At 41.9% G+C, this 259,008-nt stretch overlaps 13 protein-coding genes across 33 annotated transcripts in view; 7 read left to right on the top strand and 6 right to left on the bottom strand.

Moving 5' to 3' along the window:
* The first annotated feature begins 2,576 nt into the window (after positions 1-2,576).
* Positions 2,577-9,281, top strand: LOC105008617. Of its 2 annotated transcripts, none has more exons than XM_020046292.3 (8): positions 2,577-2,729; positions 4,728-4,766; positions 4,947-5,168; positions 5,588-5,869; positions 6,812-7,090; positions 7,239-7,436; positions 8,263-8,373; positions 8,525-9,281. In XM_020046292.3, the coding sequence occupies exons 1-8, from the start codon at positions 2,696-2,698 to the stop codon at positions 9,001-9,003; spliced, it is 1,644 nt and encodes a 547-aa protein (XP_019901851.3). In that variant the 5' UTR covers positions 2,577-2,695; the 3' UTR covers positions 9,004-9,281. The 2 variants fall into 2 exon arrangements, with proteins under 2 accessions (XP_019901851.3, XP_019901850.3); XM_020046291.3 differs by having other exon boundaries at positions 2,580-2,729; positions 8,522-9,279.
* A 12,922-nt stretch (positions 9,282-22,203) lies between these two features.
* LOC105008614 (vesicular glutamate transporter 1) lies at positions 22,204-38,773 on the bottom strand. The gene is made up of 13 exons (XM_010867954.4): positions 38,269-38,773; positions 31,636-31,888; positions 31,066-31,184; positions 30,839-30,953; positions 30,349-30,436; positions 29,851-29,937; positions 29,427-29,569; positions 28,152-28,301; positions 27,641-27,773; positions 26,747-26,857; positions 26,252-26,379; positions 25,295-25,364; positions 22,204-24,996 (listed from the first exon to the last, which is right to left on the bottom strand). The coding sequence occupies exons 1-13, from the start codon at positions 38,328-38,330 to the stop codon at positions 24,713-24,715; spliced, it is 1,743 nt and encodes a 580-aa protein (XP_010866256.1). The 5' UTR covers positions 38,331-38,773; the 3' UTR covers positions 22,204-24,712.
* Positions 38,774-58,651: 19,878 nt separating this feature from the next.
* LOC105024544 (sodium-dependent neutral amino acid transporter B(0)AT2) lies at positions 58,652-70,654 on the bottom strand. Of its 2 annotated transcripts, none has more exons than XM_010894540.4 (12): positions 70,551-70,654; positions 68,451-68,670; positions 67,941-68,098; positions 67,503-67,623; positions 67,128-67,303; positions 64,366-64,476; positions 63,562-63,803; positions 63,275-63,455; positions 62,884-63,085; positions 61,141-61,300; positions 60,626-60,788; positions 58,652-60,381 (listed from the first exon to the last, which is right to left on the bottom strand). In XM_010894540.4, the coding sequence occupies exons 2-12, from the start codon at positions 68,668-68,670 to the stop codon at positions 60,046-60,048; spliced, it is 2,070 nt and encodes a 689-aa protein (XP_010892842.2). In that variant the 5' UTR covers positions 70,551-70,654; the 3' UTR covers positions 58,652-60,045. The 2 variants fall into 2 exon arrangements, with proteins under 2 accessions (XP_010892842.2, XP_010892843.2); XM_010894541.5 differs by lacking the exon at positions 70,551-70,654 and adding an exon at positions 69,174-69,476.
* Positions 70,655-73,538: 2,884 nt separating this feature from the next.
* On the top strand, positions 73,539-84,338 carry LOC105024543 (epidermal growth factor receptor kinase substrate 8-like protein 1). 3 transcript variants are annotated; one of them, XM_010894539.5, is made up of 19 exons: positions 73,539-73,712; positions 74,767-74,831; positions 74,973-75,131; positions 75,427-75,576; positions 76,203-76,282; positions 78,213-78,340; positions 78,689-78,753; positions 78,846-78,975; positions 79,282-79,370; positions 79,470-79,544; positions 80,483-80,631; positions 81,010-81,154; positions 81,312-81,355; positions 81,458-81,566; positions 82,733-82,858; positions 83,000-83,150; positions 83,316-83,481; positions 83,592-83,724; positions 83,930-84,338. In XM_010894539.5, exons 2-19 carry the CDS (start codon positions 74,802-74,804, stop codon positions 84,014-84,016), a joined length of 2,016 nt encoding a protein of 671 aa, XP_010892841.2. In that variant the 5' UTR covers positions 73,539-73,712; positions 74,767-74,801; the 3' UTR covers positions 84,017-84,338. The 3 variants fall into 3 exon arrangements, with proteins under 3 accessions (XP_010892841.2, XP_010892840.2, XP_019902449.2); XM_010894538.5 differs by having other exon boundaries at positions 73,541-73,712; positions 78,213-78,349; XM_020046890.3 differs by lacking the exon at positions 74,767-74,831 and having other exon boundaries at positions 73,543-73,712; positions 78,213-78,349.
* Positions 84,339-86,721: 2,383 nt separating this feature from the next.
* Positions 86,722-98,194, bottom strand: luc7l (LUC7-like (S. cerevisiae)). Of its 4 annotated transcripts, none has more exons than XM_020046852.3 (11): positions 97,978-98,073; positions 94,427-94,497; positions 93,080-93,174; positions 91,877-91,975; positions 90,455-90,565; positions 90,235-90,378; positions 89,811-89,987; positions 89,473-89,561; positions 89,310-89,351; positions 89,043-89,207; positions 86,722-88,675 (listed from the first exon to the last, which is right to left on the bottom strand). In XM_020046852.3, exons 4-11 carry the CDS (start codon positions 91,970-91,972, stop codon positions 88,540-88,542), a joined length of 960 nt encoding a protein of 319 aa, XP_019902411.2. In that variant the 5' UTR covers positions 91,973-91,975; positions 93,080-93,174; positions 94,427-94,497; positions 97,978-98,073; the 3' UTR covers positions 86,722-88,539. The 4 variants fall into 4 exon arrangements, with proteins under 4 accessions (XP_019902411.2, XP_019902410.2, XP_019902408.2 ...); XM_020046851.3 differs by having other exon boundaries at positions 93,804-94,497; positions 97,978-98,023; XM_020046849.3 differs by having other exon boundaries at positions 94,045-94,497; positions 97,978-98,023.
* A 128-nt stretch (positions 98,195-98,322) lies between these two features.
* On the top strand, positions 98,323-113,936 carry fam234a (family with sequence similarity 234 member A). 3 transcript variants are annotated; one of them, XM_010894535.4, is made up of 12 exons: positions 98,323-98,410; positions 100,380-100,667; positions 100,840-100,950; positions 102,005-102,178; positions 103,080-103,204; positions 107,817-107,949; positions 108,936-109,068; positions 109,379-109,522; positions 111,674-111,755; positions 111,841-111,993; positions 112,205-112,307; positions 112,642-113,936. In XM_010894535.4, exons 2-12 carry the CDS (start codon positions 100,415-100,417, stop codon positions 112,845-112,847), a joined length of 1,617 nt encoding a protein of 538 aa, XP_010892837.3. In that variant the 5' UTR covers positions 98,323-98,410; positions 100,380-100,414; the 3' UTR covers positions 112,848-113,936. The 3 variants fall into 3 exon arrangements, with proteins under 3 accessions (XP_010892837.3, XP_019901770.3, XP_034148361.1); XM_020046211.3 differs by having other exon boundaries at positions 98,324-98,415; XM_034292470.1 differs by having other exon boundaries at positions 98,326-98,410; positions 100,353-100,667.
* A 1,446-nt stretch (positions 113,937-115,382) lies between these two features.
* Positions 115,383-119,720, top strand: LOC105024540 (cytochrome c oxidase subunit 6B1). Its single transcript, XM_010894534.5, has 4 exons — positions 115,383-115,504; positions 116,356-116,469; positions 117,144-117,244; positions 119,463-119,720. Exons 2-4 carry the CDS (start codon positions 116,364-116,366, stop codon positions 119,514-119,516), a joined length of 261 nt encoding a protein of 86 aa, XP_010892836.1. The 5' UTR covers positions 115,383-115,504; positions 116,356-116,363; the 3' UTR covers positions 119,517-119,720.
* Positions 119,721-121,122: 1,402 nt separating this feature from the next.
* On the bottom strand, positions 121,123-143,203 carry katnip (katanin interacting protein). 4 transcript variants are annotated; one of them, XM_010894531.4, is made up of 28 exons: positions 143,067-143,203; positions 142,529-142,617; positions 139,446-139,534; positions 138,935-139,110; positions 138,194-138,309; positions 135,785-135,886; positions 134,711-134,875; positions 133,984-134,245; positions 133,495-133,635; positions 133,187-133,344; positions 132,927-133,036; positions 132,264-132,360; positions 131,843-132,052; positions 131,386-131,523; positions 129,672-130,521; positions 128,069-128,875; positions 126,925-127,139; positions 126,591-126,669; positions 126,167-126,344; positions 125,537-125,702; positions 124,525-124,712; positions 124,211-124,275; positions 123,918-124,028; positions 123,082-123,323; positions 122,760-122,920; positions 122,363-122,395; positions 121,981-122,066; positions 121,123-121,610 (listed from the first exon to the last, which is right to left on the bottom strand). In XM_010894531.4, the coding sequence occupies exons 2-28, from the start codon at positions 142,538-142,540 to the stop codon at positions 121,552-121,554; spliced, it is 5,016 nt and encodes a 1,671-aa protein (XP_010892833.3). In that variant the 5' UTR covers positions 142,541-142,617; positions 143,067-143,203; the 3' UTR covers positions 121,123-121,551. The 4 variants fall into 4 exon arrangements, with proteins under 4 accessions (XP_010892833.3, XP_019902348.3, XP_019902350.3 ...); XM_020046789.3 differs by having other exon boundaries at positions 142,529-142,614; XM_020046791.3 differs by lacking the exon at positions 142,529-142,617.
* A 287-nt stretch (positions 143,204-143,490) lies between these two features.
* On the bottom strand, positions 143,491-149,708 carry dcun1d3 (defective in cullin neddylation 1 domain containing 3). 3 transcript variants are annotated; one of them, XM_020046817.2, is made up of 4 exons: positions 149,640-149,708; positions 147,638-147,811; positions 146,629-147,248; positions 143,491-145,673 (listed from the first exon to the last, which is right to left on the bottom strand). In XM_020046817.2, exons 3-4 carry the CDS (start codon positions 147,093-147,095, stop codon positions 145,115-145,117), a joined length of 1,026 nt encoding a protein of 341 aa, XP_019902376.1. In that variant the 5' UTR covers positions 147,096-147,248; positions 147,638-147,811; positions 149,640-149,708; the 3' UTR covers positions 143,491-145,114. The 3 variants fall into 3 exon arrangements, with proteins under 3 accessions (XP_019902376.1, XP_010892831.1, XP_010892832.1); XM_010894529.4 differs by lacking the exon at positions 149,640-149,708 and adding an exon at positions 149,038-149,281; XM_010894530.3 differs by lacking the exon at positions 149,640-149,708 and adding an exon at positions 149,131-149,281.
* lyrm1 (LYR motif containing 1) lies at positions 148,288-151,473 on the top strand. Of its 4 annotated transcripts, none has more exons than XM_020046818.3 (5): positions 148,288-148,379; positions 150,168-150,325; positions 150,753-150,813; positions 150,898-150,929; positions 151,041-151,473. In XM_020046818.3, the coding sequence occupies exons 2-5, from the start codon at positions 150,173-150,175 to the stop codon at positions 151,155-151,157; spliced, it is 363 nt and encodes a 120-aa protein (XP_019902377.2). In that variant the 5' UTR covers positions 148,288-148,379; positions 150,168-150,172; the 3' UTR covers positions 151,158-151,473. The 4 variants fall into 4 exon arrangements, with proteins under 4 accessions (XP_019902377.2, XP_010892828.2, XP_010892829.2 ...); XM_010894526.5 differs by lacking the exon at positions 148,288-148,379 and adding an exon at positions 149,409-149,512; XM_010894527.4 differs by lacking the exon at positions 148,288-148,379 and adding an exon at positions 149,546-149,565.
* Positions 151,474-152,264: 791 nt separating this feature from the next.
* On the bottom strand, positions 152,265-189,293 carry dnah3 (dynein axonemal heavy chain 3). The gene is made up of 61 exons (XM_020046819.2): positions 189,109-189,293; positions 188,705-188,803; positions 188,382-188,589; positions 188,188-188,221; positions 187,934-188,096; positions 187,654-187,834; positions 187,173-187,368; positions 183,129-183,254; positions 182,308-182,503; positions 181,646-181,825; positions 181,262-181,392; positions 181,005-181,110; positions 180,658-180,836; positions 180,071-180,255; positions 179,635-179,758; positions 179,150-179,303; positions 178,762-178,906; positions 178,256-178,467; positions 177,386-177,477; positions 175,926-176,040; positions 175,575-175,691; positions 174,699-174,878; positions 174,454-174,590; positions 173,543-173,744; positions 173,364-173,456; positions 173,179-173,289; positions 172,262-172,376; positions 171,954-172,152; positions 171,662-171,770; positions 171,209-171,499; positions 170,993-171,084; positions 170,672-170,891; positions 169,333-169,467; positions 168,828-168,939; positions 168,496-168,737; positions 168,108-168,208; positions 167,537-167,642; positions 167,319-167,448; positions 166,878-167,114; positions 166,670-166,773; positions 166,101-166,395; positions 165,601-165,780; positions 165,261-165,384; positions 164,837-164,993; positions 164,553-164,696; positions 164,024-164,383; positions 163,632-163,938; positions 162,527-162,692; positions 161,959-162,175; positions 161,365-161,547; positions 159,989-160,187; positions 157,690-159,831; positions 157,257-157,482; positions 156,719-156,963; positions 156,332-156,448; positions 155,777-155,934; positions 155,311-155,478; positions 153,732-153,874; positions 153,324-153,528; positions 153,034-153,171; positions 152,265-152,941 (listed from the first exon to the last, which is right to left on the bottom strand). The coding sequence occupies exons 1-61, from the start codon at positions 189,172-189,174 to the stop codon at positions 152,588-152,590; spliced, it is 12,153 nt and encodes a 4,050-aa protein (XP_019902378.2). The 5' UTR covers positions 189,175-189,293; the 3' UTR covers positions 152,265-152,587.
* Positions 189,294-232,479: 43,186 nt separating this feature from the next.
* Positions 232,480-246,188, top strand: kcnj12a (potassium inwardly rectifying channel subfamily J member 12a). Its single transcript, XM_010894524.4, has 2 exons — positions 232,480-233,108; positions 242,488-246,188. The coding sequence occupies exon 2, from the start codon at positions 242,665-242,667 to the stop codon at positions 244,003-244,005; it is 1,341 nt and encodes a 446-aa protein (XP_010892826.1). The 5' UTR covers positions 232,480-233,108; positions 242,488-242,664; the 3' UTR covers positions 244,006-246,188.
* Positions 246,189-252,879: 6,691 nt separating this feature from the next.
* Positions 252,880-259,008, top strand: part of med24 (mediator complex subunit 24) — a 22,363-nt gene continuing 16,234 nt past the window's right edge. For 3 of the 4 annotated variants that reach the window (XM_034292432.1, XM_034292431.1, XM_034292429.1), the window contains exons 1-10: positions 252,880-252,978; positions 253,576-253,706; positions 253,794-253,876; positions 254,069-254,107; positions 254,217-254,290; positions 254,576-254,799; positions 257,819-257,930; positions 258,050-258,200; positions 258,378-258,491; positions 258,711-258,764. In XM_034292432.1, coding sequence (XP_034148323.1) covers positions 253,577-253,706; positions 253,794-253,876; positions 254,069-254,107; positions 254,217-254,290; positions 254,576-254,799; positions 257,819-257,930; positions 258,050-258,200; positions 258,378-258,491; positions 258,711-258,764 — 981 coding nt within the window. In that variant the 5' untranslated portion in view covers positions 252,880-252,978; position 253,576. Of the gene's footprint in view, positions 252,979-253,555; positions 253,707-253,793; positions 253,877-254,068; positions 254,108-254,216; positions 254,291-254,575; positions 254,800-257,818; positions 257,931-258,049; positions 258,201-258,377; positions 258,492-258,710; positions 258,765-259,008 lie in introns of all 4 variants that reach the window. The other variant, XM_034292430.1, reaches the window with a different exon arrangement.

The following is a 259,008-nucleotide window of genomic DNA, read 5'->3' as shown; positions in this document are numbered from 1 at the left end:
TTCACTGGTGACTTTTCCTGAGATCCTGTCCTGTCCTTGTTCCCCATTCCCCCTCCACTGGTAAGCCTCAGCCCTAATTATGTCTTATTTGGTGTGAAGGTATTTTTAAATTGATTGTTTAAACTAATTCTCTGGGCGAAATTCCCAGAGTGGCCTTGTCGGTGTTTGGTTTTGTCAGCTCTCGTGCCGCCACATTTAGACTGGTAGAGTATCTGGAGCATCAGCAATGGTAGGTTCAATTACAGGTTCCAAACAACCAGAAACAAAGAACTTTCTTCTGAAAAAAGTCAGTCTATTCTTGTTCTGAGAAATGAAGACTATTCCATGAAATTGCAGAGACATTTAAGATCTCGTAAAACGTTGTTAGATTCTGTCCACTTTACAAATCCATTAAGAAAATTAACACAACCGGTAGTCGGGGGAGAACCTTCTTTATTTGCATCCAAATAAAGTCCAAGTTGTTGAACTTCCATAGTTCTTACATGTTCTCCAATAATTAAAGTTTAAACAGTCTTTTATGCCAATACACATTGGAGGCGGTCAGTGGTCATAGCCAACCATTACACAGTCCATTATCCTCCAGTACATCCACTCCAGTATCTGGCTGTCTTCCAATCACATACAGTGGGGAGAAGTATTTGATACACTGTCGATTTGCAGGTTTTCCTACTTACAAAGCGTGTAGAAGTCTAATTTTTATCATAGGTACTCTTCAACTGTGAGTGACGGAATCTAAAACAAAAATCCAGAAAATCCCATTATTTTTAAGTAATTAATTAGCATTTTATTGCATGACATAAGTATTTGATACATCAGAAAAGCAGAACTTAATATTTGGTACAGAAACCTTTTTTTGCAATTACAGAGATCATACGTTTCCTGTAGTTCTTGACCAGGTTTGCACACACTGCAGCAGGGATTTTGGCCCACTCCTTCAGACAGACCTTCTCCAGATCCTTCAGGTTTCAGGGCTGTCGCTGGGCAATATGGACTTTCAGCTCCCTCCAAAGATTTTCTATTGGGTTCAGGTCTGGAGACTGGCTAGGCCACTCCAGGACCTTGAGATGCTTCTTACGGAGCCACTCCTTAGTTGCCCTGGCTGTGTGTTTCGGGTCATTGTCATTCTGGAAGACCCAGCCACAAACCATCTTCAATGCACTTACTGAGGGAAGGAGGTTGTTGGCCAAGACCTTGTGATACATGGCCCCATCCATCCTCCCTTCAATACGGTGTAGTCGTCCTGTCGCCTTTGCAGAAAAGCATCCCCAAAGAATGATGTTTCCACCTCCATGCTTCAAGGTTGGGATGGTGTTCTTGGGGTTGTACTCATCCTTCTTCCTCCAAACACGGCGAGTGGAGTTTAGACCAAAAAGCTCTATTTTTTTTCTCATCAGACCACATGACCTTCTCCCATTCCTCCTCTGGATCATCCAGATGGTCATTGGCAAACTTCAGACGGCCTGGACATGCGCTGGCTTGAGCAGGGCGACCTTGCGTGCGCTGCAGTATTTTTATCCATGACGGTGTAGTGTGTTACTAATGGTTTTCTTTGACACTGTGGTCCCAGCTCTCTTCAGGTCATTGATCAGGTCCTGCCGTGTAGTTCTGGGCTGATCCCTCACCTTCCTCATGATCATTGATGCCCCACCAGGTGAGATCTTGCATGGAGTCCCAGACCGAGGGAGATTGACCATCATCTTGAACTTCTTCCATTTTCTAATAATTGCGCCAACTGTTGTTGCCTTCTCACCAAGCTGCTTGCCAATTGTCCTGTAGCCCATCCCAGCCTTGTCCAGGTCTACAATTTTATCCCTGATGTCCTTACACAGCTCTCTGGTCTTGGCCATTGTGGAGAGGTTGGAGTCTGTTTGATTGAGTTTGTGGACAGATGTCTTTTATACAGGTAATGAGTTCAAACAGGTGCAGTTAATACAGGTAATGAGTGGAGAACAGGAGGGTTTCTTAAAGAAAAACTAACAGGTCTGTGAGAGCCAGAATTCTTACTGGTTGGTAGGTGATCAAATACTTATTTCATGCAATAAAATGCAAATTAATTATTTAAATCATACAATGTGATTTTCTGGATTTTTGTTTCATATTCCATCACTCACTGTTGAAGAGTACCTATGATAGAAATAACAGACCTCTACATGCTTTGTAAGTAGGAAAACCTGCAAAATCAAATACTTGTTCTCCCCACTGTATATGAAATTTCACTGATTATTTTAAAGAAGATCTAGCTTCCTATGTAATACATTAAAGGTATTATAGTAAGTAAATATTAGTGAAACAAAATTAAAACACACTATTCTTTCATGTGTCATGACTATGACAGTATCAATGTTATGTCACTCTTATGCACACCCCTTCAAATAAAGTGTTACCAAGGATTCTTTGACAAAAGCAAAGTTTGAAGGACACAATTATTATTTCAATTAAAAATAATTATTTCTAACCTATATTTCCAATTAATTTGCTATATTTACAGTTCGAACATATTTCAGGTATGTTTTCATGGAAAACAACATTTCTAAGTGACTCCATACTTTTGAACAGTCATTTCTTCCTAGTTTCAACTTCCTTAACATCTCAATGACTATAGCACTGCCCACGAGCTAACTGTATTTTCACTTAGTTCGTTGTAAACACCCAGTTACGTCTGTGCAGCTCTTGGGTGTAGGCATATTGAACAAAGATGGTCATGAAAAACCTTTTCCTGATATTAGCAGGTAAGCTCCAAATCCTCACCACTTTATTATGGTGCAATAGTGGTTACCTGTTTTACTCCCTCTGCATAAAATATTGTATCTGTATTATTGTTACTGTAGTATATTACTAAAATGGTGAATTGTGTAAACTGTTTTGTGGTTTGACAGTATCCCTAGGTTGTATTCTGTATTTTGATCATAATTACCTACAATATAATGATAATTATTAATTAGGATGAAGGATGGTACTCAAAGGCATTTAAGGGTGCAAAATGTATATGGGTAACAAATGAAAATAAGCTGAGGCTTTAAGCTTTTTGTAAAGTCAAAGCAGTTTAGGAAAATATGCAAAATCAACAGTGAGTAAAAGATGCAAATCTGATTAACACAGGAATGTCAGAAGACAGTGAAAAATCAACTTATTTGGAAATATATTTGGATGCTTTTCATGCATGAATGGGGGAAATTTCAATAAGTCGCAAAAATAAATTCAGATTTATAAATTAATAAACAATAAAAAATAAGAAATTGCTTTATTTGAAAAGCCTATAAAACATTTTTAGATAAAGAAAAAAAATATATTATGTGTTTGGGCAAGACAATTACCTTTTTATTAGTGAAGAGAGTCAACAACTACACATTCAATTGAAATAAAACACACTAATAATTGGAAATTAAACCCGGTAAATACCTTGGTACAAGGCAAGCAAGGTGCCAAGCCTCGAAGTCTAGGTTTTGTGACGTGTGTGCAAAACGGGGAAAACTAACGCCCTTTTCTAACTGTTTTGGCAAAATTGTTTTGGCCTGTGACCACTTTTTCATGACCCCAACTTAAATAAATGTATTAACGAGTTATGTTCACCAACTTAATTGGAGCCTAAAAATTCTGCTCGTATTTAAATATGGAAAAATGCATGTTTTAAAATGCATCAAGGAAAATAATTTATTGTGGATGGAAATCTGATTCACTGCCTTGTTCTGTCTACACATTCTTTCACAACCCGATTTTCAAATCAGGCAACCCATATGAGATCTCAATCCCTAATTTGTGAAACTGTATTATTATAATATGCTGAACGCAGTGTTGATTTAGCAGTAATGAAATCACTTTTTAAGCCTTAATTCTTTTTTATTGCAATAATACATTTCATTAAAATATGATGTTCAGTATATATCAAAATAATATTTATACAGGGAAGTTTCTCTAGAGAAAAGCACAAAGCATTTTATCCCTCTCCTTAACGCAAAAAGTTTCCACAGATGTGAAGAAAGCTAAGCATTTGTCCTGGGGTGTTTTTCTCATCTGTTTTTCAAAAGATTTGCCACTGATGCTTATTCAGATGTTTCCACAGTTTTCATGTCAGCACTCATAGTTAATGAACTAGCTGACACTTGAAACAATGAGTCAGAGTTAGATTGGATGATTAACAATAAATTGGTATTAAATCCTCAAACTAAAAGCATTAGGGAAAATATTCTCCAAGACTTTTAAACATTCAACAAACTTAAAGTTGAAGACTTTTGTTAAGCTTAAAGAGCGTGACCTCTGAGCAAGCTGAAGTAACTGAAGTGGGCATTTCATCATGCATTTTTGATTGAGATGTGTTTTAATTAAATTAATTGAATCAGTAGTTTGTAATCTTCTCTATAATTGTTCTCTCCTGTCATGTGTTTGATTTTTCATGTGGATAGTTGCTCTTGCATGTATTATAGCTAACTGGGATCCTAATATTCTAAACTAGCAATCGAAATACAGATAGAAAATAATAGACAAGATCCAAATGGCGGTGTGTGAGTTGTTTTTGTTTTAATGCGAAACAATTGGAGATTGTGTCACAAAAACATTTTTTTTGTTTAAACATTTTAAACATGCTCACTGGCCCTGGCACCCTCCCAACCACCCTCTCCAATTCACGCCCTTCGTTCACAAATAACCTCCATTGAAATAAGGGATACAAAATGCAGAAACCTTTTGATATAGATCATATGATATTTCATGACTATTCTGACCTTTTTCAGTGTTTTTGTTCGTGGTCAAGAGCCAGCAAAATCCTGTGGGTAGGTAAACATGGTCTCCCGCCATCCCAGTTTAACAAAAAGTGAAATGAATAGCAACTTTACTTTCACTTTTCTAGTGTGATGACTCAAAAGCTTCTGCTTGTAATCCACCACTGGGTGGCAGCATATACCTTACCTCTTTCTAATTTTGTACCTAAACTCCTCAAATATTTCTCTCAGTTTCCATGCATCCCTCATTCAAACAAGTCTACTCTGGGGATAGCTTTAACCTAAGCTGTGACAACAGCACGGATACGGTAAAATGGTTCTTCAACAGCACGGAAGATGTAGAACAAGTCAACCAGATATGGAGCATTGGTGCTGCCTCCACTAAGAACTCCGGCGTATATCAGTGTGAAAGCAATGGACAGAAGAGTGACCCCAAAAATATTTCAGTTCTGGGTAAATATACAATACTCTAAGGGCCGGTTTCACAGACACAGATTAAGCCTAGCCTAGGAATAAAAAAAACAAGCATAATGGAGTTTTCTTTTGAACTAGATTTTTTAGTCCTTGACTAGGCTTAATCAGTGTCTGAGAAACTGGCCCTTAGACACCCAAGGGTTTTAAGCAAATCATAGCTGTTGATTATAAAGGCCAGCTCACACTAAAAAGATGCATTAAGAAGTGATTGTGTATGTACAGCATTTGGCAAAGTCTTTTTATGTAAAGTATATTTTTGGATGAAAGTAATTTGTTAAACTAAGACACAATGTCACTGTGATCAAATACATATGCCAACATGTCACAGGCCGTTTATTTTCTGATACTTCACGTCTCCCTTTCTGTTCTTTTGTTGGACTTTCCTGGGACTGCATCAGAGTGCCTTCCACCTGCCGGTCTGATCATCAGCTCCGGCATGCCTGTCGTCACCCCAATGGGCTCAGTAGTCCTGGAACTAGAGGTGGATGATGGCCTGGAGGGATGGTGGTGTTCCGTGTCCAAGGGGTTGAAAGAAACCAAACTCAGGCTCAAAAAGTCGCTGGCAACCGCCAGCGCAACATCACTTGCCTTTCAAAGCCTAAGACAGAGGGATAATGTCGCCATCTACTGGTGCAGTAACAGAACCCAGAGGAGCAGTCCAATCTCCATCTGGCGCTCAGGTGAACCAAAGTTTGTGGCTGCATGTTTTTTAGGGGTGTGTTTCTTTTGCATGGCCCGGTGGCCCAGTGAAATGGTCAAAACTGTGAAAACAACGCCCATCTGGAGCACCGGGCTGTGATGAAAATGAAATAGTTCAATCGTTTTAAATTGATTATAGAATATTCTTGGTTTTGTATATTACAATCAGTGATTTCCTGATCTTTCGCACGGTCTACCTATCTCAGGTGATTTCACTACAATAGTACCTTGTCTGTCCAAAATGTAGGTCCTCCTTAATGTCAATGTGTTTACAATTACAGTAATAAATTAAGCACTCAGTTTATTGTATGTTTTAGGCCTTCGGATCTGTAAATCTTAGAAACACAACTATAAGGAATTTACACACACATTCTTGCTGAGAAACCACTACTGTCCGCAGAAGTCAATTGTAGTAGGCCTGTGTTGTGAAAACACATGGGGAATGGAAATAAGTCTAGAAATAGTTTGACAACTGCCAATTATTTAGCACAATTGTACACATGGCCACCAACACGCCCTCATTTGTTTTCTTTTTGACATATGGGCATGAAAAAAGCAGTCGACCTGACCTCCTGAAATACAACACAACATTTACATTTGCTAAATTAAGCAATTGACTTACTTGCCTTAAATGACAACTGAATTTAGCAGAGATTTTTTTTTAAAGACAAAGACTGCGTTTCAATCCATTTCCAGCAAAAACTATATTGGTACCTTGTAGCATACCTCAAGATGGCATCGATTATTTTTCCCACGCTCCAGACAACCTCACCTGGCTGTCATCTGCCTATAATGAGATAATATGCTGTACTGCCCCTATAAATTCATTAAATTATTTATTTGATCTGATCCCTCTCTTCTCACTCTTCCACCTTCCACCTTTTTGTTTCTCTTTTCTTCCACCTTCTCTACATCCCCTCCAGACAAAATGGTGGTGCTGGACATACCACCTGGGCCTGCTGTTTTAGGAGAGAAATTGAGTCTGAATTGTATGGTCAGATGGACATCTCGTATTAGCCAAACTATATTCTACAAGAATAACATAGAAATCCAAAACTATTCCAGTTCTTCTTATGTTATTCACTCTGTGACCGAGAAGGACCAGGGGAAATACCACTGTAGGGCTACCTATATATTAGAGGACAACACCAGTGGAATCCCAGCAATCGTCACCTCAGACAGTCAAGAACTGTTTGTCACAGGTAATGTGTGTATGTGTGTTTGGTTGTGCACCATTTCAGCTATTCATGTTTCCCTTCTCCAATGTGTTTTTTCATGTTTCTTGGTGCTGGTGTGAATCAGCATTCGTGTCCCATGTGATTAAAGCTGGTCTCTTGTTGGTCCTTGAAGCATCGCCTCCAAAGGCATTTCTCTCTGGTGACCTGTCCTGTTCCTGCTCCAGCTGCCCCAGTAGCGTCAACTATCGATGGTACCACCTGGAGTCCAATCAGCTTTGGAAACTTCAAAGAAAAGATGACTGGCCGGCTGGTACTTATAAATGCAGAGCAGTGTGGAATTGTGGCAGGAGTGCAATGAGCAACTTTCAGGGTGAGTTTCACAAAGAAGGAACTAGAACATTCAGTGAATTCCAATAAGACCAGAAGAAACAGGGTTAGTGTTACAATCAGGGTTAATTTAGCGCACCTGATTGTAATAATTCGCTGGATGAAACACAGAAACAGGTTAGTCACATCTGGGGTTGGAGAGAGAACCTATAGAACTGTCCAAGAATAGGGTTGGACAGTCCTGGTCTTTAAGGTAAGCCCTAGCTGAGCTAAACCAGTGATTTGTTCTTGATGTACCAAGTGTTGATTTTGGCACAACTGATGTTTTTCGCTATATCTCTGATCAATTTTATCTCAGTTCTCTGCCTCAGCCACAAACTCCAAATGCAAAGACTTGACTGACTAGAACATGACAGCGGTGCTTGCGTTACAGATGTAAATATACACTCCGGATCAATAAGAAACAGAAGGCAATTGTCCAAATACAGTGGTACCCTAAAATGGGGTGACTGTGTACAAAAACATGCCATCATTTGTTAATTGTTTATCTGATATAGATTACAATACCCCTAAATAGAAGACAACATATTGCACTTAAGTCCACTATTCAATGTTTTATTTATTTTATCCAAAGTGCTGGAATATAGAGCATATTTTTTGTACTGTTTCCTAGAGTGAAAATATGAGAGATTACAGTTTGAGGTAACTCAACTCTATGCTAGTCTGATTTATTTGATAGTGTTATACAGTATTCCTATGATGGTGTATGTCATTGTGTCCGGATATAGTGGTCAATCGAATTTTGTATGAATCTTTCTCACTGTATAAACCTAACACTGATCAGATCTTTGCTTGACTCTTTATGGCAGTAAAGAGTTCATCATCTTATAACATCGTGATCATCATCATCATTGCTCTGATCCTTGTGCTGCTTGGTGTGATCACGTTGTATTTTATTAAACGGAGGAGGACTGATAAAGGTAAACCTACCAATGATATAGTCAGCCATTTGGCATGCACATGCACACACATTGACACTCGCAAAGTCTTTCAGTGACATACATGGTTGGCCAATGAACAGTTCCTCGTCTGTAATGTATTTGAAAGTATTTTGTGTTTGTTTGCTAGAAGCCATCTACCAAGATGTTCCAGTGCAGTATGTGAAGGATGGGGACGGAGGGTACCAGGAGCTCAGCAAAAAAAGAAGTGATGTTGGAGGTGGAGATTACGATACACTAAACACAACTTCAGCAGAAGGAAAACCAAAACATGAGGGACAGTACGAAGCTTTGAATAAAGGGAAAGTAGAGGTGTACCATACCTTGGGGGAGGAAGGGGCAAAGACCGGGGACAAGGGGTATGAGGCTTTGAAGGTGTCCAAAGATGAGGGTGCGGAGGGTATTTACCATGCGTTGGGGCCAGATGGGGTAAAAGACGGGGCTGGGGGAGATGGGGGGTATGAAGCTTTGAAGATGTCCAAAGAAGGGGGAGTGGAAGATCCTTATCATAAGTTAGGGGCAAAAGGTGTAAAAGACGAGGTTGGGGGTGGTGATTATGAATTTGTGAAGATTCCCAAAGAAGGGGACGCTGAGGATCGGGTTAAAGAGTGAGTGTGAGATGAAGTGTTGAAAAAAGCGGAACAGGGAGAAGCCAGTGAACTGAAGAGAGAGACTGAAGGGTGTTTTATGTACCAAGCTGAATCTACTCAAGCTTTTGTTATTTTTTAGCTTCTGTAAGCTTCACAAACCAGCTCATACTGCCCAGTAATTAGCCAATTCTGTTTATGTAATTCTGCCTGAGCATTTTTCGAAATGTCTGTTTAATTCAGAAGTTTGTAGTGTTGTATAATATATTTTTTACAATTTTATTTATATATATATATATATATACTCACCTGAAGGATTATTAGGAACACCTGTTCAATTTCTCAATAATGCAATTATCTAATCAACCAATCACATGGCAGTTGCTTCAATGCATTTAGGGGTGTGGTCCTGGTCAAGACAATCTCCTGAACTCCAAACTGAATGTCAGAATGGGAAAGAAATGTGATTTAAGCAATTTTGAGCGTGGCATGGTTGTTGGTGCCAGACGGGCCGGTCTGAGTATTTCACAATCTGCTCAGTTACTGGGATTTTCACGCACAACCATTTCTAGGGTTTACAAAGAATGATGTGAAAAGGGAAAAACATCCAGTATGCGGCAATCCTGTGAGCGAAAATGCCTTGTTGATGCTAGAGGTCAGAGGAGAATGGGCCGACTGATTCAAGCTGATAGAAGAGTGACTGAAATAACCACTCGTTACAACTGAGGTATGCAGAAAAGCATTTGTGAAGCCACAACATGCACAACCTTGAGGCGGATGGGCTACAACAGCAGAAGACCCCACCGGGTACCACTCATCTCCACTACAAATAGGAAAAAGAGGCTACAATTTGCACAAGCTCACCAAAATTGGACAGTTGAAGACTGGAAGAATGTTGCCTGGTCTGATGAGTCTCGATTTCTGTTGAGACATTCAGATGGTAGAGTCAGAATTTGGCGTAAACAGAATGAGAACATGGATCCATCATGCCACTGTGCAGGCTGGTGGTGGTGTAATGGTGTGGGGGATATTTTCTTGGCGCACTTTAGGCCACTTTAGGCCCCTTAGTGCCAATTGGGCATTGTTTAAATGCCACGGCCTACCTGAGCATTGTTTCTGACCATGTCCATCCCTTTGTGACCACCATGTACCCATCCTCTGATGGCTACTTCCAGCAGGATAATGCACCATGTCACAAAGCTCAAATCATTTCAAATTGGTTTCTTGAACATGACAATGAGTTCACTGTACTGAAATGGCCCCCACAGTCACCAGATCTCAACCCAATAGAACATCTTTGGGATGTGGTGGAACGGGAGCTTCATGCCCTGGATGTGCATCCCAAAAATCTCCATCAACTGCAAGATGCTATCCTATCATTATGGGCCAACATTTTTAAAGAATGCTTTCAGCACCTTGTTGAATCAATGCCACGTAGAATTAAGGCAGTTCTGAAGGCGAAAGGGGGTCAAACACAGTATTAGTATGGTGTTCCTAATAATCCTTTAGGTGAGTGTGCATGTGTGTGTGTATATATATGTATATATATATATATATTATTCTTATTTATTTTAACTTTGGCGACAAATGTGAGTATAGAAAAAGCCAATTTATAATGACATTTTAGAGGCAAATACTAATTAAGATAATTTGTGGAAGAAAAAGAAAATGGATTATATTGATCTTCCATCAACGACTCAGTCATTTCATTCAGGTTAGGTAGATTTAGCCATGAGCTAACCGGCCCTGGAGTAGGTTGGTTCTAAAATCTAAACATAGGCAGTGTAGTTTTAGACACTTCTCTTTATTGCATCATAAAACTAGAATATGGATTAAACGATGTAGCTCCAGAAAGGCTCCCCAACTTAATATGGAATAGAGTAGCTACTATAGTTGCGGTAGAGGCTAAATTTATGCTAACTGTAACAAAAACAAAAGTCATCTGATGACAAATCAACAGGAGCAGCCAGAACAGCTTCAAAGCACTTTGGCATAGATACTACGAGTCTCTGGAACTCTACTGGAGGGATGGAAAACCATTCTTTCAAAAGATATTCCCTCAATGGTGTTTTGATGATGGAGGTGGAGAACGCTACCTAACATGTTGGTCGGAAATCTCCCATAGGCGTTCAGATCGGTTGAGATCTGGTGAATGCCAAGGCCATAGCATACAATTCACATAAGAGACCCCATACTAAACTCTAGTCACTTAGATCCTTTCCTCTTGATATCTTGATCCAAAATCAAGGTCAACTGAGCCTGCTCAGCATTTCTATACATGCCACAAAGCATAATAGGATGTTAATTGTATCATGCAGGACATCTGTATGGAAGCATCAGGATTCGATATGTATTTTGATATTATTTTCAATTTTCTTTCCAATGACTTCAAATACATATTATTGGAAGTACAACTCTGTTTCCAACAAAACTGAGATGCTGTGTAAAATAGGAAAAAGAAGAATGCAGTGATGTGCAAATCATTTAAACCCTATATTCAATAGAAAAGAGTACAAATACAACATATTACATGTTGAAACAGAGAAATGTTATTGTTTCTTGAATAATACCCACATGAATTTGATGCTTGCAACACGTTTCAATAAAGCTGGACAGGCACCATCAGTGCTGAACAATATATACACGTTTCAGAGCAACATATGCTGCCATCCAGATCTTTTTCAGGGAAGGCCTTGCTTATTTCAGCCAAATAATAATGCCAAACCACATTCTCCACATATCACAACAGTATGGCTCTATAATAAGATTCTGGGTGCTAAACTGGCCTGCTTCAGTCCAAATACAGCAAAGGAGACCCCAAACTACTGAGCAGCTGCAATCATATACCAAGCAAGAATAGGACAACATTTAACTTTCAACACTAAACCCAATAGTGTTGTTAAAAAAGAGGTGAAACAACACAGTGGTCCCAAATTTTTGTAAACATGTTGCTGTCATCAAATTCAAAATGGGTATTTTTCCCAAAACGATATCATTTCAAATTTTCAACATTTGATATGTTGTCTTTGTACTCTTTTTATTATTAAATACAAGGATAAATGATTTGCACATTATTGCATTCTGTTTTTGTTTGCATTATACACAACGTCCGAAATGTTTTGGAAACAGGGTTGTATTTGAAACACAGAATTTTCAAATAAGGCATTTTTAATGTTAGGCATTTTATACTTCATCAACAGATAGAGACTTTGGGAAATGATAGAGGGGAGAGTTTCGGCAGTGTTCGGCAGCGTATGTTTAGACATACTCATTCGTTATATTCCTCAAGTCACTTATAAATTTGACTGCCTGCCACAATGTAGGTTGTTGCTTTAACTTGTCACATTGTTATGGAACTTTTTCACTAAGGTGCATTTGAGAAATGTCTGTCTTTCCATTGGCTGGTATGTAGATCTTTACTTTGATTGTGACACACGTCTGTATAATATCAGAGGATTATTAGGTATTTGGGCCATGTCCTCCTGCCTAGACAAAGAAGGGTGTCAGTCTTTTGATCCTCAGGAATGTGGTCCTTGGGGGGATCTTTAGGTAAACACAACAGTAAACATTATGGCAGGAAGGATAAAGTGGGGGACAGCCCGCCCTTTGGGTAAAGGCTAACAACTTACCACACCCCTTTTTGTATGTGATATATACTGTTGAATGAGCTATATTGAGTTAGAGACTCCTCGGACGATTATGTTGGTAAGCGTTTGATCGTCTTTCATATTTGCAAATATTAATAAAACTGTTTGAATGTGCCTAGAGAATGTTCTCTCTGTTTCTTACTCCTTTAAGTGTGTCGATCTATGGAATCACCATCACACATACTCCCCTCAAAACTTGGCACTTTACATCATCTTCAAGCCTTCAATACATCCCATCTATGAGATCTGAGTGATTCTTCATTCCAGAGAGAATTTATCAATTTCCACTATAGTTTTTGTATTTGGTTGTTTGAACTGCCGATTGCCCCTTTAATAGTTCTTTCTGTTAATTTATCTTTTTTTGTAACAAATTATACAGTCTGTTTTTTACAATATATTTTAAAATATAGTATGTTTAAGTTGCACAGTATTAGATTATATATAGAGAGTATATACACCGTTGAAACATTTGGAGTCACTTAGAAATGTCCTTGTTTTCGAAGCAAAAGCAATTTTTTTATGAATTACACCAATCTAGTCAGAAATAAAGTGTAGACATTGTTAATGTTAGAAATGACAATTGTAGCTGGAAACGGAAATATTTATTTATAAAATATTTAAATACTTATTCAGGCATACAGAGCCACATTATCAGCAACCATCAGTCCTGTGTTCCAGTGGCATGTTGTGTTTGCTAATCCAAGTTTATCATCTCAGAAGCAAAATCTGTTTGAAATTATGCTAGCACAGCTGAAAAAAGATGAAGCATTAACAATTGTGGGTTTTATTTACAGGCTCAAAACAGCAGAAACAAAGAACTTTCTTCTGAATCTCGTTAGTCTATTCTTGTTCTGAGAAATGAAGGCTATTCCATGCAAGAAATTGCCAAGAAATTGTAGATCGCAAACGGGCTCTAACCAGAATGGAAAGAGAAGTGGGTGGCCCTGGTGCACATCTGAGCAATAGGACTAATACATTAGAGTGTCTAGTTTGAGATAACAGAAGCCTCACAGGTCCTTAACTGGCTGCTTCATTAAACAGTACCCGCAAAACACCAGTCTTAATGTAAACAGTGAAGAGGCAACACCAGGATGCTTGCCTTCAAAGCAGAGTTGCAAAGAAAAAGACATATCTCAGAGTGGCCAATAAAAATTAAAGATTAGGATGGGTGAAAGAACACAGAAACTTAACAGAGGAAGATTGGAATATGTTTTATGGACAGTAAAATCTAAGTTTGAGGTTTTTGAAATACAAAGATGACCACTTGTGAGACGCAGACCGAATGAAAAGATGCTGGAGGAGTGCTTTAGCCATCTGTCAAGCATGGTGGAGGCAATGTGATGGTCTGGGTGTGCTTTGGTAGTAAACGTGGTAAAGTGGAAGATTTGTACAGGGTGAATGGGATCTTGAAGAAAGAAGGCTATCACTCAGTTTTGCAATGCCATGCCATAACCTGTGGACTGTGCTTGTTTAAAGCCAATTTCCTCCTACAATGAATCTAAGCCCAGCTCCAAACTATTCAAGAACTATTTAGGGAAGAAGCAATCAGCTGGTATTCTGTCTATAATGGAGTGGTCAGCACAGTCACTGGATCTCAACCCTATTGAGCTGTTGTGGAAGCTGCTTGCCCATATGGTATGTAAGGAGTGCCCATGAAGCCAATCCAACTTTTAAGATTACCACAAGATATTAACAACTAAAAGGCCAAAGATCTTTAAGGCAAAAATTGTTGCAAATGGAGGATTCTTTGATGAAATCTGAAGGACACAATTATAATTTAAATAAAAAATCAGTATTTCTTACTTTGTCAATGACTACATTTCCTATATATTTTTGTTATATTTCCTGTTCAAAAGTTTCATGTATGTTTTCATGGAAAATAAGGACATTTCTAGATTACCCCAGACTTTTGAATGGCAGTGTATCTATATGCAATTCACTATCTATGTCATTTATGGTGGGAAGCATTGAAACATGGGTATGTCATTATTACGTTTATGCATATTGGTTTGCTGAAATAAAGTTAACTTAATCAATTCTCATGTTTTGTGATAATGTTTAATCAGTTATCGGGATCCCACACTCAATGCAACCAGAGACAGCATAATTCACTATCGTTGTACTAGGGTTCTCTGGTGTGGGTTGCTACTGAATCACCCTGTGCTAGAATAATATAATGAAATGGACTTCTGAGGAGTACAATAGGGAGCAGAGTTCAATATTACCATTGGGATCAGCTCCCCCATCTATGTAGTCTTTTTTATTATGGTCTAAGAAATGGGTTCCCAATCTAGGGCCCCGACAGGGCCCTTGGCCTAATATATACAGTGCTTTCACATTTTGTTATGATATAAATGTTGTGATCAGTATGATATAAAGGTGCTGGTCATAAAATTTTAATATCATCAAAATGTTGATTTATTTCAGTAATTCCATTCAAAAAGTGAAACTTGTATCATTTAAACATTCATTCCACACAGACTGATATATTTCAAGTGTTTATTTCTTTACATTTTTATGATTATAACTGACAACTAATGAAAAACCCAAATTCAGTATCTCAGAAAATTAGAATATTGTGAAAAGGTTCAATATTGAAGACAACTGGTTCCACGCTCTAATCAGCTAATTAACCCAAAACACCTGCAAAGGCCTTTAAATGGTCTCTCAGTCTAGTTCTGTAGGCCTGCACCTGCACCCAGTGCCAAAGCCACCAGTACCTGGTTTAAGGACCATGGTATCCCTATTCTTAATTGCAAACTCGCCTGACCTTCTACGGGGTATTGTGAAGACATCATGTGTGCGTGCCAAAGGGTGATAAAGAAAAGGGTCTTTGAAATGCAGTTCCATTGGGTTAGTCCACTTTTGAGTGAGTGTGTGTGTGTGAGACAGAGAGCTTGAGTCCAGCCCTAGAAAAGGACAGAGTTTGTCTCCCACCAGAGCAAGGGATGTCAAGAAGAAAGCAGATGAAAACAGGGATGAGAGAAGCCCTGTCCATCCATCCTTAAGATCATGTCCATCCAACCAGGAGAGAGGAGAGGTCACATCCCATAGCTCCACAGAGCTGATGAGAAAAACAACAAAGAGAGATAACTAATGGTGTAGGTCCTCATTCACTAATATATTCAGCTAAATTAACCACAACGTCTACACACACATTCACACAAGCACACACAGCTCCTTAGGTTTAAGGCAGTGGTGGCAGGTGGGGCTAGGGTCAGGGGTAATAGGTCATATGTCATGGCAGTGAAAGCTCCTGCTGTTGTGTCACTAGCCCTCCTTTTCTATTTCTCCTCTTTCACCTCTCCATCATCTCCAGCATCACTTATTCAAAGGACATCCGATTGTCTGGGACCTAGGAGAGAGACGGAGAATGTGTTTAAGAATTTTACCAACAACAAAAATAGAAAGTAAACCGCAACGGACTGACTACTGTGACTGAATGTCACTTGGTGTCACACCAATAAACTTGTTCCTTTCTCAGTATTACCAGGAAAATTACATTACAACCTGTTTTCACACTATATTAGATGAAATATGGTACTGTATGGTTTAACTGTGAGTCTTCCTCTTGAAGATGTGATACGCCAGACCCAACACTGCAGAAGAGCTGAAGGCCACTATCCAAGCAGCCTGGGCTCTCATAACACCTGAGTAGTGCCACAGACTGATCGACTCCATGCCACACCATATTGCTGCAGTAATTCAGGCAAAAGGAGCCCCAACTAAGTATTGAGTGCTGTACATGCTCATACCTTTCCATGTTCATACTTTTCAGTTGGTCAACATTTCTAAAAATAATTTTTTTGTATTGGTCTTAAGTAATATTCAAATTTTCAGAGATACTGAATTTGGGATTTTCATTAGTTGTCAGTTATAATCATCACAATTAAAAGAAATAAACATTTGAAATATATCAGTCTGTGTGTAATGAATGAATATAATATAGAAGTTTCACTTTTTTAATGTAATTACTGAAATAAATCAACTTTTTGATGATATTCTAATTTTATAACCAGCACCTGTAAATGTATACATGATTAAGTTAAAAAGCCATCAATCTACACAACATATCACATAATGGCAAAGCAAAAAAAAGTTGCTCTATTGAAAATTAAAAAATGTATAGCTTCAAATAAAGTTCAGAGGCACCTTGTGTCCTTTCGGCAACCTTGAGATGTCTCTAGAAATTGATTGGAGTCCACCTTTGGTGAATTCCGTTGATCAGACATGAATTTGAATGGCACACACCTGTGTTTATGTGGTCCCACGCTTTAGAGTGCATGTCAGAGTGAAAACCAAGCCATGAAGTCCAAGAACATTTCTACAGATTTCCAAGAATTTAAGGTTATAAACAAATCGCTATAGCATTGAAAATTCTCTGGAGCACAGTGGGCTCCATCATTGTGAAATGGAAGTTCAGAACCATCAAGACTCTTCCTAGAGCTGTCAATCCAGCCCAAATACTTAACCAGGCAACAAGGGCATTGCTCAGGAAAGTGACCAAGAATCCAATGGCTTATCTAACAGAGCTTCAGAGTTTCTGTGCAGAGATGGAAGAACTGCTAAAAGGACAGCCATCACTGCCACACTTCCTCATTCTGGCCTTTTTGGTAGAGGGGCTAGATGGAAGTAACTCCTGAGTAAAAGGAATACATATCTCCTGACTGACTCTGAGATCATGAGGAAAGAAATTAAATGGTCTGATACCAAAATTATTCAACTAGGCCTGAATGCCAAGCACTACATCTGGCAAAAACAAGCTACTGCTCATCACCTGGCTAATACCCTCCCTAGAGTGAAGCATGGTGGTGGGAGCCTTTTTGGCAGACTGGTGTTGAGTTAAGGATGAATGGAGAAAAATACAGAGAGATCCTTGAAGAAAAACATATCCAGATAACAAAGGACCTCAGATTGGGGTGAGTTTATACAATGGGGTCAGTACTACACTAAGAGCATTATAGAAAACTAGCAAGCCGGTCAAGATTTCCACATTCAAGAGTTTAAGAGTACATGTAAAGTCCCTAATGGACAGCTCTGATGCTTACTCTAGAAGTGTTGCCATTTAGATAACCTAGTCTATTTTTGGTATGGCTGTGTTATGTGATGTGTGTGTTGCAATTTAGCTAGCTAATGTATTGTTCTGAGCTGTGTCAGTGATTGAGGAATGTGTGTAATGAGGGAAGGATCAGGCTGTTGTCAAGATGCTTTCGGCAATGGAGGATGTGTGTGTGTATCTGTGTGTGCGAGAGAGACAGACAGAGACAGAAAAAGAGGGAGTGTTGTTGTGGCCCTAATAAAGCTGGTGGGGGGGTTCCTACTGTGTTTGTGTTTCAGGGAAGAAAGAGAGAATAGCATTGTTGTGCCCTTGTCAAAATCTCTGAGTGGTGATGGGGTTGTAGCCTCTACTGTGTGTGTGTGTTCCTTGAAGATCTGGTTTGCTACACATATTTGATATGAGTTACATAAATTCCACTAATGAAGACCTGGTGTAAAAGATGAATTCTCATACACATTTTCACACACATCTTCTGCACGTTAGCATGTATTGTACCGTATGTGTTCATACATTTATTAATGCCTGTACATGCACACATCTAAGCGCACATACGTGCACATGTCTACATAAGCACAAGCAAAGTCCAAGAGAGAATATACACTTTATAGGTGTGTGTGCCTACATTTGCAGCACGCTGTAACTATTTGTTGTGTTTTTTAATTACTCATTTCTTAATTCACAAATCTTTTAAATCAATTTGCATTAAAGTTCATTTATCAAATGCACCGAATAACACAGCATCATTCTGAACAAATAAATTAATAAATTATGTAGTAAGAATTAAGAAATATATAAAGCAAAAATACAGCAATAATATACATAACATTGTAAACTAGCAGCATTTTAAAAAGTGTAGAATGGGGAATATTAACAATTCACAATCACCAGTCTCACTTTAACCTCATGTTGACCAACTTACAGAAGCTTTGAAAAATATATTTGAAAAATAATATGTTCTGATATTTTAAAAATGGAAATCCCAACAAGAAATCCCAGTGAGATTATGCTTGCCCACGTCTGTTTATGTTGGTTTGAGGAGAGATGATCGCATGTCTTGTTGTCAATGGAGGAGAAAGAGGATGCAGCTTTGACCGATGGAAATTCAGCATTTCACAATGTGATTTTGCATGGACACATTATGGAATAATTTCTGTGAGTAGATGTTGTGTGGTGAGTAAATAATTTCACTATTACTGCAGGTATATTATTGTCCATCCATCCATCCATCTTCTACCGCTTATCCGGGGCCGGGTCGCGGGGGCAGCAGTCTAAGCAGGGATGCCCAGACTTCCCTCTCCCCAGACACTTCCTCTAGCTCTTCCGGGGGGACACCGAGGCGTTCCCAGGCCAGCCGGGAGACATAGTCCCTCCAGCGTGTCCTAGGTCTTCCCCGGGGTCTCCTCCCGGTGGGATGGGACCGGAACACCTTCCCAGGAAGGCGTTCCGGAGGCATCCGAAAAAGATGCCCAAGCCACCTCAGCTGACCCCTCTCGATGTGGAGGAGCAACGGCTCTACTCTGAGCTCCTCCCGGGTGACCGAGCTTCTCACCCTATCTCTAAGGGATCGCCCAGCCACCCTGCGGAGAAAACTCATTTCGGCCGCCTGTATCCGGGATCTTGTCCTTTCGGTCATGACCCAAAGCTCATGACCATAGGTGAGAGTAGGAACGTAGATTGACTGGTAAATCGAGAGCTTCGCCTTGCGGCTCAGCTCTTTCTTCACCACGACAGACCGATACATCGACTGCATTACTGCAGAAGCTGCACCGATCCGTCTGTCAATCTCCCGTTCCATCCTTCCCTCACTCGTGAACAAGACCCCTAGATACTTAAACTCCTCCACTTGAGGCAGGCACTCTCCACCAACCTGAAGTGGGCAAGCCACCCTTTTCCGACTGAAAATATTATTGTCATTTTCTGATATTACAATACAAACATTTGACAAAATGTCAGAAAATAGAACATGAATAACATATAACCAAGAAGTCCAAGAGATGAGAGATGTAAAATAAATATGTTAACTTCTGGGTTTTGGGGATTTTATCTGTGACATTTGTCAGATGTAAAATAACACTTCCTTGACCCCAGAAACAACCCTTAGATTGATGCTGAAGGCATTGTGACATGTGGGTTGGCAGAGGAGACTCAATCCTGCAGTACTCTCATCCCTGTTGACTTAAACATTCTCAACCTGTTTTTCCCTCCAGGAAGCTCCCCCTAGTGCCTTTACAAGAAGAGAGAGCTCTGCTAACCTGCTTCTCTTTCCTCTCTCCCTCCTTTCTGCTTCATTCACCCCTCCCCCCTCCCCCCACCCTCACCATGCACAGCAATGTCAAGAAAATACACAATGTACACAGGGAAAATAGGCGTCATATTCCAATAGCGTTATCTGATATCACTAACCAGTGTCCCTCCCTTCCTCCTTGGGCAGATGGGTGCTGGATTATCTCTTCCTGATGTGAGTCAATGTTTAGAGAGAGCAGGGAGAGGGAGCAAGAAAGACAGAGTCCTGTTGTCCTGTCCCCTGGTGACCAGTGTTGAGGACAAATCCATCTCTGAGAGCAGGCCGTGGACCTCCATGAGCTCCCCGTCAGTGGTGAAATGGCAAAGCCTTCTTTCAGGCCTCGTAAATAATATCTCTATTTCTGGCTGCCATTCTCCATGGGGATATCTGTATCCCATTGAGATCAACAGACAGGAAAAGGGATTGGCTTAGCTTGGAAGTAATATGAGACCTGATATCTTGTACCATGAGAGAAGGGCTATCTTCCCATTAGTAGTCCAAACCACAGGGGGAGTATAGAAAGGAGTGTTGACGAGCATGATGCTTGTGCCATTCAAATTTTTTTCCTTTAGTATTTGTTTAACGGTCAATTCATACATAAACATGCCAAAGCTGTGCAAATCTGAATAAACTCATAGAGATATTAGAATGTTACTGAATAATAATGAGTAATTTTAAGTGCTCCTTACTACAGGGTAATTATGTGTTTATAATGTAATAAGTAATAATATTTATTGTAAGGATTTATAGTTACATTGAGTGCTGTCCCACCCTTTTACAGCAATCTGGTACTGTGCCACACTGGTACTGAAACCATAAAGTCAGAACTTGTCGTGAATCTGGAATGAAAAAAAACATTGCTGAATGGCTGAGTGATAATACAGGGTTTCAACTGTTAGCAAAGCTAACCTAGCAATACATCTTGATAAAGATTATCATGTATTCTTAAACACAAGTTGACAGGAATCGACACATCTCATTGATGCTAATTGACTGGGACATTTTGGAATGTTAGAAGACATGATGAAACGGAATAATAAGAGAACCTAGGAGTGTTTCAGACTACTTTTTTAGATTTTTGTGGCAGCACAATCAATGAAGAGCACTTATAATAGGCACATCCAAAGTGAGCTCTTGAAAAATTAAAGCTCTATTTATCATGTTTAGAGTTATGAGAAGTACTTGCTGTAGCATATTTTGGTGAGTCATATATATTTCTTGCACTTTCTGCAGTCATTATACAATGTGTCATGTTTCTCATTCACCACCCATTTTTTGCTGTTTCTTAATTCTGTGGTCAGTTGATAAAATAACTAACCATATTATAAACATAAGTTTAGGTTCAATAAATAACTGGCTATGAAATAATTGTGATCATAGTTATCTAAACCAACTATATTATTACCTTCAGAAAGTATTTGGACACATTCACTTTCACAGCAATTTGTTTTGTAGTCTTAATTTATATAATATATAATTATAATATATTTTATAATTATAATACATAATAATTATATATTTTTGGGCATTAATCAAGACACAATATCCCAAAATGCCAATGTGAAAACAGAATTTTAGAAATGTATGCGATTTATTAAAATAATTTATGTAAAACCTCAGTCACATTACTATTCAGACCTTTTACAGTGCTTTGTAGAAGCACCTTTGGCAGCGATCACAGCTTTGAGTCTTCTTGGATATTTCTCTAATAGCTTTGCCCACTTGGATTTGGAGTGTCGTAGCACATGGTCTGCATACTTACGTACATAAGATATTTCAGTTCTTCATTTTAGGCGAGTCTGTCCACAATTTTTGGTTTTGCTCTGGCTGCTTGGAGTTGGCAAATTGATCCTTTGACATCAGTCACAAATATTGATAGTATGCATATCTGTTTCAGCTTGCATAAACCACTTTTTGTTATACTGGTGAAACTCAACAATCTCATTGCCACAACCCTTAAAAGAAAAGGATCAGAAATCTGATGCCTGGCCACAGTAAACTTTCATTTTAAATACATTAATGAGCTTAATTGCAAAACCTACAGTTTTACATGCAGGTAATGCATCAGGGACAGTTTCTGAAAGGTTGCTGGATCAAATCCCCAAGCCAACAAGGGAAAGTAACTGCTGTGCCCTCGAGAAAATGCTGTGCATGTAACACGTAGCTCCAACAAGTGCCTCTGGATTAAATTGTGTGCTCTAATCCAGGCATTGTATCATAACAGTGATAAAAACATTGTCTTCTATATTTTATTATCCAATATTCTTCCACATGTACATGTTTTGTACACATAACATTTTGCATTTTACAGTAAAGAACCAAACAGTTCTGACAGATCAGTTTGAAAAAGAAAAGAAACAAAAACACATAACAATAACAACAATATCAGTTAAGTCCCTAACAGTTAATGATTTTCATTGTACAAGACTGTGAAAGAGTAATTATACTGTAAGTTATAGTATCTGCTGGGACTGAAGCAAAATCTCCAGTCAAAGTCATCAGACATGGGTCGAACACAAATATAATGTTAATTACTTGAGCTACAACTGATTTCGTTTGTCTGGTACAAAAGAGTCAAGTTCAAGCTCCAAGCTAAATCAAGGGCACTCAAACGTTATTTGACATACAGTATGAATTTGATCCAAGTCTAACTATGATATAACACTTCTTGCCAATAAAAACATAGCTTTTATTTCTTTGAGGGCTCTAAGGCTCACTAGACAACTCACAACGCTTACCAGTAAAGTTATTTATCTACAGAAATTCAAAATGTTCAGTGACATACATAATTTAATATTTATTGCTTTTTGACTAAGTGCATTCAGAATCTAGCCACCCAATTTTCTACATTCATCCAGATTTACACTTCACTGCAGGCTACACAGGTAAAGGAAAGTAGAGAAAGACAGAGAGATCGAGAGATAGAAAGCTTGAAAGAGGGAGGCCTTTGCGGGAGAGATCTCTGGTCCCACTTCTCTGCTTTGTCTGGACACCAGGATTGAATTCACCAGGGAACACTATTTTTCAGTTTTTCAGGGAGAACAGAAAGAGAAAGCCTGACTTCCGCTTCTGGATGTTAAAAAGAATAATGTTACTGGATTGGCTGAACAGTGCAGAAGAGACCCTCCCCCTAGATTTTTCTTTCCTTCTCGCCAAGTCAATTCTATGTCAGGTTATGCAAAGAAAAAAAGAAAGACTGTTTCTAATTGGATCGGTCCCTCCCTGTTTCCGTCTGTTTACTTGTGTTGGATCCCTAATGAGCACAGAGGGAGGCTCCATCAATCCCAGGTTTGCACAGTGAACCATTGACAGGCACACATAGCCTCACGCACCCTTTTTCCCTTCAAAGCGGTCACTGTGATTGATTTGGATCCGTGATTGATAGGGTCATAGTGGGCCCTCGTTGAGCTCATGACAACAGAGTATCTCTCCCTCGGTGGGTTATTGCTTAGTCACTGTGATGCGGGGCACAGGCTGGCAGGTGTTTTTTTGGCTCCTTGGTGCCAGCAAACTGCTTCTTCAGTGAAAGTGCCCCTGACACTGCAATATATCACAGGCAAGACAAACAGTGGGAATTGATACAAACAGAGCTACAATAACATACGTAACTACATCACAGTTAAAGGTGGAGAGTATAATTTACCCGCAGTGTACAGAATGCAGACTTGTGACTGAACAATACTATGACGTTTTTTTGCAATCGTGAAATGTCCTTACCCGAAACACCTTGATACAGCCATATAAAATCAAATACAATAAAAAACGTATTGAAGATTCCAACAAATGTCCTGAATGTGATATTTACTGTATATACTAGATAATAGGTGAATCTGTGATTGTCTTGGGTGCAACTATTTTTCTTACCCTTCTCTTGCTTTGTGTCTAAACACCACCTCCCTTGTAATTCTGTACAAGGCAACGCGTCAATAAACAATAATTTTCAACCAAACAGACAAGTTAGAGGCCTAATAAACTATACAATTGGTAGACATGAAAAATGGAGCTTTACGCACAGACTAAAGATACAGCATTCCGCCTAGCAGTGTGGATGTCAATAACTTTTCAAGATGTGGCCGAGGCTTGCATTTTGAGATTGCATCTCACCAGATTGAGCAAACCAATACTACAGTACGAAATACTTTACTGTATTGGCACAAGTTAGATGCTTTTTCTTAAGTGTGAGCGTGATCATAGTTGGAGTAAACATTTGCTCCAACATAATTTGTCTTTCGTTGATGGATTGTAATATAACTAAGGGCCATCAATTGTCCGTCTACTGGCAGTCTTATGACAAACGTGTTTAAAAAGAACATGAGTGTTAGTCGTTTTGAACTAAAACCAACCTAACAACCCTTATAGTGGGTTAGTCTACACACAATGAACGCAGCCAAACTAGGCCTAAAAATATCCCTTTTTCATAAGAGGTGTCCCAGTATTCACGAAGATGCTTGGTGCCCTAAAATACTCCTGGTGATCTTGTTCCACACACAGTCACAAATGCAAAACCACACTCACATACATACGTTTAGTACAGCTATAGCTCATCTTGCTAACTCTTTTGTACAATCATTTTCAGTTCTTGGTAATATTTCTTTGTTCAGGATGGCTTTCATCAATCTCCTTGTCCTCGTCCCATCCATCCGCCGCACATATTTTCAAGTTCCTGTGCCGCAAGGAAACGCTTCACTCTTATGTACTCTTCCTAACTATTACCCCAACCTGTAACGTCTAGCTGTAACTCCATCTATGTTAGCTCCCTGTCTTCCCCTCCTCCATACAGGTAGTTATTAGTTCCTGGTGGTTGTACCAACTCCTCAGTTTTGTCCCAGTCCGAAACCCAAGTCCCTGGGCCTCCTCCTCCATTGGGATCCTGGGCTTGTTTCGTTGCTCCGTAGCCTCCTCCACCGCTGGTACGGTACAACTCATCCGTCTCGTTGGCCAATTCATCCTCATCCAGAATTCCACATTTCTCATCGCTGAGTTGCTCAGGCTCTGCCCACCATTGCTTTTCTCCCGAGGCAAAAACCCCTGGAATTTAAAAGACAAATAAAGAAATTCTGCCCAGAACTTGTATTTATAATGCTTGACTTGGCTGTAGTTTTACTGAAATGTATGATATTGTGATATTGTTATAAAAGGTTTAACAACTGTGCAACAGAAAATATTTGGCAATGGATGGTTGATTTTCACTTATCTTGTGTGGCATGAAATAGTTACTTTAGCGTCAGTTCAAAAGTAAATGTCAAACACTTGATGTGAAACATCGTTATGCTGTTTTAAAATGTAAATTGAGATGGGAGAAAAGAAACTTCAGGAAAGTACACACCATAGAATATAACACCTCCATAATGAACGAGCGCAGCAATGAGAAACACATACTGCCACTCTTCCCTCGTCTAGGGCGAGCGAGGGAGGGAAACAGATACAGAGAAGAATGATCGTTAGACGGAGGGAGAGACAGCAAGTGAGTGACTGAGTAAGTTAGTGACGAGTTGAGTGATGTTTGGGGAGTTGTTTAGTAATTAAGTCGGTCAGTGATTAACTGCGTGAGTTAGTTGGTGATTAAGTCGGTCAGTGATTAAGTGCGTGAGTTAGTTGGTGATTAAGTCGGTCAGTGATTAAGTGCGTGAGTTAGTTGGTGATTAAGTCGGTCAGTGATTAAGTGGGTGAGTTAGTTGGTGATTAGGTCGGTCAGTGATTAAGTGCGTGAGTTATTTGGTGATTAAGTCGGTCAGTGATTAAGTGCGTGAGTTATTTGGTGATTAAGTCGGTCAGTGATGAGTAAGTTGGTGATTAAGTCGGTCAGTGATTAAGTGCATGAGTAAGTTGGTGATTAAGTCGGTCAGTGATTAAGTGCGTGAGTTAGTGATTAAGTCGGTCAGTGATTAAGTGGGTGAGTTAGTTGGTGATTAAGTTGTTCAGTGATTAAGTGCGTAAGTTAGTTGGTGATTAAGTCAGTCAGTGATTAAGTGCATGAGTTAGTTGGTGATTAAGTGGGTCAGTGATTAAGTGTGTGAGTTAGTTAGTGATTAAGTCTGTCAGTGATTAAGTGAGTGAGTTAGTTGGTGATTAAGGCGTGAGTGTGTAAGAGAGACAAAGTTAAATGAGAGGAAAGTAAATTAAAACAAATGTTTAAAATGAAAGGATATACATATTTTGGGAAAGCAAGTGTCCAGGAGGTAACAATTTTGTTAGTCGGTAATGAACGTGTCAAGAGATCATGATAATGTGATGTTAAGTAATTAATACATGCAATGTATTATGTGGTTTAGTATTTTGGTACCTTATGTTTGGTCAGGGCGCCAACAATGAGGGGGCACACCATGCCAGACAGTGTGCCTACGCCGTTGGAGATGCCCATGAGGATACTGGCATAGCGGGGAGCGATGTCCAGGTGATTCACGTTGAAGCCTAATGAGAAAACATGCCGAGAAGATGTCGTTCCATTGTTCGACTTCAGAAAGGATGATACCATAGTAATCAAACCGTTTGTGGGATTGCAGAGGCGATTCCCCAAATAACTAGAGGTTATGCAATTCTCTATGGAGAAATTAGGGTTAGCTGTTGTGCTGACAGAAAGTATCCGTTTCTGTGAGGCGCTGCGGGGATTCTCTGTGTAAGGTGGCTGTGAAATTGCCTTCAGGAGGAAATAGCAGTAGAATATATTAAGAGGTGAGAGGTATATGATGAAAATGAATGACATCAATCCAAGTGAACTGAATGTTAGCAACCAGGAATGACCGTGGGATTTCACTGGGCCATGTCTGCTAAGTCTCACCTGAAATGGCGAACCCACTGAAGCCCACAGCCAGAACCAAGAAGGTGATAGCCACTGCTTTAGTATGGGAAAACCCGACCACAAGAAGTAGGGTTGCTTCCATTCCAAAACCTATCACAGGGACGTAATGACACAAACAAATATGGAGGAAGTCAAGAATTTTGCATTCCAGTGAAAAGTCTTTCATTACATACTTAAATGTGGATTTATGTATGTAATAAAAGATGTGGTGGAACTCAAATGGGATGGAGGACATTCCTCTTCAAGAAATTATTTGATTCCTATCGGACTAGTTGAGGACAGTAAGAGCTAATTGTATCTCTAGGTTTTGGAGCTTCCCGCAGCAAGAAAGATATGTACACACTTCTCATTCCACTCACTCCGCAATTGATTTCTCTGCAGTTCAGAAATAGTCTAGAGTGGCAAGCAATGCTGTGTTATGGTGAGTCATCATTCGCCTTATGCAGGACACCGGAGTACCACGAAACAAAGTATTGTATTTTCTAGGTCAATATATATTTTTTAGTGGCTTAGGGTGGTTTGTCAGTCCGGTGACCCTGTCATACAATATCTGTCTAACTCAATGATCAACTGATATGTACACATTTTTCTAATTATGAGTCTGATTGTGTTCAGATACAACACAATAGCTTTTGCTTCTCTTACACTGTTTTACTATCTCTAAAACAAATTACAATAGGCATCTGACTGCTAAACAAAAAGACGTTCTGTAAATAACAAAAAACAATAATAATGTGTACCTCCTATTTCTCCTCTGTGTTGTTATATTAATGTAAAACTAAACCAATAATCTTTCACGGTTGATGGAAACAAACACTTCATAGCAAATCTCTAAAATCTATTTTTCTGATGCCGGCTCCTGCTATTTCCTACCTCCACAGTTCATCATTTTCCGGACGTTGGTGGTGCTCATGATTTTGTGTGAGCGCAGGTAGTCAGCCAGCTGGCCACCGATGGGCACTATGATCGTCATCACTAGATGGGGAAGAGCCGACACCAAACCTACCTGAAATGTGGTGGGGTGAAAATGGGCCGAGGATGAGGGACAATATACTTTTCAAACCGTATACTTGTACGATTGCCATACAAACCTGAGCTAACTTTAGCCAGTGCTAGACAAAAATCAGTGGAAGCAATCAGGGTATGTGAGCATGTTTAATCGCTCAAGCACCTGTAGGTAACATAAAACCAAATATCGGGTCAATTTGAAGTGATTTTATGATTTCCTTTTAGATTAGTTTATAAGTCCTGATCACTTGCATTGAGCTGTAGCAAAATTTAGCTGACATTTGTAATATCTGTTTAAAGAAAACTGAACCATAATTTACAGTTTCTCTTGGCCTATAGACTAATATCACTGTGAGGAACCGTCTAACAAACCCACCTTGCTGATCTCAAACCCAAACACTTCCTCAAAGTATGCAGGTTGGCTGATGAGGAGCAAGTAGAAGGTCCAGCTTCTACAGAAATTGGCCACGATGATCGCGTAGACCGGCATCGAAGTGAAGAAGGCTTTCCAAGGTGTATTCCATTTCTATAGGTTTGACCATAAAACAATCAGTGTTAAGTGTCAGGTAATAGTGCTCAACAAGATCAAACCAACAAACGTAGGTGTTAGTTGAGTTGTTACGGATGATTGGTAATGGTAACTGATGATTAGTAACTCATGGTACAATACAGTAGGTACCATGAGTTGAATGGGATTTGTGCCAGGGAAAAGTAAACCTGTGTTGAGGTAATTTGTGGATAAAGGGAGCTGGTGTAGGGACTAACTGTAACAGGTGTTAAGTTAGTTTGTGGACAGAGGAATTGTTTTAGCGACTATTTGTAACTTGTGTTGAGTTAGTCTGTGGGTAAAAGAAACTGGTGTGAGACTAACTGTGACAGGTGTTGAGTTAGTCTGTGGGTAAAGGAACTGGTGTGAGACTAACTGTAACAGGTGTTGAGTTAGTCTGTGTGTAAAGGAACTGGTGTGAGACTAACTGTGACAGGTGTTGAGTTAGTCTGTGGGTAAAGGAACTGGTGTGAGACTAACTGTGACAGGTGTTGAGTTAGTCTGTGGGTAAAGGAACTGGTGTGAGACTAACTGTAACAGGTGTTGAGTTAGTCTGTGGGTAAAGGAACTGGTGTGAGACTAACTGTGACAGGTGTTGAGTTAGTCTGTGGGTAAAGGAACTGGTGTGAGACTAACTGTAACAGGTGTTGAGTTAGTCTGTGGGTAAAGGAACTGGTGTGAGACTAACTGTGACAGGTGTTGAGTTAGTCTGTGGGTAAAGGAACTGGTGTGAGACTAACTGTGACAGGTGTTGAGTTAGTCTGTGGGTAAAGGAACTGGTGTGAGACTAACTGTGACAGGTGTTGAGTTAGTCTGTGGGTAAAGGAACTGGTGTGAGACTAACCGAGACAGGTGTTGAGTTAGTCTGTGGGTAAAGGAACTGGTGTGAGACTAACTTTGACAGGTGTTGAGTTAGTCTGTGGGTAAAGGAACTGGTGTGAGACTAACTGTAACAGGTGTTGAGTTAGTCTGTGGGTAAAGGAACTGGTGTGAGACTAACTGTGACAGGTGTTGAGTTAGTCTGTGGGTAAAGGAACTGGTGTGAGACTAACTGTGACAGGTGTTGAGTTAGTCTGTGGGTAAAGGAACTGGTGTGAGACTAACTGTGACAGGTGTTGAGTTAGCGGCGGACATTCCAATAGCCTCCTCAATGTATATCTTCTCCTCATCTGTGATGGTGGGGTGGGCTGCAGGACTCTCGTATGACACCAGGATCCAGAATAGATACCATAAAACCCCAAAGCTTCCTGAAAGGTGCGAGATAGAGAAGATAAAAATACAGTCAACCAATAATAAAGTCATTGTAGAATGTCCATACTTAAATTGAACTTAGAAATCATTCTGTTTTTCCACTAGCATCGCTACATTCTACCAGAAAAGGTTAGCACAAAGATTTTGTCACTTTGCCAAAAACCTGCAAACCCATTTTACAACAATTTGGAGAAAATAACAATATCCTAGAGATGTCCAAAATTAACTGGAGCTTCACATAGGAGTCAACCACAGCTTTAAAACACAGGTCACTAACCATAAACATAGAACACAGATGGCCACCCAGAGTACTGGACCAGAACCCCAGCCAGTGGCATGGCTATCACAGCTCCCGCATAGGATCCTGACACACAGACACACAAAGCTCAAACATGAGAAAGATCAGTCATATGGAAAGGAGCAGCACTAAACGCCATCGCTTACTACAGCAATCGTACCATGATTACTAACTTCAGAGGAACTAGTCACAGTTTCTGTTGCGATGGTTACAGCCATGCAGGGAGTACAGATTTTGTAATTGCCCTGACAGTTGTTTTTTGAAAGCTCATTAGACAAAACATTTCCCAGTTTTTTTGTGTACTAGATCACCCAATTATGTACTACGTCAAACATATCATACACATTTGGTCTGTTGCCGATTTATGATCCCTCAATGCATCTTCCATTTCTGTTGAATGCAGTAGGGAGCACACCGACCTCCCTTTGCCATGTCCAGGCAAAGACAGAGGACACATAGAAGAGCAAGTGACCTCACCGCAAAAGGCCGTTGTGGCCAATCGACTTCTTTCCAGGGGCGGAGCCCATTTTGCCCAGATGCCGTGGCACGCTGGGTACGAAACACCCTATAAGAGAAACAGTTACCTCAGGAAGTGATGTCATTGATTTTTTTTTTCAAGATCAATACATTCTCATGTCTGCAGAAACCCTGAAAGGTTGCTGACAAAAGGTTTGCTTTTCTCCACGCTGAACTGGCCACTGGCCACGTGTCATACTCAGAGAGAACGCTTTCTTTCTGATATGAAAGGTTATTGATCTCCTAAAAACCTGTGACATCGCTGCCCGGTGGGAGTTCTTTACTCAAACACTGTTTCAGGCGAAACAAAGGAAGGAAACATTCTTGTCAGGTAATCTATGACATACGGCCAGCGGGCCATTTCAACACAGACAAAATGGCGTCATTTGGCAGCGCCGCTTCAAGTGTGGACTCTGTATGCAAGCGGAAGCCACAGAATGTAGCCAGGCACCTCCACGAGTCCTTGACATATCCTGACGAGGATAACGCAACCGATGTGAGTGCGTGCTGCCGATGGGATCAACATATTCAGGCATGAGGTGGCCACTATGGCAAAGCCGAAGACTCTGCGTGACAGAAAAAGAAAGAGGGAATAGATATGGCATGTGTGAAGTACTGTAACTGCAGTACTAGTTCTAAAATATCCAGTCATTTACGGATCAGAGTCAGCAGCTGTACCTGTTAGCCGCGAACTTTTGACAGATGAATCCCCCAGGTATTTGGGTTACGATGTATCCCCAGAAAAATGAACCGTGGATCATTCCAACCGTCTCCGGTTCCCAGTTGAACTGAGCTTTCTGTGGAGGGATGGAGAGTGAGAAAGTGGTGTGCGGGGTGTATTTCGGTAGTAAAAAGTAGGTAACAGTGGAAGGCATGAGCCCCCTGTTGGTTAGTACAACCAGTAAGATTATTGACCATTTAGAAGAAAGAGGTAGGGCCAAAGCGACTTGATTGGTCCCTTCAAATAATACACCAACAATGACAACAGGGATATCAACCTCCCCTCAGTTTACCAGCAAGTGGCCTATCACTCCTGGAAACAAAGGTTTTACCTGACAGAACTAATTGGGTTGTCCCTATGGGAAATCTCTTTTTGGTTCAAGGTAGGACCCCTTTTCACCCCATCAAGCAATCTTTGTTTCTGTCAAAGGGTTATTCTGATGGGAAACGTTCCACGTAGAACCCTACCCGTCGTAAGACAACCCCTTCATTCTGAACACTTGCTAATATCTGTGTGTCTGGACTCACCTCGAGGTACGGCTTGTTGTCCTTGTAGACAGTGTGGTTGTTGACCATGCTTACGATGGCCACGCCCAGGTTGCATCGGATGCCGAAGGAAATGCAGAAGCCCAAGCCGGAGAGGATGGCAATGATGTAACGCCGGGGCAGGCCAAAGCATGTGCAGTCTACCACGGGCATTTCCTTTTCCCCCACAATAACCGCCTGGCCTTCATCGGTGAGTTCAATGGTCTCGCCATTTTCCTGACGCTTTTCTAGGATTCTAAGAACAAAGACGAGAGGATGTGTATGAGTGCCTGTGTGTGTGTGTGTGTCTTTCGTGCATTAGTTACCTAAGTACCTTAGTTACCTAAGCTATTGATTGCTAATGTATTTATTTATTTTTTAATTGAGACTGTTCCAAGACGGAGACATCTTTGTAAACCTCCTTGTTGAACAATGTCAACCACCTCTGGTAACTTACAGATCACCTTGGCCGAGCCCGCGTCAAGGTGTTTGTTCTGAGGGGGTTTTATTCTTGCTGACATGACCAATCTGACAGGCCTCGAGCAGACAGGCTGCAGTACAGTAGAGCTAAAACCGTACAGTGAAAACCAGCCCTGTCTCTTTGGTACATCTCAGGCACTTTCTCTCCAAGCCCACTCTCTCCCAACTCATCCAGCTCACTGAACATCCGTGTTAATGACCTACGCCAGGCTCCAGCCTGGGAAACATCAAATATGTATTCAGCCGAGGCACATCATCCATTAAGCATGAGATCAAGCCGGTCCCAGTGTGAGGCTGCGCTGAGTTCTCTGACCATACTTCATGCCACGCCAGGGGATCTGGTGGGGGGGGGTGGTGGTGGTGGGGGGCTGGTTTCACATGCCCAGGCATTTTTTTACTGTCTGTTCATAGGTTTTAATACTCAAGCGATTAAGGAGAAAGAGAGCCAATCCTATCCTATCTGCTCTGGTGGAGAGATCGGTTTAGGGGTGATTGTACAGGTGCCCTATGCAGCATTTTCCATGAAACGTATCTGATAATAACCCTAACATATCATCGCATAATGTTAAAAAGCAGTCTGAGTGTCATGATTGGCACTATCCCCAGTGTCATGGTTGCAAGTAAAACGTAGAAGGTCGGAATGTTCGTAGGCATGTACTTCCTTGAAGGTGTGTGGGGTGAAGGCCAATGACAAGCTTTGTTTGGGCTCATGTAGAAGAAGCAATTATATCGCCTATTAGTTAGATTTAGCCTTGTGCAACCCAGTCAAAGTGCACATATTATTGTTCCAGCTAGCGCTAGCTAGCACTATTATGGTTTCATGTTGGCTAGACAGCCATCTACCAGTCTCTGAAATATGACAACGCATCTAACGCAATAGGTAGCCCGGATGATGTTTTGTTTGGTTTAGCTGTTTACTTTGTTTATTCGGTGTGCCGTAGTTATGGAAAGGGCCCATCAACTTTAACCCCAGTTGATATGAAAGTCTGTATTCATTGTTCCAGCATCGACGGTTGGAGGATGCTGCTTCAGACCGGTCAGCATGCTCATAGTTATTAATGACAATGTCAGATCCTAATGGAGTTATAGAACCAATTTACAACTCACTGCCAACAGGTGGCGTTAAGATGCATAATGCACTTTGAACCTTAATGTTTAAACAGCGAAGTCGACAGTGGAATCACTTTTTATTACCACCCTGTTTCCAAAAAAGCTGGGACACCGTGTAAAATGTAAAAAATGCAATGTGCAAATCATTTAAATCCTATATTCAGTAGAAAATATCAATAAAAAAATCTTACAAAGACAACAGCAAATGTTGAAACTGAGAAATGTTTTTCTTCCCTGAAAAATATATGCCCCCTTTGAATTTGATGCCAGCCACACATTTAAAAAAAAGTTGGGACAGGGGCACGTTTACTGTGTTGCATCACCTCTGCATCACAGAAGAATGGGGAAACATTTCACTTCCAAAACTACAGCAATTGGTCCCCTCAGTTCCGAAACTCTTACAGAATATTGTCAAAAGAAGACATGATGCAACACAGTGGTGAACATGCCCCAGTCCCAACTGTTCTCAAACTTGTGGCTAAAATCAAATTCCAAGTGGGCATGTATTTTTCCAAAACCAAGGACTACACTCAATTTCAACATTTCATAGGTTCTCTTTGTGCAACTTTCAACTAAATATAGGGATAAATGATTTGCACATTATTGCATTCTGTTTTTATTAGCATTTTACACAGCATCCAAAAAGCTATTTTAGGTAAAAAACCTAGCAAGAAACTCCAAAAGATAATACTACGTTTAATGTCTCCCAAATGCAGTCTCTGACAGAAGTACAGAGAGTTGTTCTTTTTTTTCCAGCTCTAGACTTCTTAAACCAGGTAACCGCTCTGATGTCACTGCACCGGAGGAGAACAGACTACACAGGGATAGTGAAGCACATGATAAATCAGACAAGCATAATCTACTGACACTGTCACCAAAGAAGCAGTGTCAAAATGTCATAGCAATCTGTCACACAGCAGCAAAGTCACTGGGCACCCACAACCAGCAAGGCCATTTTTACAAGGTCAACTTCTGTGGAGGCTGGAGAATGATGAGAAGGTAAAATAAACATGACCCTATTACACCCAAACCTTTGACCGCAAACTATAAAGATATTTGGCATCTAACTACAGTTTACAAACTGTACACGGTGGTAAGTCGAAAAACTGCTGTGGTCCCCGGAAACTGTTTACACCAGCGCGTGTGATGAAGCAACCTCCACAAAATGGTTGCCGCTGTGGAACCCATACAGAAAACTGTACACATAAGCAATGGCTCCTCCAACATCTTTGACATTGATTAAGTATTAATGTCGTTCTTTCACTATGAATTATTAATATCTCCTCCTTCTATTTTTGTCTTTGCGAGCATCTCTTTCTCTCTATTCTTGCGTGTTCATATTTCAGTTTTTTTCTCAGTCCCTGCCTTTCATCCTTAATTCCCTCTCCTCTCACATTGTCACAGCCATCTTGCACCACTCTTCTTTTAACAGCAATCCCCCTTTCTGCGTCTTGAGATATCTCTCCCTGTCTAAACAGGACTGCAAAGAAGTGCACATCTGTGCTGGTGAAACAATGACCTTTTGATAGCTGTCAGGCGTTTGTGAAACACGTTTCAAGGTGAAACGTGCTAAAACATTATTGCAAACAACAGCAGGAAAACTTGCTAGAAGCCAACTATCGCACATCAATAAAATCTAATATAGTTATCAAATGGTTAATTTTTCTGCCATTTCTCAACGTTCAGTTGCTTACCGCTGACCCTGACACATACATTGCTTTTAGTCCAATAGGTCAAAAAATTCACATCACAGAAACAGACACAATGTAAGAAATGTGAAAATCTCTGTGCACAAAACATCTTGGTAAATTGAAGTCAGTAAATCAATCCTTTCCCTGGCTTTTCAAAACAGCATACCAGATTTTCTCACCAACTTAATTTCTTAATACATTATTGCATGGTAAAGGTTCAGATGCAAAACTTACATTTTTCTTAAATGTTTCAGATAGAAATTACACCAATAGAGCTGACATGATTAATAATTCTACATGTCGGAGAGGCATGTTTGTTCTACATTGCAAATATCTATCTAAACATTTCAGAATGCAAAATCGCACTGAAAGGTTCAGGACACAGGATTGAGGACAATTTATAAGTGCAGTTCAGACATCAATCAACAGGTGAAAATGACTGACTGAAGAATCAGCTGTACATGAGGAGTAGCATTAAATCTGGGAAGCCACTAGTATTGGTATTATTTTCAAGGCACAATACCATCTGAATACAACACCGTTTGATCGACTGTATAGATTTCATAAGAACGAAGACATGGAAGTTACAGAAGTCTGAACACAACAAAATAATAAAACAAAATTGGTCAACAGAGGAGAAAAATGGGAAATGGCAACCGTAAAGGAAAACCTTTCAAGATACAGTGAAAAGCTAAAGATAATGGAACTCATCTCATGAATTATATAATAACCAAATATTTAATTCTATCCATAATGGGCCAAAATTTGCTTAATACATTTTTACATTTTGCAACTGGTTTATGAAAACTCAGATTTGAACTTAAAAGAATGGTTAACAGATGGGTGGTGACTGATATATCTTTTTAAGACTTGGGCAAGGGATCCCGCCTAAGAATAGGACTTACAGGACCAAACAGCTTAATCAAACTTTCTACTCCATGTATGAGGAACAATGCCTCTCCACAGCATGGGAAAAGGTCATTAGTATAACTGGTATGACATTATGCAACGTTATGTCTTCGTAATTACAGTACATTATGTCTTCCCGAACCTAAGCATAAGCATCACAATGTATTACTAATTAAAGAACAAGTTATTAATCATTAAACAACAAGTGTCAGGGTTTTTAATTCAACTGACAGATATTCACATCTGATATACAGTTGACATAACATGGACTGCTTAAACCTAAAAGTAATGAAAAAATACACCACTTGTCATGGCTTAGTACAATTCAAACAAATTTACAAGTAAAAACGAGAAAGTTACATTCATATTCAGAATTGTCTTACGATGGTCGCAAACTAAGGCACCATTTTACGTGCTCGGGAACACCTCATTGCACGCACGTGCTATGGAAGTGAAGGTTTGCTGGGCACTATCGTGTAGGCGGTATCCAACCGTAATCCCTAGTGTAAATGCTTTAGGGGGAGGGGGTAGAAACGATGACGAGTTATCGAACCGTGGACAGTGCATCCTGGAAAGGTGTAGGCTACTTAGAGAGGTGGGGGGGGGGTGTAGGCCTATGGGGATTTACGTGGGCCAACAGCTTGGAGGGGGAGAAGGCTATTTCGAGAGAGGATTTATGTGTTTAGACGCTTCTTCAAATCCTGAGAGAGAAGCCGCTCCGATATCCATCAATGTTTCTGCAGATTCATTATACATTTTCTTGCATTGTGTGTGCGCCAAAGAAACGATGTTCACTTATGAAAGTAAAGATTTGTCTAAAAAATTTATTAACAAGCTCTCATGTGGCCGATATATGTCATTAGACAAATTAGTTGCTGATGTGAAGCTAACTTTCACTGTATGTAGGCTACCCTAGGCCCATTCTAAATACTTTCACAATGGCACAATATGACTAGCTCCAGAAAATATATTCCATCAAAATGACATAAAAAGACACCAACAAAGCCCTAACCCCGGGAACACAGCCACCTTGAGATAATCAATAAGCTCGATGTTTGTAATGCAATAAAACAACAAGGATTATTGGGGGTAAATTATGAACCACGTGTGAAATTAGATGAGACATACAATATTTATTATCCTAAACAAATACAGATTTCGCCTAGTACCAAACAAATATAGTTTTCACCTATACATTCGATACCACCACTTAATGTTATTATTTTTGTTTGGTTAATTTACAATATAGTCTTTTCTTCTTTCCACCGACTAGGTGATCTACATAATTTAGTGAATGTTTCTAAAACATATTTTAAAAATGTGATATTAGATATATTGTTTTATGAAAAAAGGTCTACTGCAAATATAAAGTTGCCTGGACAATACGGCGGCTTAGATTTTCAAATGCAATATGCCAATGTCAGGCTATCTGCAAATTTTGGATCATTGTGGTCTATGATGCATTTTCAAATGTTAATAACGTAGGGTGAGTAATGTAGGGGGACAATTTTTAAAATGGGACATATTTAGTGACGTTTCATCTTTTTAATAACAATCTTTACACTTGTCTTATTTTTACAATACTAAAGTGTTTAATTTACACATTACTATATATTAAAATAGAAAACAAAAACGAATGTTGGCTATTGGGCCTCTTCATCCATCCATCACATCACAAGCCAGCTGATCTTTGCGCACCTACAGTGAACTGAGGGTAACTTAATTCACAGTCCGACTACAGACAATTTTAATGAAATAGAAATTAAGTGTAAATCAATGCCTTTAGGGAACAGCTTCAGGTGTCTATAGACTTTAGAATGGATGGAACTTTAAGTCTACAATTACATTTTAATAGGAATTCAGTGAATTTAGGAAGCTACCTTAGCTTCCTGAATTGACAAAACAGATTAAAATGTACATACATTGAAAAAGATAAATTTTCTATTAGAGCAAGTATGCACATAACCTTTTCATGAACAACATGAAGACAAATAAAAAAAAATATTAGCCTACACATTTGGTTTTCCATTAAATATTTCTGACATAGAAGTGTATATTTCCACTCAGGGTAGGCTAAGATTTCAGAAGGTAGGTATAACTAAACTGACTAAAATGCCCAATTCATTATTGTAAACAGATGTTTCGTCAGGTCATTCTACCCCGCTATAATCCAGGCCTTTGGGCATTTTGATCTTCGGGAGGCTATAGACACATTTATCTTGCCAGTTCATTTTGTAGCCAAAAGTGTGGATCTTATACAACTATTAATAGACGTAGGCAACACTTGTTTAAACTCTATGTAAACTCGAAAGGCTTTATATATGTTTTAACCAAAAACCAAGACGGTGCTGATCTGGATATAGTGCGCTCCGTGAACTAAGTAGGCTACCCAACTTGGTAAAATATGACATACAGAAAAAGTAACAAAGCTGTGGTTTTAACTTACTTGTGTAATTTTCCGAGGGTCTCGCCAGCGACGATTTTAAACCTATCTGGTCGGATCTCCATCCTCGCGACTCGGGGTTCCGACCGATATGCTGTCTACGCGCACTCCCGCTTGAGCGCGCAGCCCTCTTCGCTGTCACCTTCTCCCTCCGCCCTTTACCTCTTACTCACTCGTAAACCATTAAACCTTCCTTCATTAACCAAACTGGCCCACACAGTTTATAGTTGTTTTACGCACGCATGCCCTCTTTTTTGTGTTAATTGTCTCCTAATTCAGCTCAAATAGTCTATCCTTAACCGTGAGTAGAATTTCAAGAAAATAAAAAAACTTCCCATGACTACATTTGAAATTGAGATAAGACAATGTTATTTCAGCAAGTCAAAAAAAACTTCTAAAACAAATCGAAATGTGTATCTCTAATGAACGGTTGAGCGCTGTCTGCCCGCGAGTGCCTGCTATCCATGGTGCTGAAACCAGATTACTGCCCTCAACGCTAATCTGCCCCCTTTGTGTGTAGCGTGGTATCGTGTTACTTCCCTTCCTGAAGCCTAGCGTCTTAAGTAGCCTGGCTATTCTCGTACCACACAAACACTGAATGAAGGGCATTAGATTAGTCTACACTGACACATATAGAGAAACAGGTAATTTAGGGGCAGAGTGGTCTTTAGAGATGATGTGTGTAAGCTAGGCTATCACAAGTATATCAAGTAAAGGGTTAGTCAAGTAAGCATGGGGTGACTGTTTGGGGTCTGTTAGTTGCTATTATAAATGTAAGCCCAGAAACGTGGATAGCCTCTGATCTGGTTTGTATGTAACATTGGCTATTAGTTATATGTTATATTGCCTATGATTTTTTAATATTTTAATATTATGAATATGGTTCTTATACCAAGTTCTGCAAACATTGACGTGTTAATCATGAACTGGACCTAGTTTATTGGTAGGTGTTCTAGCACCGAGTAGCCTGAACCGCATGGCATTCATTAGCAATAATGCGCTGTAGGCTGCTCATATCAACCATAGTACTACAGACAAAAAAACTGAAATGCATCCTTCAATTTCTGAATCTCCAAAAAAACAATTGGATTACAGGGAAAGCACACATTAATTCCAGGTAAAGTTTATTATCTGTTCAAAGCACCAACTGTAGACAGTTTAGCTAAAAGAAAAATAATATACATATATATTTATTAATTTATGTTAAGGTGATAATGCCAATTATCCTGTTCTTATGTCCCCACTGATAACTACATAAAATCAGACAAAGCATTTCTCCAGATTTCTAACGGATATGGTCCTGAAAGGGTAAGAAGAGAGGAAGAAGGAGGGATAAGGCAAAGCAAAGGGAGGAGGGGACAACCTGGGCGGGACAGAGATCGTGGAGGGGGCATCGGAGATGAGCGATCCATTAGCAGCTCTCCACACCTCTTCCTCTCTGTCCACTGCTCCAATGGAACTATGGAAGACAATGGGAGGTTCCTCTGGGAGATCAAGGGTCAACTCTTCAGAGACACAAGATGAGAAGGACAGAGAAGATATCACATGTACACTCATTTTATTAGTTTACAGTTTCAGGTTTTCTTTGAGGTTCAATTCAAAATTTGTCTGACAGTTATTACCAGAGTGGTTCTAGAGTTGTGTGTGCAGGTATGGATGCTTGGTGTAGAACTGAGTGTAGATGCAGTAAACCAAGCCCATCAGAACCATGATTCCCAGAGCAGCAGCTATAAACAAGCCGATGTGGGTGTTGCTGTGGTCCACATTTGCATCTGACATAAAAAAGTGACACAAGCATTTACATACATACGTACTGGAGCCTCTGAATATTACACTACCGGTCAAAAGGATTAGAACACCTACATTTCCAGTTTTTATTTAAATTCACACATGTTAGTGTACTCTGAAATTAAAGCAAAGAACAAATAAAAATTGGAGACAAAAAATATAATGGAATCGCTTTGTTTAACAAAATTTTATCTACATTTCTGAATCATCAAAAGTAGCTACCTTGTGCAGACAAAACAGCTGAACACACTCAGTAAATTCTTTCTACAATCAAATTTTGATCGAAAGGTTCTTCCCAACACTGGCAGAAGTTCCCTCAGATGTGTTGCACTTGTAGGTTGCTTTGCTTTCACCCTTCTGCCCAGTTCATCCCAAACCAGGTCGATGGGGACTATGCTGGTCATTCCATGATTTGAAGCATACCGTCTTTTTCTTTTCTCCTAAGGTAGTTCTGACATATCCCGGAGGTGTGTTTTGGGTCATTATCTTGCCATAGGATGACCAACTTAGCATACACCACAGGGTAGGGCATGGCCTTGCCAATTGCTGTGGTAGCCGTTTTAGTTCAGGCTGCCTCTGTGTCCAAGTCGCCGACTCTGGATCCAGCAAAAGAGCCCCAGACCATTAAAGGAAATGTTCGCTATTTTTGATCCTAGGGACTTTGTTCTTATTATATAGCTTAATCCTGGACTGGGGATACTTTTTTTTAATCCAGTTTTGAGAGTTTAAGTTTTTTCCTGCAGTCTCTCTCTAGGCTAAAATGGAACTAAACAGGGCAACCAATGTAGCATTTGAAAATACACTGCAAAATTATCAGTTTTTCTGGTTTTACTATTCATAGGTAAGTGTTTGAGTAAAATGAACATTTTTGTTTTATTCTATAAACTACTGACAACATTACTCCCTAAATACAAATACAAAATATTGTCATTTAGAGTATATATTTGTAAAAAACAACAACTGGTCAAAATAACCAAAACAATATGCATTGTTTTCAGACCTCAAATAATGCAAAGAAAACAAATTCACATTAATTTTTTTACAGCAAAATACAAATGTTTTAACTTAGGAAGAGTTCAGAAATAAATATTTGGTGGGATGACCCTGATTTTTAATCACATCTTTCATGTGTCTTGGCATGCTCTCCACCAGTCCATCACATTGCTGTTAGGTGACTTTATGAAAATTCAAGTAGCTCAGCATTGTGACCATCCATCTTCCTCTTGATCAAATTCCAGAGGTTTTCAATGGGGTTCAGGTCTGGAGATTGGGCTGGCCATGACAGGGTTTTGTTCTGGTGGTCCTCCATCCACACCTTGATTGACCTGGCTGTGTGGCATGGAGCATTGTCCTTTGAGTTGGGGAACATTGTCAGAGCAGAAGGAAGCAGGTGTTCTTCCAGGATAACCTTGTACAAGCGTAATTCACAAAGACAAATTTGCCCGATTCCAGCCTTGCTGAAGCATCCCCAGATCATCACTGATACTCCACCATAGATCACAGTGGGTGCGAGACATTGTGGCTTGTAGGCCTCTCCAGGTCTCCGTTTAACCATTAGAAGACCAGGTGTTGGGCAAAGCTGAAAATTTGACTCATCAGAGAAGATGACCTTACTCCATTCCTCTACGGTCCAATGACTTTTGCAAACTTCAGCCTGGCTCTTCTTTGCTTGGTCCTATTGCAAGAGGATAGTGATGACCACAGCAGTGGTTTTTATACTTTTCCTTGTTAAATTAGATTTGGTTCAGGTAATCACCTAATCATTAAATAAAATGAGGTGTGCCTGTGTTGAAATTTAACAGACACTGGAATGGAATGGCTGCCATACATGTAGAGATACTGATTTAAGAAAAATTAGGAGTGTTCTCTTAATTTTTTCCAGAGCTATACAGTGGGGAGAACAAGTATTTGATACACTGCAGATTTTGCAGGTTTTCCTACTTACATTGTATTAATTTGCCTTTTATTGCATGACATAAGTATTTGATCACCTACCAACTGGTAAGAATTCTGGCTCTCACAGACCTGTTAGTTTTTCTTTAAGAAGCCCTCCTGTTCTCCACTCATTACCTGTATTATCTGCACCTGTTTGAACTCGTTACTTGTATAAAAGACACCTGTCCACACAGTCAATCAAACAGACTCCAACCTCTCCACAATGGCCAAGACCAGAAAGCTGTGTAAGAACATCAGGGATAAAATTGTAGACCTGCACAAGGCTGGGATGGGCTACAGCACAATAGGCAAGCAGCTTGGTGAGAAGGCAACAACTGTTGGCGCAATTATTAGAAAATGGAAGAAGTTTAATCTCCCTCGGTCTGGGGCACCATGCAAGATCTCACCTTGTGGGGCATCAATTATCATGAGGAAGGTGAGGGATCAGCCAGAACTACATGGCAGGACCTGGTCAATGACCTGAAGAGAGCTGGGACCACAATCTCAAAGAAAACCATTAGTAACACAATACTCTGGCATGGATTAAAATCCTTCAGTGCACGCAAGGTCCCCCTGCTCAAGCCACCGCATGTCCAGGCCCATCTGAAGTTTTCCAATGACCATCTGGATGATCCAGAGGAGGAATGGGAGAAGGTCATGTGGTCTGGTGAGCCAAAAATAGAGCTTTTTGGTCTAAACTCCAGTCGCCGTGTTTGGAGGAAGGAGGATGAGTACAACCCCAAGAACACCATCCCAACCGTGAAGCATGGAGGTGGAAACATCATTCTTTGGGGATGCTTTTCTGCAAAGGGGACAGGATGACTGCACCGTATTGAGGGGAGGATGGATGGGGCCATGTATCGCGAGATCTTGACCAACAACCTCCTTCCCTCAGTAAGAGCATTGAAGATGGGTCGTGGCTGGGTCTTCCAGCATGACAACAACCCGAAACACACAGCCAGGGCAACTAAGGAGTGGCTCCGTAAGAAGCATCTTAAGGTCCTGGAGTGGCCTAGCCAGTCTCCAGACCTGAACCAAATAGAAAATCTTTGGAGGGAGTAAAAAGTCCGTATTGCCCAGCGACAGCCCCAAAACCTAAAGGATCTGGAGAAGGTCTGCAAAAATCCCTGCTGCAGTGTGTGCAAACCTGGTCAAGAACGACAGGAAACATATGATCTCTGTAATTGCAAACAAAGGTTTCTGTACCAAATATTGAGTTCTGCTTTTCTGTATCAAATACTTATGTCATGCAATAAAATGCAAATTAATTACTTAAAAATCATACAATGTGATTTTCCGGATTTTTGTTTTAGATTCCATCACTCACAGTTGAAGGGAACCTATGATAAAAATTAGACTTATATACTCACCTAAAGGATTATTAGGAACACCTGTTCAATTTCTCATTAATGCAATTATCTAATCAACCAATCCCATGGCAGTTGCTTCAATGCATTTAGGGGTGTGGTCCTGGTCAAGACAACCTCCTGAACTCCAAACTGAATGTCAGAATGGGAAAGAAAGGTGATTTAAGCAATTTTGAGCGTGGCATGGTTGTTGGTGCCAGACGGGCTGCTCTGAGTATTTCACAATCTGCTCAGTTACTGGGATTTTCACGCACAACCATTTCTAGGGTTTACAAAGAATGGTGTGAAAAGGGAAAAACATCCAGTATGCCGCAGTCCTGTGGGCGAAAATGCCTTGTTGATGCTAGTGGTCAGAGGAGAATGGGCCGACTGATTCAAGCTGATAGAAGAGCAACTTTGACAGAAATAACCACTTGTTACAACCGAGGTATGCAGCAAAGCATTTGTGAAGCCACAACACGCACAACCTTGAGGCGGATGGGCTACAACAGCAGAAGACCCCACTGGGTACCACTCATCTCCACTACAAATAGGAAAAAGAGGCTACAATTTGCACGAGCTCACCAAAATTGGACAGTTGAAGACTGGAAGAATGTTGCCTAGTCTGATGAGTCTCGATTTCTGTTGAGACATTCAGATGGTGGAGTCAGAATTTGGCGTAAACAGAATGAGAATATGGATCCATCATGCCTTGTTACCACTGTGCAGGCTGGTGGTGGTGGTATAATGGTGTAGGGGATGTTTTCTTGGCACACTTTAGGCCCCTTAGTGCCAATTGGGCATTGTTTAAATGCCACGGCCTACCTGAGCATTGTTTCTGACCATGTCCATCCCTTTATGACCACCATGTACCCATCCTCTGATGGCTACTTCCAGCAGGATAATGCACCATGTCACAAAGCTTGAATCATTTCAAATTGGTTTCTTGAACATGACAATGAGTTCACTGTACTGAAATGGCCCCCACAGCCACCAGATCTCAACCCAATAGAGCATCTTTGGGATGTGGTGGAACGGGAGCTTCGTGCCCTGGATGTGCATCCCACAAATCTCCATCAACTGCAAGATGTTATCCAATCAATATGGGCCAACATTTCTAAAGAATGCTTTCAGCACCTTGTTGAATCAATGCCACGTAGAATTAAGGCAGTTCTTAAGGAGAAAGGGGGTCAAACACAGTATTAGTATGGTGTTCCTAATAATCCTTTAGGTGAGTGTATATGCTTTGTAAGTGGGAAAAGCATATTTTATTTGATCCACTGCTGATTTTGTACGTTTGCCCACTGACAAAGAAATAATCAGTCTATAATTTTAATGGTAGGTTTATTTGAACAGTGAGACAGAATAAGAACAAAAAAATCCAGAAAAGCGCATGTCAAAAATGTTATCAATTGATTTGCATTTTAATGAGTGAAATAAATATTTGATCCCCTCTCAATCAGAAATATTTCTAGCTCCCAGGTGTCTTTTATACAGGTAACAAGGTGAGATTAGGAGCACTCCCTTTAAGAGTTTGAAACTTTGAGAGGGGATGAAATACTTATTAATATAATACTTATCAAATATACCTACCACTGAAAAAATAGACTGATCATTTCTTTGTCAGTGGGCAAACATACAAAATCAGCAGGGGGTCAAATATTTTTTTCCATCACTGTAGGTCTCCGTATGTTCTCTTGAAAGAATTGTGCCAAAACGAGCACAAATAGTTTTCAGAGAACATACAAAATACAGTACACTGGCCTTCCCATTTTGGCTAACCAAATGTATCATATAATTACGAACCCTATATCTGTTGCTCTCTTCACTTTCATTGTAGTCAGGAGAGGCATCCTTTTAATCATCCGAAAAAAGGCCCCAGGGTAAACAGTAGCAAACCTTTAAAGCATCCTCTTCCATGTTTGACACTTGGTGTCATTGAGGAACCATCCTTTGAGTTAAAAAACACAGAACAGAACAAGCCAGTAGAAAAAGCCAAACCTCCTTCATTACCGAGTCATCTTGCCTACAACGTCCAAGTCTCTCCAGACTCTGGAACCCGGAAGAGTATGAGTTACATTTACAGCAGACTGGCCTATAACTACAAATTAACCACAAGGGAACCCTGTCTGTCCCCTCTCCATCTTTCCCAACAGCAGCTTGTCTGAATCAGTTACTTCCCCCTAAAGGGATTTTGAAATCTCTCCTAGTCTTCATTTACCAACATCCTACCTCCATGACTGTCACTTACACAGTTGTTTTGGAGCAAACTCTGCGTCCTCATGACTTCTCAGTATGTCCCGTATGTGTGCGGCTGCAAATGGCTTATGCGGTCTTCCTCCTGGGTCAGGTTGTGGCTGGGGATTGATGAACTCTTTTGATTGATGGGTGCTCTGGGACCAGCTGACTGGAAGGACCAGACCAAGACACAGGGCCAGAAGACTGGCCACCACGGCATCCATACTAACAGGCTCACCTTTGAGACAGAAATTCTCTCTGGAGATCAGAAGTAATGGCCTACTTGATCGTGCTCTCATTGCAATGCTAAATGTCTCTCCTTCATACCTCAGATCTAGTTCAGGTTATTCCAATTTCTCACATAGAAAAGCTCGAGGACATCTCCTGTAATTACTAGGTTGTTATGATCATCCAAGGACCACATGTTGAATGAGACCAGTTTTCTTTGTTTAATGTTGCATAGCAGAGTAACACACATTTTAACACAGTTACACACGTTTTGTTACGACTCTACTCCAACACATAGAATTTGACATCAAACAATGACTAAGGCAGACATTTAGCTAAGTTGAGTTAAACCGTGTTTAATTGAACTGTGTAAAACAGTGGATATAAAAAGTCTACACACCTCTGTTAAAATGCCAGGTTTTTGTAATGTAAAAGAATGAGACAAAGATAAATCATATCAAAACCTTTTCCACTTTTAATGTGACCTATCATGTGAACAATTCAATTGAAAAACAAACTGAAAATCTTAGACGGGTAAAAATGACAAATAAAAACCTTTCAATAACCTGGTTGCATAAGTGTGTGTATCCCACTTGAAAATAGCCTACAAACAGGTTTAGGTTATACCTAGTTAATATCTAATTCCTTGATTACTTATGTTTTCTCATGTAGTAATGTTTTCTCTGCAAACCATATCTTGCCCAGTAGGGGGCAGTGGTGGCGCTGCATAGAGGGGAAACAGCTACACTGATTCTTAAGAGAGAAGGAGAAAATCGAGAACAGCAGAACGATAGCGAGCTGAAGCTGTATTTAGATTTGCCACACTGAGTAAAAAGAAAAAATATATAACAATTAAGAGCTAGTTAAAAGGGTTTTTCCACCAAACCTACATCTATGGAAGGAATAGCAGAGCAAAGGGTCGCAAATACGACAAGGAGTTTACAAACCCGATTCCAAAAAAGTTGGGACACTGTACAATTGTGAATAAAAACAGAATGCAATGATGTGGAAGTTTCAAATTTCAATATTTTATTCAGAATACAACATAGATGACATATCAAATGTTTAAACTGAGAAAATGTATCACTTTAAGGGAAAAATAAGTTGATTTTCAATTTCATGGCATCAACACATCTCAAAAAAGTTGGGACAAGGCCATGTTTACCACTGTGTGGCATCCCCTTTTCTTTTTATAACAAACTGCAAACGTCTGGGGACTGAGGAGACAAGTTCCTCAAGTTTATTGTCCCATTCTTGTCTAATACAGGCTTCTAGTTGCTCAACTGTCTTAGGTCTTCTTTGTCGCACCTTCCTCTTTATGATGCGTCAAATGTTTTCAATGGGTGAAAGATCTGGACTGCAGGCTGGCCATTTCAATACCCGGCTCCTTCTTTTATGCAGCCATGACATTGTAATTGATGCAGTATGTGGTCTGGCATTGTCATGTTGGAAAATGCAAGGTCTTCCCTGAAAGAGACAACGTCTGGATGGGAGCATATGTTGTTCTAGAACTTGGATATAACTGTCAGCATTGATGGTGCCTTTCCAGATGTGTAGGCTGCCCATGCCACACGCAGTCATGCAACCCTATACCATCAGAGATGCAGGCTTCTGAACTGAGCGCTGATAACAACTTGGGTTGTCCTTGTCCTCTTTAGTCCGGATGACATGGCGGCCCAGTTTTCCAAAATGAACTTCAAATTTTGATTCGTCTGACCACAGAACACTTTCCCACTTTGCCACAGTCCATTTTAAATGATCCTTGGCCCAGAGGAAACACCTGCGCTTCTGGATCCTGTTTAGATACGGCTTCTCTTTTGACCTATAGAGTTTTAGCCGGCAACGGCGAATGGCACGGGGGATTGTGTTCACCAACAATGTTTTCTGGAAGTATTCCTGAGCCCATGTTGTGATTTCCATTACAGTATCATTCCTCTATGTGATGCAGTGCCGTCTGAGGGCCCGAAGATCACGGGCATCCAGTATGGTTTTCCGGCCTTGACCCTTACGCACAGAGATTGTTCCAGATTCTCTGAATCTTTAGGAGATATTATGCACTGTAGATGATGATTACTTCAAACTCTTTGCAATTTCTCTCTGAGAAACTCCTTACTGATATTGCTCCACTATTTTGCACCGCAGCATTGGGGGTATTGGTGATCCTCTGTCCATCTTGACTTCTGAGAGACACTGCCACTCTGAGAGGCTCTTTTTATACCCAATCATGTTGCCAATTGACATAATAAATTGCAAATTGGTCCTCCAGCTGTTCCTTATCTGTACATTTAACTTTTCCGGCCTCTTATTGCTAGATGTCCCAACTTTTTTGGAATCGGATTGGTACTTACTTGTATTAATTTTCCCCTGTGAGTGTTGTACACGTGTTCGTTAATTGTGTTACTAGCAAACATAGCGTGATAGATGGGTTTACAGAGTCAAGCCCGTGGAGTTATCCCTATTTTTTGCTGTAAATCCAGTTGTGTAATGCATTGTGTGAAAATGAATTGATGATATGTGCACTGTATACGTTTTTTTTAAACTATCGGAGTTGAACATGAGTTTAATGATTTGAAGTGCTATTCCATGCTATGTCGAAGCTGTGTTACTACGTGAGATGCTAGTGTTTGAGTTTCATGTAGTGAATGTAAAGATTGAAAATAAGAATTTAAGCTACTACATGAATAAGAGTTATATTTCCAGATCTGGTAAAGTTATTGAGAGAGTAATTGAGCATTGCCCTGCAGGTTATTTTTTTTTATGCATGATTCTATTGTTCTATTGGAGTTCTATTGGAAGGTTTCGCCATTTGACACGCTAGGCAGAGCAGCCAAGGGCGTAAATGATCATCTTGCCTGCCACACGGACGGCTTCTACTCACCATTTCTTAATTTCATCATTCAGATAAGGGAGAGATTTCACCACAATTTTAAAAAAACATACTACCTGGGTTGATGGACTTTGGGTTATTATTTTGGGGTTATTTCATGAGAACTCTGAGGTCATTTTATTTTCTGTTTTTTTCTCAACTTATGTGTAACAAGAGGGTTGAAAACTAAAAGGACATTGCGAAAGAAAAGAGAAACAAGGTCATACTGTTTGATAATTGATGTTTAATAAACGCTGGCTATATGTTCTGAGTAAACTATTTGGTACTTTTATTTCTCTCTCCTCTTTTGAAAAGTTTCTAAGAGAGGCAGCACTTCACTCTACATTACAATAAGTGCCCCTTACATGTGCACACCCTCTTACAATTAGGGATGTGGCTGTGTTCAGAATTAACCAATCACATTCAAACTCATGTTAAATAGAAGTCATTACACACCTGCCGTCATCTAAAGTGACTCTGATTAATCACAAATAAAGTTCAGCTGTTCTAGTAGGATTTTCCTGACATTTTCTTAGTTGCATCTCAAAGCAAAAGCCATATTCCGCAGAGAGCTTCCAAAGCATCAGAGGGATCTCATTGTTGAAAAATATCAGTCTGGAGAAGGTTACAAAATAATTTCCAAAGCATTAGATATAGCATGGAACACAGTGAAAACAGTCATCATCAAGTGGAGAAAATATGAGACATTACCAAGAACTGGACGTCCCTCCAAAAATGATGAAAAGACTAGAAGAAAACTGGTCATGGAGGCTTCCAAGAGGCCTACAGCAACATTAAAGGAACTGCAGGAATTTCTGGCAAGTACTGGCTGTGTGCTACATGTGACAACAATCTCCCGTATTCTTCATCTGAATGGCCTATGTGGTAGGGTGGCAAGACTTTTCTTACAAAGAAAAACATCCAAGCCCGACTTAAGTTTGCAAACATCAAGTCTCCCAAAAGCATGTAGGAAAATGTGTTATGGTCTGATGAAACCCTTTTTGGCCATAATTCCAAAAGGTATGTTTGGCGCAAAAACAACACTGCACATCACCCAAAAATAACACCATACCCACAGTGAAGCATGATGGTGGCAGCATCATGCTTTGGGGCTGTTTTTTTGTCCAGCTGGAACCAGGGCCTTAGTCAGGGTGGAGGGAATTATGAAAAGTTCCAAATACCAGGAAATTTTGGCACAAAACCTTCAGGTGTCTGTTAGAAAGCTGAAGAAGAAGTTCACCTTTCAGCACGACAACAACCCAAAGCACACATCCAAATCCACAAAAGCATGGCTTCACCAGAAGAACATTAACATTTTGGAATGGCCCAGCCAGAGCCCAGACCTGAATCCAATTGAACATCTGTGGGGTGATCTGAAGAGGGCTGTGCACAGGAGATGTCCTTGCAATCTGACAGATTTGGAGCACTTTTGCAAAGAAGAGTGGGCAAATATTGCCACGTCAAGATGTGCCATGCAAATAGACTCCTACCCAAAAAGACTGAGTGCTGTAATAAAATCAAAAGGTGCTTCAACAAAATATTAGTTTAAGGGTGTGCACACTTGTGCAACCAGGTTATTGTGAGTTTTTTATTTTTCCCCCTCAAAGATTTCAGTTTGTTTTTCAATTTAATTGTTCACGTTATAGGTTACATTAAACAAGGAAAAAGTTCTGACATGATTTATCTTTGTCTCATTCTTTTACATCACAAGAAACTGGCATTTTAACAGGGGTGTGTAGACTTTTTATTACGGGAACACGTAATCATCACAGTACAACACCAAGTCGACTATACATCAGGGATATCAATCTGTCCAGTTAGGAAGCATAATTGATTGTGAATCAGTGTCACATGTTTTGGTGCGAATGAAAGTGACAACAGTTGCACTGAAGAAGCAACAGCAAGACAACCCCCAATAAGAGAATAGGTTTGCAGGTGGTGGGCAAAGACAATTGCTCTCTCCTTATCCTTCCTGACTGATTCTTCTCAAATTTTGCATAATGCTAGTATCCTTGTCACTACTGGTATCATGAGGTTGTACCTGTAGCTCATTCAGGTTCCACAGGTAGTAGTCCAGCTCCTCCAGGATGGCACATCCATACAGTGGGGCAAAAAAGTATTTAGTCAGCCACCAATTGTGCAAGTTCTCCCACTTAATAAGATGAGAGAGTCCTGTAATTTTCATCATAGGTACACATCAACTATGAGAGACGACATAAGAAACAATCCAGAAAATCACATTGTAGAATTTTTAATGAATTTATTGGTAAATTCCTCAGTAAATTAAGTATTTGGTCACCTACAAACAAGCAAGATTTCTGGCTTTCACAGACCTGTAACTTCTTCTTTAAGAGGCTCCTCTGTCCTCCACCCGTTACCTGTATAAATGGCACCTGTTTGAACTTGTTATCAGTATAAAAGACACCTGTCAACAACCTCAAACAGTCACACTCCAAACTCCACTATGGCCAAGACCAAAGAGCTGTCAAAGGACACCAGAAACAAAATTGTAGACCTGCACCAGGCTGGGAAGACTGAATCTGCAATAGGTAAGCAGCTTGGTGTGTAGAAATCAACGGTGGGAGCAATTATAAGAAAATGGAAGACATACAAGACCACTGATAATCTCCCTTGATCCGGGGCTCCACGCAAGATCTCACCCCGTGGGGTCAAAATGATCACAAGAACGATGAGGAAAAATCCCAGAACCACACGGCGGGACCTAGTGAATGACCTGCACAGAGCTGGGACCAAAGTAACAAAGGCTACCATCAGTAACACACTATGCCGCCAGGGACTCAAATCCTGCAGTGCCAGACGTGTCCCCCTGCTTAAGCCATGTCCAGGCCCATCTGAGGTTTGCTGGAGAGCATTTAGATGGTCCAGAAGAGGATTGGGAGAATGTCATATGGTCAGATGAAACCTAAATAGAACTTTTTGGTAAAAACTCAACTCGTCGTGTTTGGAGGAGAAAGAATGCGGAGTTGCATCCAAATAACACCATACCTACCAAGCATGGGGGTGAAAACATCATGCTTTGGGGCTGTTTTTCTGCAAAGGGACTAGAACGACTGATCCATGTAAAGGAAAGAATGAATGGGGCCATGTATCATGAGATTTTGAGTGAAAACCTTCCATCAGCAAGGGCATTGAAAATGAAACGTGGCTGGGTCTTTCAGGATGACAATGATCCCAAACACACCGCCCGGCCAACGAAGGAGTGGCTTCGTAAGAAGCATTTTAAGGTCCTGGAGTGGCCTAGCCAGTCACCAGATCTCAACCCCATAGAAAATCTTTAGAGGGAGTTGAAAGTCTGTGTTGCCCAGCGACAGCCCCAAAACATCACTGCTCTAGAGGAGATCTGCATGGGGGAATGGGCCAAAATACCAGCAACACTGTGTGAAAACCTTGTAAAGACTTACAGAAAACGTTTGACCTCTGTCATTGCCAACAAAGGGTATATAACAAAGTATTGAGATTAACTTTTGTTATTGACCAAATACTTATTTTCCGCCATAATTTACCAATACATTCATTACAAATCATACAATGTGTTTTTCTCATTTTGTCTCTCATAGTTGAAGTGTACCTATGATTAAATTTACAGGCCTCTCTCATCTTTTTAAGTGGGAGAACTTGCACAATTGGTGGCTGAGTAAATACTTTTTTGCCCCACTCTAAATACCTGGACAAATTATGTTTAAATACTTGATGGTTTGTCAATGAGGTAACACTGCAGCTGCTAGCAAAGACGTTTCCTCCAAGCTAGCGAGTGGCACCAAGACATTGTTCCACATACACAACAGCATGTAAATTAAAAAAGTTTTGACTCTATTGTCGGTACCAACAAACAGGGGCGACTGGTCATTAGGGGCAGATGTCAACAGAAATACTCACTTCCTATAATTTATTATCTATGAATATAGCATCTTCCTATACTGCATATATTGGATTTTATTTTATGTTCATTGGTCCCTGCCTTGCTGCTTCAGACTGCATTCTGATGATTAGATTTTGCAGTAGTAGGCCATAGGCTAAGCGTGAATGTGGAGCTAGCCCCTCTCTCACAATGCAATGTATATTGTACGTGTGAAAATATTAATATGCATGCTCAGAATGTTAGTGTGATCAATGTAGATCACACAAATTTGATGCCAAGTGGGGCTGTCAGCCGGTGTATAGAGGACATACACACACAACCAGGATGGGATGAGGTCACCATAAGTGAGGCATACAGCCTGTCAAAAAACTCAGGGACTGAGCCTTTCTGCAGCTGCTGGAAATGTTTTTCTTCCTTATGCCAGAAGTTGATGTTTTATACAACACTCTGCAAAAATGGAGCATCGATGCATCTGGGATTAGCAGTGCACTCACCCGTTTCAAGGAGAATGTCCAGAATATGTGGAAGCAAACTGATGAATGGGCTGCCACCATTCACAATGGAACAGATGAGCCAGGCCGAAGAATAACCAACACAGCGCCAGTGATGAAGGCATGCAACACAGTCATCTCCCAGGTGGAGCAGAGGTTTTCACAAAGTGACCACCTGATCGCTGCCAAGCTGGTTGACAGCTCGCTCTTCCCACAATTTGTCCTGTCATTAACTACATCTGAGCTTGACTGTGCGGTGAAACTATGGCCTCTAGGAAACAAGGAAAAGTTGAAGTCTGAGCTGACCACTCTGTACCGCCACACTGAGCTTCACACTGGTAAAGCGGCCCTGTCTCTGTTAAGATCCATCCATGAGAACAACCTAGAGGAGGCTTTTGCTGAGACCGTCATTCTGCTGAAAATTATCATAACAACACCTATTATGACATCCGAGTCAGAGAGGAACTTTTCCACCTTGAAGTGGGTAAAAACCTTTACTCGCAATACCATGGGACAGCCGCGACTCAACGCTCTGGCCCTGTTGTCCGTCGAAAGCCAGTTGATTCAGCAGCTACATGACTTCATTCCCAAAGTAATCGAAAAGTTTGCCCAGAGGAAGAACCGCCGTGCCACCTTTCTCATCAAGTGTGCCCTCAGCTTTGGTGAGTGAAAGCATATTTTATCATCCTGCCTTTGTGGTGCTGGTCCCTGCATTGGTCATATTTTTTGCTGGATTGATTGATATAGATGGTGACGAGTGTCAGTGTGTCCATGCTTATCTATTAAGGTTGTTGTCATAGAATGGATCTGTATCCCTATAAGGTTGTATTTCCGCTTCGTTTTGGCCTTCAGTGGTGTTGAGTTCATTGCTGTTCGCGTATGGCCCTGTAGGCACATTGGTTCTAAGCTTGGTTACATTCCTAATTAAGGTTTGTAAATATGACAATGGTAATTCTACATGTGTGTGAGAAAGAAGGAGAGCAATTACACAAGAAGTTCTCTCTATCTCTCTCTCTGGGGCCATCTGCCCCATGGTTATAATAGAGGTTGTCATACTCTGCTCTGTCTCCCTTTTTTTCTTCACAAGAAAGTTTTAGATATGCAGTCATCAGTGATTTCCAACAAGCCACGGCTGGCTTCACCTTCTTTGACCGCTGGAGCGGTCTCTGCTAGCCCAGCGTCTCAGCCAGGATCATGTCTCCACCAGCCTGACGGAGAAGCAATTCGCCCTGTCTGTGGAGTCCCTGGCGGCCTGCAACAATGTGGGCCTCCTGGCGGCGGCTGTGGCCGGGATGACAGAGGGTCGCACCTTGTTATCCCTGGCTGAGGTGAGTGATGTGGCTAGGGCTTTGGCGACCTTTCTCAAGCTCACCCAGGCTAACTCCCTCTCAGCCAGGTGATGGCCACATCGGTTGTCCCCTTTTGCCGGTTCCCGCTTCCTCTTTGGCGTCCGTTGCCCCCCCCCCCCCCCCCCCGAGGCTTCAGGGTTCACGGAAGCCTGGGGGTCGACTGTGTCACCGTACACAACATCGCCACCCAAGGTTGTCCCCTCCACCTCCTCCTTCCTGCTGGCAGAACGAGGGGGGCCGGAAGGTCCCACCGTTCAAGAAACGCCGAACCTGACTCTTTGGGGGGGGAGTGTCCCTCGGACGCTTCCCCACCCTGTGTGCATTTGGTGGGAAGCTCTTTTGTGGTGAATAAAGCTGTGTCTGCACCTTATTTACCAGTGAGTGAGTCTTCATTGCAGACGGCTGTTGCATGCCCGGGTAAGGTTAGTGAGCGGTCTTCCTGCCCTCAGTCTCTGACTGGGGGCAGTGGTCTACGACTCCATGAGTCTGTGGCTCCCCCTCCTGCCGCCGCTGGGGTGGCTGGCGTGTCCGGGCAGGGTTCTGTTGGGCGAGGTGGAGTTCTCTGCTCGCCCCATTGAGGTCTCAGGCCAGCTGTACACGGCTGCGCCACCTGCTGGAGCCTCTATCTCTATGGTTATGGCTGTAACCGATGGGGAGATGGATGGCTCGGCCCAGGTGACGCGTGCATCTTCCTCTCCCTTTCCGGTTGGCCCCACCTTGGGCGGGGTGGCTGTTAGCGAACGGCCCCCCTGCAGCAGTCGGGCCGAGGAAGTGTACAGTCAATGGCTGGCCTCAGCACCCCAGCTGCGTGCTCGCCCGCTCTCTCTTTTTTACTTATAATGGCGTCGGATATGCACACTGCCGGGCTGGTTAGAAAAGACACTGAGGAAGGGTTATGCGCTACAGTTCCACTGCCCGCCTCCCCCATTCTCAAGGGTCATAGAGACAGTAATGATATCTCCTTTGAAGGTCACTGCCCTGCAGGAGGAGATTGCGGACCTTCTAGAGAAGGAGGCAGTGTCTCTAGTCCCGTTGGACGAGAGGGAGAGGGGGCTGTACACCCCCTACTTCCTGGTGCCCAAGAAAACGGGAGGCATGAGGCCGATTCTCGACCTGCATGTTTTGCAGTGCGTGTCGAAGAGGCTGTTTTCGCATGCTCACGACGAAACGTCTCTTGGAGTGCGTGCACCTTGGGGATTTTTGCATCAGCATCGACTTAAAGGACGCTTACTTCCATGTTCCAATACTGCCTCGCCACAGGAAGTTCCTGCAATTTGCTTTTCAGGGCCAGGTGTACAAGTACACGAGTACACTTTCACCAAGTGCGTGGAGGCGGCCTTGGGACTGCTCAAGTGTCAAGGTGTTAGAGTTTTGGCCTACTTAGATGACCTTTTGGTCCTGGCGCACTCAGCGGAACAGGCCCAGGTTCACACGTTCAGGTGGTGACTCAGCTCACTCGTCTGGGGTTTGCGGTGAACTGGAAAGAGAGCGCTCCTCAGCCCCGTTAACTAGTGGTATTTCTGGGGCTCCAGTTATCCGATGTCTATGAGGGTGGGGAACTCAATATGGGCGTGGACTACCCCCTGTGGTTTTCTCTTCCAGCGCCATCGTTGGGCGTAGACGTGTTAGCTCACTGGGCCATGGCCGAGAGTGCTGCTGTACGCGTTTCCCCCTCTCCAGTGCATTCTCCCTGTCATGTGTCGGGTGCGGTCGGAGGGGCTATCACTCATTCTGATGAATGAGCGATAGCCCGGGTGCCCTGTGGTTTGCCCACAGGTTTGGCCACAGGGCCCGGGTGCCCTGTGGTTTGCAGAAGCAGCCCAGATGGTGGTGTGGACGCCAAGGCCGATCCCATACCGCCACGGGGCGTTGACACAGGCGAATGGCTCAATCGGGGTGTTCCCTGTGCTGGCTGTAGAAGCACATCAATAGAGAGGCGAAGGGAAGGAAAACATGTGGTAGAAAAAAAGTGTACAAGCAATAGGGATAACCGCACCCTGGAGAGGATTGTGAAACAAAACCCATTCAAAAATGTGGGGGAGATGCACAAAGAGTGGACTGCAGCTGGAGTCAGTGCCTCAAGAACCACCACGCACAGACTTATGCAAGACATGGGTTTCAGCTGTCGCATTCCTTGTGTCAAGCCACTCTTGAACAAGACAAAGCATCAGAAGCGTCTCGCCTGGGCTAAAGACAAAAAGGACTGGACTGCTGCTGAGTGGTCCAAAGATATGTTCTCTGATGAAAGTATATTTTGCATTTCCTTTGGAAATCAAGGTCCCAGAGTCTGGAGGAAGAGAGGAGAGGCACAGAATCCACGTTGCTTGAAGTCCAGTGTAAAGTTTCCACAGTCAGTGATGGTTTGGGATGCCATGTCATCTGCTGGTGTTGGTCCACTGTGTTTTCTGAGGTCCAAGGTCAACGCAGCCGTCTACCAGGAAGTTTTAGAACACTTCATGCTTCCTGCTGCTGACCAACTTTATGGAGATGCAGATTTCATTTTCCAACAGGACTTGGCACCTGCACACAGTGCCAAAACAACCAGTACCTGGTTTAAGGACCATGGTTTCCCTGTTCTTAATTGGCCAGCAAACTCGCCTGACCTTAACCCTATAGAAAATCGATGGGGTATTGTGAAGAGGAAGATGCGATACGCCAGACCCAACAATGCAGAAGAGCTGAAGGCCACTATCAGAGCAACCTGGGCTCTCATAACACCTCAGCAGTGCCACAGACTGATCGACTCCATGCCAGGCAAAAGGAGCCCCAACTAAGTATTGAGTGCTGTACATGCTAATACTTTTCATGTTCATACTATTCAGTTGGCCAACATTTCAAAAAAATGTTTTTTTTGTATTGGTCTTAAGTAATATTCAAATTTTCAGAGATACTGAATTTGGGATTTTCATTAGTTGTCAGTTATAATCATCACAATTAAAATAAATTAACATTTGAATCTGTGTGTAATGAATGAATATAATATTCAAGTTTCACTTTCTGAAATAAATCAACTTTTTGATGATATTCTAATTTTATGATCAGTTTAATAGATCTGCAGCATACCGCGAAAGCCACCCAAGAGTTTAAAGCAAAGAAGTGGAATATTCTGCAATGCCCAAGTCAATCACCTGATCTCAACTCGATCAAGCATGGATTTCACTTGCTGCAAACAAAACCTAAGGCAAAGAGACCCACCAACAAACAACAACTGAAGACAGCTACTGTAAAGCCCTGGCAAAGCATCAAAGAGGAAACCCAACGTTTGGAGATGTCCATGCATTCCAGACTTCAAGCAGTCGTTGTCCGCAAAGGATTCTCGACAAAGCATTAAAAATTAACATTTTATTATTGTGTTAATTTGTCCAATTACATTTGAGCCCCAGAAATAATGGGACTGCGTATGAAAATGGTTGCAATTCCTAAACATTCCATACAATATTATTGTTGGACACCTTGAATTAAAGCTGAAAGTCTGCAGTTCATTTGCATTTCAATTGTTTCATTTCAAATCCAGTGTGGTAGCATACAGAGACAGAATTATGAAAAATGTGCCAGTGTCCAAATATCTCCGGACCTATGGTATATGTTTGTTGGTCACATCACCTCCAATTACCATCAGACCATATAAAGATTGGTTTCAGTTTATTTCGAATATTTTTCACATCCATTTATTTTTTGTGTGGTTTGGAACCATTGATGTGTTCATCCTGGACCTAAGACATTGTTTAGGGTAAAGAACCATCAAACATCAAATTGTTGATCTCCTTAAAATGATACATTTACAGATTTTAACATCTTTCTTCGCTTGTAGTTTCTCATTGCTTTTATTGTTTGGTCCCAAATAGAGTAAAAATAAAAATAGATGCATTTCAGTTTATATTTTTACTGTTTGTCTAAACAATACATTCAGATTAACAAATAAAATGTACATACCCGTTCTTTGCCTGGTTGGCTCTCTTGCCGTCTGCCAGGTGTTCACTCAGCTGTTATTTCCTTCTCTTCATTTGCACATGATCCTACTCCCAGCCTCCCCAGATAAGTGCCAAAAGGCTGCATCCAAGACAACTACTGTCCCCAGCCACCCATCTACCCAAACATGCAATGTATATTAATTGCATGAAATGGTCTTGCAATGAATATACAGCTCCGGAGACCACTGCACCTTTTTCTTTCCTTTCCAAAAAAGTCAAAAAGGAAGGTTTTGAGTGAGGAACAGAAGGGTTAAAATTAAGAGACCACTGCAAATTGAACGCTTCTGTTCCTCACTCAAAACTTTCCTTTTCAACTTTTTGAAAAGGAAAGAAAAAGGTTCAGTGGTCTCTTAATTATTCCCAAAGCTGTATAAACACACAGGCATGAATGCACTTTAAAAAATACTCACTGGAAAGACAAATTAAATGTTCAGCGTTTTGAAATGTTCATTGTCATTTCATAGCCAGCACAGACATTTTTAATACCAAAAGGTAACATGTAGGAACCATACAGTTTCAGTTTGATTCCTTGACTCTGTCCTAAAACGCAAAGGTACTACATAGAAACAAAGGTACTGCAAAGAAAAATACACAAATTACCATAGCAAGTCACAAAGCAGTTCTAAAATACATTTAAAATATAAGGACAATTCACAAGTCTTTCATAGTTCTGCCCATGCGCATTTAAAAGAAATGTAAATACAATAAGAAAGAAAAGTCAAAATTCTTAAAAATATATTAAGTCGCAGTTGCATTATATTACATTTTCTCAAACTGGTATCTTTACAAAAATCTAATCTAAAAGCACATGAAAATCCTATGTTAGTGAAAATTTTTCTTTAAAAACATTGCAATTGTTTTAAAAGTCAAGTTCACGGGGACTCATCCTCATCAACTGACAATACAGCATTGAGGAGAGAGGATACAACTTTACTTGCTCAACTAAAATTAAGCAAAAATGGTTCAATTAATGTAGATAAGACAAATGAGTATTTGTTGCTGAACTTTACAACAGAACTCATGCACCTACACTAATGAAACTGACTCAATAAATGTTTGTTCTGAAAGATAAAAATGTACTTCGCTATTATTGTGCCAACAAATTGGCAGTGGGACATCTGTCGATCATATTTGAGTTTTTTCATAATGAGAAAACAAAAGACAACACTTGGATATTATATACACATTACCATCAATCTTCTAATACACAAGTGCAAGGATGACTTCTGTTTTATCCATATTCTGCTAATATAAATTCTTGGTTATTCTTGTACAGCCCTTTTGGAAAAGGTGTATTCTTGTATCTGCTTTCACCAATTCACATCGAAACATACAGGGAGTACATGTAACTGGGGCTGATTTTCTACTTTGATTTTAGAATTCCAGATATTTCCAGATATAAGCCAACCACTTGTAAACACATTTAGCCGTCACTTCTGACCAACTAACGACAAAGTGGTTGTTCACTTCTCTGCCTTACAGTATTAATCCATTAAATCTATGGACCGCAAGATGGAAGCATTCATATCATTTAAAAACAGAACATTTGCAACCAGAGGATCTGGTTAATTTCATCTTTCAATAAATACATCAGTAAACGTTTTTCCATGGTCCCAAGATGTAGTACCTGACCAATCAGATAGCAGCTCTTTGTTGCCTGTTCTAGTCCGGTTCTCGTTTCCTTGCTATCACACACCAGTCGATTCTTCTATGTCATCCACCCCATCACTCTGTGGGAGGAGTTGGAGGTTCTCCTCAGTCAATGGCGAATCCTTGGGTATGCCGTTTCTTTCCAGATGTTCATCCAATAGGGCGGCCACAGGCGTGTCACACTCCACGGTGCTGCATTTGGTGTACACGCCCCCGGTTTCGCTTCCCAAGCCACTACCTATGGAGTTGCGTCTGGTTCTGTTCCTCAGGGTGGAGTGGATGTACCCCAGGGGGATAGGCAACGTGGCGGATATGATCAAGACGGCCAGGACGGCCAGGGCCCAGTCAGGATATTCCAGAGTTTCCTCAGAAGCCTGAGGGACAGACAGAGGGGTTTTATTGCAATATCACAAAACATCCCAAGTGAGGGCCGTTCTGCACAGACAGTGTAAACAGGCAACCAAGTGGTAGAATGGTAACTAATCCAATATAATAAGAACAGCAGTTCCTGTATTGATCATGCGCCGTGTTATAAATATACAGTCTTAGGTCATATATCGACCATAGAGACATCGCCTTGGGCTTATGGGGAGAGACTGGAACTTAGGGACTCATTACCGTGGCTCTATTCCATGCCGTGTAGGTGGGCCGTTTGAAGCACATCCTCAGTAGGCTGGCTCCCAGCAGCCCTATCATGGCCAGCAGACACACATACTTCCAAAGGTACTTGTAGACCACAGGGGGGCGCCAGTGCAACATTTTTTCAATGTCATCGAGGAACCTGGACGGAACATACACAAGACAGGTAACCAATATTCTGATTAACTTTTTTAGTCCACGTTTGGAGCCACCCAAACTTACTGGGAGTTATTACTCTTCGATGAATGACTCCCATTTCAGAAAAGGCACCGTTTACACAGGCAGGCGGATTTTGATCATTTGTTAATTTAACTGATATCAAATTACAGACCATTTCACATCGTCTCATTTTCAGTGCGTATCTGACTGGTCAGAAGGCCATTTACTGAAAACCAAATGATCAGAAGGGCACGCTGGCTGGCGTAAACGTAGTAAAGGTGCATCTCCTATCTGGAGTGATCGGATCGATGCTGTCAGTTTAGGTCATTGATTACCGGTCAGCTCCGTATAGCCAGGACACGCAGAAGCACTCAAACACCACAACGATGATGAGAGGCAGAGTCGCAGAATAGTCGTCGAACATCATCACAAAGTAGTTCCCACAGCGCTGCGTAAACAGCAAGCCAATCAGGAAGCCAATGACGGTGCTAAACACTGGGGCAGAGAGAAAGGGGGAACCGTTACAGGACCCGCACATTAGAAATACTGCGGACAGTGATCCGTTTGTCGGTTTGAGTCCACGGTGTACCAGGGCACTTTGGATTTGAAATGAAACACTACTAGGAGGTCAAAGGTTAGTGTAAATATGAAAGTTTTTGTATGGTTCTTTAATGTGAATGGTGTCATGACGTTTCACCAAATCCTCAGTTCATTACACTATTGCGGTTTTGAGGCCACTGTTTGGTTAACATAAAACCGTGATACTCCCTCCTTCAATGCTCCTGTGAAAGACATTTGTTTAGCCAAAACGTTTCAGGCAAACAGTTCCGTCAAACAGATTTCCTATTGGACAAATTCAAATAGTCATATCTTTGTTCCTTTTGCAACAGCAACATCTTGTTTGGTTGAATGAACAAACCAATGGATGAGTGAAATAATGGGGACACGTTTTGTAACCAGACACAATACTCCTCTCCTAGTCCGGGGGGATGTAACAGACCTTCACTGTCAGGCTGGCTCTGGAGGTCCATCAGTCTGTAATAACCGCGACTCGGGCGCATAGCCTTTGGCTTGCATTGTTACATTGAAATCATGGGCAGGAGAACGGAGAACATTTAATAACGGAACAAAATCGAAAATAGGAAACTGGATAAACAAACAAGGATAACAGGAACAAAACTAAAAAACAGACAGGACGAAACAACATTACATAAGGATTAACCAAGAACAGAGACAGGCGGGGGAACACTGGGGGAGCTAGAACTTAAATAGGGTCGGTGACGAGAAAAAACTGGTGCGGGGATTCACTGTCACGGCAGGTCGCCATGCCAGAACGTGACATGTATAGAGCGGCAGCTATCATCCAGACCATCACGCCATCTCTGCACACCTGTGCAGCTCACGGGACATCGCAGTGGCCTAGGGTGGTACATAGGTCTAAGGCACTGCCTTCTGGCCCTCATCTGAATGGCCGTAACGATAAGCCCTATCAGACATAGACGTTTGAGTCTGACAGGAGGAGTCACGTGTCCAGCCGGAAAACAGTTAAGACACTGTTTCAATGGCCTATGTTGTAACTTGTTCACACCCCGCGGCCACCTGCGACTTAAGCTACTCAGGAGGTATTTACCAGAGCTTAGGCATAAAGTACTAGGAATTATTTGTATTTTTATTTCTTTATGTTTTTTTTCATGTATTCAGGTTCACGGAGCGAGCCGAGGTCCCTGTATCAAACGGTTCCGTATGAATATGTAGCACTGGACCACTAAATAATAACGTTACGGGCATATTACACCATCACACACCGCCAAATGAAAGCTTACAGTCGGCACTTCAACCTCAAACACTATCGTTTCAACAAAAAAATATGCCACAAACCTTCTGGATCTCACTGTATTTAGCAAAGATTGAGGCCAATTACACACAGAGCACTTCATCAGCTCATGTCATTAAGACATTCATTCTTAATCTGCATCATTTCTATCCGGTGTTTCCCAAACTTGGGGTCAGAACTCCAGGCTGGGCCCCACCAAATCTGGCCTCACAGGAAGAACCAGACACGCTCTCCCTCTCCTTACCTGTGAGGAGGGTCTTGTGGCGCTTCAGCACTTTGAAGTTGTCGGTGAGGGGTGTGAGGATGCCCTCCATGGTGCCGAACATGGTGCTGAGACCCAGGTTGAGAAGCATGAGGAAGAACATGGCCGACCAGAATGGGCTGCCGGGGAACAGAGTCATGGCCTCTGTGAAGGCTATGAAGGCCAGCCCGGTTCCCTCCACGCCCTGAGACGACAGAGAGCCACATGTAACCTGAACTCAATTTATGGCAGACATTTAACATATTCTTTACATGTAACCAGAAAAGCGCAAAGTTGTTGTCTTTATTTAGGTTGAGTGGAAGAAAACAAACAGTTTTGTCCTGTGGTCCAAAACACAAAGAGGGCAGGCTGGAGAGTGAGATCAAGTGTTCACCTTGTTCATCTCCTCCTCCAGGCTGCAGTCGGTGAGGTTCCCAGGGACCCTGGCACCGTGGGCCTTGAACCAGTCGCTGTACGACTCCAGGGACACCGAGCTGGCATCAGAGATGTTGAACCTTGGCAGCAGGTGCCGGTCAAGAAAATTCTCTGAAACCAGCTCCAACACCTTCAAGTTACTGAGAGATGAGAGGGTGGGAAGGAGCCGGTGAGATTATACATAAGAGCCGGATGGGGAGGCATTCTCACACGGTATAGCCTCCCAACCAAAACACACTCCCTCACCTGGTCACACAGCGCATGGCCACATCCTTGGCGCGGAAGCCCAGCACGGCGAACACCACCAGCGTGGCGAGGACCGACGTGAGGAAGTTGATGGTGGAGACGGTGAGGGCGTCGCGGTGACAGTTGTTGTTCCGCGGGTTGTAGGAAGAGTAGGCAATAACCGAACCAAAACCAAGGCCCAGGGCGAAGAAGACCTGCGTGGCTGCCTGACGCCAGACCTGCACCTCACCCCAGATTTCCAGCTGGACGGGGGGGATAGTAAGTGCGGAGAACGTTACAGTGCGTTCACATTCAGAGTTGTCTCGATGTATGATTAGAAGGAAGGTGTGTGTGTGTGTGTGTGTGTGTGTGTGTGTGTGAATTGCCATGGTTGCAAAGAACTGAGGAAATCCGAACGACTTGCGTGTTTGGAGCAATAGGGATTAACACACAGTTATTAAATACAACAAGGCTTTGTTTATAAATCTCTACTTAAGCAGTCAGAGTATTTGGCTGCATGGAGTAATCTCAGTACATTTATCATCTGGCTTCTCACCCACTCGGTTCTATCTATCTGTCACTGAGTGAGGATGATACCTTGGGGTAGAACATGTACTTGATGCCCTCCTCACCCACTCGGTTCTATCTATCTGTCACTGAGTGAGGATGATACCTTGGGGTAGAACATGTACTTGATGCCCTCCTCACCCACTCGGTTCTACCCATCTGTCACTGAGTGAGGATGATACCTTGGGGTAGAACATGTACTTGATGCCCTCCTCACCCACTCGGTTCTACCTAACTGTCACTGAGTGAGGATGATACCTTGGGGTAGAACATGTACTTGATGCCCTCCGCAGCTCCATCCAGCATCAGGCCCCGGATGAGGAAACACAGCAGCACCACGTAGGGGAAAACCGAGGAGAAATACATCACCTGGGAAAGGAGGAGATAGGATCATGTTTTAAAAACCTCTTCGATCTCGATCTAGAAAGGCTTGACCAATTTTCTTCACAAACCTACTACTGACAGGTCCCATTCCTCATCTAAAACAACCTATATCAAAATCAGGAGTGCTGTAACGTTAGCAGAGGGGCAATGTTTTAGCCATGTGGTGGAAAATGTACAATGAAATCATATGGCTTATTACTATGCTAAATGGAAATTCAAAGTATAAGCAAGTAATTCAGTAAGGCCATTGTGTGTTTCTGCTCTCCTCACTGAACGGGATGTGCCTGCAGCTGATTAGTATAGCTTTGGCTAACTTAAAGGGTTGCAAACATCTTGTCATGCCAAACTCAAGTGAGACATGCAGTCTAACCATGCATGGGAGGGAGACATTATCACAGAATGGGCGGTACTCAACCTTGGAAGGAGAGCTCTTGGCATGACTGATTATCTGAAAATCTATAATAAAGATTTATTTGTTTTAAGAACCTACAGTCTCTTCCTTTTCTCATTAGAATTTCCTATTTCTTATTTAGCTGGAGCTGCGATGCAGAAGCATAGCAGCTGCAGGCAAGTAAGGGAGGTTTTTGTGTGCATCTGAGTTATAGGAGAGGAACAGGAGGAGGTTAGCTATCAGGTAGACTGCTTGTTATTTATCATTTCTTCTGATGGCATAGTAGGCGTCTTGACTGCATCATAAATGCTTCAACGTGTGTGTTTTCTACCCACACAACTCTACTTTGATTATGAGCAAGCCTCCCGGTGTTACCTCTCATCCAGTTATGTTCCGTCCATGCCGCATACAGCACAAAATGAACAAAACATTGCAGGTTTTTTTGATTGCCAAAGCTAGCAAAGTCTAACCACCACCATTGCGGATATCCAGGCACCTACTGCTGCCTAAAAAGGCTTCACTGATAGATCCTTTCTAGCAAACTCTGCTTGTTCAGCCGTAATATGAGTGAAAACCTAGCTAGACTGGAGGGAGCATACACATGGCAGGCAGAGGAAGCACGTTACCAAGACTACCTTACGCTCATTAATGAGTCCATAATTATGTTATGACTATCATCTGCTCTTCCAGGTTCAGTAAGAGATTTTGCTGGTCGCAATGCTAGCTTTCCAAAGTAGGTCTTATTTCAAAAAGAAAGTAGGTACAGCACCATCCAATGATATAGGGAAAAACCAAAATAGATATATTTAAATAATTCATAGGTGACAAACAGCAAGGCAAACCCAACAACAGATGCTTATGGCTAGTGGCTAACATTAGCCAGCTCAAGCTAGCTAGTGTTGCTGTGATATGAAAAATCACTTAGAAAAACATGTTTTGGGAGTTATAGGAAACTAGATTGAAACACATTACCATGCCTTTAAACCCTGTATTGCTAATTTGATTACTGAAAACATACGTAAGCTACTTATCTTTAAATAGCATACCTAAAATATCATGAGGGTTATAATACTGCATAGTAATGTAAAAAATGTGTTGCCACGAGGGGTCATGGACCCTACAAGGTGAAGGGTCACCTTGCAGGGTCCATGACCTCTCGTGGCAACACAAATCACCTATGTTAAATTTAGCTCCACTCTCCCTGGTGCAGTCATTGAATTGTGGGGCACTAGCATTTTTCCCGGCCGCTGTTAAAAGGGTTTGACAAATGCAGATTTGCATTTAAGTTGATGAAGTAGGAATAGTCTGGTAATCCCTATTTTTTTAAAAAGGCCATTAAAACTAATGTTTTTTGGGTTGAATTATTAATTGTTGACTGCTGACTGCTTCAGAATACATGTCCCTTTCTCCCCCGATGGCAGACAACTTGATTATGCCTCAAGACAAGAGATGTCTCACAGTGAATGTGCAAGCCAACTAGGTAAATTGATAAAAATGATGTCATGCTCAATATATATGAATGTACCAGTATATATAATACATCATTCATTTTTATGATCCAATGTTTCTATTCTGACCTATAAATTATATCATGCTAGGCAAAAAGCATACCCTGTGATAACTCTGCGGTCACTTAATAACTAATTTTATTGAATTGAAGCTAGCGGTAGACGTTGTAGTTGACAAGGTCAAAGCCATTCAAGAGAAATGGGATTACTCGTTCTTCAAAAGCTTCATACCACCAGTTTGATTAAATTAGTTTACTGGGAGGTGTAGTGTACGTAGGCTGACTCAGGGAGGGGCATTCAGTACTAGCAGACTTAACAGTGGGCTTAAAGGTTCTGTATGTAGAAGTTATGTGGAAACTACGTTCATTTATAAGTTCTCAATTAAACCAACTCTCCCCAATCCAGCGAGGTCTGTTTTATGATGAACAAGTAACTATCCGGTTTCTCTAAAAACGAATGAGGAAAAGTACCTATTCACCAACTAAACATTATAAAATATGTTGCAATTGTGCCACTAGTAAGTTCCACTTTCTCTTTTCACCCATCTTAAAGAGGAAGAGAGTACAGCTTTTTCATTTGACCGACAGAAATTCTTGGAATTTTTGGATGCAACAAGAACAATGTCTGGTGAATAAATTATGTAAAACTAATTCCACTATTGCTGCAGACATAAAGAAATGTTGCGATATTACAAAAAGCATACATACTGCACCTCTAGGTAGAACCCTCAGTAGTACCTTTGCAGAGGACTTGATTCCCTTGAACATGCCCAGGCAGACGATAGTCCAGGCGGCAAGAAGGCAGCCGGTGATGACGGGGTTAAACTCGCCAGTCTCGTTAATGGAGTCTGTGATGTCCAGAGCCTTCCGGAACCAGAAGTAGGTAGTGGGATCACTGGCTGCACATTCCTCCACTGAGACACAAATGAACGGTTCCAGTGTTTGTATTGTGTTTGGTCAAGATTATAGAAAGTTTGGGAAAACAGTCCAAAATTATAGCATGCTCCTGACATAATACACTCTGTGGTCTCCTCTACTGCAAACGAGTGCAGCGTAGAGAGAACAGAGTGGCAAAAGAGTGGCTGGATCGTGGTAGAAAGAGCGACAACCTACCAGTCGTATTGCCATGTTCAGGACACTCTTGCCAAGGTAAAGGGTACTGGAAGGAGTTCCCCAAGTAGAACAGGCTCCAGCTGATAATAACATTGTAGTAGAGGGCAACAAAGAAACACACCTGAAAGGAAAATAAATAACGAGTTAGCCATCTTGCTCCTGCATTGCATAACACAACTTACTGTTGTGGAACTTTAGGATTATTAATGTGAAAGCGTCACAGCATGTTGTTATTAAAAATAAAAGCCTGCTGTTTTTGTGCCAATCACAGCATCAGTACACATTTTTGACTGGTACTGTAAATGTAATATGACCGTAGGGTTTCACAACTCGTGCTCAACTGGGCTATTGCTAGTTTTTGACCCTGGGGCTGTGTGTGGTCAGGTCAGGGGACTGCTTTTTGTGATTAGCGGTCAGCTACTTTGTTTACTCTCTTACCACACAGCTGGAGAAGCCAATCCCTGCCAGCTTGGGAGAGATGTGCTTCCACACCCCGATGCTTCCCTGACGGATGGCCTGGCCAGCCGCGAGCTCCAGGAAGAACAAGGGAATGCCCACCAGAACCATGAGCAGCACATACAAGAGCAGGAAGGCACCTGTGGAAAGAGGGGAAATCCGTAAGTGGTCAGAGGCACAAAAAAGTGAACTGGTCATGTGCCAGATGTTTAATGACAGGACAGTAATTTTATTAAATAGGCAAATCAAACAGGACAAATGTAAAAACTGAAAAATGAATAATGAACTCTTGTTTTTCCTATGTAAATGGAGAAGAAAATGGAATTCAAGTAGTTTGCATCCTCACACCTTTGCAAATATTCACAGAGTGCACTTGTGCTGATCTTGGATAATCCTTGTCCATGTAATATTTTTCCTTGTGATCTCAACATCTAAAAGTTTATCCTACACCAGCAGTTTATCCTAACCTACTGACATGACACCAATCCTCACCTCCTCCATTTTGATGGCAGAGGTAGGGGAACCTCCACACGTTGCCCAGCCCAACGCTGAACCCAACCTGAGCAAGGAAATACTCCAGTTTACTGTCCCAGCCATCTCGGGCCGGGGGCTCAACAACACCCTCCAGACAATCCTCGCCAGCCAAGCTGACGAGCTGAGAATCTGGTGTCACTGCTGTGTCATCGTCATTGGGAAGGGGAGGCTTCTCCATCTATAAGTAGTAGACACGAGTAAAGTTTTTCTGGTTACCTTATTATATATGTATTTTCATACACAAACATTTCTTAAAGCCATATTTTTTAACATTAAATTCCACAAAGTTCATAAAGTATTGTATTGTGTGTTTCACAGTGTCAGCAATTAGCTACTGCTGAACAGTATAGCTCTTGTTTTCAGGGACTATTATAAAACCTGCGACCGCTGTACTGCAAGACTGGACAATTAGTCGCAATTATGAAAGGAACTCACCAACTAACTGACTCTGTCACATCCCTAATTTTTGAAAATTGTATTTACTGTAATAATAATAATAATCACAAGTCATTAACAGCAGCAACCCCAAACTTTGTTATTATCAGGTTATAACATGTGGCTAAAACATGAAACATCAGCTACTGAGCTACATCATTATTACAAGAAAACAACGGGTAGAGGTAACTGTTCAATACAGTACACGGCTGAATTATATCAGGCTTCGTGGTGAAAATGACTCACCTTGGGTCCTGTATTTTAAATAAAGAATTTCCAATGAATGAATAACGCAACATGAAAAGAAAAAAATTATTTAAAAAACAAGCTACATCGAAGAAACAAAGCTCAAAGCGTACGTGGACTACAGTAACATGTGGCATTCCAAATCCTCAGCGATGCCGCTGCATCAGTTTCTAACTAGTAACTAGACATGGGATCAAGATAAATTAGCAATTAAATAGAAACACATAGGTTCCGACAATATATTTTCTTATAAAAGGTTATTAATATAATCTTAGAACAGAACACGCGGGTTTTTGTATTTCCGCCAATCATATGTCACGCCCACACATTGACCCCTAATCCCTGCCCATTGTAATATTAGGGATTGTACAATTTTACTTTTTAGCAAATCCTTTTGAGAAATTATTTGAAAACACTGGTTTAAAAATACATCCATTAAAATAATGTTTTCCCCTTTTTAAGTATAATTAGTTGAGACGTGACGTCATGTAAACCCTGTTCGTTGTAATCGTTTCTTTAGATATTTACATTAATAATGTACATACAGATTGTACTTTCTTCATTGAAGTTTACAGTTTAGAATATAATATGTAGTGTTCACAAAAAGACGAAGTATATTAAACGTATTTTAAACAATATAGGTACATCCCAGGTCTAAACAGCAATTCCATCATTATGGGGCATTGACCACCACTTCTATCTATAGGAAGTGGCGCAATATACATATAATGTATATATCGTGTATATACCACCATCTGTAGCAGTAGATGGAAAAGATAATCAATAGTGCTTAAACATCAAGCCATGGTGGTCAATGCCCATATGGCACTGTTGTTCATATCCCATCTGTGATACAGTGTTTTGGATGTTCTGTTTTTCCATCTACCACGTGGCAACGCTATGAGGTCGGTGATCAAACTTTGTGGTTTCGATGTTTAGTGGTTTTGTCTTTAATATCATTCTAGTATTACAAATGTCAGAGTTTACACCGGGTCATTTTTCTTGTTAATAAATGTATTGTTTTTTATTTAATGTGGATGAAAGCGTTTTTGTTTTTTTAAACCGTCTAGTTTAGAAAACATTTACTTAAGAATCTGATGCAACAGTCGTGGAGGGGTGGCTACATAGAAGACCAAGGATGTAAAAGCGTTTAACATTACAGAGTTTAACACTAAACAGCACATCTACGAATCAAAGATAAAAGACATCAGCGAGAAAAGAAAACATGCTTCACGTTTAATAACCATACTATAAAAAAGCACATCTCAAACAAAATATGTTATGCCAAAGAAACAGTCTCTGACCTGTTTAACGAGTCATTGTTTATTCCTAAAAAAGCAATAGTATAACGTGATATCGTTATCGGAAAATAAATACCTTTCTTTACGATAAATCTCCTATTTCCTTAAGTTTGTCCCTAACGCCACGTTGGAAAGTGGGCGCTGTGAATTGTCAATTCGTTTCAACTGGCACCGCCTATTTACTTTTTATTGGTAGAGTACTAGCTGGCGCCCCACACACATTTATAACCATCCAATCAGAAAATGCTGAGATTGGAACAACTTGGAACCTGGCCAAGCATCAAGCCCAATGACAGATTTGGGCTCTGGACGTATTTTTGAAGTCAGTGATACCTCTGACTCACTGTGGCACTGTACTAAATAAGACCCACAGGCTAATCCGAGTGTGCCAACAGCAAACTGGTAAACAAAGTACATGTATCATATTACATATTCACAACACAAAATCTGCATAAGCAGCAGGTGAATTTACTCAAGTCCAGAGAAAACATAAATAACAAAACGGATATATTGATAGATAAGTACAGTCCCAAAAACAAAAAAGAGTGTGTAAGCAGTGTTTATGTGTGTGTGTGCATTACATTGTTTGATTGTGTGTCTCTAGAGATTTCATTGTGGCATGATAAAAAAAAAAATATATTTGGGTCTGTAAAGTGTCTGGTGCATATTTCTGTTACTAAATGTTTTCAGTTCTTCAACCAAAACCTACTGTTAGATGAAAGGGCACCTAAATCAACAAACAACACATACTGTTGCTCCTTATTTCATTGATTTATTGAAGTTAGGCAAAGCCAAATTCCGCCATGTGAAAAAGTAATCACCCCCTTAAGATTAAAACAAGATAAGGAACCAGGCAAGCCTAGTTCTACCGGCCCGCGGCTCGATTAGAAAGGGATGAATGTTGTTGCCCATGTTGGATTTGATACATGGTTTCCTATGTGGCAGACTGTGTCTTTAACCACAACACTATTTAGACAGCGGGCAGCATTGCACGTGATACGTGTGTAGAGATGTGGTGTCTGTTTGCTTCTGTATTGTTGAACCAATTTGAAAAACTCCACGGATCTTGAAACTAGTTTCCTACATTAGCTGACATTCAAACCAACAACAGGTATTACAGAGTCGCTACACTCCACTTAATGCATTAAATTAAAAAGCAATTACTGTAGGCGGCTAGCTAATAGCTATACAGTACCTATAATGAAAATAATGACTCCAATCACTCCATGGCTTGTTTGTTTCTTTAGAAAACAACATTAATTGAATACCTAACCACTATGCTTATGTGAACTACGTTATGTAAATCAAAATCAAGAGCAATATGTTCATTGTCGGTGCAGTTGGTACATCGTAACATAACCAGTCTTACTATAACGTAGTTATTAAAGCTGGTAGCCAGCAAAGTTTTAGTCTATGCTGAACAAATCCTAATGCATAATTTGTTTTGTCCATGGCAAGGACCAAACCCAGGTCGACAACATGGCAGTCCGGGTCTTTAACCACTATGTTAATTAACAACAGGTAGTCAGTCAGTCATTCACTCACTCAATAAGAGACATTCACTCTTCTTGGCTGGCTCCGCTTACGCGGTCGGGCAAGAAAGGATAAACCACTGTTGGCAACGATGGCTGCAACCAGCCATTGTTCTAGGGTTCTTCGTGTCTTCCCAAGCCATGCTGTTGCAGAGATTTTCGCGGGACCATCTCTCCTGGGAAGTTTAACTACACAAACGTTCTACATTTGGACAATATGCTGAGGTATCCTTTTGGCACTTAGTAATGCTCCCCTCTAACTTCTCGGGTGTCTCCTGTTGAATGAGTGCTGGCCTGGCGACTCCTGGCTGTCCCTGTCCAAAGTCCAGCTGGTTGAGCTGCATATGTAGCTTCTTCCTAATGACTCCTGCTGTCACTGCCCACAGCCCACCTGGTCGTCCCTGTCCTTGTCCATCAGGTTGTGCAGCTGTTATGGATTTTGTCTAAAGACTGTGGACACAGCCCACCTGGTCGTCCCTGTCCTTGTCCATCAGGTTGTGCAGCTGTTATGGATTTTGTCTAAAGACTGTGGACACAGCCCACCTGGTCGTCCCTGTCCTTGTCCATCAGGTTGTGCAGCTGTTATGGATTTTGTCTAAAGACTGTGGACACAGCCCACCTGGTCGTCCCTGTCCTTGTCCATCTGGTTGTGCAGCTGATCTGAATTCTGCCTAAAGACTCGACCTGGACACAGCCTACCCGTTCATTACCTAATGTTCAAAATGAATATTAATGTGACTCAAAAAGGTAATGTGCTCTTTACCCGGGACAGCCCAAAGAGGACTGGCCACTCCTCAGAGTCTGACTAGACTCCTCAACAGGTTTCTTCCTCACTTCCGGACCCACTAGGTGTTTTTTTTCTAGCCACTGCTGGATACCTGTAAGCACTTTGTGACATAAAAAAGGGGGTTATAAAATGAATTTGATTGATTGATTGACAGAGTTTTAGATGATCAGCAAGAATGTGAGAAACTGTCAAAAAAACAGGTGTGCAAAGCTGGTTGAGGCATGCACAAGAAGACTCAAAGCTGTCAAAGTTGTTTACACAAATAAATAAGTAAACGGTCTGAATAATTGAGTGAGTTTTAGTTTTTTTTAAAAACAAATTTAAAAAAATTTGCGTTGACATTATCTGGTATTGTGTGTAGACTGATGGGATTTTTTTATTTTATTTTATTATCATTTACAAATTCCTCCTATAACACAACATGTGGAGAAATTGAAAAGGTCTAAATACTTTCCAAAAACCACAGTTTGTATAGAATCTGTATAAAATAATATCTTTAGGACCCAAAGGAAAATGACAATAGTGTTACAAATTGAAATGACAGAACTTCAATGTTTCTTGCACTGAATAAAGGAAGTGTTTCACTTTCTTTATTATTTAAAATGGACTGTCTTAGAATGTGGCTGGACGACGTAACATTCTTTTGACACTGTGTGTTTGCGTAAATGTTATTTTTTTATCTCTAAGGTGGAGAACACTGGGTTGGGTTGAGTGACGCACCACTAGAAAGGCTTGCCTGAGGTAAAATGCCAAGAGAGAAGAAAAAGGAACCTGTTTTCACCTGTTCAGACATATCTTTGAGCTCTGGACTTTTTTATGTATTACGTTTTTTTGATATATTAGGAGTCAATCGGAGCCCAACAATTTCCTAATTTAAAAGCTAATTGGGAAACCGGAGACTGCAGGATTAGGACTGGAGGTAAGGGATTAGAACACTATGTATTAACAGATTCAACAGGAAAAAACATGTGATTGATTCTTGTTTCAACAGTAATAACAGACAATACTAAGAACATTTTGTTATGATTATTGATTGATGAATTTTGATTGACATAAAGAAGTGTGGAAAATATATGAAACCTCACAAATAAATGTCCCAAGAGGCCACTGACCCCCTCATCCTTTCCTGGTTTTGATTATACTAATCTGTGACTTTCCTACCCAACCAGTTTGACCAAAGTCCTGTAAATCTATATGCTAAATCTCAGTTATTGATTGGTCCGAGAACTCTACTGACTTTGTTGTTAGATATGCAATAGTGAAGTCCATTCATATGATGTGGTATGGGTAATATGTCCATATCCTAGGTTCAACAGAAATTAGATGTTGAAACTAACATGAAGAGATTAATCCAGTCTGAATGTTTCACTCGGGAGTGAAGCTTTGGTGTGAAACTGAGACTTTAGCTGAATATGATAGGATGAGTCAGCAATGTTCTTAGACAGAACAATGAGTGAGATTTACCCTATAACATTACTGTACTTTAGTAAAACTGGTTGGGTGGATAGGTTATATACTATTGAAAGACACCAGAACAGACTGAGACTGATAGAGAGAGAAACCTCTAGATGTTTTGATTTTAAGATCCCAGCAATTTTCCATTCAAGCCAAAAGTGTATTCCTCTCCAATTTCATACAAAGATTTGGAAGTAATAAATGTATTTCACGTGACTGATATCCATACAGGAACTGTAAAACATTTGCAATGTACACACAATGCATTGATGTTTTTGTCCTGTATGTGACGACAGAGAGGACAGCAACTGGTTCTAATCAAAGCAGTCGGTTTGTCACCCATTGATGACTGACAGTATCAACTGAACTACACCCATAATAGGATAAAGGTCTATAAACCTCACCCTGTTTCATAGTTCTAAATGGGTTTTGCATGAAAGGCCATTTAGTTTCACCATCCTTTACCAGAACAATATGTTCAACTTGAATCAGTTGATAGTAGAACACTCTGCTTACAGGAAAGCTAAGGGTTGCATCTCCCAACAGTCATACGATGACAGGTGTCTCGCAGTTTCTCATCAATGTAAGTGCTTTATAAATGTCTTTGTGTGGTGTCATATCAGTACTCATCAGACCATTGTTGTGTTGTGTTATTCTTAAAACCCTATTTAGGCCCAAACTATCTCTTAACCTCCTTCCTTTCCTCTTCCACCTTTCTGTGCAGCACCTGGTGACATTCTCCTTGCAGGACGGGGAGGTGAAGAGTGTGGAGGAGGCCCAGTCACGTCTCTCCCTCCTGGCCAGGGCTGACAAGTTGTGGAGCCAGCAGATGGTTCTGGAGGTCAGCCCTGAGGGTCTCAGACTCAGAGATACTCAAAGCCAGGTGATTTGCTATAGTAGTTACAATGACCTATACATTCCCCTGTCAAGGTGGTATGATGTTCATGGGCTGAAGAAAAAAGGAGTTTGGCCTCTTGATTTGAATGAGGAAGCAGTATGACATTGCCTTTGTAATTCACAAAGACAAGTTAAGGCGTGTGTATAGTGTCCACAACGCAACTTGCTTCACAACGCAATCCCTTTAGTCTTCAAGACCTTGTTTTCTGATTTACATTATCCTTGGTTCACATGTGGTTGTAAGGCATGAAATGTTGAATCTGATGTAATCATTAATGCAGGATGAGTTGGAGGAGTATCCTGTGTCATCCATCCACCGCTGTGACACCATCCTGACTGAGAAACGATTCCCATCCCTTCTTTTACTCGTCTGCCAAAGTGGATCTCAGAAAAAGCCGGACGTTCTCTTCTTCAGCTGCGAGACCATAAGGGTAGGTACCACCTGCAGTGCCAGCTCTAGCCTTCTGAGGGCCCTAAGCAGAATCTAATTCGGGGCCCCCCGCTCCCCTAGCAGTGTCGGGCCCTAAATGACTGCTGGTGTCGCTTATGCCTAGAGCCGGCCCTGGCCATCTGTGTGTAGTATGCTTCTCTATATACAGATGCAGGATCAACACTTTCCTACAGAAGGGAAAAAAATTTAGCAGCAACAAGAAATGTGTATTAAATTACATACAATTTTATAGGGATTGATTTTTCTTAGGAGCAAATTAAATCTAAAAAGTGGACATTCTACACTTTAGAAAGCCATTTAAATCTCATATAACTTACATTTTATATTTTACATCGCTAAAAAGTTCTACTGCCGGAGGGAGTTGAATAAGAACATTCAGTACTTGGAGCTTTTTTTACAGCCTAAAACAGTCTGACTCCTGGGAGAGAGGTCATAACTAGGGCCAGGAGTATTTTTTTAACCTATCCAGCAAGAGCTAACCATATTCAACTACGTTGGTATGCAATAAACTGATATTCTTTACATTTTTTATGGAAATGAACTGCCACTGGCATTCAGGTTCAATCAGATATTAGTGATAACGCTTTTTGATGGTTTTGTTCACAGGCAGAGCTAATCTGTGATGACATCAAAAAGGCAGTGTCAGATTACTCGTCAAGGTCCAAATACCACCCAGAGGCATTCAGGTACTGTAGTCGTTAGTGTTATCCATGGTGCTAGTGGTAGACATTATGCAAAACATGCTGGGAAACTGAATGAAAGAGAGAAATATGGATGAGACTAAAACAGATTTTAACATTCATCTGTATATCACAAAAATGTATGGATTTATTTCTATACAGTCAAAGTGAAGGGTTCCACCGTTTTTTTGTCTTTTCAGTATAATCATTTCTTTGGTTCAAAAGAAAATATTTATTTGGTTCGAAATAGAATAAAACGTTTTCCCACAGGCAGAGTCAAAGGGTCTCTTTTTTACTGAGTACACACTTAAGGAAATAAACGTTGTTAGAAGAATATTTTGGGGTTCCAAAATTGTCCTGCTGCTGTAATCTTTGTGAAGGGGAATGAAGATGTGGCATTATTTGAGGTGTGGCTTTCAAATAGTATTTTTTGCCTCCCCATTAGAATAAATGTAATTCCTGTTTATTGTGTTAAATTTGTAAACTCTACTTTCAAATATTGTTGAATATGGATGCATATTGCATGTTCTTCTATAACATCAACAAAATTAACAAGCCTGATTACATAGTAATGAAGTGGTAACTATTCCAACTTAGGGATTTGCATATGCTTCAAGTGCTCATACGTCTCAGTAAGCCTCATTGGAGATACACAATTGTCCATGTTCAACCAGAATTGTTGAATATATGTCAGGTATTTACAGATAGCCTAGCGGTTAGAGTATCTGACCAGTATCTGAAATGTTGCTGGAACTGATACTGAGCTAGGAGCAAACCAGTTGACCACCAATGCTCCTGTAGGTCATTCTGGATGAGTGAGTCTGCTGAATGTAAACAGAGAAACAGGAATGCAATTGACTCACTCACCTGCAAGCCACACCTTCAGCCCCGGTTTCCCCTAGGAAACCATAATAACATTTAACATTCCTCCGAGAACCCACCTCCTCTAATTCTACAGTGTATGGCTTTTGCCCACTGGGAGAGCATGCACCAGTCAGACTGGGAAAGAGAGAGAGCAGTGGAGGGAAGAGGGTGAGAAGCTGAGTACAAGCCAGACTCGTTCGACTGGTTTACTCATAACTTAAGGTGTGACAGAGAAAACAAGGACATTGTCATAGGTAAAATAAAGAGGATGTAAGCAGTTCACCGACGCCGACCTAAACTTACAAATACTTTAAAACACAAAGTCAAAGTACATTTAAAGGACACAGAAAAGGTGAGATTTGATTTTAATTTTACCTGGCGTATGTTCACACTGAAAGGCATACTGATTTGTAGGTAGGCTTTATGTTCAGTGTGGCTCTTTAAGGGTTGGCAAACAGAACAATGTCAACTGCTGTCTCGACATACAAACGTGACAGAACATTTTGTCTGAATCTATTGTCAATTCTGTCTGAAGTGGAGCAATACATTTGCATTGTTGTTTTAGCAATAGAAACTTGAGTTGACGTCTTAGTCATGGTGGCATACACTGGTAACAATATGAGAACTAATCGGAGCACCACCTCTTGTTAAATCTGCCATTTTAATTCTGAAGATTATAATTGGTCAAGAATTTCCGTGGCTTTCATTTCAAGGCTGTTTCAATTTATATATCATTTGAGAGTTAAATTGTTAAACTAGCCAGTAGAAATCTCAGTTATTTATTCGTTTACTGAAAGGCATTTTGTATCATGTTGAAAAGTCTTCCCATGGTGGTAAATGTAATTAGCAATAGTCCTGACCTAACACCTAGGACACCTTTTTGCATGAATTCTATTAATCAAAACTGCAGTGTCACAGGTTAGGGTACAACCCCTCTAGACTAGCTTCATTTGTTTTATTATCAGCATTCAAACCATGAAGTGAAATGGCAGCATGGCTGCACAAATGCTAAAAAGAAGCACGCCACAGTCTGCTGCCCTGTTAACAACGCCTCTGTGTCCTGTCTCACCAGACTTCCTCCGATAGACCCTGTTGTTCCCCTCACTACAAAAGCAACGATGATTGACCCCTACGCCATTCCAAACCACCCCCTCCCACGTGCTCCTAATCCCCCTCCTGCCAACCCTCCACCATATCCAGGTATCCGAGGTAGGAAGGAGAAAGCACTCTCCTTCGTTGGAGTAATGTCACTTGTGCATGTTTCTGGGAACTTCCCAATGTCAATGAATATGTTTGAAAGAAACTGGCTAGGGGGCAGGCAAGAATGACGAGGGGAGATCGTGAGAAGGGCAAAATGGGAGTGGGGGATTAGGTTCTGATAACGGTTTTCAAGGTAAAGGGTTTTCTGGAGTACAGAGACTGCATTGTGCATGTGTTGGGGAAAGTGGTGTGGGGTTATAGGGGTCAGGAACCCTGAATTCAGTAAAACCCTAACCCAAGAAATGAATGAAAATGGATGCTGGGAATTGTCTCTTCTGTCCTCAACAGCGACTGGTGTAAATGGCAGCCCAGTTAAGCCTGATATCTCTTTTCTTCGAGCTGAGAGAGAAGTGGTATGTAGCAGCACAACCGTACACCTGAAATGTCAGTAATACATGTTTTAATAACAATTGTACTGTTGGGTTAACTATTTTTCTACTTATAGGGAATCCTTAATCACTGTTTTGATGACATTGAGTTCTTCATGGCAAAGCTTCAACAGACTGCAGAGGCAGCCACTATTTTAAACCAGAGAAGGAAGAAAAAGATGAAAAGTGTCAAGAAAACAGCAGAGGGTAAATTATTTACTTTTTGTCCAAACTGTCTGAATTAAGTAAACCCCAGAACCTAGCTGTCATTTAATTTCATGTAGAACCCCTTTGCTTCAACCAAGAACCAAAAAGGTTGTCATTTGAACTATTGGGGAAAAACTACCCTACGGGGACAACTAAAGAACCCTTTCGGAGTACCTTGTGTTTAAGCAATTCACGTAGCATTTAGAGCTGAACATTAGCAGTTATTAGTTAGCTGGACAAGGGAGTCCCAGGATTGATAAAACTATTTTTGTCTTTTTCCATTGTGAATTTTCTATTAACTAACAGAGGACTTGCTCACTGCAAAAGCTCGGCCTCCACCTGAAGAAGAATTCACAGATATCTTCAGAAAATTCAAATACTGCTTCAGTCTGTTGGTGAGTAAAGGGAACGTTGCCAGTAAACATTCCTTTGAAGCTTTTCTTACATGAATGGGAACAGTTTATATATTGTCCACTCATCATCTTTCTTTCCAGGCTCGTCTAAAGTCTTCAATCTCAAACCCAACCTCGGAAGAGTTGCTCCACCATGTGTTCAAACCTCTGGATATGGTGAGTCAACAGTGATAACCTTTATACCCAGTATCCAGGCAAGGCATACAACAGGAGAAATCTGTAGATACATGATTTGTTGCTATTGCTGGTAACTAAACGTGACCATCATTTGCACCCTTAATATGTCCTCTAAAATCGAATTTTAGAATATTGAAGGATAGATTTTGTTACTGGTGTGGAAATTCTGTCAAACTGCCGTTTGAGACACTGCCTGTTTTTCAATGTGCTGGTCGGTGTATGCAAAGTTTGTGTGATGCTACACGTTTGCCGGCACATCTGTTTTGGAGAAACAATGTAATGGTTTCCAACACTGGGAGGTGGTCAGGTTATTGTTCAGTATAATTCAATATTTGCCCAAGGCATAGCCCAGTGTGATAGCATACATTTCTACTTGGTCACAAGGTTTAGAAACATTTTAAACCAGATCGTAAGGACACAATTTGCCCCATTATGAAGTAACAGTGTATAAACTAATGAAACATAAAACTATATGTACAGGAAAAATGTGTTTGGTTATGACAGTGTACAGACTTGCCCTACCTACCTATAAAAATATGAATCACTCCATGATAGAATCGGAGTGGAAAAATAATTTGCAGCTTGAGTATGTGTATTCAGGCACACCTGCATGGAAACAGGGAGAAACCGTGACAGGTGTGACAGCTTGCTTATCTGTATTACTGTATCCACTGGGAGGGATTGGAAGGTTAAACTCTCACCCTGTTTTTACGCAGAAACAGCAAAGTCAAGAACTGTTTTCCCCAACATTGATTTAATGGCACATAACCAGTAGGGTTATGTCCATTAAAGAGTATTGTAAATCCAAAGCCTTGCTTGATTTTTGTCTGGGAAAACCATGAACGCTACACTGGCTTGCTCTTCATAGTAATTCTTCCCCTGTAACTAACCCTCTAATTAAACCATTATTTTCCCAGCTGGTGAAAACCACTGGGGGACCTGCCCTGGGGGCCTCGGTGACTAGCCCGGCCCTGACCAACTCAGCAATAACCTTGCTTCAGGAAAACCTGACCAAGGAGGAGAAGCAGCTATGGACCGGCCTGGGGCCCCACTGGACACTCCCAGGGTCAGTACTGATGACGATGACGACTATGGAACGTTCGATGCCTCTTGGGCCGTTCGATTGGGAGGTGCGCCGTGGCCATCTGTATTTATGTAGTCGTGTCAGTGTTCCAGATTTGCAGAGCTCTCCTTTTCATCTCTGGTCCACAGTCTGTGATATTGGCTCAGCATGGTGTGATGACACAGCATGTCATGACCATGTCAATATTTAGTCAGCCAGTGACACGTGCCACTGAAATACTGTACCACAGTGCTCGTACCATGGACAGAGACGACCCGAATTTCTTTGGCTTATCTCAGTCCCGTTCTAGGTTTTGTCTACGCCCACCTGTAATTTTTGTTAGGGAGATATTTGTTGGTCAGTACTTTCTGTATCTCTCAGTTCCCAGGTCAGAGGTCCTGTGGCGCCATACACGCCGGTGTTCCTGAATGGGTGGAAGCCTGAGGCCTCCCGAGCAGATGGGCAGCTTTGGGAGGATCCGGTTGAGTCAGAACACAAACATGAAGCCCTTAGGTTAAAACAACAGGTAAGGAATATGAATAATTTGACTTTACATTGTTGCAGATTATTCTTTTCCACTTGAGGGCTTTGAGTCCTAATCTTCCACAACATTTGTTTACTGTACAATGAGTTGTCAACCAACTGAGTAATGATACCCCTCCCCCAACTCTCTCCCTATTCAGCAACACCCCTCTAAGCCAAATGGACCTCCAGTGAACCATGAAACGTAATGTTTAGAAGTCCCCTTTAGATTGAAACCATATCTTTTCATATATTGTTGACTTTTGTTTTGTAGTACTACATCAGCCATCCACTCTGTCTCTCTCAGGAATACAGGTGTTCTACCCGCTGATGGAAAGAGGATGTACGTCTGCAGCTATGACTTTGTGGCCCGCAACAGCAGTGAGCTGTCGGTACAACAGGGAGATACACTGGAGGTAAATGTCTGACAATATGCAACATCACACAACAGAAACATTCAGGGATATTCATGAACAACACATACCTAATCACTGTGTCATGCTTCTAGGGTTTCACTCTCCTTTAATTGCACGACAGGTGGTACAGATAAAGACTATCTTCCCAATCAAAGTTTTATTTTATTTGGGTGTGTGTGTGTGGGGGGGGGGTTACTACTTTTAATGACAGAACTCTAGTCAAGGGAGGTTAGGGTGAAAGGTATTTACAGGGAGGAAGGGCTTAGATGCTAATCCAAACTATGGCAACAATCAAGCATTATTAAGCTTAATCAGGGTGTAAGGCCAAATGGAAACAATAAAAGGAACCATGCAAACCTAGTTCTGCTGTCCCGCGATTGGAAGGGATGAATGTTGTTGCCCTGCCTGGATTCAGTCCACGGTTTCCTATGTGGCAGACTGTGTCTTTAACCATTACGCTATTTAAACAGCAAGTGTTGTGGCACGTGATACGTGTGTCGAAATGTGGTGTTTGTTTACTTCTGTTTGTCAAACCAATTAGTCGAAACTCCACGGTTCTCGAAACTAGTTCCCTACAACAGGTATAGCAGGGTCGCTACACTACATTCAACACGTTAAATTAGAAAGAGATAATTAAGCTAGCTAATAGCTATACTGTACTTATAACGAAAACAATGACTTCAATCACTCCATGGCTGGATCATTTCTTTAGAAAACAATGACAGTTGAATAGCTAAACACTACACTATGTAAATCGAAATCGAGTGCAGTTCGTTTTCGGTGCAATTCATCCACCGCAATATAACCATAAACAGTTTTACTTCAGGCTTATTATAATGTACCTGCCTGTAGCCAGCGAAGCTTTAGTCTATCCTGAACAAACGCTAATGCCTAATTTGTTTGGTCAGTGACAAGGAATGAACCCTAGGCGACTATATGTGGCAGTCAGCACCTCTAACCATTATGCTATTTAACAATCTTCAGTCAGTCGCTCGCTCGCTTGCTATAACTTACTCAAGAAAAATGTATGTAAGTCCCACACTTTATCACACTTCCTAATAATAACAAATTGTAAATCTTTAAATACTACACAATTAAATCTATCCCGTTTCATCTCATCAAAATTATTCTTTGTGTAACCATTGGCTCATTGGCTGCTTTGTCAGGTGGTTGAGTCTTCTAAACGCTGGTGGAAGTGTCGTAATTGCTTCAACGAGGTGGGCTTCGTCCCGTTCAACATCCTGGAGCCAGTAACCCACATGAACGGCCCTGTCAACATGACAACACCTAAGGTAGTGCATCAATTTCCTACACACAGCACAAGTCCGTGATCATATCCAGCCAATTCCTTTGGCCACTCCCAGACACAACAGCTGGCTTACCATTTCGTTTTCAACGTCATTCTCTTTCGTTTCTCCCTGGCTCTGGTCCAGCCTCCAGCCTCACCAGGCCTTGCCAAGAATCCCACTCCTCCAATTCCTCCTCTCCTGAACCCCGGCTCCTTGACCCCAAGCCCCTCATCTCAACACCGGCCTCGCCCTCAATCATACAGCCACATTTCAGCCGGAGAAGACATGGATAAAGGTTTGCCATCACACAGAAATCTTCAACAGTTCTCTGTACTTTCTGTGTCCATCTCTTTGTGTCAGGCGCTGAACTGCAGCAATGTAGTGGTTTTCAGTATTCCTCTATGTAGCAGTTAGCTGTACATAACACCATAACATAGTTAACGCTCTTTCCTCCTGTCAGCTATGATGGTGAATGACGAGCTGCTCCAGAGACTGACCAACGGGAAGAACAACCTGAATAAGCCACTGGTCATCCCTCGCTCTACTGACACCACGCTGCCACTTGACTACAACTCCCCTCCTGAGGAGGTGGAGAATTGGCTCAGGGGGAAGGGCTTCAGTGAGATGTGAGTTTGTAGTGACCCGCCCAAACAACTCCATACACAAATGGTTAAATAGGACAGGGAAATTAAGTGTGAAGACTGAGAATGATGGACTACCTGTGTCTTCTTCTTAGGACGGTAACATTATTGGGAAAGCTGACAGGAGCCCTGCTTTTCTCACTGAACAAGGAGGATCTACGACAAGTTCTACCAGACGAGGGCGCCAGAGTGTATAGCCAACTCACTGTGCAGAAAACGCTATTGGAGGTACAGATAAGCGTATTTATTTTTTCAAATATGGGCAATTACCTTATTGAGAGCAAATCTGAGAAAAAATTAGAGATGAAATGAGAATGTCATCTTGATAAATTATTTATTCCTATTCCTATTTTTACTATTTTTAATCCATAACATGCTGTTTAGTCTTCCCATTTTTTAACTAGTTTGTTCCTGATTTCAAATGTTTAACCAGGATGCCCGGAAAGCTACTGAATTGGAGGCAGTGATGGAAAAACAGAAGATGAAGGTGGATTTGAAACAAGAGAGTAGCACACTTTAAGACCAAAGTGACAGATACACGTCAGTCCCCTAGAGAGGAAGACTCCAAAGGAACATCCAAAGAAGATGATCTCTGTACAATCACACAAACATACTGTCTTGATTCTAACAAAAGACAGACTCACGGTCTGAAATAAATGTAAAATTATGAAGCTATTTATTTTATTTCAATGTTTTTCTTTGTGGGGGTGTAGTCCTCTTTTAAAACCAGAATCAGTAAGTCCTAAACAGAATGTACAAATTATATTTAATATATCTAAGAATGTATAGATAAAAGCTCAATTTGCCACATCACTTTTAATAAAGAAAAATCAGAAATTGTACCTACAGCAGCCTTTTTGCAGATTAGTTTTCTCCAGTAAGTATATAACCACCTGACACACTGATATTTCATAGTATTTAACACATCCACATTCTACAGTTCTAGCATAGGTCTAAAAGCAACACATCTGCAAGACAAATGCATTATACATCCCTCTTAATCTGAACCACACTTGAGTGGAGTAACACACAATACTTCATTTAGCCAGATAAGCAGCTGTGCATTCTTATTAGCCACTGGCTGCTAGTCTTTCTGCAGCTGATGATACGCAACAAAACATCACTTAAAAAAAAAAACAGTTTGTCTGTTACACTGGTTAGATTGTTACTGGCTAGCTATATGTTGACATAATTGACAAGCTAATTTTGCAGGCTAGCAGTAGCAAAGAGAACACTAGTATTAAACCTTTTCCCTAAGAGGTCCAGAGCTTGTGGGTTCTCGGTTCCACCTGTTAATTGCCCCACACCTAGCGTACAAGGGTGACATTTTCATTCCCTGATTAGGATAAAGGAAGAACTGGCTTTGAGGTCCAGATTTGAATGAGGGTGATAGTAAAACCACTATAGGTGTGTTAATCTAGTAAGGTGAGGACCTGTAGTGTTGTACCTTTTCTGGTCCTCACCTTGCTAGATTAACTAGATAACAATTTTACTTAACTCCTAAACATAACCCTAATTCTAAACCAAAACTTGGTCAGAAGTTCTCAATTTGCATTATTTTCCTAGTCTTATCTAATCGCAGTGAAAAATCTGGTAACAGGAACACACTTAAATGTGCATACTGGTACCTTAAAAACACTTGTATTTCCATAAACAAAGACAGCAGATTAAGATTTACCATAGATGGTGCAACTATAGTTGACTCTGGTGTTGTGGATATAGTAATTGCAAAAGAAAAACAGCATTTTAACTAAAGTTACACAGCAAAAATACTGGAGAAAGAAAAATATTTTGGACTTCACTAGATATACAGCACTCTTCCAGACATATTTTTGCACAAGGGCATTAATTGCATATTTTAGCTGGCTAATTGTTTTCCTCTTCAGTGTCGTTCACTATTGCAAACTTCACTACAATGGGCACAATATACACTACTCCAAAGATTTAAGGGAACACACATCGGGTCGGGGAGGGGAACACATTAAAAATAAGAATCTTTACATTGTGTGATTCGTTGAGAACAAAATGACGTAACAACGGTCAATGGAAACCAAAATAACCAACCAATACAGAGCTGGATTAAAACTCAAACCAAAAATCAGAGTAAAGAAATGAAATCACAGGCTGTTCCAACTCACGTGAATTTCATTACAGCAACTCATAATGTGACTCACTAGTATGTCTGGCCCCCACATGCATGTATGCAAAGGAACTGCATAAACACTCTGGTCAGTGATTGTCCTGCACCAGGAGGAACCTAGGGCACACTGCACCAGTGTGCGGTCAGACGATGGGTCTGAGGATTATCCTAGTACCTAACAGCAATCAGGGTACCGTTGGCTAGCATGTGGAGGTCTGTGTGACCCTCCAAGGATATGCCTCCCCACACCATTACTGACCAACTGCCAAACTGGTCATGCTGGATGATGCTGCAGGCAGCTTAACGTTCACCACAGCATCTCTAGACTCTTTCAAGTCTGTCACGTGCTCAGTGGGAACCTGCTCTCATCTGTGAAGAGAAGGGAGCGCCAATGGCAGACCTGCCAATTCTGATGTCTTCTGGCAAATGCAAGTCAAGACAGATCCCACTTGAGGTTGTCCTACCGGTCCTGCTGCTGGGTTGATGCCCTTCTACAGCCCTGTCCAGCTCTCCTCGTGTAACGGCCCGTCTCCTGGAATCTCCTCCATGCTCGAGACTGTACTGGGAGACACAGCAAACCTTCATGGGACAGCACTTATGGATGTGCTGGACTGCCTGTGCAACCTGAATGCGCTGCAGGTACTGCCTCATGCTACTAGTAATAACAAGGACACTAGCAAAACCCAAAACTAGAGAAGAATTAGTCAGGAAGGATATGGAAATAGCAATTGTCTGTGGCCACCACCCACAAAACCATTTCCTTTATTGCAGGTTTCTTGCTGCTGCCTCTCCAGTGCACCTGTTGTCACTTTCATTTGCACCAAAACAGGTGACATTGACACACAATTGCTAGCACTTAACTGGACAGATTGATATCCCTGAAATTTAATTGACATGTTTTACTGTGATGATTACATGTTCCCTTAATTATTTTGAGCAGTGTACATCCCATAATCTTTGGTATTCTGTTTAGTCTGTACATTCCAATGAATGTGCACTATATCAACTGTATACCTCATAATAATACACTAAGATATTGTCCAACAACTTTCACCCGTACACCCTGAGCAAAGACCTCTGGAAAATAATTCAAAAACTGGGATTTTATTGAAGTTTAAAGACAAAATAATCTCCCAGCAAAATCATACAAAGGCTTGACAGTCTACAGACAATTAGGAAAAGCAATGCATGTCCACGTTTGCATCAGACTTACAACTGACTGACATACATAGATCACAAAAAAAAAAAAAAAAAAAAAAAGTACAAACTTCAACATATTTGAATGTGAAATGGTAGTAAGCTTGGTAATGTGCTTAATATTGTTATAGGCTAAAACCAGGGTAAGGTAGCAGCATACCAAGGTAACAAGCCTGGAAAATTCATTTCCAATCCAAAACTATTTTCTAAGAGACACATAGGAGACATGCAAAGTCTGCGTCTACACAAAAGGCAGACTTAACCACTTCCCATGCCAAGACTATGAGAAGGATTAATATTTGTATTTATAATGTGAAAACCTGGAAAAATGTCAATAAAAAAAAAGTTAGACACCAGAGTATGTGAGCGGAGATAAACATGCGTTATTTGACCAGCGCAGGGTGCAGGTTTCAAAAATGAAGAAAAGCCATCCAAGTCGCTGGGCATTCTCAAGTAGAGGGGGCGGTTACTTGAATATAAAATAAAACATTCACATACATACTCTGCTTACCACCATTCGTAAACACAAAGGACAATAAAACAAATCTAACAACTCTATCCATACTCGTTATCATCTAAACCCTCCAGGGTTGAAAAATGCACCTAACCCTAACCTTTGCCAAACTCATAGGTTTCCCTGTAATCCTGTTTGAAATCAAGAGGGAATAATCCGGAAATCTGAAATCCTACAAACAGGATTTATTGAGAACATTTTGGGATAGTTACCAGAACATTGAAACCCTTTAACAATAAAACATCCCGACTTAATATAGGCCACAGATTTAGTAGGGTAGTTAAAAGGTATCTCACAAGCTGACATTCTCTCACTACTGGTCACAACCATTTGATTTCTACATCAGTCAGACCACAACAACATTTGAATGATCAATCTTAGGCCAGATATGTGCAGAACAGATTCTACAAATATGTGGAAGTTAAATAATTCATGCAAATTGCTGTGACCAGCCTTGTGAAATAGCCTCTAGGCAGTGGGGATGGGAAGCTTTTGCAGGAACAAGCCAATCCAAGACATTATGCCGCATCATGTTCAGCAAGGTAAATTACCAAAAACACATTTTGCTAAATTTTTACAGCGCAAAAAAGAAAGTCCACATGGTCCCTCCCCATTTCAGTCTGGTATTATCAGTTTGGTGCCTTATGAACACAACCCAGACCTGTATGCAGGAGGTGTATTATACAGCATGTCACAATCACACAGCAACTCTGACAGGTTAAAAATAGCAGTATCATAACACTGCAATATGGGAAAGCTCCATTCTTTAAGTTTGGGTTTCATTCAAAGGCTATTCACATATTTTCTCTATCTTCAGCTACCGAATACTACAGGAAAGTAATCTTTAGGACAGTTTTTTTAATGTAATGTGTGTAGTGAACAGCCATCACCACAAACATAAACAAGCCCACCATACCCAACTACAATTCCCATCTACACATTTACCCCAGGATATATCTGAATGTTCAAAACTAAAATATATATGCACATATGATATCCTATATACTTTTGTGGTCATATAAGCTCTTGGGAAAGTGTGAGTGGGCTGGAAAATCTGTCAAAGCAAAACATGGCTGGACAATTCGGATTCATACAAAGAGTGAATCGATATAAATGCACGGAGAGATGAGTGAGAGACGATAGATGATTGCGTTGCGTGTCGAGGATGGATGTAGAGACAGAGTGCGCGCCCTTAGCGGTCCCTGCCGTTTCTGTCCCTGTCGTCTGTCCTGCGAGAGTCCGCCCTTCCGTTCTGATCCCTGCCGTCCTGCCGCCGCTCAGAGGATCCCCTCTTCCTGCTTCGCTCGCGCGAACGGTCCCTGGAGGACCTGAAACAGTTACGAGCGGTGTATTCAGCATCAGAAGCAGCGGTAAGTCACAAAAAGGTAATTTATTATGGGGAGGTGGGGCAGGACAAACAAAAATATGCAGTTGACCGGCTTGTAAAAAAGCCAAAGCAAACCTTAGATCAACATCTAGTGATGGAAGGCGTTAATGACAACATCCTGGCCTAAGGCAGTTTGGATTTGTAATCTCACCGGAAGTTGTGTGCCTCCTTTGTTTCACTGTTCTTGACAGTTTTGGCTACTTTTAACATTCGTGTCTCTGAGAAATGCAAGACACCAAATCAACGGAGTATGTCCTAATTACATTGAAAGCGCGCATGTGTGCGCGTGTATGTGCGTGCACTCCTACTTGTGTCTGGAGCTGGGCTCGTGGCTGTGGCGTCCTCCCTTGCTGCGGGACCGAGAATGGCTGCGGTGGCGTCTCTTTCTCTCCTGGTCCCTGGAGTTCGAGGAACGCCGTCTCTCCCGAGACGAGGAGCGGGAACGCCGTCTCCTGTGTTCGCGGGAGCGGGACCTGCAGCATGGACACGGGAGTGTTACATTCAGTGATCATGGAAGAGACGGTGTAGGGGATGGGGTTGAAATGGCAGAGGCCCGGCTGGGGGACCATCCTCACCTTCGATGTTCCCGGCTCCGCTCCCGGCTCCGCGATCTGGTCCTAGACAATGACACACAGCTATAATTACGACGCCTCATTTGTCAAAACATTCCAATGGGTTATATTTTCAAAGACTTTGAGGTTTACAAATCATCCAGGTACATCAATTCGATGTGCTCACCTCATCTTCATCCTCTCTTCCTTCTCACGCTCTTCCCTCCTCTTCAGACGATCCTGGTTCCTCTTCTCCTGCTTTTCCAAGACGGTTTTCTGATGGGGGGGATGCAATGACATTAGCCTGAGCCTTTACATCACAACCTCATCAATACGTTGTAATGTCTAAAATGTCCCTCGGTTAACAATTCCAAAGTCCTCCATTCTAAGTCATCTTTAAGGGTATGTTTGCTGTGCTCTAAACAAACAATTCCTCAAAATGGAATTGCAGGATGTCACCAGGACTCTACTCCCCCACATGACCAGGTGTGTTCAGAAAGCGGCGCAGTCTGAGGTAGTACATACCTTCAGGGCTTCCAGTTTCTCCCGGATTTGGATGAAACCCAGGTGCAGTTTCCCACCAAAGTGGTCAGCCAGGCGGCGGTCGTTGTCATGGAGACCCAGGTAGGCGGAGCAGACCTCACAGACACGAAGCTTCTGCTGCTGGAAGCTGGAGGCAGGCATGGAGTTCCGGTACTCCTCCTGAGAAGCAGAGGACTCAAGAAATTTGGAAAGAAACAATGCCAGGATAGAGGAGAATGGGGTCAAGTTCAGTATAGAGGAAAAATACAAAATACTGGATTGCCCCCTGAACTTCACCAAAAAGAACAGGAATGTAATTTCCTGAAGCAGAACATTTTTGCAACAGTGTTCAGCTAAACACACCCCAGGGTGACATTTGGGGCTTGGTTAATAGAAAAATACAAGATAAACAATTATTCCTCCTCACCTCAGCGTCCCTCTTCCTGCTGCGGACCTTCTCAACTTCCTGTAGGATCTTCTGTGCTTCATCCACGTTCCCCTCGGCTCCCAACTGCTCTGCCTTGGCCAGGAGCTTGCCGATCTCCTCGTTGAGCTCGTGGACCGTCTCAGCCTGGAGAATCAGAACTACAATATAGTACAATAATAGTTTTGCATTTTAACAAAAAAGGTAAATCTGCCTTGCTCACCTTTGCAGCCACCTCCGCACTGATCTCATCCTGGGTCTCAACCAGTCGTTTCTTGGCCAACTCCGTTCTCCGGTCACAATCGGCGATGAATGACTCCAGGTGATCCACAGCCTGGTCAACCAAGACAAGTCAAAGTCATACTAGTCAATGGGACATACTGTCACACAGGTCAAACAAACGGAGGCACAACGTACATGCCTGAGGGGGGTCAACGTTTGAGTCAATGGAACTGACACATGGGAGCAGCATTTGCATTCTGTTTGCCTTTTTTGTCATGAACTGGTTTGTTCATTTCCCCTAACCTAAGCCCCAGGCTACAGAACAAAGTGCACAAACCTGGAACAACCACCATTCAAAGTCGGCCTATATAGAGTGATGACTGTTGTCTGGGAGTTACCGAACTGAGTTACTATTCTTGCAGCTTTTCATCCATCTATTTATTAGAATCAGGGGGGCTAGATTAGGGCCGGAGAAGAAATAATCACACACTTAAAATAATATAGCGTGAGCTAGACACTTCATGGAAGAGATGCTAACCAGCTAAACATGATGAAAACAAACAGGGTTTTGATTAACCAGTCATTGCAGTATTAATCGACACAGCTCAGCTGCCAACTAGGCCAATGGTTATCATGGTCAGGGATTTCTAAATATTCTTCTTGGTTAAGAAAGGCCAAGTGTGACATACTGTAATACCAGACCTAAAGTGCATAAGCAAGAAAAACGAATAAAGATTGAAGGGGCATGACAAAAGATGTATAAAACTTAATTCTTCAACATTTTAAACTGAAGACTTCATAAGACGGTTTTCAAAAAGATTTACCAGCATGACACTGATGCATGCATGACACATAAGAGAACACATTGGAGCCACGACAGAGGTTAAAGACAGCCACGGGCAATACCCATGTTAATCAAAACAAATGTGCCATAGTATGCTTTTCAGTTGAGTTCACTTCAACTTCATGGCGTGAGTTGTGTTTCAAAGTAATGTTGTTCATCGTAAAATAATAGTTCTATGAGCGTGGCCATCGGGTTCGTGGTGGTCCCAAACATCATCCACTTCACAATGATAAAGCAAGCTGGGCTCTTGGGAACTTTCAATACTTTGGTGTTTCTATGGACTTTGTGGCTTAGTTTTTGGTTTTGGACTGTTAAGTGTGGGACCTTATATTGAAAGGAGTGTGCCATTCTAAATCATGTCCAATCAATTGAGTTATCCACAGGCGGATTCCAATAAAGTTCTAAAGACGTCAAGGATGATCAAAGGACACAGGATGCATCTGATCTGAATTTGATGTCATGGCATAGGTCTTCAATGAGATGGCACAAATTACTGTTTTTGATTTGCACCTCTGGGATATTGAGTGTAGAGTAACAGCCTAAAATATAAATCTATACAAATTAAGGTCCATTACTTACATCCAGCTCAAAGAAAAGGTCTCTCTCCTTGCAGGCGATTTCATAGTCAGCCCGGAGTGCCAGGTCATGGGTCTTTGCACATTCTCCCAGATCCATACGCTGTCGAAGAGGTCAAAGTCAGCCAGTTAAGAGACAGCCAACATAGTTTAAAGTGAACTACTTAGAAGTAACTGCACTGGTTCAAATTAACCACTAATTCTGACAATATATTCAGTCAGACACCTTCGCCTAATAAATTCAGACTTACTAAGAATTAACTGGTCTCATAATAATTGGTTACTGAATATAACAGTGCATAACCAATTTTACTTTGATACATTAGAATTCCAAGACTCCAGTAAGCTAGTAAGTGTTTGCACAATCTTTGATGAAAAGAACTTCAGGCTCTGCGGCACCTTTCAAAGGGCAGATTAGCAAAAAAAAAAACGGCTTAAATTTGTCAAAGTTCTAAAGCCTTGCACAAACTGCTGTTTTTAGCACTGTCCCTAAGTTATGGATGTAATACAAATCTATACTTCACAAGCCACTCAAGAGCAGTCTACCATGTCTTAAACATTGCTGTGCATATTTGAGCTATGTGTCAGGGGTTGTTGATCTGCTGGAAGACCCAGGAATTCCTAATGAGACCATCTTTGGACACTGGACTGAGCATTGAACTCAAACAATATGCTGATTTCATGACGCCTTGCATATGTTCAAAGCCCACAGTACCAGAGCCATCCCACAGCATTATTAAATCCCTCTAGTATTTAAAATGTACACAATTTTCAGTAAATATAACCAACCAATATAAAAGCTGCTTTTGGTGGGTTTTTGAGAAGTTCAATCAGACTTTCTTGCTTCTCCTTCAGTAGTGAAGAGGGCTCTTGTGAAGGGGGCCATGAATGTGTGAAAGACACGATTAAATAATTGAGTGTTTGAGCACGATGTTCAACCCATTAACCTGTTGTTGAAGGTCATGTGTTTTAAATAACATTCAAAAACCCTGGGAATGCAGAGTGTCCAGTGAAGATTCCTGATCACAACCAAAAGTAATAGCAAGAGTAAAAAACAGACCCCACCCAAACAAGGAAGCATTTGAGCGGTTTGTTCAAATCATCGCAAATAATGAAAATCGACATTGCGGCACCTAAGATGCCTTGCACAGAAACTGTTTCTGGTAAAATAGCACAGAACAGTGGTAGAGTGGTTAAGCCGGCTTACAGTTCCAGAAAGGATGTCATGGGGACAGCAGTTCAGGAGATGGCTTTTGCAGACCCGCTCATCAGTGAACTTGACCCGCTGCCGTGTCTCATCCCCTGAAACAGTACAAAAACCAACAGTCAGAAAGACCTCGCATACCCATCCACTAGAGCGAGGTATCCAATGCTAAGGCATAACAGTGGGAGCCCATGTTAGGTACATCAAGATGTCAATTTCTACAATTTTCTCTTGGGATTCTTCTTATCAGGTGAAAATGTGCACAACTGTGCTAAAATGTGATAACCTACAAGGTATAAACTGACAGTGTGTGCCTTTGGACAGTGTTCAACAACTTTGTCTCAAGACATCCAAAAGTGTGGCTTTGTAAAACCACCTGATCCCTAAAATGTCCTTTTTAAACTATCCTAAGTTCACTAATCTGTGTTTATCATGCAACCAATGGATCCTTGGATTGAAACCAGAATGGTGACTCCCTCATGCCTTGTTATAAATCTTTTCCGTTACAGGCCTTCCGTACCAGAGCTGTAAATCTATAGAAACAGGGTTCTAATTTAGGCCTTGTTGGGTCCACTCCCAATCAAATTTTTTCTTGTACATTTTAAGTCATTTAGCAATGACTTATCCAGACAGACTTAGATTAGTTCACCCATCTTAACAATTGCCAGTTGGTAAGCCAACTTTAGGGCTGTTCTAATGATTGACACGGACAGGTTCATCAGGCTACCTTGGTCTTCTGACTGTCACTCTGCTTAACTGGGCTGTGTCAACGCAACAGTGGTCAGCTAGATCTCCAACAAACATCTACAAAATGAAGGCCGTTTTTAATAGATTTAGGCCTAGTCTGTACTCGGCTCCAACCAAGTCCCTGATAAAAATGGAAAATGGAAAGAACAAGAAAAAAAATAAAAATAAACAAAGCAAAGGGTTTGTTTTATACACACTGCGAGCTGCAACATATACTGTACCCATCTGCATTCTTCAAGACCTCAGCTGCAGAATTTTAAACCCGCTGTAGAAAAGTATAAATGGGAACAGTTTTCTTGCCCATACCTGTAGTAAGGAAGTTGGGAATGATACACAAGTCAGATTGTAAACGATCGGTGCAAAGCTTTTCGGTGGCTGATGTTATCTTTGCTTGACAATAGACGTCAAAAGCTCCTTGGCTTTCAGCGCAACCGGACAATGTCTTAGATCAAGCAGAATTGTTCCAAATTGTAACTCAGTGTCATTGAAGATTTTAAATATCCATTGTTGTGGTCCTAAAAAATTACAACAACTTCCGGAAAAGCAAACAATTGTTTGGATTGTTATTATTCATAACAGCTTTAAAAATCATGTGTGACTCACGGCTCGATGAACATGAGGCTTTTCTGCAACTCCTTTGCAGATTGATGTAGGCTGGCAAAGATACACTGTACCTTTATGAATAAAATAAAGGGGCCACAATTGTTCAGTTTGTATGCAACATATGTACGGGAAGAATTTTTGTTTTTAGTCATCTCAACACTCACACAAACTCACTTGATACAGACTCACTCTGTTATTGCCAAGTACGGGCTTACCCAAAAATGACCATGAATGTACGTGTTCATTAGTCACTATCGTTGGAATGGTGTCCTTACTAAATGGCAGCTGTTGTGTTTTTAATGTTTGTATCCTTGTAGCGAGATACGTCACTTACTGTGAAAGTGGGCTTCGTACACTTGCTTGAAAACGTAACGTACACTGTGACCAAACCGCATTCCATCTCCTGTCAGAAACTTGCAGAATTTGTTAGGTAGGCCAGCCAAGTTATCCTACTTCATGGAGGCCTATCCAAATCTAAACATGTACGTAAAGTTAGCGAACAGAAAAAAAACGCTCTATTATGTGAACGTGTTGACATTATCCCTGCGTTTCAGGCCTTTAAAATCCCTGATCTAGCCGGAATAGTTTCGACCCGAGGTTCAGCATCTGATTCATTTAAGGTGGAAAAGCTTCCAAACTACGTGATGACTGCAATTAACCCAATTATCCAAATGGACAAATCAAAATTGCTAGTTATGAATTCTCAGTTGATGCTAGCTTATTCACCACATTGTATTGCCTGGTGTCGGGGTGCAAAGCTACTAGAAGTATACCCAAAATGAAAAGTGCAGCTCAAAAACAATACAGGCAACGTGCCCTTTAATAATAACCCATTTGCTCATTTCCAAGCATTTGTCAAGTATTTCTGGTTTTGACTTAAGGGGAATTAATTTAGTGACTGTACTACCTAAGTGTTTATAAATGGATAAAGCCAAGAACACATGATTTTCTCATGTGAGGTCTGAATGTTGAATTTAACTATCAGGAAGACTGTCTTAGCTTGTGTTCTCTTTTCCTGGTGCAGTTTTGTTTTGCCCTTGTACTGAACTAGTATTCAAGTTAAAGGTGTGACGATAAATTGCTTAGGGAAGTCAAGTGTATGACTACCATAGCAAAAAGACAACAGTGTATGCTTTTGGGGCATCAGGGCCAGGATTACACTGGTTGTGAACCTTCTTCACCTGGAAATAACTTTTGCAGTAGCTCTGGACTAGCTCACCTGATGCACCTAGTCAAGGGCTTGAACAAGTTAAATCACATGTGACATTTATGGATTACATCAAATACATGGAATGGCTGGGTGTCTCAATGGAGAGAATGAATACCCCAGGGATGCCCACGTTGGAGCAACTCCAGAAGTGCAGATGCAGGTCCCCCCCCCCCCCCCCCCCCCCCCCGAGACTGACGGGGGTACTACAAGATTCTAAGATCTTAGCATCAACCTATAAGGATCATCTGCATGTTATTTTAAAATAATCAGTTCATGAATAAGCAGCAGATATAATAGAAGCAAATATTGGTACTATAAACATCTTAATACATTTACACAAAAATTGCCAATTTTCTGTTTACATAGTAGGGGATTGTATTTTCTGGAAACATCTACTTCAGTGGATACAACAGCATGAAGTACCGATAGGCTATTCAACATCCTGTTATTAAATTGTTTTCCTGCATCTGCACCCAATGCGCTCCTAACTGCCACTTTTTGTAACTCAGCGATTTAGCAACCACATATATACACACACAACAGAAAACTACTAAACAAGTCTCTTCTTGGCATGAACTTGAATTTAGGGTTGTTCCCAAAACATTTTATATTTAATGGCAAACCAAGAGTTATCAGTTTTTGACCAACTGATTAGTTGACATTTTGAATGTATATTAGACACACCATACAGTTTAATGAAGTCGACTATGTGCAGTGAGCTTATTGGATGCTTTTAAAAGTGCATTAAATTATAAAATCACAAATGATTCTAAGACTTATTTCTGAGATTCCATGTCAGGAATCAAGATAAAACTGGACCATTCAGATTCCCAACAGCTTATTGACCAAACTCAACTACAGTAGTCAACTAAATGGAGTAAGCACTTGAATTAAAGGGTATTTATATGCAACAATAAAAGAAAAAAACATCAACATTGGTGTCCAGATATGGTATCAGCACAAATGTTGTTTTTCTAAAAAAAAAAGGGGTTATTTTTCAAACCAAAGTGTCTGTAAAGCACTTAGCGTCAATATTGCAGTTTCGGGAAAAGTAGTGTGAGGAAGGAGTAGAGTGACGGACAATGCACCAATGTCCCAGGAAACTAGCTACCTACTTACATACAGATACTTCCATAGTCATAACGCAGTCTTCAGAAAGTAGCTACCTATAACAAAGATGTTGGATTTTAAATGAGGATGGCTCACTTGTGTAGTTAAATTGATTCTCATTGAACCAGAAATAAAAAGTAGATAGTTGTATGTTGTTTTATCAAAAGCTACTCTACCGTAGACACACACAAAAAAAAACTACCAATAGATTTATATATAAAAATAAAAAAGGGGTCCTGCAGAAGGATAAGCCCACCACATGCAGAAAGCCCCTAAAATGCCATTGTACTATTCTCTGCAGGACCCCTGTCAGCCGTGAACCTCAGTTGTTCTCCCCTGGCTGAACCTCACGTCGAAACCTAGCTACCGTTAGCAAACCTCAAAATGAAATGTGCTTCCAATCGAAGTTGCTCAGTGAGTAGTTTAAAACCAGCATGTGACTGTTCAATTAAATTATTATTATTCATTAAATATTACACCGAGCAAGTTGGTTCTGTTTAAACCTTCCCTTATTGACGAGACTTCTGAATTTCGATCAGTGAGAGGTTTGAAAGAGACAAGATGGAGACATCTTGGCATATTTAAATATAGTTTAAAAATAAATAACAATACAAAGTATTGTTAATAAAAAAAATCTGCAAGTGGACTTTAACCTAGCAGCAACCTTGATTAGAAGAAATATACAAATCGAGGTTCACCAAGTGGGTACTGTAATCGAAACCATTCCGGCTATATCACTTTAAACCCAACTCAAAGATACTGAGGATTGAGCTGCGAAATTAGTTCATTACGTATTTTAATACCCAAAACTATATCCGCATTTACGCAGAACAATTACATGGAATTACAGGCGGATTTTTCCATTAAAAAAAGTTAACATTTCTGTGACACTAATCGCCGCTCTACTCCATCGTAAATCGTGGGGTTGAGTTTAATCGGCTATGATGATCTAGCCAGCTGGTCTATCAACAATGAATGGCGGACCTCTTTTAGCTATGTTGGATACAAACATTAAATTGTGAAACAACTAGTGAGTGGCCAAATTATGATCGAGCCTGTTTAACTTCCCACTGCCGTCCTCAGTCTTGTACGCCATTCATTCACCTTAAAACACGCCTTATATACTAGTTAGCTAGATGGCTAACTAGTTAGCAGGCTAATTGCGAGTCACTTGGCTCCATCTTTTAGCTAGCAACTAATGAAAGCTAGCCACCGCCGTTTTGCTACTCACCATCCCTTGCAGTCCCCATCAGTTGATCGAGCAAAGCTCTCATTTGAGCTTGGGCCGACATTGCTGTAGTTTGATTCTTCAATACTTCTTTTAAACGCAGATTAATATACTACTTATGTTGACGTATATTATATTATTGATCAAATATCAACACTCTTTAGAGAGGCTTCTTCAACGACCTCGCCAGCCCCTTCTTTCTCAGTTAAGGAAATTACGACATTTCCTTTCATTAAAAACACGCCCAATATGCTCGAACTGGCCTATTGGAGGGGTGGTTGGCAAGAGAACTACCAATAGCATCCACTGGAACTCCAGTTAGCTCATTCTATGATAGGGCCTGTCAAAAGAGTGATTTGTTTACGCAGGTGAGTTGGATTGACTACAGTCCTCCTCCATCAAAGACACGCAACGCTGGAAAGAAGTAGTGTATAAGGTAAGGTCAGTATTATTGAGCTGTTTCATTTAACTAAATGAGGCAATTAAAAAAAGAATGGTGGACCTATTTATTATTTCCAGTGAGAAGGAAAGCCAACTAGAAGTTTTTAGCTTTTGTATGGATGACGTTACTAACGCCTACTTGCGATGTTAGCTGTTTGCTAGATAGTTTAGCTCTTAAGACGGATTTTGGGGGGAGTTTGACCAGGACAAATTCATACGTTCCATTGAAATCTTATTTATCTTATTTTTATATCCAATGTACTTTAACATGTCAAACAGTAGATTTCGATTTTTAGCTAGACACATACAGTCAGTAGCTATTTAGCTAGAAATAACATTCAGTAGAACTCAGTCCCTGCGCAGGACTGTAATTAGTGCAGTTGGGTGTTGTTACCGGTTGTTACATGTTCGCTAGCTTCAGTAGCCAAGGTCCTGGAGTAAGTATGCCATTGTTGTTTATTTGGGTGAAAATTCGCGAGGCAAACTTGAAAAGGTTTAAAGTGAGATTGTGTGGAAATGGCTGGAGTCCTCTCGTAACTATGAATACCTTTCAGTTTTTTGTGACAAAGCAAGGGACGGTGCCTTCTTTTGTCCATTCCTCTAACCCTACAACTACACATTACATTTAGGCCTTTAACTAAAGGAGTGGCACAGCGTGATATCAGAATTTTTTTTTCATCTAGAAAGATGGCTTCATCCCAAATAGAAACTTGTTTTTTTCAATCTCAGGAATCTCTTCATGTGTTCCTGGGACATTCTACCAGAAACGTACATTTCCTATAAATACTATTTATTTGATGTGAATGATAACAACTCAAGTGTTAATTACGTGTTTTTTCTTAAATAACTGTTTTTAGCATAACTAATTGATGAAAGATGTGGCTCCAATTTGGCTGAGGACATTTTCCAGTGTTAATAAAAAAATTAATTAACAACTTAATGAATGTCATATTCCTTTACAGAACAACTCTACAATCTAATCAGTTTTAGACATTTTTGGAATATACAAGTTTTATTCACTGTAACTATTCCAAGACACAAAAATAACGTTTCTGGTAGAATGTCCTGCTTACTCTTCTAGATTACCTAATGTGGAGTTACTTATTATATCACTTGATAAAATGCCTTTGAAGTTGAATGGTTCATCTTATTTACATTCCTACAGAAATCTAACATTTTCATAAAATTGAATTATGCAGATTGATATAATATTACAGAATTCTATGCAGGTTCACCTCTGCACAAATACTAATCAGTACTAAACTGTCACCCTAATTTACCTTCAAAGAGGGACACAGGGTTGCAAGCTTTTGCTACTGCTTTTTGCTCCAGCCTTGAAGCCTCACACATGCTATAAGATCTCATGGAGCAATATTTACTACTAAACACAGATTTATTAGATTTCCTGGTGGTATATTTCCTCCTTTTGCATGCATTTGAGCATAGTATATTTTCATCCAAGACAATTGTCTGAATCCGTCCTGTATCAGTGGACTTGGCTTGATGGCTCAGAATGGAGCGTAGGGATTGCAACCCTTTTTGTATTGGCTCTTTGATTAGGCCTATGTCCCATGTTGGTGCTGAGGAGCACATTTAAGCTTAATACTATTAGGTTGAACATAGTACAGTCTGTATTTGGAAGTACATTTTGACCTTAGATTATTGAGTTTTTGGCTCTTGTTAGCGAGGTCTCCCACCTTTTCCCCGCTAAACATGATAAAACTTTCTGTCTTATAAGTTATGGGGACAATTGGGGACCCATAACCTAGGCGGACCTACACACAAAATGAACCTTTACCTACTTTTGATTTGCTGTGGAAAACCTACAATCTTCCCCTGCAAGACCTTTTTACCTTCAGATTAACTCCTACAGAACCAACCAACAGATTTGAGACAATTCAGAAATATCTTTCTGCATTTAAAAATGCTACCCCTAGTACATAGATCCCCCCCTCTGTCATCAGGTGCATTCCGGCTGTAATGCTTTGCTGAAGAGAGGATGGAGCCAGCAGACCATGCCACAGAAGTGGACCCTCTTCAGAAGGATGGAGTTGAGGGCGGGGGTGCGGCCCCCGCAGGGCAGACCAAGAAGAGGAGTTTGGGTCTGGCCAAGCTGACTCACTGGAGGACAGCTGCTTTCTTTCTGTCCCTCTTCCTTGGCCTCACCATTGTCTTTGCCTTCTCTTTCATCATCCCCTGTCCCGTCCGGCCACAGTACCTCGCCCTCTGGAATCGCACCTTTCCTGAAGCAGGTGACAAAGACCCTAGGAAGGCACAGATGTATTCCTGGTTGTAATCCCCATTGAACAGGCTTTTTAGTACGGGAGCTGACTCAACCTGTGTCTGGGGTAGCTGGCCCTTCATGTATTGTCTTATTTATTTTTACACAAAAGGTTTATCATAATTCCTTTCTCTTCTTCACAGCTACCTATGATTTCCTGGCCATAGAGGATGCAAGCAAAGACAAAGTAAAGGACGTGCTGTTTGTCCTCAAGGACACGGAGGGCAGTCAGAACATCAGCTGTTTGGATGCAGGTACTAAAATGCAGGTCTAACAGGCAATGTGTAATGCTTTCCCATTATGCTGCAAATGTCTTAATGTAATTTTTCTATTCATTTATCTTCTCTACTGCTATAATTTTGTAGTGTACATTTCTATGTAACTGCTTACTTTTCATTACTGGGCTTTCAATACATTTCTTTTAAACATAGCCATAACCTTAGGTGTACCAAATGTACATCATTTTAAAGAAGGAAAGCATTGGTGAGCTCAGCAATTGCAAACGACCAGGCAGCCATAAAACCATCTGTGTGGCAATTGAATTGGCTACACAGCATATTTAAATGGGAATAACAATATCAGAAATGTCAACGTTTGTTTGAAGTAATGGTTGGACCGTCTCTGCGGATGCAACTGTCTAACTCAGGGATAGCAGGGTTGAGCTAGCACGAGTGCAGCGTCATCTGATTATATTGCTCTACCCCCACTATTGTGATTTGATTAGCTAATGTGAAAGGACAGGCGGAGTTGCTCAAACATGGGTGGAGTTGTTCAAATATCAGACTGTGTTGCAGCATTGCCTACCTGGTGCATTCCAGGGTAAAAGTGGGCAAAGCTGTCATCTGTACAAAGAGTGGCTACTTTGAAGAATCTAAAATATTAAATGTGTTTTGATCTGTTTTACACTTTTTGGTTGCTACCTGATTCCATGTGTTCACAGTTTTGCTGTATTCCCTATTATTCTACAATGTGGAACATAGTCAAGCTTTTGCCTTTTACAGTATATGGATTAGATGGTGCTATATAATTGTTGGTTCATGTTAACTTATATACACAATAGTGTTGGAATGAACATTAAATATCCTTATTAAATGCCAAAATTCAACTACTTACCGTGTTCTTACCATATCCCAGCATTGTAGAAAGGGTTGACAGAGTCCAGTTTGGCTGCCGGTCAGAGTCCCAAGGCTAAACAATACAGATGAGCCGTTTCCAGTCCCTACTCTAATGAATCCACTGTTCTGCCCAAAATCACGTCTGCTGTGTCCCAGGGAAATCGGTCACGTTCAGTTGCGTTTTATCTCCCAGGTCTGGAGACCCCTTGTGTGTATGTGTCGGCGTTGGCCGGGACCAGCGGGGAGACGTTATGGGAGCGGCCGTTGGCCCCAGAGTTCCACTGGGCCCAGTGTGGTCTGGGAGACGTGGGCGGAGTCTGTCTGGTGTCCCACTCTAAACAACTAACAGCCATCAACAAATACACTGGTGAGAGACTGTGATTCATGACTGCCATACTGTCTGCTTATCTTGCATATGACAGCCGAGCCGTATCATGTCATATTTGTACATACAGTGCCTGCAACAAATATTGGCACCCTTGATGAATTGGGCTGTGATATTATTTTGTTTTGCTGTTCATCCTCTTGGTCTTTTATTCAAAATATTTGCAAAATCTAATATTTGATTGAAGTAAAATTATGGGGAAATAAAGGGAAAGAAATTGATAAAATGTCCTGGTTTTGTACCACAATTATTGGCAACCCTAGACATTTCTTATATTATGAGTAAAATTTAACTATATTTACTTTCATATTTTATGTTTTTAAGTTCTGCCAAGAAGCTTAAAATAGGCCATGGTTGGATCTTCCAGCAGGACAATGATCCAAAGCGCTCCTAAAAAAAATCAATACAAAAATGGTTCACTGACCACAATTAAGGTTTTACCATGGCCAGCCCAGTCCCCTGACCTAAAGCCTATAGAAAACCTGTGGGATGAGCTGAAGAGGGGAGTCCACAAGCCATGGCCTCAGATTTGGAAGGTTCTGGGGAGATTCTGAATGGAGGAATGGTCTCAGATCCTTTGCCATGTGTTCTCCAACCTCATTAAACATTATACGACTCAGCTATTAATGGGTCCCAGTTATTGTGACACTCATATTTGAGGAAAAAAAAAATTCACAGCCTGTTTTGCTCATATTTACTAAGGGTGCCAATATTCGTGGAGAGCACTATAAACATGTAGACCTGTCCACCAACAGTTGTGATGGAACCCCACATTTCAAACAAGCATGCTGCTTATGCTTCTTCTATAAAAAAAATGTAATGATAACTAATAAAGGTCGGTTGAGGCTGTTGGTTCATTCTGAATACCTAAACTTCTGTGCAGGATTGGTAACATGGACACGGCCTCAGCTTTACAACCTGCGCAGTACTCTCCCTGTCCTCAGTGTCCCAGACTTGGATGGGGACGGCATCAGCGACATGGCTCTGGTGTACCCCAACCCAACACAGGTAGACCTTTAGGGTATCCTTAATGTCTCCGCACAATCTGACTCATCAACTTGTGTGCCCTATAACCTGTGCCCAGACTAAATGATGCTATATACACCGATCAGCCATAACATTATGACCACTGACAGATGAAATAATCTTATCATGGCACCTGTTAGTGGGTGGGATATATTAGGCACCATGTGAACATTCTGTCCTCAACGTTGATGTGTTAGAAGCAGGAAAAATGGGCAAGTGTAAGGATCTGAGGGACTTTGACAAGGGCCAAATTATGATGGCTAGATGACTGGGTCAGAGCATCTCCAAAACTGCAGTCCTTGTGGGGTGTTCCCGGTCTGCAGTGGTCAGTACCTATCAAAAGTGGTCCAAGGAAGAAAAAGTGGTGAACAGTGCGTCGCAGTTTGCTGCGTATCGGGCTGCGTAGCTGCAGACCAGTCAGGGTGCCCATGCTGACCCCTGTCCCCTGCCGAAAGCAGCTACAATTGGCAGTTCAGCTTCAGAACTGGACCGGAGAGCAATGGAAGAAGGTGGCCTGGTCTGATGAATCACGTTTCCTTTTACATCACATGGATGGCCGGGTGCGTGTGCGTCGCTTACCTGGAGAACACATGGCACCTGAATGCACTTTGGGTAGGAGGCAAGCCGGCGGAGGCAGCGTGATGCTTTTTGGGCAATGTTCTCCTGGGATACCTTGGGTTCTGCCATTCATGTGGATGTTACCTTGACACGGACCACTTACCTGAGCATTGTTGCAGACCATGTGCACCCTTTCATGGCAATGATATTCCCTGATGGCATTGGCCTCTTTCAGCAGGATAGTGCACCCTGCCACAAAGCAAAAATGGTTCAGGAATGATTTGAGGAACACAACGAGTTCAAGGTGTTGACTTGGCCTCCAAATTCCCCAGATCTCAATCCAATTGAGCATCTGTGGTATGTGCTGACAAACAGGTCTGGTCCATGGAAGCCCCACTAAGCAACTTACAGGACTTAAAGGAGCTGCTGCTAATGTCTTGGTGCCATACCACAGCACACCTTCAGAGGTCTAATGGAGTCCATGCCTCAACAGTGTTATGGAAATCTTGAACTAAGTTGCATTTGGGAAATGTCTGTCTTACTATTGCCTGGTATGTAACTATTTTCTTTTATTGTGACACACGTCTGTATAAATATCAGAGCATCACTAAGTACTCAGACCATGTTCCTCTGCTTAAACCAAGAAGGGTATCTGTCCCTTGTTCCTTAGGAATGTAGGAGATGGGGATCTGGTATTTGTTTGGGGGCATCATTGACTGGTATCGGCAGATTATAAGGTTACTCATTAATCTGCCCATCTGTATAACTCATCAGGGCATCTATTGTCTGTCCGGATTCTGTTAGACCTCTTAGAGTTGAAGAGGTTACCCATGTGGGGGAGGACAGCTTGCCCCTTGTGTGAAGCCTAGGTATTGACAGAACAAAGGGAATGTGTTTTATTGACATGGGACAGCATCTTACCACTCCCCTTTTAACTGTAATAAATACGGACTGTTCATGTATCTACTTCAGAGACTCCTCTGATGATTATTTTATACGCATTTGACGCGTCTCTATTGTTCAGTAACTGTGAAGACATTCCTTTTATTTATATTTTTGATTCTTCGAAGTAGCCACCTTTTGCTTTGCACATTCTTGGCATTCTGTCAACCAGCTTCCTGAGGTTGTCATACTCCATACTTACTGGCTGCTTTACCTTCCCTCTGTGGTTCAGGTCATCTCAAAGCATCTCAATTGGGTTGAAGTCAGGTGATTGTGGAGGTCAGGTCATCTGATACTGCACTCCATCATTCTGCTTCTTGATCAAATAGCCCTCAGACAGCCTGGATGTGTGTTTTGGATCATTGTCCTGTTCTAAAACAAATGATAGTCCCACTATGTGCAAACCAGATGTGTTTGTGTATCTCTGCAGAATGCTGTGGTAGCCATGCTGGTTGTGTGCTTTGAATTCTAATTAAATCACTGACAATGTCACCGACAAAGCACCCCCACACAATCACACCTCCTCCATGGTTTATGGTGTAAACCCCACATGGGAAGATTCTGTTCGCTCACTTCTCACAAAGACAAGGTTCTCTCTGAACATTCTTTTTCAACACCTGCCTTTTTGCTGACCATGGCTGGTTTGGCATCTGTTGATACTCTGACAGCTTGACTCTGTCAACCTCCAGTCTGCTTTTCCAATCATTGGTACCAGCACAACAAACTCCTTGTTGATGGTCAAAGACGTATCAATACCATGCAAAAATACTCTCATTTGAGCTACATCGGCGCTCTTATCAATGTTTCGATTTTCTCACACACATAATGACTGGACTCAAATATATTTGTAGTAAAAAATAAATCATCCCATCCCACCCTAGGCTGTTTACTGCCACATCTCTTAAAGAGAATGCCAGTAAGCGGTGTTGGGATCGTGTGTAACATGCAAAAATGGGATGCAGGCTGAAAATTCAGTCACATGACCACTGTGAAGTAAACAAAGGCATTTTATAATTTTCTCACAATAATTGTGGGGAAGATACACTGACAGTAACATTCTCTACTTTTAACTCAATCTTTTAATCCGGTTTTCATATGTCTTGAGTGGACAGCAAAAATAGCAGTTTGTCTTCACTTTGCCAGTACCTTTGAAGGGCATTGTAAATACCACTTGTTCTTGCCACTTGACTCACTGCACGACCATGGCTATTTGCATGTCAAAATGGCTCTATTACCCTTATATAGTCTCATTCCCTCAAGGCCATGGGAAATGTACAATGCAGAAGCATGAAATAACTTTAAATAAATATTATTTTTCTGAAATTCATGTAGAAGTATGTTGAATGCATGCCATCATTATTTTTTTGACTTGCTCCATTGTTGCTTGCTTGACTAGCAACAAAACCTTGCTAAAGAGAGGAGCGTTGGGACAATTTGTCTTTCGACAGTCACCTCCCAGCTTCAGCAAATCATGTTTGCCCTGCCAGCTTCATTCAGCAGCACCTGTTTCTGAACATTAAATTCACACATTTTAAAAATAGAGGCATAAGCAATTGTGAATCAGGGTCACCTGTTTTGGTGCAATTCTTCTCAGGTTTAGCGTTTTGCTAGTGTCCTTGTCACTACTGGTAGCCTGAGGCGGTACCTGCAGCCCATTCAGGTTGCACAGGTCGTCCAGCTCCTCCAGGATGGCACATCCATACAGCAAACCTTGCAACGGCACGTATCTCCCAGTACAGTCTCAAAAGCATGGAGATACCAGAAGATGGGTCGTTACACGAGGAGAGCTGGACAGGGCCATAGAAGGGCATCAACCCAGCAGCAGAACTGGTATTTGCTCCTCTGTGCGAGGAGGAACAGAAGGAGCACTGCCAAAATGACCTCTGACCAAACTGTCAGAAACAGACTCCATGAGGGTGGCATGAGGGCCAGACTTCCTCTAGTGGGACCTGTGCTCACAGCCCATCACGTGCAGCTCGATTGGCATTCCCCAGAGAACACCAGAATTGGCAGGTCCGCCGTTGGCGCCCCATTCTCCTCACAGATGAGAGCAGGTTCACAATGATCACGTGACCGGCGTGAACAAGTCTGAAGATGCCATGGTGAATGTTATGCTGCCTGCAACATCATCCAGCATGACCGGTTTGGCGGTGAGTCAGTGATGGTCTGGGGAGGCAAATTCTTAATTTGCCTGCACGTGCTAGCCAACGGTACCCTGACTGCTGTTAGGTACTGGGATGAAATCCTCAGACCCATCGTCAGATCTTATGCTGATGCAGTGAGCCCTGGGTTTCTCCTGGTTTAGGACAATGCCCAGCCTCATGTGGCTAGAGTGTGTAGGCAGTTCCTGGATGACTAAGGCATTGATGCCATTGACTGGCCCTCACTTTACCCTGACCTGAATCCAATTGAAAACCTCTGGGATGTTCTGTATCCGTGCATTCGATGCCGAGAAGTAGTGCCATAGACTGTCCAGGAGCTCACTAATGTCCTGATCTAGGTCTGTGAGGCGATCCCACAGGACTTCATCCGACGTCTCATGAGCATGCCCAGATGTTGTCGAGAGTGCATACAGGCATGTGGGGGCCATAAACACAACTGAGTTCCCATGATGAAATTCACACAAGTTGGAATAGCCTGTGATTTCAGTCGTTTACTTTGATTTTAGATGTGAGTTTGAATCCAACCCTCAATCGGTTGGTGATTTTGGTTTACATTGACCGTTATGTAATTTTGTTCTCAATGAATTACACAATGTACAGTAAAGATATTGATCTTTAATGTATTTCATTCATCGAGACCCGATGTGTGATTAAAGTGTTCCCTCCTTTTTTTTGAGCAGTGTATGTTTTCTGCATGAACTAGTCTACATTTCAGTTCCCTTATTCCACCACTTGGTGCTGTGCGTACACATGGTCAGAGCTGTGTGTGAATCTACCAACATTCTCAGGCAAATAATCATATTGATCCACTTCGAGTAGAAATAAATGCACTCATGGTTTACACAGATTTTTGTGGACACCCTTGATAAATAGGCCTCTGGGATACTACCAACCTGTATACATTTTTGCTATTGTAATCCTTTTCTCTCTAGACTTTGCTGGTGATTCTCTCAGGAAAGACGGGAGACCAGATTGGTTCAGAGGTTGTTCTGGAAACAGCTGAGATTACCTTGCATCTCCTCCACTCAACAGGAAGAGGATCAGATTATGTGCTACTCCAGAAAGGTGAGCAGACCTAATTCCCCACATCCTGCTATTGATCTGCTGTTAGTTTATTATTAAGACCCCAATAACCTCATAAAATGGCTGATGGTAGATGCTGTCAACTGTCCATGTGTCAACTATTACCCAGGTGCTCCAGAACGCTGGGTATTATGGAAGAGTGGCAGAAAGAAAGCCGTTCCTTAAAGTCAGTCTCATAAAATCCTGCTGGGATTTTGTCTTAAAGACACTTCAAATATGTGGCAGAAGACCCACTGGTCGGATTAGACCGGAGTGGAACTTTATGGGCTGAATTCTAAACGTACTGTTCATCTCCCTGAGAGGCACCGTGTTATAGGGGTGCCTTGAAGTGGCAGAGAAACGCATAAGGACTGAGGTTGAGATGAATGCAGACCAGTATGGGGAATAGCTGTATCACTCTGCATGAGACTTTGGACCAGAGGTTTACCTTTCAGCAAGATAACGATCTCAAACACACAGCCCATGCTAAACTAGAGTGGCGTTTAAAAACTAGGAAGAAAAGCAGTGTCCTAGAATGGAACAGTCGAAGCCAATGACATCTATCCTGTCTATCCCATCTAGCAAATATCCGGCAAAACTTAAACGTTGCAGTTAACAAGCTGTGATATTTAAATGTTGACTGTTTTTCTAAATACCAGCTGTGTATCTGTTCATTCTTTTTTTTAATTATTATAATTTTTTTTTATTGATGTGAGGGTTCCGCTGTTAAATACTGACCTTGGTTTGACTCTCTGTATAAATAATGCTAAAATAAACAATAAAAAAAAATGTAAACCAGTTCTGCGTTGGCAACATGAGAGCTTAAGCATTTTGGCCTTGAAGAATGTGCAAAGATTGCTGGAACCTGATTTACAAAGCCAAACCCAAAAGGAAAAAAACATGTTTTTCTTTATATGGCCAGTTGGCCATAGCCCACAGCATATTTATGTTAATGTTTTATGGCTGTTGTCCCTGCCATTTGTCCCCAGACTCAGGCCTGTATGCCATGGCCCTGTGGAAGATTGCAGCCCAGGCTAAGGCTGGAGTGGAGAAAGGCCTAAAGAAAGACAAGCAATGGGAGAGCAAAGCCAGTGACTTCTCTGGCCTTGTAACGATCTATGAGTAAGATATAGCAAACAACTTGATGCTTAGGGTTAAGTTTAGGCATTCAGGGTTAGGTTTAGGTGTTAGTGTTAGGCATAAAGGTTAGGGGTTGTGTAATATATATAATTTTAATGGTACTAAACTGCCTTTCCTAACTTTAATAGCAAAACGTGCGCAAAATGACGACGATATGTAAAACATTTGAACTTGCAGGCTTTTAATTACATACTCCTGAGTTTCCTCAAAGTAAGCAGTTATTTAAGATTTTTCATACAAAAAACATCAAAACCTTGATGTCTTGATTTTGACTGCCGTTTCTCCTCTGTAGGTCTGATTCACTGAGCCGAGTGCTGAGGACAGGGAAGCCAGGGGGGGTGTCCAACCTGCTATTGGTCACTAGGAGCAGTGTGGAGATGTTGGATGGCGACAGTCTCAGCTCACTATGGAGGGTCAACACAAGCACCATCCTCAGGTAAAAAAATATACATCTCCATAAACACTGATTAGTTAATGCAATATATATATAGATCCTAAAACACTGTATGAAATTGTTTAATCTATGTAGGCATCCCAAAAAAAAAAAAAAACAAGCAAGTTCTGCTGGCACACAATTCGAAGGAATGAATAGGGTTGTTCCTGACTGGATTCAAACCGCAGTTTCCTATGTGGTAGACTGTCTTTAACCACTACGCTATTTATTAAACAGCGGGTGTTGTTGCATGTGAAACATGTGTAGAGATGTGGTGTTGGTTTACTTCTGCATTGTGAAACCAATTAGTAAAAACTCTGTGGATCTTGAAACTAGTTCCCTATATTAGCAAACATCCAAACCAACAACAGGTATAACAGGGTTGCTGCACTACAATCCATGTGTTAAATTACAAAGAGACTACTGTAGATGGCAAGCTAATAGCTATACAGCATTGTCTCCCAATCCTGGTCCTGGGGACCCAAAGGCGTGCACATTTTGGTTTTTGCCCAAGCACTCACACACCTGATTCAAATTATAGACCTGATTATAGGTTGATTGTGTCAATCAAGTGTGTAAGTGGTAGGTTAACATTTGAATCAGGTGTGTGAGTGCTTGGGCAAAAACAAAAATGTGCAACCTTTGGGTCTCGAGGACCAGGATTGGGAAACACTGCTATACAGTAATGAAAACGGACTCCAATCACTCCCCGGCTGGTTCCACTACGCTATGTGAACTACACTATGTAAATCGAAATCAAGAGGAATGTGGCATACTTTAATGTGGCTATACTGAAGCTTGTAGCCAGTAAAGTTTTAGTTTAACTATACAGTACATTTGAATTAAAGCAATGACTCCAGTCACTCCATGGCTTGTTTGATTCTTTAGAAAACATGACTGTTAAATAGCCAACCACTATGCTATGTAAATTGAAATTGAGAGCAATATGTATGAAGGTAAAATAGTGACAAGATTTTATTTAAAAAAAATGTTGCTCACTTGTAAAAAATATATTTTATAATTGTATAAAATATTTGCATACTTGTAACTATCTTGATATTTGGAATCAGGCAACTCCTCAAGGACACTTGCCAATGTAAAATACATAAGCTCAGTTTTGTCACAAACTCGCTAGAACTGTCAAAATTATGTTTATTTTGAGTCACTGTCTGCGGTAGTACTATTCACATCATTTTCAACTAGAGACACCAATGTGGCCTCTGTCAGGCAAGTATTCTGTCAACTATTCGATAAATCATTCTAATTATTTATCGAGTTATTCTGATAAAATGACGATGATGTTAAATGTGTTGGATTAAAACTGCATGATATTTAATACAATTATTCCAAATCCTTCATTGCTAGTGTTTTGGTTATGATTGTTATTGCAATATATTACACAGTAAATAAATAGCACTTTGCGCTTAATGATGGAATATATATATATATATATATATATATATATATTTTTTTTTTTTTATTAAAACATCATACTTAGCAAATAATATTACGCAAAATGGATTTTCATTGCTCAAGGGATAGTAGGGAATGAGTGAGCGAGCAGTAGAAGCACATCGTTGTAAAACATTTGCCTTCATAAAATCACATCTTGTTTCATAGCAGATATGACCATTGCGTCCTAATGATAAGTTGACACGAACGTTAATACTAATTTTAAAATAAAACTTCTAGTAGTTAAGCAGTTAGTCAGCCCCACAAGCTGACATACTGTACATTTCCTACCCCCCACGCGGTAGAAAACCTAGACTGCACACACTGTAATCTGCAGCTACCTAGGTAACACACATCGCTATGGTAGCTAAATGGAAACCTAACCTCTGTATGACTGATTCTGATTCTTCTGTGAATGAATGCTTCCTATTCGAATGTTGCAGAATAGATGAAGTCCTGTTGTGAAATGCAAATTCAGTCTTGCAATAATGACAAACATCCAGGTTATCTTTAGTTTTTGAGAGTTAAACGTATCAGAACTGGGACCATGCAAGGCCGTCCTTAACTTTTGTCACCCTTTTTTCATCACCTCAAGGCAGAAACAATGGATTACAATATCTGTAAAAACTATGAGAATGAAGGTACTTCTGCCAACAGCTAAGTGGGAGAGTGTTCACTTTACTGTTTCACCTCTCTCCTCAGTGAGCCTTCTTTTGGCCACTTCAACAAGGACGGCACACCAGACATCGTGGTTGAGGAGGATATTGGAAACCGCACTAAAAGGGTTAGTTGGGACCAGTTTAGAAGGAATAGAACAGACATCGACATGGACTGCTACTGTACCAACTTTTTGTCTGGGTGTATTTTAGGTTATAATCCTGGATGGAATGACCGGGGCCACTCTGTGGGAGGTCAAACTAATGGCCAGTCCCAATTCACCCAAGCCAGCCTCAGTCCACACCATCAACTCCTTCTCTGTGTTTATGTTCTGGGGGTTGATACCCTCAGAGGTCAACTCCACGGCAAGTACTACAATGGCTTCAATGTGACGTGATTTATTCATCTCATTACATCTTCGTGCTTGGGACCTAGGCTTTAGCTCTGTGGGATAGCACAATGTCATGCCTTGCCGAAGATCTGGGTCCGGAGATTTATCCGGTCATATTTCCATAGGTCGTAGTGGTATTCTCCAGCAATGCAGAACAGTTTCTAAATGAGATGTGTTCCATTCAGAGCCTTTCAGGTTTGGAGCGGCGCTCCTACCTGCTGTACCCCCACTACTCCAGAGTTCTCCTGGAGAAGAGCAACGTTCTGGACCACATCATTGCATTTAAAGGTGAGTTGTGTGATTTAACCAAACAAGATAAGATAATTATGTGGGGGGTACTCAAATGCTATATACAGGGTACATAACTACAACAGAAAGAAGAAAACAAAATGCATATCCTTTTCCTTGTTTACTTAATTCCTCAACTCCTCAAATAGTATTGGAGGAAGACAGTGGGAGGGACCTAGGATCCTCTCCTCTAATGTGCTTTGAGAAGGGAGGCGTTGAATTGAGAAGGTCCGATGACGCGAGGACTTGACCAGCTAGTGCGTGTTTTCCCGGGTGGTAAATTCATTGTTGTCCCTGTGTTTCCTGCCTGCTACATCCTCCTGCTTCACTCCAGCCACCCTGTTGGAGCGGGGCCGCCACGCCTGCTACATCCTGCTGACTGGACACGAGGGGGCAACAGGGACTGTGGTCCTCAGCAAGCGGAAGCTGAAACTGGATGTCCCCGACAGCCGGGTTCTCCACATTGGCTTCATGAGCAGTCAGGACACTGACAAGGACATCAAAGAGGCCTTCCAAAGACTGCGCTTCAGTGCCGAGTGACGGTCTGGTCTTACCATGAAAACAGTAGCGCTAATATATTTCACAACCGTTATCGCTGTAAACAAACAAAATGTGTAGCTATGGGTACCGTCTCATGATTAGAAACAGCTTTTGTTCTGGTCACCTTTATCTTCTCAACCAAGCACTTTTGAGCATCGCTGCTCCAAAATCAAAGTTCCATTTTCTTAGCGCACAAGTGGTCATGCCTCTTGCTGGAGGAAGACTTGGTTTAAATACTAATAACTGAATTACTTGGCAAAGTACTAATATACCAAACCGGTATTTTGAGGTAGCTTAATGTATTTAAGCACAACTAAAGGGCCACACTGTAGGCTAGTTTTTGCTCTAGCAACTTGAAGCTCTGTAAAGATGTGTATGCATGATTTTAAGTGTGGATGATTTGCAAAAAAAGTGGCTCTATATGACACGTCATTGCCTTATAGGTACTGTATTAAATGACAATCATATATACTGGTAGGTGGTACTGTGCTATTCCAAGTTGCTGTAAATTAGGGTCTTCTAAATGCACATTGACAAAACTGTAGACTTTGTACAAGGGACTCAAGCCTTGGAAATGTAATGTTTCTGGTTATCTGTTTGCTGTGTGTTGATGTTCAACTCAGGCCAAAGATGACAGGGAGAGAGATGAAGCTAGTATACTTTTGCAAGTTACTCATGGGCTACATAATATAGTAGTTCATGCTCATATTTCTTACATACATTTTTTGAAACTTTTTATTCCTAAAAGGGGTAACTTGTAATTTTGGTAACTAGGCCCTTAATCGACTTCCCCAGTCAGATTATTTTGGATAACATGTTATGCCCCTGTGTGCAGTTTGTAGGAGGTACTGTGGTGAGCTAGCATTAGCTCAATTGTTTACTAGCAAAAACACTAGAATTGAGGTCTGTAGACTTCTGATAATTTCTCATACTAGTTTAGATTGGCTGGTGCAACTACCTTTAACTTCCTTCTCAAACAGTGACGTAAAATATATATCTGCAAGATTGATGCCCAAATCTAAGACTCATGAATGGAAAGTGAGTTTTGATTGTTTGCATTATATTAATATATTGAACATTTCGACCAGGCTTCTGGAACTATTTTTCCTTCTTTTTTATTTCATTATTTAATTGTTGGAATTTCAAATATTAAAATAAAATGAATGTAAAAAAAAAACTACTTTTGTAAGTGAATGAAGAAATGTCATGCAGGCGTTCCTAGTCTGAATATAGGCAAAATATATCAGCAATTGCTCAAATGTTTCCCATTATTTTATGTTTTTAGATCTTCATCCGAAACAAAAATCAACAGCAAACAAATGAGAGAATCTGAATCCCATGAACGCACCAGGGGTCGGTCCAGTCTTACTACGTTCGCTCTTCTATATCTTAAGACATGTTGTGTAGCATATTTAGCCTATACCATTTCCGCACTGAGCTATGTACTGGCATGCGCAAAACATGTTTTGCCCAGGCGTGAAGGGAGAACGAGCGCTCTGTCACGTCCCACCTAAGTTGAGTGTGTTGGTATGATATTTCCCCATGACGTGCATTGAGGGATCTAATTTACTTAATTTAGGACATGCTGCTTGTTTAGGGGGAGAGGAGAATGTAACTGGAGCTTACATATTTCTAGTTGATGGACACTAGAAGAGAAGCCGCAAAATGGGTTTAAACTTTAGGCCGTTTCGCGTTATACGGAGCAGACTTGTAGAAAATTGAGAATAATTAGTGAAGATCTCGAGAAACGTATTGACACGGATGTCAGTTTCTTTAGATTCATTTTGACATAATCAGTAGTGCATGCAGGGCAACACGTTGCTTTACAAACCGACAGATCGGTTAAACCAGCTCAGACTGTAAGATGCGTAGCCTATAGGTATCTATTCAAATATTGGTCACAAAGATATCGATGACAACACAATTGAGACCTAACAGTGGATTTGCATATATTGTGTCCCAAAATAATAGAACGGCTATCAGTAAGGCTGATTAGTCAATATGCTGTCATGGAAAGCTGGATTGCGTTTTATGCCACAAGAACAAAGTAAACCGCTAGGTATGGACGGTTCACTTGCTGCAGGGGGTCTAATATGACAGTTTAATGCGCTGGTTTGCAACCAGATCATGTTTCCCCCCCTCTGTTTATTTTTTATCTCTACATAAAAATGTATACAATTTATAAATATTAAAGTAATAAATGTAAAAAAACTATTACTATCCAAATACAAGTTAGCTTTTTCTAGAAAAACCAAATGTTTTCGTCTTTTCTAAAACTGTTTAGGCTAGGTATTAATGACTTATTGATGGTCAATACCTATTCAGCTGCAACTTCCACATCTGTAAATGTAGGATATCATGTTTTGTCCTTTATTTATAATATCGCCCAAAAAAATTCAGCTTGTGTGAATTACTCAATTTGAATTTCAAATGTGTATATTTCGTTGAGTGTGATGGATCTTGCGTACGATAAAGTGAACGAGAAATTCCAACGTGACCTACGTCCGCCATATCGCTCAGATAAGACTGCACGGCTCGGATATCCACAGCAACCGCGTGCGTAAGGGCGCACTCCAATCAGCCGAGTGAATGTGGCTCGCGCGTGCTTGGTTATTCATTTGTGAGAAAGTCATTTGAACAACGCTGCACTTGCAAAGGTAGGCCTTAATATTTGTTTTGTTATACGGGCCAAAATCTAAATGAAGTGAATTTGGCCCAATATGTTTGTTTACATGAAAATAAATTATGAAATATTTTGATTAACCCACATTGAGAAACGTCTGAAAATGAAACTGAGCAAGCAAGTCGGTTATTTTGTTTCCTCATGCCGGTCTTGTGAGTTAATACATTGTCGTGTGCAACGAGTAGGCCAACTGAAATACACGTAGCCTACAGTTATATGGATGAAAATGTATAATATTGATTAGAAAATAACAGAAAAATGTCAAGTATTAGGCTTTCAGCTGAAATATGCCTTATGACACTGTATTGGAATATAGTATCACAATAGTAATTCGCGTACTAAGTGCAGAGTATCATTTTTGCTTTAAGACTGTGGCACCCCACGTAACCCTATCCAAACTCTCCAATGCACATATGTATATGCAACGATGACATACGTAGGATTGTTAAAGTACATTCTGTGTAAAGATTTTTATTGTATTAGGGTTTCTAAAAGGCGGGCTTCAAGCGAAGCCAAGCGAGTGGGAAGCGTAGAAGCGAGACAGCCAAACGCTGACGCATTGCATCTCCAGGGTGCACTTTATGGGAAACAATTTACACTGCTCATAGTGCCGCAAGGATCACTAGTTACCGTGGCATAATTGCACATATTAAGGATCTAAATTGATAGGCTACTTAGGTTGTAGACAATTCAAGGTAGGCTTGGTCGGTGTGATAAGCTACCTTGTTATTTAGAATAATTTTTTCTTGATATTGTCGAAGCTTTTGACGCAAGCCCAATTCCATTTTCTTGCATTCTCATCATTCGAGTACGTTTTCCTCACAGACCTAAAAATGGCTGAGGATATTGCGACAAAGCTTCAGAACTACCGCACAGCTCCTTTTGACGCCAGATTCCCAAACCAAAACCAGACGAGGAACTGCTTCTACAATTATCTGGGTAAGTCTAGACTGAAAAGGTCAAAGTCAAGGACTCTGGTCCAATAGTCAAAGACCAGTGTGATAATGCAGACACATTCTTTATTCTGCACCTGTTTTATCATCTGCCTGTGGAAAACTGTTTTAGAATGTCAACCACTTTTCAAAGGTGATACATTTCAAGCCTGATATAACATATACAGAAGTGATTTCAAACAGCTGGTAAAGTATCTATATGATCAATACATTAAAGAACACCACTGTCTTCCATATAAAAGCATAATAAACACTTTAGCACCATCTGTTGACTAATCTTTGTAAAGACAAATCAGAAAGTTCCTGTCTACAAAATATTTTACCAAATGTTAATTTCTAATAATTCAAAGCATGAAAAATGGTCATGATGTCCAACATTGGTGTACATTTTTCAATAAAACTATTTAAATAATATAGTCACTAGTGTTCACACCATATGTTACATCTGGCACTTTGCGATGGAAAATACATTTTACGAGAGGCAAAACAATGTTATTTAGGGTCTCCTTAGGCCATGTTAATTCGGTAGGTCCAGCTATCTAAGGGTTAAAGATCATAACCTCAACCATTTTAGAGTACTGTAATCCACTGACTTGACCAATCACCCTTTCTCTAAACTCAGTTTTTTTGAACATCTCCATGTTTTTGTTGTATTTGTAGATTATCATCGCTGCCAAAAATCCCTGGATGCCAAAGGAGTCGACACTGCCCCATGTGACTGGTATAAGAGGGTCTACAAATCATTGTGTCCGATGTCCTGGGTAAATGCTTTCAAGGCATACCTTTTCATTAGCTAAACATCTTTAAATGAATTGGAATGGATTTCTGAAGTAGGCCTGTTGGTAACACTCATTCACTGTGGTGTGACTGGTTTAAAAGTAAAATTTAAAGCAATTTGAGTTGATTTGTTCACTTATGTTGCATTATTTATTTAAAATTAATAGAACACAGAAACAGACCAAAACGACTATCTACAGGTGCTGGTCATAAAATTAGAATATCATCAAAAAGTTGATTTATTTCAGTAATTCCATTCAAAAAGTGAAACTTGTATATTATATTCATGCATTACACACAGACTGATATATTTCAATGTTTATTTCTTTTAATTGTGATGATTATAACTGACAACTAATGAAAATCCCAAATGCAGTCTCTCTGAAAATTAGAATATTACTTAAGACCAATACAAAAAAAATATTTTTAGAAATGTTGGCCAACTGAAAACTATGAACATGAAAAGTATGAGCATATACAGCACTCAATACTTAGTTGGGGCTCCTTTTGCCTGAATTACTGCAGCAATGCGGCGTGGCATGGAGTCGATCAGTCTGTGGCACTGCTCTGGTGTTATGAGAGCCCAGGTTGCTCTGATAGTGGCCTTTAGCTCTTCTGTATTGTTGGGTCTGGCATATCGCATCTTCCTCTTCACAATACCCCATAGATTTTCTATAGGGTTAAGGTCAGGCAAGTTTGCTGGCCAATTAAGAACAGGGATACCATAGTCCTTAAACCAGGTACTGGTCGATTTGGCACTGTGTGCAGGTGCCAAGTCCTGTTGGAAAATGAAATCTGCATCTCCATAAAGTTGGTCAGCAGCAGGAAGCATGAAGTGCTCTAAAACTTCCTGGTAGACGGCTGCATTGACCTTGGACCTCAGAAAACACAGTCCAACACCAGCAGATGACATGGCACCCCAAACCATCACTGACTGTGGAAACTTTACACTGGACTTCAAGCAACGTGAATTCTGTGCCTCTCCTCTCTTCCTCCAGACTCTGGGACCTTGATTTCCAAAGGAAATGCTAAATGTACTTTCATCAGAGAACATAACTCAGCAGCAGTCCAGTCCTTTTTGTCTTTAGCCCAGGCTAGACACTTCTGACGCTGTGTCTTGTTCAAGAGTGGCTTGACACAAGGAATACGACAGCTGAAACCCATGTCTTGCATACGTCTGTGCGTGGTGGTTCTTGAAGCACTGACTCCAGCTGCAGTCCACTCTTTATGAATCTCCCCCACATTTTTGAATGGGTTTTGTTTCACAATCCTCTCCAGGGTGCGGTTATCCATATTGCTTGTACACTTTTTTCTACCACATCTTGTCCTTCCCTTCACCTCACTATTAATGTGCTTGGACACAGAGCTCTGCGAACAGCCAGCCTCTTTAGCTACAACCTTTTTTGTCTTGCCCTCCTTGTGCAAGGTGTCAATGGTCGTCTTTTGGACAGCTGTCAAGTCAGCAGTCTTCCCCATGATTGTGTAGCCTACAGAACTAGACTGAAAGTCCATTTAAAGGCCTTTGCAGGTGTTTTGTGTTAATTAGCTGATTAGAGTGTGGCACCAGGTGTCTTCAATATTGAACCTTTTCACAATATTCAAATTTTCATTAGTTGTCAGTTATAATCATAAAAATTAGAAGAAATAAACACTAGAAATATTAGTCTGTGTGGAATGAATGTATACATTATACAAGTTTCATTACTGAAATAAATCAACTTTATGATGATATTCTAATTTTATGAACAGCACGTGTATGTGTTTTTATAAGGGGGTGTTCTTTTCCCCTTTTGCCCTGGCAAATAATTGAAAATAGGTAAAAGCACTTTGTGAGAACTGCTGATGTAAAGAAGTTTTTTTTTTTAAATAGATGAGATTGAAAATAGAAACAGAAGAGAAGAACAAACATTTCAAGCAAAAACAGAACAAAGACCATCTAGTCCAGCAAATATACCATGGTGGCTGTCAAATTCGTTACTGTTTAGTTATTTTTAAACATCTGCAATTTCTTAAAGTTTATTGATCTAGTCTGTGTTCAATAACAGTATCTGACAAATGGTTACATATTGTACAAATAGTACATCATCCTACAAATCCAATAAAAAACATAAAAGAGAAATGGTCTGTGAAGTGAACATTCTCATTAATTTACTAGTCCATTCTATGGTCTGTCAATGTTAATTTGACTTGTTTGTCCACCAGATCCAGAAATGGGATGACCAGAGGGCAGAAGGGACGTTCCCAGGGAAGATTTAAGTGGAATCTCCAAAGAAGTGGTCTTCATGACAAAATGTTTGTTCAAGTGGTAGAAACTTGGGTTGGTTCTCTACTACCTTACATCTACTGCTCTTCTGGAATGTGAACACATTATAAATGAACATCACAGTCATTCCTAATCAAAGTGAAGAATTGTATTGCAGATTCTGCATTAAAGTGTCTCAGGCTATATTTATCAAAACAGTCGCTCTTGTTTGTTTTTTTGCATTGATGAAAAGTAGCATTGGATGACACCAAGACAAATAATGTCCCTTGGTTTGAAGGCATTTATTTTATTTACTGAAAATGTGCCTGTGTTAAATATACCCTTATTTGAGCAAGATTAAAAAAATAATTACAATATTTCAACAGGTAATGTCACACCTAGAGTTATAGCCACTATCACTTAAAGCATGACCAAGGTGCAGTGTATTCCCAATATTTAGCCTAAATTGGGAAGAAAACCAATACCTGCTGACAGACATTTTAAAATCAAATACATAAAACTGCATTTAAAAAGAAACTTCTTGTCACATACAAAGGTACACAGTATATTATTGTAAGAAATAGGCTATAGTGTGGTTCAACAAAGCAGCAAATCCTCATAAAAACACAAGGGTCTACCTTTCTACATCTGCATACCTGGAGTCACAAACTGTCCATGCAACAAAATACTACTGGTATGGGAATATAACGACAACTATGGAATATACTCAAATGTAAGAGATCATACAAGAGTTCAGCAAATATCCCTTATTAAAGATCAGATCTTCTCTATTGAGGTATGTTTTCAGTGTTTGCATATTAAACATGAAGTTAAGTTACATATTATGAGGTGTTTTTCACCTGAAAGCAAATGTGTTCACACACCAATGAACTGTATTTATAGGTAATATACTGTCTCCAAATAAACGTATGATTAACTACGTTACAACTTTTGCAACAAATGGCCAACAAATGGTTTCAAAGAATAATGTTCATATGAACTTCACTGAAAAGGTCACTTAGTCTGCAAACATGTCTTTCTAACAACAGGTGCTGAACGTTTATAAGTTCACCAATATATCAATAAAAAAAATAGTATATATTCATATTTTCAAGAATGCAAAAGTTACATTTAAGAAGCAAGTGTACTGGTAATGTTTTAAGCAATTGCAGTGACCTTGAGTGGCTCAACACTGCATCTGACCTATTGCTCCAATGTGATCAATACTTCACCTGATTCTGTTACACAAGTCAAACTCAACTGCGTTTCTCCACATTTAAAGGGTCCAAAACCCCATCCACCACCTACAAAAACAATACATTACACTTAAATATGAACTGGTTTACTGCATAGCCATCACGTTGGTCGTTGTACAATGCGGGTGCCTTACTCAAAGTGTAAAGTCACTAGGCTTTTCATGAACACAACTACAAGTGGAAGTGATGCCTCAGAGTTAATCTGTGAGTGTCGGTGCACTGTGGTCACCAGGAGAATGCAGCACAACGTTACGAGGAGCAGTTGGAATAAGACTAGGCACAAGGAGGGCCGATACAGCAGCCTTCTATAGGTTTAACCTGACACCGTGGAAAGGACAATCACAGGGAGCTACTATACAGGTTCTGTACATGTGACGGTGATCTACACCAATACTAAATGTCCCATGTGGTACTAAGTATTATGCGATTCTGTCCTGCCGCAATGCTTCACTACACAGGTGCTATACATCTGCAGGAGTCTGGCGAGCGATCGGAGTGACATTGACCAATCCAACCAGAAAGTGGACGGCCCCCCCCAAACGTGTCCGCATCTGAAGCAGACTGAACTGACGTGCTAGGGCTGTCACTAGGCAACAGTTCCCTATGGTGTAATGTCTGATGGGCGGCAATGTGAATGGGTTTAATTTTGAGCTGATCAAGGCTTTGGGTTACAAGTCCCCAGAGAGGATAGTGCAGATACGGTCTGTAAACCTTTATCCCTTGGTTTTCGGTGCCCCTTTTTCGACCAGCGGTACTCCATGTCCATCCGTCCGATCCTCTGTCCGTCGTTTGGTCAATACCTGCGTTTCCCGAGCTTCCCAGTGTCTGTCATGCAGGTTTTAGGCCGGAGTGCTGCATGATGGGAAACCAAATATGGTTTTGGTTAATGTCATAGAAAATTGATGGTTTACGCATACAAAAATAGACAATGAAACCTGTGATTTCATTTGAATGTTCCCCCTCTTGTTTTTGATCGGTCAAATTAACTGGCGTGTATTTTACCAGGCAAGTGGACTGAGAACATACTGTCATTTACAGCACCAATCCGGGAGCACTTACAGAACGCTTTGCCAGCTCAGGGATTCGATCAAGCCACCTTTCAGTAACTAGTTAGATTCTCTTATTGCTAGGCTACCTCCTACCTGAAAACGGTTCATTTGTGTCTCATTGGTGACTATTATACCTGGTATTTTGGATGCTCCGCCTGAATTGCTTTCCCTACCTGGATCAGCGGTTTGTTTCTTCTTGTTGTGATGGACAATCTGATTCTCATTAGTCATTTTCACATCTTGGTCCTCCACATAGTTGCTGCGGAACAAAACAGAGGAAAAGCCAAACAGTTTTACTTGTGTCTCTGCACAAAGCGCCCAGTTGTGTGAAAAGGCTGGAGTAGGGGACACAAGACAACGGACAAGACAAGACAACAAAGCTTGAAGCCAGCAGGTCCAAGTGTTCTGTCCTACAGTGAAGCGATAGCCTGGTGGAGCGGCAGGACAAGGACATTGGTTGGAACTAGAAGGAGACATGAACTCAACCTGTAATGACACAGATCAACCACTGGGGGGACTGACTAACACAAGGCTAATGAGAGCACTGTTACTCACTGTTTCAGATTGTAGTGTCTGCTACCTCGGGGGCTGTGGTGGAGAGAGCATATCCTCGTTCAACACGAGTCACAAATTGGAAGACTTCAATGCCAATCGTTTGAAGCTCTGACTAACAAGAAACGTCGGTCCTTGAAGAAACCCTGCGGTACGGGCAGTCTCCTGTGCACTTGCGTCATACATATGGTAAACGAACATGGTAAACGACTTCATAACCTGCCTCTATCGACCCGTGAAACGGCAGATCGACATAACAGAATGAGCACGTGTGTGAGTTGATGGACAAGCAGTCAAACCTATGCACATGCGCATCATGCGCGTGAACTTTGATGGACAGGCAGCAAAGCGAATCGGTTTGTCATGTAACTCTGCGGTGGCCAATCCCCTGCTAGGTTACCTGATGACAGTGTTCCTTTCCCGGTGGGTGATTCGAGCGTTGTCGGTAAAGAGGATAGTGTGGTAGGGCACCAGCGGGTCACAGGAGGGCACGATGCCCCGCGCCGCCTGGCTCACACTGTCCAAGATGCCGTTATACACCAGGAGGTCATCCACTAACAGCTACGACAGACAGACAAACACAGACACAAACCTTACTTCAGCCTTTCAATATTATTTGCCATATTAGTCCATTCTGTCTTAGGTTCACATCGTTCGGCTCAGCTCACAGCTCCTGAGATCTGGTTCGGGTTCGTGCAATAAAGGAGAAAGAGCAGACATACCCCAAACTCCTTTACCCCCCTCTGAGGCGTCTTGGAGTAGTTCCACAGTTTGATCATGGAAACGGTCACAGGCTGGTCGAAGATGACGTACACGCGGTTCACCAGTCCAGGGAGCACCGGGGCTAGCCACATGTGTCGGCCGTCATGCGTGTTGTTCACGCCGTCCACCAGCTTATCTGGAGTCCTCACATCCCCGTTCACACTGTCCAGGACGTTCACACTGTCCGGGAACGCAGCGATGTCTAGGAGAAGCCCTGTTCAAGGATGCACTCTAAACTGTTGACTGGAGCCATTTCCATCTCCCCATTCTACATTCCAGGGAATGTTCCACTATGTTGTAGGATGAACTAATGAACTTCTTGGCATCCGTTATTCATAATGTTAGCAGAGTGTTTAAGGTGAGGATTACAATGAAAGGAAATGAATTGTAGAAGGAGAGGCTTCCAAAACGTGACTACAGCAAGCTTTTCCACAGCAGCTCTAAACACACTTGATTCAACTAACTGAACCCGGTGTTTTAATGCTGGGCTACAACAAAAACCTGCACGCTATGGATTTCCAGGACCTAGCATTTCTTAAGCCTAGTGTTTAATATTTAGGGCCAGTATTCAAAAGGTTGATCAAAACCCTCACCTGTCATGGAGATCTGCTAATCTGCCTTTAACCCTAATTGTCCCAGGCACTAAACCGTTATTGCCCCAGCACCACCTTCAATAACCCTTCCCTGATGTAGACTCACACGCTTGTATGTGTGGACCAGGCCGTAAGTGTAGATTTCCGCAGCAGTGATTCTTTGTGTGTGTGAGTGTGTGTTGCTAGCACTGTAGGTAGGATACTGTTGTCACTGAGGGGGATCTTCTGGTCGTTTTGGTCGTAGAACTCCAGGCCATTCATGCCGATATAGTAGGGGTCCCCCCAAGTAGTCAGGAGCTGCAGCTGGAAGATGACTGGAGGGTCAAAGGTCAAGGAAGAGAGCCGTATACACACCCAGGATAATCTCCGGGTCATTTAGTGACCGTTTAGATTCACAGTATCCCAGAGTAAAAACCCAATTATACATATGCTGTTTTACATCGTATATAGGGAATTCTGTGGGACTACTTCTTGTGAGCAGTAGGTGGAAGGATACACCCGCAAGGCATGACAGGGGCTTCGTAGTCCATGCTGGCCTGCTCCTGTCTCGTAGAACCAGACCTGAAAACCACAACACAAACTGTAACTGCATTCCTGGGCAGCTGAAACACTTCATCCTCTCTTAATCAGAGACTAATTATGACCTGGGTCACCAGTTGAAGGCAGTTAACTAACAGGTTGAAACAAACAAACCAAAAAGGTTGACCAAATTACAAGAGCCAATAATTAAAACTACAGCTACCATGGTTCCAGCCAATTGGCAAGATGGCACAAACACAACTGAGCCCGGAGCAGCCTACAAGTACTCACTGAAGTGTGTCAACAGAGTTCTCTTCTGTACGCTTGGTGTCGAGGCCTGCATTGTGGGTCTGGAGGAAGTCGATAAACAGGATCTCCTGAGCAAAGTCGAAGTGACAGTTCCCTGGTCCCTTCCTGATGAGGAAGCCATCTGCTGGGGAGATGACTGTATCGTCCAGGGACACATGGATCACCTTCACCTACAGAACACAGGATTAAGGATGTCACAAATGAGAATACTAATAAACATAACTGTGTTTCTATGGAAGAAAAAAGGAATCTCCCCCAAAACAATATATCCCCGGTCAATATTCAAAGATATGAAGTTTTATGTTAGGGGGGGGAATATTAAGTAATTGTATATTGGACGGACAATGGCGTTGATGAAAATCATAATGACTTTTCACTTTACATTTGCCAAGTGTATTCACACACTTTGAATTTGACCATGTGTACATCTTTAACGACAGAAAATGATCTTAAAAGGGCGGGCGATTAGGGGTAATGAGATTTTGGCATTGAAGTCTTATGCACCATGTCGACGGCACGCCCATCCTGGAGGTTCAGGACCATGGAGAGGGTGTGTTGCGAGAGCCCACAAGAGCCGAGGAACGCTTCTGGAATGGCCGAGAGGCAGCTAGGAAGGACGGCTCCGTCCTCCACGCCTGCCTCTCATCAAGGGTAATGGGGCAGGGTTTGGAAAGGGGAGAAGGAAATAGTGGAACTAACATTGGGCACCTTATTTTTACAGACTGCTGAGACGCTGAAGTCAGCCCTTGCCAGCCAGTTCCTCTCCAGCAGCCGATCTCAGCCACGTTTCTTCAGCATGGTCAGTTCTCCATTTTAAGTTCACCGACCCTTCTTTCTCCATTGTGGATCTATTTTGTATTTGCATTTCGTTTAAATAAAAAAACGCCCTGGGGCTTACAATGCACTGTTTTTGCGGTTTCCCCGTGACAGGATACTTCCCCTACACTACCAACCAGGTACCCCCCTGGCGGCTAACCCGGTGACCGTCACTCACCCCCCTGTACGAGTCCTCCGGAGTCTTGTTGTAGTTCCACACACGCAGGCCGGCCACCGTCTGGCGCATGCCCAAGTTCACCGTCAGCGTGTGGCGCTGGCCACAGGAGAACGGGATCAGCCACATGTGCTGGTCGTCGGTGGTGATGTTGTGCCCGTCAATGAGCCTGGACAGAGGAGAGAGGGACCACATGGTGGTGTACACAGGAAAGCAAGCGCAGACCCGAGTTCTGAATGCAGAGGAGCCTGCTGCAGCCTGTCTGCCACCTCCGTCTACACGGCTGGCTGATCCGAGGGGTGCACTGGAGGGCACTGCGGCACGCCCTTGGCATGACTGGGCTTGTGCTAAAGACACAGTCAGACTGCACTCTACCAGCCTGCTGTTCAGACACTCTGAGGAGGTGCACCAGGCCCCGTGGGCATGTGCTTCTATATATAGATTTACACCACAAAGACTTGAATTCAGTGTAAATTCGTTGTTGGCACTGTGATACTCACAGGTTAAAATCGGACAACGGTCCACATTTCATTTTGCAATCCGTTTCGTTTACATTCTACCCTTGGTTTGATCGATCTATGGAGATAGAACCAAGGGAAGATATGCAAACACACACACACAAACAGTGCTGACTTGTCAAGGGTGCGTGTGTCCTGGCTGTACTCCGGCAGGTCGTTGAGGTCCCGTGGCGAAGCGTCCAGCATGGTCAGATCCAGAGGCAGGCTGTCACCCTCCTTCCCGACCACCTCCAACCCCGTCAGGCCCAGGTAGTGGGAGTCCCCCCACGTCATGCTCAGCTCTATCCTAAGGCCTGGAGAGAGAGAGCCGGGGAGAGGAGAGCATGTGGAGAGAGAGAGAGCCAGGGAGAGGAGAGCATGTGGAGAGAGAGAGCCGGGGAGAGGAGAGCGTGGGGAGAGAGAGAGCCAGGGAGAGGAGAGCGTGGGGAGAGAGAGAGCCAGGGAGAGGAGAGCGTGGGGAGAGGCAAACAAGCTTTTAAAGGACAGTAACATTAGGAATTAATTAACCAATGCTGAATAACACATTTAAAAGCACTCACACTTTCCGCTGTACATTCCCGGGATCTGCTCCAGGGTCTCTAGTGACTGGCCCACTGTAGGGTTCAGATGGAGTTTTAACTGAAAAGGTCAGGCAATACCAGTTAGTATTGTCCTATCAGTGTCCACAGAACACCAAACAAACTGCTGACTGGAAATAGAATAAGAAATCAAATTACTACACTGACAACATTTAAAAAAACACTGGCGTTATGAAATCCTATCTATAAAAAAAAAAAACATTACATAAATGGACGGGTGTGTGCCAGTGGGGTGTGTGTATTTGTGTGTACAAAAGGCCATGTATATGGGAGTCCCAGTTGGTCATGAACTCACAGCGAGGTCGTCCTCGGGTCTAAAGCCAGCCTGAGTAAAGGGTCTCTCCTCCCCCTCGCCGTCCGCCGTGCGGGGCCTCTGCAGCGCCTCCTCATACCCAACCAGCCCCTCGGAATCCCCCGTCTCCCCGCAGAACGTCTCGTCGTAGCGCGACATGGCCTCCAGGATGTCATCGTCTGTGGTGAACAGGATGGTATCGCCAAACTGGTCCAGACCTGGGGAGTGGTCAGCACAACTCTGAATGAGAAACCTTTAAAGCACAGAAACACCAAGGCTAGAAATGCCTATCATTAATATGCAACAGCGAAAGTAGAGGACAACATGTTTACAATGCCAGATTTTTGTTAGGAGTTGTACTAACCAACCGTGTGACCTCCCAGAGACAGGTGTATTAACCTGAAATTATGTGAAACACCATTTCAAACAGGTGGACTTTCTTCAAGTAATTATGTGACTTCTACAGTTGGTTGCTCCACAGCTCATTCAGGTATATCATAGCCAGGGTGAATACTTACGAAATCAATTATTTTCTGTTTCATATTCGCATTTAATTTAAAACAATTTGCAGATTGAATTTTTTACTTCAACATTATGGACTAAAACACCTGATTACATCAATTTCAATTTCTTGTTGTAACACAAAAAGTCCAAGGGTGATGAGTATTTTTCAGAGCCACTGTATGACATAAAACGTAGTGCAGTTGCAGGCAACAACAGCAGAGAGGAATTAGGCTGTTTGAAAACTAGAACAAAGCTGTGCCAGGTTTCATTGTTTTTAGTTGTTTCAGCTCTCATTCCAGAAAAGTCTGGAAACCCCTGTTTTGATGCATGGGCAACAAAGGCACTAAGCCTATTCTGTCACCGAACAAATGTTGTGGTTCTTTGATCAAATATAAGTTGTCATTTCAGTGCTGCAATTTTGAATATAGGGTAGCAAATGAACCAAATACATTTGGTTCGAAATACATTTGGTTCCATAAGTCAGAACCACTGATTTAAATCATGTCTATAATGCAAATTGCTAATGATCATGAAGCTCCTAACATTAAGACCTAGCGAAGGCTTCCAGCAGTGAAACTATAGAACCACGGGAGGCATTTGAGCATCCAAAGCCAAAAACAATCCCTAACTCATGCTTCCGTACCTCCAGAAAGTGTCCCGGACGCCTTGGCGATCTCTCCCCTGAAGATGCACCTCCCGTCCAGCAGCATCTCCACCTCCTTCACCCCCCTGAACGAGTGGATCCTGGACTTGTTGTAGTTCCACAACCTTATCATGGCCACCTGGCACGGCTCGGCAAACTCCAGGTAAACGACGTGACTCCTCCCCTGAGTGAACGGCGCCAGCCACAGGTGCATGTCGTCCTGTGTGCGGTTGACGCAGTCGATCAGGTTAGTGACCACGCGCGGGTCCTTGCCGTAGGCGGGCAGCACGTTGATGTCGGGCGGGTCGGCGCGGATGTTAGCGGGCCGAACGGGCAGACCGCTGGAGCTGAACACCTCGAGACCGTTGAGGCCCACATAGTGGCGGTCGCCCCACGTGGACAGGATGTTAATGACCAAGCGCTGACCGCATGGGAGGACCGGAATCTCAAACTCCTCCTCCCGCTCCGGCTCGCCGGAGACGTCCTCCTCCGGGTCATCGCAGAGGCCCCCGTGAGGGGCGGCGGAGGGGAGGCGGAAGGAGGGAGGGGAGTGGCCGCAGGCGGGTCCTCCCGGGCCGGCAGAAGGGGCCGCGGCGACGGGTCTGGAGGAACGCTGGAGGAACTCGTCGAAGATGTCGCCCTCCAAGCCCATGTTGGAGATGCGACCGCGCTGGCACTGGTTGAACTTGGTCAGGGAGTCCCAGGACTCCATGAGGGTGTGGTCCTGGTCCTGCTGGCTGTGGAGCTGGGCCCGGGAGGCTCGTTGATGCCTCCGGTTGCTGCTCCCCGATACACAACCTGGCTCCTCTGGGGGAGCAGAACACACACTAATGTAATGCACAGAGAACATGAAAGTGCAATGGGGAGCTTATTTTGGAACTGTTTTCTACATTGTAGTAGTAGGGTTTCTACTAGATTATCACAATGTCAGATATGTAGAAGAGACAGTTTATGGTAATGTTTATGTAATTGTTACATTGAATTGTTACGACAGCTGGTGGCATGCTGGGTAAAGAGTCTATGACCTACTTCACGCTGACAAGTTCAGCAACAATAGACAAAATCAGCACAAGCTCTGTGTGTGTGCACATCTCTCTGTGTGTGTATGACAATGTGTGTAAGCGTCTGTGTCTGTGTGTGTCTGTGAGCCATGTTTATTTGTACAAGTGTAGACTCGGAAGAATCCATCTCCACAAGGATTTTATGGCAGATCCCCACTTTGGAAAATGTGAATTCCTGCTTCAGGTTAGGTTTAGGGAAAAACAATGAATTGAGTTAGGACTAGGTTAAGTGTAGGCAGAAAAGTTAGGTTATTGAGGTTAAGGTCAGATTCATGGTGAGATAACAGAAAACATGGATTTCTGGACTAAGGTCCCCACAAGCATAGACAAACAAGCGTGTGAGTGTTTCCTGATAGGGGAAAACAACTCATTCCTAAAGGGTCGGACTGGGTGTCTGTTGTCAGGGAGATAAAGAGGGATTATTATTGGGAGGAGTGGGGTTGGGATAGCTAGACGAAACAGGCTTGCATGACAGAGGATTCTGTCTCCGGCGAAAGAAATACTTGAACCAAAGCAGGGAATGCAGACGCGTGCAGTCAAACCTATGGACAGTCCAGCAGCTCCACGCTGATGTTCTTCCCCTGGTTTGGTGTGGCTGTTCCTGGCCGAGCTCCTGCGTCCACTCACGGGTCGGTCATGGCGGGGCTGGTCGCTCAGCTCCTCCAGCACGTCGCCCCCAAGATCCAGAGTGTCTGCCCCCCACTGGGCCCCGTTCGCCGTCCTGTCCGCCCCCCGACACACCCTCCCCGGGTTACAGCCCATCTCCGGGAGACCCGAGGTGGCGGACGACGGGGGGATCGGAGACCTGGGCTCCGCAGACTGCTGGGGTATCAGCCAGAGGGGTCTCTCCCTCGCGGCCTCGCAGCCCTCCGGGGAGCTCCGGGCCAGGGGCTGCAGCCACTGAGGAGTCCTGGAGGAGGACGGCTGGGTGGTGACCGTGCGCTCCGCGGGCTGACCCGACGGCTCCAGTGGCCGTTTCGGATGGAGGTCCGGGGCCGGTAGGTCGGCGTCGAAGGAGTCCCTCTGAAGGGGGGCGCGGTGCGAGGAGGTGGGGGCGATGGGTGGGAGGGGAGTGTGCGTTTTCTCCTGCATGTCTCTCCGGACCTGGGCTAGCCCGTCGGAGGGAGAGAGCCCGTGGCCGGGGTCCTGGTGGTGCCCTCTGCTGTTCCCCTCCGTGCTCCAGTCGTCATGGCGCTGCGGGCTGGTGGCCCGCAGACTGTGGCCGGACGCCACGGGGCTGGGAGAAAAGGACTCGGGCACTTGAAGGGCCTGGAGGTCAATGCTGGTGCTGTAATCGAAGACCTGGTTCCCGCAGCCCTTCTCCAGTTCGCCTTCAAACACCAGAGTGCTGTTGAGATAAAGATTCACATGCCGGGCTCCAACATCCAGGTCCTGAAAAAGACCAACACAGCTTTAAGAACAGTATTATATTCAGTTAACACTGGTTCCTGTTTAGTCTAGAAAAACAACATTATTACTCCAAAGTCAAAACCTAAAAAAGATGTCAGGTTAAATATACCAGTTGACATGACATATGTCTACAGTGCCGCTGGCCAGGAAGACTTGTCTAGTTGCAGGCCCCCAATGTCATTTCTCGACTGTTTCCCACAGGTGCGTCGACACGGTCAATCGAGCTAAAAGAGAAGCTAACTGTAAGTAGCCTCCTAACCAACACACAGGGTGGATGGCTAAAACCAGACCATTCAATCTCCTCCCATTAAATCTCATTATATCAGTGCTCCCCCCCTGAATCCTACAGCGTAATGCATCTCCTTACCTAGGAGTCAGTGAAACCACCCTGTTCCCTATATGATGTAGGGTTCCAGAGACCTGGTTGCCTGGTCTTTGTGCACCCCCGGTCCGTCCCCTTGGCGACAGCAGCAGTAACCCGGGTGTCTCCTGACTAATCCTCCGGTGCTAATCTCTCACTGTTCCACATTTGGGCTGACTGGCAGCTCACACAGCCACTGCTTAAAGACAACCCCCCACCCCACCCCCACCGGGCGCCTGCTGGTGATCATCCCGGAGTGACCCCGAACGAGGACTGGCCTAATGGACCAATCGGAGGCTGTCGGTTGAATGTGAAGAGCGTACAGTAGGTGCTATGAACGGTACACACTTAAAGACCCGCAGGAAAACAGCGCCACTGGACATAACTGGCTGCCTCTATCCCAAGGCTCAGTCTGAAGGCAAGGCACTATGGAATAGGGATTCATTATAGAATCAAGCAATTATGGCCCTTCACCCGATTCTTACATTGAGGCTCTTATTGTAGTTCCAGATCTTGATCCGGGATATCCCAAAATCTGGAGAGCGCTCCGCGTTCCTGATGATGAAGTAGAGTTGGACTGGAGGATGGAACGGGCAGGTCCACATGTGACGCTCTTTTGTGGTCTGGTTGTCACAGAACAAAGAGGAACATTTAGAGAATAGTTGGACGTTTAAGAGATGGACAGAAGACTCATGTTGGATGTTGAAGCAATAAGACTGTGGAATCAATAATGCTTTATCGTGTACAACAAGAGCTAATAACAGCTCGGGAAGTTATATGATTCCTTGTAATGCATTAATAAAGGGGTCTTTAAATCGCACAAGGTATCATCACACAACCCCTAAAATTATATATAAATGGTTAATGCAATGTACCAAAACATTTCCAAGCAGTTACATTCCTGTTATCTGTTAAAAGGTTAAAGGTGAGAACTTGATTCACCTTAGCTTTGCCATTGACCAGCGCTCCGAGGTTCCCAGGGTAGTCGGCGTTCCGGATGTCTAGGTCGTGCGGCGACACATACAGCTTCCTGTTCCCTGGGCCAAAGAACTGCATCTCGGTCAGCCCCACCTGGTCCCTGTTCCCCCAGTTACTCAGGATCTCCATGGTGACGTACAGGGTAGGCGGTGTCTCCGCCAAAGACCAACTCATCTGGCGGCATGACAACAAAAGGATTTCATCAGACCAATCCGTCACTTCATTCAGATTCATAGAATCAGAACACTGTGTGTAGGTGTTGGCATATGTATGTATGCAGAGGGCGTGTGCGTGTCTCTCCAACCCTTGCCTTCACCGTCTGCCTCACCAAGTTCATTAACGCTTAGTCATCCCTCGCCCCTGACATCTGATGGGTGTGACTCACCGCTGGCTTGCTCCCGTCCACCTTCACTGTCTGAGGCGTGTCGAAGTTTGCGCCCGCTTCCAGTTTCTCCAGCGCCTTCAGAAGCCGCTGCTGTTGCCTGGAAGAAAACCACTACTCATCAGTTCTACTGTCTCTCGCCGCGTCCATAGTCTTTGACCTTGCTCCTTCTCAGTGCCTACGGCAACATATCCGCGGTCTCAGAGCGTTGATTAATACTCTTCACATTACTGGCCAACGGCGCTGCTTCAAGGTCAGGTGAGGTTAGGTTACCATCGACAACGGTTCCGATGGTCGGGAGCGACCAAGGGGGATACAATTACTGGTGCAGCTTGGGCCGCCCGTTCGAGATTTACCGCATCAACATGGGTCCTGTAGTGAGTAAACAGTGTTCTCACCCTGGCAGGGGCAGCGCACATCACACAGAACAGAGGTCAGTGTCCTTCAATTCAAGAGCCGCCAGGCCACACACCAACACAAGAACACCTCAAGCCTCGTCTCATTCTCTGCAGTAGGCAGGGGTACCATTAAAACCTGTCTAGTGATACATTTTCCTCCATTGTGACAGTCAGGGAGTGGATAGTAATGTAGGCGTCAGACCCTATAATTGGTAGAGGAAGCGCTAACTTCTTGTGGTGGGTGAACTCTGATGTGTCAGTAGCCTACCTGGGCCCCATCAGGGTGATTCTCTGCATGGCCCGGGTCACCCCACTTTCATCATGGTCGTCGTCGTCGCCACACAGCGAGCCATTCATCGTCTGGCGTCCCCTCCTCGCCTGCGGATTAGCAACGAAAGGGACGGCGTGCAAAACGTAAGTCGCTACGGCGCAGATCACAAGGGCACGCCAACTGCAGCGCATCCTGGTGGAGTCCGTCAAAATGGCACCCATTCACGGGATACCTTCGGTTGACGCTACCCGTCTTACCGGGGTACGGCTGAGGGCCCTGGGCTCGGGGCTGTTCAGAGGGCTGTTCTCCCTCTGCAGGGCCTGGAAGACCCCGCACGCGGTCTCCTCCGAGTCGCGCTCCTCCCGGGAGGCCTTCCTCGCTGCAGACAGGGGACGCTCGACCCGACTCCTCGGCCCTGAGAAAGAGACAGAGGGAAGGAGGAGGGAGCAGAGAGTCCTAGCCAGGTCAGAGACCATGTCACACTGGACAGTTCTTCAATACGTTCTAATGTAGCTCATTTTCAAATGAAGCCTCTTAGTTCGAAGAGAGACAAGTCAGAACATACGCTGGGGCTCTCTGACATCCCTGAACTCCTTTGAAGAGGGCCTGTCCAGAGTCTTGCTCTTCACCAGCACAGGTTTGGTGGGGACATACGCCTCCATGTTGTCTTTTCTCTTGGCTGACAGCGAACGCTCCATCTTGCGACCTACGGCATCACAGAAGAAGGGTTGAGAAAGTTCAAAGGTTGGTGACGATCTGAGGAAAATCCCTGGCTACATTTACAGACTCCAAGCAGGCATCTCCTTCAGTTCAATCTCAATGACACGAAATATCTGGAAAGGTAAATCCTCAGTAGGTATCAACCAACCACACACACTACAATTTCAGATCAATGCAAACGACGTGAGAAGGAAGCCGCTACAGTACACTATATTTCATGGACCCCTTGGGAGAACAGCTCCGCTTTCACAACAGCTAATGTGGAACCTAATGAAACAGAAAAACGTGAATGAGCCCGGTTGGGATAACACAGTGTTCTGAGTGTTTTGAGTACCTTTAGGGGAGGGCCCAAAGTCCAACACGATGAGGTCGGCGGGATCGTGAAGGCACCCTTTGGTCCCGGTGGCTCTAAGGTGGTTCATGTGACTAGATGTTTTCTTGGAGGAAGAGGGAGGCAGGCCGAGCTCATCCAGGCTCTCTGTGCTCTCCTCCCTCTCGATCTGCTCCTCTACCCACTCCTCGTCCGACTCCTCCCCCTGCGACCCCCGGCCGCCGCCGCTCCTCCGCACGCTCACCTCCAGGCTCCGACGAATCGCCTGAGAAAAAAAAAAGGCCACATTCAGCAGAAGGGATATGAAAACTAGCCTTCCTAACAGACCAGCGCAGGCTTTTCCTCCTCCATTTCAAGAGGCCAAATGAACAGCGCTCCGACCACTGCGCGTGATACTAACCCCGAACCAGGTTAAAACTGAGCTATAACCCAAGTTAAAGAAACAGGACTGTTATACACATTATGACCATTGATTTATACGACGCACTGAAGGGGAGTGTCCGTCTTGATGACAGAGGAAATGAAAAAGGCTGTAAATTTACACTCAGGCAGCCCTCTCCGGAATAAAGCTCAGTGATTTGCAGTGACATGTAATCTGGTGAGATGGAAATGGGGACGATGGCTGCATTTATGGCCCTTTTCTACATCAGTGTCTTGGATATCTTAAGGAGGGGAGGACAGGAGAGAGCAAAGCCCAAAGAAGGGCCAAGGAAAACAGTTGTTCTCTCACCTTGACCTCGTCGATGTTGAGTAGGACCCGTTCGCTTTGTGGCTCAGGCTCCGAGTGGCTCCCTCGACCATCAGCTCTGGGGGAGCCGAACGAACGTGACACCTTGCAGGAGTCGCGTGGGGAGCGGGGACTGAGGGGGCTACGAGGGGTACGTGGACTAGACCGCTGGAGAGGAACAGAGCATAGAGAGATGTGACCGTGCAAAGCCTAACTGGCTCACTTGTCCCCAGGGCTCCCTTGTAAAAGAGATTTGATTATCTCAATGGGACATCCCCTGGTAAAATAAAGGATAAATAAAAAAAATAAAAGAAACTGACAAGTGACACACACAGGCACACACTACTGAAATGACAGACAGTACAGACGCTGTCACACACTACTGAAATGACAGACAGTACAGACGCTGGCACACACTACTGAAATGACAGACGCTGGCACACACTACTGAAATGACAGACAGTACAGACGCTGTCACACACTACTGAAATGATGGACAGTACAGACGCTGTCACACACTACTGAAATGACGGACAGTACAGACGCTGTCACACACTACTGAAATGACAGACAGTACAGACGCTGTCACACACTACTGAAATGACGGACAGTACAGACGCTGTCACACACTACTGAAATGACGGACAGTACAGACGCTGTCACACACTACTGAAATGACAGACAGTACAGACGCTGTCACACACTACTGAAATGACGGACAGTACAGACGCTGTCACACACTACTGAAATGACGGACAGTACAGACGCTGTCACACACTACTGAAATGACGGACAGTACAGGCGCTGTCACACACTACTGAAATGACAGACAGTACAGACGCTGTCACACACTACTGAAATGACGGACAGTACAGACGCTGTCACACACTACTGAAATGACAGACAGTACAGACGCTGGCACACACTACCGAAATAACACACCACAGACGCTGGCTCACACTAGTGAAATGACACACACCGTACTGATGCTGGTACACATTGAATATACTGACATACTGAAATGTGCCTAAGAATGAGTAAACACATATGATGGTGTGGACCAGGCTGGCATCGTACCTCCATCTCCAGGCTGTCGTAGGGCTCAAAGTCTTCGGAGTAGCGTCTCCCCGGGGAAATCCGCAAGCAGGGCCCTTGTTCTGTTTGAATATTGACTGAGTTCTGCCAGGATTAAAACAAAACACCCAATATTATTCATAACACAAACCTATGTTTATGACCACTGATTTGTTCACATGGTTGCTTAGTTGTTATAGCAACTAACAGTGGCGTCCTTCATAGAACAACCAGATTTTTGAGGAGAGTTGAGAAAGCATGAATTCTTAGCTATTTCTACTGGTAAACGTGCCTTTACCTTTGGTCCCATTTTTGCCAAGTAACCGCAGAGGTACAGAATCAGCTTGTCAAAAGCAAATTAGCATTGGAAACATTTCTATTGGTCAATTTGTGTTCATGTTATTGTTTGTTGGTATGTTGTGTCAGCGAGGTAAATGCAAACCTAGTGTTTACTAGGGAGTTACTTATGGGGGCATTAGTGGCACCAAGCAAACGTAATGCTGAAGAGCATTTTTCTGCGTCGTCTTTTAATTATTACTACATGGACATGATCAATGTTGTTTGAAATATGTCTATTGGTTAAAAGTGCATTTCTTGTTTTCTAAAAATTATTGTCATCTTTTGATCCCCATTTTATTGGGGAGGTGGTAACTACATTTGCTACAAATTCTGGAACTTGTGGTATTTTATGGATAGACCAATACAGAGGAAGTTGATTATACTGCAAAATTCTAATTTGCTGGTTCTAAATTATGTTGAGGTGGTCTTGTGTTTTTATGACACAAATGTATCATTTTTAACAATAATAACTGGTACATTGTAACTGTGCTAGGGTGAAATGCTCCTTTAAACTATGTCATTGAAATACCAAGAAGCTTGTAAACAAAATGTCAGACACTGTGAAACATAAGATTAAGTTAAGATGTTTCAGAATGCAAATTGCTAAAACCGTGGGCAGACACACACCACACACACAGATCTAGTGACAAAAAATAACTGCCAACGTGTAGCTGTATTTGTTTGGCCCATGCAATCTATGTAAATGGTGCACTTATCTCCCTTGTCCATTTGGACAACCACAGACTACATTCTCCTGTTCCGACTATGTTTTTACATGTCCCAGCCAAGTGGACAAGTATTAATGGCAAGTCCTGTGTCCTGCAGAATCTTAGGAGGACCTAAGCCCCTGGACCACACGTCAGGGTTACCTGGCTCCTAGCTGTAGCTGTCCATAGTCCACCTGGTTATGTCGCAAAACTAGTTTCTGCCTGGTGACTCCTGGATTCTGCCTAAAGATTTCTTTCCCCAAGCCTTAGGCATCAATTAATTGTTTCTTGCTTTTGGGGTTTGAGTCTGTGAATCTGTACAGGCGTATTGTGACAACTACTGATTTGAACATGGCATTATAAAATACATTAGACTGATGTTGACAAAATGTTTTGATCGCACAAAATAAGTAAACTAAGCAACTTTGAGCATGGTCTGATCGCCAGTGGCAGAAGCGCCAGTTCCAGTAACTCAGAAATGGCTGCACTCCACAGCGTTTCACACATGACAGTGTCTAGCGCTCACCAAGATTGGTGTGACAAACAAAAAAAAGAGACAAAAAAAGTTTGTTGAAGAAGAATGTCAAGAATTTAACAGTTGGGCCACAAATAGGAAAATAACAACAAAGTGAAACAGTGTTTTACAGAAGCACAACTCATCAATCCTTGTAGCAGATGGGGCTTTTGCAGAAAACACCAGCACCGACTTCACTCCTATCTGCTAAGAACATGATGAAGTGTCTTCAGTGTGCGTGTGATCACCAATAGAGAACAATTGAGGGGTTGAGAAACATTGCAGGGTCCAATGAATCCTGATTCCTTCATGTTAGTGGCCTGCACAGTGCCAAGATCTCAACCCAATAAAGAGTATCTTTGTGATAAGAGAGAACAGACTGTTTGCAAAAAATGTACCCCCATTCAGCATGGACCAACATCCTTGTGAAATATTTTCAACACCTTGAAGACCCCATGTTGAAAAGAGAAGAGTTTTAGAGGCAAAAGCATCTGGATATTAAGTGAGAGTACCGCATAACGTGGCCACTTAGTAAAGAATGACTACACAGGACAGAAACAACATGCCTAGATTCAATAGAAATATAATGACTATACAATTTACAAATATAATGACTAGAATAGAAATTGAATGAATACACTATAGAAATAGCTAGACACTAGAAATAGAATAACTTTACAATAAGAAATAGAATGACTAAATTGTATAGAAAGACAGACTAGATTATAGATAAATAGAATGACTACACTATAGAAATAGACAGACTAGATTGTAAAAAAGTAGAACGACTAGACATTGTAGAAACAGAATGACAACATTCTATTTCTGGGATATTGCCAAGAATGCCTGTACCTGAACCCATTCTCTCCTCTGGACTTTTCCAGGGGCAGTGCGACTCCTCTTACTTCGGTTCTCCCCCAGATTGTGGTTCTCCTCCTCTGCTAGCTGCGAACCCCTTCTGGAGGCATCTGGTGATGAGTCAGAGAGAGCAGAGATGCTGCACATGAGCAGTAAAGCCCACCCTCCGAGAAATAGCCAGGAAGAAGACACAGATGGTTCCATAGTGCACAGGAGGGAGAATGGGGGGAAATGGCCCCCAGTTACGACTGTCACCTATGATTTATTCAAAGGCCATTGGCTTACACCGTGGATTATACAACGCTAAATGCTAACTGGGGGTGGGGTGTTCAATTTGAGATGCCACAGGGATACTACCAAGATTTGTCATGAAGTAGTCATAGACAGGGGCAGACTTTACGAGAATGAGAACAAGCAGGTTTTTCTGCGCTCCTCTGTTTGCTTTAATTGTACATTTTAGTATTGCCATTGGTATTGCACATCTATTCATTCCCCATGTAATATACATATACTTAATACTTGTAATTACTTGTATATTTTCTGCCCTCTTCTATTTGCACTTCTGGTTAGATGCTAACTGCATTTCGTTGTATTATACTTGTTAAATGACAATAATGTTGAATCTAATCTAATCTATTGCAATAGAGATTTGTGGTTTATACTTAAACATACTTAAACATTGACACTGTGGCCTTCTGTGTTGCCAAATCTATTTTAGTCCTGAATGATGCGTACCAGCCGTGCGTGTAGCTCTCAGAGCAGGCGGTGGCGAGGTAACAGACTTCTGATTGGGTCTCCTGGGCTGCTTTCTGCCGTTAGCGTTTGCACCGTTTAAATAGATGGAGAAGCCCTGCTCAAGACGCTCCAGCTCGATCTCCTTGGGATCTTTGGATTGCAGTCTCTTTAAGATCCTAGGGGTCAAAGGTCTGAGGGTTATCATCAACATGAAATCCACACCTTTATAGGAGTGGTTTATGAGCCTCCATTTGTAAACATCAAATAAAATGTTTTACGTCTGCAGTTCTGCATGTGCGCGCATGCAATATGACATTGCACATGCAAGCAGATCAACCAGCAGAGCTCTGCCACTTGCGTGTCCGTGTCCCAATCGATCAGCACAAGGAACCAATCAAGGTCTACCTTAGCTATGTGTGAACACTAGCTCTGCCGTCAGCAAGGTACGACACTCCGTCCAGTTCGTGGAATTGGATCTGCCTCTCCCAAAGGCTTGTGTCTCACACGTCACCTGTTTTTGTGTTGAAGGGAGATTAAATATTCATCCAGTGTCTCTTCCACAGCCACACCATGTTTCCCTCCTTGGCACCGCTGGCTTTCCTTCACAGATAGGCAGACAAGAGGGAGAGGTGTCAAGGAAGAAGCCACGGGTCAGCCATTTCAGGAATACACACACTGTCACCATACATGCCGGAGTGCTTCCACCGAGGTGTTAAATCAATTGAAATGATTAACATTTCTTATCCACATGCTGGAACCCTTCATGACCAAGTCAAAACCTTTCCAGGTGGTTCCTTTCTTCCCCAGGTGGAAGCACTTGCATGGCAACATGTAAGATTTTAGTAACCTGACCGCGTCCTACACCTCGTGATTCTCTTGTTAATGAGATTGTATACAAACGAAGGCTGTGATAACACCTCAAAACTCTTGACACATAGTCTAGACCTTATCTTTTGTTAAAGGAAAAGTCCAGCAAGATTGATTCATCCTTCCCTCCAGTATCAATAAGTGATTACATGTAATAGAGAACTTTTCTCAATTCTATGACTGAACAGAGCATTTCATTGTCATCCTGTAAGCATACAATTGCTACATAGTGTGGGTTTCCTGATAACCAAAGGCAAGCAGTAATTGAAAGCTCTTCATTATAATACTAAAAAATTTGCAGGTTTGCAAATAATCTTTTATGAAACCATCTAGGCAATTCTCTGTAATTTTACATGACAATCTTTTTAATACTACCCACACACCAAAGTTACAGGCTGAAAATGGACACAGAGACAGGATAGGTCTCAAACAACCTAGTATACAAGGATATTGCTATTTTACCCCACTCACAAGGGGATTTTCATCACACAGTCATCTACAGGTCAGTCTACAGATTTTCTATAGGATTGAATTGCAGCCTCTGACTGGGCCATTCCAAGACATTGATCTTCATTTTAGCAAGCCATTCCTTTGTTGATTTCCCTATGTGCTTCGGGTTTGCCATGCGGAAAGGAGAAATTATTCTTTAACTTCTGTCAGAGGTCAGCAGGCTTCAAGTTAAAATATGTGATGGTCTTCACAGAGCTGCATGACATCTAACGCCTTCAAAAATATTGTATGTTAATTTGCTGATCTGTAGCCTTCAACAATAAAATTGCATAGATGTTTTGTTAGCTCTTTGTGGACCATGGATATCTCTGCAGTAACCAACCATGAAACCTTCAAGGCAATCCTACAAGGACAGATAACTTTGTTCAGGCCTAATTAGAAGCACTTCTTCGGATATCAGCTGGTGACAAATTATCTATGTCCATGATTAGGAATGTGACTGGTTAAATCTGAATACTGTTAAAACCCCCATTATAATGGAATTTCACACTTATGCAACAAAGGCCCTGGCAGAAATGTAATTTGATCTTTAATTCATTTTTGGTTACCATAACAAAGAGAAACCACATATATTCCCTTCAGGTTAACAACAGAGAGGTATACTAATTAAAGATTGCATGTGGGTGGAGAAATTGGCTGGCAAACCTGTCAAACATGTATATTAGCCAATCTGTAGCCAGATTTCCACCTGAAAACACGGTAGGCGTTTGCAAAGACAACCTGGCTAAAGGCATACAAATTGCAATAGGACAAGAAAACACACAGAAGCTGTTTAAAAAAATAATAAACACTACATACAAGAGATTACAAGAGTGTTTCTTGATTTATTTCAATGAGGCAAGGTATTCAAGCTGAATTGGACTTCATAAAATTTGAAGGGGAGAAAAACAAATAGTAATAATGAGTTAAAAACACAAATGGAGTAATTACTGGAACATTTAGCATTTGTTCTAATTTTGGCTTTATATACTTACAAGGTTTGTGTTTACTACAAGGTTAGTGTTGTCTTTTCTAAGTAGTTTCCACCATTTAGAAAAGACAACATAGACTCAACTTTTGTAGTATAGAGTCAAAATAAGAAGAAATGTTTCACTGTCTCAATAATTATGGAGGTCATTGTACATAGCCCCCTAGGAAGACAAAAGAAAATACTAAATTCTGAAATTGAAAAAAGTGTTTAATGTAAATGTCTAACCATCACTTATTTAATTATAAGATCCATGGAATTCATAAAAAAAAAAAACATGCAGAAACACTTTTGCTAACACACAGACATATAATTGAAAGACAGAAAGGATGTTTTCATACAAAATTTCAAATACAAATGGTGAAAGTATAGAGTGGACTATAAATGCATGCTATCAGTTTACTGAAGTTAAAATGTGATGGAAAAAATAAAAACTTAGTCTTAAATGATAGCATAACTTCAACAATGTTGAATAGAGTATGTTTTCCTCAGAATACATCTTTGAAATTAAGATTATAAATAGGTTATGAGGATGTTAATTTGAGAACTGAGAAATGGTAGCTAAGTTAGCAAATTCACAGGCTTGTGCAAGTTGTGAAAACAGAATGAAATGCCCAGCTCTCTTACATAGATCAAGTTGCAAACTAGGCTTCAACATCTGCAGAAGCACTGTGGGCTTGAAAGTGGAAAGGAAGAAAAGAGAAAAACTGTGAAAGAGGCATAGCACAGAAGATAAACAGCATACACAGAAGACTATTTCAATAACAGGTGCAAATGTCACTTTATCAAGTGGACACCCATTTAAAAGTGAGTTATGTGCGAAAACGTCACTTCAGATGAAGAAAGGTATTCTTAAGTCACTGCAGCACACTGGCATCCTTGTCAGCACCATTTACATCTATAAACCATATTGTGAAGAATAGGTAGGCTTTAAAATGCCACTTAGTTTAATTATATTTTACAATGTATAGCTCTCCAATCATTAACGTAATGTGGTGAGGCACAGCCACGGGCAGGATGAAATTAGCATGCCTAACCAGCATACATTTTTGGATTACATTTGAGGAAATGAATGACCTTTACAAAACTCCATGTCCCTGTCCGAAATGTATCAACATCCACAAACCTGTGGTGGGCAAAGGTTTCCTGGCAGAGACACAAGGCTATCATTTTTTGTAGTGGACGTCCATTAACGTGACCTTAGCTACTGTGTTCTCCAGTTATGTTAATAAGAATATACATTTGCTTACCTCTTTATTCATTGTGTGTCCAAGGCACTGGTTTTCACATTGCCTTATTTTGAGGGGATGTCATTCCATGATGTATAATTTCTATTCTGCTACAAGAAATGTAGAATAAAATTATATTTTCCTATGAGCTTTCAGCTGCAGATGTTGGCGCTGCCGAATGGGAAAGCTACCGCCCCCGGATTCTTTTTTCCCCGGGATGAGTATAAACTGCAAGCCACTGCTAAAGAAATATTGGCTCCTGACAAATTCTGTCTGTAAACAATATCAGCTTTTCACATAGCTGCATTTTAACAATGCATTCCAGACGTTGAAGTTAGCAAAAAATCTGATAAACAGCCTTATTCGTACAGGATAGTTAGCAAGTCGATACCAGCTAGCTGGTGTTGGCTGCAAACCAAAATAACTGTAGCTAGCTTGCTAACCTACGCTACGCTGAAGATTGACTAGGCTAGTAGTGTGTAGCGTTGTCACTGTTTTTCATTAACTTTCTAGATTAAGACAAAAAGAAACAGGTTCGTGAAATAAGTATAATACTCACAATCCATATCATCTCTATTCACGGACATTATTCACTATAATTCAGAATTCAAATGAGATTTTCCGACTCATGTGTTAACAGTGGCTATGTTGTTGATAACAGTTGATGCTGGTTACCAGGAGAAATATCCACCAATAGTAAAAGGCCCTGTGTTGGACACACCCCCTAAGGAAAAGCACAAAGTTTTCTGTGAAGCCTGCTACAGAAGCAAAAAGAATACGTAGGCTGCTATACTTATGTAGTTCTCTTACATTGCTATGATGCAATAATTTACAATCTAAAAATCAGGGCAAGAGAGCCACTGGGTATTTGCTGCAAAAGCAGTAAATCAGAAGGGGATAATAATGCAAACCTCAATAAGAGCAGGACAATCATACCACAAAAAATGAAAACTCTCCAACCACATTTAATTGGTCCACCATCAAAAGTTGAACACTGTTTTATTCATTACAAATCAATGTATTTTATATAAAAAGGGCAAAGGGCTCTGAAATGAAACCATTGTCAATGTAAACCTCACAACAGGCACCCTCCTGAACTTTCAAAACCCAGTTATGGAGAGTCAAAATAAGCCAATAGACCTGGTTAACAATCATCCAGTCACAAGATGGCCTGGGCTACGTTCGAGATCATTCAACAGTTTGGAATTATTTCAAACAAAGTGCTGCAGACACAAACAAGAGCATTTCAAGCATGGCAACTAGGAGGGTTGTTATGTTTTGTGCATTTAACACAACCATCACTACCAGCCCACACACAAACTCTTGACATGCCCACAAACCTAGAGCGAATAGCTGTCCAATTGTGTAAGATTGCTTAGTTTGGTAAGGTAAACATTACAAAAGCTTTATGTTACGCTCCCCAACCCAACAGACCTGAATGTGGCGCAGGTACAGTAAATCTGTGTATGCACAAGACCATGGCCAAGCCATAACCCCACCTACCCTCGGGTGTGCACAGACTGGAAAAACACTAGGTGTGCAAGCTTTAACTTAAAGCAGAAGCTCCAAATCCCTTAGTGCGGCAAATTCCATCTTGTTAGCATGTTTCCAGTCTTTTGCGATCTGTGAACACTAAAGGGACAGAGGCCATGGAATAAAATCTATTCAAACCCTGGTTGTTAGCATAAGCAAAGACGCTATCACAGCCTAGGGCACTCAGCAAATTTTCATTAATTATACTGCACAAAAAAGGTAAAAAGGGCAGGATCATGTTCCAAGAAATCAACACATTTGAAAAGGAATATTGGTATACAGCCTAAACCAATTTTTTTTATTTAGATAAATATTAATTAAAATAGTTAAGGAATCGGTCATTTCACTGTCACTTCGATTTTTCATTTGAAGGACAAAATGCAAACTCAAGTACAATCACATCTTCAAAAAATCATGGCAATAGATATATAGGCTCAGGATAGAACCCTTTAAATAAGTCCATGCTTCAACCTAATTCATCCACACAAATTCTGTAAAAGCTTTTTGATTAAAAAAGAAAAATAATTTGAATCAAGTTAATTTCACTGAGTCCAAAAGGTAAAGCTGAAGTTCTAGTAAAAAGGTGTCATTTAAGGACAAAATTGATTGTCCCAATTTCCCTTCTTAATGCAATATGATTATTTCAGGCCTAGGTATTTGGTTAAGATGTCCAATTAACAGTGTTTCCAGGCCAATCTAAGCTGCTGTAAAAAGAGCCTTGGAAACTTGTATAGCTTACAGGCGCCTGCTTTAAAACAACAAAAAAGTATATACTGAGCTTTCTTTGCAAGTTTAGGGTGAGTGGGGAAAGATTCAAAAATGGACCACATGTTCAAATGACTAATTTAAAAGAATAAAAATAACTTAAATAGAAGTGCATGAAACAATAAAAGTTCTTAGAGCCCTTTCACAAACCAGAAATAAAGCAGGGTGCAAGGGACCCTCCAATCCAACTGAAAGGGAGAGGAAAAACGGTCATGGTAATACTAGTTTGTCATCCAATGATTCACAGATGTACAGTTCACGTTTAGGTCAGACCCTGCCCACCCCTCCCAAAATTCCGTAGTCCATTAGTCAGTGGTCACCCAAGGTCTGTGAGCCCCGTCCTCCCTCTGTTTCAAGTCTGTCTGTGCTGGAGGGAAGGCTCTCGTCAGTCTTAGTGCGTCCCCTTTCCTCCTCCTCCACCGCCCTCTTCAACAGCTCCTCCTGCTCCTCCTTTTTCCTGTGCTCCATCTCCCACTCCACGAAGGTGTCGAACAGGCTGGGCCAGGCCTCGTCCTCACTGTAGTTGCTGAGGTCCGGCCCGATGGCCTGGGTGAAATTCAGGAACATGTTCCAGGTGTCCCGCGAGATTCCCCGCACACCTGACGGGTTATCGTCCAGGAAGTCTAACCAGCGCTCCAGGATGGCTGGCGTGTCCTGCGTGAAGACCAGGCGCCACAGGGCGATGGCAATGTCGCGCTGCAGCGAACGCTGGCCCTCGTCGGCGTCCAGGCCAAACTGGAAGGTGAAGCGGTACAAGTCCTTGAAGCTCTCCTCCCCTTGCGCCTCCAGCAGCATGCAGGGGAAGCGAGAGAAGATGCCCTCCAGACTGTCGGCTTGGATCGCCCGGCAGCCGTCCACAAACTCCTTCCTACAGACGGTTGGACACAGAGAGGGCACTGTTACAGACCACAACACAACGTCAGTCTTTTGACTCTGGCCCATAAAACCCCACAGATCAACCCATCTGCTGCTTTCACTTTCAGGAACAGGGACAACTGTGTCGATTTCAAGTCAACAGCTCAGTAGGCAAAGTCTTACCAGCAATTCTGATGAACACAACATGAAGTAAACATATCTGTACCTTTAAAGCACGCCTGGAGACTTTACTGCATGGGGGGGGTGGGGGGGGGGGGCAAGATGCCCCCCGAGATTACATTGACCACATCCTGTCACTGCGCCACACTGAGCTACTTTGACTTTACCGTATGACGCACTGGCCAGATATGTCCTGTGATAAGCCTTGCCCCCATTCTGCCCCCATTAACACAGCAGGCAATAAATCAGACCAGGGCTGAAAGGCAAAGCTACAGAAAAAGTCTCAAAGTTTCTGGCTCCGAGTGAGTCAGGTGAGAAAGTTTATTATCAGGTCAAATTATGGTGGCGGGCCACATTTGCGGCGTAGGTATAAAATCTGATGAGAATCGATGGAAGAAAGTGATGAGAGAACGGCACACTCCGCTGTACGTTGTCTTTGCAGTGGGCAGTGTCAAAGCCTGATTGGTTTTCCCTAGTGCCCACTACCTGTCAACAAGCAAGTGTGAGCTGTAGAGCTACTGAAAGATGAGAGGAGTGGGGGTGGGGTGGCCAGCCTCACTCCACAGAGTGACGGAGGAAGCTACGGAACACCGTGCAGGGGAAGCTGTGGCCATTTTAGAATTTGGTCCGAGGTCAAGAAACAATAACTGAATCAGCCACAACAATGTAAGATGCAAATATGAACTATTTTTAACCAATAGCCGTTAACTTCATGTTTTCTGAATATTAGGCAACAACACATCAATGTAACAGTATTCTCAGTCATACCACCAAAAGCCATCACTCACCTGGTAAACTTGCACATTGTGGCCGCCTGAAACTTCCAGGCGAGGACCAGCACACGGAACTCGGCGGGGTCCACGCACAGGTCGTTGCAGAACCTCTCCATGCCCTCCTCCAAGATGGCGTCCTCCTGCGGGTCCTTGTAGTGGCGGAAGAGCTCCTCGATGCGCAGCAAGGACGGGCCCTCCCCGTCTGCCGGCCGCTCCTCTTTCCTCTGTTCCCCCATCATGGTGGAGACTGGAGTCATAGCGGTCTCCACGGTGACATCCATGTCTGATGCCTTGGTGCCGTTGAATATGGGCTCGCTGGAGGCCTTGCTGGATGGGGCACTGTGCTCCTCCTTGTGCCCTATTCCCCTGCCTCCGGTGCCCACACCTTTCCTGGGTTGGGACTTGGACCCGGGTTCTTTGTCGCCACTCTTGCTGCCGAGCGAGGACGATGGGTTCTTACACTTGGTGACGCACTGGCCCATGTCTCTCTATCTGGTCCTCGCAGTCTGGTCCTGCCCTCCTTCAGGCCCCGTCTGCCCCCCCTAGACGCCTCTTCTCTGGCCCGGTGAGATGTCTCAACATGCCCTCTGGACCTGTTACCGAGGAGTCCCAATAGTCACACGGTGTCACCAAATCTGTGGAGCAGTGAGTCACAAGAGTCAAGAGCCACGACGCTTAAAGTAATTACTAGAGAGAACAACTGCTAGATGCTTAAGTATGTAAATTGTACGAAGATCATACAATTGCTACATCATCACCAAGGAAAGGTGGAGTGCCTTCTGGAAGCATTACCCTGGTAGCACAACTTTTTAGGCTGGTAGTGTACCATTGAGTGAAGGAGGGTTCAAATCAAACCGGAGGGCTGTGTAAGTACAAAACACGTATAGAGGGGAGATTTATATAGCATGGATTACCAGAAATCAAAAGACATTGGTTACCATTGACACTCCATGAACACACTACTAACCTATACCATACCCTAACAGAATAGCTTAGAGGTACTAAGAAATGTACTTGTACTTACAGACACTTCCTCAAAATGCATTGACCACTCTAGAGGAAGGGGTCATCTTTTTCTGCTCCATTGTAGAGACCTTAACATCTGCAATGCTGGAAGACACACCGCATCTTGTCACCTTGAGCTGAATGTGATACAGGTGTGTCGTTCGCCCACATGTAGATGTAGTTTGTGATCTCGCTGTGGATTAGTAATTTGATATAGTTCAGTTATGAAATGTTCCAGAATATTCCCACCACAATTCACCCATTTTCTAAAAACGCGTAGCTTTACGTCAATACATTTAAAATAGAAATGAATGCATTCCACAGACATGACAACAATTAAACTACTACAGGTAGTATGAGTGTATTTACAAAACGTCTTTCGTTTTATGCCGCCGTAACGCTAATTTGGTAGAGAGCTTTTGATTACATACACCTGAAATATTTTGTATGTATTCTTTATATTGTCACGAAGAATTCCATCTACCATAGGGTTCATAAGCTAGTTACTGTACTTGTACATTCTTGTTCAACTGGCAAGGTTTTTCCTTTTTGCCTGTTTCTCTTGAGTTGGTGATTTAACTACAAGAGAACCGCATCTGATCACATTGATTCATGCGGAATGAAACTTCCGATCTCGTTCCTCGTGTGGACATGTACAGGCAAAACACCTCCTTGAAACCCTTCCTTCGACCATGTTCACCCCATCTTTTTAAAGTCAAATGTAGTTTTATTGCCAACAGAAGCTAACTATGACCACAGCGGTAATGTATTTTCATGCACCGAGCCCGTGAGGGAATACATAAAAGTAATCCAACTTACTAACAATTAGCAACTAACCTATTAAAAAACGCTGTCAGCAAACATCCGTGAAAGACTAACGTTAGTTAACTGTGTAGCTCTACTCTAACTGTAGCTCTAACATCTGACTGTTGGCTACACATTTTTAGTTTGACCTGCCAACAACATGGTATGATAACGGTAGTTAATTAAAATGACTGATACAACTAACTACACGTCGACACGCAGTATTACCCTTACCTGGTCTGTGGCTGACTAGCTACTTCAGCTAACGGTAAAGCTATTCATCATCGTGTAGGCAGGTAGCTAGTCTAGCTAGCTATCTGCAAAGTTACCAATAGCTAACAAGTATTCTACATAAACTAGAAACTATTTCAAGGGGGTGAACAAGAAACACTGATTACCCTGTTTCAATAGTTGAATGTCGAAAAAAATTACATAGTTCATGAGTCCAATAACATTAACTTACATAGCTAAACAAATAGTTAGCTACTAAGTTAGCCTAGACAACCAAACCGCTCCACTTACTTAGCTAGCTATAATACTAGCCAACTAAGCTAACGCTAGTCAGCATCATAAAAAACGAGCGTTTTAGTTCACTTTTGCCTGATAAGTACGTACCTGGTTGGCAAACAACCACCCCAAACAACTGCCTTTTACTTCAAATCCACTGCTAAATCCCAAAACTCAGATGAACCAGTACGAAAGGCTTACAGTTTCTTTGTGTTTCCCCTTTAGTCATTGAGTGGACATTAAGAGAATTTTCCCTGCATCACTTCCTCCCCGCAGAGAGCACCAGACAGACTGCGAGAAAAGCTAATGCTTAGAGAGCAACGCTAACAATGTCTCTGCCCAGTTTGCATTTTGTTCAAAATTGTTGACGCTGTCAACTGGACTAGCTTATCTATTTAAAATGCATCAAACAGGAATAAGCATAGATCTGATATATGAAGGAAAATTTTACAAATGAGTGGGAAAATGCATGTTTTTTAGCGACTTTCCAACAATGATTGTTGCGAACACACCTCTTTTACGTCAGTATTGAGTTGTAATCGTAATTTTAATGCGACATGTTCATAATAAGATAACGTAGCAGGTAGGTCAAGAAATAAATGCTTTAATTTCTTTATATCACTTTTCTGACTTGCGGTTAGTGCAGTGTAGACATACAATTTTGATATTCCAACCATATAGATTTCTAGTATAACATGAAAGGTTGTTACCTTGGCTTATAACCCTGGCAGTTCGTGTCAGCATTAGCACTCTCTCACTAGTTACGCTTAAGCTAGGTTTACTTGACAGAATATCTGTTAATTTCATTATTACCTAATGTTACATAACAGCTATGGGTTTTAAAATCACAAGAGCAAGAATATTATGGGTGATATTCTGTAGTTTTAAAGGTACCATATAGCTAGCTACCTTTGGGTACAATAATAATTTTTAATGTTTTATCGCCACCTAGTGTAGTTGTTATTTGAAACGGGGGTGTGGGTATTATGCATTATTAAACCTACTTTATTCCGTAATTATTCAAATCAGTGTAATGGAAACTATACTTAAACTCACAGCCCTAACTAATCTAAATATATATATATAATAAATGCCGTCCCCTATCCGTTTATTTCTTACTAGTGGGGGTCACATCTATTTTAACGATGCCCAATCTCTGTCTGGATGGTTTGGTTGAGACTGCTGAAACGCCATTTACTCATGCATATTTTCGATTCTCTGCTTTGCATTGTTTTTAGACGAAATGACAGCAGCCACACGTAATCAGGTTCTATCACTGTATATGAGGGTATTTCGGATCGCTCGTGGATGGCAGTCCACACTCCCTCAAAACACTGAAGGCGAACGACAATATATTGTTCGGGAGGCCCAGACCCTCTTCAGACAGAACCAACAGGTAACCAAAACTTTGTCTGATGGCGTATTGATATTGCCTGTGGGTCAACCGAAGGATGGCAAAATAATTGGCTTTGAATCACTGAGGGTAGACCGATGCAAGTTAAGAACTTAATTGGCTCATTGTGTTGTTTTTGACTACTTGCAGTAATTAGGTGCTTGCAAGCTCAATTGTGGTTGTTGGCTAGGGAATGCATTCACATCTAGCAGGTGCTTGTGGAAACATAGTTCCTTGTTGAGTGATCAGTGTAAGAAAAACCAGCACCGCTTTTTAAGATGTACATTGGAGTTGTTGCAATGAGAGCCAAGGCCATGATTGACCTAACAAAATTGGGAAGTGAGAAACATTTGGTAAATAGATGAGAGTTTTACAATTCAGTATCCTCTTGGTTTGCTACAATATTCAGTCTAAATTTTGTGAATCTCAGTTGACAGACACTGAATCAATAAAGAAGTGCATAGATGAATGCGTGGCAAGAATAGAGATTGGTAAGTGTTTCCACCCACCTTGTTAAACATTTGGAATTCTTAAATTTAGTAGCATATCTAAATAATTCACAATCTGATTCACAGGTCTTCATTACAGGAATCCCTATCCAAGACCTGTAAGTTAGATTTAAAAACCAAAACCAATGTTTATCTGATTTACACAATTGTGTAGTTTTTCTATTGTCAGATGTCTTGGTTTTATTTGGGTTCTTTATCATGTATTTCAGATCCATCTGCCTATAATGGGACTGGCAACCCAGAAAGGCAGGAAGTTGAAAGCACAGCAGCGCATGAGGAAGCAGGCTAACCCAGTTTACTTACAGTCACATGATGAAGACAGTTGATACATTAATTGTATATTCTTTTGCATGGTTCAGGACTGGATTAGAGGCACATGCAGATATAAAAAGGAATTGAAAGTATATGACTTATGTATAGGAGAAATAAACATTTTCAATGTTCATCAAACACATTTCATTGTCTTGCCCTAATGCAACCAATACTCTTATCTGTACAAAACATTGTCACAAGTATGTATTTGATTCTGAAAAAAAGCTGTTATTTATGTGAATGTCAGCACTATGTTCTGTAAGGTAAGCAGCCATGAATCTATATATTAATGTACATTTATTTATTCAATAAATATATTTTTTATAAACACCACTTTGTTGATGCTTTAAAGACATTTAAAAAAGTCGAATGAAATCTATTATTATAAATAGACTAAAGGATTTCGGCAGACAAATAGACTAAAGGATTTATTCAGTAAAGTGAATTAAAGTGCATAGACACACCACATGTGATTCATCCATTTACTACCACTTTCAGTTATCAACTATTTATTTTAAATAACAACAAAAATGTGTCTTACTATCCCTAGTTTAAAGATAACTAGTCTCTTAAGAGAAAAACAAGGAATGTACCAGTATTCAGTTTTCAATCAATCAATCAAATGTATTTATAAAGTCCTTTTTACAACAGCAGTTGTCACAAAGTGCTTTACAGAGACACCCGGCCTTAAACCCCAAGGAGCAAACAACAGTAGTGTTGGATTTCAGTGGCTAGGAAAAAGTCCCTAAGAAGGCCGAATTTTAGGAAGAAACCTAGAGAGGACCCAGGCTCAGAGGGGTGACCAGTCCTCTTCTGGCTGTGCCGGGTGAGATATTAAGAGTCCATTTGGAATGATAAATACATTTCTCTGGGCTAAATCCAGAGTCTATTTGATTCTCGACTAGGTCAAAAGTATGACCAGATGGACAGGGACAGCAACAGGCCCCCCAAACCAGGTACTCCGCATGTGTGGACCAGGACCTCATCTCCTAAAATGTAAAACTGGAGGAGACTGAGAAAAGTGCATTCCTCATATCCCCCAGCACAATAATATAGCAGCGTAACACCTTGGTCTCAGGAGTTTTAACCTCCTGAGACCCTGTGTCCACATATGTGGACATTTTAGGCTTCCTGCACCAAAGCGCAGGTCTTAGGAGGTTAAATGAAAGATCATGAGGAGATAAGATTTCATGTATGACCAAAACAATGCTATGATCGAGATGTAGATCATGAAACACACATCTAAACACACCATTTGTGCAACTAATGTAAACCGGTTTAGGGGAACAACCTCGGTGACTGCCTTTGCAATCTCCTCAAATATAAAGAAATCGAGTGGCAAATGCCCAGCATACATGTTGGTTTTTTAATATTACTTTTAAAAGACTGCATTGGCTATTTGTGTTTCGTTTTATGTGACACCCTGCAAGGTGTCTGTTTCTGCCTAGTCATCCAACTGGCAGAGACAAGCCACACCACGGTTGATCCAGTGTTTCTGCGGCTGGTTTGAGGGCAGCTCAATAGGCAGCACGTAGTTGGTGGAATGTCCGGTGGTGGACAGGGTTCCACGTCTGGCACTGGTCTTGTACACAGGACACACGTAGATGTTCTCATGCAGGAACCTGGACGTCTCCCCTGGCCGGAGCCAGATGACGGGTAGGGGGTCGAAGAGGATCTTGGGGAGGGACTCTCCGATTACCATCTTCTCCCGGTCCCAGCGTGCCCCCTCAAGGAACAGCCCCTTTATGTATGCGCCGTCATCGGGCTTCTCGTTCATGTGTGTTTCTTGCTCGGTCACCTGACAGAGGATGGGTTAAATTGTGAATCCCCCGGATATAGCTGATGTTCATTAAGATAAGGGGAGGTGGACACCGTGGTTCATATTCTTACCTCAAACTCAAAGCCGATGAAATCTATGGGGACTGTGTACTTGCGGGCAAAGTTCTGAGCTACTCCAGTGAGAAAAGACTGTGTGAAGTAGAACCCTGACAGCCAAAAGACTGGAGGTGGCCCGTTGTCGATCCAGTCCTGTAAAACACACATCCCAAATCAGATGCATAGGTGGTTTCAGCCTTTCAAAAGTAGCAGCATCACAGCAAAGACACCCTCAAATTATTATTTAATTTCATGTAAAAAAGACAGCTCTGGATTAGCTTACTCTCTGAATGTTCGAAACTGACCTGTAGAAACTTTAGCCTGGTGATGAGGTCCGACACGTAGCTGCCCAGTGGCTTAAGAGATGGGTAGGACTTGGCCGCCCACATGGCTGGCACCTTGCCCACCACCATGCTGTTGAAGACGCTCTCCAGCTCAGAAGACATCACCACCTGTCCCTTGAGTGCCTTTCTGATGTTTATCAGACTGATGCGCACCACCTGTGTAAGCCTGAGGGTGTCGATCATAGTAATCAACATGACTGCCTGTCCCAAATTCCTCATAGCTGAATTAGCATACTACATCATGTCTGGCTGGACCACAGAGTAACCAGAGAACACAAATATACCTTTTGTCAGAGAAATAGAGTAATCCTTATAACAGTTCAGTTTTGGTGGATTAGCGTTTTCTTTATTCCGCATCATGATGATTACCTGTTAAAGCGGATCAGTTCCTGCCTCAGCACAGTGTTCATGGACTCTTCGTACATCACAGGGTATTTGAGAATCACCATCTGGATGTCGAAGTCTGCTGGCAGCTTGGACAAAATGTCCTCCGCAAGCTCATCAAGCACTTCCTTTAAAAATCACAGGTAAATCGTAAGTCCTACAGGAAATATACACCGATCAGCCATAACCTTATGACAACCTGCCTAATATTGTGTAGGTCCCCCTTTTGCTGCCAAAACAGCCCTGACCCATTGAGGCATGGATTCCACTAGACCTCTGAAGGTGTGCTGTGGTATCTGGCACCAAGACTTTAGCAGCAGATCCTTTAAGTCCTGTAAGTTGCAAGGTGGGGCCTCCATGGATCAAACCTGTTTGTCCAGCACATCCCAGAGATGCTCGATAGGATTGAGATCTGAGGAATTTGGAGGCCAAGTCAACACCTTGAACTCGTTGTTGTGTTCCTCAAACCATTCCCAAACTATTTTTGCTTTGTGGCAGGGCGCATTATCCTGCTGAAAGGGGCCAATGCCATCAGGGAATACCGTTGCCATGAAAGGGTGCACATGGTCTGCAACAATGCTCAGGTAGGTGGTACATGTCAAAGTAACATCCACATGAATGGCAGGACCCAAGGTTTACCAGCAGAACATTGCCCAAAGCATCACACTACCTCCACCAGCCTCTTTCCCATAGTGCATCCTGGTGCCATGTGTTCTCCAGGTAAGCGACGCACACGCACCCGGCCAGACACATGATGTAAAAGAAAACGTGATTAATCAGACCAGGCCACCTTCTTCCATTGCTCCATTGTCCAGTTCTGATGCTCAACTGCCCATTGTAGGCGCTTTCGGCAGTGGACAGGGGTCAGCATGGGCACCCTGACTGGTCTACGGTTATGCAGCCCCTTATGCAACAAACTGCAATCACTGTGTGTTCTGACACCTTTCTATCAGTACCAGCATTAACTTTTTCAACAATTTGAGTTACAGTAGCTTGTCTGCTGAATCGGACCACATGGGCCAGCCTTCGCTCCCCACGTGCATCCATGAGCCTGGGCCGCCCATGACCCTGTGGCCGGTTCACCACTTTTCCTTCCTTGGACCACTTTTGTACTGACCACTGCAGACTGGGATCACCCCACAAGGGCTGCAGTTTTGGAGATGCTCTGACCCAGTCATCTAGCCACCACAATTTGGCCCTTGTCAAAGTCCCTCAGATCCTTACGCTTGCCCATTTTTCCTGCTTCTAACACATCAACGTTGAGGACAGAATGTTCACATGCTGCCTAATATATCCCACCCACTGACAGGTGCCATGATAATGAGATTATCAGTGTTATTCTCTTAATCTGTCAGTGGTCATAATGTTATGGCTGATCGATGTAGATTCTATGGTTTCATTTGACGCTGTTTGTGTACATATTGTTTTTAGCATTTTGAAATGAAGCCATTGTGGCTTGTTCTGGGGCACCAGAACTATATAACCATATCCCAAAAATAATGTGAGTCAGAGAGAATGTACAGGTTCTGGTTAACACCGAAAACATGTCCTCTCTTCAACTAACCTGAGGGGATTTAGCCCCGCCTCCAGTCTGCCTGGGCAAAGTCAGCAGCACTCCATCCAGCAGCTGATTGGTCTCCTGGTTGTCCTTTGTGATGTCAGCATTGCTGTGGAGTCCAAACACGCAAGGCTCCGCCACGATGGGTAGATTACGGATGTAATCAACATAGGTCTTTAAAAGACAAACAGCTAAATTATACACTATATATGTTGTAGTAATTATAACTTAATTATTACCAGTATCTTGCAATACATGATGAGCAGTGAAGGACCTTGAGTTAGGAATAGCCAAAAACCACAGATGTAGAATCATATCACTCTACCATGAATCCTAATCTAAAAACGATACCACCTGATCCTATGAAGGTGACAAAACCTGAACCTGTCATTAGTTAAATACTGCCGGATAAAGAAGACACAGTCAACTATCTTGTATGATGAACGGATGATTACAGAGGTGACTGGGGTACCTGGTAGGGGCCGTGAGGGGGGACATGGTACAGGTCTCCCTCACACACGCGGTAGCCCTCTTGCTCTGTCAGGTCCCTGTTGTAGAAGATGGACAATAGAGACAGCAGTAGACGCCTGTCCTTGTCGTCCGTCACCCTGCCACCATAGTTACACTCACCTGAGAGAGATACAGGGAGAGACCTGAGTGAAACGTGTACTTTCGGTCTTCCATTAATTCGAACTAGGAAATCATCCAATGCTTTGATAATGTACAAACAGAGAATGGTCTTTTACTGCTCTCCTTCAATTTCCATTAACATGGTATTCAGTTGAGGAGCAAAAATGCCGGTCCTGCTGAAAAAGTAGTGACTCTGCTATGCGCTTCGACCCACCCCCAAATCAAAGAAAAACCTTCAAATAAATGTTTACATTGACTCACATCCATACATTAATTGTCTTTTTATCTCTCAAAAAGAAACAAATTAATAAATATAATCAACTGTATTTTTCAAATAATATAGTGGTGACTATCTTTGCTCTCTGCTATCCCACAGAGTTGGGTTGGTGATTCTCACCAGTTAGGTAGGAGAGGGCTTCCAGAGGAATCTCCTCATACTCATCCAAGAACATCTGGATCTGCCTCATACTGATCCTTAAGTCAGACTCATTGAACTCATATGGGATATTCCAACCTGAGGGCCAAACACAGCGAAATAAATAACAGTCACACAACTATTGACCATTTAACTAAAAGACCATTTAACTGAACAGCTGAGTGAATATATTATTTATTAATCACATTCTATACTGAAGAGTGAGAAAAAATTCCCCAGAGAAAAGAAACAAGAGAGGTCTAGAATGAGCCAAAACAATAAAAACTCAAATTCAGTGACTAGAAGTGACTGGAAAAAAGTAGTAATGTAATTTCAAAAGACCAAAGGCTACAGAAGTGTTATTCTCACCCAGAGGACCAAAGGTCCTCCTCTCCTGCACTAGAGCGTGAAAGAAGCAGAGACCAAATAGCAGCTTCTGCCATGCCTCCTGTTTTCTGGAGCTGCTAAAGAAGGCAGGGTCAGAGATGGGGTCGCTGATGTATGAACGGAGCAGGTTGGCCCTGATCCCTTTGGGGGGCTCATTCGTCATCTTCACCCCGTTCTGTAGGATGCTGACCGGGAATTTGTCAGACGGGTAACTGGTTAACCACAACCTGTCGAGGTAGCATTGTTTAGAAAGTTTCATTTCTAACTCTATTAGTTTTAATTGTAGACAATGCAAATGTATAGGATCATAAGCAACTATATAATGTTTTACCAAAAATAGTCAACATTTTTAAGCCTGGTCAATGGTTGTTAAAAGAATATAATCTTTAAAAGGTGATAGCAGCTGTTGCTACTACACTGTGAATAAGTGATTAATGCAAAAATATCAAGGGAACGATTTGCAATAGTTATGTTTAAACTTAAACTGTTCAAGAAAAAACTGTCCTGTGCCAAATCTGACCTGAAGGTTGGGTTGGTGTTTTCAGGGGTGATGACCTCCTCACATATTCTCTCCAGGTCTGGCATCCAACTGGTGGCCAGATGACAATTCTGTAAAACCACCCAGGTGCCATTCTTGATAGCAGCATTGATCATTAAGGCTGCAATGGGCCCTTGGCCTTGGCCCAAGGAGATGGTCTGGGTCTTACTGTCTCCCATCTCCAGGTCATCAGCAAACTTTAGCAGACCTGGACACCAAAAGGCAGTTAAGCACTGACATGAAGTCCTGAGCTCATGAAAATCCTATAAGACGTGACTTCTTAAATGCAGATGTGTAAAGATGTACTGTACATATCAAAACAGCTACAGTTCAGTTAAAAAGTTTCAGGGCAAGAAATCAATCCAGTATGCAGCTAACAGCATGGAACACAGCACAAACGACTTTAACGAATTACCTGCAGTGGGGTCGGATCCTGGTGAGAGCAAGAAGATAAGCGGAGAGCAGGAGTTGGAGTCCTTATAACTTCCGGCCAGGTCAAAGGTGGGTGGCTCGATGAAGGTGCGCCCCATGTTGTCCACAATGAACTCCATCACTGCCGGCACCAGCTTGTCCGGTCTGAAGCAACGCAGCACCAGCAGGCGATGCATCCCCACCAGCATCCTCCAGTTGTCAGGCAACTGCTCCTCATGAGGCTTCCCAGAATCATAGATCTTCTTCCACTTAGGAATGTTGTCTTGGACGTGCTCAAAGAGACCACCTAAGTTTGGCAGCTTGGACGCTCTTACGATTTCCGACCAGGACTTGTCGGAGAGCCATTCGGGTGCCGGGTTGGGGTAGGGGTTGTCCAAGGCAATGCCACCGGTAAGAAGGAAGCGCCAGATGGTGTCATCCACTTGACCCTTGCCTTGCATGATGCCCACGGTGAGTAGCAAGGAGAAGAGTAGCTTGTCCTTCTCGAAGAGCGATCGACATACGTTGTTATAGATGCTGATGGTAAAATGCTCTACGATGTTCTTAATGCGGGTTGCCAAGGTGTCGCTCTTCAAGCTCTGGGCAATGGACTGCAAATAAAGATTGATGAACCAGGTGAGTGAGTACTGGTACATGGGCTCGATGTTGGCTAGCTCTGAAATGCAGAAGAAGAGAATGGAGGAGTGTTCTGCCACTGGCCGGTAGCCCATGCGTGTGTCGTCAATCTCCTTCTCAGTAATGTTGGCAATCTTCTGCTTCTCTGAGATCTCCTCAGAAAGCACCTTGGAGGAAGACAGGACTTTGATGGCTGTTTCGTCTTCTAGGATATTACCCTCTGAGGAAGACAGGATTTTGAGGATTTTGTCTTCAATCTCCTTTAATTGCTTGTTGTTGGCTGCACTATCCAAGATAAGCTGGTTCTTTTTCTCTTCTAGTTCTGGTTTCTCCTTTGCTGCCACAATGCCCAGAAGCTGGTCCTGCAAACCAAGTGGGGTGATCATGAAATTAAGTAGACAAACTTTAACCGCCACTTCTGGGAGGTAGTGAGGATTTCTTAAGCTGGTGGTCATATAAAAAAGGAAGTCTTTGGAGTATTCCACAATGTTTTCTCCAACCTTCATGTACTCCACACCTTGCTGTCTGAAGGTCTGCTTCAGCAACACTGGTTCTAATACGGCATCAAGTTCTTCTCCAACATTCTCTAGCAGAACAGGGGTACCAAATGCAATACAGTTCTCCAGAGTCCTTACATAGTTGCTGTCTGTGAGCTTGATGACTGCTAGTTTGTTGGCTTTCTCCATGTTCTTGATCCACTTATTGGCTTGACCCTGAGGGTCAATCATGAGAGGCCAGCGGCGTGAGTTTGACACAATGATGGCGTTATCTATGGAGAAGGAGTCAATGGGCAGGCCGGCAATCTGCCATGCCCTAATGGACACCTGGTTGCCCATGATGTTGCTTAGCGTGAAGTCCTCAGAGCATGGCACGTTCTTGTCCTGGCAGAGGAGATGCCACTCCTGCTGGCATTCCACGCGATAGTCCACGGTAAAGGCCCCCAAGTAGGACACAGTGCCAGAGGAGAGGAGCACATCGCCTGTCAGGTTGGTGTACTTGATTGCCAGCTGCTGGGCAGCCTGTGTCCATCTGTCCTTCTCCCCACCCAGGCCTCCAATCAGCTTCTCGGCCCTGACCAGCTTCTGGGAGCACAGTTCTATATTGTCCTCCAGGTCTTTTTTCTTGCTGCACATAGCCTCAAATGTGTGGTTCAGGTTTTGGAGCTTGTCCACCACCTCCTTCAGCTCAGCTCTCTTCACTGACAGCATCTGCATCTGCACCCGAAGCTCGTCTTCAGCCTCCTTCAGCTTCTCCTTTTTTGGGGCCACCACTTTAGCCACACGCTCATACACCTCCATGGCCCGCACCCATTTGCAGAGGCCTTCACAAGCAGACGAGACATTCTTGATGATGGACGGCTGGAACTCGGGGTTGTCAATGAATTTCTCACGGATCTTCTTGATGTTGGGAGCGGGGATATTGTCTTTGTCGTAGGCTTTGAGGTTCTCCAAGAATTTCATGTCACCGAGGAGCTTCTTTGAGGGGCCCCAGAAGTCCTCAATCATCTTACCTGTAACAGAAATAACCAAACAACATATTTTCTTTCATAATGTCCTCTGTTTCAACTGTTTAGAATAAATATTAATTATTCATCAGTTTAATAGAAAATATTGAAATGCGGCAATCATTGTATACTAAAGCTATATAGCTATGCACTGAGTGCTTACCTGAGCCCCCAGGGTCGGGCTTCCTCTCTGGCTTGATGCCCTTCATGATGCAGATAGATTCCATCACCAGTTTGACCAGGCCTGGTGGGTTCTGCATGGACTTGACCACTGTGATGTCTGCGGGTTTCAGAGTGTCCAAGGCTGACAGGGCAGCCTCAAGGGCAGGCATGGCCTCCGCAAGGTCCCCCTCACAGTCATCCTGAACACATGGAGGTGTAAACTAAACACTATCTCTGCTTGCTAGCAGTTCTAACCTAATGTGTGAGCTGCTAGCAAGCAGGGATTCAGTCAACCTAACTTCCATAATTTAAGTTGCTGACTGTAGCTAATCTATTGTAATTGCAATTTACAGTATATTCTCTATACTTCAGTTTCCATCTGCAGAAAATGTTTCATCCCAAGAACATTTTTGGTATTTGTTTATTCTTTGGAAGGCAACAAAGATTACTGAGTTTTTTCAACTCCTGACCAAATGATCAAAGTAATCAGGATTTCCCTAGGCCAGCACAAAATTTAAGTTATTGTAATGGTCACCTATATGTTTTGTCTAGTTCTTGTTTTGTCCAAGCAAACCTTTTCTTGGTCTTATGGAAGTGTTTTGGTCCCAGGGACATCCCTTAACATGTTTTAGGAAATTTTTCAGAAATTGTGTGATGGAACCCTTGAGGTTTTATATATTTGCTGATGCTGGGAATGTTGGTTGGATGATTTGAGGTCCCCTGGAGATCTAGCACCTGGGATTTTACTGAAAATTTCCCTAAATATTCCCCTAAATTATTATATTATAATTGTTATACATATGTTCTCACTGGTGACTTCATTAACTGGACCCAAAAGTGGGGGTGGACTTTTCTTCAGGTGGGGAAGCACAAATATTGATATTTTACATCATAATTTCTCAAAGTTTCAACTTACAAATGTAGCCTATTGAATAAGTCTATCACCATAGCAATGTCTGCCCTCATGTATCCTTTTGTCTCAAAAACAGTTCATATTTCTTATACGCTTAAGTTCAACATTCAAAGTAAGTCATTCTTAGAGTTTGATTCAGACACAAAAAGTGTGAAAATAAAGCCATGCACTACAGAACCAATCCAAAATCTTTGAGATGGGCATTTACAGTGGCAAGGTAACAATCAATGAAGGGCCTGGTGATATACAGTATCTAATGGATTTTCAAAAATATTTTTCTTTTAAAGGCTAAAAAGACTTGTGGAACCATTTGCAGGGGATTCTAGTCCTTTGTACAACTATTTATGAAGGGTTCAAGGTAGAATCACTCGGAAAGCATGACAACAAAGAGTTCACACCAAAAAGGGTATCCCTTCATGAGATTTCTTTCTCTCAGGTGTGGTAAAGTGACAGTGCAGGTATACCTTTATAGCTTTGGCTGCTGCAGCCGCATCATTGGCCACTTTCTCGTCAGCCAACACCAGCTCTTTCTTAGCATCCACCACTACTGTCTCCTTCTCGATGCTCAACATCATTTTGTCTGTCTCGGCTGATGTCTGAATCAACTCCGGTTGCAGAGCAGTCAGCTCCTCCTGCATTATAGACACCTGTGGAGCCAACATGGACAGTCAGATTGTAGGGGCAGAATGCTTAAGGCCTGTCACAATTTGCATCAACTTAGTGAATGAAACTGACACCTGTGGAGCCAACAGGGACAGTCAGATTGTAGAGGCAGAACACTTAAGGCCTGTCACAATGTGCATCAACTTAGTGAATTAAACTATAGATTTTTTTCCTGCACACGTTCAACTAGGCCTTCTTGTATGTGAGTGGATTAAAATGTGGAGACACCGATGCCTCATACTTCCCACAATTGGGATTGTTCTGCAAATCACCCGTTAGAGTAAGACACAAAGTGCCACTCATGTACCAAATACCTCTGCACCAAATGCATTGTAACAAAATGTATCATTTAAACAGGCTTTCATTGTGTCAAATAAAACTATGTTCCATCGCACCTGAGATGCAGCAAAATGTAGTTTCTCCAGGCCCAACACATAGCGGTTTCTCTGTGTGTCCACCTCGGTCCTCCTGGAGTTGAGAAGGACCTTGTAGGTGAGAATTAGCTCCAAGAAGGAGGTGGGTGTCACATAGTTGTGTCTCCTGAGTTGAGAGAAGTACCTCTCGGACATCTGCCTTACGCTCTCCTGGAAGGTTTTACACATCTCCACTACCCTATGAGACAGAAAAAACTGAATTAGAACAAAATGCGTGACCCAGGAGGGGTGTAGTGAATATGAAACTGTTCGAGGAAAGATAAGCGCATTAGTGATTAGAAGGGCTAAGATCATGCATGCCCTTATCAAATAAGTGTGCAGAAACAATGCAAACACTTATTTGCAGAAAAGGAGAGAAATGGAAATAAGTCCAGCAGCACCTAGACATTTCAAAGCTTGTAGCAATTTCCTAGCAAGTAACAATTTCATAAAACTTGTAACCATTGGCTTGTAACCATTACAGCCTCTAGCTAGATTTTCTATAATGAAAGCACTCTAGGTAGATACTATGAGGGGGTCCGTTACTTACTGTAACCTGACGTTGTCTTCAAGCTCTACATCCTCCAGGAATTTGTTGGCCACCATCTCTAGAGCATCTTTGGGCCACGCCTGGAACCAGTCAATGGTACAGCAGTTGATGAGGGAGGGGAACATTCTCAACCGGTTTCGAAAGGCATCCCCAATCGGGCTCATCGCTGTCCAGAGATAAACACCATCACTTTTCACACATAAATAACATAAAGATGTTTTGAGCACGAAATTCTAAATACCTATTCCAACTATTTTTTTTTTACTAGGTATAGTCAGGGAATGCTGTTGTGTGTGCAAGAAGAACTCAGATCATCGGTAATGTTTTTAATCACAACCGAATCTGTCATTTTGGTCATTATTACGTAACAGTACAGGGATACAAATTCTTGTCTGGGTAGCGATAGACCATTATTCCTATAACATTTGGCCGATACTGATGTTTTTTCATTTCTGTACCTGCGTACCCTGGCATGAAATAAATACAAATGTTGGTTCGGATGATACTTAAACAACTTCTAATTAAATCATACAAAATGTACCTTTTGATATATTTTAATAACAAAAGCATCACAAAAAGAAGCACAATTAATAGACACGTTATCTTTCTGTATAAGGTACGTTACAAAAATACCTAGATATGAATGTAGTACATAAGGCATTAGATTTTATCAACAAAACTGCAACAGAGAATAAATAGGAGATATGACAATGAAAAAATTATAATGAAAATTACTGGAGCATATTGGATGCCTGTTCAGACAAAAGCACAATCGGTTGGAAATAACCAGCCATTTTAAAGGAATTGGCCAATAGCAAACTGCGGGCTGGACCCGATAGGCACAGGATAAGATTTACAAGGGTGCCAATAGGAAGATAAGGCTGTTTCAGGCGAAGATATAAAGTACCTTTCCCGCCAAATGTGAATAACCAACATGGCAGATTCAGACAGGACTACTATAATTGCAGATATTGTTTTGTGCTCCTGCTCATAATTACCTGACCTCTCCAAGCACCACCAAAACAACTGCCAATCCGTTTTGTGCTAAAATAGGGGTAACCTGGTAACATTTTCACTGTATGACTTATACATTGAAGGTACCCACCGAGGACAATGTGGAGGTTGGCCTTGACACGTTCAATAAAAAAGTTGTACATGGACAACGGCGTGGCATCGATTTTCTTGCCCTCCATGCGGGCGATGCCCTGCACCTTGTCGATGATGTCAGCTCGCTCATCGGCTGGAAAGAGGTTGGGCACGTCACCCGTGTTAAGTAACATGTTTATGTCCTCCACGAAGGCCTCGTCCTTGATCTGGCTGTCGTTGAACAGGAACACAATGACCTTGCCCTCCAGGCCCGCTTTAAGCATCAACCGCTTCAGATCGTCGTGCCACTCAGACACGCTGTAGTTCTTGGTGAATTCAGAAAGAGAAAAAAAAAATGACGAAAGGTGAAATAGATTGGAAAGGACTGACTGTAGGTAGGCAGCCTCTTACCTTGGTTAGCTCAATCTGGAACAGGTCGTAGTCACTGATAAAGGTGGCCAGCTTGGTGGCACTCTGTCGCCCGGAGCCCCCGATGCCCACCAGGAGAAGATGGCCGTTGGCCTGCTTGAGTACCCGGCAGATACGTGAGATGTGCTCGATGGCGAACTTGAACATGACGAGAGACATGGGCGCTTTGCTGACGTTGTTGAACTCGTCCAGGTAATAGTCCATGACGTTGGTCAGAGTGTGGAGGTCGGTGACCTCGTCGTAGACCTTGGCGTCCGAATCAGGCTTGGCGTAGTCGCCGAAGAACAGGCTGCGGACGTTCTCATCTGCCACCTTTCCGCTAGGCGTTAGGTGGCTCAGCAGCTACATGCAACAAGGGGAAAGACAACGGATTAATTTAAATTCAGTCCATTCAAAATCATTTACACAGAAATGAAGGTCAAAGACGAAGAGACGATGCATGGTCAATCTCCGAAAGTCAATGATTTACCAACAACAAAGATTTGTGAATGCTGATAGAAAATTGTGGAACCTTATCCAAGCTCTGCTGGAAGTAGCCAGCAGTCCTCTCCTTGACAATGTTGAAGAACGCCTTTCGGTCTTCGTTGTCGATAAGGCGGTCGTAGAACACGCGGTAGATCTCATGGATCCACAGGCGGATCAGCTTGTCTCCCTCCTGCTCACATGGAAACAGTTCATAAATCTATTTATGCATAAGAACAATGTACAGCATCTACATATTTACATTGTAACTGTTTAGTACATGTAAAACTGTAGAAAAGTAAACTAAGGCTATGAGCTTTCTGTTGGCCTTGCCTGAAGGTGTGTGGGTGGACTCAGCAACATGCCGCGGATCACCCTGGCAAAGTCCCTGAGGTTGAAGATGTAGTGGGACTTGGAAGGGGTGGGCAGGAAGTTCTCCATGGCATCCTGATAGACGGCCATGGTGGCCTGTACTATGATCTTACCCAGTCTGGACAGAGGGACAATATAGCTCAGAGGTCAGGATCTATTCCAAATAGGCTTATATTGGTTCCATTACTAAGATTATCAAGAGTCCTTTGCTCAGTAAAAGAGATTGTTGGTAAATGTATTGTTGTAAATGTTATCGCTTACAAGCCTTTTAGTGGTATTTTAATTTTAACAGAAATCCTTAACTCATAACTTTATTTACACTTTCCATTCCTCTTTAGGACTGCCTAGCCTCTCAATTACAGGTAAAGATAAGATTTTGTCCCACCTGTAGAAAGAAGCATCAAATCCCTTGCCAAAATGCCAGTCGGTGATGGTGGTGAATATCTTGCTCAGCGTCTCATTGTCAAAGGAGTCAATTGAAACAATATTCAAATGACGAGTGAAGCGGCCTGTGATTTGAAAGACAAAATAACTGTAAAAGTGTGCAAGAATATTATTTACACATGCCTGTTTTAAAAGATATGTATATACTTGAGATCAGAAAACTACAATGTTGAGCAGGAACGAAACAGCTGGCATCATTTTAAACTGGACCTAATCTTGTTTAAGAAGAAATGACGAGACTCTGTTTACAGTCTGAGTACTGGAGACCAAAGCAACAGTACCTGTAATGTCATTCCTCCCCCCACCAGGGGGCCCCATAGCAGATACAAACAGCACATCCACAATGTCAATCCTGGAAGTGTCCTTCTTGTCGTACCAGTGGTGGTGGTCTATCCACTGCCTCAGCAGCTCGATGGGCGGCTGGGCGCCATAGATTTCCTTGGCAGGCATGTTGAGGTCATCTGATAGGTCAAAGGTCAGAATCGCAATGCATTGCCTTGATAACTATTCTTGCACCCTATTTTAAACAGCATTTCAGAAGAATATTCTAGGTCCCTCCCCTTCTTAACCTTTTACAGTTTGTTTTGTGGAGAAAGGATGTAAGGAATGTAACAACTGAGGAAGCATAAATCTTTTAATGTAAAATAGCTGTGTCCGAAATGGCACCCTATTCGCATTAAAGTGTGCTACCAAAAGGGACTAGCGCTGTGTGCTACATAGGTAATTGGGTTGTTAAATAACACTGTAAAATGTTCCAGGGAGTCTCCGGCTCATTCCTTACCCACGTAGACCACACACATTTTCCCGACGGGTGGCCCGAACACACCCTTCCTCCGGCGGTCCAGCTTGGCCATGATGATGTCCTGGGTCTGGTTGGCTGAGGTGCGCGCCGAGAAGTTGATGCAGTTGGGCGTGTAGCACTTGTTAGGCAGCTTGAGCAGAAAGCTGTTGTTTATGAGGGACTTGCCCGTTCCAGTGGGCCCCACGAATAGCGCGGGCACCTCGTGGGCCAGATAGGTCTGTAGGAAGAACAGCTGACGGGCTGTCTCCATCGTAGGAATGATCAGGTCAGATACCTAACAGAGGGAACAGGGAGAGAAAACGGGTCTATTCCTTAAAGAGCATGACTGTCTAGAACAATGTGAACCCTCCGATCACTAGAAAACCGACAAAAGAGACATTATCGGTTTGACAACCCAGTCTGTCCTTTTTTAAACCCTGTCTATCGCCAGAAAACTGTCAAATAGACATTTACAGAATTTGACAACGTAGTGAGTGCCACTCAAACTCCTTCAATAACTAGGACGTTGACATTTAAAAAACCCTCAAACCGTAACACTCTCAACTGACATTGGCTCCAGAGGGAATGGTGGACTCCTCGTTGGAGATGGAATCAGTCCATGTGTGCCACTGTCCAGTGCCCTGCTTGTGGAAGTAATAGTCATAGACAGTGCCTGGAAGAGAAAAACATTGGTCAAATCGTACCTTTAACTGTTGTATTGAGCAATGGTTTGGGACTCTGAGATCTTAAGTCAGTTACACCCCATCATCAGGTCACCTCTCTCAGGGAATATGCTATTCTTGGTCAATTTGACACTGCTGGGTCGGGGGTGTAGTTCGTCCATGCCCGTGATGAGGTTTCTGTAGAAGGCGTCAAACTGCTTGCGGCTGTCCCCGTTGATAGTCCCGCCCACGCTCCACACAACAGCGAATAAGAACAGGCCCTGCAGCCACATGGTCACCTGCTGATTAGACATGGGCTCCACCCCATCGGTCCCCAAAGCCGCAATCTCGTCTGTTGAAATAGTATGGACACAGACACGCAACCACACACGCACGCACGCACGCACGCACATGCACACAGAGACACACACACACACACATCCCAAATCCATCAACAAGAAAGGTCTTCGAGGCCTTCCCACGTGATATAGAACAGTGTGTCTATTAAAACTTCACAGTTTAGACTTTGAATCATGAACCGGCTGTTTTGCCTGACCCAGGAGACAGGAGTAAAGCCTCATCAGGCTGTTAGCCAGATGGATTGGGGAAGTGGTCACCAGGAAACGACACTTCCTGGAGATGAAGTCCAGACAGGGCTGGAGCAGCCAGTTGAACATGTCTACAATCTGCAAAAAGACATGAGATGAAATGTGTGATTCAGTGTGTGTGAGACGGAATGTGTGTGTGTGTGTGTGTCTGTGTGTGTGTTCCCACCAGGTCCTTGTGTTCAGGGCCGAGGCTCTCAGGCAAGCTGTCCATGTATGAGTCTCTGAGAGGGGTCCATCCTAACTGATGAGGCTCCATGTAGATCATCCCACATCTGAGGACACAGGGACAGTCAGCCAGCCCTGAACAATTCATTCACCTAACCGTAACTGACTTCAGAGGAAGAGTGAAGGACACATGAAACTTACATGGAAGTTAAATCTGAATTATGGGATCTCAGGCACACCAAATGTCAATGATACTGGAGGTTATTTATTGGAATCCTTAAATATTATACACATTTATTAATAATATATATTTCATAATAATAGAAGTCTTCATATTACATACAGTGTTGTTGACGTAGTACACAGAATACAGGGACCAAGTTTGGCTCATTCACCCCTTTCAGAAATATTGGGGGAAATTATTGAAATGTTTTGGATTGCATCATTAAGACCCAAACAGAACAATGTAGTCATCAAAGTGTTAATAACGTGCTACCAACCTGCCATATAAGATACAGTAAGGAGGACTTTAAGGACTGTACCTCTAGAAAACACTGCCCCCTCCCACTCACCTGCTGACAGTTGCTGGGGAGGCTTGCTCCAGGTCGCCAGTCTCAAAGATCAGACTCATCTTAGAGCTCATCTGAATGATCTCCCCACTCATTAGACACAACTAAGGAGGCAGAGCACCAGACGGTCAGTAATGTTCGACACTAGAAATGCAGGACACTCATAACTATTCAATTAACACTGCATGACGGTCCATAGAGGGTGTCACCAGTGAATAAGGTGAATAATGAGTCATTAGAAATAGCAAAGATAAAGTACGGTAACATTTACTTAAAGGCTCACGCCAAAATGTATAATGTTTCATTATATCTCATAAGCATGTTTACGTCTCTAGGACCTTTCTATGTAACTCTTTTTTTGTGATGATGATCTATGACGCTAATTCACTACCTTCTTGTTGTCATCCAGCACGGTGTTCATGTTTTCGATCCACACGGCGTCGATGGGCCCGTCGAAGACGATCCACTGGCGGTCTTCTGAAGTGGAGACGGCCTGCTCCCTGAAGGAGACCGCCAGCACGCCATCCGACCACTCATGGCTGGCCGGGTCGAAGCAACCGTACAGCTGGCCCATGGTGATGGCCTTGGGGTTAAGGATCCGGTAGTCCACAGCAAACTCCTCCATGAGACCGGCTGGCGGTGGGTTAAAGATGATGTCAGAGGTTGGAAACAGGAAGAGTGTTAAAATGGAATGTTGAGTGGACTTACCTAGAAAGGACTTACCTTCAGACAGATTCCCCAGAGCCCCAGCCAGAACTTTATATGCCGAGGTTTTCCCTCCCAGAGGGTCTCCCACAATCATGAAACCGTGACGCACCAGCATCATTTCATACACCTATTCACACCAGAAAGATAATACATTTTCGTGCTTATTTCCTTCCATTCAACAACAATGTATTCGAAATAGGAACGTTTTGGCAGCATTCACCAAAGATTTGTATAACTGTTCCAAGATACTGTAAAACACTGTTTTGGATACTTCTGCTACAGCATTATTTTAACAGGAAATTCTTAATTAGAGCATCGACTTACTGTAAGAGCAATCAGTCCTAACTGTATTGCTCAGGGACAGAAGAGAAATGTTTTTCACCTTGGCTGCTCAGAGCTTAGAACCAATGACCTTTCTCTCCTGGTCACTAGGCAACTCTTCAACATTTGGCACCTAATTCCCTGAATCTGTCGGGTCACTGAGAAAGGACAAAAAGGCAGCTATTTTAATCACAATTACCTGGATGATTTTGGTGATGAACCAAGGCACTGGCTGGAGCTTGAGCTTGGTTATGTTGTCGTTCAGGGCCTCCATGAGGAGCTCATAGTCTGGTTTGGGAAGGACCACTCCAGGGAAGAGATCTGATATGATACCCTGTGGATACATATTACCACACTCATGGGTGAAAGCGTCGAGGATGACAGGCTAGTTCAAATGTGTACAAACCCGATTCCAAAAAAGTTGGGACACTGTACAAATTGTTAATAAAAAAGGAATGGACTAATTTACAAATCTCATAAACTTATATTTAATTCACAATAGAATATAGATAACATATTGAATGTTGAAAGTGAGACATTTTATAATGTCATGCCAAATATTGGCTCGTTTTGGATTTCATGAGAGCTACACATTCCAAAGAGGTTGGGACAGGTAGCAATAAGAGGCCGGAAAAGTTAAATGTAGAGAGAAGGAACAGCTGGAGGACCAATTTGCAACTTATTATGTCAATTGGCCTCTTTGAATCTTCCACATTATTGCATTCTGTTTTTATTCACAATTGTACAGTTTTTTTTATTCCCAACTTTTTTGGAATCGGGTTTGTACTAACAGGTGGAAAGCTAAGAAAGCTCTCACAGAATGGGCTTCGGTGGAGAAGCATAAAATGACTGTATATAAAGATGACATTCATAGCATTGGTGGTGGAACTGGATTTGGACCCGTTTTAGATTAATTCCAAATAGTCAATGAATTAATATAACAAATGAATTTAATATATAAGGAGAGTATTACAATTAAAGTACAAGTATCAAAGATAAAAAGTTCTCCAGAGATTGAAGATGCAGAAAGGAGGAAAGGTAAATGCAAGAGAGCTTCTTCCTACTCTCACTCTGGTTATATCCTAAACCTCAAGTAGTGGGGGTTGGTCAACTGACCTAAGGAAAACAAAACCAGTCCGGTAGAATAGACCTCTTATCAATCCCTGGGTCACTTCCTATGACACAGGGGGGTTATCTCAAGGATAACGCAAGATAGGCAATTAAAAGCAACCCTTTTGTCTCTGCATTCACTCCTTATAGAAACAACTGTTAACCATAAACATTCCAATGACAGCCCACTAGAATATAAATTAAGTACATTGGTATACATGCCTATAATAAATAATGAAGAATCATTGAATGTGTAAATAGACATAGAATTTAAATTTTTCGGTTCCTTCGGTGGTTACATACAGTGTTCTGGGAAATAATATACAAAAACACCATGATGAGATTAAATTGTCTTAAACACAGTACACAGTATACATAAAAATAAACTTGACCAAAGCTGAAGAATTTGTAAACATAAGAAACATTACTTGAAACAGAGGCACATCCTGGGCCAGGAACTTGGCCATGTTGACATCCAGCAGAGCCCTGAGCAGCAGAACACTCTCGTTCTCCATCGGGTACTTCAGTTTCAGGTTCCCTGCGGCAGTCAGGACTGATTTGACGGCGCGCATGCCATAGTCGTAGTGATGTTGCGAGGAGAGCTGCTCCGAACAGAGGCGGTAGGTGGCCACAATCTTCCCGGCAAGACTGATGGGAATGCCAACAGATGCAGAGTTTTCAACATGAGGACTTACAGAACAACGACTAGCCGGCAATAACAGACATGCACCAGCAGTTGGGATTCGTACCTGCGAGACTCGATAAAGCCCATGGAGTAAAGCGAGATCTCACCAATCAGACCGTAGTCTGGCACCATCATAGCCACCGTACGGAACAGTACCTGCAAGACAAGATTGACAGCTCCAAGAACCAATCCCGTTGGTTTTCTAGACCGACTACACCGCTGCACCAGTCCCTCAACGTTTGAGCCAAGTATCGTTGAGTCAGTGGCAGGTGTACAGTACCTTGAGGTTGTCGGGGAGCTCAGCCCTGCCTGCGTAGCCGGGGTTCATGGTGATGAAGACGGAGCAGGTGGGGTTGAGGGACAACTCGGTCCCCTCGAACATGAAGGTCTTCAGGTCCCTGGCGATGGCCTGCTGGATGCACAGCACCTGCTGGGCCACCACGGAGAGCACCTCCACTTCGATCCGGTTGAACTCGTCGAAGCAGGCCCAAGCCCCGGACTGCGCCAGTCCTTTGAAGAACTTGCTCATGGCCTTGTAGTCCAGGCCGTCAGAGCAGTTGAACACCACGCACTGAGAGAAGCAGAGAACAAGACATACCCAAACAAATTGCGGTGAATTCATGAAATGGAATATGACATGTTTGGGGACCGTGAGACCCATGTTATCTAAATATATCTATCTATTTAGTAACTATAGCTACAGTTACTAGCTATTTGGGTGAAAAAGAAATACCTGTTTAGCCAGTGCTTTGGCCAGGTCCTTGGTGGTCTCAGTCTTGCCCGTCCCGGCTGGGCCCTCAGGGGCTCCTCCCAGGTTCAACTTTAGTGCCCCCATCAGTGTCCTGTTGGCACACATGACATGTGTATGCAACCTTCAATATGGCATCACTGTTCTCTTTCAAATGTACTTACGGAACACAAGTATGAAGTCCAGCAGCCTTGCCCATATAAGTAGCATTGTATGGTCATGGTCTGTTGGTGACTGAGTTAGTGGTAAGTGAACCGCGTTGCTGTTGACGACTGACCTGTAGCAGCGGTCAGTGAGTGGGGTGATGACCAGGCGGCCGGAGTTGCCCAGATACTCGTAGCCGTATTTGACGGTGGTGGTAATCATACGCAGGCGAACGTCTCCGTCCTCCCAAAAGTACCTAAGCTGACTGATCCAGGAGAAGTCATTCAGGGAGGAGATACGGTCCTCAGCCAGCTTAGCTACCACATCCCGAGCTGCGAGAGGATAGAGTGTGTGGAAACGAAAAATCTGTGGGTGCGAAGAACAACAACAAGAACAAGGAAAAGAAGAACAAGGACTAGAAGAATAAACTGCCTAACATACCGTGGACATCAATGACAGTCAAAGCTCCTAAGGTCATTCTAGCCCCTCCGTTCAGCTTTCCACGCACCAGCTCCACAATGTCAGCTATTTGGGCATTGCTCTTCTCCACATAGGCCTAAGAAGAGATGAATAAAAACATAATTCCAACAGATGGTGACAATGTAATGAATTCATTTTTTAGAAGGGATCAAATGAAAGGTAGACTACACAAAATGATATTGTCTCAAGCAGCTCTGCAGATTTGAATACAACCAGGATGCAAGATCATGCTCTCATAGTAACACACAGTCTATACACATGTGCACAGGTGTTCTTCACAAGGTAGTATCCACAGAACCGAAACAGAGGTAAACGTGAACTTTATGTTAACTTTCTGCCATTGTCATTTTGCTGAGTTTACCGTCAAAGAGCCTGGCAAAAGTGGTGTGGCCAGTTTGTTGCATTTGTCTTCCAACATATTCACATTGTGGATGATTTCTGTTACCAATTTAACTTTCCCATACTGTCAATATGAATTGTTAGCTAGTTAGCCAAGTGTCACAAAAGACTACACATATCTATCAAAAACCAATAATAACACATGAAAACACATCTGCATCATTTAAATGTTTTGACAACATCATCCTTTCAAAAACTCTTTAACTGTAAAAGGAACGGAGAGGATAATGAGTAGCAGAATACAATAAATACACTATTTAGTGAACCATGATGTTAGCAGAACAAGTGAATGGTAATGCTAACTTCGCTGATGCTACTATCTTAAAACAAAATCAGAAAGATTTTCCTCCAAAAGACAACACATCTTTCAACATCTTTGCCCTATCTAATCAATACAAAGATTTTCTTAAAATGTATTATAATTGATCTATTATTAATTCATTTGTTAACAGTCCATGTTCGTCAAGTGGGTGACTCACATTCAGTGTATTGTTCTCGATGGCCTCGGAGACCTCACTGGTCCAGAAAATGGACGAGGCGCAGATCACAACTTGCCCAGGCCACTGCAGCACCCACTTCTTCCTGGGGACCTGCAAAACAACGACACTTCAAATCCCATTAACATTTTTACATGTCCTCGATTTCATTTGTCTCTCTACTGTACCTGGACATACTGGTTCACTCCTTTGTGGATGACATCTCTGACACTGGTCACCATCATCCTCTCCACCTGCAGAAGCCACTTCTCCACCATACCCTGCAAATAACCAAACCACGCCATCACATCAGCGCGTCCGTCCGTGTGTGTGTCTGTGTGTGAGTGTGTGTGTCCTATTATAGTACCTTGGCTTTGGCTGGGTAGAGCATGGTGCTGAAGGGTACTATCTCCTTCTCAGAGCTGATCATGCCGGTAATCTCTGTGTCCTCTGTGAACTCCAGCTTGGCAATGCCCTCGAAGCACTTCTTCAGGTGCGGCTGGACGCGCGTGGGGTCCTTGGTCTCCGACAGGATCTCCAGCAACTCGTCGTTGGACAGGAAGAAGAACCTGTAGATCACGTTCAGTGAGAGGTGAGCTGAGATGCCCATCTACGTCTGTGTATTGCACTTGGTATGTAGGGAAGAAGGTGAATGAATCAAGACCCACTAGTTCAACACTTCCAGCTTCATTGGACTACAGAAATGTGGTATAGAGGTCAATGCCGACAATGGAATGCAGACGGTCAGAAAAAGGACACTGTCATTAGAGTATAGTTAAAAATCTGATGGAATAAAGTTGATATTGCCAAATCCGTCATGATTTGTTTATTGTAGCAGCCCCACAATGGGGTTACTCAAGACAAATTTAGATAGACTATATTTGGCCGTTTTCACTGCACGTTTAAAATGAGTCTCTCTTAGATTTAGATGAAGTGACTGCTAAATACTACATCCCATTCATATAGGCTAGTAACATGGCTTGGACGCAGAATTCAGTGGTGGTATTCAAAGTAATTTTGGGCTGTAACTGAGTTGATTGGTGACGATGACACAAACATGTATAGGGGTTAACATGTATACAGTCATCATACTTAGAAATGATTACCTCAACATTGTGTAAAACACACAAATTATAGCCTAAATGTAGACAAATGGTGCAGGGGGCCAATGAGGAGAATCTTTCCTCCATGGCGTTTCTGTGCCATTTCCACTGTTTCCACTGTGGAGTTCCATTAACCTCTTTGATTAGTTTCATGTTCATTATGGTTGATAGCCACCTGGGGAAATACAGCCTCTTTTGCTCCAGGTAGGTGTTAAGGCCTCGTTGGATATCCTCCAGAAACACATTGGACTCCTGGAGACGACCAAGCATGTTGGGCTGGCCGGTGGCCACCAGCACACGCGTGTCCTTCACCTGAAGATACACACACACACACACACACACGGTACGGGGTCAAAAGAAGGAACTCGTGGCTTACCATACAAAAACATACAGCGTTATATCAGACAGTGTGTGTCTTACTGCCTCCGAGACGATATCCTTCCAATATCGGTCCACGATGGCAAACTTTCGCCCCTCCTCGGGCATCTGGGCAATGATGTCTTCTGAGCTGAAGATAGGCTCTAGGTACAGCCAGGTAGCCTGGCACTTCAACATAGAGTCCAGGATGTCCTGCATCATCAACAACTTATCCTCCCATTGCTGAGAGAGGAGAGAGAAAAATAGATATATGAGATTTAGGCAAAAATTAAAGAATGGAAGGAGAAGAACCTACAATATGATGTTTTGTGTGATTATCCTACCCTACAAGATGACAGGTTCTGTGTGATTATCCTACCCTACAAGATGACAGGTTCTGTGTGATTATCCTACCCTACAAGATGACAGGTTCTGTGTGATTATCCTACCCTACAAGATGACAGGTTCTGTGTGATTATCCTACCCTACAAGATGACAGGTTCTGTGTGATTATCCTACCCTACAAGATGACAGGTTCTGTGTGATTATCCTACCCTACAAGATGACAGGTTCTGTGTGATTATCCTATCCTACAAGATGACATGTCCTGTGTGATTATCCTACCCTACAAGATGACAGGTTCTGTGTGATTATCCTACCCTACAAGATGACATGTCCTGTGTGATTATCCTACCCTACAAGATGACAGGTTCTGTGTGATTATCCTACCCTACAAGATGACAGGTTATTTGTGATTATCCTACCCTACAAGATGACAGGTTCTGTGTGATTATCCTACCCTACAAGATGACAGGTTCTGTGTGATTATCCTACCCTACAAGATGACAGGTTATTTGTGATTATCCTACCCTACAAGATGACAGGTTATGTGTGATTATCCTACCCTACAAGATGACAGGTTATGTGTGATTATCCTACCCTACAGTCAGCCTCTATTGGCTTGATGAAAGGAGACCCTCGCATTGTCTGTGTCTTGATGATGTGGTCGTCCAAGAGAACCTGGATGTCGTCCACAGCAGATATGACACTCGTACCCTAAACACGCACATACACACATGGAATAAGAGATGGCTTCTTGACACTCCTCACATCATATGACACACATTAAAAGGAGCCAGTGTGTTATAAGGAAATGCTTTCTGTATAGAATGTAATCATACCTAGTATTAGCATAGTTACTAGCATTAGTTACTTAATAAAAAAGTAAAAGACTAAATGGAAAGTTCATACCGTGTGTGTGTGTGTGTGTGTGTGTTTACTGCTGCTAACCGTGTCCCTATAGGTAGTAAAAGCAAAGCGGAGGTCAGCCCATTCATTCTTCATTTTCTCCATGGTCTTCTCCAGAGAGTACTCTTTACTGGCAGACGCCCCTATTTCCTCAAGCCTAAGGGCCAGACATATCAACAAATCACAATACCAATTCATGAAAACGAGCAGAAAGACTGAAATATCGTGTGGGCATTCAAATGAACAGATTGACTCTAATAATCTTATAGAGTAATTTACACAGGATGCATCTGACTGTCATGGCAAAGACATCCAGATCTCTGAATACTTACGTACATGATACAGTATTTCCGTTTTTTTATTTTCAATAAATTAGCACACATTGAAAAAAAAAAAATTAAGACAACAAAACATGCAATGTGGAGAAAAAAGGGGGGACTGAATACATTCTGAAGGCACGGGTATGTTCATCTTTGTAGTCCTTGGATATACCAACATTCTCAACATTGAAACATTCCATAGGCTTATTTCTCTGGGATCATGGCAATTTCTTTCAGCTACGATATTATGTTGAGCAATACAGCTTAGTAGGGCTTCAGACTGCTTCACATAACAGAAGAATTATATGAAAATAAAGTATTCGTCAAGAATATATTTTCAGATACATTTAATTTAGCATTTCCAAGCAAGAACGCATGATACAGATATTTGGATGTAAAACATCTAAACCATACAATACATTTAGGGTTGATAATAAGATATGGTTGCTATGACGTTTCTGTCCAAATAGGGCTCCATATCTGCAGATTTATTTAGTTAAACAAAGACTTATTTGCTTAAGTTATAGCTTTTGTATAAAAATATCTGACGTAGATTAATTGCATCTGACGTAGACTAATTGGATCTGACGCAGACGAATTACATCTGACATAGACTAATTGGATCTGACGTAGACTAATTGGATCTGACGTAGACTAATTGGATCTGACGTAGATTAATTACATCTGACGTAGACTAATTGCATCTGACGTAGATTAATTACATCTGACGTAGACTAATTGGATCTGACGTAGACGAAATGGATCTGACGTAGACTAATTGGATCTGACGTAGATTAATTACATCTGACGTAGACTAATTGGATCTGACGTAGACTAATTGCAACTGACGTAGACTAATTGGATCGGATGTAGATAAATTACATCTGACATAGACTAATTGGATCTGACATAGATTAATTGGATCTGACGTAGATTAATTGCATCTGACGTAGACTAATTGGATCTGACGTAGATTAATTGCATCTGACGTAGATTAATTACATCTGACGTAGACTAATTGGATCAGACGTAGACTAATTGGATCTGACGTAGACGAAATGGATCTGACGTAGACAATGTTTTTTTATCTACAGTTGTTTTGTTTGCAGTGCTTTTAGAAGGCCCTCTCTCATCTATCGTAATGCTAAGATTTGTAGGGCGTAAAGAGTGGGTGGTTCTTACTTGTCTGAGAACTTGGAAAGGCCCAGCTCCACCATGTTCAGCAGTGAGGTGTCCACCTCTGGCTTGACGTTGAAGCCCACAGTGGCGCTGATCTGATAACAGGGCACATAGAGGCATCCATTATTCAGCGCGACTTCATGGATCACAGGACTTCAAAAGTCACCGGCGGTCTGATCCAAAGTGCATCTGTCTGCTTCGTGTTAGTGAGTCACTGCGGCTGACAATACGTTTTAGTTACTGTTATTTTGCATATGGGGTGTTCTTGGACCAATTCCAATCGTAGGTAAAGCTGACACGGTTTTGTAATGGTTTGTCAAAATTAAACCGCTGTAAACAAATGATAGCTATACTTAGAAATAATAAGCACTTTGGGTATGCAAACGGTGTATGCATCAAATGACAGGATGTCATTTAGTCATTTCGGACACTTGTAGTATTCTCTCCACACTGCTGATACGGGAATAGTCCTGAGACCCACGTGTTTGAGCACAGCTGATAATCAGTACCAAATTCAGTACCAAAACAAATGAGAATCAAGTGCGAATTAGATGAAGCATGCTGAATAGGATGAGCCTAATTTTCTTCTATTTGTTACAACCTGCATTCCTTTTGACCAAACATCTCTTAATCGCATGTAGCACGATTAGTACAAGACATGCGTTTAGAAAATAGTGGTCAAGAGAGATTTTACACAATATCCTGGCTTTTCTCTATTATGCTAGGAAGGCAGAATCCATGCCCATCTTCTGAAAACTAAAAGTCCCTCTGAATAAAATCTTCAGCTGAATTATGAAAATCTATTCACTATCTCGGTTGAGTGTTATTGCCCTGCTGTCCCAGCGACAAACAGAAGCTGGTTACGGCACTGACTTTGTCCCAGTGACGATCCTTGATGCCAGGGTTGCAGATGGTGGTGAGTATGGGCAAGTGCTGCTTGAACTTGTCTATTTTTATCTTGAAGCTGTCTGCCACGCGACGTGGCCCTGGCAGGTCCGAGAAGTACTTGGTCAGCTTGTACATGGTCCTCCACATTGTGACCAGCTCGTCTGAGATTTCCTCAGCGTTCAGGTGGAGGAAGGGGCCTGGGAAGTGAGAAGGACAAAAAATAAAACAGCCTAAAAGAATAATACAAAAAAACTCTGGGGCAGCTATGTATAAAAACATTGATATAATGGCAGTTCTTAATTGTATACAAATCTCAACGATGGAACCGTCATAATATCACATGACATTTCTCAGGAAATAAAGTAATAATAAATATTACTTTCAGCCATTATATACTTTATTGGATAGAACAGTAGTGGAAGACGGAAGAGAGCGCCAGACAGAACTATGCCGCAAGAAAACATTCCTTTTTAATGAGGTAACTGCCGTACCGTTCATCCAGATCTCAGACTTGTTGTGAAAGTTGAGGGCGGTGGTCCACAGTTGGTCATAGGGCTGCTTGAAGCCTATCAAGGTCTGCAGCCTGGGGAACTGGCTCGGCACCTTCTCCAGCAGCGTCTCCTCTTTGTTGATGTCCTAGAGGTGACAGGGGGACATGAAAACTCTGTCATTTGAAAGGGACAGGCTATCAGTAGCAGAGGCAAACAAACATGGCAACAAAAACCAAAGTGTTTCAATCGCTAAGAAATTAGTTTCTCTACACTGCCATCAGTGTGTGTATTGGTTTCACGGATGGCATATTAAGACTGAATCAGGAGTGAAACAGTAGTTCAAGAAACTGATTCTGCAATTCCAGAAACAGATTCTGTTTTCCCTCACCTCCAGTTCAGTGATGGCGGAGTCCAGACAGGAGGTGAGCTCGTTGAGCTTCTCCACGTTGTTCTTCATCTCTTCTATACTAATGAACTCCTTCTTCTTAAAGGCCTCCACCTCCTTCCCCACTCGGTGCAACATCTGGTCATACTCTGCTATCCTAAGGAGGAGAGACAGGAGAGAGGGAATATGAGAGGCTGAGATGTTTGTGCTTTAGGTCGGGTGTTTTTGATTTGGTGCAGTGTATTTTTCGAAAAGAATTACGGCATCAGGTAGAACTTTAAAGAGACAAAGAGGAGGGACATAAAGATGAAGAAGACATACAGTGAGGGAAAAACATTTTATGCAACTCTACAAGTGTTATGATTGGGGAGAGTTTTGTCAAACAGAATGAAATGAGGGGCTAACTTAATAAAAATGTGTAGGACAAAACCTTCTGAAAGTAAAACATTTTCTTTAGTTGAATGAATGCACCCCTGGTGTGCAACTACCTCTTGAGGAGATTATCCTCTGCATGTTCTTTCCTGGTAGCCAGACGGCTCTTACTCATCTCAATCACTGCCAAGATCTGCTCTGGCCAGTGGAACACAGTGCTGTTCAACTTCACATCCTCTTCTAATAAGAGAAAGAAAGAGAGAAAGAGAGATGGATGGATAGAGGAAGAGTGAGAGGAGGGGACAGATGGAGTGACAGAGAGAAGAGAGATATCACTGAAGGTATGGAACTACACATTAAAGACCACCGCAATAAGCAATCACACGTCAAAGGTGTCATTCATCAACATGGAAATATTTGGTTGTTTACACATCAATTGTTTATGCGTTCAGCTCCATGTGCCAAAATAACATGTGGCCTCTATGCATCTCAGCTGTATGGCAGAATCTCCAACTGTGCACAAACATCCACAGAGGTCCTGGTGGTACATACGTAGCTGTGTGGAGTAGTCCACGAGGAAGCTGAGGCGGCTGGCAGCCTCAAAGATCTCGTCCTTCAGCTTGTGGACCGTCACCTCACTGGTGTGCTTCAGGTACTGGTTCAGGGACACCAGCTCCTCCGTGTTGCCTGTGGCTCCCATGATGGTCTCTGCGATCTTGTCATAGCGGTGACAGATGCTAGGAAAAGGAAATGGGATTTTAGCGTATTTTCTTCCCACGGTAAGGAAGTTGTAGCGCTATAGAGACAATAGTACAAAATACTAAGAGGCAGGGCATTACATAATAATGTGTGGCATTATGGGTAGTGTCACTCTCATTAAAGATATAGTCTGGTTGTAGGAGTGGCTGTCGAACCAAAAAGGGTCAGTGAAAATTTTCATGTACTGGTTTGTCCCCCATGTCATCAAAACTACTCACATTCAAATCTGGAATTTCATGGCTAACAGAGCTAAAATAGAGATTCTACTGATAGATCATTTACAAGGTAATATCATATGAAACATTCAGACCAAAATGGGAGGATTAAAAATGTATTACGTCAATTGAAAAACTGCCAGACTGCATCTTTTCCTCTCTTACCTTTTGTTGAGCTCTCGGTTCTCGTCCACCTCGAAGACAATGAGCCTGTCCTTCAGCCTCTCTGCGCGGTCACACAAGTCCTCGTTCAGCCTCAGTGCATCCAGACAGAACAGTGACAGGGGTACTGTGATGTGCAAAGAGGCAATCTCCTTCCACAACTGCTGAACACTGTTGATTTTCTGAGGAAAAGTAGGTAAAAGTAGCATTATCATAACCTACAGATTTCCCATTCCAAAAATGTCCTATTCATATAGCATGAGGATGCAGTCCATGTTAAATGGTAATGGTGAATATATTTTACAATAACAGTAATGTTTAAAGTAAGGAAGGCAGAAAGCCATTCCAACCTTGGAAAAACCTTGCAGGGAGTGTTTTTCTTTGAGGAAAGCAACTATATCCTGCTTGGCAGTGTTGTCTAATAGGCTGCTGTACTTATTATACACGTTCAGGTACCTGGAAATCAAATTTATCAAAGTAATTTTTTATATAGCAAAAAGTAACTTTCTTAAAATGGAGACGGAAGTATTTAAAGATTAATTTTAGATATTTGACTCTAATTTGATTTCTAATCTAGGGTGACACACATTCAGGTGTGTCACCCTACTTTATTGGTCCCAGTGTGTTTTTCTGGAAGATGCTCTTGGCTCTGTTGATTAGGTCTGTGACCAGAAGCTCGTCGGGTCTGAACGAGCGCAGATAAAGGCCCTGGATATCTGGGAACAGGTTACACTCCACCTGCACAGAGACAACCAGAAACAATGTCAGTCACGGAGAGCTATTTCCAATCTGTACATTAGTACAGACACATTTTATTTGTTTTCTGTTGCCAAAGGTTACGTTCAATAATGTGCGAAAACTCCTTTGAACCGTTAATAACAAAAATAAGTCATTTAAAAAATGTGGTATATTGAACACATTAGATGAATGAATGAACATTAATATATTCATTTTAGAACTGAAAGTAGAGGCAAAGAGTTTCTTTCCACACCCGTGGAAGATTCTGGGCACTTTTTACGATCTCCATGAAGCTGTGATGGATAAGCTCCCAGCATTCCTCGAGGCTAGGCTGAAAGACGATACGCAGCTCCACCACATTCAGTTTGACCAGCAGCACCTGGCGCTGCACAAAGGTCATCTCGTCAAACACATCGCCAAAGTCATTTCCATCCTGTCCAATGAAACCCAGAGAAAAGACAATGCTACGTTAATAAACTACAACATAATATCTTTATAATGGATTAATAGTGCTAAACACACAGTATGTTTTCAAATCGACTGTCTGATCAAACAGGTCTAAACTGATCTAATCCAGTTGGATACAGCAAAAGATTCAGAGCCAGGAATTGCCAGGCACCTCATAATCCCACATTATGATTCTTAGATGCTGATACAATATGAATTGAGATGATCATGATTCTATATTATCTGTTTAACCATTCAATATTGCGGCTGCATTGCAATTACATGTTTGTCATGTCATGTCATGTTTTTCCACCCAACATGCATCCTCCACCCTTTAAATGTAGGTCCGTTATCATTTCTACAGAGTTTTAATTTCATTTTAGTCGTTTACATATTAACTTCATAAAATAAATACATTTGATGAATTTTTCCCCTCAAAGCGCCAGCAGACGGGGAGCTCGGACGGACCTGGTGCAGGGTGAAGAACTGGAGCAGGTCCTGCAGGGATGCGATGACCAGGCTGCGGAGCTGCAGTGACATGAGGGCGGCCGCGCAGGAGAAGAACTCCCGGGCACTGACTGGGGCCACGCGGTCACTCTGGGGCACCAGAGGCAACCACAGGTCCTTGTGGGTGACAAACAGGGCTAGGCAGCGTGGCAGCCACCTGTGAAACACAGACACCGTGACTGGGGTGTCATGAACACAAGGCTGTATGAGTCACCTGGGTTGTGACTCGTGAGCACCCAGCGGTAAAATGGAGGCCTGCTGGCTTGACTCAACCGAGTACTCCATTATTTGTTCACTACCGGCCTACATAATTGATAATATCGAACAAGACGAATAGAAACCTAGTAACTGGTGCTATGCTATGGCATTACATAAAACAAAACAGAACATGATGTCTTTTGGCTCTGCTGTGGTTGGCAAGGGAGACTGGGCTGTCAAAGAACAATGGTATCCATGAATGCCATATCTTCAAAAGATCAACACTGGTCCCTCGCTCCGCCGCAGGTTTTCAGACAAGAAATCGGGTTTGACACAGTGGACGACAAGGAAACATGAGCCTCTCACTACAACACTACAATTAGCTATGCAGACACTGGCGTACCTGCAAACATTCTTGCAAACAAAAGCATGTCCCCAGAATATCCACTAAGTGTTGTGATGGTTGTTTGCAGAATGTCCCACAAGCTGTGCCGGGTTGACTTGACTATGCATTCACTGAATGTCTGACTAACTGTTTTACTGACTGTTACAAAGGTGGAATGAGAAGACAGTAGAGTACTCGCCTATTGATTAGGTCATCTCTGGTGATTTGGCACTGTCTCCGAACCAGATCCTCAAACTCAGTTGGCAGCAGGGGGAGGTTGGCTGAGAAAAGATTGTCCAGCTTCACAAACCTCAAGGAGTAGAAACTGAAAGAAGAAAAGAGAGGCACTTAGGATAAACTTTTAGGCCACTGGCACTCGTCCCCCTGGAAGCCTCTTCCACAGAGATTATAGGATCTTCCTGGAATGGGTTTCTTTACCTCTTGCTTTATGCAAAATATTTTCTGGTCCCCCTCCCTTCATGACCAACATTTTATGTGAATACATTTTTGGGGAACATGCATTTAGATAATTTTTAGTTAAGTCGGTGTAATTCACTGTTTGAATAATCATTGTTTTAAGGCAGATGGTGTTAACACTGTAGAATACCAGAGTTTTGTTTCCATCAAAACCCATATTTTGCCTAGTAGCTTCTGCGTCAGCAGAGGATAGCGCAATTATTCCCACAATCAATCAAAATTCTCAGAAGAAACCAGATGCTGCTTTTTGTCTTGTTGTAAAATGGATACAATCCTACTATACACTGTTCTGTTATGTATAGTTCTGTGATCGTTATGCGACATGAATAGAGATTTTGTGTTAAATGAGCACCATTTTCCAATATTCACTGAAATGGCTGCTTTTAAGGGCAGCCAAATGTGAAACACATAGACATACACTCACCTAAAGGATTATTAGGAACACCATAATAATACTGTGTTTGACCCCCTTTCGCCTTCAGAACTGCCTTAATTCTACGTGGCATTGATTCAACAAGGTGCTGAAAGTATTCTTTAGAAATGTTGGCCCATATTGATAGGATAGCATCTTGCAGTTGATGGAGATTTGTGGGATGCACATCCAGGGCACGAAGCTCCCGTTCCACCACATCCCAAAGATGCTCTATTGGGTTGAGATCTGGTGGCTGTGGGGGCCATTTCAGTACAGTGAACTCATTGTCATGTTCAAGAAACCAATTTGAAATGATTCGAGCTTTGTGACATGGTGCATTATCCTGCTGGAAGTAGCCATCAGAGGATGGGTACATGGTGGTCATAAAGGGATGGACATGGTCAGAAACAATGCTCAGGTAGGCCGTGGCATTTCAACGATGACCAATTGGCACTAAGGGGCCTAAAGTGTGGCAAGAAAACATCCCCCACACCATTACACCACCACCACCCAGCCTGCACAATGGTAACAAGGCATGATGGATCCATGTTCTCATTCTGTTTACGCCAAATTCTGACTCTACCATCTGAATGTCTCAACAGAAATCGAGACTCATCAGACCAGGCAACATTCTTCAAGACCAGGCAACAGTCTTCAACTGTCCAATTTTGGTGAGCTCGTGCAAATTGTAGCCTCTTTTTCCTATTTGTAGTGGAGATGAGTGGTACCCGGTGGGGTCTTCTGCTGTCGTAGCCCATCCGCCTCAAGGTTGTGCGTGTTGTGGCTTCACAAATGCTTTGCTGCATACCTCGGTTGTAACAAGTGGTTATTTCAGTCAAAGTTGCTCTTCTATCAGCTTGAATCAGTCGGCCCATTCTCCTCTGACCACTAGCATCAACAAGCATACATGATGATTGCGTATGCTTACAAAAAATATGGTGTCAGATTATTAGATATTAAATGATCACGTAGGTCATAGATTCTGTCTGCACTAATTCTCCGACCTGTCTACTCAGTAGCATTCAAAGGGGTTTACTCCCCCATACTACAGTTTCCTGTATGTCGATCTACTTTTGTTGGCTCAGGCGAGTTCAGTAATTAACTGTATCTGTAACTATAGCACATAACACCCAGAGATTAGCTCCCAGATCTAATTGAGCATTGTATATATTCAATTTGAGGAATTGTAAACCTACGCAAACCATTTTGTTGCCTGGTTTACTGGAATTTACAAACACATATACACTTTAAAAAGGGTCCTACAATGGTTCTTCTTTTGTTCTGAAGGTTCCAGGGGAAACTGTTATTAACAGTTAAAGAACCTTTCAGGTTCTTGAGGTGACAGCAATGATTCTTTAGAGCAATGGTCCTTAAACCTCCCCTGGGGACCACTAAGTGTACTTACTGATTTTTGTCATGAATTAGTCACTATTTGGACCTCTACTCTCCAACTAAAATGTTGTTAAATTACTACTTTTTGTAATCTGGTGGTTCCAGGTGGAACCTTTTTCTATATAAGTGTACTTAAGGTGAAATAATGGTTCTTTAAAAATGATGTAAGTTATATAAGTGTCCCAAGATATATATCCTCCAATTCAAATGGTCATTAAGTAATTTGTTCATTTAGGCTATCAGGCCTAAGAGTCACCTTCACATTATACAAATATTGTTCCTCAGAGAAAAATAATCTGGCTAAGTATACTGAAATAACATAGTAGTCATGACCACATGGGCAACAACGTCATTTATATTTACATTGAAATGTAAACTACTGCAGAGGATAGGAGGATTGCCTAAAAGCTTGTTAATCTGGGTTCGAATCTCCGCTGATCCTTCCCTTTTCCTTTAGTCAAAAAGATCACACAGCTGTTACGATGACACACTCGACCTTAAGGGGCTCAAAACAAGGGAATGTTTTGAAAAAATATATAATTTCATACAATAAGGAATAGTTGAATACCATCTAAAAACATGGCATTAGTTGAATGCCATTTGAATGGCCTATGAAGTGATTTGCAATTGAAATTTTTCAGTTCACCAGTCTGCCACCCAAACTGCTAAACCACCACCTTACCTATAATGATCTTACTTGAGAATGAGACTACAGTGAAAACTATTTGTCAAATGGTGGTTCTTATTTTTAGATATGACTAATAGTCTCATTGCACCAATTTCTACTGCTGACCATATGACTATAATATCCCTGATAAATATTGTGCACTAGCTTTTGAGAAGACTTAAACCAAGAACAAGACCCTCATCGAGCTTAACGGAGGTCTCTGGTCACAAGATCACCGGGTTGAAATTGCTGAACTCCTTCAGTTGTTATCATCTTGTTTAAAAGAGACCCCACCCTGTTCCAGACACCTTCCCACGAATCACATTCCAAATCAAAATGAGGTTCAGTTGCGCAAGTTGATTTAGTAAGGGCATGCTCTGCTCTCTCTGTTTTAACAGACTATAATCAATTAGCAATCTTATTTTCTCTTCTAAACCAATAATTTGTTTACTTGGTGGGACTTTTCAAATGGATGGTCATGTGACTGGAGTGGTACTTTTATGTAACTCACTTTTTGTAACTCACATTTTACTCACGTTTTCAACACCACATTAATGCAGTATCCAGGATATGAAATAAATACATTCCAACACCAATAAAAATACAAATAAATTAATAAAATGTCCATCATCTGATTTCAGATTTCAGTCTATTTGGCTACCCTCAATCAGTGGCAATACGAAACACTTCAATAGGACTTAAGATTTCCCTTGCCTCTGCCACCCAATTTTGGAAAGTTGCATTATTGTGTTTCAAGGTGTTTGCCTTCACCAACAGTAATTACTTATTGTGTTGTTGTTTTTTTTTTATGTCAAAAACCTTTTGAAAAGTGTGTTTGTGATGTGTGTCAGTATCTTGTGTTTTGTAGATCTTTGAGAAGCGGTCAAACTTTTTTTTGTTGTTGTTGTTTTTTCCACCATAAGAACTAAGTAACTGTTGAGTGTTTGTGTGTGTACATCTTTTTTTGTATACCTTGAACATTTCAGAAAAAGAGCTGATAAGAAGAAATTGGAATTACTGTTAAACTTTCTTTATGTTCTACAAAGCTCCTATTTTGGATCTCATAAGAACCAATAAAATGTGTCCACCTAGAACCAACATGGGATCTTACTTTAACCATTTTATTTTGCTTCTTCTAAGAGTAAAAGCTGGATCTTCTTCAAATTTTTTTCATAGAGAGCCATTCTTGTTTAAAACATAAGGAACCAGAAACATACAACTATTTTATATACCAAATGGGAACAAGTTGCAGTTGATAGTTTCGGTGCAAGTTTTGACTGAGGCCACTAGGCTACCTGTTGACCCAGAGGTCCTGCAGGTGAACCATCATGGGGTTGACAGTAAAGAGGTGCTGGCTCTGCCAGGTCCGGGCCTGGTCATAGCTGCAAGCCCAGGGAACAGGCCCTCGGATCACTCTCCTGGGGATAGGCCTGGGAATGTTAGAGATGAACAGACGCTGCCTCTCTGATGGGTCCTTCAGGATGTAGTCAACTGGTGGGGTCCAACAGGAGAGACACAGACAACACGGAGGCAAGGGAAAAGCGATTTGAATGATGAACCAATCTTCTTTTTTTTTTATAGAAATGCCTGCGAGTATCTTTTGTAGGCTACATTATTTTGAGTGGCTGGACTGTGGAAAGAAAATTACAATCCATTTGCACTCGTCATGCATAGTGTACTGCTAAATGACAGTAGTACTGCAGTACACACAAGAATCACTGCGGTTGACAACAAACAAATCATCCTCAAAGACATGCTGCTGTTGTTATTTTTCACCTATGCTCTTCCTGAGACTGAAGATGTGGTCTCTGTGGATCTCCTTTAGCAGGTCTTCCATCAGTCCCTCCATATCCCTGCTGCCCGGTGGCAGAAGCTTAATAATGTTATTCATCTGCTCAAGGGGCTGGGGGGCCAGCATCGGGTCATGAACACTGTTACGAATGTAGTACATGTACCTCTGTGGAAACAACAAAACACTTCAAGTAAAAACCTTCAAATGAAAAGGTGCCAAAAGATTGAACGCTTTGATTTCCTTCTACAGTTTATTTCACAATACCTCCAGGTCTTTTTCTGTGGGTTCTGTGCCAGAGCTCCAGGTCTGTTCCTCTTGGCTCTGCATAATGTCTAGCTGCTGTTTTGGGGTCAGGGGTCGGCTGATGGGAGGCAAAGGCTCTCTGGGACTGATTTTAGTTCTAGGTAAGTGCGAGGTGCCAGGATTCCTGGTTTAAGAAGACAAAAGCATTAGAAAACCCACTTTCATGAACCAATTTGCAAATTTTTCTGTAATCAATACTTGGTTTCTGAACTTACCTTCCTCCTGGGGTAAGTTTCTGCTTCTGCTCAGCTGGGTTTGATGCAAAAAATTTGAATTAAGTTAAAATGTTCTCTTTTGGTTATTATAGCCTTGATGCTACTCAATTCACGGTTCAGTTGGTTGGCCAAGTAAAAGCAATACCATGAATCTGAATTGGACCTAATCAGATATGCATGTTACAAAAGGATACAGGTTGCAAATGCATTCTGAAATGAGTCTTGGACTGTCCCATGTCTCTTCTGTAGGTTTCTGATCTTCAGGTCACGAGCTTGGGGGCTGTAGTTGTTACCAATGGACTCACTGGGGGTGCGATGGTGACGTTGCTCCTTATAAGGGACAGCCAGTGTCCAAGAGCTGTTCTGGAGTATGGGTGGGTGATGGCTGTGCCTAAGAACAGTCTGGAACAATGTAAAAGCATGGAGTAACCCTGCCGGAATGATATGGAAACGTCCTTAAAGGAACCCACAAATTACTCAATAGCACTGCCTTTGCGTCTTTTCATGAAGGTCTTACTTGGTAAAGCTCTGAACGTCCCTCACTAGAGGCCTGGGCCAGCGGGAGACTGGGAAGTCCTCCTGGATGACTCATGTTAAATACAGAATCATCCTCCATCTGCGGTTTAAATATAAACTCTTGTATCTCTGGTCACTTAAACGCGCACAATTAGCCGATTTCGAAAGCATAATTTAGTCATTAAAACTAGACAAATCTTACCTCTTTTAAGTGTTCCATTTCAATTACAAAATTGTCAATTAAAGAAATATACGCCTAGATGCGATGGTTATAATGTGTTAGAAAAACAAAAACACGTAAACCCACTGCATAGGCAAAGCAAACCCTTGCAACTAATTAATTCAAACAGATTTGTTTCAACATTCCAATACATCTGTTGTATTTATTATGTATAATTAGCCTACCTGTCTCTCGTTTTCTTGTGGTAGTACTTGCATTGTGTCATTATGTCGTTTGTTAGCAAATGCCATGCCTAAAATCCACCACAAAGCTTCGTATGAAACATTTCTGTTCTTTTTCCCTCAATGAACTGTAACTGAAGTAGTAACTTGTTGAAAGGCTTACGATGCCACTGCCACCACTGACCACCCTTGTCTATACAACCACCCCCTTTATGTTGATTTGGTGATGCAGCTTCTGCAGTCCACACCGCTAATCTAATATCGACTATTGGAAAGACTGTATTGGACGCTATCCTGTAAAGAACTACAATCAGCTACAATGTCTTTATCTGAGGACTCATCCTCCCATGGTAACAGCTGCCGTTACCTAGTAACGTAATGCACGAGAACTTGGAAACGAATGTTCAAATCAAGAAATAATAGAAAAGGACGTTCTATAAGTGAATGTAGGGTGCTTGTAAGCTGGTTTTAAAGTATGTGCTAATGCCTGCAGCAGTAATGGTAATGACTGGTTAGTTTAAAAAGTAAGTGACTGAGTTTATTCATTGGATAGGATATAATAATGTAGTTAGGATATAGCTTGAACATGTTGGTTTCGACTCACAAGCTAGAACGCTGGTTCAAGCTAAGCTAATGATTTAAGCTACTTACCAATGAAATATATTCTTCCTATATGAAGTTCTGTGATACTCACGAGCCATTCAACAGTTAGAAGGTAAGCAGTTTATTCTACGTAGAAGAACATATGAAGTGCAGAGCCGTGGTCCAGCAGTAATCAATCAATCAATCAAATGTATTTATAAAGCCCTTTTTATAACAGCAGTTGTCAAAAAATGCTTTACATAGACACACTGCCTTAAACCCCAAGGAGCAAACAACAGTAGTGTTGAATTTCAGTGGCTAGGAAAAACTCCCTAAGAAGGTCGAATTTTAGGAAGAAACTTAGAGAGGACCCAGGCTCAGAGGGTTGACCAGTCCTCTTCTGGCTGTGCCGGGTGAGATATTAAGAGTCCAATTGGAATAATAAATACATTTCTCTGAGCTAAATCCAGAGATTTGACTAGGTCAGAAATATGACCAGGTGGACAAGGATAGGGACAGCAACGATCCCCCCAAACCAGGTAATCCGCAGGTGTGGACCAGGACCTCATCTCCTCCTAAAATTTAAAACTGGAGGAGACTGAAAAAAAAAGTTATAAGTGCATTCCTCATATCCCCCAGCACAATAATATAGCAGCGTAACACCTTGGAACTGAGACGGGGGGGTCCGGTGACACTGTGGCCCTACCCGGGGGAGGCCCCGGACAGGGCCCAACAGGCAGAAAATCAATCCACCCACATTGCCAGGCATCAACAAAAGGGAAACCCACCAACCGCAACCCCCCTGAATGAGGGCCGAGTATTGCTAGCAGCGTACAGCCCAATTGCACAAGTGCGCAACAGAGAGTCAACAACAAGCCAGTGACTCTTCCCCCGAAAGGCATTGGAGGGAGGGCATCCCAGTGGCAACGAGAGCCCACCTGGCAAGACAGCAAGGGTGGACAGTATCAAGCCTACTGGTCACCTTCACGCCCCTAACACTCCTGACCATGCGTATTATGCGAATCCATGCTGACACCAGAGTTCTCCACCCTACACCGTAGGGTCTGTTTCACCTGTGTCTTGGCCTTACTGTCTATAAAAGCTATGAAATAAAATAAAAAGGGAAGTAATACAGTACCAGGATGGGTATCAATCTCCCAATGTTGTTGTGGTCACTGACTTGATGGTTATTTATTTCAGACTGAGCAAACAATTTCTGCATTTAAATAACTTTTTGTCAAGCATTCTGTATGCTTTGGACAGAAAAGGCAAAAAATAAAGACTTGATTTGCTGAAAGCAAAGTGGGTGGGATTTAAAGCAATGCTGCAGCAGTACATGTGCACTAAAGGCAGTGGCTTAAACCACTGGATGACCCTTAGTCACTAATACATTATCAGCTGATTGTTTGGTAGATCTATCAGCCACTTTATGAAATCCCATGACAATCACTGTATGAACATGGCAACCATTAACACATCGTCTGCCATATATTATTTAGTTTCTCCTGGGAAAGTCAGTGTAATCTGGTAAATGCCAAATATCGATGACAGGACAAAATCAAGCCAGTAGTGTCTGAGATATTGCAATTGTTTAGCGAGACTCAAAATCCTGAGCATGTGTACCAAAATCATTTTGAGTTAATAAATAATATAAACATGTGGTCTTTATATGGCCGTTGAGTGGTCCATATAGATATTTTTGACTATGAGTGGTCCATATAGATGTTTTTGAATATGTTGTCTTGACAGTGTTTGTAACACGTGGATCAAATGTTACAAAACTTATATCCTGGATTGACTTATATGCACTGACATCCTGTACCCCAGTCACATGTTTGCGGGGGCAGTGGAGGCCAATTTGTTTTACGTACTAATCTGTACTAATGTCAGTCGGTTAAACAATCACAGAGACACAGGAAGCAAGTGTGGTTCTGAGCAAAACTTTACTCAGTAAATCAAAGGGTGCAATACAAGCGCAAAACAAGAAACTGAAGAAAAATCTGGAATACACAGACACAGCTCTGGCATCGAGTGATACAGGGTCAATAAGCGAAAGGGGTGTGTGAAGCAGAGGGCTAGGTATAGGTGGATGATTGTGATTGATGAGGACCAGATGTGTGCAATACGGTGGAAGGATCTGATCTGTGAGTGTTCTGAGGGCATTAGAGCCAATGTTCTAAAACACTGGCGAATCAGAGTGTTGCAGAGAAAGAGGAGATAGGGTAGGCATGACAGACAATTATTAGGTTGGGAGAATTTTGTCCACAGACGTCTCATAAACATTTTATTTTGCAGATCGGTCTTTCAGTGAAGTGTTTACCTTTTTTCTTACAAAATTACGTCTGAAAAACATGTCTCCTTGAGGCAATTGTGATCCTTGTGAGGAGGACGTACAGTATTGAATGACTTTAGGTCACACAGAGTAAGGCACGTGACCCTACAAAATGTGCATTTTCAGTTGCTTGTTATTAGATTCAACTTTATTGTCATTGAACAGTACATTACAACCAAATACACATCTAACCAGAAGTGCAAATAGAAGGGAGCAGGACATTTACAAGTATTAAGTAAAGTGTATGTTACAAGTGGAATGTATAGATGTGCAATGAAGGCAACTACAGTGCAAAATGGCAATTCTAAATGAGCAATGAAGGCAAATAGGGGAGAGCAGAAAATGTACATATTTACAAGTATTAAGTATATGCAAGTACAAATGGCAATTCTGACTGTGCAATCGAGGAAGTTAGAGGTGTAAGGTAGTCTGTGCAACTGAAATACAGGGATAGCAGCAAAGAGGTTCCTGAGGTAGACGTGTGCATGTAACATCTGAAAAAAAGAAAAGCAACTACAATGGCAAGTCTAAATGTGCAATGCAGGCAAATTGAAGGTGCAAGCTGGCATGTGCATCTGAAATGCAGGGATAGCGGCAATGAGGTTCCTGAGGTAGACAAATAGTACAAGGGAGTAGTGCAACAAGGTCCCTGAGAGGCATTACTAAGTGGTTGGCGAGTGGGTATGGTTAGTAATGGGATGGGTCACAGAGTTCAGCAGGGTTACAGCAGATGAGAAGAAGCTGTTCCAGAGCCTGTTGGTGCGGGAACGAAGAGACCTTTATGCCTGCCTGATGGTTGGAGACCCAACAGTTTTTGGCATGGGAATGAAGGGTCTCTGATGATGCCGCATGCCCTATGCAGACACTGCTTGCGCTGAAGGTCAACGATGGCTGGGTGCTGGTCACCAGTGATGTGCTGGGTGGTTTTCATCACCCGTTGTAGGGCCTTTCCTGTTGGCCATGGAGCATCCGCCAAACCATACTGTGGCACAGTTCGTCAAAATGCTCTCGATTGTGTAGCAGTAGAAGTTCACGAGGATCTGGGAAGATAAGTGGGCCTTCTTCAGCCTCCTCAAAAAGTACAGGTGCTGCTTTTTGACCAGAGTTGAGGTGTTGAGGGTCCAGGAGTGGTCCTCGGAGATGTGGACACCCAGATATTTGAACCTGGGCACACGCTCCACCTCAGTGCCATCGATGAGGACTGGGGCGTGACTGCAGCCTTTAGACTTCCTGTTATCCACAATGAGCTCCTTGGTCTTATTTGCATAACATTGTTATAGTGTAATTAGGATAATTTATTTAAAGCCAATGTCAAAACAGATCATTCACTTGCTTTTAATCAAAATCATGCTTATTGCGTTTTAGATATTTTGTGTGACACACTTGTGACCTAAGGCACACACACACACCAATGGAAGCTGATCCATCATCCCCTCCTATATTTAATCATGGAAGACATCAGTTATGGCACTATTGGTGCAGCAGGATGACCTATTGGTTAAAGAATCTGACCTGTATCCAAAAAAGCGGCTAGAACGAATCCCAAAGACGGAAAGTTGGAAAAATCAGGTTCTGTCTCTGACCAGGGCAGTTAACCCTAATTCCTCTCTGGTCATTGCCGAAAATGCTTGTTAATCATTCTTACTTGGTAAAATAGGTGCCCCTAAGGAAGGCACATACCCCTAAAATATTAATTAATGAATGCAATATTTTTCATGTAATCCTTTTTACCCTAATATTTAAAGCTAAGAAATATTTCATATTTCTTAGTGTACCTTTCATACCTACACTTGACTACCGATAAAAGGGTGATTTGAAGATCTGTTTTAATCATGCTGTAATCCGTGATCATATTTTGCTTCAGCATGGGTTTACTGACGATAGGTAGAAGGACAAAGTGACACGCATGCTGCATACCATCAGCGCAGCTACTTTATGCTGCATGTTGACTAACAGGACCTTTCTCCATCTCACCACCAGGGGTCACAACTGACTTACCGGTCCACTCTCAGGTCTGAAGGTTTAGTGGCTCTGATGTGACCAAGTTTATTAAAACATTCTCTGAGATTAAATAGAAAGCCAAGTAGATGCACATGTGACAAGTAATATTGTTGCTTCAAGCCTGTCCCTTAGTGGCATTGCATTTCAATTTATCAAAGTAGAGAAAGAGAAAGTCAAACTTTTCATCCATTTTTGGTAGGCATTCCTGCTTTTGCTTATGCTAAGGTGTTTCTTGTCCCTGCTTTTGTCTTATAGATTTCAAACTGTCATTTATTTTCTGAGTTGTTCTGACTCCCCTCTGGTGAGGTAAATTACAGATCAGCCAGGCATACCCTTTGCTAAATCACTTCTAAAAGTTAAAATAAGTCACCATGAACACCCAACATAGTGCAGGCAAGTTACATCAAACACTACTTAGCTGGAGCCAGGATCATTCCAAATGGGTTCACAATTACATTCATTCAGACTCAAGCAGCAAGTTTTAATTTTGATTGCTGCTTTGTGAAGCTGTTTGGACAATAATAAACAAAAACGTGTTTGTATAGAGTGGCAGTTGTATTGGCTTTGGATTTGACTCAAAGCTATGCCATGACAAGAACAGTGGAGAACTGCAATCATTGCATGATTTGTGCTCTTATGCTCTTGTTAAATGTTATTGGTGTTGTCTGTGTCTTTTGTAGTTTTTTAAGCTACCATCAACATCATATGTAGTATTACTGCTTCGGTTACTCACATCTGTTCTCTGTGGGGATTATTACTTTAATGATTAACAGTTTTCACTATAATTGAATCCTGATTGAAACCCAGTGGACTGTATAAACTGTTTTAGAGAAAGGCTTGGAGCATAACTTCTTGCTAATGTTAAGGTTAGTTTTAGAAGAAGGTTTAATATGAAGGACTCTCAAATTGTTACACATTATCTATCACTTGCTCTATTGCCTAAACATGGGTTTAAATGAGAGCCACAGGGATTCAGAGGTTTAAATTCTTGACCAATCAAGCTGTAATACAAACTTAAAAGTTATACTAACTTGAAATTCTATTGTATAGTTATAGACTATTTAAAATTTTAAATAATTTTAATTAACCCTAAAATCACATTTGTTTCACATTTTTAGGCTATCACATAAACCCCAAAATGTTCAAGCTTGAGATTAAACCAACTTTGTTTCAAATGTTAAAACTATCTACTTGATAGCTTTAACTTGAAATCCCAGAATCTGTAATGATGATGTCAATACTAATTTGCCGGAATCTACCCTAAAACCATAATATCTCCAGAATGGTTCAAGCTAGAGAGACCAAACCTCTTTGTTTCCATTGTTTAAGTTATCACAAATTCAATAATGTTTGCCTTATTATTGTTCATTTCAAATTAGTACAGGCGATAACTATACTAATGTCTAATTGTCTAATTTGCATAATTAGCATCAATTAATGCTAAAACAGTTATTAATTAGCCATTGAAGCAAGAGAGAGTTTTTGTTTGACATATAGGCTCTCCCAACTTAACATTCTTAAATATTTATTGACAATGACTATATTAATTTGCATAATTTGTATTATTTAACCCTAAAACAATCTCCAGAATGGTTCTAGAGAAACCAAACCAACGTTTCACATGGTTTGCCTTTAACTTCAAAGTCTTCCACATTTTTAACAAAATCATGCAGGCAAGGACAAAATATTAACTTCCGCAAATGTATTTTCTTGTTACATTATTATTATTATTATAAGTGGCACTAATAAGGCCAATTGCTTGATGCATCATATTCAAACTCAGCTTTAACTTGAAAGTTCATAGAAAATCCTTTGGGAGTTTAAGTTCAACCACTACTTCTGAGCATTTGATAATTTCAAAATAAAAGTACCTGGGCAGGCTATGATGCAGTTTTATTGTGATCATAAAGTGGATTGTTAAGAAACGTTTGTCATAGTAAGGCTTTTCTGGGGTAAAGATATTGGAGGTGTTTGAACTTAACTAGGAGCAATGTGGAATTAGAGGGATGATAAATAAATAGCAGCACAACAGGAATTTTACTGGCCTGGAAAGAGAAGGGCTATCCATCACAAGCCCCCCAAAGCCCTTCACTCGGTGTCCATTATTTAAGAGATTTCAGAGAAACCCTGAGGGAGAAAATTAGGGGAAGAGATGGAGTAATGAGAGGAAAGGGGTAATGTTAGATAAGAAAAAAGAAAGAATGAGAAAGTAAGGCTTGAATAAGACCTGAAATATGTTTTCTTAGAAGAACTCCATCAATACCCCATCGTTTAGGTGCTTTGAATTAAAAAAAAAATCTCATTAGGGTGACTGCAAGATCTAGGGTAGGGCAGCTATACTCAAACAATAAGAAGACTACATTTTGTGTCTGGACTAAGAACGAGGCCATTGTGGAAAAAAAGACTGCCTGGAATCATTAGTGTAATTACTGTGTCAGAAATGTCTTTTTTACTAGGTAGGCTAACCAGCTTTCTAAACCTAGTATTTATCATGGCCAGATTATGTACCTGGAGAAAGGATCTAAAGATCTCTATTGACATGGCAAAGAATCCTAAAATATAATTTAAAACAATTGTAAAATCAAGACCCTTAGAAATGCAGGTTGCAATATTTTCTTTTTAACTGTTTTATGCAATTTTTCTTTCTTAGTCATTTTTTGTACTATTTGATTGTATCTACCACCTACTGCAACAACTAGGGTCACAATGAGTTTCCGAGAGTTGAAGATTGCGGCAAGCTCTAGGTAGACTTGTTTTGTCTTTTCAAATACTGCTTGTAAATGTGTGTGAGGTTCCTCACCTGACAATGTCAGATTCTGGCAGTGACAAGGTTAGAAATAATTATTTTTTATTGAAATAATAATTGTCCTCTATTTGCAGCAATTACAGCATTGCAGACCTTTGACATTCTAGTTTTCAATTTGCTGAGGTAATCTGAAGAGATTGCTTGCTGAAGCACACCTTCCACAAGCTGGATTGGCTTGACTTCCTGCCTGTTGGGTCCTGTCTGGGGGCCTCCACTGAATAGGGCCACAGTGTCACTGGACCCCCATGTCTCAGCCCCAAGGATTTACGCTGCTATATTATTGTGCCAGGAGTAAGGTCAGTTCTCTTTCTCCGCTGTAAATCCTTATAAATCTAAGGAATGCACTCTCTAAATTATCTTTGTCTCCTGCTTCGTTCAAAACTTAGGAGGACATGAGGTCTTGGCCCACACCATCGGAGTACCAGGCTCAAAATACTTTTTGCTGTCCCTATCCAAAGTCCTCCTGGTTGGGTTGAAAATAGGTTTTATAGACTTACATGCATGCCCGCATGCATTTATTAATTATTACAACTTGTACTATTAAAATATTCACCTGGCATAGCCAGAAGAGGACTGGTCACCCCTCCGAGCTTGTTTCCTTTCTAGGTTTCTTCCCAAATTTCAGCCCCTTTTAGGGAGTTTTTCCAAGCCACTGTGCCTCAACACTTCAGTTGCTTGCTTCTTGGGGTTTCAGGCTGGGTGTTTTGTAAAAGCACATTGACAACTGCTGATGTAAAAAGGACTTTATGGTTAAATCTGATAGGCACTTCTTTTGTACCATGCGGTCAAGCTGCTCCCACAACAGCTCAATAGGGGTTGAGATCCAGTGAAATTGGGTCCAATCAAGTGCAGAGTATGGCATTTCGTTGCAAAATGAAGTGATAACCTTCCGTCTTCACGATCCCTTTTACTCTGTATTAATCTCCCAATTCACCACCACCAAAGTACCTCCAGACCATCACATTTCCTCCATCATGCTTGACAAATGACATCAAACACTCATCCAGCATATTTTCATTTGGTCTGCATCTCACAAATGTTCTTCTTTGTGATCCGAACACCTCAAACCTATATTTATCTGTCCATAACACTTTTTTCCAATCTTCCTCTGTCCAGTGTCTAAATTCTTCTGCCAATCTTAATCTTGTATTTTTATTGGTCAGTCTGAGATATGGCTTTTTCTTTGCAACACTGTGTAAAAGGCCAGCATCCCGAAGATGCTTCTTCACTGTTGACATTGAAACTGGTGTTTTGCATGTACTATTGAATAATGCTGCTAGTTGAAGACATGTGAGGTGTCTGTTTTTCAAACTACATATTTGTCCTCTTGCTCAGTTGTGCACCATGGCCTACCACTCCTCATTCTATTGTGGTTAAAGCAATTCTTAGCAATTTCTGACGAGTTTTAGAAGAAAAAACATGTTCTGGACATCCTGTAATCGAACCCACAATTGCTGAGGCTTCATATACTCAACTATTCTAAAGAATTAAAATGTTATTGCTTCTGTAATCAGCACAAGTATTTCAAGCTGTGCAAACATAATTAGAAAATTATCTTGTAATTATCAATTAGCCTTTTAAAATAATGAACTTGGATTAGGAAACACAATGTGCCACTGGAACATAAAACTGAGGATTGCTAATAATGGGCCTCTGTACGCCTATGTATCTATTCCTTTATAAATCAGCCATTTCCAGCTACAATAGTCATTTACAACATTAACCATGTCTACACTGTATTTCCGATAAATTTGATGTCATTTTAATGTTATAAAAATGACATTCAAAAACAAGGACATTTCAAAGTGACCCCAAACTTTTGAACAATAATGTATATTTTATGGTATTTTCTGACTGATTACAAAAACAGGCCTTCTCAAATAATAATACTGGACATTGTATTAAACCCTCACACTATAAAAAAGAAAGGTAGAGGCTCATTCAATGCACAGGGCTTTCAGTTACAAGAACCCCTGGAGTATCCTCCAGGAACATTTTATTTTTTAATGTGTATGAAAGACCTTGATAGAGTGTCCACTGAACAGCTCTGCCTGGCATAGTACTTAAGAATCAACTTGTTAATTACAGCCTTGTAAATAAGGCAATCCATCTCCTCATTTTCCCTTATCAACTTGCTTTATTTAGTGGCTCCATGATGATCAGGGTATCACCTGTCCCAACTTGAACCAACATTAACAAAGGGATTTTTGTTCCTTTATGTGGTTTCTCATTGATCATTCTAAGTAGTCAAAACACCAAGACAAAATACAAGTCATAATGGTTTGATTACTGACTTACACATGACAATATCCTGACTTGAATCAGAATATTATCAATATTTCAATTTATTTTACCAAGACACTTCAATCATGTACGTAAACCAACAAGAATATGTAAAAATAGTCCAGACTATTATATATAGATGTTGTATGCTGCTCTATTTTTTTAAAGCCAGATTCAGGAAAACGTAATAATGTAATTACGTTTTGCGATTTTTGATTTAATCTCTGAAAGTATTAACTTTTCTAACAGAAACATTGAAATACTTTTTTTACTTTATAACAACAAAATCCTCTCCTTGAACTGCCACCTTAACGTGGTGGAGGGGTTTGAGCACCCGAGTGACCCTAGGAGCTATGTTGTCTGGGGCTATATGCCCCTGGTAGGGTCTCCCAAGGCAAACAGGTCCTAGGCGACGGGTCAGACTAAGAGCGGTTCAAAAACCCCTTAATGATGATAAATAATTTGTGTCCTGTGACGTCGCCCGGCATGGCGCAGCCGGGGCCCCACCCTGGAGCCAGGCCCGGGGTTGGGGCTCGTTCGCGAGCGCCTGGTGGCCGGGCCTTTCCCCATGGGGCCCGGCCGGGCCCAGCCCGAACGAGCGACATGGGGCCGCCCTCCCGTGGGCTCACCACCCACAGGAGGGACCATAAGGGGCCGGTGCAGAGAGGATCGGGTGGCAGTCGAAGGCGGGGGCCTAGACAACCCGATCCCCGGACACGGAAACTAGCTCTAGGGACGTGGAATGTCACCTCGCTGGCGGGGAAGGAGCCTGAGATGGTGCGTGAGGTTGAGAGGTTCCGACTAGAGGTAGTCGGGATCACCTCTACGCACGGCTTGGGCTCTGGAACCACACTCCTTGAGAGAGGATGGACTCTTCACCACTCTGGAGTTGCCCATGGTGAGAGGCGGCGGGCTGGTGTGGGTTTGCTTATAGCTCCCCAGCTCTGCCGCCATGTGTTGGAGTTTACCCCGGTGAACGAGAGGGTCGTTTCCCTGCGCCTACGGGTCGGGGATAGGTCTCTCACTGTTGTTTGTGCCTACGGGCCGAACGGCAGTGCAGAGTACCCGACCTTCTTGGAGTCTCTGGGAGGGGTGCTGGAAAGTGCTCCGACTGGGGACTCTATCGTTCTACTGGGGGACTTCAACGCCCACGTGGGCAACGACAGTGACACCTGGAGGGGCGTGATTGGGAGGAACGGCCCCCCTGATCTGAACCCGAGTGGTGTTCAGTTATTGGACTTCTGTGCTAGTCACAGTTTGTCCATAACGAACACCATGTTCAAGCATAAGGGTGTCCATCAGTGCACGTGGCACCAGGACACCCTAGGCCGCAGGTCGATGATCGACTTTGTTGTCGTTTCATCTGACTTGCGGCCACATGTCTTGGACACTCGGGTGAAGAGAGGGGCGGAGCTGTCAACTGATCACCACCTGGTTGTGAGTTGGATCCGATGGCGGGGGAGGAAGCTGGACAGACTCGGCAGGCCCAAGCGTACTGTAAGGGTCTGCTGGGAACGTCTGGCCGAGTCTCCTGTCAGAGAGATCTTTAACTCCCACCTCCAGCAGAGCTTTGACTGGATCCCGAGGGAGGCTGGAGATATTGAGTCCGAGTGGACCATGTTCTCCACCGCCATTGTCGAAGCGGCCGCTCTGAGCTGTGGCCGTAAGGTCTCCGGTGCCTGTCGAGGCGGCAATCCCCGAACCCGGTGGTGGACACCGGAAGTAAGGGATGCTGTCAAGCTGAAGAAGGAGTCCTATCAGGCCTGGTTGGCTTGTGGGACTCCAGAGGCAGCTGACGGGTACCGACAGGCCAAGCGGACTGCAGCCCGGGTGGTTGTGGAGGCAAAAACTCGGGCCTGGGAGGAGTTCGGTGAGGCCATGGAGAAGGACTATCGGCTGGCCTCGAAGAGATTCTGGCAAACCATCCGGCGCCTCAGGAGAGGGAAACAGTGCCCTACCAACGCTGTTTACAGTAGAGGTGGGCAGCTGTTGACCTCAACTGGGGATGTCGTCGGGCGGTGGAAGGAGTACTTCGAGGATCTCCTCAATCCCGCCGTCACGTCTTCCATTGAGGAAGCAGAGGATGAGGGCTCAGAGGTGGACTCGTCCATCACCCGGGCTGAAGTCACCGAGGTGGTTAAGAAACTCCTCGGTGGCAAGGCACCGGGGGTGGATGAGATCCGCCCTGAGTACCTCAAGTCTCTGGATGTTGTGGGGCTGTCTTGGTTGACACGCCTGTGCAACATCGCGTGGCAGTCGGGGACAGTGCCTCTGGGATGGCAGACCGGGGTGGTGGTCCCTCTTTATAAGAAGGGGGACCGGAGGGTGTGTTCCAACTATAGGGGGATCACACTTCTCAGCCTCCCCGGGAAAGTCTATGCCAGGGTTCTGGAGAGGAGAATACGGCCGATAGTAGAACCTCGGATTCAGGAGGAACAGTGTGGTTTTCGTCCAGGCCGTGGAACACTGGACCAACTCTATACCCTCTACGGGGTGATGGAGGGTTCATGGGAGTTTGCCCAACCAGTCCACATGTGTTTTGTGGATTTGGAGAAGGCATTCGACTGTGTCCCTCGCGGCATCCTGTGGAGAGTGCTTCGGGAATATGGGGTCCTGGGTCCTTTGCTAAGGGCTGTCAGGTCCCTGTACGACCGAAGCAGGAGCTTGGTCCGCATTGCCGGCAGTAAGTCAGACTTGTTCCCTGTGCATGTTGGACTCCGGCAGGGCTGCCCTTTGTCACCGGTTCTGTTCGTAATTTTTATGGACAGAATTTCTAGGCGCAGCCAGGGGCCGGAGGGTGTCAGGTTTGGGGACCACACGATTTCGTCTCTGCTCTTTGCGGATGATGTTGTCGTGTTGGCCCCTTCAAGCCAGGACCTTCAGCATGCACTTGGACGGTTTGCAGCCGAGTGTGAAGCGGTGGGGATGAAAATCAGTACCTCCAAATCTGAGGCCATGGTCCTCAGTCGGAAAAGGGTGGCTTGCCCACTTCAGGTTGGTGGAGAGTGCCTGCCTCAAGTGGAGGAGTTTAAGTATCTAGGGGTCCTGTTCACGAGTGAGGGAAGGATGGAACGGGAGATTGACAGACGGATCGGTGCAGCTTCTGCAGTAATGCGGTCGATGTATCGGTCTGTCGTGGTGAAGAAAGAGCTGAGCCGCAAGGCGAAGCTCTCGATTTACCGGTCAATCTACGTTCCTACTCTCACCTATGGTCATGAGCTTTGGGTCATGACCGAAAGGACAAGATCCCGGATACAGGCGGCCGAAATGAGCTTTCTCCGCAGGGTGGCTGGGCGATCCCTTAGAGATAGGGTGAGAAGCTCGGTCACCCGGGAGGAGCTCAGAGTAGAGCCGCTGCTCCTCCACATCGAGAGGGGTCAGCTGAGGTGGCTTGGGCATCTGTTTCGGATGCCTCCGCAACGCCTTCCTGGGAAGGTGTTCCGGTCCCGTCCCACCGGGAAGAGACCCCGGGGAAGACCTAGGACACGCTGGAGGGACTATGTCTCCCGGCTGGCCTGGGAACGCCTCGGTGTCCCCCCGGAAGAGCTGGAGGAAGTGTCTGGGGAGAGGGAAGTCTGGGCATCCCTGCTTAGACTGCTGCCCCCGCGACCCGGCCCCGGATAAGCGGAAGATGATGATGCGATGCGATTTTTGATTTAATATCTGAAAGTATTAACTTTTCTAACAGAAACATTGAAATACTTTTTTTACTTTATAACAACAAAAATATAGGAACCTTTTTTTGCAGGTGATTTCTTGGCTAAATAAATTAGGGCTAGAATATCAAAGCTCTTGCCAAAATACATCTCAATGGTTGGACATAACAGTCAGAAATTAACAAAATCAAAAACAATAGCTTTGTAAATAATGTTAAAGTTATTTGATAAGCAAGGCCTGGTCGTGCCATTGTACTACTATGTTCTTTTGTGCATCAATAATCAGTAGTTAGGACGTTTGACAAGCTAACATAATGTGCTAAGCTGGCAAGGGCGTTAGCTAAGCCAGACAGTCATAGCTACTTTGTAAAAAATGATAAGACTTGGGCTACTCATTGCAGCAACACCAAAGCTAAATACACAGAAAAATACAGCTATAGGTCACCAAAGCTAGCAGCTGCAAACATAGATTGCAGCTGCAAATAATGTTTGCAGCTGCAATCTAACATTATTCTGAGTTCCCTTTAAGCCAGCTCTCTGTTGTTACCTCAACACCTACTACATTAACATGACACCAGTAAACCCCTGTGTCATTTGCTTCTGTTAACAGCTGATCTACTGCACAGACTTATTCTCATAACACTCACTCTAGTTTTAGGCGCAGCAAGCTGTTTATGTCAGACAATGTAATTAGCTAGAGTATCTACAGTGGATATAAAAAGTTTACACATCCCTGTGAAAATGCCAGGTTTTTGTGATGTAAAATAATGAGACAAAGATAAATCATGTCAGAACTTTTTGCACTTTTAATGTGACCTATAATGTGAACAATTCAATTGAAAAACAAATTAAAATCTTTGAGGGGGAAACAATAAAAACCTTACAATAACCTGGTTGCATAAGTGTGCACACCATCTTATAACTGGGGATATGGCTGCGCTCAGAATTAACCAATCACATTCTAACTAATGTTGAATAGAAGTTATTACACACCTGCCATCATTTAAAGTGACTCTGATTAATCACAAATAAAGTTCAGCTGTCCTGAAATTTTATTAGTTGCATCTCAGAGCAAAAGCCATGGTCCAAAGCATCAGAGGGATCTCATTGTTGAAAAATATCAGTCAGGAGAAAGGTACAAAAGAATTTCCAAAGCATTTGATATACCATGGAACACAGTGAAGACAGTCATTATCAAGTGGAGAAAATATGGCACAACAGAGACATTACCAAGAACTGGACGTTCCTCCAAAATTGATGAAAAGACTAGAAGAACACTGGTCAGGGAGGCTTCCAAGAGGCCTACAGCAACGTTAAAGGAACTGCAGGAATTTCTGGGAAGTACTGGCTGTGTGCTACATGTGACAACAATCTTCTTTATTCTTCATATGAATGGGCTATGGGGTAGGGTGGCAAGACGGAAGCCTTTTCTTAGAAAGAAAAACATCCAAGCCCGGCTGAAGTTTGCAAAAACAAACATCATGTCCCCCAAAAGCGCGTGGGAAAATGTGTTATGGTCTGATGAAAGCAAGGTTGAACTTTTTGGCCATAATTCCAAAAGGTATGTTTGGCGCAAAAACAACACTGCACATCACCCAAAGATGTGGTGGCAGCATCATGCTTTGGGGCTGTGTTTTTTTCAGCTGGAACCGGGGCCTTAGTCAGGGTGGAGGGAATTATGAACAGTTCCAAATACCAGGCAATTTTGGCACAAAAACTTCAGGTCGTCCGTTAGAAAGCTGAAGATGAAGAGGAAGTTCACCTTTCAGCACGACAACAACCCAAAGCACACATCCAAATCCACAAAAGCATGGTGTCGCCAGACGAAGATTAGCGTTTTGGAATGGCCCAGCCAGAGCCCAGACCTGAATCCAATTGAACATCTTTGGGGTGATCTGAAGAGGGATGTGCACAGGAGATGTCCTCGATATCTGACAGATTTGGAGCGCTTTTGCAAAGAAGAGTGGGCACATATTATCACATCAAGATGTACCATGCTAATAGACTCCTACCCAAAAAGACTGAGTGCTGTAATAAAATCAAAAGGTGCTTCAACAAAGTATTAGTTTAAGGGTGTGCACACTTATGCAACCAGGTTATTGTAAGTTTTTAATTTAAAATGTTTCCCCCTCCAAGATTTCAGTTTGTTTTTCAATTGAATTGTTCACGTAGGTCATAGGTCACGTAGGTATAGGTCACATTAAAGGTGGAAATGTTCTGACAAGATTTATCTTTGTCTCATTCTTTTACATCACAAGAACCTGGTATGTTTCCACTGTAAGTAGTCCTGCTAGTAGCTAGTTCTATCAGTGACATCATTAGCTTCAGATAACCTGTTAGTTAGGGAGAAATTGCCTTCATATTGAGGAGTAGTGATTGATTAACAACTGGCTCTTTTTGAACAGCTTTTGGAGAATGCTGAGAACCGAATTGCACTGGTGAAAGGAGCCCCACGATGGTTCCATGATTTCCTTCATTTATTAGATTAAACAACAACTATTTGTAGATACATTGCTATACAATTCATGAAAGATTCCATATACATCCTTCAGAAATAATAAATAGTGGGGAGATTGCATCTTTGTGTTCCACAAACATTTTCCAGTAGAGTGATGTCAGATAAAAACAAATAGCCTATCATTTGATGTATTAATTACAAAAGGTGTAATGTGAATGTAAATTTCACACTCTTTCATAATTTTAGCCTACTCGTTCTGCTTGGCATTGGAGATTTTCAAATTTTTCTGGGATTAAGTATTTTACTCAAAGAACCAATTGGGATTGACAGTGCCACAAGTGTCAGCTCCCTGAAAAGACTCCAACACTAGTTTTGTCATCCCTTCATAACAAAATAATTCATAAACAAACTGAGGGAGCTGATTTAGACCTGACACTTGAGTCTGTCTTTAAGTGTTCCTTCTCAAGTGACCGTGACACAATAGGAAATGAAACACAAAAACCCAGAGCTGCTCTTCCATAACTAAGCATTTAATTACCCTTACTCTAAAGCTGCATTTAGATGATCCTCCTGTAATACTCTCTTCTGTTTCACTTGTATTATACACTGTCTCATCATCAGAATAGTCCATTTGAAATAATCACATTTTGTTTCCTTTAGCTTTTTTCCATTTTTAAAGAACACAACCTGGACAGAAACCCTGTATGTGCAATTTAATTTACCTCGATTGACATGAGCGCCAGTGTCTGGAGTAGTTGAACTCTCCACTAGGGAATAATAACTTGACCTAGATGTACTAGTACCTCATAAATAAGTGAGTTTAAAACAGGCCCAAAATTTAAATTACTTTCAGCTCTGGATGAGTTGTTGTGGTTATTTAACATTTTGCACTGTATTGATTTCTTTTGCTTTCTTAACCAATCTTTCTGGCAAAAAAACATTGGGTCTAAGTGGAATTATTTTCTGTTGAAGTCAAGGTAAAAAAAGGACAGAAAATAATTGCCATACTTGGACAGGCTTCATATTACACCAAACGCTTTTCATGTGATGTGCTGCAATGATCCTGTATAATACTGCCTCACATGTTGAGCTACAAATGGGCTACCAAAGTCTGTGCGCAGGAAATATGATGTGTCCAATGATAATGGGAGTTTGTTGACCATTAAAAAACTGTACTTGAGTCCAAGATATACACACACTCATAGGTGTTTAACAATGATTCCACAGCTCTTTTGAATCCCAATTCTTGGCCTGGGTCACAAGGTGAGCATTCGATTGGTAACTCGAAGAAGCCATCAAATATTTAGCTGGCATCCTTTTCATGATCATGGTATGTAAACAAGCATATTCTCTGTGTGATTGACACACAATCTATTGGTTGGGCACAGCCGTGAAAGTGTATACACCGTATTAGTGTTGAAGGAAAAGAGGGCTACAGAGCGTAATTTATTACAGAAAACTGCTGTGTCCATCTTCAAGGTGTTAGAAGACATTTGGTTCAAGTTCACTTTTGGATAAATTAAAGCGAAAAGACAACATGGCTACGTTCACATAGGCAGCATAACTCTGTTGTATTTTTCTGTAATTTTATTTAGCCACTAATTAGTAATTTTTTTGACCAATCACATCAGATCTTTGAACATCAGATATTTTCCCAGCTGTCTTATTGGCTAAAAGACCAATTACGGTAATAAAAACAAGTATATTTGGGCTGCCTGTGCAAATGAACCCAAAGAGCTGTAAACAAACCACGCCCCAACATATTCTAACAAGCTGCCTCCTCAATAGAAATTGTCACTAATAGTCCAATTAGTTGTTGTGGAATTGTTGTGGAACAAAAATAATTGGACTACTTGTGAAAGAGTAGCCCTCTTGTGCAACTGTGGTTGGCCTTTTAACAAGTTTTTTCCCTCCTCCTCTATCCATACTTTTCCTTCCTTCTTTTAAAACATTCAAAATTGGGTGTGCAAATGTTAAGCTACAGTGCATTCAGAAAGTATTCAGACCCCTTCACATAATGACAAAGAACAAACAGTTTCTTTCAAATTCATAAAAAAATGAAACAACAGAAATGGCACGTTTACATGCAGTACCAGGCAAATATTTGGACCCATCTACTCATTCAAGGGTATTTCTTTAGTTTTACTATTTTCCACATTGTAGAATAATAGTGGAGACATCAAAAACATAAAATAACTCAACTCTAATAACTCAACTCTAAATAACATCCTCTGCAGCTGAGGTAACTCTGGGTCTTCCTTTCCTGTGTTGGTCCTCATGAGAGCCAGTTTCATCATAGTGCTGTATGGATTTTGCAACTGCACTGGAAGAAACTTTCAAAGTTGTAAAATGGACTACTACAGTACAGACATAATGATAGATTTCTGCATACCGAAACGACATTGTCACAACACAACTGATTGGCCAAAACTCATTTAGACGGAAAGAAATTCCACAAACTAACTTATAACAAGGCACATCCGTTAATAGAAATGCATTCCAAGTGACTAGCTCTTGAAGCTGGTTGGGAGAATCCCAAGTGTTTGCAAAGCTGTCATCAAGGCAAAGGGAGGTGACTTTGAAGAATCAACTATTTTAAATGTATTTTGATCTGTTTTACTTTTTTGCTGTTCCATATGTGTTATTTTTTTATTTTGTGTTCACTGTAATTATTGTTTTCAATAATAGTCTTCCGTATTATTCTATGATGTTTAAAATAGTAAAACTGACAAAATACCCTTGAATGACTAGGTGTGTCTAAACTCTTGACAGGCACTATATGAAAAAGCGATAACAGTTTTTTTTATAACATTTCGCTTGTTAGTATGGGGAATTGTGTGTGGATTGATGAGTGAAAAAAATATATAATTAAATTCAGAATAGGCTCTAATGTAACGAAACTTGGAAAATGTGAAGGGGTTTGAAAACTTTCTGAATGCGATGTATGGAGGAGGGAAGAACAGTTTTCCACTAGCCTACTAACTAATTAACATTGCCTCAACCACTCAGTTACTTACCAATGTCCAGGTCATGGGGGAAGGAGGACGAAGGAGTGAAGATTCAAGGTTGTCTTTTACAGAATGACAAAAACCCTGAGTCATTCCACTTCATTTGTTATATTATTATAGTCATACATCCTTGTCTAAATAACTGTTTCTCAAGCTTCTCTTGAGGAACTCCCAGCTGTTTCTTGTATTTGATTTATCCCAGAAAGAACACACCAGATAAATGTTTTAAAGTTGGCATTAGGTCATGCAGGTTTTTATATAGTTTCATGAATTGCCTGTCTAGTGGAAGGAACTTTTTGCTAAACGATTATTAATGTGTTATTGGTTTACTCAAATGTTTTTGTCACTGCTTTTCCAATTTTGTAACAAAGCTTCATTGATGACTGTTGCTGGTGTATTCAGAGGACCGCTGGTTTGAGCCCTTTCCTTGTGGGCCAGTCAGACGGGGTTGAATAAAGATCCATAGAAAACACAGTTTCAAAAAAGGGTTGTTATGATTGCAAAGCCTCTTTTGGGTTGGGTTCATTTGCCGTCAATGAACGAGACGACCAAAGAACAATTCAAGTTGCTACCTGGAAATAAAAATGTTTTGATTCATACACAGTAAATCATAAAGATTAGGGATGTACTGATACCACTTTTTCATTGTCAATACTGATTGCAACTCCTACTGGACTTTGATTATCTGCCAATACAGATTATCGATCCATACTGTCATTTTTATTTTGTTAAAATAATCATTTTTATGGCAATGTTTTACTTAAAACCTTAGGTTTCTTTTAACTAGTTAGGTTTATTTTAACTAACTGCCACTGGTTCACAAACCTACCATAACGTCTTATGAGTTATCCCTTTAACCTTTGAAATTGTTTGCATATACTTAGCACAACAAAAGTTAGTCAGGGAAAGTAAATAGGAATAAACAAAATAATTGTAACATACATTTTTCCTTACCAAGCCACACAGTGCCGGCAGTAGTCATTTGGGGGCCCTAAGAATTTTTTTATTTGGGGGCCCCCTCTCCACTCGCGGTCAGGGGGCCCCCTAGCTTAGCTTATGTCGCTTATGCCTTAAAACGACCCTGAAGCCACGCATCTGTATCAGTAAGCTAAGTCATTATCTGATTAGCTGAGATTTTAATGGCAGTGCGTCACTTAAGTTGATAGAGAAAGAGGAGATGCTAATGTAGAGCCCTTAACGTTTATGTTTCCTTATGTTCCATTTACAGTATATGGCCATCCCTCTGTAAAAAAAAAGGTTATACTTCCTGGTCCATTACACTTCCTCCTCTTTCCGCCCACATCATACTGTATTACAGCACTACAATATAATTAAAGCAGAATAAATACAGTATTTTCCATTAATTGCAGGCAATAGTAGTGTGTAGTGGATGGAAAACTCATTAAAGTAGGGGAATTAATAATGAATTAGGACAAGCGGGGGGTAGTGGTAGCTTGGTTTACCTCTCTGCTAGACCAGACCCTGTATTGGCTCCGATGGGGGGCAGGGAGGCGGCTAGATAGCTCAGGGGCAGCTAATGACAAAGCAAGGAAGGGAGACAGGTAGGCAGAGGGCCAGATTGGCTCAGCACCCCAGGTGAAAATAAGGAGAGGTCAATGTTGATAAGCCAGTGCTATAGACTCATCAGGCAAAAATGGAAAAAGGCTTGGATAGCCAGGTAGACACTAAGCCAAAAATAAGGGCCTGCAAGAAAACCACCACACCACAATCTACAGTCTATGTGGTTCTATATATGTAAGATGTAGAATAATTTGGATACTACTGCAATTTGTGAGGGTGTCTAGATATCTGGAAATGGACCTACATGGGGTCAAATAAGAATTAAAATATGACTTGTCTTATGACATACTTGTTTAAGAAAGAAAAAAGATACAGTTGTCTCGAAGAGTTGACAATTCATGATGTTTGTGACGGTCCATCTGTGATTTGTTTTAAGTTGTAACTTTGTTGATAAGTTTTATGAGGGTTCAAATAAATCTTGCTGATTAAATGCAGTTCACAAGAGTTCTTATTTGGTAAGAAGTGGAATGGGTTTGGAAAATATTATATATATAGACCAGTCGTTTTATTTAACTATTTTATATTTAAAAAAAAGTTCAAATGTTTTATAATAAAACACTGGTGATAATAAAACACAAAAGGTGTCATAATCTGAAAACGAGTAAGCCAAGCCTCCAACCTAGTAATGTGCCAACTCAACATGATATTGATAAATGAATAAACATTTTTGGTTCCAAGTAGAATCTGGGCTCATTGCTGAGGAACCCATGCAGAACCCTTATCTTGACAGTGTAGGAGTAACTAGAAGAACCTTAGGTTGCCTGTAGCCTTTCAAGTAACCCCTATCTAAATGTCTACACCGGAACTTTTTTGTGTAAGAGTGTAACCTTCCCATCTTGCAGGATGGTGAAAGTGACATGTGAGTGCCCTGTCTCAAGTGACCAGCCTCACATGGTCAGAAAAGTACCTGGGGCCGGTGGGCAGAGCCCTTCCTTGAATTAACTTGTCTCCGCCATCTACAGGGATTAAATGACATGTGTTAACATAAGTGATAACTGTTACCGATTCACTAAAACTCAACTGTGATTTAAGCAAAGATCAACAGCATTGTCACATTGCCATTGTTGGTTACCCCCACACATCGTCATTGTATCAAAGAATCATTGTGATGCCTTGGTTTTTTTGGGCTAGTGCGTCACACTTAAACGGCTGTTCAAATCAAAGCTACACCCACAAACTGGGATGAACATAAAGAACCAAGACACACCTTAATATCTCATTTCACAAACTCTAGTTTCTAAAGGAACAATGTTGGCTTTGGCAACTGGGGTTGACAAAACATCCCACACTGATCCCAGACAAGGCTAGTTATAATAACAAAGTGGGGTTAGGAAACTTGTGGTTCACATGCCACATTAGGCCTGAAAGTCACATAATGCTGGCTTGCCAAATAATTGTTTAGTCCATATTGGAATTCATCCAGAGATAACACATCTAACCTTAGGAACCACATTCAGCCTAGGGAAAATATAAATTATCTGGACTCAAAGAAACATGTTGGCAATGATTGCAGTAACAACTCGATTTTTTTAGTAAAACGTATGCTACAGTATATATCTTAGTGAAGCCTAACATCAACTAATTAACATTGACATTGAAACTACATTTTGAAAATCACCCTGCAATAGAGCCTACTTGGAAATATGATATTCATATGGTTCTAAGTGAACCTTTCTTGCCTTCCAAAGAATAAACAAAGAACCCTTTCGTACAAAATACTTTTTCCCCCAAACTGTTCTTGGAAGAACCCTATCCCTTAATGATGAACCCTTTATAAATCCTTTTATGCTAAGAGTCAATGATAATGCAACTTCTATTATCTTTCTCTACTATGTAATATTGGCACCTTACAAACAATTATTCTCCATTTTCATTCTGTTCACTGCACAATCTGATGTTTAGGATGATTTAGATTTTGAGTTTAACTACTCATTAGGCATTCTAACTAACAAAAGTAATTTTCCTTTGGGGCCCCATTCATTGGGAATGCTAATCAGTCTTTTTATTGCAAGCCATTTAAACCTTTCAGAAAGAACCTCATCCACTTTGATGTTTCCACTCTACTGAACCAGTCACCATCATTTCTATAAATAAATAAACTTATAAAGGGTGCCAGTGAAAGAGCTCAGAGTGGAGCTGATTTCTCTCTACCTGTGGAGCACTCCATTTTAAATGTCAGATTGGGAGGCTTAGCTAGGGTTCAGGCTAGTACAGTGCCATGTCTACTAGCTGTGCGTAGACTGGGCACCCTGGTCAGGGACAAAGCATCTGACCAGCCGAGTGTGACTCATTTGCCAGAGTGTCTGTGATTGCAGAGCCCTAAGAGCAGGTTAGAACGAACACTTCAGAGGGGTAGTCATCTCAATGCTAGCTACCCGAAAACACACGCAATCTCTGAATCAACAGTAAGCACACAAGGCAAATTAAAAAGAATACGATATTGAAAATGGAATTAAATCTGTGCTGATAATGGTGTAAGTTTGATTTACTGGAGATTAATGCAGATGTGAGAGTGAGTGTACTGGGCTTCATTGAATTGCAGGGAAACTCACATTACAGTATGTGCATTTAAAGAAAGAATCCAGATGGGTTTTTAACTAATATGCTGGAATTAAATTAACCGTCTGAACAAAAAGCTATAGGCTGGACATTCCAATAAGCTATAGGCTGGACATTCCAATAAGCTATAGGCTGGACATTCCAATAAGCTATAGGCTGGACATTCCAATAAGCTATAGGCTGGACATTACAATAAGCTATAGGCTGGACATTCCAATAAGCTATAGGCTGGACATTTCAATAAGCTATAGGCTGGACATTACAATAAGCTATAGGCTGGACATTTCAATAAGCTATAGGCTGGACATTACAATAAGCTATAGGCTGGACATTACAATAAGCTATAGGCTGGACATTCCAATCAGCTTGTCTATGGGTCAGAGGGACTGCATGGCATTGGCAACCCAGTTGCTAAAAATATATCTGCCGTATAATTACTGAGGTAACTAGATTGCAGAGAGTGATTGGAGAAGAGTGGACAGTGGAGTCTGAAAATGAGGACAGGAGAGAGCGGGCAGGAGATGAATAATGCTGGTTCATTATATTAGTCCATGTCGGTTTCACGTGGACTATAAAAAGCCCCTTCCTCTGTAGTTCATACCCAGGCTGCTGACTGACAAAGGTTATCCCAGACTAGAAAATCTTCCACTGTTGATTATGCCGGTAGTCAAGGTGTGAGTGTGAATGAGCAATCGTAAACTGAGCAACATGAAATGGTTATAGTACTGTAATCTTAGGAATAATATTCTAAAGAGCTCGATTTCCATTGTGACAGAGACAATGCTTTTCTTTTCCTATATATTCATTATAATAATTATCACTGCCATTCGATTCATATTAAGATATTCAGAGTGATTTATAGTTAGTGAATGATAGCGAGGTGTGAAACATATATCACAGTGGATACTGTATTCCCTCAATAAAGTTACCAGCAAAGTCAGGGCTACTGTGAAAAAGACAAGATCAAGGCTTTTGTGTGTTTGCGTGTGTGTGTGTGTGTGTGTGTGTGTGGGTGTGTGTATGTGTGTGTGTGTGTGTGTGCGTGTGTCCATGGTTACGCACTGTGGGAATGAATCATGATACTTTGTGGAGAGGTAGGTTTATAAACGTTTTTGGAAGATTGGCAGGGACTGATTTGATTTGAATTAGCACAAAAGCCTTAAATATATCCAAATAAACAATCCATTAATTATTATGCAAATGGGGCAATGCAAGAGTATTGAATTCAGTCTAGGTAAAATTGAATTGCTATTTTTATATCTGAAACTTATTTGATCTAATGGTAATGTTGTAATGCCTACAGTACATTGTTACAATTGTACTGGTAAAAGAGCTGTTCCTACTTTGAGGAATAAAACTGTTAAGATAGTCCATGTTTAAGATAGTCTACACCTCTCACAGAATATTCAAAAAGGTATTAAAATAAGACCGACTATCCACTAATCCAAGGAGAAATACGGGTTTTCGGACACTAATCCCCTTTGTAAGGGCCGAGACAAGAGCGTTTTAGGATTGTATGGAATATATGGACACAACAGACATTGACCACTCATAATGAAATGTCAAAAGTAAACAACTTTGTGACTCATTTCTGACGTCAACTCTATGACTTCCTGGATGAAGGAGAGTCTGAGCGGCGTTGATGCTTATAGAAGCTCTGAGCACTTTAACACTCCCTGCGAGAATACAGGAACAAACACAAAGTGACAACTTCTGGTTTCTGAAAAGACAGAGAGAAGGGAAGGCCCGCTATCCATCTGACACAGTCAATTTAAACAGAAGATTATCTGTCACATAGGATTGAGTTGATTACATTCTCCAAAAAATGGAGTACCGTAAAAACATTCATCCCTGTAGTTGTACACTCAGAACTATTTTCACATCATATTGAACCACTTTTTGTTCAACATAGAACCTTGGGTTGCAAACTGAAATTGTGCTATCTGTTACCAGATAGGGATTTATTTGACCTGTAATGGTTATATATAACCTTTTTTCTCTTAGGATTATCCTACAGGACAAATGGTTCAACATAAAGTGCTTTATCATCACATGGGTTTGAAAACGCAACAAATCCTCTTTATTGGTAAGGAAGTTACCATGTGTTGTACAGTTTTATCATTCTAAAAAATCCGGCATTCAAAAAGTGCTGACTTATCAGCAGATTCCCTCTATATAATCTTTTTTCATTATGACCTAAAATGCTAAACCGATTTTACATCAGCCCTGATATTTTGAATAAAAGCACATTCACATTTATTTGCCTAAATGTGGACAAGCTTAAAGGTTCAAACAAAGCACTGAGACTCCATAAACTGAAACATCATGTACATGATTATATGAAATAAAGCGTATTTTCTCTCTAGGTGGTGTTAAAATGCCCTTTGTTTGAGATCTGCTGCTGTTATTATGGAAGTCATAATTGCTCTCGTTACATTCCCATGTGTAGGCATTGTGTGTGATTAAACCTGAGCACACACACCTACTGATCATCAGTTTTGCAGAGCTCCATTCACCAAGGAGATCACAATGTTGGGTGACAAAGACTGGAACATGGAACTCAAATGCCACATTATTAAAGTCAACTTTCAGTAGAAAAGTTCATGTTGGCGCGATTCAAAGACGTTTGCCTTTGACAGACACAGTTTGGGTTACCTGGGTCGTTGCAGGTTTTACAGAGACCTTGTCAAATGTCTGTTTTTGCATATCTTTTAATATAAATACTTGCCTACGTTTTCTTGATGCTACCTCATGCCTAAGGAGACCCATCTGACCAAATATAGTACACCAGGCTCTACTGTCAAATTATGTTCTCCATATTTTAACATATTCTCTGTGGTGTTCTAGAATTAAGCGCTTTTTATTGTAGTGTTTTTGTTTATGTATACTAGTATTCACTGTTGTGTTTTATAGTATTTTCTGATGTATAGTGAAATATTTACTGTAGTATGCTGGAGTTTTTACTGTTGTATACTGCAGTTGTTAATGTTGCATAATAAATTAGACAGTAGTATTTACTGTAGTATTCCATCTAGTATTGTGATGTATACTGTAATATTTACTGTTATAGTCTGGTATATTTACTGTAGCACTTAGTGTTGTATAATGAAGAATTCTGTAGTATTTAATGTAGTAAGCTGTAGTTTTCATTGCAGTGTGCCATTGTAGTATCACCGTAGTATTGATAATTTAAGATCTTTGATGAGAGGTGCAGATTTGTCCTTGAGGAAACCTACTAAACAAACAGACTGTCCATAAACTGTATTTGATTTAGGACATTGATCTGAACTGTTCATTGTTACATTTGTTGCATGTACAGCAAGTAAGACTAAATAATCCTGAACGGACAGCTCAGAGCTCCTGGTCAATTCTGTCTATGGGAGGAAGATCAGGGGAGGCATGACTCATGGAGTTAGGGCAGGTTTACATGGCAAGCAGCTTCTCTTTCTAAATGTGATTTGACAAAGTGTTACACATTAATTTGCCTGTACGCACCGTCATATCAGTGTAACAATTTTATAAAAAATGACAAACGTTCATTGTTTTTTTTTTTAAATAATACAGTTAAAAAGTAAAAGGAGAAGTTGAGCTTCATTAATCTACAATCCCTGATTTAACTATTTTAAATGTACATAAAGATCTTATAAAGTGCTAAACAATGACTATTGTTATTTGGTTAGGTGTGTTTTGGCAGGGCATGAGAGGTTTTTTTATCTTCCAGTGTTTACCCAGGTTTTAAATGGAATAAAATGAAATGGGACATTTTACATCCACTAAAACACATTAACCACATCAAGAGACTATATTTAAAGTCTGTGAAAAATCTGAAAATTTACTTCTCCTTTAATTCCAATGCTCACCTCTCAAGAGGCTGTTCTAAAGTGTGAAAGTAGATTTGGAAAATGAATTTAAACTAACCCTAACCCAATTGTATTGAGTAAAATACTAATGATAAACAATAATTCTGCCTGGTAAACATAGGCTACTTTGTAGTTAACATCTAATTAACACGTTTTTCTGGAAAGCCTTTCCATCTACCAGAAGATTATTTTCATATGGACATCAGCTACACAAGGTCATAGCAAACATAAAAATTTATTTTCTAGGAAAAATCTTAAGGTAAAAACATTGTGTGTTTTGTTATACTGGGTTACCTTTATTAATGAATGTGGTTGGAATTTTGCTCCATGTATATGCATCCATGTATCCAAATCTGGACACAAAAAAAATCTACTTCTCAGGGGGTGTTTTTTTTCACATGACTGACATTTCGGTGCGTCTTAAGCAATAAAACCCATAGTTTATTTTGAGAATGTCCATATAAATGCCTATATTTCAGTAAATGCCTGTATTTTGGTAAATGCCCATGGTATTTCGACAAGATTACATTGCCAAAATATGCTATTTGAAATCTGACTCAAACCTCTCTGAGTGGAAGTGACGACCTGTGACAAAAATGCTGTCCGCTACCTATCTGGTACTGAAGACGCCACCAGCCTACTTCGCTCACCTAGTGATAACTGTTGCCACTAGTGGCCAGTTTTTAAGGGACAGTATATCTCAAGGTCCTGAAGACCTGGACAAATATTTCAATTGAGCTGAGAACTGCAGCGATATTCCAGGGTGTCTTTCTGCCTCAAAGACTCAACATGGCTCTAGGCTCCATCCGCACAGTGCAACACATCAGGACACTGAGCCTCAGTGACAGCACCATGCAATACAATCTCCCTATCTCCTTGTCTCGAACTTTGCCCATTTTCAGATTTGTAAACCCTCTACTTCACTTTAGGACTGATAGGGACTGTCCCAACAACTCAGAATAGATCGGTATCGGAAGATCAACGGATATTTTATCGACAATTATCGCTCTAGGAGACTAGGAGAGTGACCTGTTACTTTCCCAAAATAACAGAAGATCGCTCAAATGAAAGGCAACTAACAAGGAAAAATCACTGATGAACCAAAAGCCCTTAACATGAAGAGGTTCATTAAAGGGTTCTGGAGGCATAAAAAGGGGTATCCGCAAAAAGTTGATTAGTGTCTAACGGAATTCCCCAAAAGAAACCCATGGTGGAGGCCCAGTAATTTGTGCCAGAAAAGACAAAACAAAAACCTTATTAACTCAGGATATGGGATAGTGACAATCTAAGCAACAAACCCACATCAACTTAGGACAGGGAGTGAAAACCAAAATGGCGAGGAAACCAACTGGAAAAGGGAAAACAACAAGATAAGCCTTCTTCAAGAGGTGGTGCTGAATAAAGCAGAAGAGACCTACTGATGGTGATGCTGCCTCTTCGTTCTCATGCCAAGTGAACCATGATGCCTTGTAGCCTTTAAAAACTAGCTGGGACAGCACATGTGAACAACATCCGGCCTAACAAGGCAACTACCCCAGGTGGGAACGAAATCAGTCAGACTGGAGACCAATTCACTAGAAATGATGACAAAACCAACACTAATGCTTTCATAACTTAAAATATGACCATATGTTAGTTATTCTAACTGTGCCTGTAACAGACCTCACTATGTAGAGTGTTTGTCATTACTTGATTTTAGCAAATCAAAGTGTTGCTAGAGGTTGGCTCTAAATTGGCGTTTTTTTGTCAACTGCCTTGTTCTGCCCAGTCAGTGTAGTATTTATTGGGTGCTTAGTTGACCTTTAAGCTCAGCTGTCCCAGAACAGCATTACAGCACAACAATTGGTGCTTTGGTGTACAAGGCCAGAATATCTCGCAGCTTTCTGGGGCGTATTCGATAAGGAGACTGAGAATTAACAGATTATGGCAGATTATGACACACTGTAACCACAAGGCTTTGGACACTGACCAGTGCTTATCATCATCATCATCATTTAGACAGTAGCTGTTGAAAGAAGACATACTGTATACACTAACCCACAATGGGGTGTCCGGGGGGGGGGGGGGGGGGGGGGCTTGAAGCCCCAGTCCTAGTGGGAGGGCAGTTGGAAATAAGATATAATGGATAGAGATGGTACTTACTGACGTGGCTCTGACAAAACTGTGAAGGTGTTGATGGTGGTTGGAGCATCAGTGTCGGGCACTGGAACCCCCATGCCATGTCTGCTCAGCCCCGTCCTTCGTCTCACCACGATTAGACTAATTAGAGAATGCTTTATAGCAGCTGATGGATGAGAAGCCATGAAACGCTGCAGTCCTCTCGCTGCTGATTCATACAATTGAATGTTAACCTAGACGTTGCTGGTGTTTTTGGAGTCGCTTCGTAATAATGCTGTGATATAGTGTTTGTTATATTATGGCATAACCTCTTTATGGTCTCATGTGTGGAATACAAAAGTAGCTGGTTGCAGTGCTGTAATATTACGGGATTTAAAAAACTTGCTTAAATAAACTCGGCAAACTATTGTAAATAAAGGAAGTCCACTGCTTTCTGGTTGGCATTAAAATCATTTGCAGTATACCTGTAACCGCTTTTAAAGGATCTGTCCTTTAGTGTAACTGATGTCCCACACACACAGTATTTACACGTCTCAGTGGTCAGAATACAATGTGCTCCACAAAATGAGGCCTAATGCTTCATGGAACAGCAAGCCCCATCTGTCATGCCCTAATGAAAGGACGAGTTAGGTCGCTCTGTGATTAGTAACATGGGACCAGTACAGGCACTTGATATCAGTACAGCCACTTGAGTGCTTTTGTGAATAGTGGACTACGCCCAAATGAACTAAACACCTTAAAAGAGGACAGCCCAGAGCAAAGTGGTTCTCCCAGGTCTAGGCATCTAGGTTCATTATAATAACCCTGGAATAAAGCAGACATTGCATATTTCTTCCTAAGCTGTTTTGTCGCCTTGATTTGTAAATAACCATGAGCTGACAGAGCAACACACGGAAGGAACACGCATAAAACACGGACCGGGCTTGGAGTGTATTGTAGATAAAGAAGCTCCATACTGAATGTTGCCCAAATGGAAAGGATGAGATTCCCATCTGGAGCAAGCAGAGGCGCTGTGGATACCATGATAGTCTGAGGGCATATTGGACAGATGAGAGGTTTTCGCAAGGTCTGCACCTGAGGCTCACAAGAGGACCTGAGGTGGACGGCACAGGTGCGAGCCCATTAAGCTGACGCTTTGAATACTGCAAATTTTGTGAAACATTCGAACGGAAAACCAACAGGAAAAACCTTTTCAACGATGCCACAGTGGTCTACCTATCATCGTAAAACATTATGCGTCAGAACATGCGTCTTAAAAGTTACAGTAATACATTAGTTAATATACATTGGTGCCTACCAACGCAACATCAGTCCGTGTTGGATTACTAGAACCCTGGGTAATTCTCAGCAGGGTTAATTCGTGTAATTGGATAATTCGTCAGTCAGGAAAACCTCATGGCACCGAAACACACACATTCCAAGGACCTTATGAACCTTTATGGTTAACAACGATCTGAGGGGGTTACAAGAGGTCAGGAGGTATAAAAGGTTGAGGGGGGAAAAACTTTGATGGTGTTCAGTTTCCTGGGCCTTATCCACCGTCTATTGTGATTTTAACGGTGCAGAGATCACTGTCCACTGTCCGTTGGCACCTCTTCGTTCATCCCGTCAAAGGCCTAAACCTCCTGGTGACATGAAGACTCACCCAAGAGCTCATTTTGGTAATGAGAACCACCCCGCCGGTTGAACCCATGTCTCCTGCTGTGCTGGATTGAGTTAAATGTGCCCGACACCAGTCCTCCATGCCTGTCGAGCCAGCAGGTGATACCTTTTCAATGAATAACTGAAGGTTTAGGAGGTTGCCTTTGGAATTGCAGGGCACCATGACAGTGGAAAGGGAAACACAGTGCTTTAGAGGGAAGTGGAAAGATTACTGTGTGTGTTTTGTGGAGAATTCAAAAAGCAGACAAACACACTAGGCTAGACATCTTTAGACGGTAACAGCATGTCCACATGAATAAGGAAATGTAGGTCATTATTCTGAGCTAATTTGCTAATCCTTTTAAAGGGGGATTTTACCATAGCTACTTAATTTAATATACCAATTACTAATGTTAGCAATGATACTTAAAAGACCATGCCTCCTCAACAAAATGTAACACCGATGTAGAGCAAATTAGATTTTTGGGGTAGACTGGACTTCCTCTGTATTGGTCTGTCCATAAAATACCATAAGGTCCAGAATTGATAGCAATCATAAATACCACCTACCCAATAAAATGGTGAATAGAGACAATGATAATTGTAAAGGATTGTACAGTACATTGCTAGCCACAGATCAAATTATGTATTTCCACAGCCACGGTTTTCAATAAGCGAGACTCATTCGGCGTTTAAACTAGACATATCTAAAAATGATTAGGCTATACCCTCACATTATATTCAGCCACAGTTGAACATTAACACATAATTGCCAGAAGAAATAGTTAAGAATTCATCTTTTCTCAACTCCCATTTGTTGTACTAAATGTCTGAACATTTAGTACAACAAATGGTGGAGTCCTTCATAGAACTGCTAAATTATAATAGTAAATTATTCATTACTACATTATACATAAGAATGCTTGCCACAGATTCCAATAGCTAATTTCACAGAAATGGTTTTATAAGCAAGGTTCAAATAATTTGCTGTTATAACAACAGTAATTAGCCATCTGTAAAGAGTAGGCTATACATTGCAAAGCCACACATCTCAGTAGTAAGCTTCTTAACCTAGCCAATATAAGCAGTAAATTCCCACTGTTTGTTAAGCAAGAAGCAAGGCATAAATCAATAGAATTAACATAATTATTTGCCACCTTAGTCTTGTCAAACCCCATAAGTCCAAATGCAATTATTTACACCATGCAGAAATAAAATCCCATTATATCCAGTTACCACTGTCTTTCAAATCTGTTGCACAGTAGCCTACAAAGGTTCAAAGTGAATCCTTCAAATCATATTGACAAGTATTTGTGCTGATAATTGTAAAGTTAGCTAGCTAGCTGTATCCAATGGAGAGGAAGGGGAGGGACTATAGCAGGGCACGAGGTTGTGGCTTTAGAATTGTAGTCTTTTAGAAAGAGGAAAAATATACATGTACATTTATCAATACATCTGCTGATACGAAAATCGCTGAGGCATCCGACGGCTCTATAATTCAAGGAAACCACGACAACATATAAAATGGATTTGTAGCGCAATCAGTGCAGCACTGAGGCTTAACCAAATGAAACAATACATGACTACATTCATTTTTCAGTTCTCGGTCGCTCACACAAAGCGATGTAATGGTAGCCTATGTGCTTTTTGGTGGAAAATATATAAACCTTGGTCCTCCCAGTCAATTACATGTGAAATACATCTCACTGCCCTAGAAACCTCTCAGACATGATACACACCACCTACCCACCAAGTTCCCCAGGGTGAAATGCCCCTGGTCTGATCTCTCCATAAGGACCAATTTTTTATATAATTTCTCTCTCTCTGCTTACGGGGCCTTTTAGCTGATCCTACAGAGAGTGCGATGTCACACCAAAAAACACGGTCAGAGTTCACTGACAGCATTCGATAGGTTCCACTAAGCACTTACCCCTTGTTACCGGGCAGGCTTTCTGAATAAACTTGGCACAGTAGGCAATATGAATGGAGTCTTTAATGATAATTTAAATGAACAAATTGTAAAAGACGACTAGTTAATCACTTGATCAGTATGACAGAACATATCAAAATCTTTAATCAGGCGGCATACGACTGATGTTCTCTGCACTTCAGTTCCCACTAAAAGAGTGTTGTTTCATTTCTTAATGTTGCTGAAGGAGTGTCAACGAGTTTGCCTTTGCCTCCTCTGTTTTTGTCCACTGTTTTACAATGTTGATGTGTTGTTGCCTTCCACTGACTCTGAGAGCGATCCCACAGGTTTACCCTGGGTCGTTGGACTCTAGGTGAAATAGGACTGTGGTGGCGTATGCACTGATGCATTCACAAAGCATTGACAAGCACCTCACAATTATTCACAACGAGCAGAATTCACCCTTTATTTTTCGGGGGGTGAATTGCCGACATGTAAAAACTAACAGGCCAAAAAAATTGCTGAGCATCCTCTCCATCCTTTTTAATCCGGCTTCTCTACAGAGAACAATAGGGTACATATTTGGACTTTGGAGCCAGTGACTGGGGCCATTGAGCGGCCCCGCTTCGGGATCGGATACAGTGAATTAGTGTAAAGCCTCCGATAGAAAAGGGCTGACACCATGGTCAGCTATGGGCTCTGCCTTGGGTCCAACTAACTGAAATTGCACCGTGGCTCCGCAAACTGAAAATGACTGCTCAACTCACGTGGATCTTTATGGATACAGGATTAACAGCACATAAGAAAAGATACATTGATTTGTGTGTGTGTCTGAATCTGGTGGAATCATGCAGAAAGTCGAATGTAATAGCAGTTCAAGTGACATATATTTAGCATTACTGTTCTGAGGAAGTCCTTAAGCCTGATGCTTCACTGATTAGCAGTCTGTCTGTTATTGCCTAAATTGAGTAAAGACTAATTTCATAAATAAAGCGTATACTGACAAAAAATATGAACACAACACAAAGTGTTGTTCCCATATTTCATGCCCCCGACATTTCAAGGTCCCAGACATATTCCATAAAATTATGCACAAAAGGCTTGTTTATCCTGTGTGAAATCAATAAATTAGGGCGTAATCATTTGATTGATTTCCGTGTATGAACTTTAACTCAGTAAAATTGTTGCATTTTGCATTTGTTCAGTGTACATAAATAGTCATTGTCATTACGTTACCGTCTTACGGACAGTTACTTTTTTTACTGAGGATGGGGGCATCTTGTAACTCTAGGCATCAAGATGAAAATCACCCCACCCTCCCCAACATCATAGCCACAGGAAGAAGGGGTGGTTCTGCCCACCCTGATGCAGCCTCAGCACCCTCGCTGAGATTCCGTCCCCCACCCATGTGTGCGGATAGTCCACGTGTCAGTGAGAAGCACTTCCTGTTGGCAGACGGGCATGCGTTGCCCATGTGTTCCGTGTCTGTTCAACTCCACCACAGGATCGACCATTATCAGCACCCACTGATCAAAACATCTTCCCGCAACCATGCCCAACATAAACTCAGTTGTAGGCCACTGAACGCAGCTCAGATTCTACAAATATCACTCTGCTATAGGGAAGCACCATAGCACAAGACATGGGAAAGGATGGAATGAATTAAATTAAGAAAACAGGGGAAACTGCAATGACATCCCCATCTTAAACATTGCTCTGCCCTCCAAAAAAAAAGAAACACTCCCAGAGCGAAAATAAAAGTTCCAACACCCTTGCCACTTTTCAAACAGTCCCTCGACCCAATAAAAATGGACTTGTCCTTAGCTGTAGCTCTGTAAATTGGTGTACAAATAAATAAAATACAGTTACTACAGTTATATTAAGTTCTGTATTGTTGCCTCTATTGTGAAGAGAGAAACAGGTCATTCCCAGTCATTATCAGTCATTCTATCAGTCCTTCACAATCTGTCGGTCCTGTGCCAGTGCTTGTTAGCCTAGCCTTATGAATGGCCTCTGTGCTGTCGCTCCACATAGGCCTGAAGCTAGAGAGGCTTGTGGCACACCACCATATGCCTGAACAAAACCTCCATATGCCTCACTGGTTAATTCATTCTTGATGTTTTATTATTTGATTTCACATAATGTCAAACCAGTACATAAACTTGAACTAAACAGGGAACAACTGCAACAGTCTAAACTCAGTTAGACGTGATACAAGTTACCTTTTCATCCTGACTCACATAAATCCTGTTATGAATGTTAGATTCAATGTCACTGCATCTACTAGCTACAGTAAAACACCCTGTTTAATTACATTTATAAATCCCCTGATTACATCTCCTGCTCTGTCTCTAGTCTCATTACTGACAGCCTGCGTGTGCTCGAGTGCGCATGTGCGTGCGTGCATGCGTGCGTGTGTGTGTGCGGTGTGTGCGCATAAGATAGAATGAGAGAGGGAGATGGAGAGAGGGAGAGATGCTGAGAGCAAGACAGAAAGACTGGTTTGCTTCTAATGCACAACAATATGCGGGCACCTCATGGTCCCTGTGTGAAACGGGGTCAGTTGATGGCGAAGTTAAGACCTGCACTCTGCATTGGGCTAGGCCGCGTGGAATCGACAGATGGAGAAAAGGTTCCCAGAGAGCCCAGACCTGCCACAAATAGCTCCAAACACACACATGCTAGCGCACAACACACTCACGCGAGTACATAACACACACGAGTGCACGTAGGCACGCACACATGCACGTGTACACAGGATAATAATCCTAGTTAAACAGAAGACAGCAGGTACTTGAAATCTGTCTTTCCTGTCACCGTGTCTGTATGTTATCTATTCCTGCTTCCATTAGCAGCCAGGGATGGGACTAATATATATATTTTAAATAGCCAGAAGTACACATACGGTTCAGGGTTATGAAGAAGCTAAACTAAGATTAGTTGTGTGCTTTGTGTAATTAAATAATTTACCTTGGCAATTTCAAGCTAATGTTTGACAAAAAACATTATGTTTTACAATACTTAGTAAGTTAACTGGCTAAATCCATGATCCTGCTTGGTAGTATGCTTCTGTAGTTGGACCTGGCCTGGTTTTGCCTGCCTTTCCTGATTTCTCGATGCTGGCTCTGCGACAGTCCCCCGTCCTGAGCCTAGCGCTGAGGGCTCCACAGGAGCTGTCCAATCATATCGCAGTTAAGCCTTCAAGGTTAGGGCAGAGGGACAGGAGTAACACAGAACTGGAGACCTCACGACATCGACTAGCTTCTATTTTCCGGTTATAACACCAACATTGGACAGAAAATCTGCAGTTTTCTATTTGTTTACTATTTACATTGTCATTCGCAGATTGCTATTTATAAATTGTACACTGTCAAACCTTCTCTCTTCATTCTACAGTGGCAAGCAGAGACCGTTCTAGAATAATGACACGGCAGTGTTCGATTGGAAGAGGTGGCAAAAAGAAATGAGACTTTTCCTCCTATTTTTGTGCTCTAAAAATATCCAAGGGAAACACCTAGAGGGGGAGTCAGTAGAGGTCGAATGCATTGCGGTGAGTAAAAACATCTGTCACAATGAACAAGAGAAATGGTCAGGCCATAGAAGCGATATAAGGTCAACTGACACTGTGATGTGTGCACTGAAGTCATTGTCTCAACCCAACGGAAGCAAAGGCTACCCGATGACTTCAACTTCATTTTGGTCAATTGTAATTGTAATTCAAAATGTAATTCCGCACTGCACTCATCTACTCTTGATCAACTGCTACAGCATTACTTACATTTCAGGAGAATAAAAAAGATTTAGGTCAGAGGTCAGGGTCATGAGAATTGAAGGGGCGCCGGGGTGTGAGTGTGCTAGAAGGGACACAGTGTCCTGAGGCGATTATTTTTCACACTCCATGGGGGTGATTGGCTGTAGACGAACAGGCAGGAGCTTTTCTCGGGACTCCTTGCTGTCAGTAACAGGCCCCTGGAGGCCAGAGTGAACCGTAGACCAAGGCCCCCACAGACCTGTCACCCCCAGGCTGGGAGAGCATACCACAGGTCATTAGGAAATTAGGAAGACATACAGATAAGAGTCACAGGGCTTAGTGGAAAGTTACTACGGTTGATACAGTTACAGGTGATACGCTACTGTAACCTTACCCATATTACCGCAATTACGGAGGACATTACACGGCGCTGTGCTGAGACAAGTTCATATTCTCCAAATGAAACTGGGGAGTCCAGCAAAAGTGTTACATGGTGGATGTAGTATAGGGGCCAGACGATCGACTAGCAGTATCTGACCAGCCACCGATCGAATCCCCAAGCTGGCGATGTGAAAAATCTCTTGTTATGTCCTTGATCAAGACAGTTAAACCTAATTGCTCCTGTTAGTTGCACTGGACAGGAGGGTCTGCTAAATGTGTTATATAAGTAAATAAAGAACCAATTCAGTTAATTTAACTGTAGAAATGTTTTAACATAGAAAAAGGCCTGCAGTCTGTACTGTCCAAGCTGTTGTTTGTCACCCTCCCCTCTGCCCCACCATCTCCCGTGTCACTGAGGCCTGTGAGGCAGTGACAACGAGAGCCAAGAGCTTGGACATCGCTGGAGCGTGAAAGCTCCTGTTCATCCTGTGTAATAGAGTGTACTCAGCCCCTCCATTGATCCACCAGTTGACCACCAAGTCATAATGAGCCATACAAATAGTATGCTGCTTGCATAACTGCTTGTGACAATAGGGTTGTCTTTCTGCCCCAAAGGACAAATTAATTATTACAATTACCCATACCCAGTCTTTCATACATGAACCGGAACACAGGAATGCGCGGGAGGTGTTAGCCTTATCAGTGGAACAGCCTTGTTATTTCCCACCACTGTAACTTCTTAAATAACATACCCACTGCTCCTCTCGCTAACTCAGTCGCCATATAAAATGAACATTTAACATCAGCAAGGACATGCACTGAATAGAAGTAGAGAAGCAAAAGAGGTTCTAGTAAGAGGTTGGAAATAGCTAAGAAAAAAGGTATCTTTGTGCAAATTTATTTATTTAAGTTTTTTGACAAGGAAATCAGGCAATGCTTTCAGAGGGTAGTTGCAAGTCTGTTCCCCACAATGATATTGAGGGTCAGCTTGTTTTTCCAAAGTCCGCCCGTACATACTTTTGTTAGCGACACACGATAACTAATTTGAATGAATGTTAACTCGTGCCAAAATGACACTGATTGGTGGAGGGGGAGCTTAAATGATCAACTCAAAATCTGTAGTCACAAGCAAAGTCATACACCACTCACCTGATTTTGACAAAACTTGGGTAAATCATGTCATAGATATTACAAAATTGAACTACATAGGCCATCGTTAATTTTCATGAGGAGGTGAGGTCCTCATGAAAATACTGACTATATAAAAAAGTGAAGAATCAGAACAGAGTGAACAAATTTAAGGTTAAAGTATTTTATTTCCCATTAATAGTTTTTATCCTTTCTAAGGGCATTTCAATCACAATATTCAGCCTAAGTATTCACACAATGCACAATGATAAACTATTCAAAGTTTGCTCAGTTTCATTCAGAAATTATACTCAGGCCCACTGGAACCCCAGGGAAGGAGTGCCAGGGAAGAAGGACAAGATATCTTCAATGTACTACAGCGCACATATGGTGCATATAATTACATTTATCCAGACCATTTGGCAAGGTCGTACATTTAACCCTTTCCCATTCTTTGATACCATGCCAACCTTCATGGAGTGAGAGAATGTTAAGATATGTTCCCTCTAAAGCATCGGATGCCACTCTTGTCCTTATCAAGCTGCTCACTCAACTGGGAAGTCTGTACCAGATTCCTTATGCGCTGGAAGGAATGTCCTCTCCAGCTTCAGTTGAGCTCACAGAAGCCCAGGCTGCCACAAGGTGTCATAATAGCTAGATGAGGCCAGGCAACCATATTACTAACCAAGACGGTACTGGGGGAAAAAACTGCATTGTCTTATTCGCCGCTTCAGGGCTAATTTGCTAGCAGGATTCAGACCCCGGTCGACAATGAATAGGATCAATTATATCTGTGTGCAGAACAGGTGAGCGATAAGCTATATCAGTGTTTCTTGAAAGGATACACCAAAAGATGGGCAACAGCTCTGAAACTGCTTTAAAATAATTACTTGTTCAATTAACAGTGATACAGCTAAACATTCATTTTATAGTAAATAGTAAACATTTTACAGTAGTAGTTATCATTTAACCAGTACACACTACACAACCATGCACCCAACCAAATCAGACACTAAATTTCCTTCAAATGTAACAAATCTAATGGGAACATTCTTCACTATTACTGAACTTAAAGGGGAAGGTAACCAATTTTTATGTGTAATATTTTTTTACTCTTTCGGTAGTTGATCCCCTTAAACTGCTATAAAAACTTTGTCTTTATATGTATATATTTTGTTTAGCTACAAATACAATTGAATATGATTCTGGTATAATTTTCTGTAACAAAACAAAATGTAAACATAATACAAAGGGGAGTTTTACCTACTAAAACAGTTTTTCCACTCTTTCAAGAAAAACAGAAAGAGTGAAAAAACAGTTTTAATGGGTAAAACTCCCCTTTCATTTCCATGAAGATCTTTCAGCTCCTACAGTGAGAAACTGGAATATTAAGAGCAGTCATAGAAATTAAAACGTCATTACAAAAATGTACAATTAGTTAGATGGACGATTCTATCATGGCTGCAATATTATTTCTAGGCAGGGCCCAGATCAGCTTTCATGGAGTTGATGAAGCAAGATAATATCGTTTTGAATTAATTCAGAGTTGAATGGGAAGATCCTATAGCCATGCCAGCAAAGGGTGCATGACCCGTGAGGGCTCGTAATGGCAGATCAATTAGAATCGGATCAAACCTCCATCATAATCTATTTCTGGACACACTATAGAGCTGACGGAGAGAGAGATGGAGGTGGGGAGGGCAACTTGAGGTCACTCTGCAATCTTGTCTTAAGTCACGCATGATAAAACAGGCATGGCTCATCAGACTACGATAATGCCTGAGATGGAACACAACAGGCCACTTGCCCATCATCATCATGTCATCGAAACTCCGAAGCTTGGTCAAATGGTTCGGTTGAAAGTTTCTCTCAGCAGTTGCCTACATCCCAGGTTCATTCTGGCGGAACCACGGACGATACCAGCGGTGATACGACGCCATTAATCAAGTTCAACTCACGCAGCCGTAATGCGAATCAAGAGGCGGAAATGAAATTAGTAGAAATCAAATGCCCTTCACTGCCTAAAATAGCGCTGTCCGACGGGAGGCTTTGAGAATAATGTAATTGGGGTGCTTAGTGACAGCAAGAGCGGGAAGGGAGGGAAGAAGCGGGACTGTTCAGGGCTCTCCTGGGCTTTTACACAATGGAGCTATATCCGGGAGTGGGAAGAGATGATCAGTTATTTTGCCTTTTGTCAGTGGTAGCAGGCTTCTTAGCTCATATGATAGGTAAAGGTATAGCGTGAATATAAGCAGTGTAGCTGTAGAGAAGTGGAAAAGAAAGAGAGAGTAAAAACAATGAACAGGTTAAAGAGTTGCGGCTCCATTACCGGCCCCAGTGTTGTTACATACTGTACATCTGTGGCATTGTGAATAAGTGAGTAATCGACCAAACTTGAAACTTTTTGTTCTATTTGTATTTTGGTTCACAATTACAGAACAGCACCGTGGTGGAGAAATTCTACATTAGATTACATGTTTAATTAAAGGGTTTGTCCACTTTTTCTGTTATATTGCAACGTGGTCTCAGAGGAATACGTAATATATCATATGTAATACATAATACGTAATATATCATATGTAATACATAATACGTAATATATCATATGTAATACATAATACGTAATATATCATATGTAATACATAATATGTAATATATCATATGTAATACATAATACGTAATATATCATATGTAATACATAATACGTAATATATCATATGTAATACATAATATATCTTATGAGTAGGTCTGTCAAATATTTTTGTTAAATTGTTTACGTATGCCCCCCTGAGACCAGGCTGTATAATATCGGTCTGTGTCAAAGGTCCTTGAACAGATCTATTAGCCATTCTGAATCAATCATTCTTGATATGATGACAGTCTGCATCCTTAATGGAACCTCTCTATATACCATTAGTGTTGACAAGAGGCCTATGGGCTCTATGTTCTACTGTCTTAGACAATGTATTAGGGTGCCATTTATGGCACAGACATACTGTTGTCTCAGGGCGGAGTGGCCAACAGGGAAAATAATGACTTGACACGATCACTGTCATCATTATTATCATCAAATTCTGATCCATATGAGCCTGGTGATTAATGCAAATTAGACCTGGCTGCTGTGTACAGCTGGAAGACAGGAGTGGGTATGTCTCTATCTCCTCCCTTGTGCTCTCTCATAGCCTCTCTCTCTTTTAACCTCTGTCATAGTATCTCTCTCTCGTATTATCTCTCATTGTCTCTCTCTCTATGTTTCTTTCTATTCCAGTGTCTCATCTCCCTAATGATGAATCGCGGTCACAGCAGGTCTCGGTTTAGGGTGAGTTGCGGGGCGTCTCTCTCTTCTCGTTCGCCGCGGTGGCACCCTCCAGTGTGACAGCATGCTGAACAACGTGGCGTATAGCTCCTGTAACCATGGAAGCCGGATCTCACTGACACCTCTTCCTAGGAGATCAAAACTTCCTTCTCATGCGGATGGTGTTTGTGGGGTGGATCTAGACACCCACCTGTTTTGGACTACAACTCCCATGACGAGGCAGTAAAGCAACAACATAGAGAACTGTAATGCGCACGAACACAGCGGCAGGAGTCCTGTGTGTTCTCTAGACCACTAAGTTGTTAACAGAATTGTTCCTGATGTCAATGCAATGACACTAGGCCATTAAGAACAGCCTTTCTTTTCCTCATCACTTTGAAGGATACAGTAAGGCTGAGCTTTGTGGAAAAGAAAGAATCCCCCCTCCCAAAAAGGAAAACAGAGAGTGATAAGCGCACCAGAAACACGGTCACTGTGCTGATGATTCATCCATGATAAAGATGGGCTGGAGCCTAGTCAGGCTCCAGCTTTATTTAGAATCTTCTCACTCCCCGCCCTTGAGTAATTGTCATCTCTTTTAGCGTTGACTGATGACTGGCTCTCTGATCAACGTGAGAAAAGGAGTCCGTGCTAGCCTCACCGAGAGTTGTCAAAGATAATAATGTCACTTCCTGGAGTTGTCAAGGGTAACGCAGTAAAATAGTCCGCAACTTCAATAGCCCGGAGAGTTCCGGGTAGAAATGGTTCTTGAATATAGCGAGACCAAGCCAGGCGCAGCTGCATTCTTCTGCTTTCAAATAGGGATGGAAAATATTTTACAGTAATGTGCTGTAACCTCTAGACAGACCTCAGAAAGACTGATTTAATAGAGCGAGGCATTTGAAATTGAAAGGCTCTTACAGGCGGATGACTCACTGTTGTGCTTTATTCCGGAGACAGGGGAGAAGCAAATAAGAAATTAGGCTACCTGTTGATCTCCTTGTAAAACCTAGTGAGCTGAGTTTAACACAGAAGGAAATGACAGACGTGCTTTCACTAAAGTTCCACTTCCCAGAGAGTGCTGGTGCGGGCGGGCGACCTTACCTGTTGGGGGGATTGCCGAAAACGCCACACTGTCTGCAAACAGAACGACAGTACTCACCAACAAATGGACAGATGCACAGCCACCCACGCACACCCACCCACCCACCCACACACACACACACACACCCCCTGGGTCATTAACGATTACACACTGGACAAGTGTGAAAGGCGCCTCTCCGTGGCACAAGCGGCGTGATCTATCAATACACTGCAGCCCTCTATTGCATGCAGCGACACACTCCCACGGACCACCAAATAATGCATGGGCTATATTTAAGACAGGCCTGCGTGGTTACAACGCCCACTATACTCACCCAGGACTGGAAGAGCCGGGGCTGTAACCCGGGAACACAGGTGTTGCTTTCACAACAGATGAGGCCTTCGCACACAAAAAGGCACCAGATGAAGTGACAAAGCATCGAAATAAACTGATTAGACCATCGAAAGGGGTACCTATCGCATGGGCGTGTGGTTGCCTTGGGTTTGAACTGACAGAGGGCGTTGAGGACATTAAGAGGTCGTCACTGGAAGTTGTTCCCGTAAATGCAGATTGCACGGTCAGTGACCGTCGATGGATCCTTGACAGTAACAAACTGTTCTGTGATTCTCCAGAATATCTATATTTTTATGTCTTATTATTTGAACTGTGAAAAGAAACAATCGTGTATACACCCCTACACTGTTCTGGGCATTTGAATGATACATCTGTGCATCAAGTAGCTGTCCACTGACTGTGCCATGCTGTGGGAGGAAGGGAGAGTGAGGGAGAGAGATAAAGACAGAGGGGGAGGGAGGGGTGGAGAGAGCACACGGCGGCTGCAAATGGCAGCGTCTGTGACACAACGAGAGAGAGAGAGAGAGTGGGAGAGGAGAGGCAGGGAGTGAGTGAGTAAGAAACATTTAGAGAGAGAGAGAGGGAGAGGGAGGGAGAGAGAGACACAGCCGCCAGCAGAACTAGATCAGATTGCAAAGATTGATAGAGAGAGGGTGTTCAGCTAATAAGAAGAGGTAACGCTCTCTCTTTAATTTTCCACTTTTAGAAATGTGACAAATGACTTCAAGGTGACTAAAGATTCCTGACTGAAAAGAAGTGCTGAAGCAGTCCAGAAGATGGAGATGCAAAAGCTTTTTTTTACATTGGTAAATTCCAAGAAACCTTGTTTATGCCCAACAGCAGAGGACGAACTAAGGACGGAGTGATTCGGTCAAAGAAAATAAAATAGTTCAGTATTCCATTGTTTTAGTCTTTGCTGTGAACCGTTTTCGACCGCAGGTGTGTTTCATGTACGTGCATGGTATGTCGAAAGATTTCCCCCGACTGATGAAAACAGAGATGAACGATGAAGAAATTCAAAGGGTTTCTGTGCCGGTGGCTCAGAAGGATGGACTGGTTCTACCCTCAGGGATCACAGTTGGAGAGACCGGCTCTGGTTGTTTAAACTCAGAGAGAAGAATGATGCTTCAGTTTGGCTAGCTGGGATATGAGCCAGTAGGATACTGTGTTTCAGCTCTGAAGTGGGGGATAAGAAGAACCAGGTGGATAATATAAGGTAAGAAAGGAACTATTCAAACTTAACACAAGTTTGACCGCTCTGCAATCAAATACTTATTTTTAACATTGGTGTGATTTTAATGAGGACATACATTATGTATTAGAGTTTACTGGCATTCTTAATTGAGAATTCCCATCCAAATGAGTCAACCAGTTCGACAGGTATGCTACCACGCGAGAGAGAAGACAGCATTTCCAATAGATTATGTAAAGACTGCGTCTTTAAAAGTACAGGATTTGTTGTAAAGCTTTCCTATTTAACAATACAATACAGGTTGTTACGCTTTTCTCTAAAACTACTGTATGGGTTGTGAAAATGTCCTCTTTTACTGTACAATATGGATTTTAAATCTTTCCTATTTAACAGTACTGTATGGGCTGCGAAGATTTAAACTTCAACAGTATGGTATTGGGTGTGCATGAGGCTCCTGACACTTACATAGAGTGTCACTTCACACCTAAAACTGGTATGAGACAAGGCTGAATGGTGCTTCGTGTATATTTGTTCCAGACAGTGCTACAGCACATCTAAAAATAAATTTCCAGACATAATACACACATTCTACCTTCAGAATGATAACTGGTGTCCCAAATGAACTGACAAAGTAGATTTGTACGAGATAAATTCATTATGACAATGTATATGATTGTGGGCCACTAGTTGAATTTGTTACAGGCGTTTTTTTTTTTAGCATGATTCAGATGAATAGTGAATTCTTGAATATTAAAGTGAGCATAAAACACTAATGTTGTATAATCACAAAAATGAAAGGAGTCAACTCTGGATAATACACGCATGTTACCATTTATAGTGTATAAAGCTTTGTCCAACAAACAGATGTCAATATCAAATCCACAGGGAAGCTGTATTATCTGAGTAAATCTCCCAAAGTACTGTACTGAACAACCGTAATGTTTTTTTCCCCGTTTTGAAATCTAAAATTTGCATTGATGCACAGCAGCGCCCTGTTTGCCACATAAGGATCAATGACCACATCCTGCCTGCCTGTCATCAGCACACCACAAACCTTGGAACCATCTTACTTACATAACAGATGCCAATAGGTCTTGGCGAATTCATTATAACTGATTATATATTTGAATGTGTTCGGATATTAAAAAAGAATTTAGAAAATGTAGAGTACTTCGGGACATTTCTGACTTTTATAAAACTGGGGTTACTATAGGTCTGCCCAAGATGCGCAAACATACAGTACCAGTCAAAGGTTTGGATGGTGATATAATTTTCATTCATTTAGTTAAAGTCAAAATAACACTCTGAAATTGGGAAAATAATCATAATGCCTTTTTGTAGAGGTGTTTGGAAAAGAAAATCCTTAAATGTCAGCCTGTTCAGAGGGGATGGAACTTTTGGACTGCCTGGTGACATCACGAGGAAGTAAACATTTTGTTAATAGACCATAAAGGAAGAGCTTCGACCTCTCTGCCCTCTCTAGCCAACAGCTTGTTTTCAGTTTTCCGGTCCTATTCATATCACTTCAGGCCTAGATAAATGCTTGCTTGAGAAATTGCTTAGGGGTTATTTTGGTTTTCTTTTGACAACTTTAACTACAAACAATGACATTAAGGTAATTTATTTTTACCCAGAAAGGGTTTGATATTTAAATAAAAGAGGCTGCGCTGAGTCTTTAAAAAGTACTCGGTGTTCTCTCAGTGAATAGACCATCAAATCACTCAGTGAACATTGAATTAAATTCTAAGTGCAAGTGGATATGAAATTCTGAGTGCAAGTGGTCTATATTTCTTCAACTAGTGATGAAAGGCTCACTTGTTTGCTGCCATGAGCTAAGAGGAGAATCAACTATGTGAACAGCATGTGGTGTCCCTGTCATAGACATTTATAGATCCTAGCAAGCTTTTGGAATGCCCCTTTGTATTAATCCACAATCAAGTATCAAGAAAATACAGGTGAATTTAAAAACAAATAAACTCAGCAGATATTACTTTATTTGTAATATAATGGAATATAATATGTATAATATACATTTTGTCCAGTCCAGTAACATACAGTCATATTGAAAATGATTGGCATACTTGATAAAGATAAGCAAAACAGACTGTTGAAAATATATAATACAAATACTGAGCTAGAAAAGAAATTAGAAAATATAATAATATTTGTATATCTTATTAAAACCAAAAGACACCAATAAAATACATTTTACATACTCAAAAACCTTTGCATGCTCAAAAATTGGACGTAATTTTTTTTTTTTTTTTTTTTTTTTTTTGTTATATCAATTTGGCACCCCACTGCAGTTCCCACACAAGACCCACTACAAGTCAGGGAAAGAGGTTTTATTTAACAATCAATAAAAATTAATTAAATATAAGATCAAAATAATGGCTGAAATGGTCATTGCAAAATATTGTATTTGTGGTCTGTTAAGTTTGTTTGTGGATTTTCATGTGTACTCCACCTGCAGCTAAGTTTTTTCTCCTCATGGCATCTAGGGTTCTGTCTGAAATGTCCTGTCACTTAGTAGTATTCATGATTCTGTTGACCTTAACAAGGACCCCAGGACTGACAAAACCACCACATGTTACAGTCATTTACATAGGTTGTTTTCAGCATGTTCATCCTTCTGTTATGCCAAACCCACAACTGGTGGGTGCAGCCAAATAGCTTTATTTGTTGTGACTATAACATCAGTTCCAATCCCAGTGCCAGTGTCATTTAACAAACTCCAGGCGTTTATCTGTTGGTTGCTCTCCATACAGGCTTTGTTTTGGCAACCCTTACAGAGAGTCTATTGGCATGGAGGTGGCATCTAATTGTAGATTTGGACACTTGGTGACCCAAAGATGTGATCAAGTTCTGTAATTCTCCAAATGTGAATGTTTTCTGCCATCCATTATATCTTCTCCATTACACTTCCATTGATTACTAGGCAGGTTTTCCATTGCTCCAGTGGGTTTACATGTCCTAAATTACAGCCCTAAGAGTAAAAACTGAAATATACGTTTAAAAACAAAATGCAATTGATGTGTTCCCATTGCCTGATTTATGAAGGTCAACAGCCACGTTTCTTTTCATTTGTGAGTTATTTGTCTTTGGCAATGAATGACAAAAGGATTTTACATGGGAGATAATATTCTGATAATGAGTTTAAAAAAACCCATAATAATAGGCAGATTTCCTTTTGTTAGATGTTGCAGCGTCAATCATTATTGTTGACATGCTAGATTATTGTTAAATCGAATTTAACAGTGAAAAGAACAGGGACCCGCCCTAGGGCGATGCATGATGATGATACATCTAAATTAACACTCGCAAATACGAATCTCTTTGGTTCCAACTGACCTGTAACTGCACATGGCATTTTAAACACCACTTTCTGTTACTGCACAGATGGCTGCATCAGGAGAGACTCAAACTGTGAAGGAAAATAACTGACTTTATCAGTTGACCTTTCCATTGCCATGATCAAATCCTGTTACACTGTTCATATCGAATAAAGGTCACTGTGACAAATTGAACATAGTTATTATATATCTATAGTTACGTCATTATTATATTGTCCGATGCAATGTTGTAACTAACTACCCATGGCAGATGTAAAGTACCGCGGTTAAGTGGCGAGCTACACTATAGGAAAATATGTATGTCACTTGAGACTGCACGAGTGAATACGCTGACATCTGATCTTGTGCTCTTCCTTAACAATGGATTTGGGTGCTGGCCGCCAACACAAAAACAAGGGTTTCCATTTCCTTGAGGCGTAGTGTCCACCTTACCTCTCTGCCTTGTGTTCCTACCTCATCCTATATCATTACTTGTCATAACCCAGCCCCTGAAAATGTCGGCAGGTTCCAACTTCTGGCAACTGGAACCTGAGCTGTGGACAGATGGCTTGACATAGTTCTTTGGACACACATTCCAGTGGTGGATTTGGAATTACATTATTTCTTTAACATTTATATATATATACACATATATACAGCTCCAGAAAAAAATTAAGAGACCACTGCACCTTTTTCTTTCCTTTCCAAAAAAGTAGAAAAGGAAGGTTTTGAGTGAGGAACAGAAGGGTTAAAATTAAGAGACCACTGCAAATTGAACGCTTCTGTTGCTCCCCCAAAACTTTCCTTTTCCACTTTTTTGGAAAGGAAAGAAAAAGGTGCAGTAGTCTCTTAATTTTTTCCAGAGCTGTGTATGTATATATATATATATATATATATATATATATATATATATATATATATATATATATATATATATATATATATATATATATATATATATACTTATCTAAATACTTGTATATACTTATGGTGCAATATATATATATACAGTGGGGAGAAGCCAGCGCATGTCCAGGCCCGTCTGAAGTTTGCCGGTGACCATCTGGATGATCCAGAGGAGGAATGGGAGAAGGTCATGAGGTCTGATGAGACAAAAATAGAGCTTTTTGGTCTAAACTCCACTCGCCGTGTTTGGAGGAAGAAGGATGAGTACAACCCCAAAATCACCAACCCAACCGTGAAGCATGGAGGTGCAAACATCATTCTTTGGGGATGCTTTTCTGCAAAGGGGACAGGACGACTGCACCGTATTGAGGGGAGGATGGATGGGGCCATGTATCGCGAGATCTTGGCCAACAACCTCCTTCCCTCGGTAAGAACATTGAAGATGGGTTGTGGCTGGGTCTTCCAGCATGACAATGACCCAAAACACACAGCCAGGGCAACTAAGGAGTGGCTCCGTAAGAAGCATCTCAAGGTTCTGGAGTGGCCTAGCCAGTCTCCAGACCTGAACCCAATGGAAAATCTTTGGAGGGAGCTGAAAGTCCGTATTGCCCAGCGACAGCCCCGAAACCTGAAGGATCAGGAGAAAGTCTGTATGGAGGAGTGGGCCAAAATCCCTGCTGCAGTGTGTGCAAACCTGGTCAAGAACTACAGGAAACGTATGATCTCTGTAATTGCAAACAAAGGTTTCTATACCAAATATGAAGTTCTGCTTTTCTGATGTATTAAATACTTATGTTCTGCAATAAAATGCAAATTAATTACTTAAAAATCATACAATGTGATTTTCTGGATTTTTATTTTAGATTCCGTCTCTCACAGTTGAAGTGTACCTATGATAAACATTACAGACTTCTACATGCTTTGTAAGTGGGAAAACCTGCAAAATTGGCAGTGTATCAAATACTTGTTCTCCACACGGTATGTATATATATATATACCATATTCAGATAAGAACCCTACTTTTAAATATGGTAGTTGATCTCTGGTATCATGGGGTTATTTTGACATCATGATCTTTACCCAAAACTGGGACACAGTAACTCAAAACCAGGTTACCTCCGACAGGAGCCTGACACTGGACTTCAATTGATTCTTCCAGCAAGACAATAACCCTAAAAATACATCAAATTGTACTGGTTAATTGACCACAAAAACCAATGGTTCTTCCAGCAAAACAATAACCCTACAGAAAGTCTTAAAATGTTTACAATGGCCATCTCTGGAACTCCATTGATAACCTGTGCTTTGAATTGAAGAATGGTCTAAGATAATATTTGTCCCAATGTATTCTCCAGTCTTATGAAATATAAAAAAAAGTTCTAATGACTTTATCCTCGAAAGGTACTGAAAGGTATTAAAAATAAGAGTGCCAATAATATCATCCCTTTCTTTTTTACAGAAGGCTTTTACTTGTTTAATAAAATCTTTAATTTAATTTATTCAATTGTACTATTAATATAAGTATATACTTTCCTCTTTTTGGAGCACACAATAATACTGGGTATTTCTATTATATTTGATAGTATTTTTTTGCTCATCTTCATCAAGGGACGCCAATCTTTGTCTGTAAAACGTTACACTGTATAGGCCTGATCTAAATTCAGCTGCGCTCAAATCACCGTCCTATCAATTTTGAATAACAATGACTTTCTGACAGGACCTAAATTAGACTGACACTTCAGAGCGACTTCCAAATCCAAGTCCTTCGCCTCTATACCTATTCGGGCAGCATGTTGCTGAATGCTTTCTTCAGCAGATACCTTGAACCACTTATCTAATTACTTGAAACACACACACGAGTTTTTACTTTCATTTGAACCATTTATTTGTTACCTGATACACTGGTGCATGGTGGGGACCGTAGTTAGCCGTTAGGGAATGACGGCCTAGCTTTGTCGTGCGTTTAGACGATGATACAGGATATACTGGTAACATGCTGAAACCATCCCAAGATTCGCAGTAGGTCTATAGGCCTAATGCGCTCTGCAATACGGATCGGATTAAAACGGATGATGTGTAATAAGCGATGTTGCATTATGAGGGGACAACCAAATCCTGTGGTAGAGGGTCTAATAACAGGTGGCGGACATATACAGCATAATAGCAACAGCGAAAAGCCTCTGTCTGACGTTGCTGTGGAGTACAGCGAAACAATGTGTTTCTAAAGTGAATGGAGAGAGCCTGAGAGCGTGTGACGGAGAGAGTAAGGGATCCGGTAGTGAACGTCAGCAGGCGGTGGTACACCGCAGGCCTTCAAAATGGTGATCGAGGATGAGACGAAAAGACATAAGAAAAAAAGTTGTGTCCCCGGGAGGAATTGTCCGCGGCTACTGCTGCCTACGGACGCTTTGACCGCTCTACCGGTTACCAAGGAGACTGGACACGTTGTGGACCATGTCACGGACATCTGTCGGCCCTCGCAGCCAAGGTCTGAAGTTCGACCTTTCAGATGGATTGACAAGATACAGTAGTTCTATTCAGCCATGGATACATCTTTAGAGACCGGCCAAGGTGTTTGTAAACAAGACATGTTGTAGCCTACTGTCGGTATGGTGCAAAAGACGTGCACGAAATGTTACTCACTGCGTCTGTGTGTACCTGGGGGATTTATGAACTGTAAGAAAGTTTCACTATAGTATTCGACAAGAGCAGACTGGGGGGGACATTTTAGTTTACCTATAGGGGGTGGTGGGAAAATGCCATACATCTTACGCTGTCCTAATTGTGTGATGAATAATATTACAAATGACTACACAGAATGAGGTCAAGTAAATAGAGCTTGAAACCAAGTAGTGAGAGAAAAGGTTCATTTTTAGACCAAGTGCGTCTCTCTCTCTGTCTCTGTCCCCATGTGTAGCATCTGTGATGGCGCACCCATGGAATCTGTGGCACGCACAAGAGTCCCATGGGAGTCTCGGATTAAAAGTACACACACACAGTGACACCACAGAAGTTAATATATCAGGGTTGGACTACCCAACATCTGAGTTTTCACATTACTGAGATCTTGTGTGTGCTGATTGCGCATGTGCTAGTGGAGTGGTTCTTAAACATTTCTCCCAGGGCCCAATTTTTTAGGGTTCATTTGAGGGACCTAGGAACAGTTTGATGATATGAAGGTACTTTCCTGCAATTGTACGTAGTTTAACAAAACTACTTTAGGTAGGCCTTTTACCTCTTCTCTTACTACTACTACTACTACTACTACATATAATCATACACATTTTAATAGTTCAACTGATTTCCTCAAATTGTATTGTGCTACATCATGTTTTGTCAATCCTATTTTAGGCATACTCTTTTACAGGATGTGATTACAATATTAATATGAAACCTCAATATAATTCAATTTTTACTACAGGAAAAGCCCCCAACCACTTCCCCTTGAGAATGAGGGCTCAGCTGTTAGTTTGGCTGAATCATTTAAATTCCTAGGGACCATCATCTCCCACAATCTCAGGTGGGAGGACAACATCACTGCGATTACAAAGAAGGCAAACCAGCGGATGTGCCAATTGCTGCCACTAAAAAATAAAATCTCCTAGTCAGTCCAGATCCAGCTTTACAGATCAATTGCAGTCAATCCTTTCCTCCTCCAACATCGCCTGGTTTCGGTCTGTCTGTATCTGGTCAGTTTGCAGAAAAGTAATTGAACTCTCCCGCCCTGGTCATCCACTTTTCCAAAAAATCTCCACCAGCAAACGGAGGGCAGGCTGGCAGTACAGGTCAAATCTTTACCAAAAAGTGCTGTGGTCCTCAGAAACCACCCATCTACCCCACATATACAAATGAGACTATGTTCAACACATCTAGACATCTCCAAACTGGAAACTAATAAAGACACAATGCTGCACTCAAGACTGCTCATCTCCCTACATGTAGGCTACACATTTTCTAATGGTCAGAGCATCTGACCAGAAACTGATATGTTTGTAGATTGAATCCCAGAGATAGCAAGCTGAAACATCTGCTTTTCTATCCTAATTTTACTCCAGGTCTTTGCTGTAAATGACAGTGGGTTCTACTGTGGTAGATATACTGTACATATACTATACATCTGTGTATATTATATGCTTACTGCTCATCACTCATTTTACATAAATATGAAACTGTATGTATATTTTGTTTACAACTAGTGACAATATTAAATTCTGTGTTTTTGTAAATGGACCTAGCAATTAAAGTTGATTGTCATTCTAATTTGATATTTTCTTATAGAAAGAATTTAAGTAGTAGTAACAACAGTCCGACAATATATATAACAGTCCAATTTCTTTGACTAATTGACTTAAGAAGTTTGTAGCTCAGCTTCCCACTTATAGACAATCAAATCAGCATGTGATTCAGTAGTGTTTTTTTCTGGCATTGTAAAGCTTGTTTCTAGCCAACATCCTTACAGATATGCCATATGTCGTTATAGCGGTGTAACATTGCAATTTGTAATTGTCTTTTCTTTTCAAAGAAGGATCCACAACCATCATGAAACATTTTCACCTCAAATTTGCCTCTAGATCTCCCCTAGATTGGGAACCTCTGTACGAGTGCAAGGAAAGCTGTTATGTTCAAAAATGAATATTATCCTAACTGCACTTGAGTGACCACAGTTTGTAAGACAATAATGTTAACAAAAACCCATATCCAGTTAATGAATGATGTCTGGTAGGATCTGATCAGTGCCAAGCAAGTACATGACGGATAAATATGCACAGGAAATGTGTTGCAATAGAAGTGTCTGCATCTAGCTATTTCCTCGCCACTTTGCCCACCAATCAACAAAAAGACTTCTGAAGGGGCCGTTTGGAATGAATGTGAGTCGTGATCAGGCTCCGGAAGCAGGATGATAAGGAAATGGGGTTGTGAGCCTGATGCCATTCATATTGAAATTGATTAATGAAAGAATGGAGCAGGACTGATGATAATAACACTATGGCCATACATGCGATAATAACCTGAAAACTACCTATAAATGGCCAGTGGCATAATAGATTGTGTGCGCATGAATTACCATGACAAATAAATGGGACTGATGTGCAGAATCAGTTTGTTGATATGTGAATGACACTGACATGCTGTGATATGACGGTCGTGTCCCTCTCCTTTCTTAGGAAGTGGTTGGACCAGAGAACAACGCCCCACAGCCTACCTTCTCCCTGGCTACCACCAGCAGAGATGGGGCTCTGGCAGTGATATCCCTGGGAAGAGCCTCTGACTAAGCCACTACACACCAGGAATCCAGCACTGCCGACCCACTCCGATCCTGCAGCCCGGCCCATGTAGGCAGCATGAGCGTGGGGCGGATCAACCGTTACAGCATTGTGTCGACTGAGGAGGAGGCCTTGCGCCTCACCAACATGCACGGCAGCGGCGGCACGAACGGCTTCGGCAACGGCAAGATCCACACGCGACGCAAGGTCCGCAACCGCTTTGTAAAGAAAAACGGCCAGTGCAACGTGCAGTTCGCCAACATGGAGGACAAGTCGTTGCGCTACATGTCTGACATGTTCACTACATGTGTGGACATCCGCTGGCGCTACATGCTGGTGGTGTTCACCCTGGTGTTTGTGCTGTCCTGGCTCGCCTTCGGCCTGGCCTTCTGGGTCATAGCACTGCTTCACGGTGACTTGGACAACCCGTCCGGAGACGATAACTTCACGCCCTGCGTCTTGCAGGTCAATGGCTTTGTGGCCGCCTTCCTGTTCTCCATCGAGACTCAGTCGACCATCGGCTATGGCTACCGGTGCGTGACGGAGGAGTGCCCGGTCGCCGTCTTCATGGTGGTGTTCCAGTCCATTGTGGGCTGCATCATTGACTGCTTCATGATCGGCGCCATCATGGCCAAGATGGCTCGGCCCAAGAAACGAGCGCAGACGCTGCTGTTCAGCCACAATGCCGTGATCGCCATGCGTGACAGTAAGCTATGCCTCATGTGGAGGGTAGGGAACCTGAGGAAGAGTCACATTGTAGAGGCCCATGTCAGAGCTCAGCTCATCAAACCCCGGATCACTGATGAAGGGGAGTACATCCCCCTGGACCAAATAGACATCAACGTGGGCTTTGACAAAGGCCTGGACAGAATTTTCTTGGTTTCTCCCATTACTATTATCCATGAGATTGATGAGAACAGTCCGCTCTATGGGATTGGGAAAAACGATCTAGAGACAGCAGACTTTGAGATTGTGGTCATTTTGGAGGGCATGGTTGAGGCGACTGCCATGACCACACAGGCCCGAAGTTCCTACCTGGCCACGGAGGTGTTGTGGGGTCACCGATTTGAGCCTGTGCTCTTTGAGGAAAAGAACATGTACAAGGTGGATTATTCACACTTTCACAAGACCTATGAGGTACCGTCCACCCCGCGCTGTAGTGCCAAGGACATGCTGGAGAACAAGTTCCTGGTACCCACCTCCAATTCCTTCTGTTACGAGAATGAGTTGGCCTTCCTCAGCCGGGATGAGGATGAGGAAGAGGATGTGGTGAACGTGGGTGTTGGCAGTGGTGCCGGTGGGGTCAGAGTTTTGGCCACCCTGAACAGTCCTGATCGGACCAGCCGACACGAGTTCGAGAGAATGCAGACCTCCAGGGGACTGGACCAAAGGTCATACCGCAGGGAGTCAGAAATATGACCTCTGTTTTTAGACCTACCTTGGGTCAACTTTTGATACGTTTTTTTCCTTGCAAGGGTAAAAATGCAGAACAATGCAAAGTGCCATAGGAGAAGTTGACTAATGTTATAAGATGAAAATTAAATGAAGTGAACGTTAAAAACAAGCAAGCAAGAGTATGCAGCTCATAAAACTGTGGTAAAGAATGTCTGCTAAAAAGGAAAAGGCCAATGAAGGACCTTATTCCTTCATGGAAACTTGAATATCTTTTTGATAATGTAATTTGAGTTGAGAGTGTTCAATGATTCATCAAACAGCTATATTTGAAGACAATATCTATTAATCATATCCTAGGTGTAAATATTGCTTAGGTAAGTTCTGTTTTGTGTGGAATATCATTTTGGATTGGACTATCAATTTAAAAATATATATATATTAACTTGCTGTTGGGCAGATATTATTATTTTACAGTTAAAAGCTACCCATAAAATTCCTACATTGCTGCAATTCACAATCGCTGAGTCCAGTGACACAGAAAATACCTGTAGAAGTGAAAGGCAGCAGTTAGAGGCAGCGAGCCATTCTATTTTATCCAACCATTCATATTCTCACAACTTGGACATCATTGTAAACCGGTATGATAAATACATATCATTATGTACTATTAGAAAAACGTAGTAGTATGCCCTACACTACAGTAATGCAGTAAATTACTTTATAAGGGTTTGAAAGGAAAGTCTCAACATTCTCCCAAATAATGATTAACAGGTAAAAAATATATTCCTTGATTAAACTGCCAGAGGTCAGGATTATTATGACCTCAATAGAAACTGAAACAACAAAATGGTTCACATTTAAATGTAATTACAATCCTTAATTAATTTTCTTTTATTCTCTAACAAATCTATGCACATTGTTAATGCTATCATGGGACAGGAACTGGACAGGGCACTGTAGAAGATGAGACAATGTAAACTGACCACCTTAGTTTGGTGAATTGAATGAGCATTGAGGGGCCTTCTCATATGTAGTGTTCACCCTCTACCTAAAGAGCAGTTATTCTACTATCAAATCCCTTTTGATAGCAAGGGTGAATCCAGAAAGAAAGGGAGTTTACCAGGTCAGTGGATGTGCATTAAGTTTTGCTTTACAAAACAAAGTCCTACACAGGGTATTCATGTGAGACAGGGTATTCATGTGAGACAGGGTATTCTCTTATATGTTAACATCATTCATCTCATTCTTTTATCAATATGGGCAACCTATTAAAAAGCCTATAGAGCCCAAGAAGCCACTGTGTTGTAAGATGTAGTGTTGCTTTAATTTCGAAAGATCGAAGCAATAGACTTTACATGATCAGGTGGACAGCCAATATGAAAAGCAATAATACTGAAATGCACCTTTCTGTTGTGTCCTACACAATTGGAAATTTGCACAAAGTTAAATTGGGCTACTCATGAAACCTACTTGTCTGGTTTAAGGAGTATTCTTTGGTGGCAGCCCTGTTAGATAATGTGCACCACATCTTTGACACTGATGTATGGAGTTACAAGGTTTTGAGTAGAGTAGAGTGTTGCAATCCACAGACATCCTTACTTTTTTTGATTCCTCTGTGAAGTTAAGTTTAGTAGAATGTTAAATTAGAGCTGGAATTGGTGAAACCGATACGTCCGTTTGTGATTTTATTTCAGCCAACATAATAATGTACATAATTGCACATGCAATAGATCAGTATGTCCTTTGCCTTTTTAAAATGTTGACAGGGCCAACCTGTTGAGCTGTTTCACAATGCAGATTTCAGCTTCATTAAGTAAGTACAACAGTTTGGCAAAGGGATCGAGAGAGAGGTGTCCATCCTAGACAGGTTTGCAACATTCGCTCACCATTTTAAACTCAATTTTAGCAAACGTAAAAGTATTTTTGGCCCTCATTGGCCTTCTACAGAACATCCACAAGAAGAGAATGAACAAGATCTAATGGCAGAAATGTTTTGTACGGTGTTTTTCTATCTGAAAGCATAGCTACTAAAACTACATTTGCAATATGTATTGGATAATGATGCTTTGGATTGGAAATATCCAAAACAACCATCATTGGGAAAGGAAAAAAAAGTGTATGAATTTTAATAGTCTAGGTTTGACTTAAAGCACAATATCAATATGAAATTGTGAAAATTCAAAGAAAATAAAGGTCATATTTTAGTATCTATGTATTTTCTGTGTTAATTACAATAGATTGAGTGGTTTGTCATTTATCAGTATCTAGGTAAAACAAGAAAACAAAGGTGCATGACAGACTCATTTTAATCTTTGGCATGACTCGTAGCATTTGAAATGTGTACCTTGAATGTATGCCTACCCATAATGCACTGCTCAACAAAATACCACACAATGTATTATGCTGTCATAAAATGTATCAAGTATAATTCTTCTTCATAGTAAGTTTATGTCCCTACTTTTATCTATTTCTTCTTACACCAAAATATGTGCCCCATATGTTAGAAAGGGGAAAACAGGAATTATCTAGAAAAGAGCAAATAGAAAAACATTGGATATGGTCAGTCAGCTTGCTAAAATGACTGATATTTTCCTAATGGTCTTTTTTCCATGGGTATGCTTTGCTCTAAATAATGTGTTGCTTTTTAGAATTTTTAGGATAAAATAGTTTTTGTAGATTAATGAATCCTTTTTGTCCCAATCGTAGACTTTATGCTCAGTCTCATTGCCTTCTGGGAAGGCTGTGGTATCCCAATGTGTGACATCACTGTAACTACAGTACTTACAATGTTTTTGTGGTATCCATGGTAAAGCATAATCTGCTTCTATAATTATGCGGCGTCATTGGAATGCAAAGTTTCATCGTGTATTTTACTTTTCTTTTCTTTATTGGAGGGATTTTTTTTTTTGTTTTAATGTTATCGACCAGACCCCATGAAAACAGAGAATGCACTTGCTACACACAAGTACCAAAGGTACACACACATCAACAATATTAGGTTACAACTAAATACACACAGAAATTAACACATCTATTTTTATACTTTTTTTTAATACACCAGTATTTCCTTGAGGTACGGTAAAACAAAGTCCTCCACATTTGTATAGGAATAAAAAGAAATCATAATGAACGAGGCAAAACGTCATTGTTGTCTCATGTTATGATTTTGTTTAATTTCAGCAGAGACTATTATGAATAAGCAGGTATTTCTCTTAAAGGGATGATTGGAAAACCTTTGACCTCTGTAGAAGTCTTCCTACGGCCCCGGCAAAGAAATGTCTCCCGGGCTTTATATTTTAATGGATAATGTCAATTAAATTATTCAATTAAAACCTAACTGTAAAAAAAAAACTGGTTGAAGTGCATATTTGTTGCTGTACTTACTATGGTATAATATTGAAAACAAGCTGTGAAGAATTGTAAATTACAATTTTATTGATCCTACCTAATCAGCATCTACTTTGAAGAAAGAAATCTGTCGACTTACCAATGAACCAACTATCTGAGAAATGTGTCAAGATGACAAATATGATCGGACTGAGATCACAGATCAAAATCTGGGTTGTTGCTGCGACCAGATGCCTCTGCTCTATCAATAAATCACTGCAGCATTCACTCACACCAACAGCCGAGAGGTGCCAGGGGGTTCCTTTTGGGCACCCGAAAGTAAAAGCCAACTGGAGGGGGTTAAATGGTGAGGGGTCAATAGAAGAAACAACAACATGCATAGTTATCATTATCTGCGAAACCAGCTTTTGAATTCTTTGAATATTTTCGAATCATATGATGCTGTTGAAATACATGAATAATTTTAAAGCACTTGTGGTGAAATAATCCTAAGAATAGTAGTTAATGAGAACCTGATAGTTCAGCTGTTGGCTGTTTCCTAGGAAGAAAGCCACTAGTGTGCAACTTTTTGTCTTGTGCTAAATAAAAACTGCTGTGCTACGAATTACAGTCCTGGACATCAACACTGGTAAATAATTCAGATTGGAGTGATAACCCAACCATCTGAGTGACAGATGTAGGATTAATATTGCTAGCTTGGGATTGCTGAGCTCAGGGATGGAGTGGCAGAGAGCATGAGGTCTGGAGAAGAATCAGCTCATGGAGTTACATAACAGTGCACTGCTCTTTTCATGTAAGGCCTGTGGAAGTGTTTTTAGACGCCCTGTGTACGTACGTAATATGTTGGATTACAGTGGTCACTGATAATGAGTACAGTATCACATACAAACAGCCTTTATTACACCAACTGCAAGCCATGGTCAGTGAGGTCAGAGGGGAAGAAGCAATGCCAGAGTGTCCACACCAAAACAATGTATTTACACAGGAATACAGTGAGAACCAACCAGTAGACCGCCTGACTTCCTGCCTTTGGGACAATGACTCCAATTGTTAGGGAAGACACAAGACAAACTCATCATTATATAAAGTGTCTCTGGCAAGGTCGTATTGCATGATAGTATGCAACACAATTGAAACAATGATCATTTCAATCTCAAACATACCCAACACTTTGACCATTTTGGTGGTGTCACGATTATGGGTGGGTAGGCCACGAGGCACAGAGCTAGAAAATATTATTTTTGTCTTCTTCCCAAAATAACAAAACCAAAACCCATCACCAGCCATGAACCCTAGGGTCACAGAGCACAAACAAAAACAATTATCCACCCAAAGGAAAAACCTAAAGTTAAATAAGATCCCCAATAAGAGGCAATGCAGTGCAGGTGCCTCTAATTGGGAATAATCAAAACTGCAGTGCAGAGATGCCTAGTGGCACCTCTGCTGTCAGGCCCTGACTATCACCCCCAGGCACATACAGTGGGGAGAACAAGTATTTGATACACTGCCGATTTTGCAGGTTTTCCCACTTACAAAGCATGTAGAAGTCTGTCATTTTTATCATAGGTACTCTTCAACTGCGAGTGACGGAATCTAAAACAAAAATCCAGAAAATCACATTGTATGTAATTAATTTGCATTTTATTGCATGACATAAGTATTTTATACATCAGAAAAGCAGAACTTAATATTTGGTACAGAAACCTTTGTTTGCAATTACAGAGATCATATGTTTCCTGTAGTTCTTGACCAGGTTTGCACACACTGCAGCAGGGATTTTGGGTTTCAGGTCTGGCGACTGGCTAGGCCACTCCAGGACCTTGAGATGCTTCTTACGGAGCCACTCCTTAGTTGCCCTGGCTGTGTGTTTCGGGTCGTTGTCATGCTGGAAGACCAAACCACAACCCATCTTCAATGCTCTTACTGAGGGAAGGAGGTTGTTGGCCAAGATCTCGCAATACATGGCCCCATCCATCCTCCCCTCAATATGGTGCAGTCGTCCTGTCCCCTTTGCAGAAAAGCATCCACAAAGAATGATGTTTCCACCTCCATGCTTCAAGGTTGGGATGGTGTTCTTGGGGTTGTACTCATCCTTCTTCTTCCTCCAAACACGGCGAGTGGAGTTTAGACCAAATAGCTCTATTTTTGTCTCATCAGACCACATGACCTTCTCCCATTCCTCCTCTGGATCATCCAGATGGTCATTGGCAAACTTCAGATGGGCCTGGACATGCGCTGGCTTGAGCAGGGGGATCTTGCGTGCGCTGCAGGATTTTAATCCATGAAGGCTTAGTGTGTTCTAATGGTTTTCTTTGAGACTTTGGTCCCAGCTCTCTCCAGGTCCTGCAGTGTAGTTCTGGGCTAATCCCTCACCTTCCTCATGATCATTGATGCCCTACAAGGTGAGATCTTGCATGGAGCCCCAGACCAAGGGAGATTGACCGTCATATTGAACATCTTCCATTTTCTAATAATTGCGCCAACAGTTGTTGCCTTCTCACCAAGCTGCTTGCCTATTGTCCTGTAGCCCATCCCAGCCTTGTGCAGGTCTACAATTTTATCCCTGATGTCCGTACACAGCTCTCTGGTCTTGACCATTGTGGAGAGGTTGGAGTCTGTTTGATTGAGTGTGTGGACAGGTGTCTTTTACACAGGTAACGAGTTCAAACAGGTGCAGTTAATACAGGTAATGAGTGGAGAACAGAAGGGCTTCTTAAAGAAAAACTAACAGGTCTGTGAGAGCCAGAATTCTTACTGGTTGGTAGGTGATCAAATACTTATGTCATGCAATAAAATGCAAATTAATTATTAAAAATCATACAATGTGATTTTCTGGATTTTAGATTCAGTCTCTCACAATTGAAGTGTACCTATGATAAAAATGACAGACCTCTACATGCTTTGTAAGTAGGAAAACCTGCAATATGTGGCTATAGCCACAGGATTTATATATATATTAATTCCACCAAATCTTGAAAGACAAGGCTATATAAAGTATAATAATTCATGCACATTTGCTTAGAAAATATTCAGTGGGGGTTACCTAGACCACTGGAGCCCATTCCAATTGAAATCTATGAAATAGGTATTAAAATCCACTTTCAATGTATTCTATTCACTTCCCTTACAGTTCCACAACCACACAAATACAAGTTTGATGATTCTGGAAACCAAACATGATAGAATATTACGAGTACAAAAAGGTTACATTTTTATTTGACAAAAAGTAAAAAAAAAAACATATACAAAAATAAAATCCTAGAAAATGTAAATCTGTTTCTTCATATTCTGTGCCTACCCTGTTCCTCCTGTGGCTGAAAAGTCTTGAATTCAGTAACGGTCTATTAGAAGAGGTCCGAGCCCTTAGCTGAGAGTGTCAGCACAGCTCCGGCCTCTCCCTTGACATCCACTCCACAGTCCCTGCGAATCAAACCTATTAATTACCATACGGAGGCTGCTGCCTCCCACGTGATCCACTGGCTAAGAAAAAAATAGCCCGCAGCTGGGGAACTAAACACAACCCAAACACTGAGACCCACTCACTAATTTGTCCTTGTCCCTCCCCTCTGTACATTTCCCAACTGTTTGACAACTAAAACATATTTAATATCCAAACCAAACAAGAAAACTGCATCCTATTCTTCTAAAATTCCAAAATGTTATATTAAATAGTTTTACCCATGAACCCAATGGCAATGGCTGCCTTTTGTGTAGTCCAAGCACTACCAGGCCAGCTAGTGGATTTGAATCACATGCCATGAAATAACAACACACACATTCCTTAGACAAGAGGAGACTATGGGTGTGTGGACTGTATAGCTGGCCAGGCTGGCTGCCCATATAAGTTAATTAGCCCCACATCACACTCCACATGGCAGTGGCTCTGGCAGGGCTATTGATGACTGTAAAACGAAGGGCGGTTGTGTTCAAGGGGCTATATAGAGTGCTGCCGTGTCAAGCTGTGTGGCTCTTTGGTGGCTTTCATTGCTCCGAATTTTTCTCTAATATTGACCCAATATGATTTCACTGAGCAATAGACTTTTACCTCAGATGTCTCTAGCTATTCAATCAGCATACCTCTGCCTTGAAATAGGACATTATTCAATTGCAAATCTATCACCACTTTGTAAAGGAGTGTGTGAGGTCACAGTGCAAGCTGAGTTACTATAGATAGTTTCTTGAGTGTCATTTCTGTCACGATTCTTACATATACTGTGGAGACCACTACTGGGCTGTATACATTGCTTTGAATCGAGGGACTTAACCAGAAGCCAATTCACTACAATGACATTTGGTATCGGTGGTTTGCTGAGTAACCTTAGCTAGCTCTATCTCAGTCCGGAGAGGTGAAGTCATGAGAAAAAATCAGCAGAGCTTTGGTCTGTAAGGGAGTGGACTGGGGTTTGTCATCACCAGGTCTATTAGCCCTTTGACTGGGATGGTGCATTGACAAGATTCTCATCTCTTTGTCTCCCTCCACCCTTTCTTTCTCACCATCCACGCCAGCCGGAGTACTGTCCCTCCATCACTGGCATCTCTGTGTCCCAGTGGACAGGCCGTGCTCCGGCCCAGACAGAGTCTCCTGTGTCAGACAGAATGGGGGTCATTGTAGACGAGGGCTCTGAGGAACAGAAAGTCCACACAGTGACAGGCTGGCCTGAAGTCAACCTCTTCCAACCTGACACTATCAACGGCCACACCAGGGTCTGAGAACACACCTCACAGGACACCTCAATTGTTTGAGTGATACGTTTTCAAAACATAGCGATGATATGATTAGCAGGGCATGTCCTTACGCTATTAGTGATTATAACAGTCTCATGGTATTCAGTACGGCACAAGATGTAATGTGCAGGAGCTAGTCATTGATATTGCCAAGCAAAGTTGATTTTAAGTTAGAGGTCTACTTAACGGCACGCACTACATTACCTCACAACGCCAATGGTTTGTATGGTGACTAAGGGCACTTAAGGGCTGGCCATTGACAGAACTTTAATATGGCGTCTTAGACAGGCACTCAGAGGATAGAGGACATCTCTGCTGACGGAGACAAGTGAAACTGGAGACGCACAGTGACAGGTCCCCATTGGCACAAACAAGGACTCTACTGAGAACCCAAAAAAATGAATGGCCCTATTACATAAGAATTCCCTTCATTCTCACATTCTAGTCACGCTTTGGGAATAGCGTACATTATGTAATATATCAGATAACAATGAATTAAACTAGTCATGGTCGACTATTGGATTGACATTTACAATAAAACATTTTAAGGGGAAAAGGAGCTTCATGCCTGTTGTGTAAATTTGTGTTTAATGTTTAATTTGGTCATTATTCTTACCCAAACCTATTCTGGTAGACGATTTTGTTGCCAATCCATGTTCAGTTTCACTCGTACAATCGTACATGGAGGGGATCAACATACCGTGTGAAGGTGGTGACATCTACTGTCCAAAATAAGGGAACGGTTTGAAAGAAAGGAACCAATGGGGTTGCTGTTTACTCTCTGTGTCCGCAAGGTTTTGTCTTGGCCAATTAAGGCCTACGATGTATCTCCTGTCGTAAAACAAAGATGGCGTTCGTTGTCTTCAACATCTGACAGAGTCCAACGCCAGGCTACATTTATCTGTAATATTGTTCACGATTCATGTAAGCATTCATATAACTGTCATTTTTCTAGCAGGCTACGTATATGTTATTCATACTGAGAGTAAAAAAGGGCTCTTGCCTGGTCTCTGCATATACTGAGCTAGCTAACAACACAGCTAGCTAGCTACTAATGTACAGTGACCTAGCTATCAACTTTGCTGCGGAAGAAAGTTTGTTAGTCATCATGTTGGTATTTCGCAAATGTACCTTGTAATAGGTGAACGACTTTCATGCAAGCATAGTCTGCACGATGTAACGCTAGCTGGAAAGATACATGACTTACTAAGTACGGTTGGATGTGCTGCATGCTATGCATACCTGTCCTCTAGTAGCTCTGGTCCTTCATGTAACGTGCCTTCAGACTTCACGCCTTGCCAGAATCTTTCCGATTTAGTTTATTTACAGGGTTCTCACCAAGTAGTGAAAATACAGAAACTTTTCTATGGGTCCGTAGGTTGCAATTTCTCCAAAATAACATTTGAACACCATTACCAGTCTATTTCTACTTAATGTGCATACATTTAGGCTAGTCATTTTTCATATACGAAAAAAGGTAATTTATTTATAATGGATACAGTAATGTGGTGCATTTTTCAGTATGAAGGTGGTCAATTTGAAACAGTCCATTCTCCAAGCTTGGAAGGAGCGTTGGAGCGACTACCAGTGGGCCATAAACATTAAAAAGAACTTCCCTAAGGGAGCAACATGGGACTACCTGAACTTGGCAGGTCAGCTGACTTGCGTTGATCATCCATATAAATGCTAGCAAAGCGTGATGTAAACAATATATTAACCCCCCCCCCCCCATGTTTCAGAGGCTCTTATGGAGCAGGCAATGATTGGCCCTTCTCCCAACCCACTTATCTTGTCTTACCTCAAGTATGCCATCAGTTCCCAGGTGAGGTTGACATTTTGAAACACATCTGCACACCCTCAAATGCACATAACATGTAGCTGAACTGAATGGTTCATATTTATCGTCTTTGTAGAGTAATAAATGTTTTGTAAGCTATCATCACACATGATCTGCTGGTGAAATGTTATAAAAGGCGCACAGTTTCTGACTAATGTAATCCATTATATTCCTCAGATGGTGTCCTATTCAAGTGTATTATTAGCCATCAGTAAGGTAAGTTTTGCCTCCTATTTCGTTCCCTCTGGCCAATAACAGCTGTCCAAGTGCTACTAGACATTGGATGAAGTCTTGCCTGCCTGACAAGTGTTGCATCGCTCCTCAGTTTGATGACTTCTCCAGAGAGCTGTGTGTTAAGGCCCTGTTGGAGATTATGGACATGTTCTGCCACCGTCTCAGGTAGAGCACACTTACTGTAATCTGTCTCACTTCCATCCTGTGATTCTGTCTTTTATCATGGCATCAGTGTTAAACGAGTAATCTTGGCTCTGCCGATGAAGAGGTGCGACCTGTCAAAGACTGCTTACGCTTTGCTTACCATTTGTGATTAAATATGGTTTAAGCTCTAGTAGCCGAGAGTCTCCGGGATGTAAGAGTTGGTCAGAGCTCTGGAGAGTGTGTGCACTTGCAGCGTCAGTGTACCGCTGTCAAACCTCAGTTCAACCTTCTTCCTCCACATTCCAGTTGCCACGGGAAGGCGGAGGAATGCATTGGGCTCTGCCGGGCCCTGCTGGGCGGAGTAGTGTGGCTGCTGACAGGCTGCGCTTGGTACTGCGAGAGGCTCCGTGAGCTGGGGCCCTCCACCAGCACAGACGCCAGCCTGAAAGGGTGTCAGGAGAGGTTGAATAACCTGCTGGTCAGCACCAAGAATAGGGCCCTGGTGCACATTGCCCGTCTGGAAGACCAAGGTCAGTCTGGTGCTACAGTCTTCTAAGGGGTTTTCCTGTAGGCTGTGGTTAAGGTTCCAACTTCATCACAACATTTGGTCATTAGGTTGGTGCCGATCAAATGTTCTAGCTGTTGCACAAGAAAATTAATCTTTGTTCACACTGGCTGTTTGTAGTACCTCAAATATGACTTTTAACACACTTCCGATTTAAATAAAATTGTATTTGCAGTCTAAATGGGAAAAAAACCTCAGGGAGTCGGACGTCAAGCCACATCTGGGGTACAAAATCAGATACCAGTCTGATACGACTGTTCATGGCCGCTGTCATGGAACTCAGACCGTGTGGGATAGAAAAAAGATGCTGTCAATGGCACTAGGGCTGCACAATTCTGGAAATAATCTTTTTGCGGGACTATATGGGAATTAACAGGAATAAAATAGAAATTATTTGCATAGGCTGACATACACATAAACCCTATTACCATGTCATATGCGGACATACACAAAACTTTACCTCATCATAAGCAGTCATGAAAACCCTTCTAACAGAAATAAAATTAAAAAACCACAATTTAGTTCGGAGTAAAACATGGGACTGTTTCATGGAACAATAAACAGGAATATTGAATAATGCATTCCCTGTCATCCCACTCTAAAAATACTTTTTGTATTTTTAGAGTACTTTAGAGTACATTTTGTAACCTTTAAAATTATGATACATAGTCTGTCTGGCGACTCCGACTCTGGTTTGGTTGTCATCCTCTATGGCCTGAATGTCTCTCTGGACATCAGTGTTTATTGATTGGACATCTGTCTCAAGCCTAGTATCTTGTTTAGGTATTTCCTCTCAGGTCTCCATGTCCTCTCCCTGGAGCTTCTTGATATCCACTGTTTGAATGTCAGACTTGGATGCCTCATCTTCATAAAAACAAATACTCAAATTAAAACATTGATACATCATCATAATAATAAAACAGAATAAGGAAATAGTATAAAAACGGGATAAAAACATAGGAAGCTATTAGGCTTGACAGTGCGGCTAAGTGCTCAGTTGTGTGTTGCCTCATTTTCTGATGAAATTGGGCAAGATGTTAAAAATTCCCAGACTTAACTTTCCATGGACAATCTCAGGAAATTTCCTGGAAGCCTTTTGCAACTCTAATTGGCACACAGTCAAAACTGATCTCACAAAGTCCATATTTTATTCATTTAATCTAAGTCTGGTTTTTATACATTTGTTTGATTTTGGTAAAATTTAGAAATGATCCTTTTTAGATTGAGAAGTGACTGGCAACAGCTACACACCATTCAAATCAGCTTGTAGTATTGCTAACAAACAGAAATTGGCAGCTGTAGTAAAAGTTGTTTTTATCTTTATTGCAAAGTATTGTTCATGATGACATTAACATTTTGGGGTTTACATCCATACAAGCATCATAGGATTTTAACTAAACAAAGTGTACAATACACATACAAATTATAGCCAACATTTAGGCTAATTTTGCTGGGGGCCATGCAGAGATTGAGACGCTTTCACCATGGTGGCATTCCTCCACATGTTGCCATGACAATTATTTGGATGAGGTTTTATTAACTTCTAACGCAGGGTTCGGCAAAAGACAGCCGGCGTGACAAAACTGGCCCGCCAGCAATTATATCTGGCCCGTGGCATTATTATTTTGACAGCGTCTGGTGCTGAAATAGATCTCATTCATGACAGCAACATTTACTCGTATAAACACTTCCTCTTTAGTGATTTTGCTCTTTAGTGAATTCTTTATTTGGAGTTGAACTGAGAGTTTTTACTGAAGTGCATTCTATTGTGGTTTGCTTGACACACTTCAGTGCAAATAAGACACACCGGCTTTGCATTCAGGAAACTAGGAAGGATGAAGGTATAGTTGTCTTTCCATTCATTTTTGAATGCCCTATTTTAGCTGTCAACTTTTCTCTTTAGACTCTTTGATCGTGCCATTTTGTGTATACAGCTATCTTAAATATTTAGCTCTGCACACACTGTAGCAGTGTAGACTACCTCCAGCACGCAGACAATGAAAAAATGCAATGTAGTATGTGAGGATGCAAAGGAATAATTCTGAGAGTAAAAGTAGGCTACCTCAAATAATTATTACAATAAGTTAAGCTTTTTATCTATTACGCATTTCCCACATATAGCTTTTTTGGAAAGGAAAGAAAAAGGTGCAGTGGTCTCTTAATTTGTGTCTTAGAAAGGCGGTCTGTGTTGAAGCTGGTGAATGAAGACACTGGCCAGGTTAGGCCTACGTGTCAGTAGTACTGTATTAATGAATCCAGCACAAAACCCGCACACTGTCACACGACTGTCGATTTTTGTTTTTGACTGTCTTACAGGATTTAACCACAAGGTAACCGCAGCTGACTAAGCAGTTAAAATAGACTCTTTATTAACAGTCTGTAACAGGCAATTATAGTTGCATTTTTCAGCAAATAATTTCTTGAAATTATCCTTTGACTATGTTCTGGCCCGCCATCTAGTGGCTTAAAAAAAACTGTCCCGATGCCAAACTTACTTGGTGACCCCTGCTCTAACCCATGTTAGCTCAGACTTTTTAACAGTCTGTATTCCTCAAAGAATTTCAATAATTCAAACAGATTGGAGAATTTAGGCCTTGAGTGTTTCACTCACAAATTAAATTCCCCAGATAGTGAACACCCACCTCAGCAAAATGTGTTGAGAATGAAATCTCAGCAATTCTTCTAAAGATGCCATTGGAATCAATACAAGGCAGACAATGTAGCAGCTTTTATTTATTTAAATGGTAGCATTCCCTCAATGATTGATGATCCTGAAGAAAAAACTACTAAACTTGAATCGACGGCTACTGCAGTACTTATTTTTTGGTGAACACTGAAATAAAAACATGGTTCACATCAAATGGATTCTGTTTCACCCAAGGTTTTTCTGTTCCACTGTATCTGTTTATTCTTTCATCGGGTCGGATTTATCTGACTTTGTCCTGCAACGATTCCCTCCTTTTCCCTTGATGTCTTTCCAAAAGCCTCCTGGACCAATGTTGAGCAAGCTTTGCACCGGTTGACTGATAGCCTCAGCAGAATGACCAATCACACCCTGACAGGCAACCTGGAAGAGTGTGTCTCATTGGTGAAGAGGTGAGACTGTAACATGTAGGCGGTGTGTCAACCATTTTGCTCACACAATAAAAGTCCATAGTGAACAACATTTGAACCCTGAGGTTATTGTGTTATCCTTCAATCTCCCACCGCCCCAGCATTCCTACCATGCTGTCCATGCGTCCAGACCCCCCACACCACGCATCCTTCCCCTCAGTGCACGCCTTCATCATGCTGGAAGGAACCATGAACCTGACGGGGGAGACCCAGCCGCTGGTGGAACAGCTCATGATCATCAAAAGGATGCAGGTGAGACTCAACCAGCCTCGGATTAACTAGTAGCGCATGCTACTTTTACACTCAACAACTGAAGGTACATTGACGGAGCGCTTCGTGTTGAAGTTAACGTGATTGTGGTTCCACCACTGGCTGAATTTTAATGGCTGATAATAACGGATTCTGCCTCCGGTGCTTTCTCCTGTGCAGCGCATCCCCACGCCCCTCTTTGTGTTGGAGATCTGGAAGGCGTGTTTCACTGGCCTCATCGAGTCACCAGAAGGCACTGAGGAGCTCAAGTGGACAGCCTTCACCTTTCTCAAGGTCCGCCCATTTCTCACTCTAGGCCTACGTCCTGTTCATTAGACACAAAATAGCGGAACGCCCCCTGAAAACAAACTAAACCTCCTACAACAAATGCTTTAAAATCACTTCTGGTGCAAAATGTTTTGCTACGCTGCGCCTGAGATGAATGTCTGCCGGACTTAGGTTCATGTTTTCTATGAAGCCCCGGTTTTAACGTCACCTTGCTCCCCCCTCTAGATTCCGCAAGTTCTCCTCAGACTGAAAAAGTATCCTCAGGCTGAGAAGGGACAGGTACAGTAAATGTGTCATTACAAGAAGGCAGCAAGCGAGTCTTCACTCTGAATCTGATGGACAGTGAAGTGCATTACTATACTCTCAGTGAAGTACTGTACTCCGTGAGGAGTGTTACTATACTCTCAGTGAAGTACTGTACTCCGTGAGGAGTGTTACTATACTCTCAGTGAAGTACTGTACTCCGTGAGGAGTGTTACTATACTCTCAGTGAAGTACTGTACTCCGTGAGGAGTGTTACTAT

The sequence above is a fragment of the Esox lucius genome, chromosome 5 (genome assembly GCF_011004845.1).
Source record: "Esox lucius isolate fEsoLuc1 chromosome 5, fEsoLuc1.pri, whole genome shotgun sequence".
Classification (NCBI taxonomy): domain Eukaryota; kingdom Metazoa; phylum Chordata; class Actinopteri; order Esociformes; family Esocidae; genus Esox; species Esox lucius.
Note: the sequence above shows the minus strand (reverse complement) of the source record. Positions and strands in the feature narration are given on the sequence as shown.

What these genes read in the sequence shown, in the direction of transcription:
- LOC105008617 (XM_020046291.3), top strand. Translation starts at nt 2,696, where the DNA reads ATGGTCATGAAAAACCTTTTCCTGATATTAGCAG. An exon ending in GAGCCAGCAAAATCCTGTGG is followed by an intron (nt 4,767 to 4,946) that starts GTAGGTAAACAT and finishes TATTTCTCTCAG; the next exon opens with TTTCCATGCATCCCTCATTC. An exon ending in CAAAAATATTTCAGTTCTGG is followed by an intron (nt 5,169 to 5,587) that starts GTAAATATACAA and finishes GGACTGCATCAG; the next exon opens with AGTGCCTTCCACCTGCCGGT.
- LOC105008614 (XM_010867954.4), bottom strand. Translation starts at nt 38,330, where the DNA reads ATGGAGATCCGACCAGATAGGTTTAAAATCGTCGCTGGCGAGACCCTC. An exon ending in CTAACTCAACACCTGTCACA is followed by an intron (nt 28,302 to 29,426) that starts GTTAGTCTCACA and finishes TCAAACCTATAG; the next exon opens with AAATGGAATACACCTTGGAA. An exon ending in TGGAGGTGTTATATTCTATG is followed by an intron (nt 24,997 to 25,294) that starts GTGTGTACTTTC and finishes TTTAAATTCCAG; the next exon opens with GGGTTTTTGCCTCGGGAGAA.
- LOC105024544 (XM_010894540.4), bottom strand. Translation starts at nt 68,670, where the DNA reads ATGGAGAAGCCTCCCCTTCCCAATGACGATGACACAGCAGTGACACCA. An exon ending in CTGCCATCAAAATGGAGGAG is followed by an intron (nt 68,099 to 68,450) that starts GTGAGGATTGGT and finishes CTCTTTCCACAG; the next exon opens with GTGCCTTCCTGCTCTTGTAT. An exon ending in TGGCTATACGGAGCTGACCG is followed by an intron (nt 60,789 to 61,140) that starts GTAATCAATGAC and finishes TGTTCCGTCCAG; the next exon opens with GTTCCTCGATGACATTGAAA.
- LOC105024543 (XM_010894538.5), top strand. Translation starts at nt 74,802, where the DNA reads ATGACAGGTGTCTCGCAGTTTCTCATCAAT. An exon ending in TCTCGCAGTTTCTCATCAAT is followed by an intron (nt 74,832 to 74,972) that starts GTAAGTGCTTTA and finishes CTTTCTGTGCAG; the next exon opens with CACCTGGTGACATTCTCCTT. An exon ending in ACCATATCCAGGTATCCGAG is followed by an intron (nt 78,350 to 78,688) that starts GTAGGAAGGAGA and finishes TGTCCTCAACAG; the next exon opens with CGACTGGTGTAAATGGCAGC.
- luc7l (XM_010894536.5), bottom strand. Translation starts at nt 98,038, where the DNA reads ATGTCGGCCCAAGCTCAAATGAGAGCTTTGCTCGATCAACTGATGGGG. An exon ending in ATGACATCCTTTCTGGAACT is followed by an intron (nt 91,976 to 93,079) that starts GTAAGCCGGCTT and finishes CCTCTTCGACAG; the next exon opens with CGTATGGATCTGGGAGAATG. An exon ending in GTGCGGAGGTGGCTGCAAAG is followed by an intron (nt 90,379 to 90,454) that starts GTGAGCAAGGCA and finishes CTGATTCTCCAG; the next exon opens with GCTGAGACGGTCCACGAGCT.
- fam234a (XM_010894535.4), top strand. Translation starts at nt 100,415, where the DNA reads ATGGAGCCAGCAGACCATGCCACAGAAGTGGACCCTCTTCAGAAGGAT. An exon ending in CATCAGCTGTTTGGATGCAG is followed by an intron (nt 100,951 to 102,004) that starts GTACTAAAATGC and finishes TTTATCTCCCAG; the next exon opens with GTCTGGAGACCCCTTGTGTG. An exon ending in CCTCAGAGGTCAACTCCACG is followed by an intron (nt 111,994 to 112,204) that starts GCAAGTACTACA and finishes TGTTCCATTCAG; the next exon opens with AGCCTTTCAGGTTTGGAGCG.
- LOC105024540 (XM_010894534.5), top strand. Translation starts at nt 116,364, where the DNA reads ATGGCTGAGGATATTGCGACAAAGCTTCAGAACTACCGCACAGCTCCT. An exon ending in CTGCTTCTACAATTATCTGG is followed by an intron (nt 116,470 to 117,143) that starts GTAAGTCTAGAC and finishes TTGTATTTGTAG; the next exon opens with ATTATCATCGCTGCCAAAAA. An exon ending in CATTGTGTCCGATGTCCTGG is followed by an intron (nt 117,245 to 119,462) that starts GTAAATGCTTTC and finishes TTTGTCCACCAG; the next exon opens with ATCCAGAAATGGGATGACCA.
- katnip (XM_010894531.4), bottom strand. An exon ending in TCCCTTCAACACAAAAACAG is followed by an intron (nt 139,111 to 139,445) that starts GTGACGTGTGAG and finishes TTTGACCCCTAG; the next exon opens with GATCTTAAAGAGACTGCAAT. An exon ending in GACACACGCACCCTTGACAA is followed by an intron (nt 125,703 to 126,166) that starts GTCAGCACTGTT and finishes TCCTCTGTCCAG; the next exon opens with GCTCATTGACGGGCACAACA.
- dcun1d3 (XM_020046817.2), bottom strand. Translation starts at nt 147,095, where the DNA reads ATGGGCCAGTGCGTCACCAAGTGTAAGAACCCATCGTCCTCGCTCGGC. An exon ending in ACAATGTGCAAGTTTACCAG is followed by an intron (nt 145,674 to 146,628) that starts GTGAGTGATGGC and finishes AACCGTCTGTAG; the next exon opens with GAAGGAGTTTGTGGACGGCT.
- lyrm1 (XM_010894525.4), top strand. Translation starts at nt 149,762, where the DNA reads ATGGGTTTTAAAATCACAAGAGCAAGAATATTATGGGTGATATTCTGT. An exon ending in CGTGGCAAGAATAGAGATTG is followed by an intron (nt 150,814 to 150,897) that starts GTAAGTGTTTCC and finishes TCTGATTCACAG; the next exon opens with GTCTTCATTACAGGAATCCC. An exon ending in GGAATCCCTATCCAAGACCT is followed by an intron (nt 150,930 to 151,040) that starts GTAAGTTAGATT and finishes CATGTATTTCAG; the next exon opens with ATCCATCTGCCTATAATGGG.
- dnah3 (XM_020046819.2), bottom strand. Translation starts at nt 189,174, where the DNA reads ATGGCATTTGCTAACAAACGACATAATGACACAATGCAAGTACTACCA. An exon ending in GACGTTCAGAGCTTTACCAA is followed by an intron (nt 188,590 to 188,704) that starts GTAAGACCTTCA and finishes ACATTGTTCCAG; the next exon opens with ACTGTTCTTAGGCACAGCCA. An exon ending in GGGGAGGAATGACATTACAG is followed by an intron (nt 165,385 to 165,600) that starts GTACTGTTGCTT and finishes TTCAAATCACAG; the next exon opens with GCCGCTTCACTCGTCATTTG.
- kcnj12a (XM_010894524.4), top strand. Translation starts at nt 242,665, where the DNA reads ATGAGCGTGGGGCGGATCAACCGTTACAGCATTGTGTCGACTGAGGAG.